Source organism: Ischnura elegans, chromosome 1 (genome assembly GCF_921293095.1).
Source record: "Ischnura elegans chromosome 1, ioIscEleg1.1, whole genome shotgun sequence".
In the NCBI taxonomy this organism is placed as follows: Eukaryota; Metazoa; Arthropoda; class Insecta; order Odonata; family Coenagrionidae; genus Ischnura; species Ischnura elegans.
The window spans coordinates 78,461,154-78,686,942 of NC_060246.1; the positions used below are offsets into that span (position 1 = coordinate 78,461,154).

Consider the following 225,789-nt stretch of genomic DNA (forward strand, 5'->3'; position numbering starts at 1 on the left):
TGATGAATACAATGGTACCCTTTAATTAATAAATACATGGGTATAGAGAGGACATTTAATTAATAAAGATATGCAAATAATGGGGAAAATCTGACTCTCCACTAGATCTTGGAGGGCCATTAATTTACAGATACAATTCTTTTCTTCACTGGACATGAGGTTTCTCCATTCATCCAAACAATGAGCATAGTGGCAGCCGGGGAATTTGGCCCATGGGCTAACCTGGGTGGACCCTCCCTTTGCGGAAAGTGGGGGAAGTCTGGGGGTTAGCCCCTCTTCGAGAGGGGTGTTTTTCCCCCAGAAAATTTTTATGCAGTTAATGTTCTCACTCAGACTTACCATCATCATCAGTAGCAGCAGCAATGAAGAAAGAAGAAAAGAAGACCAAGAAGATGGAGAAGAAGAAGTCGGCTATAAATGTAGGGACGTGGAGTGTGAGGACAATGATAAGGGCGGGGAAGTTAGAAAATATCAAAAGGGAAATGAATAAAGGGAGGGTAGATATCTTAGGATTATGCGAAGTGAGGTGGAAGGATGGTGGGGACTATTGGAGTGATGGATATAGAGTTATATATAGTGGTGGGGAGGAAAGACAGCGAGGGGTAGCTTTAGTATTAAACGGGAAGATGCAGTGGCGCCGACTCCATAGGGCCTGAGGGGGCCCAAGCCCCCTCAAAAATTCGTTATGGATGTGAGGAAAAAATGTGCCAGGCTTGTCGATTTTCCCCGGAGCGTCCAGATATCGAGATTCGAGTTACCAGGGCTCTAATGTTGATCATATGATTCTTCTAAAATGCTTAAACAACTTAAAACTCACTACTCATGAAATTTCCCGGGGCAAGATCCCTGGTTTGGGCCCCCCAATATTTTTTGTAAGTCGGCATCCCTGGGTAAGCGAGTGGTAGGTATAGACCAGGTAAGCAATAGGATTCTGGTGGTGGAAATTGAGGCACGGCCTACCCACCTCGTGGTGGTTCAAGTTTACATGCCCACAAGTAATCATAGGAAGGAATAAGGTGATGAGGTGTATGAACAGCCCGAGGAAATAATTAGAGTAATCCCGGGTAAAAAAAATCTAGTAGTGATGGGGGACTGGAACGCCTCAGTCGGGGAGGGGAGGGATGGAAAGGAAATAGGAGATTTTGGACTAGAAATGCGGAACGACAGGGGAGAGAAAGCAGCAGAATTTTGCAGGAGAAATAAGTTATTCATTAAAAACACTTTTGTAATCATCATAAAGGGCGAAGGTACACATGAAAAAAATTCCAGGGAATGTGGTGAGGTATCAGATGGATTACATCATGGTAAGACAAAAGTTTAGGAACAGCGTGAAAAACTCGCGCAGCTTTCCTGCAGCGGATGCGGATTCAGACCACAGCCTATTGCTCATGAAATGCAGCGTAATATTCAAAAGACTAATGAAAGTCTGGAAGGTGAGGAAATGGAATGTAGAAGCGCCGAAGGGGACTATGAGTAGAGAATATTAGGAACTTGTGGACATCAGTATACGGGAGATTGGAAGTACACCGACTGTAGAGGAAGGGTGGGATGATATCAAAACGGGAATGGTCAAAGCGGCGGAGAAGTTAATTGGATACGTTGACAGCAGAAGGATAAAAAAGTCTTGGGTTACGGAGGCAATGGTAAAAGAAATGGAGGAGAGAAGGAAGTGGACACAGAGCAGGGCAAAAGAATGTATAGGGAACTAAATAATCGATTTCGACGTGAAACTAAGAGGGTAAGGGAGGCTTGGTGAAAAAGACAGTGTGAGGAAATGGAAAAGTTCCAGAAGGATGGAGAAGTAGGCGCGTTATACGCCAGAGTTAAGTCACTATCGGGCGGCAAAAGGGGACAAGCCATGTTTAAAATTAAGGCTAAAGATAGGAGGATGCTAAGCGAGCGAGAAGAGGTACAGAGGAGATGGTAGGAATACGTGGAGGATCTGTATGACGGAATGAACAGACCAGAGAGATTAACTGTAGAGGAGGAAAGTGCAGTGGAGGAGGATAATCTTGGGACGGGGATATTAGATTCGGAAATAGAAAGAGCACATCGTGATATGAAGGCTAGGAAAGTAGTAGGCGTGGACAATATCCTGTGTGAGCTTATGAAGAATTTTGGGAAGGATAGTAAGAAAAGGTTTTTCAAACTTGTACGTAGGATCTATGAGGAGGGATGTTGGCCGGAGGATTTCGTGAAGACGGTTTTAATTCCGCTACCGAAAAAGAAGAAAGCTGTGGAATGCGGAGATTATAGGACTATTAGCCTAATATCGCACGCGGCGAAAGTGGTACTGAGGATCTTGAACAGACGAATATAGGCGAAAGCAAACGAGTATTTGGGCGAAGATCAGTTTGGTTTTAGAAAAAGGAAGACAACTCGTGACGCAACAGCAATAATGAGGTTCCTCATGGAGAGGAACCTAGAATATGACCAGGAGGTGTATGCCTGTTTCGTGGATTTTGAAAAAGCATTTGATAGGGCGAACTGGGTAAAGTTAATGGATATTCTCGAGAGAATAGGTGTAGATTGGAGGGATAGGAGACTGGTTCGTAATCTATATATGGCCGAGACTACGCAAGTGGGAGTAGCGGACGGAGAATCTGGGTGGGCAAGCATTGGCTGGGGAATGAGGCAAGGTTGTCCTTTATCGCTGCTGCTTTCTAACGTATACGATGAAGAGATGGTAAGGGAGGCGTGGGATGAGTTAGAAGCTGGAATAAAAGTGGGAGGAATGATGTTCAAATCAGTGAGATTCGCGGATGATCAGGCGTTGATTAGCCAGTAAGCGAGGGGACTGCAGGCTCTAGTGGATGCGTTAGCGGTGCGAGGAGTATGAGATGAGAATTAATCACAAGATGACTAAGGTAATGCGGTTTTGTACAGCATCGCGAACGAGGAATGTGAAACTAAAGATAAAAGTTGGTGGGGAGAAGCTTGAGCAGGTAGGGCAATTCAACTATTTAGGCAGCACATTAGAGGAAAACGGATACAGTAGTAAGGACATCAGGAAGCTAATTGCACTAGCAAAGGACGCGTTCATGAACAGGAAGGAGCTTCTGAGAGGATCGTTACGTAAGAGTTTAAAGAAAAGGTTAGTGAAGAGTCTGATCTGGAGTGTAGCTCTCTACGGCGCGGAAATGTGGACACTATGGAAGGAGGGCGGGAGAAAATTGGAGGCATTCGAGATGTGGGTTTAGAGAAAAATGGAGAAGGTGAAATGGGCAGAGAGGAGGAGAAACGACGAAGTGCTGGACATGGTGGGTGAGAGGCAGCTTTTAGATGAGATACGGAGAGAACAGAAGGTATGGATGGGAGGAGTACTTAGCGGGGAGGGGATGTTGAAAATGGTGTTAGAGGGTAGAATATTAGGTAAACGAGGGAGGGGAAGGAAGAGAATAGGAATTTTAGATAGATTCAAAGGGAGTAAGCCTTAGAGTGAATTGAAGAAGGCATGCTAGAAGGAAAGGTAGGATTCCAGATTACTGCTTTAGTACTTCATGGAAATCTACCTGAATGAGTAGAATACTATAATAATAATGTTCTCACACCTTAAATTATGCTAAATAGTTTACAATTTAAAGCCTGTTTCTATGTAATACTGACAAGGGCTGAAAGCCCTGTGGGAAGAGTGATCACAAAAATTTCTATTCGTCAAAGTTTTCTGGATGGCTCCTCCAAACCTTCCTGGGTTCTCCTCCCACATAACCCCTCTGGTTACGTCAATGACAATGAGACCTGTTATATGCCGCCAATGGTGCGCTCCCAATTGAAAAACCACGCACAGATGGCAGTTGTGTACCATAAAATAAGTCCATCGTTCAACATCGGGTACATGCTCGAGTACAGCTGGGACAATTGGTAAAAGGCATCCATTCAAGTATTCAAGTCTCAGAATAGTTTCTTTAATTTAGCGAAAGGAACTCTTCGGAGAAAAAAACTTTTTTAGATGGTATTTACCCGTAGAAATAGTAGTGGTACGCTTACCAGCTCCATATAAATATCTTCGGAAGTAACTGAACGTTCAGGCTCAGAATATAATTTATTGCATTTGAAAAATCTCTGCAGTCTTTTAAAAGCGCATGTGCCAACTTAAGGGGTTTTAGCTAATTATACGCATTTAGGTAAGTTTATACATGGAGCATTTACAAATCACCCCACTGTTGCCCCCCCAAAGTTGAATTTTCCTCTTCAATTCTCAATAACGAATGATTCCTTTCATTTCATACCTCCCAGGTTCCATAAAGCAAATAGCCTTCTACAGGCGTTCCCTTTCCTTGGCAAGTCGTCTTCGAACGAGATATTAGCGACAATACGAACGTCTCTCGAATGGAAGGATCAGGTGGCGGAAATAAAACGAGTCACTCTGTGCCAAAACAGTGACTTTATTCCCTTTAAGAATGAACAAATATGTCCCCAGCCTCTTAGCCGTGAACACCCCAGCGAGTCGCCGCGAACCAAGCTAGGCATACCCTTTTAATCTTCCCCAAGGGAAAGTCCAAAAAACCCTCTTATCTACCTGGACCGACATCCGCCGATCACGTGCGGGTCATCTCGTAGACTTGCACTTTGGACTAGTATGCCTACGTGCAGGTTCACACGCAGCAATGGCTGCTGGATGCTACACTACGATACATACTTTCGCTTTTCTTCCTTGTAAACTAGGAGTTAAATACAACGGATCGCTTCTCACTAATAGAAAGATTTTTTTAAACTATACATCAATTTACACCATGCTCTATAACGGCAAATGTTTAAATTACATAAAAAACTACAAACGACGAGTGAATTTTTATTTTTCCTTTATATTTTAAGACGTTAAAGATAAAAAAGTGCACATTTTCTCATCTCTGGGACTGGTCATAATGAGAGGGTATACTTAAGACTACATCTAAAAAAATTCGGAGGGTATAGAACCCTATTAATGTAGTGTACGTTTTCATGTATACCAAACCAAAGCCAAGGCCTTGGATGGAAGGTCATTCGGACAGAAATCCAAGACTGGCATTAGCCTGCTCTTAATAAAAGGGGCCCATGAACAACCCAATGAACGGAATAGATGGAGTGCTGATCTTGATGTTACCTTAACAGAGGTTTACCGAGACCGCAGTCGTGGAAGATGGGGAAAAGGAGGTTCGTTAGGGAATAAACACCCAGTTGCTGAATCGTCCCCATTTTTCTTGCTAATACCGTGTGGGTGGTATACATTGTAAATACAGGGCAGACCCCATATTGAGTAGCGACCCTAGCCCGCTACCGTGCTGACACGTCACTGACCCTCTAAACCACGCGGTACGAAACCCATGTTCATCAGAGTACCCTAACAGAGATCGTGATTGAAGTCTCCGTTTTTTCTACCGTGGGGATGGAAACCTACTAGTCTAGCCACCTCAGGAGGCACCATTTTGTTTCTCCTATTACGCATAAAATATTAACTGATGCTTTGTTCACGCAATACTCGCCGCATGCCTACGACCAGACGCGGCCAGTATTGAAAATACATGTACATATTTGAATTACGAATTTTCGTCACATTCGTAATTTGTATTTTGTCGGAAAAACAATTTCTAAAAGTAATTTTTATCTTGTAAGCAAAATACATTTGAGAAGTAATTTCTAATTCCTTTAATAAATTCAAAATCAAAATAAAACAGTTCTGATTACACAGCCGCGGCTGCCTTTCACGCTCCGTGAACATTTTTCGGCCGTTAGCACATTCGATGGATTTTCAGTCGAATTGAATTTACTGTCATTGCATTTCGACGGTATGAACAGTAATGCAATGAAGTAAGTTAGAAATCAACAGTAGGGCGGAAAAAAATCTCTTGGTAAATTTTCTGTCAAGGTAGCTGTGCTGATTGTGTTGACTGCTACTAGCGTCAACGACAATTGTACTATTGCACTGCGGGCGGATATCGAGAAAAAAGTCGAAAAATATACAATATAAAGGTTCTTTACTTTCTAAAATTGTTGAAATTCCATTAAATGGATGCCTATTGTAAAGTTCATTCGCCGTTCTACAGAAAGAGGTATGCAAACATAAACTTCCTAATGAACGAGCACCGCGCAGTGCCAGTGGGCGGAACTCGAAAAAGGCTGGTCAAAACCTAAATGTTTTTTTGTACGGATAGAAAATTTGTGTAGTGGTAGTCAGAATATCAGTGCAGATAATAACTTAAACTATTTTTCAATTTTTAATTTTCCTAACAAAATACAGGGACCCAAAGTTGAACAAATTTCGCAAAAATCGCCGGAAGTGAATTTTGATACGAAATTCATCATATTAAAGCTGATGCTACATCTTTTCTAGGATTGTAATTAAACCAAAAATGCGCAGTGTTAATAGATGGTTCTTCGGTATTATTAACCACTAAAAATCTGAATAAATTATTATATTTGTAGCTGATACGAAATAAGATGGCGGATCCTGACTTATATCGAATATTTGTGTTGCTGAAGGTTCACCGAGTTACTTCGAGATATTTACATCACAGCTATAACAAAAAAAAATTCAACGAAGAGTTTAGGTTATGGATACGTAGAGATAACAAACGACCATCGGTAACGCCGAAAATAAAATCACATTTTTCTACAGTGTACCCCAGTCTGGAGCTGGCTGCTCGCCTTGGAAAATACCACATTTTCCTTTGGCCTACGACCTTGTTGTGGTGGAAAGTCCTATGCTTTCTTATGAACCCAAGAACTGCACTGGCGGGATTGATTATAAATTACTCCCGGTAGGGCCACCTATACCAGATAGGTCGAAGGGTAGGAGCCAGACGAAAGGTAGTACACGTGATGGTGTCACGTAAAAAACACTCCTGGAATGGAGGTAGGAAATCCTACCAACTATTTCTTCCCTCAAAACATGGAGTATGAACTAAATGAGCCTCGGAAATTCATCGAACGGGACCCGTCCACAAAGGGCGGATGTCGTTCACGGCAGCGACGTCGGCAAGGTCCTCGGGGTCGTCTACATGCGAAATTCTAGCAGACACTTATCATCATCATCATCAGCAGGAGCAGCAATCAAGAAAGAAGGAAAGAAGACTAAGGAGACAGAGAAGGAGGCGGAAGAAATAAATGTAGGGATGTGAAATGAGAGGACAATGATGAGGGAGGAGAAACTAAAAAACATCAAAAGGGAAATGGAGAAAGGGATTATAGATATCTTAGGATAATGCGAATTGAGGTTGAACACGACCACCGTGGGTGGAAGGATGGTGGAGACTACTGCAGTGAAGGGTATTCGGTTGTAAGTAGTGTTGGGGAGGAAAGTCAACGAGGGGTAGCTTTACTATCTACATCTACATCTACAAATTACCCTGCGAGCCACCTCTAGGGTGTTTGGCAGGGGGTGATCAATCACCAGCATGCAGCATGCATTTGGACTCCCACATGCACACCACACCGTCCAAGAAACGTCCCGTATAATAACAAACTATACTACTATATGCTGTTAGAAATAGAATATAGAATAGAAATTCAGAAACATACAGTAAGTTTTACATAGGTTAGTAGGCTACACTACAAGTCATGCAATCTATTTACGCGTTCTATTGCTGCCGTTATAATCTCTTATAGATCGTGGAAAAAATGACATTCGGAATCTGTCTGTTCTGCAATCTATCTCTCTTATTTTATTTATATGATCTGATCTTCCGTAGTACGTTGGCGTCCGCAAGATATGGTTAACTTCGTCAGAAAAGACACTGCTCTTGAATTTATCTAAAAGGTTTAGTCTATTTTTCAATCTACGGTCCGACAGAGATTCCCAACCGAGTTTATGTAAGAGGTCAGTTACACTAACAAGACTATCGTAACGACCTTTCACATACCTGGCAGCTCTTCTTTGCACGCGTTCTAACTCTGTTATTAAGCCTTTTTCATGAGGGTCCCAAACACTGGCAGCGTATTCCAAATGTGGTCTAACGAGGGAAAAGTAGCTAATTTCTCTCACTTTGTCGTCGCACTTTCCTAATATTCTTTTAACAAAACCCATTTTACGATTAGCTTGACCGGTTATTTCTCGAATATGTTTATTCCACGATAGATCATTATTGAGTCTAACCCCTAGATATTTCACAGATTCAATTGCCTTTAACTGCGTGCCCCGAATGACATAGTTACGCTGTAGGGAGTTATTCTTCTTCCAGAAATTCATTACGACGCATTTTTCCAAATTTAATTCTAACTGCCAAGCATCGCACCAAGCTTGGATAGCAGCAAGGTCATTCGTTAGTTCATCTACATCTTTGCTGGAACGGATTTCTCTGTAAACTACAGCGTCGTCTGCAAATAATCGTAACTTACTCTGCACTACTTCGCCAATGTCGTTTATATAAAGAAGGAATAGGAGTGGGCCAATGACACTACCCTGAGGAACGCCAGAAGTCACTCTAACCTCATTGGAGACTGCACCGTCTAATACTACTCTTTGGACGCGGTCGCTCAAAAATTCTCTAATCCAGGAAATGACATCTTCGTCTAGACCATAAGATTTCAGTTTTATTATTAACTTTCCGTGGGGTACTTTATCAAATGCCTTTTTGAAATCAAGAAAAATCGCGTCTACTGGAATGTTGTCTTCCCCGGAGACTAAAATATCGTGGGCGAAAAGCGCTAACTGAGTTTCGCACGATCTGCTTTTCCTGAATCCATGTTGATTTCCCATTAATAAGTTTTGCGCGTCTAGGTGTTTCATTACCGAGCTGACTACGATGTGTTCAAGGACTTTGCAAGAGATGGACGTTAAAGATATCGGCCTGTAATTAGATGGCTGTTCCTTGTCTCCACTTTTAAATATAGGCGTTACATTAGCGATTTTCCAGTCATTAGGTACTTCGTGTTGCTTGATGGATTTACTGAATATTAACTGCAAGTAGGGGGCAAGTTCTGAGGCTAGTTCTTTATATACGCGAGAAGGGATTTCGTCTGGACCAGGTGATTTATTTGGACTAAGCGATTTCAATATATTTTCTATTCCGAGCGTACTAATGTCAATAGCTGGCATCTTATATAGACAGGGATTGTCATCGGTCTCGGGTGAGTTTTCGGAAGGCTCCGTGAACACGCTCTTAAAGTAGGAATTTAATAAATTGGCTTTATCGTAACTGCTTGTCAACACATCTCCATTGTCGTTTCTCAGCAAACATACGGTAGATCGTTTACCATGAACTTCCCTAACATATGACCAAAATGCTTTTGGGTTATCCTGTAACTGCTCTACTAGTGTTTTTCTTTTAAAATTCGTGAACGCATTCCTGAACGCTTCCTTCGTGGCGGCTTTAGTCATCCTATATTTTTTAATTATTAGCTCGCGTTCATTAGCGGATAAATCCGTGCTGACTTTTTTCATTTTAGCATGACACGCTCTCTGTCGCCTCAATGATTTTCTCACTTCCGCGTCGTACCATCTCGGTTCGCTGCCTTCTTTTACTATTTTACTAGGGATGTAGCTATTTATTCCCGAAGTTACGAGCGAAAGAAAAGCTTTCCAAGTATTCTCTACATTTAACTTTAATACTGATTCTTGAAACTCGGGGAAAGCATTTTTCATATGACTCTTAAACCCATCAAAATTAGCTCTTTTAAAAATGAAAACTTTACGCTCTTTTTTAAAGTTTACAGCGGTATTTAGAGAAAACTTTGCAGTTACTACCCTATGGTCACTTATTCCTTCGACAGTGCCAACGTTTATTACCTGATGTGGTATATTTGTCGCTAATAAATCAAGAATATTTTCTCCTCTGTTTGGTGCGGATGCTATTTGAAACAATGAATTAGATGTGAAAGTGTGTAATAAAGCCTCGCAGATCACTTTATCCCTCCCACCAGGAATGAAGCTATAAGTCTCCCAATCTATAGAAGGTACGTTGAAATCTCCACCCACAATCAAGTTTCTTTCAGGATACTTGGATGCTACGCTGTTTAATTGATTTTGAAAATCCAACATTGACGTTATATCTGAGTTAGGTGGTCTGTAATACGAACATAATAAAATAGTTTTGAATTTTGGACATTTAATTAAACACCACACAGATTCAACGCTGGTCTCAGTTACGGTTATCGCTTGGCTGACGATTGAATTCTTTACAGCTATAAAAACTCCGCCCCCAACTCGATTAATTCTATCTTTCCGATAAACAGTGAACGATTTTGGGAAGATCTCATTGTCTGAATCATCATCTGTTAGCCAACTTTCTGTTCCAAAAATGACGTTACACTTCGTACTATGAATTAAATGGTGGAATTCGGGAATCTTATTTCTTAAACTACGGCAATTAACCACAGCCACGATTAAAACTTCGGAAGTAGTAATATTGCGATTCGGGAATAATTCTGATTTGCTTTTGTCGAATAGACTATTCACAGGCTCTATACCGCTGATAAATGGAAATGCATGAGTTATTGTCTCACTATTAAAATGACTTGAGCCTTGACTGCCTTTGAAAGTATTACTCGACTGACGCTTCTCGTGCTTAAATGTAATACCTGAAACGCTGATTTTTCTCTCTACTTCTCTATTCTCATTTCTGGAAGAATCTTTGTCCGTGAAAAGTTTTGAACTTACCCCTTTATTTTTCAACCCACTAATATATCTACAAGATACTATTAAACGGGAAGATGGGTAAGAGAGTGGCAGGTATAGAGAGACGAAGTAAGTGATAGGACTCTGATGGTAGAATTTGAGACGCAGTAGGAGTAATAGCGAGGAATAAGTATATGAGATATATGAGCAGTTGGAGGAAATAACAAATGAAATCCGTAGTGGTGATGGGGAATTGGAACGCCTTTGTCGGCGAAGGGAGGGGTAGAAGTGAAAAATGAGAATTTTGATTGAGAATAAGAAACGACAGGGGAGAGAAAGCACCAGAACTTGGTACGAGAAAAAATTTATTCATCACAAACACATGGTTCAATCATCTAAAAGTGCGAAAGTACACGAAGAAAAGTCCAGGGGATATGGTGCAATATTAGATAGACTAAATCATCTACATCTACAGACTACCCCGCAAGCCGCCTTAAAAGGCGTGTGGCAGGGGGTGTTAGGACACTAGCCATTTACATATAAAAAGCAAACACTAAAAAAATTCGAGTTGCATTTATTATAGACCTTTATGGTTCGGGGGAAAACGAATTCCCATTTCTATCCGTTCGGCTACATTTCTTTCTTAATTTATCGCTTTGGTCGGACCTGAAAAATAAAGTGGGGCACGAAGATGATGGTCTCCGTGTCGCTCTTAAATATATTTATTTTCACATTTTCAAACAATCGAAGCGTAGCGCGTGGCCTCCGAGTCTCTAGCGGCTACAGACGTTATTCCCTTAACATCTAGGTAACGTTTCCTGTACGCCCGTACCAGTTTTTGACGAATCGCGTAGCGTTTCTTTGTATTGTATTCAGTTCACGGATTAAGTCTTTCTGCACCGGATCCCAAGTGCTCGCTGCATATCCAAGGTGTGGTCGGACGTGTGATAAATAGCACATTCTTTTACTTCCTCCTCCGAAAATCTACCCACAATACGCATGATGAATCCTAACTTATTCCGAGCTCTGCCACAAATATTCCTTATGTGTTCCCTACGACAGGTTCGAAATTACTTAACTCACGGGTACTTCACTTCGTCTGTTACCTTTATGTTAATACTATCCACAGCATAAACATGGTTATAGTTAGACGAACTCCGCAAGAAATATACCGCCGCGGCGCGCCGTGCATTTGCTCAGATTAATTTCGAGTCCCCAATCTTGGCTCCAAAAATGAATGTTGTTTAAATCCGATGATAGAATTTCAAAGTCAGAATGATCACTTATTTCGCGATAGGTGATAGCGTTCTCAGCAAAAACAGCATATTTTACTGCTAATTCGGGAGCAGAGGTCATTAATGTATAAAATGAACATTAAGGGGGCCGATTACGCTCCCTTGTGGGACACTCACTGTCACTTTAACTACATCGGAACTGATTCTGTCAAAAACTTTTTTTTTTGCTTACGATCACTAATATATTCGCGTATACAATTTATCACTGTTTCATATAATCCGCATGACTGTAATTTGTATAAAAGTTTCTTGAGAGGTACCGTGTCGAAAGCTTTCTTAAAATCTGGAAACAATACGTCAACTTGTCTTTTCGATTCACCAGATTTGAGAACGTCGTGAAGAAAGAGCGCGAGCTGAGTTTCGCATGATCTATCATTTCGGAAGCCGTTTGGGTAGATATTTCTTCCGATTACATGTAGTATCGCCTGTAGTGTATACTTTTTCGATGTGGGAATTTAGCGTGTTTGCTTTGTCATAATTATCGGTGACAAGTTTACCATCTTTATCAAATAATGAATCGGCGGTTGAAGATTTTCCCTGAAGCTCTTTCGTAAATGATCAAAAACATTTCTTCGAGCAATCCACCGATTACTTTTTTCTTGAAATTTCGCAGTGCAGTTCGCATTGATTTCTTGGTCATTGAAAGTTGTGCAGCGTGACTTTCTTTTGCTTTAAGTTCCTTGGATATTTTACCAAACGTAATGGACTTTTTGTACAAGGTATACAGTTTCCTCTGTTTTCTAAGGTCCATCCCAGCATCGCTGTTGTGCCAGCGAGGTTCTTTATTACTTTATTTCAGTTTTTGCGGAATATGTTCGTTGATTCCTAGGCGCAGAATTTCTAAAAAGTGTTTCCATGATGCTTCTGTGATTTTATCCTGTTTTAGCTACGAATTTTGTGAGAGAGTCATTAAGCATTTAGCCAGATTTAATGAAGTTTCATTTATCAAATAAGTAAATATTGCGTTTTGGTTATACAAATGACTCAATTTCTAACGCTTAATCAATTTTAACGTCGCGTAAATTACTCTGCGATCACTTATACCGTCAATAATATCGATTTGTTGTATCAACTGAGGATGGCTTACTGCTAAAAGGCCAAGTATCTTATTTACTCTCGCATGTTTGTCAACTAATTGGGCAAGAGAATGATTTGCAAGTACGTTGAGTAAGATCTCGCATTCCCACAAACCCCCCCCTTTTGCATCCTTCCCTCGCTTCTACACTGACCTCTCCCTCCCCTCGACCATAACCACCACCGAAATGGGTATAAACCCAAGTAAGAAAGGCTCCTGTACCACTAGTCTTGAGAATGATACAGTGCATCGAAACAAGTTGACGACAATATAAGTGTGCTTGCAGAAAAGCAAAGTTGTTATATTTTCCTGACCTTATATTGGGTTTCTACGAAGTTCAGACCTCAGCCATTCAGTGCATCAAGATCTCGCTAATTTTTTTATTCCGTGAATTTGTTTTTACCGTGTAAAGTATCCCAATGGATGGTGGATTAAAATATCCTCCAATAATTATCACACATTTTCTGTCTCTCAGAGTAAATGGGGATATTTGATTTTACAGTTGGTAAATAATATCAACTTCGGAGTTCAAAGGTCTGTAAAAAGATCAAGCATAAATTCTCCTTTTGTTTCGCAGTTTAATTTTCCACCATACGCTTTCCATTTCATCGGTCATGGTAAGACAGAGGTTTAGGAATAGAGTGAAGAACTCTCGCAGCTTCACCGTAGCGGATGCGGATTCAGATCTCAACCAAGACCTTATGAAATGCAACGTAAGATTCAAAATACTTGTGGAAATAAGAAAGGCGAGGGAATGGAATGCAGAAGCGCCGAAGGGGACTTTGAGGACCGAATATCAGCAACTAGTGGAAAATAATATCCCGGAGATCGAAAACACTCAGACTATGGAGGAAGGGCGGAATAATATTGAAACTGGAATATTAAAACGGCCGAGAAGACAATTGGCTACGTTGACAGCATAAAGAAGGATAAAGAAGCCGCAGAAAACGGAGGAAATGATTAAAAATGGTCGAGAGAGGAAAGTGGAAGAAGCACAGAACAGGGCAAAACGATGTAAATAATCGATTACGGCGAGAAAGTAAGAGAGAAAGGAGGCTTGAAGGAAAATTCATTTCGAGGAAATAGAAAATTTTCAGAAGGAAGGAGAGGTAGGCGCGCTGTACGCATAGGTATAGTCGCTGGCAAAAGAGGACAAGCCCTGCCAAAAATTAAGGTTAAATATGGAAGGATGCAAACCGAGTGAGATGAGGTACAGAGTAGGTAGAAGGAGTCTGTGGAGGATCTGTATGACAGCAGGAACAGGCAGGAAATATTGAATTTAGAGGAGGAAAAAGCAGTGGAGGAGGTTAATCTTGGGCCGGGGATCTTAGACGCAAAAATTGAGAGCCCTGCGTGTCGTTAAGACAATGAAACCGGTGGACGAGGACAATATTTCGCGTGAGCTTCTGAAGAATCTTTGGAGGGATGGTAAGAAGTTTTTGGAACCAGTATGCAGGATGTATGAGGAGGGATGTTGACCGGAGGATTTCGTGAAAAACGGTTTTAATTCCACTGCCAAAAAATAAGAAATCTGAGAAGGCTATAGGAATATTAGTTTGATATCGCATGCGCCGAAAGTGGCAAGGGCGTACTCAGGATCAAAACTAGGGGGAGACAGGCCGTGATTGTTCAAGTTGCAGGTAAGATTTAAGCATGGAAAAGGTGTTGTTGAAGTTTATTCGGGATTGCCACCGGATAAGGTTCTCCATCGCTGCCGACGTTTCGATGGCCGAGTCGTCCATCATCATCAGGGCTATGACGATCAAGCATCAAGCCCTGATGACGATGGACGACTCGGCCATCGAAACGTCGGCAGCGATGGAGAACCTTATCCGGTGGTAATCCCGAATAAACTTCAACAACAGCATACGCCGGGAAAACCTCAGATCTTTCTTCATGGAAAAGGTGAATAAAAACAACATTTTAAGGAAGTTTTAATAGCTCTTTATTAGTTTTTAAAATTGTTTTCTTGAAAAAATATTATTTTCCTTAAAGACATTAGCGATTTTTGCTTCTAGGCTTCCTGTGCCCCCCCCCCCCCCCCACCCCCCCCCACCAATGCCCCTCGCTGAGTACGCTCATGGAAAGTGATATTGAAGATTTTAAACAGACGAATGGAGGCGAGGGCAAAAGTTTGCTTGGGCGACGATCAGTTTGGTTTCTGGAAAGTGAACTCGAGATCGGTAATGAGGTCCTTAGAGGAGAAAAACGTATAATATAACCGGGATTTGTATGCCTGCATCGTGGATTATGAAAGATCATTTTATAGAGGGAACTGGGTGAAGCTAATGGACATACTTAAGAGAATAGGTGTAGATTGTAGGGATAGGCGACTCACTCGTAATATGCGTATGGCCGTGACTGCGCAAGTGAGTGCAAAGGACGGAGAATATGGGTGGGCAAGCATTGGCAGAGGAGTGAGGCAAGGCTGTCCTCTATCACCGCTGCTTTTTGACGTGTACACGGAGGAGACAGTGAGAGAGGCGTGGGATGAGTTGGAAGCTGCAGATCCATGGAGTAAAGGTGGGGGAAATTATGTTAAAATCTCTGAAGTTCGCGGATGATCAGGTGCAGAATAGTCATTCAGCGAGAGGGCTCCACTCCACTGAATGCGTTAGACAAGATTTACGAGGAATGTAGCATGAGATTTCATCACAAAAAGACCAAAGTTGTTTAAAGAATCGCGAGCAAGGAATGTGAGGCTCTAGATAAATATGTGTGGGGAAAAACTTGAGCAGGTATAGCAAGCAATTCAACTATTTGGGCAGCATATTAGAGGATAACGCCCAGGGGTGGAGGGAGCCCACAGCGGCTGCGCCGCTTTAAATATCGGGGCGGCTTCGCCGCCCGGGGGTTACTGAAGCTCCCCCTCGCCTACGCCAGTTACTCCTCGGAACGGCTTCGCCGCCTTGGGGATGAGGAGCCCCCCGCGGCTGCTCCGCTTACTCCTCATAAATGGTCTTTTCCACCGAGAGGGGTGCCCAGGGGGTTTCGGGGTTTTAATATGTTATGCATGCGGTCACCAATCTTCCACAGTGATTATGTAGCGATGATTGTAAAGGGTAGTGCAATGCGGCGTAATAGTGGTGACAAGTACCCATAAAAGAAGACTTAATGGCAATTTTTCATTTTTTTGCGTTAGAGGATAACGGATGCAGCATTATGGACATCAGGAAGAGAAATGCGCTAACAGAGGTGGCGTTCATGAACAGGAATTCTTCTCTAACAATGAAGTTTATGGCACTTTATTAATTTGAAAATTATTAGAATAAATCTTTTTGGAAACGGCTTTTCATTGCAATTCACAATGTAGAAATAATTCATACGCGAAATAAGTCTTCCGCAATTCACGCCATATAGCTAAGTGTTAACTTCCATCGGTCAATTCCCAAGAACTCCTATTTTTTTAATAATTGATATTTTTGCAATTGTGGTGAAATCTTGCGATGAAGGGTCAATGTGGCAGTTGATTTGTCCATTTTCGGCGCTTTACGGAAAGTCTGAGTTTTAATGGCAGGTAGAACAACCCCTCTCCCCAAAAAACAACTTTCTACCTACTTTTATTACCTCAAGGGCGGTTATTGAACCTTCGCGGAAGGTCCTCTTTCAACTCAGCTCACTTTTATGACTTCATTTCAATCTGTCAACATTTATGTCTGGGATACACCAACGCGTAGGAATGGACCCGCCAAAGTTACCGTAATCTTGGGTCCTTAGCTCCCTCGCGCATGAGATGTTCCGTTATATCTAATGTCATTCCGCCCTCTTTTCTATTACATCGTCAATGTCGAGTACTTCAATTTTTAAGGTGCTCGTATCCCTCCTATAGCCCACTTTTTAATGAAAAACTCTTATTTTTTATTTGCGCTGTAAAGGGCGTGCTCTCTCTGTAGAATTTTTCTTAATTTTCTAGATAAGGGTTATAGTTTGCGTCTTCTATTTCTCTCTTTTTATGCCATGGAGCTTATATATATATAGCTAAAACAAGCAAGTAATTTGCGAGGTTTTCTGCCACCCGCTGGTTCTCTCTCTTAGCTTGTAACCGATATGCAGTTCTTGTAGTAGAAGTTTTTCCTTTCGGTTAATTTTTAAAATAAAGATTTCAGATATTTCCATATTGCTGTTGACTTTTTACTCTTGTATGCGATGTGCCACGTTGAGGCGGTGTCTTCCGGACATCGAGTGAACAGATCTTGGGCCTACTTATGTGCATGGCGACAATGATGAATGCATGAATGGCCAGCTCCAGTCATCAGAGTTGTTAGGTATTTACGAGGTTGGTATTTTTTTCAATCTCCAATAGCTCAGCAAAAACACCATACGAGCGACATGCGGATACTGCGCGGATAGGCAACTGCGCATCCTCTGCACCACACACTCAATTCATTTCTGACCGTTAGTCGTTAGTTAGTTGTAAGTAGTTAGTAATGGCAATCTCATTAACTACACTGACTCCATTGTTTCCTCCGCCAAGCTCCGAAGTGCTCACTGAGCACTGCGGAGCGACTGCCAGAAAATTCGCCGAATGGCTTCAGCATTGACATATCTACTCCTTTATGCCGACAAAAGAGAATTTTTGCGTAAATGCAGCTGCTCAGTGTTAAACATCACGCCCATTTCCATTCAAAACAAAAGAAGAGACATGCTGACCTCTGGAAGTGTTGTGATCCATGACAGCGCCCGTCATCTCAGCGCTGATACAGCCCAACTGCTCATTGAGCAATTTCAATGGGACATTTTCGATCACCCGCCATGCAATGTCGACCTAGTGCCGTGTGACCATCTTGAATTCACGCTGAATTGAAGATGTGGCTAGGACGAAAGCATTTTCAAACGGGCGATGAGCCTCAGGACAAAGGCAAAATTCATTGGAAGTCATTGGCGGCATCATCCTATGAAGAAGGTATAGTTAAGCTTGTCCACAGGACCAATACCTCAATCGCCGAGGCGGTTATGTCGAAAGTACACCATAAGTGTGCTCATTATTTAGCTATGAAATAATTTTTAATCAGTCACTCCGTCTTCTGTTCATGATCCATCGGAGGTTAAAAAAACGGCCCTCGTAGAATCCCCAACGGAGATAATAATAAACATAAAATTAGTTGTAGGTCTTTACTGAGGCGAGATTGAAATTAGAAAGTCATTTATTCCATTCAACACCTCGTAGTAGAATAAATATTGATTATTCACATGGTTTGCGACGTCAATTTAAAGATGAGAATCAAATGAAAATACAATCGAAAACCACAATAAAAAATGCTCACTGAAAAGAAAATCGCAAGATAGTTGTATAACCTTTATAATAATACATATAAGACTTAAAAATTCATAAATGCGTCGGTATAGAAATGCAATTGTAGAAAAATCTACACAAAAAACTGTTGGCAAAAGCTAAGGGTTAAACCTTAACCTAAATTTTTAGCCCTCTTTGAAAAACCTACTGCAGGAAAACATCCTCACAATTAGGGGATGTGAAAAATTGGAGAAAACCCACTAATAATGAGAAAATGCGAACGTTCGAAAAATGTGGGGTGAAGGGGAATTAATGCCAGGGTTACCCACGTTGGTTCTGAATTACTTTCTTTCTTTTTAAGTTTTGCAGTCAACAAAATGGAGTGGATACCCGTAAAAATATTCACTAAATCTAAATATGTCCACCTGCAGGTAAAGAGCTATTTTTATAATCGTATCAAGACAAATGAAATATGAAATTGATAGTGAATTTGGCTCTTCTGTGGGACAAGCAATCAAAATTTAGCCATAGATGTGAAGCTGCATTTTAATTGGTTATGGCAGGGGTCTCCTTAACTTTTCAAACTTTTCAATGTAAGAAAAGGTTGATCCAGGAAGTTTTTCTGAGGGGGAAATATTCTATTTATTTTAATATGAAAGTTATTAAATGAAATGATTTAGTCTCCGTAATACAAAAACACGAACGTAATGATAACCGCATTAAATATCTTGTCTATTTTTTAAGTGTATGGGGGGAGCACGATCCCCCGTGACCCCACCTCCTAAATCCGCCTACGAATGTAAGGGCCACATTATATATTACTCACATTTAAGCGGGCCGAAGGAATTTAAAAAAAATCAGTGCCAGTTCAACTTCCTCATAAATTAGAGTATAAACATGGAAAAATTAAAAAATATCTCGTTGGAAAAAATAAGGGCTAACTAAATAGATTCCTGTCTTTAGTTTTATGTAACAAAATTGGTGTGACGAATGATACTGACTTATTTTGACTTAAAAAATTCATTAAAATCTGGTTCCAGATTGGATGAGCCAATTGTAAGAAAACATTGGGATTTGCTTGGCGGGCCGGATGAAATTAATGTGTCGGGCCGGATGTGGCCCACGGGCCATAGTTTGGGGGCCCCTGGGTTAGGGGATGGGGTTATACTTAGGATTTTGGATTTTTTTAGAGAATCGTCAATGTCTTGCAGACGATAGACACTCCAGGTCAGTGCACCGTGCGTCAGGTCGGTACAGCATAGTTGGACAGGAAGAGATTTAAAAAATCCATCCCCCAAGAGGTTAGCTTTGTAAGTCTCCACCCTCATTGGAGACGCCCACGAGCCGTTTTGCAATAGAAGCAGCAACAAACGTTTACAACGAAAATGACGACTAAAATGGTAACCGCAATAACCCAATCCCGAATAAGAATTTAAGGGCTGTTTTAGAATTCCCTCACGTCTTGAGAGCAATCGAACGGAATTTTAATTCACTTCATGGATATTTCGCGCTTGAAAATGCGGCGCCCTCCTCCGTCTTTTTCCGTACAATGCTGCTCAAGTAAACAGAGGGCTCTTTCTTTGGACAAGGCCTTTAGCCAATGACAACACATTTCCCCCCTTCGCCCATCAAGATTACAATACTGAGTGACGTCACTCGGATGGGAACCGCGAGTCTTCTCGGACAGTGGTCTTTCGGCTGTCCGTTCTCTTCCCTGTAACAAGTGTTCGCTCTCGGACATAGAAGTCGCCACCATGGACTTCAACGGTTCCAGTGAATCTGGTAAGTTCGTCATAGAAGTGCTATGCGAACAATTAGTTCAAACTTTGCGTAGAGGTAATGGCAAGGACGTAGTCAGGTTTTTGTTACACAGGGCAGCTCTTAGAGTGCGGCGCCCACAACAGCAGACCTGGTTCTGAATTCGCGGACTTGGACGGACCGCTCCCTTCATTCCTATAGCAATGCCACTTGGTCTTAGCTATCAGAGGCGTCGTGGGTAGCTTTAGGCCGCAGCTCTTGACCTAAATTTACCTTTTCGGAGTCGTCCTTCATTTTCCCTCGCTTTTGCCATCATCTTCCTCATTGAGTCGCTCAAAATCCTAACTCCTACTTCTAACGTGATTCCCGAACTTTCTCCCCGTCATCTCAACTACTTAAATTTATTCATTAATGACAACTCGTCTCTGAGTACGGCCTTCGTATGAGAATGTAGCCTGCAAAAATAGCATCATTCTCAGTAATACCTTGCAATTCCTTGTGCAATGGTCACGTGTGAAAAAACCAAAGAGACATATCAGTGCTCATGGGTAAACTTTTCTCGGGATTCTTACCCTGTCGGAGCTCGAGACGTTGGCAGAAATTTAACCCGGCGAGAATCCCGAGAAAAGTTTACCCACATTATTCGCCGGGAAGGTATCAACTCTTGTGTTCGGTTTATTGAGATTCAACTCAATTCAAAAAGCTTTTATTTCCAATGCTGCCAGTGTACATGGATATTTACATAGCATTGGTAGTAGATAGCAGGGGCGGATCCAGGATTTTTTTCTGGGAGGGGCACAAGCAAGGCCGTATCCAGGATTTTGTTCTGGGGGGGCACAAGGATACCTCGTAATACAAAACTAACGCAATGATATTAGGACCGTATTAAAAATCTTGCATATTTTTGAGGGTCTGGGGGGGGCACGTGCCCCCGTGCCCCCCCCCCCCCCTGGATCCGCCTATGGTAGATAGACATATTTACACCATCAACCCTGTTATAGGACAATTTTCCTCTTCAGGGCTTGTCATTGGCATTTTAAGTTTACAGGTGTTTGTGAGCTTGAATGAGCATTGTTATACATATTTAGCTGGAACTCTTTTCCTCCGGGATGGCTATTGGTCTGACTTTCGTCCGAGACGTGAGGGAAACCGGAAAAACCCCATGTAGACCGCCGTGTAAAGGATGCTGATGGATTTAATGTTGCAGAAGAAGTCAAGTGGTGTTTGGAAGACGTTGTCCTGGTGTCCTTTGCTTAGCCGGAGTGCTGTAATTTTACAGATCGGAATTAATATACAATATAATACAATAGAGTTAGCAATAGTTTGTCAATGGGCATATTAGTTTATGTACAAATATATATTTATTTATTTACATGGTAAGAAAATAGTGGAGCACATCATAGGAATTTTACTGATAAAATCTTGCAGTTGACTATGGCGCGCCGACTTTATTTCCCATGAATAACTATCATCATCGATTGGTTTGACGCATCTATCCATTCCTCTCCCCTATCCGCTAGCCTTTTTATAGCGACGTATTTCGTATCATTTACATCCTTTAAAACCTGTTCTACGAAACTCATTCAAGCCCCTCCCATGCCCTTCTTCCCTTCCACCTGTCCTTCTACGATTGTTTTCATCAGGCCATCATGTCTCATAATGTGGCCAACTTAGTCTTCCCGTCGTCCGCTTCTCTTTTCTCCCACTCTTCTTAGAACTTCCTTATTACTTACATGGTCGATCTATTTTATCACCATCATTCTTAAGTAGCACCAGATTTCGAGTACTTCCACTCTTGACTTCTCTGCTCTTGGCAACGTTCCTTCCTCCATGAATAATATAAATTTGATTTTATGTTGAAGTTGAAGAAAATTGTCGAAGTGGAACGGGGAATTTTAAGGAGAATTACGATTTATGATATTATCTATCTCCCTATCATTTCCCCGATAAGCGTATTGAAGGTCATTACTATATTTTTTTATAAAAGGTAGAGTCAAAGGTATCCTCATAGAAAGGAGCGGCATCATGGTTTTGCGACGTTTCTAGTAATGATAATTTTTTTTTCAAATGCCCAAGATAATATAAAGGAATTGTTTTCCTCAAAGTAGAGTATTTCGCTAGCTTTGATGGTCCAAAAATTGATTATTTTTTTTTCAAATGTCAATAGGAAGTCAAGATAGAAACAAGATTGGCCAACTAGGAAGTCGATGAAAGACGTCCTTGAGAAGCCAAAGTCTAGATTAGTGTCACTTCCATGGCCGTCTCAAAGATACACACATTCCATTTGGTCGAAAGGAAGCAGCGCGTCATACGCATTAGAATATCGCCAGATTCACCGAACCGCTATCAATATTGGTTGACCAGTAATTAATATGTAGCTTTTTCAACAATTCTCCCAAAAAATTAAAATTTCGGTCATTCGAATATCCGTTGATATTACACGCTATTTGGAGGAAACAAACCGATTTTCAAGGACATTTATGTACCAAGATGAGGAAAATCAATGGTCATGCGTGCCACGAACCAGTACACACATTCATTTGTCACGCACATTTTTTATGGATTATTTGAGAAGAGCGTAGCTGATACCATCTTTTACCTATCGGTATCTCGCGTTTCCAAATCAGCGATTTTACTTGTTTATTTCTACGAGTCAACATAGGGAAAAGAGCATATTTTCGCTAATAAGCACTGATTGGCAACATTTAATAAACGCACGCGTTCGAGGAGAGAGAACGGGATTAAGATCAAATAGAAAAAGTGACAGCGAAGCCTAAACATTTTTCGTGAAATTGATCATGTGATTCATGAATCACAGAACGCATTACTCTTGCTTGAGCGGTCGTACTTTTTTTTTTTTTTGACGGAATACCATTGAAAAAATAATGCTATTTTCTTAAGATTTCCATATTGTAGAGATATAAGTTTTTCAACATTCGTCAGCATCTCAAATGTAAAAATTTAATCTCTGGGTAAATACTGAGGAAAATTTTCCCAAAAAGAGATTCGGGAAGTTGACAAAGGCATTTTAAAGATGACCGTATGATTTTTATACGTGTAAATCGCCACAAAAATCGTAACGGTCGATCTAGAAAGAAGCGTCCTTTTAATCGTCTAGTCCAGTTTATCTTATGGTTCGCCATAAAAAGCCTTGCTAGGTAAGTTTTGATTTATTCCGTAATCCATGCTTTTTGGAGTGCTGAAATCCGAATCTGAAGTCTTATTAACATAATTTCACGTCGTAATACTGCAAAAATGCAAATAGACACCATTTTTTCAGTTTTTTTACAACTGGGGATTTATCGACTTGCACAATTAACTTCTCAGTGCAAAATTTGAGCAAATGCAATTTAGATACACATAATTTCCCTCTAATTCTACCCCTTATTTATATTTTTATTAATTAATCCTCTGACGAACCGTTTTGACCATTGATTCGAATATTGGCTTCGAATTCGATTATTCTGCTATTCGTTATTTTTAGATTTCCACAAAAAATCAGTTTCCCCGCAATTATCAAAGCAAAGCCGTAAATGGTTGTATTTCTAGTTGGTAATAGTTTGACTATTATGCATTTTTCATCGGTGAAACTGACAATGGTAATGTATAAACGAAAAACTTATAATAATGACCAATCAACAGTTACAAAAAACAGCCATCGTAGGCTTTTTATACCTATTAATAACAGACATTTTGGATTTTTGCGTAGATAAAACGCCTATTTTCAAATTTCCCTAGCGTCCAAATGGTTCTTCGGAGAGGTGAGAAAAATTTGGGGTTTAATATGTAGGATATCACATGCTTGAACACGCATTGATTTTGAACTGAAAGGTTATTAATAAAAAAATGATAAATTCCAAGTATTTAACGGAAAGGTCAAAAATTAACACTTTGCGTTTATTTGCAATTTTGTGTCTCGAAATTCTTATGAAAACCTCCTATTTAATCAGCGCCAAAATAGCCAACGAGAGAGAAAGAAATCATAAGTACCCCTAAACTTTCAACCAACGCCTTTTAGTGGACTAGTGGTAGAAAAACCCAGATTGGGCGTAACTATGCTTTCAACGAATGGCGCCTACGTGCTTCATAAAGACCATGACGTACCATTTGGCGGTCGAAGAGCTAAATGATAGATTTAAAAAATAAGCGTTCCTTGTACATAATTTCGCTCTGAATGCAAAAACGGTAGCGACCTATTTTGAATAACGATTTTTGTGAATAGATAAGTATGCCTTTCAGTGATATTTTACCAATAGAAGATATGACAGTGTTTTTTTCAAAGCCAATAAATTACCTAATGCGAGTTTGAGTATTCAAAAGCTAATAAATTCCATGTACATGTTATGATAGACGTATGAATTGCATGTAAACTTGGAGTAGTCTCACTATGTAACATCGTTTCCAAAATATGTATGCACCGATGATGCTCCAATCAACGGCCGAATGAATAGGGCAAAATTCTGAAAAAAAAACTCTGGAATGTTGGCAGACAGTGCACGAGAACTCTGGCCCTAGCAAGATGAGCTTTTCGTCACCGAGAGCCGACGAAGACAACACGCGACGAGGCTAGAATACCTTGAGCGAAAACGGCAGACTCTCTGACGAGGCGGAAGAAATTTGGAAGTGAGGAGCCTCCCATCCACCCACCAATACGAATTTTATTTTTCGGGCTGCTAGTCTTGAAAGCGATTCTCACCCCCTAACGACATATATTTCGATTTAAACCATGGGCCTTCAACCCGCAGCCCACCGGCTAATTTATTACTGCCCTTAGAGGCTAAAAAAATATTGCATCGCGAACCAAATATCGACACACTCGTCACAAATAAGCAATGTCAAAAATCGCATTGATTGATTGAACTTTTTAACTAATTAAGATTGTTGCACTTTGAAATTAAATGTATGTGTTTTTATTGATGTGGTGGTGAAGTGACGCGAAGCATTGTGGCCCTGCGGGCGATGCGAAATCGATTTTTGGCCCTTGCATTAAAAAAAGTTGAAGACCCCTGATTTAAAAATTGGAGAGGTGACGTCGTTAAATTAACCTCTATATTAGTCAGTAAATAAAAATATCAGGCCCACACAATTAAATATCTTTTTAAATTGAGTTGATTACGAGAAAATAACAAATGAGTGCCCACGCATTTATTCGAGAAAGCATTGGATGAAAAAAAATCTGAATAAGTGTGTCAGCGCGGAGAATAAAATCATCAATGCTGGCGCATTTATCAAAAAATCACAAAATGGTGTTGAAAATTCAATATCTGTAACATTCATCCCGACGGTGGCATCAGTCACCAAGTGTAAGGTGTTAATTAGTTGTCTGAGATTAAACACTAATCTATTTCATAACTTTTGAAAACAAAGTTTAAAGAAGAATATCCGGCCCAATGAGGGAAGATGAAGAATGAGATTAAGAGATGAGAATGAGAAAGATGAAGTTGAAAATGAGAAAGAGAAAGATGAAGAAAACCAGAATGAGAGAATGAGAAAGATGAATAAGATGGAGAATAAGGAAGAACAAAGAGTTGGGAGACCTATACAAAGGACCAGATGTCGTGGGAATAATTCAAAGCAAGAGAATAAGATGGCTGGGCCACCTCCATAGAAAAAGTGAGGACACAATGCTGAAACAATTTCTGGAAGGCAAACTCGAAGGCAAAAGAGCAAGAATGTGCTGGGGCGATGAAGTTAAGATGGATGTGAGAAAGATGGGAGCCCAGCTGGACATGGCAGGCGACCGTAGAATGTGGAGGCGCCTAGTTGGCGAGGCCAAAGACCTTCTAGGTTTCGAATGGTCGCAGGAGTGAGTGAGTGTGAGATTAAAAATGGCTTTAATCGAAATCCGGATTGGGAGAGAGAATCGCCTTCGGGACAGGGAGTGCAAAAGATAAAATTTTGATCGGTGCGAGCTTGGGCGCATATTTCCTGGTTTCTAAATTCCTTCCGCTATAGGGAAAAGGGCCCGTTTTTTGACTCCAGATATATTAGCCCCATCGCATACTATCTTTGCCATCTCTCGGCGACGTAAAGCTCTTCCAGCTGGGACCAGAGTTCTCGAGCATTGTTAGCCAATCCTCCAGACTTTTTTTCCCCCCAGAATTTTGCCCAATTCGGATGAGCGGTACATTGGTGCACACATACTTCTGGAAACTATACCACTCAAGAGGGGATCGGGTTTCACCTTGGCAAATCTCCGTCTCTTTCGGGATATGAACCCAGATCCATGGGATGGGAAACCACCCGTTCAGCCACCCAATCGATTCGATACCAAATTCTATTCCGTCATTCGTGCAAATTTTCTATTTACTACCATCTCATGAAGAGCGATGAAAGGACTCCAGCGTAATCCTATATTTATATTGACCACGATTTCTGTATTCTCTCTTCCTATACTAAATTCGAAGCTTATAACTCGACTTAGCGGCACAATTAACGTTTTCTTCTGCCTTTGGTAAATCTCCAATAACACTGGTCAACAAAAAACTTTTTTTCTCTCCTAGACATGTTGTTGGGTGATCCTAGAGGTGTTTTTCGTGCTTATTCCAAATCTGGGCTCAGATTATTTTCATCACGGCTTGTTTTCTAATAACCGGTGAATAAAACAATGGCTCAAGGACGTCTCAGCAAATAAATCGTCATTTTCAAAATGTGGAAAAATGGGTTCTTTCTTAGGATTTTCTCGCATATTTAACATCCGACAAGTCCCTATTCAAAGTCCAGCAGTAATCTGATAACATGTTGCTGCATTTTCCTTGGTGCCGCTTTCCATGTTTTCCTGGTGGAAATGCTCAATGCGCACATCACTAACTGCGGCGAGGTTTGGAGGAAAAAAATGTCAAGGTGTGAGTCGAGAAAGTGAATTTTAAAATTCATATTGCAGCCCATTTTTTGGTACGATTTATTTAGATTAGCCACCAGGTCGCGATAATTTTCAGCCATGACATTTCCTACAAAATGTTCAAATACACTTTTGAATGCGTTTCACGCGCTTTTTTCATTAAACTCAATTGCTGTTGAAAGTCCAAATACTTCAGCAATTCCCTAATCTGTGACTCACTACAAATTTCTTCTTTGATCATTGCCTCACTGACTTTTGATCATTGCCTCACTCAGGGAATTTTTGTTTCAAATAAGTAAAAACAGCACCATTTCTATCCATGTATTTCATAAAAATTTTAAAAGTCCTCATTTAATATGAAGAGGGGGCAAAATAATACTTTTTGCATCGACCAAAGGCTGAAAAAGAACATTTTAGATCCATGAACGAGTGCTTTACGTTTCGAGAATTTTTTTTCAATTACCTAATATTTTTTTTTCTATCTGTGCCATTTCAGTTGCAGATGAAGCGACAATATTTCGTGTAGCCAAGTTGTAAACCTAGTAAAATTGCAATTACTTGCAAGTCGCCACAAATTTTCCACTTATGTTTTTCATAGTGGATTTTTTCTGATAGTAAATGCATATTGTCGTAAGATTCTTTCATGTCAGTCCATGAATTATCATTATTGAGGGGAGCTCATTGCCATAATGTAAGAGAATAGCCTTTGCAATAACCATAACCTTGAAGGAATAGAACCAACAGACGGTCAAAATAAAGGTTGTAATACTGTCTCAAAAAGGGAGTAATGTTCCGCCTTTGAGCCTTAAAAGACATTTCACCGCACACGTACCAAAAGTCATCGGGATGGTTCACGCACTATCTAGGCCTGATGAAAGCAGGTTACTATATAATAAGTAGTAACTTCCTGCGAGCAACAAAATTCTCAAACCATCTTCAGAGAAAAATCAAACGTCTTCACGCACCGACAGTAGGTCAGAAAGGCCAAATCACACATTAAGCTGTCCTAAGAAAACTGGTTGTGATAGAAAGAATCTAACCACAGATTCGAAAACAGCGCAAAAAATACACCTAATATCACCCAAAAATGTCTCAAGGACTATATCTATGCTGACCGGTGTAATTATTATATCCTTTACCTTCCACCCACTTCCAGAACAAACTCGCTCACATTTTCCGCACACCCGGCTTGCCTTACCAATCTCAACAAAAGCTAGAAAGCTGTGCGTGTTACAACTTCATAGATGATAATATCATATTAATACCGGGATGACCATCCTTCCATCATCAGAGGAAACCAGAGTAGAAATGCGTTAAAATAAGGGAAAGCATTCACCGCACAAGAAGTAGGTATTGGCATTACAACAAGCTCCGTGATTCCCTTTCGTGAGAGGATGGTACACCTCCGAATTTGAAATCGCACACGGATTTCACGTGTCAAAAATGCTCCAGTACTTTTTTCAAATTCATCCCTATTTTGGAGAACAATATCCTTTTGTTTATCCGCTAATCTCTTGGACGTTTCTCGTCATCTCCTGAGAGTAAGAATCACGGACAGCTCTTAACCTAATCCAATATATAAAACCCAACACCATTTAATTTTTTTTAGGTTTTGCAGGTGGACGAATAAAATACATCAGGAACATGAGCGAGGGAAATTAAAATTACTTCCCGAATTTGTGGTTACCGGGCGAAGCTAGGTAAAAGACATTTGATGCTGGGAAAATACTGAGCTTCAAGTGGCATACACGGAAGTAAAATTATTTCACACCAAATAGATACTGTTTACAGCACCATCTAAAATAAATTTAAAATTGCGTTTGAAATTTAAATGCTACGGCGAGGATGATAATTTAACCAATTATTCGCTTTAAGGCAGATATAAAACGATTATTTTGACAAAATCGTAGTCGATTAACGTCATACAAAAAACTCAACGTCATGATGTTGAGCTGATGTGTTCACATGCCCTATTAAGAGTGCAAAGAAATAATTTTACTGAAACTTTCTTTTCACCACGATCAATTATTACAACCATTCTCAAGGTACTGCCAAAGCCGTAGAATTAAATGGGTCGACTTGAAAATCACTGGACACTATTTTCAGTTGTCGTAGCGTCTCGTATTTGGAGAATGACTCACGGTAAGGGAGGTGCGGGCGACCTCCGAACTCCTTAAAAGAAGAATTTCGCAGCGGTGGAGAGACGCGATATACCACTGAGATATCTTTCGGAACATTTGATTGCTCGGTATCGCAGATGGAATAGTTATCAGGTTAAAAGTAAGGTTTCAATCATTTAAAAAGGAATCTATAAATATAAAAGAGGATGTCTGTTTGTCTGTCCGCCATGCATTTCCACACGGCTGCACGGATTGCCACCACAGTTAGTACGTAGGTGTATATCATGCTCCCATAGCCTATAGTGTTACTGCAGGTTGTGTCCGATGCGTCCTTTGCGTTATTTTCTCATTACCCTTTATTACGCTAAGTCATACAACGTCTGTGTTTGGACACCCTGACGGTAAGGCGCTCCTTTTGAGACGCTCTTAGGCAAAACATAACTCAAAGAATTCTACCCTAAAGGAATAGATATTAATCCCCTTGGTGAAAACCTTTTTGGTGAGGTATGCGTTTACGCGACGTTTTTAGCCTATGCACGTTTGGACACATAAAATGATCAGTGCTGTGGAGCGGGGTATAGGCTGATCCCGTGCGCGGTATACAGAAATCGTTTTTTCCGTTGTTTGCTGTTACATAAGTATATCATTATCATACCTGCTTTGTTATTTTACGTAAATATCTTTCCAATTGACCATGCATTCCAAGTTTTTCACTTCTCTCCACTTCCCGAGCAACGCCGGATGGCCTGCTAGTGTTTGAAAAAAAATATATGGGCACACGACCTGATTTCCCGAAGTTGAATGGATCCTCCTCCCAATTGGAAAACGAAAAGAAAATGGGAAACCAAATAAATTTCTCACCACTGTATAATCCTAATTTGATTCTACAATAAAGAAGAAACTGCGGACAAGAACTTCCTCAGGCACATCATATTACGGGAGACTCTTCCCATTGTTGCTTTATTCGACGAATGGATAATACTTGATTGATGATAATGCCGATTAAGTGCAAAGAATTCCGATGATGGCTTAGCATCGCCCAGCGCATCCTACACGTCATTCGAAGTCCGGGTGATATGCGACACGCTGGTCGCATGAGTCCTGGCGGAAGCACAGACGTATTTTTTATTGTTTGGATTCGGCCAATAGTACGAGCATTTCCTGTTCCGCTCACAGTGAGTCATCGTTCTTAAAAAAAAAAGACCGGACATGATCAGTTTTCCATAAGGGTGACTCTTTCCTCTCACGAATTTATACCCACTGACACTGAGTAATACTCAGCCATATAGCACTTAACAAAAAACGAAAGGTTGCCGATTACACTCGATTTTCAGCCTAGCCATGATACGTTTTGATGTGGACTCCGAAAGTAATTCATAATATATTTAAATTTGCTGTTACCCAGAATTGATATTCTAACCGCTTAAAATTTTCGAGGAATGAAATGTTTTAAGGAACTCCTTATATCTAAAGAACGTTCACCTTTCAACTGCAATAGATTTTCGAATCAATCCAGTTAGTAAACCAAATTTAAAGCATTTTCACAACTAAATAAAAATTTTTATTCTTTAATTAAGGTAAAATTTTATTATTTAATGAAGGTATGCCACTCGTATACCAACAAAAAATGGGTATGTTTGTTATAGTTATTAGAAGGAAACTTATTCATTAAAAAATATACATAATGACATACATGATGTCAAAAGTCGAAATAAAAGACTTCCAACTTAATGGCTCGAAAATTGTAATAGAAACGTTCACTCTTTCCTCGATCGCACCTCAATGCTCCATTTAAAAATTCATATGCTCTAGGGAGTTTAATGGGCTCTAATAATTCTCCCTCTAACTATAAAACACTTTTTAGTGGGGTTTTCGCATTTAAATTCTAGAAAAAAGAAGCCGAAGATGATAAGCGGGAAAATGAAACGATTGCTCCATTAGCTCATAAGGAAATTATAGGAAAGATAGAACGAATGACTTCAGGTGGAGCTCATTTTCTACGAGCGATTGTCGTTTAAGGTCATTTGAGGGAATAGGGTGGTTTCCTATTAGTTTTTTATTGCCTAAATCGAAAGATTATTACTCCTGGAGTACGTATTTCACGCTTTTAGATTTTCAAATGACGATATCTATTTTTCGCGATTAAATGAATAGTGAAAATTTTCAAGCGCGCGAAAACGCGACGCGTAAGTAGGAATGATAGGAAAAAGTCCGTGCGACGCATTTCTGGATCCTTCTCCCGCCTTGTGAGGTGACCTTGATCGAAGCTCTGAGCGCTGATAGGACGCAGGATGCTAGCGGGTAGCTGAGTACCTTGCTGGCTGGTAGCGCTTGGCTTAAAAAAGGTTTATTAATACCTTATCAAACGAAGAAAACTTTCCGACCTAAGCCAGTTTTAATAGGTGATTATTAAGACATGTTTCCCTGAGCTCTGTGCCTTATGCATGCATTGGTAACCTCAGACGATGCATAACTCCTATCCTCTCGTGTAAAAACTAGGTCCCTGTGACGTCATGTGGAGTGGAATCGCATGGGCGCCAATCTGGCCTTTTTCAAATGAGGATAAAATTTGACCCTTGCCATTCGTCAAAACCGGTATTTCAAAAACCAAATAATTTGTGCATTATTAATACACTAATGGTGGGTAACGAGTCGCAATCAATGCCTTTCGTTTTCTTTGATGAAGGAAACTACCCTATATAATTTTGATTACAATTCCAAGCGAACACTTTCAAATGCCTGCCCAGGGAGTTCTAACCATAATAGAGCCATGAATTCATAAAGAAGTTATTTCCACACCAATTACGTTTTCAGTGCCTTCGTTTTGCCACTTTCTCCACTACTTATAATGAAATTAATGACAAGAGTTTTCTTCTTTTCATTGGCGATATTAAATCTTTAGAGCGGTAAGACATTTCCGCTTGTTTCGGGAAAATATCAAGCATCCTCTATCCCTACTGCCCGGTAGGCATACCTCTTAACATGCTCAAAGAGAAATCATTAAAATCCTATATGATCATGAAATCCCAGTACCAAGTTTCCTACTTCTCTGGGTACTATCCCTCCGAGCGGTGGCGCAGTGAGGGGGGTTTTTGGGGAAACCCCCCCCCCTAGAGCTCAGAGAAATTTTTAAGTATAATCCATTTTACTTAATTGGATTGGATGAATAGAATAGTGTAAGGATTATTAAATTATCCCCCAAGAGGCCGTAAAACTCACCATTTTGAACCATTTATCTATAAAATTCCACAATTTATTAATCTCGCACCTACCACTTATCCTGATGGGTATTCCATATCTCCACACACCCCCGATATTAGTTGCATCTAAACCCCCCCCCCCCCAGCCTTAATTCCTAGCTGCGCTCCTGCTTCCGAGCAACGCCGGGAGGGCTGCTAGTAACAAATAAAATGATAATAAAACATTTGGGGAAGATTTGGAACTCTGAACTTACCAACTGCATTGAGCTGGCTAAGGCCTTGAATGCGAACCACATAATGGTATGCGAACCGATTAAATTATATCAACCTAAAGGAGGAAATAAAAAAGATACGAATCAAATTGTAATACAAATACGACAGGCTGTTGTAGCAAGGAAAAGTAAACAATTCGATCGATACAATGTGGGCTGGCTGTGTTCGGTGGTGAGATAAGGCTCCCTAGCGGAATGGAAGAAAAGCAAGCGCGAAATTTGCATTAGTATGGGACGATTACAAGGAATGACACCAAAAATCCTATGTTTAGCGTCGAATTCTACGGATGGTAGGCCCAAGCATATGCTGGGTTCCCATCAGTGGATTAACGGGATTTGGAGGGGGGCAGTCGCCACCCAGTAATTTCTGGAAAGATTGAAAAGATGGCATTTTTTTAGATTGCTGTCCAATAAAAGTTTTCACTTCACAAGATTAAAAATACAGCGTTAAAAAATAATTGACGAATATCTAAAAGCCATTTGTCCACTCACTTGTCCCTTGAGGTCGTTTTACACGGGGCATTTACATGCACAACCTGACGTGTATACGAAGGCGCAATCAAAATTACGTCGTGTAAAGCGATGAATTGCTAGGCATAAAATACCCTGCTCTAATTTCGTTCGTGTATTCGCACAATTCCACGCCACAGGAAAGCTGCGCGAATCGTCAAAAACTGCTACGGGCGTACAAAAAACGTTACCCAGATGTTAATGGAATTAGGCTACGAGCCGCTAGTACTCGGAGGCTGCGGGCAAGGCTTACTATATTGCTTGAACAATTTAGAATGAATATATTTAGGAACGAAAAGGAGAACATCATCTTAAGAGTCCCACTATATTTCTAGGTCCGACAGAAGCGATAAATTAAGAGAGATATTTAGCCGAACGGATAGATATGGGAATTCGTTTTTCCCTCGAAGCATAAAGGACTTTAATAAATGCAATTCGTAATTTTTTTTGAGCGTGTGCTTTTTATATGTAGACGGCTGGTGTCCTAATACCCCCTGCCACACGCCTTTTTAGGCGCCTTACGGGGTAGAATATAGATATAGATTAATAGAAATTAATGTAGTTATAGACCGCGCAATTCCGTTCCCAGTGTAAAACAGCCTTTTAAGGCCTGTTTACACGGTACATTAACTCGTACGGGTTAATGTCTAAATGTATGAATGCGAGTATGAACGCCAAAATGCGCCGTGTAACCACCCAACTTGTGCAAATACATGCACAGAAAATAGAACCTGTTCTAATTTGGTTCATGCATTCGTACATGTTCCGTTCCGGTCCACAAAAATCATTCATGCAAACAGACATTAACTCGTACGTGTTAATGTATCGTGTAAACAGGCCTTTAGACAAATTTTACTGGGAGTAATTGCATACCACCAACCCAATCTCACGTGGTGGACAGAGGGGGTGCTGGTATGTTTAAGGTATTATTTTTTTCGCAAGAAACAGGGCATAATTGCGATGTTAGTAATTTTAAAAGCTAGTCTTATCTAATCTTAAATTACTATAATTAAGCAACCAATAACAAATCCAACTCAATGAAGTATAGATAAATGTATTTACCATGAAAATACGCAATTTGAACAATATCACGTGAGATTAGAGGGATGGGGAAGGGGGACGAGACAAATCTCACGATATCTCACCAAGGGAGAAGGAGAGGTCCAATAATCGCCAAAATCACCTCAAATGATTAATGGACACACCTTACGGCTGTTGTTTAGTGCGGAGTGAGTTCTATAATCAGCTATCGAAATCAACCCTTCGGTTAAAGCACTGAGGGAGTGAGTGAGTGAATAATAGAGTGAAATACTTTTCACAATTTCCAGGTGTAAGGTTTATTTAACGAGCCAACATGTTTCACTTCAGTGCAGCATTATCAGGACTGTCGTGCAAGTTAATCAATAGAAAATATGTAGTCAAGTAAGGAGGGTGTGGCCATATAGAAAAAAACCACACCGTTCTAACGTGACTTAAACTTATACTGATTAACTTATATGAGAGTACTGTTGATGCTGCTGTGCGAAAAAATTGTTGACTCGTAAATACATTTAAAAAAAAGCAAACACACCAATGCATTTTATTCTACAATCGCAGTGGAATTCCAAAAAAGTATAGGTCATTTATATCATCATGTGGGTGATTGTCATTCAAACTTCTGAAACCGATAAGCTTGAGTTTGCGGCATAAACAGATCACAACACGATCCTCCATTGGCGTATCGGTGGTCTGCAACACATCTGCCATCTGTTATGATGCCATTCACCCCTAATAACGATCGTCTTCCCCTACACAGCTACATGACCAACTTGGCTGCTAGTAACCGATATGATGTAACTGCGGTTGGAAGGGAGATGTCCGCCCTCTACCCCCTCCTAAGGGACCTTGTCAAGTCGCGTGGCAACGTTGCCTCATTTTGGCTCCTAAACACAGTTTGGGCGACCTTCGAAGCGGCGCGGCGCCGCGCCGGGAGGAACATTGTCGTTAGAGCGCCACCCAGAAATTCCTTTGAGGTACAGGCGGCATCATTGATGGCCTGTTATGTTGTACTCTAATGTTATGGCCAAGGAATTAAATGATGAGCAAGAATATGTGTAACGGCGGCGGCATTAAAACCGACCGAAAGTTGAAAATAGGGTGGTTCATATTATTTTTTTATTGCCTGAATCGAAATATTATTACTCCTGGAGTACGTATTTAACCCTTTTAGATTTTTAAATGACGATATCTATTTTTCGCGATTAAATGAAAAGTAAAAATTTTCAAGCGCGCGAAAACGCGACGGCAAAGTATGATTGCTGGGAAAAGCCCTTGTGACGTCATTCTGGTTCCGGTTTCCGCCGTGTGAGGCCACCTTGGTGCGAGGCTATGAGTGCTGCTATGATGCAGGCTGCTAGCAAGTAGCAGAGTACCCTGCTAGCAGGTAGCGCTTGGCTAAAATAAGGATTATTAATACCCTATCAAACGAAGGAAACTTTCCGACCATAGACAATCTTAATAGGTGATTATTAAGAGACGTTTCCCTGAGCTCTGTGCGTCATGCATGCATTGGTAATCTCAGACGATGTATAACTCCTATCTACACGTATAGCATCTAGGTCCCTTCATTTGAGATAAAGGAAAATTGTAATAAGTGATAAAGATACCTTAGAAAAATTAATATGTTATTTTTTAACATGCAATGCAGTACCCCATGGAAACCTACCTTAAGCGGTAGAATATCGTACTTTTATAATAATAATGCGTAACAAAAAAGACATAACAGTTTTTGAGCGGGAGCGTCCTCTTCATGGAAACATCCATGTTCGGTATCTGTTGCGAGCGGAGAGAGAGATATCACATCAGGCGAATATAACATCGTTTTTCCCGCCCGTCCTATAGGATATTTATTTATTTTTATTATTTATTTCCATTACCGCCATAAACAGCAAATTTACGGCCTCTACAATGGGGAATTAACAACGAAGGACATTCACACCCATGCCCTGGATAAGGGTAACTCACCCAGGCGGGGACTTTACCCCTCCGCCACCGAGGCCGGTGTATCTAATATTATATATTATTAATCTATCGGGTATTTAATATCTATCCTAGTAGTATATTAAGAATACGCTTATCGGACAACAGATGTCAAGTGTCAGCCGCTATCAGCATTTATCCACAGCACAGCATAGTTTTAATACAATTGATCAGAATCATTATGAAAATGAAACATAAAGAAATATATGTCAGCGTACATAAACAGTTTTGAGACAGCCTTTAATTGTGATATGACTGTCTTCGTTATGTGCACATGCTCTGCGGTTTGCTATCTGAGGCATGATTTGGAAACCTTCGCGGTATTTCATTTTATCTAGAAATTTGTAAAGATATACGTTTGTGCATAGAGTGCAAAAGTTGACATCATTTGCTTGCTAACGAACTTACCACGAAAAAATATTCCATATATTGAGCCCAAAAGAGGTTAGTAAAAGTGATGAATGGGGTGTGAACAATATTTGCCACAAGGTGATAGCAAGCATCAGTACTTACGTTTTTAGAATCTTTAATATCATTATGGACGGTAGTTATCAAACGAACTTGTACCTATTTATCGCTATAGCTCATAACTCTACTCCCCTACAATACAACTTGAAGGCAGGAAAATTCTAAGAAATGCCAGGGTAAATAATATTGAGGTAGATTAAGATCTCGTGAAAATTTCCAATCGGCACTAAGAGTAGGAATTTTAGAGAAGACATTTATTTTTCTCACGTAATATCTGCCTTAGCCATTTCTGTATTTCCAAAGATATCGAGCAAATAATCAGAGAATAAGATCAACAAATACCGACGCCATCTTTTCATTTTGCGGACGTTTTTGAAGCAACTTATGTTTCTAGTGATCCAAGAACCTAAGTTGGTGCGGATCCAGACTTAAGGTTGACACCTATTCTTGTACTTAGTTCCCCTTCCCCTACCCCAAGGGGAATATAATGCATCAAAACTACCTCATTAATGTATACTTTAGGAAGACCTATTTTACGTTCATGTCCTGAAATTAGCGTAGAATCTTATTTCCCACAAAGGGTTGTCCATGGCTTCTGATTTAGCACGCGTTGAACTTTCTTCGAAGCTTTCAGGGCTTATAACGTATCTCTGCCATGTGCCAATGAACCTGAGTTTATACTGTAACGAGTCGATGGTCGCTTGATTTCATCAAGCGGGTTTTGGAGGGGGGTGGGAACATATTTGTGTCACGTGTGTTCGAGTATTTTGGGTCCATAAGTTGTTTAAACAGCGAAAAAAAACCTCTCACAATGTCGTTAAAATGGGCGGAATAGACGGGCAACACGCATATTCGTCCTCAACAATACTTAAGATCGTATTAGTAACCACGATGATATAAACGTTAGGAGAACGTTTTGAACTGAATATTTACGTAATGGAGAGAAATTAAATCTAATGACGGATGAACTTGTGAAATATAGCCGATTTTCGTATTTTAGCCCTTACCCTAGGCTGTAGCTCCTCCCTTTCTCAATATGAGGGTTTGAACCCAACAAACTTAATCGCATATCAAGCTAGAGAGGGCGCCACCATCGCTCTGTCCCCAAAAATCCAGCATTCGCATATTCCTTGAGGTATATTTATAAAAATTCGACATTTCATACGCATGTTCATCTATTCATAACTATAAGGGAAGATGAACGCGGAATAACGTGAAAGATATCTATCACCTGGCCTATAATTTATTTTCAAAAACAGCCATAAAATTAACTATTCTAAAACCTGTTCCTCTTTGTGAAGCAAGAGATGGCAATAGGAACGCGAAATATCGAGACAAAAATATCACCAGACACAAGTTATTTTCATTAACAATATACATAAAAGTTGTTGAAACATGTTTTTATTGTTACCGTATAGATGGCGCAACGAAAGCAAATTAGAGTTAAACAGTTTTCACGGAAGCGCAAGATATTTTCATAATCATTACAAGCTCACAGCAAATTGTCATCGCCGAAAATATTCAATTTTTGGCTATGCCATTCATTTATTGTGACGCCTTATGCGACCTTCATTAGATATCGAATTCCAAATGCTTGAATCCCATACAATGCCTGTGTAAAAACATTTTTAAACCATGAATTACGTGAGGAAATTGATACAGTTATCCTAAACGGTCAGCGTCGTTGAACAAATCAAAAACAGCATTAGGCAAATTGCAGTTGGATAACCAGACTTCAACTATCGCATCCTGCCTTAGCATCCACATCGAAAATGTGAATGAAATCGTACGTAAAATGATCACAGCATTATTTCCATTTACTTCACACTGAAAATAGATGTAGTTATTATAGGAATACAGAAAGGGGCCCATTACATTATGGACGATTATTTATGAAATATTGAGACCCTCTAAGTTATCTGTTAATTAAGGATACGTGCCTATAATACTATAGGAGATATTTGATGGTATATTATATTTTAATCAATACATCTCAATACTTTAGCAATATGGGTAATAATAAATGACATGTATCATTAATATATTGCTGTCCAAGTGCACTGTATGAATTCAATTTCCGTAGCCACAATAGTGATGCTTCTGTGTGCAACTATCAAGTGCACCATTTTATCACCCATAAATTTAATTGCATCAACAGTAATTGCAAGATTTAACAGTAATTTGATTGGGTAGCCTAATATTAACAATCTTAGTGAGTTTCAGCCTTGTATCTCATGATATGAAAAAGTTATTAGCGAAAAGTCGAATCCAAGGAAAGTCGATCTCTTCTTACTCGCAAAAAAATTGATTATTTGGAGCGCCCATCATTCACAAATGTAACCTCCGTGATAAGGATTGTACCATCAAAATTTCGTTCATCTTTCATTAATAGAATCGTATCGAGAATGATTTGGTTTTTTTCCCTTTACTTTTCATTGATAATAGATATAGATATAGATATAAAATGAAAACGATTGTTGGAAATGAGACTAAATTTTCAATGAATAACCAAATTTGTTAATAAGGTATGACGCTGAAAATTTTGGACAGGTAAGTTCAATAATATAGGAGAGAATGAAACCTATCGATATATCTTCATATCGATATATCTACATTAAGTAACGTACCACATCAAAATAATTTATATTTATGAATAGTAAGTTGCTTTTTTTTAATATTTTGGTAAAATACCTATCCCAATTACTATAAAAATTGTCTGTAAAAGGGATCTATCGAATGCAAACTTGTATCGATTATAACTTCGACTGTAATTACGGCATTAGTTTACTTCAACTCTTATCTTATTTTGTTTTCTTAATTTTACCTTTCAGCGAGAGTTTCTTTCCCTTGCTTTTATAAATAAGAAATACATATGGGAAAAATCGAATTTCAGGATTTTCGATATAATATTTCTTGCTGGTTAATAGATGAAGCGGAATGTCCATCATTGCTAATTCTGACCTCTGTGATAAGGATTATATCATCAAATTTTTGTTCATCTCGCAAAAGAGGAAACGTAAATAGAACGATTTGAGTTTATCCACGACACGAGTGTCTCTCGGTGGTCGTGCTTTATCCCCATTTACTTTACATTAAAATTAATTATCGATATGAAGTGAAAACCATGGTTGCCATGGAGCCTATAATATAACTAAAAATTGACATTACCCATCATGCACTACCCTGAAAATTTCGGACAGGTACGGTCAATAGAAAAGGAGAAAATGAGACCTATCGATATAAATTCATATCCATATATATTTTCATTAGTAACCGTTAATGATCAAAATAATTTATATGTGTGCATAGAGCTTTTCTGTCTTAGCAAATTGTTAAAATTTATATCCCCGTAAATATATAAATAAGTCAGAAAGAGGGCTCTATCGAACGCACACTTGGATCGATAATAACTTCGGTTCTAATCATTTGATCCGCTTGACTTTGTCCGATAAAACAACGAGAAATATACTTGGACTTGGACTTGGACATTAGTAGTTGTATTATATATTACTTTCATATTCAAAACTTGCTTAACAACAAAGTTATTAGCGAAAAAAGCGTATCCAAGGAGATGGGTATCGATATAACTAGCATGTGAAGCAATCGAGTGAAATGGCCGTCATTTCAAAAGTTGACCATTTTGATGAAAGTATTACCCTGAAATTTTCATTCATATAGCTTGAATGGTTGCTAAGATATTCAAGATTGTATGCTCCACAAATAAATGGTGACAATGAATTTTCGCGTGCAGGATATTTTTTGGAATTTTATTATGAATTAACCAAGAGGGTTACGGGGAAAGTAGGGTAGATTGTAAACGTGCAAAGCACCCTAAACGGTTTTTCGCGGAGATTCCAAATTCTCATATGGCACATGTCTCAAGACCGAAATCCGAGTTTGAAAATCCGCCCATCACGACAATGTAAAATCGAAATTGTTTATTTCTCGGAATTGTTTCGACGTGCGAAAATTCCAAGATGGACAAAAAATCAACCAAAAAATCATCCACCTTCTATATCAAGGAATTTGTCGTACGATTATTGCAAGTTGGTCAAAAAAATTCCTAAAGTTTTCCCATAAGAAAAGCATTGAAAGCGTTCAAAAAAATAATAAAAAATACTAAATATCAATTCGTCGCAATGGCAACCATACCAAAACTTCAACCAAAAAATCTAGTTTATGTCCATTGAATACCATGTTCCTCGAACGTTTAAAAGTACAAAATAAAAGCGAAAAAGTTTTAGTTCTATAAGACTACCATGTTAATTCAAGCCGATATTACTCGAAAACTAATCAATTTTTCAAAGTTTTCAGATTTTTCCTCCCGATGATTTTTTTTACTTTTACGTCCAATAAGCCAAATATCCACACCTATCACAATTTCGGCTGCGATTTGTATCAATGAGTCAGACAGTGAGTGAAATTGCCGCTATATTATGGTTTAACAGGGTACTGTGCGCTCATATTTATCAGAAATGAGGGAGTTGGCATGGAAGGATTAGAGTTGTTTTAATGCCTTGAGCACATAACCTATATAAACGTACCACAGCATTAACAGAAACAATGCATGTAGGGAAATGAGCTTATATTGAGAATAAATCGTGATGCTAGAATTAATTTTAAGTTTGCATAAAACTAGTTTCATGATTATGATAAAATAATTTTAACAATAAAACCAAGACAGATAAATAATTCATTGCTTCGGGCGTGACTTAATGGAATCGACATGATGATACGTGCCACATCGAAACCTAAGTCGTACATGTTGACTTTATGTTGATTTATAAAGTTTTTTTTTCATTTCATAGGATAAATAATGGTTCGATTCAGTAATTATAAATTTACGCTTAAATAATTACAGAATAGCACAAGCTTAATTTCTTTTGGAATAGCGTTCTTTACCACAGAGGACTGAAAATTATTGATTTTTGGAACAAAGTCGTATGTCCGCAGTTACCTACCAGTATTATCATAGTTTCCCTCCATAAGGCCGGGAGCGCGGTGTTGACAATGCCAGCATAAAAATTAATATTGCGCTGTGCACTGTATTACCGTGTACTCTAATGTAGAAAGAAAGGCTTCATTCATTGAAGTCAATAGTTTTTACATGAAAGTTATAGCAAAGGCTATAAAAAACATTTCCTTAAAGGGCATAGCTGGATAAGAGGGTGAAAAGTCCCCCCTCCGGGATTTTTCCCGTACTTAGGGAATGCGATTTGAGATCAAAGAGGACAAACCTCCCCACATTTCCAGCCCGCTAAAGGCCCACCAGGGCCCGATAGATCGAAAATACGATTTTCACTCTTTTTTAAATATCTCGGTCAAGTAGGCGTATTTTTTAATGCGGTTTGCGGCATTTGAAACCTTATTTAATGGAGCAGATATCCAATTGTTTTCAAGAACTTTGAGTCTGACAAGAAGATATGGCGTCGATTTGAAAATTTATGCGCATGTTTTCATTAAATATTTTTTGGAGGGCCAAAAAGAAAAAAACGTTTTCTGGAGGTGTTTTTTAATACCTTTCGGCTGGCGTATTGAATAAATAATTTTTAGGTGGTGGAACATCGCGAAAAAAATGCGATTAAAAATATGCGATTTTGGCCATTTGGCTCTATGATCTGGCCCTTCATAACACCTCTTTTTATTTATTATAGTATTCTACCGATTTAGAAGCCCACCACAGGGACAGAATTGTATGGATACTGGTGCCGAAAATGGCTTCAGGGCCTCCGAAAACTGCCAGAATGTGAGAATATAGATTAAGAAAATGAGCTCGATTTGAGTTTTCCCGCGTCGTATCTACGCACAAGTGTTGTTTCATTTGTGGATATACCGCTGCAAATTATCTCCATCCCGTTCCCGTAGAACCTAGATTGCAGGTGAGAGGAGGTTGATCATTCCTTTCAAAAATGTGGTCTGTAAAGATTATCTACATGATAAGCGGTTTTACCAATGAAATTCCCACTTTCCGTATCTATTGCATAAGTATTTCCTTGCAAGTTTCTAAAATTCGTCTATTTGTGACAAAGTCGCAGAGGGGAGGGAATTTGCAGAGGAGTGGAGGGGTAATGGCGCGATGTCCAAGTTAGCTGCAAGACTAGTTGGATCCAATAGGAATTCAACAGAATTCGATTGTGAATAACATGGAATAATTACAAATGTGAGACAAGAAATATTGTTGACTGATATTGAGTACATTATTTAGTATTTGAAGGCAAGAAATGAAATTAATAATTAATATGTAATAATGTGATGCTTGATGGATGTGCCAGTGCTCAAAATTACAAATAATTATCATCAGTAACAAGAAACTGGGAAGACCGCTTATTAGTATATGCAGCATAGGATCTTTTACATAACTCAAATTGTTCATTCTCTCATCAGATAATATTTCTGGTTTTTAAACCAAGTATATGAGTGAAAAAACAAAATCCAACCACTAAAAACAAAAGGCAATGATTGGGTTGGCTAAGGACTTTATGTGCTAAGTTCTGCGGATAAGTTCGGAGGAATTCGGAGGAATTTCTGTGGGGGTACACTAAAAAATGCCGCAAGGCTTTCCTTGCCGGGCTAACAATTAGTGCTGGGCATTCAGTTCCCACTTCCCGAGAAGGACGATTTTCAATTGAACATGCACGGGCAGAAAAAGGGCTCATAAAAGGAGCATCGCATGTGTTACTATACAAGAAGAACTCAATAGATGGGCATGGCGAAGTTGATTCCTAATGTTACGAGAGCTGGTTTGATCGCTCACGTCTTTCAAACCTAACTGAAGGCTCTATTGTATCGGTAGATCATCAGAGCATTTTTCCAAGCATTTTAAGCCATCCAAAAAGTAACATTTCGGGATCTCCTCAAAATGGCATTTTAGACGTAAACCTTTGTCCACCAAGCTATTAATTGAATTTGGAAAGTCATTGAAGGTCAAACCTTGTCCATGCGGATAGTATTGTAACGATTGGAACATAAATTCCATCAGCGTGTCAAGGCAGTGGACATAGACATTACGCTTAGAGTTTATTTTCATGATAACATTGAAAAGCCAATTATCCGTCTGATATAATCATCGTTGTCTCATGCAATATTGCCTTTCATGAAATACTAGCCACAGCAAAAATATATTGCATAATACGGAAGGAATAGAAATTTTGTCGCATTCAGAAGTGGCGATAAATTTTATTATCCTTCACTTAATTGTTATTTTTTACATTACAGATTATTCATTATTCAGCTTGTGCATTTTGAATAAGTACATGTATAAAATAATAAAAGACTATTCCTTTTATATTGTCCTCGCTTTGCTTTACTTTCTCATCCGAAAATATTCGCACAATACGCTTCACATCTACATCTACATAATACCCTGCGAGCCACCTCTAGGGTGTTTGGCAGGGGGTGATCAATCACCAGCATGCAGCATGCATTTGGACTCCCACATGCACACCACACCGTCCAAAAAACGTCCCGTATAATAACAAACTATACTAATATATGCTGTTAGAAATAGAATATAGAATAGAAATTCAGAAACATGCATTAAGTTTTACATAGGTTAGTAGGCTACACTACAAGTCATGCAATCTATTTACTAGGTCTATTGCTGCCGTTATAATCTCTTATTGATCGTGGAAAAAATGACATTCGGAATCTGTCTGTTCTGCAATCTATCTCTCTTATTTTATTTATATGATCTGATCTTCCGTAGTACGTTGGCGTCCGCAAGATATCGTTAACTTCGTCAGAAAAGACACTGCTCTTGAATTTATCTAAAAGGTTTAGTCTATTTTTCAATCTACGGTCCGACAGAGATTCCCATCCGAGTTTATCTAAGAGGTCAGTTACACTAACAAGACTATCATAACGACCTTTCACATACCTGGCAGCTCTTCTTTGCACGCGTTCCAACTCTGTTATTATAAAAAAAATTGCATGCCTGAAGCATCGAACGTGGGCCCCCCGCGTGGTAGCAACGTACTCTAACAAATAGTCCAAATCGGATGATAGTACTATTGACGAATCCTAACTTCTTCAGGGCTATGCCGCCAATATTTCTTAAGGCCGTTTTACACGGTACACGGAATTGCGCAGGTTAGAGCTGCATTAATTTCTAAAATGGCGTGGAATTGCGCGAATGCATGAACGAAATTAGAACAGGGGCTATTTTGCCGTCTCGCATCCACGCATTCTCGCATGTGTTCTAGCAATTCACCGCTTTACACGACGCAATTTTGATTGCGCCTTCACACGTACGTCAGACTGCGCAATTCCGTGTACCGTGTAAAACGGCCTTTATATGTGCAAAGTTAGTCATGCGTCATGAAGATAGATTGGTCAGGGGGAATGATATTTCTCCCCAGCTATTGACAAAATGTAGATATTGGAGCAGTGGAAGTGAATATTGAGCGCTGAATATGTATTTGAAAAATAAACCAATAAAGTTTCGAAACAGACATAGCCCCCCCTCCCTATCACTGAAGGAGCGGGAAATCACCTCGAAGCATGGGTCAGTGCTTGCCTTAAGGTAACAAAAGGCGATGAATGACGCACTTATGTACCCGTTTGAAGAAGTAACGGATTCTTGGCAGATGGGTACCAGTATGACGTCAAAGGGAGGGGCGAGGAGAGATCTGAGATTGGCAAGAAGGTAGATTTTACCGGGAGAACGACGTCACTAGTGAGAGGAATGCTTTTTGGAGGAAGAAGGCGACATCTTAATTAGTCAGTGGCAGGCAAAAAGCTCATCAGGTGGAAAGACAGAATGGCATATCACTTTATGATTAATTCATTCATCTATTATCCATTTCATAACGTTTAATTAATGTCATTTTTAATGGTGAGGTGATCCAAAATGCCATGTTAATTTACATCTTCTCGTACATATTGCTATTCAAGTCGTTTCACCGTTGTATAGACAAAAAGGCAGTTGTTGACACAAAGCATGCTACAGCGAATTAGCGAAGAGATACTTTCACTATGGTTTGCGACATCCATGCATTCCTTCTGACCAAACGCATTTGAAAAATATTAAATAAATATTTTTGAAAGGGTATAATTATCATAGGAAAAAGAAAAAAGCTTACATTTCATCAAAGAAAAAAATATCCATCACATGAAACTTCGAAAAAGTCCGATTTAAGGGAAAAATTAAAAGCCTGCGACAAATTATAACTACACGCCTTAACTTGATAAAACATCAGCGCACAATTGCGGATTAATTTTTGACGAAATAGGTAAATACGTCAAACACTTTTTAAATTATATTCATTTTTATCTCTATATAGCTTGGAAGACCTCCCAGAAAATAGGAAATCGAGAAACTTACTATAAGCATCACCTTCGCGGCGCTTTCGCCACTTAGCCATGCTGTTATGGCAACAGGCAGGGCCGGCTCAAGGCAAAACAATTGTGCAGGCAAACTATCAATGTTTCGCCCTAACGGGGAGTTTGGCATAGAATACCCTCCAATTAAACGGGGGGTCCGGAAGTTTGTTCGCCCCCCTAGCTACGTCGCTGCGGTAGTCGCCCAGGTTGCCCGGCCATTTAGCCGGCCCTGGTAACAGGACGTTGAACCGAGTCGGTTTGAGCGGTAGCAATGGTCTACATCTACATAATACCCTGCGAGTCACCTCTAGGGTGTTTGGCAGGGGGTGATCAATCACCAGCATACAGCATGCAATTGGACTCCCACATGCACACCACACAATCCAAAAAACGTCACGCATTCTGACAAATTATGCTACCACATGCTGTTGGTAATAATAATAAAATTAAGAAACTAAGTTTTACATAGGTTATTAAACTACACTACAATTCATCTAATCTATTTATGAGTTCTATCGCTACCGTTCTAATCTCTTATTGATCGTGGAAAAAAAGAAATTCTGAATATGTCAGTTCTACAGTCTATCTCTCTTATTTTATTAATATGATCTGATCTTCCGAAGTATGTTGGCGTCCGTAAGATATGGCTAACTTCGTTAGAAAAGACACTGCTCTTGAATTTATCTAAAAGGTTTAGTCTATTTTTCAATCTACGGTCTGACAGAGATTCCCATCCGAGTTTATCGAAGAGGTCAGTTACACTAACAAGACTATCGTAACGACCTTTCACATACCTGGCAGCTCTTCTTTGCACGCGTTCTAACTCTGTTATTAAGCCTTTTTCATGAGGGTCCCAAGCATTGGCAGCGTATACTAAATGGGCCGGGATGATTGAGACCAAGGCTATGGCCAACAGTGTTTTAGCTACCTTGGTGATGAAAACGCGCGAATGACTCAGTTTTAATGAAGTGGGACAGTGGCGAACACGCAAATCTACTCGCACCGAGCGAAATGCGTGACGAAATGAGTGAAATCTGGAGCAAATGGGCGAGGAAGGATAGATATAGATGGCAGAAAAATATTATCTCAAGCGACACAGCATCTCACTACTCTTACAAACACGGCGGTCTGCGTGGGGTTTTGCCGGTTTCCCTCACGTCTCGGGCGAATGCCAGGCCACGATGCCATCCCGGAGAAAAAGGGTTCCAGCATTAGAAGTTTTTCCTACCGTTACTGCAAGCTCACGAGCAACTTAGTCGTCAAACATTTTGGCGACATCTGGAGAGAATTTTTTTCTTGTGTCAGAGTACTTGTTATGTGCTTGCATTAATCACACTAAACTAAAGATGTAAATATCCATGTACATTGGCAGAATTGGAAATGAATAATTCTTTGTGGCATGAAACTGCATTTTAATAACAACGAAAATAGATATTGTGAAATTTCTCTTAGAATCTTCTTTGAAGTGATTTTAGGTCCTCTTTGAATCTTTTATTGTGATCAACCGCCCCCTCAAGGTCTTCTTTAGTTTTCCATCAGTCCTATGCTCTAAATCAAAAGTGAATATAGAAGATCGAGAGTGAAAGAGAGAGTCATAAGGTTGACTTCCGTCAATACGCAAACCCACAGCTATTTTTATTCATTTATTAACTGCTTTCTCAAACAACACACAAAATTCAACGAAAAATATGTAACCAATCTTGGTTTATTTCCTCTTTATTTTTTCTTAATTAAGTTACCTTTAAGTAAGTGACTAGATTATTCTTTTCGGGTGTATTTCTTATTTTTCGATAATCATATCGAAGTTGAAGTTGCGTTCACACAGGAATATTTAATATTTATTGTATGACTAAGGGTAAGATCGAAGCAGGGACTTTCAAGTTCATATCTCGCCCCAACGAAGAATTTTTTTACTTCTATCTTCTATTTCACCCGACTTTGTCAGATTTTTAGTAATTTCAATGAAATAAAACCCTGCCGTATACGTTTTTCAAAGGTTTCATTCTACCCTGAGATATGCGTTTACAGAGTCCGTTCATCCATTGTACGGTCACTGAAATTCATGCACGGAGAAGATCTTGAAAAAATTCCGTTCGAGGTGTAAGATTTCCGAGCGTAAAAGCCGTATTTTTTATGCCAAGTCGTATGAAAAAACAGCTGATTTAATTATGAATTTCTTAGAGCAACAAAGAAACGTGTGAATAAATTATCTTTCCTATCGGTTCATTTCATTATTACCGATTGAGTTGTCACCGAGATGCAACACTTAAAATTCGGGTATGCCGACTTTTATTCAAAAACAGTATTTTACCTTTAACTCAATCAGCGTAGTTCGGCGAATCACAGCAGCTGCAGAGGATTATCCTACCTTCGTTCCAAGTTCTATGGTAGACCCAAACCGAAAACAACCTCGAACTAGAATGAATGTTAAAAAAGTCAACCGTCGGCAGAACATCCAAGGGACGATAATCTCCGGGGGGGACAGGCTGTAAAGTTCCCCACCAACCCTTGTCGAAACCGGATTTTCTGGATGCAACCACTTCGCATTCATAACATTGTAGACCTATCTTTAGAAATCAACTATGAGGAGAGATTCAAGGTTAAAATACCATTCCGAGCCTGGGGAGGACATATATTTTCGCTACTTCCTAATGTCATGAGGACGATGTTTACCGGGGTCCAGCAGTGAAATTTGGGTTAAGTTTGCACTTAAATGTCTCACATCAAAGATTTCATGTTCACGAAAGAATTTTTTTAAATTGTCAACGGGAATAGGTACGCGTGCGATGGACTTTGGAATTAATAGGTAATTTCAGTATAGCATCGGTTCATCAATTACATATTTTACTCGACAGATGTGTTATTAACTTGAAATTATTGTAAGTATATTAACAAGAAAACCAATTCCGAATAATTGATGTCAATTTAGGAAAATAAGCAATATACTCCTGGAACGCTTGATTCCAATAACTAAATGGAAAAAAGTGTATACTCTACGTTTCTGTGACAGAATTTCAATAAATTCGAGTTTAATTATTTACAGCTGCTGAAGAAGCCTGATTTGTACATATTGTCCTTCTTTAGAGCCTCAATTATTTCCATAAACAAAATTTTCAGTACACTCTTGATCGTCATGACCTTTGTAATTACTCTTCTAAAGATCAAACTTCAATATGTATAACCGCGCATAAATTATTTGTATGGTAATCACCCAGGAAATAGGCACGTTTATTATGTGAATTAAATAGGGACTTTTTAATATACTGTTTATTCTCTCATTATTATGAGGTATTCCAGGGAAAATTCAATGGTAGTTCAAAATAATATTATATGAACAATAATTCAAGATTCAGGCATTGAGTTCTCTCCTAAAAATATGAAGAATTTACTGGAATTCTGTTTCCTTGAAAAACGTTTGACGATGATGATCATTTATGTATATTCAAGGGGAAAGAAAAAGACTGGGGATACTTCACTAAAAATCGCCAGCCCAACTTTTTCAACTTAAAACTGCCATGCAAACGCAAATCAATAATTCCACCGGTTCACATAGTCGTCGTAGACTGGAGCCAAATCATCACTTACTTAGCTCAATAGAAAGGAATGTGAACCGAGAAGCCGAAGGCAGTAGGGGACCAAATGAACTTACAACGATCAATTATTAATGTAGGACGGAACAGTGCCTGGTACCAAGACAATGGGTATCTGGCAGCCGCGACATTCACTTTCATCAATCTCTCGCTTTGATGTTGCGCAAATCCAGATGTCGAAACTACGGACGAAAATCGAGGAAAATACAGGTCAATGACACCTAACTAAAATGTGCAGTCGAAGAAATTGAAGCCTATGAAATTTAAACACTTCGTTTGACTTGGGAAAATTTTTCATTTGGAAAAGTTTCACGTTTGTCACCTATTCACTGGTTGGACCGCTAAACCGATTGAAGGTGAAATGAGAGGGTAACCTCGCCACGTGCCTTGGTAAGTCCAGCTCATAGGCACCTGTTAAAAACCTTCCATTTAAAAAAATATCGGATTTAACATAGCTTGTTCGTTACATGAATGAACGATTTTCTGATCATTAGATACCATATGGCTTATCACTAATGGAGCGCACTATTGTTGACATTGCTGGAGAGATGAAATTGAATCATTAAAAAAAAAACATTATCGACTTCGAATTCCCAAAGATTCAAAGGTTGGGCGAAAGTCGGTCCAAGGACATTCGATGACAGATGCTGTTGGAAGGTATTGTTTTGTCCTGGTTTCCAGCGAGTTCAATCTTTTTTCATTCATGTGGGCTGGATTCGAAGGGGAGATCGCGCTGGGGAATAAGGGATTAGGGGAGGCGAAAAGACGCAGGATAAAGGGGTTGGGACAGAGGTGGAGACGCCGTCGGTTTTACTTCTAGCGATTGGGGCAAAGGGCGAGGGTGAAAAAACACTGTCGGCGGACGGAGGCGGGAGGAAGGGGTGGGGGAATGAGTAGGGGGAGGATAGGAGGAGGGGGGAATGTGTGACGGGAGGAAAAACGAGCGGATGAAAAAACAGATAGCTCGTGGCAAGAACACTTCCATCTCGCCTGCTGGCGGTCACTATACCTCCTTCCCCAACCTCACCGAAAGAGCCTCCAGCCAGTTGTGGATTTCTCTCGGAACGTGGACCGCCCTCTTCCCCGTGATATTCCCACCCCTTTCGGAGAGACCCTCGCACGTGGCGTAGTTCACCACCTATCGGACGACGAAGGAGTCTTCGTCGGGGGTCTGTCCGTCCCTCCGTCCGTCCCCACTGTCTCCCGCCGAAAGCGCAGCAAGAGAGAGAGAGAGACACGCCGACCGCGCTGAAACCGGAGCTGTTGGACGCCTCGGTGACTACAAGTACTGGAAAGACAGCTTCCCTCTCCGTGCCAATCTTTCGCTTCGACGGGGGACAAACGCACCGTGAATTATCAGGTACCCACCAACCCATAACTAACACACTTTCGCGCGCGTGCAACGTTGTGGCGAGACGATTCCTCGACAATAACCGCACTGCCTTCTTCCCTACGCTCAGGTCTCTTCCGTATTTCGCGGCGAACCGCAAAGCTCTGGCGGGAGTGAGGAAGCGTTTTTCACGCCGTCGCTTTCCGAGCGCGAATCGATCAATTGCCATTCGTGCGGTACTCGATCTTCCGACCTTGTGATTCTGCGAGTTCGGGAGCACATTGTCGCTCGCCGTACGCGGGCATACGGGCTGTGCGTTAACCACCGGATTTCGAGAGGGAGTGAAAAATAGGACGAATTGGAAGTGGCACACGTGCGAAGCCTTCCTCGTCGTGTCATCTGGTTTCCTACCGTCCCGCGTGAGTTGCATTGTGGTTGGTTTTACCCGTCCGCTAATCATCGATAAGGCGAATGATAATTTTGGACAGACATTAACAATGATTATTATAACCGCAACGCAACCCACGCAGGACGGAAGGAAGCCAAATGACACGCCGAGGATGGCTTCGCACGTGTGCCGCTTCCGATTCGTCCTATTTTCCACTCTCCCGCGGCGGTTCATTGGTAAACAGCGAGAATAAAACTCTCCGAGAATGACGAGCAAAGTTTTAATGATGAATATGATTTAAAATTATCATAATTGGGAGGGGAGCGTGGTATAATAGTGGGTAGAGCACTTGGTTCCAGGTACAAATCCCTAGTGAAGGTTGCGCATGCTCGCAAACAAAAATATGTGAAAGGTGGACCAGGGAGAGGAACTGTCCCGAATTTGAGCTATCCATGCGTCTGTGGCCTACTCTGGGGTGAGCTGCAACCTCATCTATCCAAAGAAACTTTCGGGTCAAACTACTGATTGAATTACTGACAGATAAATACCTGAATTTAAAGAAGGGTCATGCTTTATGCCTTAATGAAGAATTTCGGATACAGTTGAGATACACACAAATTTAAATGACAATACGCGAATATTTCGGCTTTTATATGGGGATATGGTACGTACTTCAGCCACACGCATGATTTTACAATTTTTTGTGTCAATAGGTTCATATGGATGATGAATTCAAAAGTTTAAGTAATGGAAAACATCTCCAAACTGACGTGCACACAGAATTGAATGCAGAAGCTTATCACTTATAGTGATCATGAGCAGGGGCGCAGCGAAGAATTAAGGCTAGGGAGGGTTCTAGGCACAAATAATACTTAGGGGTGTGGGGGTATTGCATACCCGTCAGGGTAAGCAGGAGTTGCGAGGGCCCTCCTTTAGAAAAAATTTAAGAATAATGGTTCAAAATGGCGAGTTTTACGGCCTTCTGATGGATATGTGATTAATCCTTACACTATTCTATAAGTAATACTGATCCAAATAAGTAAAATGGATTAAACTTAAAAATTTCTCTGAGCTCTGGGGGGATTTTAGCCCCCAAAACTCGCTCGCTGCGCCACTGATCATGAGTATAAGCTTACTCTATGGTACAAGTAAAAAAAGATGCACTACATACTTTGTCTTCACAATCTATACCGCACCTACCCCTTCAACCGGTGGAATTCCAACAAGAACTCACCTTAGTCAAACATAGCTCGGGTGAACGGCTACAGTGACGGTTTAATAGACAGACTTTTAAATAAAAAACAACGTGACGTTGCCATCAAAAATCTGTGTGCCCTTGTGCCGCCCACCAGAAACCAAGAAGTGGTGCGAAATTCACTTCATTGGCGATTTATCCTACAAAATTGCCAATCATATCCCTAATAACAAACTTCGAACTCGCTTCTATAATCCAATCACCTTGGGCAAGCTGCTTTGCCGCACTAAAGATAAGATTCCCGACCTTAAAGAATCAGGTGTTTGTAGATTAAAAAATAAGGACTGTAATGAAGTGTGCATCGGTCAGACGGGCGGGAGCTTCGATACTCGTGTGAAGGAGCACAGAAAATGCTGGGAGGAGATACCACCTCTCTCGTGGCGAAACATCTCCTCGAAGATAAACATTTATGTGATTTTGACCCGGAGATCGTCCACGTGGAGAAAAAAGGCCGAAGACTGGACACTTTGGAAAAACTGGAAATTGTGCAAGAAGGAGCCATTTATCTTAGGAACGAACAAATATATTTTGGACATTCCCCACTCCTTGCCATACCTTTCCCAAAGCGCACCGCCCAATGACGCATACCTCTCCCAAACTTCCCCTTCCACCTGCCACCCTTCCGTTCTGTATAAATACAGCTCCGCGACTAATTAATCCTCATTGTACTCGATAATAACCTGACGGTTGAAACGCGTCGTACTTTAAATAAACCGGTGGAAAAGTGCCATCATTATTTTCTTTTAATACTTACAAGCAATACCACATTAACGCCAATAAAATCGCTCGCAATCGCAAAGGTTTTCACTGTCAAAAATTTGTTCCGAGGAAAATTGAAAATATCGCTCGATTTGGGAGTCATAAAAATGCTGTGAAATGTTCCTGGAGAGAGGTGTAAAATAAAAAAAGAAAGCCCAGCCGAGTCAATGTAACTTGTGCACACCAGAGGTAATAGGATAGATTAGCTCGCGCCGCACGCAAAGAGACCTAATCCAGACCACTTTTCTTATCTGCGGTTGCTAGAGCCTAGGGGAGCCTTTTCTGATGAGGAAATCATAATGAGGCGAGATCAAACAGCCCTTTACGATTTTTGATATCTCTGAAGATAGGATGGTGTCAATAAATGTTACCTGTTGATGTAGTAGAAGAGCATTAGAATTTTTTCGAAAGCTCTTTTATATAAAAACTACCAATGGAATTGTTAGGGCTTTTAGATGATGACGTTTCATTTGCTGCGCGCCAGCAAACAAAGATGAATAATAGTACACAAGCAAGAGGCCTCTCAGCTAAATGAAGTTCCCAGGAAATGAAAATAATTCCAGTGACAGCATTCAATTTATGCAAATTTAAAATTCATTCGCTTATGTGAACTGAAAGTAATTCTTAATCGTGAATTGAAATGAGAGTTTCAGTGATATGATGTTTATTTTGAAAGGTATGGACGAACACCGCCCACCGTATATCATTTCAGTAAACTATACATATATAAAAGTAGCTACATTGCGGAAACCTTATTTTTCATTCCTATGAACCAGCCGGTACATTTGTTGATCATGCTAGCGGTGATTATTTTCATAACTTTAAGTGAGGTTTGACTTCAGAAGAAAATGAATCACTCTTTCACTCACTAATCAAATATAATTTTATCTGATTCGTAACAGCTATCGAAAGTCTATCTGTGCTTACGATAGATGGGTTGGAATGCTACGCATCCGAAATACAGATCAGACTGGAGCTGATATCGTAGATATCTCTTCTGAGAAAAGATCTTACATTTAGCCTTGAACGTTAATGGTAAACTAACTGAGTGAAAGTACTACATAATGTAGAGAAATTATAAAATATGTTTGCTTCGGTGCTAGAACTTCCTCATCGTTCCTCCAAATTTAAAATTATATCGAGCGGAAATCCTAAGGATTTTCACTTGTTTCCTTGTTATCATCACCATCAGTTTTCGTCAAATAATCCCGATTCATTGGATATGGATATATTGGATATATTCATGGATTGGACCCTTCATCTCTCCGATAGCTTTCGACTTGAAATAAAGTAAATTAGAATCCGAATATCAATTAAAATCGGAAATAAAATTCCGAAACCGGTTTATGGTGGACTGAGAAAAACCACTGACTCATCCGGAAAAAAACTCTCTTGGGCTCCCAACCGGTTTAGAGTGGACTACAGGCCGACGTTTCGACAGCTTACTTTGCCATCGTCAATAGGGAATGGAGTCACTGATTCTTTTACCGCAAAATATGAGTATGCTGTCGAAATGCTGCAGCGTTAAGTCATCAATCGACTCGGCTCATCAAGTCAGTATGGGAGGAGAATAGATCTGCCAAAAGTGAAGCTAAGAGTGTGAAACACGCTATTTTTTAAGGATTTTACTTCCTATATTAATTGGAATTCGGATACCGACTGTCAATATTTCACAACGCATTTGAGCAGAATTCTCACAGGTACCGACGATGCAAAGTCAGAAATGTATTGGAAATAAATACGAGTAGTTACTCAAAACAGAGTGAACGATGATATCGACAGTCTACGAAGACGAGATTCAATCATAACCTCTATTATCGACTCCATTTCAGAATGGATTGTTGGAGAACTTTCCCGTCATCGTATCATGAATCTAACATAACTCTGCGGCATGATTGCACTCGTTCCGTTCCGTTATCTGCAGTGACGTATTCACATCTGCTCAACGAGATCATCGCTCGATGTTACAATCGTTAGTAATATGCGTGATGCTATGGAACTTGAGAGGAACTCTCACAATCGCAAATTCACCTCCAGTTTATCACCGCCAAGGTTGAAATAAATTCAATGAATTCAAGGTGAAGAAATCAGCCGACAATCAGAAATTACTCTCCACGACATTAAGTTCGAATATCAAGTGTTCCATCCGGGCACCATCTTCGGAGTAGTTCCCTCGATTATATGCCTAATAATAAGGCGTGACACTCAGGCATATTCTCAAGCTCGGATGATTTTTACTTTAATTTTGCTACGCCTTTCACGGAGCATACACATCCCAGAAGTAACAATTTTATTCACGGATGAATAACAAGTAAAAACCACTTACTAACAAATAAGACTGATTCTGAAGAATGGGAAGAGTTCTGAAAGATTCTTACATTCCATTTTTTGTGTTCAGTCAGAGCTTGGCTGCCTGTGGTAGTGTGCACCAATCGTGGTGACCTGTAACGCAGTTAAATCGTACAACGTTTTGATTCCTTCTAGTTTTAGTTTCGTATCGTGCTAATGTTAGCCTAATTTTCACACTTAACATCATCTTTATTTTCTACTTTCACTGAGTTATGAACGTGGATGGAGTTCTCTCATTCCAATTACTTAATATTCAGCTTGCTGCCCCACATGTTACTTAAATGAATAAAAGGGTTTATTTTTAGAGCAATGGTAAGGAAATTTCATCATTTGGGCCGTAAATTATGAATATGAATGACGGATCATAGGGGTTCACGGTAGCGTCAAAAAATTTAAAGGGGTAAATTCAGAAATTGGCCGTGAATATAGAAAAGAATGGAAAGATATGTGTAGATTATTAGTGACAGGCAAAATGCAGACGATAGGTCAAACGTCCTTTGTAATCCTACAAACGCACAACATGACTGCAATTCTCTCTATACCATAACCCAGTGGTGTTCTCCGTGTAAATATATCAAGGAGCGGAGGCCCAAGCCACGCAGAAGCCATGAGGTGAAGTCACCGTTAAAACCTCAAAATTGAAAATAGAAAAAGTCAGTGAGCTAAAAACTGATAGACATTGTTAAAGTCTCAATACTTCTACTTCCTCATCACTATTAAATTTTATGGATATCAAATTTACAATGGAAAGAAACTGATGATATCAATAAAAGATACCGTTTTAAAAAACATATCACCGGAATAAGACAATCGTAACGGTTGCACCATAACGCGGTCTCTTATTTGACCAACTCGATCTTGGTCACAGGCATTAGAGTCCATTATCTTCCTTGTTGATATGAGGTCGGGAGTCAACATCCCATTTTTTTCATGGCCATCATTGTCGGGATCCAAATACGGTTTTCGGGAAAGGAAACTAAATCTGATGCCAGTGCAGGGAGTTGATTCAGGCTTAATACGGAGGAATTCTAAAATATTGTAAATTAAAACCTACAAGTGATTTTCCACAAACAATTTCATTTGCAACACCGGTTTCAATACACCACAATTATCGTCAGATCATGATCAGGTAAGGGCACCTGACTATGGTACGAAATGTTTTGTCATCATTCCATCACTTTCGTTCATCCTTGGCAGCGATTACCATGGAGTACACGAGAAAGATTCGTGGAGGTTACGCTAATTCTTTACTGAAAAAAATACCCTATCCATTCGCAGACTTATTTTAAAGGGATGCCTTTCTCTATCTTCCTGTATCCTATATTACGCAGCCATGAAATTTAAAGCTCGTTGAAAAAATGGGAAATTCTTGTACAATACAGAAAAGTTGCGGTAACATGGATACATACAGAAGGGTTCAACCAAGATATGGACCTATTTTCTCTTGTTAAGAAAGGAAAATAGAAAGAAATACCTACGGTGAGAGCAAGCTTGGTGCGCATTATTTCGAACGACCTACTTGACGCTATCTTCCTGAGAAACAAGATTCGAGGAAGCAACACACCTGCAGCGTGTCACAAAAAAGATGCCTCGTATATGCTAATAATGTCGAGAGCTAATTACAGTAATCTTCTGGGTATGCCAGAGAGTATAGGTAAATGCTTCCGAGACGCGAATTAAAATTCCTTCTCGTTGAGGGCGGTTGAGGCATGCGTAGGGCGTGGTATGGATGATTTTCTGGGATGATATCTGAGGTTTTTACGGAGACTCTTTTATCCTTGCGAGGCATGATGAATCAAAATAGAAACCATAAAGTCAGGTGTCAAAGTATATCATGGAGAACTATAAAAATGACGAAACAAACATTTACAATATGCAAGATAAAAATACCCGACTTTCAATGTTATAACCTGAGACGTAGGTGTTAAGTTAAATTGAAAGAGGATAAAATCAACTGTAACTGCAATGGAATGCATAGGTACATTTCCTGGGGTAGTGAACGTAAAAAAGGCACCCAACGCTTTTCAAACTGGGAAGTCGACTACCTTAAAAAGTAATGAAAATGTTACTAACTCTATTTGCGATATTGATCACAAGACCCTGTGATACTTTCTCCGTTTCTACCATCACGTTAGGATATCCGGGCACATTAAAAGTACAAACAACTTCATGATTTTACACGCTTCTTTTCTTTAAAACAAAATCGGTCTCCATATCAATAAATAGTTCACAAGGGCCAACAAACAATGTTTCCGGTCGAAAATGTTTTTACTTCGCGTTCCATGTGTTTTGAAAGAATAAGTCCTCGTTCGCCATCAGGGAATTTTATCTCCTGCTGTGAGGATTCCACAGAAAATATCAATTTTTTGTGCATTCTATGTCACTTTTCAGGAAACAAATTGAAAATATTCCATCATAAAATAATACGGGAAATGTGTTTACCTCCATCAAATAAAAACAGGGACAGTATATCGAAGAAAAAAAGAGAAACTGTGGTCAAAAAGTAAACATAAAATCGCCTGGAAATGAACTTCAAAGTCTACATACCATCCACGAAGTCCAAGCGCTCAAAATTGCATCAAGATTTCATAATTTTACGAATAAAAAGTGAATAACTTGCATTGGATTACTTCCTGAAACCTGCCATACATAAAACATATAAAAAACCAAGGTATAAAAAAGAGCGTTAGGACATGTAGCAACATTGCCTTCCCCCGACGCAGATGAAAGGAATTCTGCGAATGGGAAGGTCGGCACGCACAATGGAAGAGCGCTTTCGTTGTAATGGATAGGCTTTTACTTTGAAGGCAGAGGTTGAGGCACAACGAGACTCGCAGGGTTGCGCTCGGAACGGCGTGTGCTGCAATGAAATCACTGCTGAAAGCGCAAACTCCTCCTCCCATCCCTCTCCATCCAATCACTCCGGCGATGTCACTCACTCAAACACAAACAACGGCCTTGCTGCAAGCAGAGATGTATAACTTCCGTCATTCCTCATGAGCGTCGACAATGGTAGATTAAATTTTCATCGAGCTAAAGATCATTCGATATCGGCAAAAATTAAATTTTTTATATACATAACAATTTTCTTGATGGATGAAAGCTGAATTTTAATAGCCATCTATCGCCCGATGTAACCATATATTGGGTGGCCGGAAAGTCGGAACTCAACGATACTTGACAGGAAATAATGAATTTTTATCCGCTTCTCCAAGGAAAGAGATGTATTATCATCAGATGCCTACCATACGATGATTGATTTCCAATATCCCTTCACACTGCTATCTTTCCGCTAGAGCGCGTTCGTTCCAACATGATGCCTTATTTTAGTATCGGTGCTTAAAGTTCTCCATAACAAAGTTTCCAGTTAATTTAATCTACCACAGTTACGTCAGTTAATCCACAGTCTCTGACAATGCTCCACAACTAAGATTTTCTTTAATAATAATCGCAATTAGCATTTGAATAAAAACTATAAAGAGAGTAAAACTGTATTTACAACAAAATTTATTGAACTTCTTGATGTTTAGATATCTAAAGCTATTGTATGGATCAAATTATTAAATTAATTATTTCCATTTCGTGATTATTTTTTATCAGCTATTGTTTAACAGATTCCCTCTCATTTTTTACGATTGCACATCAAACATTTTTTGACAGTTTGACTCTCTGGCTATGGTATTGCCAAAAGAAAACAGACTGTATATTAAGATGATGATTACACTGAGTGGCATGATTTCATCACGGAAGAGCTTGCTCTCAATGTATTCAAATTCTTCAATTCAAGCATACTTTCTGTCTTCATTTTTTTTCCTTTACTCCATCTTTTTTTACTTCAGTCAAGTTTTGCTATTCGAAGTCCAATTTATTTCTCTTTGAAGTGATATGGTCTTCATAAGCTTGTCTCCATCAGTTCAGAGCACTATCAGAATGATTGCTGAACTGTTGGAAACTTCGGATTCCAGAGATATCCGAAGATCTCCTTTCCAACAAATTATTACCCCATCACCATTACCGGAAAATCCGTTGAGAAAATCGCTTAATTCATTCTTCTAGCAGTCACTTTCACGACTTCAAGGGAAAATACCAATTAGACGCATCACGCGAAACGTTCTTTCAACATAGAGAACATGAGTTGCCTAATCGGGATGTAATAGCTCCCTACACCTCCGAACAAGTTAAGTGATAAATTTCACGATATGTTTAATGAATATATGCTAAATTATGTAGAATTAGGAGAGGATTACTCTCAAACGCGTATTGAAATTTTCCGAAAGATTGACGATCAAGTAAAAAAAATAGATGAGTAGGGATTTTCATTTCCGCATCGCGTGAGAGTCTATAAAAATCGCGAAGCGCGTCAATAATCATATACCTGTGGAACAGTGATTATACACGGATCAAATAACTAGCTACGCGACACTATTCATTCGCAGTTTTATAATGGCGTATCACGCTCCCCGTGACATGTCGCAGAAAGGACGAGGGATAATTTCCAGCGAACTTGCCAATATGTACGGGAATAATGCGCGTTTTCATATACACCAACCTGCTCCTCGACCTCCTCCCATAGAAACATACTCTTTCAGTGCAAATGCGGTTAGTTCCGTCTGCCTTGAAAGCCCTGTTCAGGAGAGATTCGTGACGCAGTTCGTGCTGAGTTCTCGAGGAAGGGGGCGTACGGAACGGAGCGTCCCCTTCATTTGTTTATTTTTTTACGCCACTGGAAAGAAGGGGTATGCAATAAACTTGCGAATCACGACAATGCTAAGTTCACTCTCCTCTGTCGGTGTGTTCGGAGAGCGAAGAGGAGACAAGGGAAGGACGAGAGGCCACAAAGGAGGCGGACACACTCCTTTGACCCCCCTCCCGGGCGGAGTGCTTCGCGTGCAGAGCGAAGGGCCAAGGTGTTCGGGGACGTTCTTCCGCAGGCGATTCAACACGTTGAAGTGAAGTGGACGGAGGGAGCAACGCATTTCTGGCGCAGTATTACGAGTTCGCGTCCACGCGAACGGACGCGCTGTGGCGTAATTGGAAGGAAGTGTTGACATTGGGCGTGTGTTCTCGTAATAATTCTGAGATAACCCGCGGAAGAGGAAGAAGGAGATGGTGTTGGTGATGTGGACTGATCGCGAGAGAACGAGGCGCGAACAGCTGGAGTGTCAATCCGCTGCTCTGCTTTCGAGGTGGGTGCGCCTCTTCGCGACGGAGTGGCAATGTTTTTAAATTATTACTCGGTGTATCACAAAATGTTTTCACTCGGTGATTCATATCTTAAGTTGGTAGATTTAGGTGAGGGTAGAGCTCGGCGGTGACTAAGCCATATGCGCGTGATTTGTACACATTCGGGGTGGACGGGCAAGTTCCTTTCCCTGTGCCACCACACACTTCGAGGATTTTGCGTTTGGGGATGTCGCAGGGCTTCAAACTAGATTAAAACCCGGGATCCTTCGGTCAACAGTCAAGCGCTCTACTCGGTAGGCTACCACGCACCCCGTTAATAAATTATCGTGCGGTAATTTTTGGGAACGAGAGCCTAGTATTATCTTAAAAGCATCAATAAATTTCTAGTCATTTTATTGAGTCGTCTTACGTCTCAACAGCTGAAGGCGTTTAGATGTACCCACGTGATAAATATCCTAATTATGGCACCCACAACTCTCAGATCGTGAAAACTAGGTGGGTTCAATGCAATTATGGTAGGAATTATGATGTTGGGTCAATCCATTTCAAATCACCCAGGCAATGTTGCTCAACATTTTTAATTTTCTTGATTTTTTAATCATGAGTTTACTATGGGTAGACAGTCACAAAACACTATTTGAAAAAAATTTAGAAGCCATATTTTTTTTTTGGCAGCCATTTTTAAAAGGGCGGCTGGGCAAATTTTGATGAAAAACGTGGTTTGCATAAAGTTAAATTTCGAAGCTATTTTAAAAGATATCAGAATAATTCAAAAACCAGTGAGTTTAGCATGAAATGAGCTATAGGAATTCATTGTTTTAATTGCTCTATCATGAAAGAGAGTCAGTCAAACTCTTTCTGCAAAAACTCGGGAAAAATTTGTCAATATTAACTTTTTAAGACCTAAAATTTTTATGAAGGAAATGAGACTCACTAATCAAATTTTATTTCTGTGTTAAATACTTAAATAACTATTTGCAGCATAAGTTTTAGTTCTGAGAATGCACTCCTTTTTTTAATACGGGTTATCAAAAATAGCTGAAAACCTTTTAACGTCAATTTTCGCAGGTCAATAACTAAAAAGGGACTGAGTGAAAACAAGCGAAAATTTTACAAAATGTTATTTAGACACATAAGAACATCTCCAAAAAATATTATGACTGAGACTCTACTACATTTAGAGTAGTGGAGCAGTGAATTTCAGAAAAAAACGCTACCGTTCCATGCGCTCGTGCAGTGCAAGTTAGCAAACAAGGGCTTGATTAAATAATTAAATTAGCAATAATTTTTATCTAAAACAATTACTTTACACATAAAATTTTATTTATTTATGTAGGTCTGCCTTACATTAATAATAAAAATTGATTTTATAACTAGAAATATTTTGTATCAGCAAAAAAAATACTGAATTATAACATAGAAGTTAATGCACTTATGTTTACAAAAAGTATTTATTTCATCTATTGTACTAAAAACCATGCATATCAATGTGTAGAATATAAAAATATGCAAGAATGCATTTGCAAGTGAATAACCTTTCTCAATTGACATATCAAGTATCATGTGTCATTAAGTCAGTGAGAGTTTTGCAGCTGTAGTCTTAAATTCTCCCATCTACAACACTTTGTACAGCCTACAACTACGTAATCAATTACTTATAAATTAATCTCAACCCTGGTAGTGAATAGTAAACTGATTATATATTTATATGTATCATTTGAAAAAAAACAAACATTTTATCATATAGTACACCTTGTGTACAGATTTATAAATTGTATATAATTTATGTAAAATGTATCCAATATTAACAATTAGTCAATCAGTATCCAGGTCAGGCACAAGGCATACAATAAAATAAAGACTCAAACCACAGAATTTAAATTTTTGGTGGCACTACCAACTTCAGCTTTGGGAACAAAAGTATGAATTAAGTTAATTTCAGTGAACTAAGTCTACTGAGTAGGTGGTATGTTGTGGGAAGGGAGGCCAAAATAGTTACATTGTAGCAATCATTAAGTGACAGTGGCTGAATATTTTGCAACACTGAAGGAGACAAAGTGAGGAGATGTCCATGTTGCCCTGTGGTTGTTGATGCGTAGTTTGCGGGCCTTTGATGATTTTCCTTTATAGGAGGAGGGGGAATGCTTACATTTTATATGACAAATGAAGTTTCTGGATTTGCAGGATATATACATTTTATTTCAAAATTTTCACTGGGGTTGGAGATAGGTGATGCTCAGTTGATTACAGATCTTTGACTTAAGAACGTGTTCTGTCCACGTAGTTTTAAAATTGGATTTTCATTGTTCTGTGGTGAAGGATTCAGTATGAGTTGTTTTGTGGGTGAACTATTGAGTGAACAGTGCCATAAACAACATTACAAGAAAGAAGTGCCTGCAGAATTAATAAGAGTGAAAGACATGCCACCTGATGAAAAATTTTCGCTTAAATTAAGAGTTTCGAAGGAAATTACAAACATTTTCCATTACCACAGGGATAAATATTTAGAAAAATACTATCACATTTTTGGAAAAAAATGTTGTGACCCGTTCGGTACTCACAAAAGAACAGATAAAAATGGTTTGCGTAAAATTCTATTTGAACACCTTTCAAAGAAAAAAAATGTTGATATTGACCTAATTCCTGGACAAGCTTTATGTCCAACTTGTGCATCAAAAATATTTGTAAATAAACCAGAAAAAGGGGCAAATAGTGTTGAAAATGACACAGTAATTCTTCCTGAGCCTTTTGAATTTGTTGAGGATAAATATTTGCAACAAGTAGAATCCATTTGCGAAACTTTGGAATTATCTCCTTTGTGCAAAATAACGAAGCTAAACACTGAACAGCGACTGTCAGCTTTACATAGAAAAAATGATAAAATTACAAGTGCAGTCAAGCGAAAGGATGGAAGAAAAATTGGAAGAATCTTTCCAAAATGACTTTAAGGCTCAAAATCCTAATTGTACAGAAAACGAACAAAGTGAGAATGATATATTTATTACCCATCTGAAAGAAAAATTCAAAGATTCCAGTAAAGACGATAAAATTAAGATAATTAGCCTCTTGCCAAGATCATGGTCAAAGAAAAGAATAATAGAGGAATTTGGTGCATCTGAATACATGGTGAAATTAACTACCAGGGTTGAGATCAATTTATAAGTAATTGATTACGTAGTTGTAGGCTGTACAAAGTGTTGTAGATGGGAGAATTTAAGACTACAGCTGCAAAACTCTCACTGACTTAATGACACATGATACTTGATATGTCAATTGAGAAAGGTTATTCACTTGCAAATGCATTCTTGCATATTTTTATATTCTACACATTGATATGCATGGTTTTTAGTACAATAGATGAAATAAATACTTTTTGTAAACATAAGTGCATTAACTTCTATGTTATAATTCAGTATTTTTTTTGCTGATACAAAATATTTCTAGTTATAAAATCAATTTTTATTATTAATGTAAGGCAGACCTACATAAATAAATAAAATTTTATGTGTAAAGTAATTGTTTTAGATAAAAATTATTGCTAATTTAATTATTTAATCAAGCCCTTGTTTGCTAACTTGCACTGCACGAGCGCATGGAACGGTAGCGTTTTTTTCTGAAATTCACTGCTCCACTACTCTAAATGTAGTAGAGTCTCAGTCATAATATTTTTTGGAGATGTTCTTATGTGTCTAAATAACATTTTGTAAAATTTTCGCTTGTTTTCACTCAGTCCCTTTTTAGTTATTGACCTGCGAAAATTGACGTTAAAAGGTTTTCAGCTATTTTTGATAACCCGTATTAAAAAAAGGAGTGCATTCTCAGAACTAAAACTTATGCTGCAAATAGTTATTTAAGTATTTAACACAGAAATAAAATTTGATTAGTGAGTCTCATTTCCTTCATAAAAATTTTAGGTCTTAAAAAGTTAATATTGACAAATTTTTCCCGAGTTTTTGCAGAAAGAGTTTGACTGACTCTCTTTCATGATAGAGCAATTAAAACAATGAATTCCTATAGCTCATTTCATGCTAAACTCACTGGTTTTTGAATTATTCTGATATCTTTTAAAATAGCTTCGAAATTTAACTTTATGCAAACCACGTTTTTCATCAAAATTTGCCCAGCCGCCCTTTTAAAAATGGCTGCCAAAAAAAAAATATGGCTTCTAAATTTTTTTCAAATAGTGTTTTGTGACTGTCTACCCATAGGGAACTCATGATTAAAAAATCAAGAAAATTAAAAATGTTGAGCAACAAATTTTATTTATATTGGGTGATTTGAAATGGATTGACCCTGTTGTTTTTGTGATAACGCGGGCACTAACGAGAATTGACGGTCTCCCCGAGTGGTGAATTTATTACCGGAAAAATAGTATACTGGTACAGTAACTAAGGCGGTGGGTTATAACTTAAGGTTCCGGGTTCACTGACGGAAGAAAATATTGAAGAAGTTGCTGAACGAAATGAGTATTTACTTATCGGATTCTCTTCGAAATAAAAAAAAAAGAAAGTTAAACGATTCTCGTGATTATTTCAAAGCAAATCAAATCGAAAACATTCGTTTACGAACGAATGCGAATATTAAATAACATTTAATCCTTATTAGATATTAAAAACAGCTCAGGGAATAAATAAAGAGGAGAGGGAATTTTTCTCAAATGGGTCATTGTAAAAAAGTACTTCACCTGGGAATTCACGATTCGGAAATGAAGCATGCAAACTGAAACATATAGGATTTGGCGAGAATGGAGATTTATTGCGTCTTACATCAAAATTACATTTATATTCTTCTCCACAAGTAGTCGGTTGGGAGTTCGGGCAGCAACCGTTAACCTTTAAAAGAAATTGAGTCGATGAATCTATAGACTGGACCTCCCATTGAGGGGTTGAGGGAAAGAGCATTTTCAGAATTAATTAACGTAGGGATATTATACTGAGTTAAGTCATAGGAATGGCTTTTTTGATTGTGATTTAAGGCCAATATATTTCTATCGTACTGCTAATGTCAAGAACAAGATGATTATAATGAATGGAAAGCGTTATAAAAAATCCATGTCTATGCCACTGTAAATAATGAGGTTTGTACGGGCTTATCACTAGTAATTAGTGGAGATAAACGATAGTATGTGGAAACCTAGCATATGATCACTGGAAGATTGGGTAATAAGTTAAGGTACTAGCTAAAGTTTACAACTCATTTCTAAATGAGTGAAGAATGTTACTTCTATGATCTCCGCGAATGAAAGACTCAAACCTTTTTTGCTTGCGACGGGTCAAGAATAGACTAGCTTTAAAAGTTGACGACTACCCATAAGCAAATTTTTACAATTAAAAGGTCCCTAAGAGTAGTCAAATGTCAAACAAAAATTTATTAGTGGACTCTAACGGAAAAGGGGCTGAGCGCAGGAAGCTTTGAATTGAGGGAGGTTTTTATATTTATGCTTATCATCTGAGGCTTTTTTGCCTCTCTCAACCATAATGCAGGATGCTGTGATTTAATAAGATTTTTCTAGCAGGAAAATACAGAAGAAAAAATTAATCCTAAAGACTTGATATCTACAGAAAGTCGGTGGCTCAACACTTGAAAAAAAAAACGGATTGATTGATTCGATGAGATCCTTCTAGGAGGCAAATACTAAAAGAAGAGATACTAAGTACTTAATCTCAACAGAAATTCAGGGGATCAAGACTTGAAAAAAAAACGGATTGACTGAATCAATGGGACTTTTCTAGCTGGCAAATACAGAAATCCTAATTAATTAATCTGAAAGACTTAATTAATCTCAATAGAAAGTCGGGAGATGAACACCCGAAACAAATATATCGAAAGTTTATGATATCGTATTATCCAGAATAAAAAAATATTGCCTAAATGTATGTCGCCTTGGTATTTGAATCAAATCCGAGTCCGTTTGTTTGTGATTCGAGAATTTCACATCATGACTGGTGAGCACGAGGCACGAGTTTCGAGTTGACCTATTTACACCTGAAGGAAAGTTGACCAACGCGGGTCATAGTACTGCACGTGGAAGATATTAAGACCTTGATAGGAAGACTGACTCGAAGGTCTCCTGAAATCTGCCACGGCATTGTTAACCACAGGAAGCTGAGAATGGATGAAAACATCACTATCATACGTCTCGAGGGCACGCCAATTTTCCGACTGACCTCAATGAAATTGTTTTTTAACTTCGGCCGATGCTCGGTCTTCGCAATGTATTAATTGTTTGTCAACGATGGCGGTAATGTCTCAAGGAAGAACAGATTGAAGAGCATGACAACATTTTGTTAGGCTTAAAAACAGAAACCTTTTATATGCCTTTCTTTTACGTCCCCACGCTATTTCTAAATCCATATTTTGCACAAATTCTTCGTGCGTGACAGTATACTTATTAAAACTAAACCTAATTTTTGGATTTTATACCAGAAATAATGGATGGAATCAAATGCTAAAAAGGAAAGGGAATTTTTCATTAGCTTCATAACCATAATTCGCGTTAATTTAAAAATATTTTGTATAAGTTGGTCTGCAAAAAATAGCCATCATTTGCTCTTTTCCCTGTAGATTAATTCAATTTTGGGACTCCATGATTAGAATAAAGCATTCATATCGTAATTTCGACATTTTGATGGAATATTCATCAATTTAGCGAAGGAAATGACCCAGTTTCCAAGACACTTATGGCAAGTATGAAATTGCGTATAACATATATCCCGGAGTCCAACTTATGGTTTGTTTCTATTTCTTTCACGACTTCAAGGCGATTTGTTGACCATGGAGGGTTTTTTAAGAATAGGAAATCTGAAAAAAACACTGTTCATTTGCAGTATGTTGTCGTATTCACCTTTGATTTAATTTATGTTTCACACGTGCCGTGATGTTCTGGAATTTTGCCATTTTTACGTATTTTACCCTCGCTAAGAGGCGTAAATAAATGATTTTATGGTGGCTCAGTTCCATATTGTCATCCAGTCTTCACCGCGTGAAGAACTATTACTTTTGATGACGTGTCTTCCGTAAATGTAACGGCACTGGATTCTCATGAGTCATGAACTGAATACGAATGTCTCACAATAAAACCTTATCTTCTGACAACTTCAAAACAGAGTTACTCAGCTATGACTTGTATATTTCCTCGGGGTGGCAGGATGTGCATCATTGCGTCGACTGTTTTCTCAGCGATTTGTAAATGCACTAAAGGATGAGTTGTTAGCATAGAAACGAACGTTTACTTTCCCGTGAAACATAGCGTGTTCTCCTTCAAGTCGTTAGAGGAAATTATTAAGGGAAATTGAAATGTGCAGTAAGCCGTGCTCCGTAAACGCAGATAAAGTGGAAAAATTATGCTGTACAATATTTAGGTGCCAATTTTTTCTGTCACATCAAATATTTGTTTGATTCCCATTCAGGTTTTTAATGTTTTTGAGGACATAAATCTCATTTAAATAGAAAACGACAGGAACAAAAAAGAAAAATATTTAAAGAAATGAAATAGTGGAACTTAAAATGATGAAATGATACCATTAAAATCTTCTGTTTAAGGACACTTGCGTTGAAGTCGTGTAAAAAAAACCTTCACTCCCCAACCTCGCTATCTAAAAGCAGCGGCTCATTTATTCTTTTTTTCAAAAAACATAGAACAGCTGAAGCCGGAACCAATGGAGGGTTATCAGACCACTTCAAATCTGAGATAACTGTTGGCCGTATTACGCAAAATAAAGAAGTTAAGACTTTTAACCCATTGGATCCATTGATCCCGAACTAGTTGAGAGCTGAAACTGGAATTTTTCCAATTCAATAATGAATTTAACGCAAAAATATGCTACAGAGCTAAATGATTACCCTGCGTTCGTCAAAAATCGAATATATTCCCCACAGGGCTGGGCAAAATACAGGCCGAAGAATATTTGAAATACAAAATACCGCTCCAAATGTATTAGAAATATAAAATACAAAATACCTTTGACTTGGGTATTTGAAAAACAAACTACCAAATAGTATTGTAATGCCTTTAAAAATACAAAATACTTTTTTAATGGAAACTAAAAGATCTTAAAAAAATATAACCTACCATGGCAGGTTACGAATAGTTGTAAACATGAAGAAAATGATTCTAAAGAAAACGAAGTAATCTCTGAAGCATAATCCTACAGAAGTGTTATCAAAGGTACTTCAAAAGTATTTTTTAAATTAATTTTTTATTTTGGAATGGGAAAATACAAAAAAATCGGTATTTGAAATACAAGATACATAAAGGTCGCGTATTTGAAATACCTAATACCAATTACAGATTTATTACAAATTTAATAATAAACACAAGTATTTTAACAAGCATTTTAAAATACACATAAAATACTTGTGTTTGAAATACTGCCTAGCCCCACTTTACGTCCTAAACAAAAGGCTCTCGTGAAATCCATGCTGCGCTAGATGTAAGGCCGCAGCGAGCGGGATAGGGATGGGAGGCTAGTGGTTAAAACTCCAACGAAATACTTGGGGAATACAGTCTCTTAGAACAGGGCCAGAACTAAGAGCTTTATCAGGGGGGGCAAAGATCAATTTTCAAAAGATCAGTCCTGATCCCAAGTCGCTTCCTCCCTCTCCTAGTAAAGTATAATACATCCGTAAGCTATATTTTTGAGACGCGGTAGATGAAATTACGCACGTGGATATATTTGCTATTAGGAGGTTTTATTAAAATTATTGTTTAAAAATTTATAAATTAATAATTATTGTAAAATAATTTTAAAAGAAAAATTAAATAACTTTTAATAATAAACGTATCAAATCTTGCCGCCCCTGGAATCCGCCTCCCAGAGCAATTGCCCTCTTCCCCGCCCTAGTTCCACGCCTGCTCAATAAATCTTGAGTAAGAATAGTAGACTCCAGAATACTTAAGCTGATCCCCCAAAAAACGCATCCGCTTCCCAACTGAACCTCACCCCTTGAAACATTTTCCTGACTACAGCCTTCCTGGAAAGTTTTGTTCGAAGTATTATTTATTCAATCGCTTTTTTGCTACGATTACTGTCACATTTTCTTTCTATAGTATTCTGAGTAATTGGCCCATACATCATTAGATATGACTCTAAAACTGCCTTATGGCATTCTCCTCTTAGAGCATATTAATACGATCATACTCTGAGAGAACACAGCAAAGAGAAAAAACTGTTCCCTCAATGACAATATTGTTTCAGCTTTGTGAGTAGATCCTATCAGGAATACTACGTTAATCAACAGCAAGATACTCTTTCTCCGCTTCGGGCCAAGTGTTATTTCGCATGCATGCATAAACGGCAACTAAAATTTTGTTATTATTAAAAGCTCGCTCATTTTATGATCCAATTACCTTTGTCACTATAAAATTTCCCGGTCCGGTGAGTTCAATTATCTTTCGTTCACCTTTACAGTGAAATTCCTCCAAACCCCTATGTGTACGATCACTAAGTCCATGTAAATTAATTCCTGAATAAAAAATAAAGGCTTAATGAATTACTCGGAGGTTCGATACCTTATCGATTACGTTTGAATGTGTTACAACACCTTTTGTCAATTTAATCATCTGCTTGAATTATTGGTGGACATGCGAGTGCAAACGTTCCCTTAAACGCAGGAAATTGATGGGACATCGATAATATACGAAGGACCTAATATATATGACAAACAGAAAAATAGTAATTGAAATGTATTCAATTGAAAATAATTGGAAGGGTGAAAATAAATGGATTTTTCTATACGATATTAATGCATAATTAATACTAACAATCAATTAATAAACTTGGAAAAACCATGAAACCAGATATTGCAGAAGATGCTTCAGCTGCCCTGTTTGCCGAATGATTTATGAAAGATTCCTCTGCATAAATGAAAACGGCTATCACCATTAAACTCGTGACCCCCAGCGAAATACTTAAGATCAAGTGAATACCTTAATGATAAGGTTCAATATTAAACTCAAATCTCTTTAAAGTTAGAAAAAACAACAAAGCGTTAATTTTAGTTTTATTTCATTTTTATTTTAAGTTTTGTATCAGTAAACACGCTTACACAGATATTCTTCAGAGACGTCTTGTGCGTCATAGCATCAATATTTGGAACAGATTTTGGAATGAATGATAAATTTCATTCAAAGTGGACAATTTTTATCGAAAATAATTTTTTTGTATTGGACAAAAAAAATATTATTCAATGATATCAGGATTCCATATCACTGGCTTGATTAATACGGTAAATTGTCAAAGTTTTATTGTGCTGAATTATTGCATCTACATTTCCAATCAGGACCACTTAAGTTACAGAAAATACTCCATTCTTCCTGCTCTGAATGGATTCATCTTATCTTACGATGCGAGTCCATGGGAAATAATAACGGAGAAAAACATACGAGCAAAATGCCATGCGTAGCATTTTTAAAAGACACAAACACTCCGTGTCTCGTGATCCATTGCACGCTTTTCTCTTGGTCACACGCTCTGCTTTGTTAGACGTTGAATTCTTCCCGCTATATAATTCAGCATCCATTTACTGCCAGACCGCAAATTTGTTCGAGAGGAAAAAGGAGGGATTTACTTTCCGGCTTGAACGTGCCTCCTTTCCTTGCGTTGCCATAGCAAAAACGCAGCGTTTATCCCCACCCGGGCAGAAACCGTCCCTCGCACTCTCCACTTCGCTGTCTGCGGTGAAATCACTCGAGGAACGCGGACTCCTTGCAACGCTATCCTCGCATCTCACATAACCAAGCCTATCCACGACCTTCCCGAGCCAACGCGACGTCACGAATGTTCGATCATCAGGTGAATAGAATAGTTTCGGACGGAGTCGCGACGGAGAGGCTGGAAGGTCACCGATTCTTCCCCGCAGAGTCACAGATGTTTGGCCAAGGTCAGAGCTTTTACTAGGAAGTTTCGACGCGAGTTGGATCGCCAGAAGTCATTCTCTCTGTATGAATGAATCATGCACTTCGCATCAAGGATATATACGGTCATACTCACGAGGAAAAAGTGCGTAAGCGCCAAGGATTTGCAGGCCAATCGTAGTCACAGTGCTGAGATGTCAACGAAGGGTGACCTTATCTTTGGGTAACCGGGAGGAAATAAAGACTCTCCAGGCTTGGAGAATTGAAAGAATTAAAGCACATCAAAGATCAGCAGAGGCACTTGTCAATTGGGATATTTTGCGAAACACGTGCAAGAACCAGTTTTTGCCCTCTCTCCCTCTGTTATTTCCCGACAATTCGATCAAGGTGAATTTCACCGCAAGGCGACAGCGGCCGCGGAGGAGCATGGCTAGAATGGCTATAAAAGACGGCAGAATATAAATGGGAGTGATTGACGTGGAATTGATATGAAATCATACGGGACGTACTTGTCATATATATTATAATATGTAAAAACATACCCAGGGGCCTCAAATGTTCAGGGCCTCAAGGGCTCAGTTGACATTTGCCGAGCGTTGCTAGATGACCAGGAATGAGATACATTCAATTCGGGAAAAAAACTCTCGTTCAATAGAAGTTTGAACGCTTTTACTCAAAATACGTACGTACCACTTAAAACCATACGCTAAAAAGTAATTTCCGCGGAGAATGTAAGCTCCTTTTGAGGAAAAGAATTCAGCGAGGCGGTCATTCCGAAGCGACAGTACATAAGGCCACCATGAAAATCCTACGAGTACGCTACAGCAGTGTGGTGGAAAAATGTAAACGATAGCAGTTTTGTTGAAATTAGTTTGTTTGACATATTATTATCATAGACTGATATTATGGGAACGCAATTAAAATTGCTGATCCAGAAAATGTTGCCTTATGTTTGAAGAATAATGTATTTTGTTTCGTGACTAGAGGAACGCTTGGGGTTAGATATGCTGAGAAGACCTCAGACGTAAGTTTGGAAAACACTGCATGACATATATTGACACAGAAGTATGCGTACCTTTGCAAGCTGTTGTCGGTGTTGAACATATTACAATATTTTGTTTTGCTCTGATTAACGTCCCTGGAGAAAATCAAGTCTTTAGCCAGAAAATTTCTGCGGGGGACCCCGGTGGGTTCATTTTCAGAGGAGGTGTAGTTTTAGGGGTGTTCACCAGGAGGATGTAAACATAAAACATTCTTAACATTTCGGGAGAGGTTTGAACCCAAGCCTTTCCCCGAACCCTACAGCCTTAAAAATAGTACTATATCGGAGCCAAAATAAACGCAAAACGTGCTAAACAGGCGCCATACCCATTCTCCGTGCAAGGGCTGATCACTGGTACAATTTACTGGTAGGTATAATTGGTAATATCCATTCAATACTGGATTGTTCATAGCCAGACGCTGTAAAAAGTACAAAAGGTGAGGGACATGGCGTGTGATATGAATTGAAATTCGTTGAATTTTGGCTATTCTCCCGAATATAGACGGGAATGAATCGAGAAATGTATAACTTGGTTTTAATTAAATATCATCACCATATTCTAGCAAAGTGCGATTTAAAAATAGCTTCCTTTTTTATGATTCAACAATACTTTAAGCAATATACAGGACATATGAAATACCTTCATTGAAACAAAAAATCCTAAAGTGTCAAATACATGGAAATAATTTTCGTTAGATATTTGAATGAGAAACCACCTCTTCAGTAGTTGTGCGGCAATGAAGTACAGAAAATAATAAAATGGTTCCACGCGACTAAGTGTCGGAATAATTTCGAGGGCAAAAGGTCAAAATAAAGAATAGTTTTATAGGCGCGCGCTTGAGTGTCCGCGTGATTTGTTGAGGTGTTTCATGACGCAATGACGAATTTACACGTGCTCACGCTCCTTCCCGGCGAAAGCAATTTTAGTACTTCCTGCTCTATAAAGTGGGTGTAACCTCCGTGCAAAGGGCGTCACCAGGAAGGAAGGGTCGGTCACGGGGATCGAAGACACTATGAGGTATATGAGAAGAGGGTGAAAGGGAGATAGAGAAAAGCCGAGGGATGCACTACTTCAAAAACAAGTTTAGAACGCATCTTATTAACACATTATAAGCTAATTTTGCTTCTAAGTAGCATCAAAAATGTATATTTTCAGCTCTATTCAGGGGCCGTATTCTGTATTTCGTCGGTACCGCACCGATCGGTTTCCCTTTCAAGCCCATCGACTGGACATCGTTCCGTTCCGACAACGGTTTCCGTACCGACGACGCACAGTGGGCTGAAATCGAAAAAAGCTGGCCAAAAATCACTGTAGTCTAAAGTATTGCTAAATAAATGAAACTTTTTGTGAATTTGGTATTTTATGGACACAATGAAACTTATTTAGGATGATTTAGTCCAGAACATTGTTTAGGAGGGCAATAAAATTTAAAAATAGGGAAAAGTTATGCGGGAACCATAGTTACCAGGAAATTTTGATACGGGAATATCAAGAGAAAAACTGATTTTCTTCCATTTTTAACTATATTTAAGCTATCTAATACCTACTCAGAAGGTAAGTGATGATTTAAAATTGCTGTTGAGTCTTTTACACCTGAAATTTTGGTCATTGAAGCGTAATAATAATGAATACCATTGACAAATATATTTATTGCAAATTTCTCCAAACAAAGGTGCACCACATTAAATTCTAGTCTGAGTCAGAGGATGAAGGCTCTTCATATTCTAAAATATTTTCACTTTTAACCAGAAGATTTTTCACCTCCTCTGGAAGTTTTTTTACTTAACGGGGAACTCCCGCAGAACAAGAAATATAAGGATCTGACGTAAGCAGAAGCCTATGGAAAAGGTCATAATTTGTGGCAATTCTAGAAACTTTCCTGGTATGTTTTTCACGATATCTTCTTATATCCTTGTGTCGGGCTTCCAACGCCTCTTCGGAAAGCTGTCCAATTGGAAGTATGGCATTTTTCACAATTTCCGCTCCATGCAGTAAAACTTTATGAAGAGTTGGCGGCATATGAAACCACGGATAGAGTTTTACATAGATTTTAGCGGTTTTAAGGCAATAAGCAGAGAAAGTCTTATCATTTACTCGAATTCCAGTCGAGACAGCTCTCAAAATTACCGAGAAGCGGGTAATTAGGTCTTCTGAAATTCCTGGAAGATAATTGTAGATGGCACTCTATTATGATTTTCGATTACTAATAATTTACCAACTCACGCAATAATAACATCCTAACTGATTAACGATTAATAAAACCCACCAAGTGGACAAAGTTAATTCCCTAAAGTAAAAATACTATTTCCACTTCCACAATATTTTATGGAATTTACAATCAATATCAACTTTTGACAATTTTCAATTTCAACTTCCAATTGCTTACATTAGAATATTTTTGGAATAAAATGCTTCGTGTATCTCTTATCATATCAATGAAGAAAATGTTATAATTTACCTGAAATTTCAGCCGATAGTGCTGGATTTGCGAAGTAGCGTCTCGCAGTATTCCCGTCATTGGTCGTACCAAAACCTGGCTTAGGCAAATCAACAATAACACCCATTCTGGACCGGAATCCGTTTTGAACAATTTTTTTCCTCCTTTCCATTGCTATTTTAGATCCATCTGCTGACTTAACCTGTGAGTAAAGATTCAAGTTTTAGTAAAAATAACTATGCTGGGAAATTTTCATTTACTTTTCTCTGATAAGTAATGCAATACATGTATATACGTTTTGATCTTACCTTCCACATTTTTATGTCCAGGCGGTAAGATATGTGCAAAAGACATTCAAAAAATCTTATATAGCAGTGAAGTATTGACAACCCAAAAGAAAATTTTGATTCGTCCACCTTCATTTTTTAAATTTTATTCAAATTATTCATGTCTGAAAGTTTTGCGCCGCAAAGATAGCATCTCATACAGGACGTTTCAGTCAATGCACTGCAAACCTGTAGCAAAAAAGTTATGAATATCAACTCCATTATTTCCCGAGTGAAAATTGACATTGATAGAGAAACCTTACCTTCCCGTCAATCATTGTAAGTAGTAATTCAAATTTGACCACAACATTGCCCACACTAGCGAGCTGAAGGTTGTTTATTTGGTCGCGTACATAATTCTCTTCAGCTTTTGAGATCTCTTTCGTTTCCTGAACCCACTGAATCCGTATAGGCCTGCAAAATCTAGCCGAAGACGGGTGAGGGTTTGACCATATGTATTCTCCTGTTTCACAAAAGAAGAAAATATTAGATACGATCATGACTTTAGATATCACTATAAACTTATGCTCAATTTTTGTTTACCTGATGTTGAGTCCAACAATTGCAGAGACACTAGAGAGGTGGCAAACAAGCTGTCATCTTTCACATTTGATGTCTGCCATGTTTGCTTGTAGCGAGAGTGACCAGAGCTTCCATCGAAACCCCATTTACATATCAGTTTGCATGTCGAAGCGGAAATTTCCTTGCCTGATTGCACGATGAGAGAAATAATTCTTGAAGCCGTATGATTAAGCAGAGATTGCAAGTCTACTTCACATTTTTCCTCTTCTATGGTAAAATAAATATATATTATATCGTTAATAATAACTCCTCACGCATGAAACGATACAAATAGACCCTTAAACAAACTTAAGTAATATTTTTTTCGTATCTGTACCTCACTGAAGGCAGTGATTTTGCAATAGTAGATGGTATGATATAAAATATTAATAACTATATTATAATTACCAATAAGTGAGTACGATAGTTTGAAAATCTCGAATTACTGCATTCTTTGCTAACACCCTCTTTGCAAGCATGCAAGGAGACTGAAATTATCATCATATATACACAACATTTTAACATCATATACATTTTAACCCGTCATCGTTGGATAGCTGATTTATTCTATGTATTTTACATAATTCATGGACGTGGCTTGTCTACTTTCTCATCTTACCTCATGGATCATCGTGCAAAATATCAAGTTATTTCTGCATTCAGGTTGTCTTTGAAGGTAATAGATGTATGAAACTTAATGAATCATTTTTTTGAATCATCACTATTTTAAGTGAAATACAAATAACAACAGCAGTCCCCTCATACCTGCTTTCATGCCCTCTTTTACTTGCTTTTCGATGCCCTTGCGTGCCATTCCATTGGAGTGTGTTTTACATTTGAGCTCAAATCCTTAGAAATATATGAGTTTCGAAGTTGAATACCGAGCCGTCAACGAAATTGAACTTAAGAGAAGATTTCAGTTGTGTGCTAAAGTACGATTAAATAAAACTGTTAGCGTTTTTAGATTACATCCAAGGTAATAATCCTACGAAAAAGAAATCACGCATACTTCTAGAATAATTACGGGATGCATGATTCAAGATAAGGGATGGGAGATTTTGGATGAATGATGAAAAAAGAATTAAAATAACAATTCTAGCCTCGCACGGTTAAAAAAATATATGGACTGCCCCACTTCAAGTGCTATATTGTAGAGAGTTTTTATCTGCGGATGAAAACTTATTATAATTAATTAATTTTTATGGCGGAAAACAAAGAAATGTTTCAATGAACTCAAAATACATGATTTTTAATGTATCAACAATTAATTTGAATTTATTAAATATTATTCATTCGATAGGCCGTTATATTTTTCTTAAAGCGGAGGATAAAAATATAGGAAAATGGTCATTTCCTTATTCATTTTTTTAAAGCCAAAATTAAAAAAACCCGGGCGTTTTACAAGAACTTTTGCCTAGCGGAACAACAAAATACTGCACCATATTTACACCAAAAAGCCACAACTGTTGGCAAAAACAACCACCGAAAAAAGGAAAACACATCCCAAGTCTCCTACGCTCCCACGCTGACTACACCTATCCGCGGTCATCCCACCACCTGCTCCGCTTGTTATTGTCACGTGACGCTGTGACGTTTGCGATCTACTCTTCCAATGACAATTGGCTGACTGAAAGTGGTAAGTTTTTCGTCGAATATAGAATTTTTCATTAGACAATGTGGTGGTTTCCTATTTTTTTAAATTGCCTTAATCGAAAGATTATTGCTCCTGGAGTACGTATTTCACGCTTTTAGATTTTTAAATGACGATATATATTTTTTAACGATAAAATAAAAAGTGAAATTTTTCTAGCGCGAAAAAACGCGACGGTTAAGTATGAATGCTGGGTAAAGCTCGTGTGACGTCATTCTAGTTCCGGCTTCCTCTGTGTGAGGTCACCTTGGTGCGAGGCTATGAGCGCCGCTATGATGCAGGCTGCAGGTCAAGCGCTACCTGCTAGCAGGGTATAGAATACCCCGCTAGCAGGTAGCGCTTGGCTTAAATAAGGATTATTAATACCCTATCAAACGAAGGAAACTTTCCGACCATAGGCAATTTTAATAATTGATTATTAAGAGATGTTTCCCTGAGCTATGTGCCACATGCATGTATTGGTAATCTCAGACGATGCAGAACTCCTGACTACCCGTATAGCATCTCGGCCCCTGCGACATCACGTGGAGTGGCATCGTATGGCCGCCAATCTGGCCTTTTTCAAATGAGGTTAAAATTGACCATTAACATTCGTCTAAAGTGGGATTTCTGTGACAAAATAATTTGTATATTATGAATACACTAATGGTGGGTAACGAATCGCAATCAATGCCTTTCGTTTTCTTTGATGAAGGAAACTACCCTATTATTGAATTCACGAATAAACATGTGAATCCGGGTCAGAGCGAACAAACCCATTACCAATAGAAATAATATACTAGTGAGTGCACAACGGGCGAGGAAACGGACGAAAGGAAACGGACGAAAGGGACGTAGGTGTGGATGACCCCAATTCCGAATGTTCACCTTCGGCTCGTTTTCGGCAAATATTTTCCAGTGATGTCGTCAATCCTGACCCCTATTGCCTCACTAACTTATTCCATTCCGAAAACTAGTCTCTCGTCCGATAAGATATGACAATGATTAATCATTGATTGGAAAACATCCACTATCTCTACCACTTGTTCTCTTATCTTATGACTATAAGTAACCCATTCCAAAAAATAATTCATGATATTCCATTTACTGCGGGGGTATAATTGACATAGCTGTCAGAACCACCGAACTAAATAATTATTTTTCAGTACTTTTAAAAGAAATAAATCTGTGACAGTGGTGTTGATACATGGCCTATTTTAATTGTAACAAGCGAGATACCGCGAAAAAATGCTTTATATTGCCAATACTTAAGCGAATAGAGCTTCTACTAGTGGATCATGCGTCAAATTACACGTGCAGAGGCTTCTTGTGGTTTGCAATTTTTAATCTGAGTTTAGCTTCGTAAGAGGATTATTTCTCAGATATATTTATGACCTGTACTATCTAGTGTATTCAATGATTGTAAGAAACACCTTCGCGGTGGAGCTTTAATCCTCTAAAGAAACAAGATCACAATCAGGCTATACGACTGCACAAATAGAAGTGTTATTCAGGTCGACATGACATTCGAAAATTTACGATCCTTGCGTTGAGAAGGCTAGGAGAGACTAGAGATTATTTTCACCTCCATGATAAATCGCAAAAAGAAGATGCTGATTAATAATTTGGGAATTATATATTAGAGGAAATAAAACGATATAGGAAAAATTACTTATTAATGCATTTATGTGAATTTTTTACACGCTATTACATTGGTTCCTATTCTTTGAGTAAGGATATCGTTTCCAGTCAAGTGGCAAGTTCGTATCCTATAAAATATGTATGTTACGGATCTCAGCATGATGCCTTCTCCAAAAGTTAAACGATTATATGCGGAGATAAAATAGCGTGAAGAGTTCTCGGGATAGCCACCGGGTCAGGAACTGCATTACTTCCGTCATTTCGATGTCCGACTCCGCCATCATCCTCAGGGCTTTGAGTCATACATTGGAGAAGGTAAAACAGAAGATATTATTGGAGGTAAGATAGTCTCCAATTTGGATCTCCGGTGGGAACAAAAAGGGATTAGAATACGTACATTGTATATAGTTATAGGATATGGGATTGCAGTGAAAAAGCCGTTCATCTAATCTGTGCATGAAAGGTCTCGTATAAAATACGACGGATTAAAGTTACGGTATATTAAGAATCTCATCACGTGTGCGGTGAGAATAAAATCTAATAATCCAGAACGACTTACCGAAACTCACAAGAGACGAAACAGTTAGTTGATTTACAAAATTGAAATTTATTAATTCTCACGATGGGTTTTCCATGCGTTATCATACGATTAAGCTTTTTCGTAAGGGTATGCGTATGGTAACAATTGCTTTATTTACTTTTCATTTAGAGAATAGAGTGCAAATAGTATTGCGCAGAATAATGCTTTTCATCTACCGTGATTGATTGCTATGCAGAAGTGAAATTTCAAGGTAGTTTTACTCAATTTTTTCTTCTACGAGAAAAGCTATCGTGCCGCGTCTGATCACCGCGAGATGCGTCATTACGGTGCTTGAATTTTGAACTTATAAGTCGTGGTCTAAGTATAACATACGAAAATAAAGTTAAATTTCGTCCAAGAGATTAAGTAACGCCACACCATTTGTTGGAATCATTTTTAGCGCATTCTCTCGTATATATGAGAAAAAAGGCGCAATTGTATTCGGTTTGTCAGTATATTTTTATATCTGTCCTCACTTTCTTGTCAATATACACAATACATATACAATACGTCAAATTGAATTCTAACAGGTATCTTTTATTAATACTCCCAATGTAAACCAATATTTCATGCATTATTACCCGGGATGGAGTGTTGGCCGTTTATTCAGCGCGAGTTAAGTAATTTTTTAAATCACAGGCCGTAAAGAATGCAGGTGGTGACAACTATCTCCGACACCTCTAGTGTACCTCTGGTATCTTATCGTGGTGTAATAGATCGAGTTTTACTCCCTTTGAAGTTTACATATGAAAGTCTAAACATACAGGTGCGTCATTTTTTACATTTCTAAACCAATATTCGTGAAGCCTTATCCTGGCTTATCTCCCTCATAGACTTGAAAACTATCCGATTATTACCTTTATCCTCAGAATATTTCGTCCATTGAGCTTTCAAACGTGAGACATTTAGGATTGAATAAGGAGCGTAAGCTCTTGGACAAGAGGATCACTGAACGTGCGATTTTAATGTGGCATTCTGGTGACAGTTGAAGTCATTAGGTAAAAATAATCTTATTCGAGTTTTTATCGCTTTATTGAAAGAGTTTCAGCATCAAAGAGGGCGAACCATGGTAAAATTATAAAGGGTTAAAAATTACGGCTAATTATAAGCATTTGGATTCTGTCTCTCGCATACATTTTCGATCGCGTGGTATACTCAATTTGCGCGAAAGAAGTACTTCGAAAGCGTTTGAATTCTCAAAAACAAACCATTCGAGCATTGAATGGTTACAAATAAGTGGAAATACTTTCACTCCCACGAGTATCTCTTCATTTTAATGCGTTTAATATTGCCTTTTCCCAAACTACAACTCCTAGCCTTAATCTCTTGATTCATTTTCAGGGCCCAGGGGAGTCCAGGGCAGCGACCGGAGGGGAAGATACATATTCCGAGGCAGCAGTGAACGAGACGAAGAGAAGATGTGGTTGATGCGCAAAAATCAGGATGGAGCACCCCCGCCGTCCAAGCTACGGATCGCCACCGTCCAGGTACCTTTTTTCTCTCCTCATTGTATTGCGGCAACTACCTATTTCGCCATTAAACTATGGAGCGCAAAAGAACACGCAGTCTAAATCTGTCCCAAAAAGACATGAAAATTTGAACATTTTTGATGTTCAACAATCAACATTTATTTATTATTGGTTAACAAGGACCGACCTCTCTCCTAAGAAATCAGTCGAGTAAAGATAGAAGGCGTATAATTGAGAGACTTTGTGCAATTAAGTAGCTATGTGATTGAAGGATAGGATTTATAGGAACCTGTTTTCCTATTTTTCATTCCTTATACATTATGTATATGCATTATAGTGCTCGAATAAAATTGCACAAGGAATTGAATTGAAAGAAAACCATAGTTAATATTAAATGTATGGATTTAGAAAGGCATAACTCTATTCACACTGCCTTCATCATCACTGACATCATCTATTTTATCCAGATTTCAATCATTTCAAAAATATTTATGGCTGAAAGATGAATAGCAAAAATCTCACATTTATGCTCTAAGATCCGACAGTTTGTCGTCCGTTGTGTTGCATTTTTTTCGAAAACCATTGATAATATTAAGAGAGCATTTGACGCCGGAATGAAAACTTCTGTTTTCATCCCTATAGTTTCCATAAATTATGACACCGAGCTGAAGGTCACTTTAACTTCTCACAGACTTTACGGAATGGCAGTGTGGCACACTTATTCATACCTGTTCTTCCATAGTTTAGTGCTACTTTTCTACTATTCACGGTGAACCCATTTCCGAGGATATAAAATAAAATTCTTCAACCTAATGAACGCGGCTTGAGGGTTACAGATTAACATAAAAGTTCATATAAATGTTGCATGGGCGCGGAATTTACCAATGGCGGGCCATTAGAAGGAGATTATTTTTCTGAGAACAATTTTATGTACCCCCATCTAAATAAAAGAATGAACTCGACTTGCATAGTTCTCAGATCATACCTCGGATCATGATAGAAATTGTTTTCAGACTAAAATCCTGCTAAAGAACTGCTCAGCCGGTTAGCTTGATATGTACGTATTAGGTCACAAGTATGCAATTTACATTAAAATATTTCCATCTTAATTAACAGATGATATTATGTATAGATAATTGGATAATATTTTATTTGGATTAAACTCCATATGAATAGGTTGATACAATTGACACAATCCTCGGCCGTTGATGTGCTTTAAAGAGCGTAAGAAATATATGTACCTACACATTTTTCGTTTGTTAGAATCTTGTATTCACATTTGGTTCCAGCAACCTTAATAATGCATATCTCTCTGAGGGCACTGTGTATACCCTTGGTATTGCATTGATTCCTCTTAATATAAAAATTATGATTAGCTGGGAAGCATAACATCGTGATGCCTGTTGAGCAATTCATTTTAGTATGTTGTAACTCGGGAATTATGTATTTCATAATCTTTGTAAAGCCAAAGAACATGTTTTTGTTATTTTTTGTACTGTATTGTGTGTGCAAACATACATTAACTACTGTATTGTGAGAGTGTGAAGACATACATAATTTTTTCTCAATTTTATCAATGAATACTATTCATAGAACATCAATTATTTTTTTTATTTCTACAAAATTTTATTCCTAATGTCAAGACAGCCGGGAGGGCAGAAATTTTGTTAAAGCCGCAACCCTAAAATAATACTTTCAATAGATACATGAATCTTCAATCATATATCGTAATTATCCTAAAAATAGCAAAAAATTGAAGCGAGAATAATTATTTATCATAAAAATTTTGATCGCAGTGATTGAAAATTTTATCTTTCACAAGTAACTGACTCTGAATAAATATAGTTTTCTCGAAATCTGAAGGAGTAACTTCAGTTTAATCTACTTGAATGTGAAACTGCTTCGTTCCTGCAGATTTTGGCGACCATCGTCGCGAACTTGCCGTCGATTTCGCCGGGCATGGTCATTGGGTTCTCTGGAATAGCTCTGCCTTTGATGCACCAGGAAGCCACCCTGAACACTGAGCAGTCTTCTTGGATAGGTGAGTCCCCCACTTGGTCACGTCATCGCCAATGCGTCTCACAACAGTGAAAGTAAGGTTGATGTCGACCTTCATTCCGAAAAAATAACTTTTTATTAATGGTTAATCATCAACTTCTACATCTGTATACTACCTCACATGCCACCTCGAGATGCCGTATGGAGTTGCCAGGCAGTGGCGCTCCCACTTAATTTCTGGTAAAATTTTAGAGACCGTACTCTTAAAGGTGGCTCTCGAATCAAAGTGTTTATGCCAAAAGCTGAAAAAACAATGTTTGTAACTAGTTAATGCGCATCTGAAAACCACTTTTCCAAGCCAAGCATATTTGTTGAAGCCGCAAAACTAAAATAATACTTTCAGTAGATACATGAATATTCAATCATATGTATATCGTAATTATCGTCAAAATCGCAAAAATACCTCTGATGCATTATTTGTCATGCAAATTAAACCTATCACGTAGGGATTAATGGGGTGATAATATAGAGCCGCTTTTCATTGCTCACAGGCGATGAGCTATATGGCTTGATTCCTGAAACCGCAGAATAAAATCTGCCGAACTGATTTCATTCAATTAGAAAATGCAACGTTACAAAACAAAGAACGCTCACCTTTAAGTACTTTGAGGTACGTATCATATATACTGGCGAATAATATTCGACAAAAATTAAAAGAAAAACAATAACCACGATGTGAATTACCTACACACGTTTTATTTTCAACTGGCACGGACGAATTATTCAGGGCATTAAATTTATTTTTAGAATTTTGACATCTATTGCAAAAGATTAATATCGATTTTTTATATTACTACAAACCGATCAAAATGACAGCTTATTTCAATTTGCGGGCTAAATTGCCACCAAATCCAGGACGCTCCACAGAACCGCCGCCAAATTTAAATATTTACAAGTAGGTACGTATATGAGGACAATTATTAGCGACTGCACAAAGTGTAGGTGGGTGGAGGGGGGAAATCAAAAGGAAATATTTTGTAAGGATCGACCAAGAGTCTGAGAAGTGAAGAATTTCCCCACAAAATTGGTGGAAACCCATCCCCGCCCCTTCGCATCCTCCTAACCGTGTCACCAGGCATAATAGCACACAGGAGACGCGGTTAGGAAACAAATTTTCTTGAAGAGAAAAAAAATCCAAATTTTCGGGTAAAATGCATCGCAAAAAGTCTCAGATTTATTTCTATTTTTTAACGAAAGTAGTGTAAAAGTCTCAACACAATCGTCAGGCTTTTTTTAGCTTTCACTACCACAGCCTCAAGAATAGGTAGTGATAAGATAGCGCAGTTTGATCGCTTGCAGTTTTTTCAACAACCTCGAGAGTAAAAACAGATAAAACGCTTCAATTGTAAAAATCTGTTATCAAGTCGTTTTTTTTCATTCCCTCTCGTATCGCCGTTGGATTTCGCCGAAAATAAATTTTCACTGCATCCATCATTTTTGCACCATCCCCACAGTTCAAAAAATGGATTAGATAATGCAAAAATGTTGGACTGCCATTAAATTCATGTTTGATAAAAATCAGTTTCAATAAGATATATTTATAAATCCATTTAATCTTTTGAGATTGCATAGTTGAATAATCCACGTAATATTACGGTCGCAGTGCAATTTCAATCCAAAGGAATTTTGACTTTGCGATAATCAAACATGGGAGAGGCTCGGTTTATAATGGAACTGAATGTAAACTCAGCATATTAATCTATAGCGGAATTTTTAAATATATACCAATGTCAACTGTAAATATTTACCATCACTATATTATTTTAAGAGACCGGGAACTTTGAGAAAATTAATGATTATGTACGTATAGCTAAAGAGATCTATGCATTTTCCTCTTTTTTTCGACTGAGATATGTCATTCTGCATGCTTTCAATTTGTTTTGCATATTTTTAAGCACCAATCCATGCACAAAGCCATGTTTTTCCCGTTTGACTGTAATGCTTTACCATACGAGATGGAAACTTGATTTTTGGATTTGAGTTCTCCTGGCCAAAAAAATAGGACTTAATTTAAGTGAAATTCGTTTACCTTTCATCTTCCTAAATAAAGCTTCTCACTTTAAGCTTAAAATAAATATGCCCATTCACGTAGGTATACATTTTGAATAAATTGCATCTAACTTGCATTAATACCAATTATTTTGACAGTTCATTTTGAATTTTCATCGTTCATATGTTGCGAAGTCATTCATGATTGTACGCAGTGCCTTGAATGACTTCCAATCACATGATCGAATCAAAATAAAAAAAGAACAAATCATGTTTTCCCGTCATCTGCAGTGAATAACAATAAGTTTCAATTTAACTGAATCAAATATACATGCTCCCCCACACTTGGCTGAACTTCGCATTCTTCCACAAACATTTCGTAGGGAGAGCCATAATACCGCGCGAAGCAGAAAAAAACTTAATTGCATCACTCACGAGATTTGAAGGTCATATATCCAGCTGACAAAAAAGGAACAACACATGGGAGAGGATAGCAGTGTGGGCAGATAACAATGGGGTCAGTAGCCTTCCCCGATAGCCTTCAACTGCACAGTGGACACAAATAATCAATAGCTATGAGATCAAGTGGTAGATACTTCCATCCGTTTCACCCTATCACTCGACACACATATTCACCAGGGAGAATGGACACAGACCTCGAAAATGACGCGTGTACCAGCAGTTTTCAAGGGACGGAAAAGATTTTTTTCAACGAACTAAAGACATTAACAATGCCCGCGAAGTAGAGCAACTGAAAAACTTGGAAAAGACGAAGCAATTCTCCTCGTATGGTAGCTTTTGTTGTTTGGAGAGAAATTTCTGAAGCAACAGAAGGAAAGGATATGTATTTGCGCGGCAGGGAATATGTTAATACATCGATATCATCTAGATCGGGTCGCCAAATGCAATTATACGCTCGTACACTGCTGCCAGGCCAATTTTGCTATTATAGTTTCCCAAAGCCTCAGGAGAACTCAATATTTTTCATTCTCACCCGAAATCCTAAAATGTATTCTTTTAAACCTTTTCTACCGAGGGATTGAATCAATTGAATGAATTGATTGTATTCATACTTTACATCTAAGAAGTTTTCCGGGAGGGGAAGAAATTTTACCCATCCCTATTTTAGCGTGGAAAAATTTATTGAGGACTAACGAATGAAACTAGATCGCCTACGTACTGATCAGATTCCCTTAGAAACGCAAAAATTGATTTCGGGAGATACAATGACACTTTCTCCATTCCACCAAACCAAGACAGTGAACCCGGATAGTTGCAAAATGGTCGAGTTTAATACATAACTGTTTTTGGAGCATTTATACATTCTATTCCGTATTCAAGGCCTTACAGCTCATACCCCGGTTTCAAATTTATCACTACGTCTTGAGGCACCGTGAATGAATCCGAGGTGCACGAGATAATCCTTTTTGAAAAGCTGCCTTTTGCAGCTATCAGTAAAAACACTCGACCGCGAATTCGAGGTTAGGACCTTATCTTCATTTGCTTCCGATTGCTCCGATTATCTCTATTAATAGATTTCGTGAGTGGAAGGAGGAAGCAGAGGGGAAAAGATAATACAAAGGTAATAGTCCTTTGTCAATGAAAATTGATATGCCCACCACTACATACTACTTCGCGATGCATTTTCCTTCAAGTCGAATTATCCTCGAAAAGTTCTCCCTTCGCTACCCATTCCCTTAAAGGTCCCCTTTTCAACTTCCTAAAATCAATAAAATTAAAAAGAGATATGTGATGCACTTAGTTGCATTGGAAGCAAAAATATCTCGCCCTGAAATGCAACCGACTCGGTTTTTGGAACGTCGCGACGCGTCGGCAACAATGGAGACTTCCACCCGGTGTGCAGCCCGAGAGATCATACTTCAAACATCGTCGAAACTAGGGGTTGATGCACTAATGGATGTTAGCATTGAAAAACGACTTGACATATGTATAGCATAATACGATGGTATTCGCTGCTATCAGTATGGTGCATAATCGGATAATGCAACCGTGCCGATTCTGACTTCGGTTTGTCTCAATTTATATATCATCTTCGCAACGGCTAAATAAGAGACTTGTAAAGTAGATTAATAATAAGGGCAGTCAATACGAGATGGAAAAATGATATTACAGTATATATGTTACTCCTCATATGGTTGCGTTTGAGAATTTAATTTTACAAACGAAATCGTATGTACATATGGAATCACTCAAGTGCATCCATGTTAGAATTTCCAAAAACAACTAGCAAGTGACGTAAAATTTGAATACATGCGGTGTATGTTGATCGATAGATAAAGAGTGTCCAAGATAATTGTGGATGTTCCTGATGATAGAGGGAAGGCGCATTCAACGATCATATACCCTTGGCGATTTTTTATAAACTTTGTGAAACGTACAAGCTATCGCGACTTCTTAGTTACTGAGCAATGGAAACGTGAGCATCATTTCTGAAGTCTCAGTCACCACTTAAACGTCTAAGATCAGGGTAATTTAGTATATAATTAAATTAAACTTTTCTGTGTCAAGAATAAAACTTGCACCAATATTTCTCTAATTTAGAAAAGTCGATTCCGCCACTATTACGGCAGTAATTATTTTCGTATCTCATTAACTGGTACAGATACTTGTAGCGATATTGGTATTACTTCTTCATTTACAGCTCTTACCATTCTTTCATTCATTTACGAAACGCCCGCGAGTTAAGGTGCTAGCCATGGCCATAGATGAGGACATGATTTTCTCAGGTTTGTCGTGGATGGTAAAGGTGCGTAGCATGATGCATTAAGACTTCTATTCGAACTACGACCAGGAATGATAAAATCACATGAAGTTTCTATTCTTTTGGAATTCCCTCACATAAGAAAAGAAAATAGTACCCAGATATTAAGAGTTGACGATAGATACGGGAAGGATGATTTAAAATATCGAGTGAGATTCAGCGATGACGACCCTCAATGAAGCTAAACAATGAGATGAAAGGCGAGTACCAAAAGTTATATACGTTCCATCAAGATTCGATAGTAGTAATTGTATGGTAATAATAATTAACATAAAATATCCAACGTCTCGTTGCAATTATTGCTTACCAAAATGCGTCAAGGCCGGAGAATTTTAATTTTACGTATTCCTTGATGAATGGAATGTGCCACATCCTCTTAGCACTTGAATTAAAATGCTTCTTTAAAGATTTCACACCCGTTGGAATTTCTGAGGCCACATGAAGTGGCTGTAATGCTAAAATGATAGCAAGGCTCTAAAGTGAACACACTTGATGCTACCAAGTTCGACGAGTGCCTTTGAGCGGCAGTTCTGTGTATTACAGAGGCCTTTAACCACTGGGGCAATTCATTTCATCAACGATTCAATAACTACCTATTATAAGTAGTATTACGAAACTACCCGTTAAATTTAGCGGCAATGAGCGGAGTAAAGACATTGGAATGCAGTGCAGTCGAATTTGGAAATGTAAAAATAAAACTTTAATAATTACAAAAGATTCCACTGATGCATCCCAAGCATACAAGACCTTCCGGTTGCCTTACGATACCTCAAGAGACGCTCGTTACGTCTCTACGTAATTTTTTCAGGAATCTCATTGAGAAAAATAGGGATGCAAATTTAAATGAGGCAAAAATCGATCTCATTACCATGCAAAAATGAAAACAACCCAAGCCAACCCGAAAGTCATTCAGATGCAGATATGATATCTTCTCAATCGGTATGTTTTTAAGACTGCGATGGAGTAAAATCACAGAAATTTGATCGTAATCATCAGAGCTCGTGTGACGAGTGCGAGGCGTCAAATTTTTCCTGCTGAAATAGATAGAAACGGAGGGAGGGAATGGGACGGGGAGATATGAGACAGCGGAAGAGCGAGGAGCACTTGGAACTCATGGACTCATTGACCTCATGCCCTCGCACTAATGAACGTCATCGAGTTGCATGCCCGGTCTCCGCATGACGCAAAAGAGTGGCCACAAGTCCGAGGGGAATGGCTGGCGACGCAAACATCCGTGGAAATCTCATCGAGATGCTTTGGATGCATCTCTCTCATCATCTAGCACTATTATTCATCTTCCTATAGGACGGACGGAGGTCGTAAATCAGCTGAACGAGAGTAAAGACCAAAACAGGGCTGGGCCGAATTTCAAATAAAAGTATTTTAAAATACGCATTTAAAATACATTTGCAAATTGTATATGGTATTTCAAATACTCGTAATGTATCTTGTATTTTTTATTTCAAGTACCGATTTTTGGGGCATTTTCCCATTCTAAAATTAAAAAAAAAAACACACTTATGAAATAATTTTGAAGTAGTTCACTTGATCTACTAGCTTGTATGATAACACTTCTATAACATTATGCTTCGGAGGTTACTTCGTTTTCGTTAGAATCGTTTTCATCATGTTTGCAACAATACATAACGTGCCAAGGCAGGCTATATATTTTTTAAGATCTCTTAGTTTCCACACTAATGTATTTTGTATTTTAAAAGATATTTAAAATATTTTTTGTAGTTTGTTTTTGAAACTCCTAAGTCAAAGGTATTTTTTATTGCATATTCCAAATACATTTGGAGCGGTATTTTGTATTTCAAATACTCTTCAGCCTGTAATTTGCCCAGCCCTGGACTGAAAGATTTTTTCGTTATCCGAAATATTCTGGAAAATAAGAGATGATTATTTATTGCATTTGCGGATTAATGGGACGGAGGGGTCTGTGGCCGCCACCCGTAATATCTGGAAAAACTGGGAACATGGTAATTTTAAGGTGGCTCTCTGGTAGGAGTTTTTATTTCATCAGCTTTATAAACATTTAAAAAAAAATCGATGAATACTGTCAACTGGGGTGACTTTGAACCACACATGGTTAACAATATTATACCAGTCAAAGTGAATTGGAATCTGATATGATTGAAAATGGTGCTTCAAATGGGTATTTTGATAAATATTTTAAATATATGACTGGATTTCTGTCCTCGACGTACGAGGTTTACTAAGGCCTTAGTTCTTGATCACGATAATCGGAAATAATTTCCTTCTTATGAACAGTTTGAAATATGAAAAATTGTATAAAAGTGACCCATATTATGTACAGTGATCTTTGAACAGTAAAAATGGTGTTCATTTGACCTGCCAGTTTTCCTTCTCAGAAATTAAATGTAATCTGTGCTATGAGACAAAGTCATCTTACGAAGAGTTGATATGGTCGCAATATAAAAAAATACAAGACTTCAGAAAATAAAATAATATTTAAAAAGTAAATAATAGTACTTTACAGCATGTCTTCTGCTGGGAAAAATATACTTAATATGTAAGGGTAGAAGTTACGACTTGTTTGGGCTAATTTTATATGACAGCATCCAAAAATTGGACAAAGCCACCCCACTTGACGGTAACTGAGAAACTTGTCTATATAGACAAGTTTCTATACACACTTGTACACATCAGACTCTAGACGCATTATCGCAGAGAAGTGTTGCATATCAATAAGGAGCACCGGAAAGTGATGAACCACCTCCCCAGGGGCGCAGCTAGAAATTAAGGCTAAGGGGGGTTTCAGACGCAACTAATACCAGGGTGCCTGGGTGTGTGGTATACCCTCCAGGGTAAGCGGTAGGTGCGGGGACCCTCCTCAAGAAAAAAGTTAAGATAAATGGTTCAAAGTGTTGAGTTTTACGGCCTTCTGAGGGATATTTTGTTAATACTCACACTATTCTATAAGCAATATTAATACAATTAAGTAAAATAGATTTAATTTAAAATTTCTCTGAGCTCTGGGGGGGGGGGGGGTTTATCCCCTAAAACCCGCCCCTCGCTACGCCACCCGAGCAAGTGGGCAGAGGGTTGGACTGCTAACCTTTGTGTCCCGGGTTCCATATCGGATGAAGCCGTCGTATAACCCTATACAAAAATCCTCGTAGTTCGAGATGACCCAGGGAAAGAAAGTCGCCCTCAACCGTAAATATTTTCATACACTTATGGCTTTGCCCGGGCTGAGCTCTACCCTCATTTATTCAAAGCGATTAGCGGGTTGAATCACTGATCGATTGCCATTAATATGGGCTTCCCGCAAAATTCTAGGGATGGAGATAATAGCCCGCCACGAAATCAGCTTACATAGCTTGAACCACGGACTTAATGTATGATTTACCACTTCCCGGTGAGTAGAATGAATAAACTTTTCTCGGGTTTCCGCGCGGGTAAGAATATCTACGGGCGCCGACGTTTCGGATAGCCTTGAGAATGGGCGACGAGACTGAACGCGAAACGTTGGCGCTCTTAGGTTTTTTCACCCGCGCGGATACCCGAGAAATGTGTATTCACGGACTTATTTTTGATAAGGTTAAAGAGTTTTCATTTTGAACGGTGTTACATTTTCGTGGGTTTCTCTGCAGAATATAGGTATCAAAGTGCGACTAGAACTCCTTTCTCTGGGCAAATATAAGGAATAAAGGATTTAATAGTCGAACTCCGAGACGTAGGCACCGTTGAAATATCGGCGGAAGACCTGATGAAGTGTTTAAACAGGATCGAAATCCAATATTTATAAGCTTCCGAAAACAAAATTTTGAGGTTAAAATTTCGAAACGGATAATAAAAAAATTAGACATCCAGCGGTGATCCCGCGAGGCTGGTTCAATTATAATCGTATTATCTCAATTCAGAGTTCATTATCACACTGAACAAATCGAAAAACTTGCATTTTTGAAACGGCTGCTTCACGTGAACGATTAGAGAGCAAAGCGGTTAACACAAAAGAGGCCGAAAAACTATTTGCACATGAAGGCGCTAGATTTGTAGCGTAATAACAAGGCTATCTCCCTAGGGATCAGGGTTCAATGAAACTCTTCGCAGCAAGGGAGAGCTCAACCTTGGTACGAGAAGCGTAACAAATAAATTGCAGGAAATCAAACGGGAAGAAAAGTCTCTCTTGAACTGGAGATGACCGCGCTATATGTATAAACTTAGACATGCATGCCTTCACGTAGTCATATTTGCCTACAAGCTGATCTCGCACAGTTTACGGCAACACCTACCCCAATTCTTTTAAAAAAAAGCGCGCTCCGCCTAAAAGATAGCCTTTCCGCCGATAACCTGAATCATGAGGGACGCTATTACCCTACGCTAGGGCCTCCACGATACGCTGATTCGTTATTGCCCCTCTTCTGAAGGAATAGGATCATCCCGAGAAGGAGCAACCAGCGGGTGTTGTAAAACGTCTGTTTTTTCTTGATTAAAACGCGCTGTAACGACTAAAAAAGATAGTCCATTTCTTCAAGGACCGCGTAAGTTTGAACTTTGAATGGGCCACTGTCTTCCATGCCCCATAATTTCATCGATGATTTTGCACAACGGTTATCATGACACCAGCCTTTTTTCCCCTTCTGATCGCATGTGGACGTGCAGCAAGTTCGGCATCCGCCGCAGCCCCCATAGGCTGCCTCATGGCAGGCGTCCTGTGCGAGCGACTGGGCCGGAGAGGTGCGCTCATCGCCGTCAACTTCCCCTGCTTCCTGGGGTGGCTGCTGGTCGCCTTCATCCCCACCACCGAAAGCAGAGACTTGCCTCTCGGGGGTGGATCCGGATCCATGGCTCAGGTAATTATTTAAGTTCCAAGTTTGCATCACCACGCCAGTTACCCCTCCGTCAAGTCATTTTTGAAGGCAACTTCCTCTCATCATAATAAACAGTCGTCGATTCTAGAGGCCTGTTTACACGATACATTAACACGTACGATTTAATGTACGTTTGCGTGAATGATTTTTGTGGACCGGAACGGAACATGTACGAATGCATGAACCAAATTAGAACAGGTTCTATTTTCTGTGCATGCATTCGCACAAGTTGGGTGGTTACACGGTGCATTTTGGCGTTCATTCTCGCGTTCATACATTTAGACATTAACCCGTACGAGTTAATGTACCGTGTAAACAGGCCTTAAAATTGGTTTGAAGCAGCTCTCCATTTAATTCTCCTATTAGCTAATCTTTTAATACCTACATAATTCTTCTGCTTTTCATCCTCCATCATCTGCTTTATGTATCTTATCCGTGGCCTGCCTCTGTCCTTCTTCCCTTCCATCACTCCTTCAACGATACATTTCCGTGAGAGCATAGTTTCTCAGTATATGCCTGATTACAAACCGAGTCACGTCACAGGTGACGTCACCAACCGAGGAGACAGTAGATGAGCGTTTTCGTCTGCACATAATCGATGCGAAAACAATGCATATAAATTATTATACAAACTAAGCAATAATTAATGCTGCTGTTAATTGAAAGCAAAGATGCACTTCATCGAATCAACTGCATTTCAATCGTAATCCTCCCGGGTGCAAATACTTGTCCCGTCTTCTATCCAATGTTTTCAATAGACCTCTCTTCACTCCCACTCCTGTTAGAACTTCCGAATCACTCACACGAGCTATCTATTTGATCTTTATCATACTTCCATAACCCCCTATTTTTAAAAGTTAAACTTTATCTCATATCCTCGATTTTTTCCTAAATGCTCATTTGAAGTAATATGAAAACTACTGAGGAGACAAAATCAAATTGGAAATGACAATTGACTTGAATACACGCTAATAATTCCTGAAAAACTTTCGAAAATTAATTAATAATGATAGACTAGTCGCAACCATTATTAAATTATTATCGAAAGTATAGTTGGAAATAAAGTATTGCTGTGGAATATAAAAATTATTTCTTTTTCCTATATCGTGGTTCCACAAAGAAAACCTGCAAACATGAAACAGTATAAAAATCAAACAACTGTCAAACTTTTTTCAGGCCGCCATAAACGAAATGGTAAATCCGCGATCGCATATAAGGATTATTTCTCCGCAGTAAAAAAATCATTTCCGGCAGTTAAATCAGTGGGCATGGTGCTATGAAGGGAAAGCAGCGAATGCAGCTAGCAAATTATGATTCTCCATTTTGTTTTCAATGGAAACCAAAGCTTATTTTATATCGGGAATAAACAAAGGTAAATGAAGTAAGCAAAAGGGTAGCACTTTTACCACTCTGTATCTCTCGTCGCCCTAATTCCTCCTGGTAGAGTATAATCTATCCTCCAGATGAAATATTAAGGCGCCACTAGAGCAATGAGGATTTATAAAACATGATTTAAAAAGCACACTACAGTTCCCTAGAATTTTACAGCTGTCTACCAATTGCGACGACAAAAGGCAATTTTCATGGCACGTATTTACAGTGGAGCATGAATGAGGAGAGGGATAACGTGAGGAAGGTGGGTACACATTGGCGGTACAGCGATGTTTGAAAGCGAGGGATTTAGAAGGTGGGTCGCCCACAAAGAGCACAAGTTGCACCATAAAAAAAATTTTGAGGTAGAAAAATGTAGAGGGATTTAAAAAATCCTCATTGAACACCGATTGGGGGTGTGTTAGTTGCTTTCGGGGGAGTGCGCCATCAGCAGTTGGGGAATGGGCACACCGGAGGTATAACTGGAACAACGTTGACACCGAAGAAGAGGATTTTAATCCTGCAATCAATGGTGGATCCAAAGAGGGATATAGCCCCTGGGGTATCCAATTTACATTTTAAAATTACTAAAAATGTTCATAAATGTTTGTTTTTAAAACTCAATTCTTAGGAAAACCAGTAATGAAGTGTAGTCACAATCCTCGAAATTCTCCAAATTTTGGTTACCTCCCGGATCCCTACTACTGCTGGGAGATTACCATCCAGCCCTCTCACCTAGGCCTCCCTTGTCCTATTCTGTATCCGCCGCTGCTTGCAATTAAATCACAACCGCGCTATTAATAGAGACAGTAATAATGTAATTTGGGTAATGATCTCCTCTCATTCTACGCAGTTGATTGCGGGGCGAGTGCTGACCGGGCTGGCCACGGGAATGGCTTCATCACCGTCTCCCGTCCTCATCAGCGAGGTAGCGTCCCCCAAACTGCGGGGGATGCTCGTGTGCTGGAACTCCGTGGCCATCTCCCTCGGCATCCTCATCGTCTACCTTCTAGGGGCCTTCCTCCCTTGGCGCATCGTCGCCGGCCTTAGCGCCATCTTCCCAGTCCTCTCCATCATATTCCTCCTGACCGTCGCCGAGTCCCCGGTGTGGCTGCTCACCAAGGGAAAAGTGGACAAGGCCCGGGAGGCCCTCACCTTCTACCGTGCTGGCCACGTCGCCCGGGCTGAAGCCGAGTTCTCGCAGGCGCTGGAGGCAGCCGCGCACAAGGCGCAAATCAACAGGCGACGCCGCTCTTCCACGATGTCCATGTCGTTCGCGGCCAGATCCAGCTCCTTCCTGGCTTCCCTACTCCGCCCCGAAGTCTACAAGCCCTTCCTCATCCTGAACGGGTACTTCCTGTTCCAGCAGCTGTCCGGGACGTTCGTGGTCACGTACTACGCCGTAGACATCGTCCGCGACTCCGGAGTCACGGGTATCGACCCCTTCATCGCAACGGTCTTCATCGGGCTGGTTCGTCTGGTCATCTGCATTGGCGTCAGTCTCGGGATGAAGAGGCTGGGGCGCCGGGCGCCGTCCATCATATCGGGAGCAGGGATGACAGTCACCATGGCTGCCCTGGCGATATACGTGACGGTCAGCGCGACCAGTGTGCCGGAGATAACCGAGGACCCTCTGCTTGAGATGGGTAAGAGTTTGGAATTCTTGCAATAAAATGCCTGCGTGAAACCTGTATTGAGGGCGTTTATTATGAACGTTGGGTCGAAGAAAGATTGATGTTAAACAAAATATATTAAGGAATATAGTGAAGTGGTCATAAATTTTTAAATGCGAGCAAATTATAAAATAAATGGATAAATTCAAGATCGAGAAAGTCCAGTCTTTGACCGTAATAAGCTCTAATGGTTAGGAGGCATACTCAAAGACGGAAGCATTATTTTTCCTACATATTTTTATCAGTAGAGAGAAAATAATATAAATATATTTATCAGCACTTACTACAGTAGACTTAAGTAATCGTCCGATTCTTCAGTCCCATGCTATTAGTTCAGAAATACTCACCTCCTAAAGCTTGAAGGCTAACCCACGATCTGAGTAAATCCTCCCCTGATCTTTCTATTTGAAAAGAATCTGTTAATATCCACTCAATCGACCAGCTTTTTATCCATTACAAACTTGTCTTCTGGAGCATCAACTTGCGATCTCGTAGTTATACCTGTGTCTACTCAATATATCGATTTTCTATCGATCACTATAGGGTGCCTCTTTTCGTCCATTCTTACAGACGTATTTGATAATACTTTCATTTTATTACTGATATTTTGGTACTCCCATCAAAAATCCATTTTTACGAGCCCCGCAAAAATTTCGACGGCATACTATATGCCATGAAATCCCATGGGGCACTCTTGACAGCATCATTGCACGGCTTCCTCGTGCTCTTATGTAGTCTATATATCTCCCCGCTCAGATAAGAACCTTAGGGCAAACATTGAGAGTCAGTGGGGTTATCCTGAAAATCTCATTAGCCGAAATAACCTTTTAAGTTTTGGGCCACTCAAATGACCTCTAACTGTAGCCGTCAAAACCATAGGTCATAAGACGGGCCCGGGCGGTGAGACCGGTTATGTTGTCTCGACCTAAGGTCGATTCGCCCCTCAATGAGATGAAAGATAGGGCAATGGGATAAAAATTGCTACGTCAAAGGATTTTTCAGTATTTTTAGCATGGATTATCGGTTTCGTGCAATTGAGTCGTGGTCATAAGTTGAAAAAATATGCATAAAAACTTGCTGACCAAAGGATATGAGTGAATCTCTGTTTTGTGCTGATATCGAGTGGAAAATTAAATTGCACCACTAAATATCTAGTCGATCTCGTTTGTTTTCTTTGCCTGATTTCCGTACCTAACTCTGTTTAGAAAAAACTTGTGCCCCTTGGCTTCTCACCCCCTCAATTAAAATATTTATTTATTTTATACATACCTAATTGATTCCGGGGAACTCAAGAAAAAAATCTCAATGACAATTAAACATGTCGGACGAAATATTAACTCGTAAATGTCATGGTGCAATATCTGTATAATCATACGGGAGGTATGCATTCTGCAATACCTATCGCAGAAAATCGGAGGTAACTGTTCTTTGGAATGCAGATGATAAATTAAAAGTTGGTTTTGTTGTTCACTGTTTTATAATTACCCGGGAAAGGGCGCGCGGGGTTTATATAACCCCATGGTTTTTATTTAATTAACAAGAATAATTATTGTATCAATTTAATCCGGTGGACCTATTTAAAAAGAACACAGCATAACTATATCATTCTAAGGAAAGAGAAAAAAAATTTCTTTGAGGTGTCGATGACACCCCACGCGCCTTCTAATGTTACATTTCGCCGCCCGCCCTCTCCTGGGTTAAATGCATTTTCGCTTGTTCCGCATATAAGTTTTTTAAATAAAGAAGACGTATTACGAGACAAAATGTTGATAAAATTGCTTTCATTTGTAAATTGATCCAATGAAATTTTGAAATTTAACCATCACTGACGAGTAAAAGTGACCCATTGATACATAAAGGATCCAAAATTAAATTTCAATGCCAATTCATTTAACTAATAAGTTTTATTTCCTTACTTCCAATTCATTTTTTCAATATATTATCCTCGCTGCAGAAATCTTTCTCGCATCCGTGCAGATAAATTTATGATAATTTATACTTTTCATCATTACCATTAGGAGTGCAGTAACTATTGGCTACCAGCATGTTTCAAATACCAAGTGAATCTTTCGAAAAACCTCTGCAAAAGTGCGAGGTGGCACAGGAAAAAGAACTGCCCCCCCCCCACCCTAAATGTGTGATTTTCACACCCCTGCGCCTTAGTCTGGGGTGAGCTCTGCCTTCGCCTATCCAAACCTTCCTTCCCCTAGCAGCAGACGATATCCAATGGATAATTAAATACGGTTGATGCATTCAAAACACGTTGTCATTACACGATGGATAATTTGATAACTTTACATAGATGTTATCTATTTGTAACATCCACGATGAGTTGTAAAAATAACATTACAGTGGCCTAACTAGGAACAGGTAGGCTTTGGGGGGGAGATGGGATGGCCTGGTGTGGCGACCTCCCCCCCCAGGCAACTTTTTCGGAAAAATTTTTGAAAAGTGACATGCCTGGATATACATTTTCCATCATTTCGGCACTAAAAATTTAACTTTTAGCAGATGCAGTTATTAAAGGTCAAAATTGGGCAATAGTTTTAAAAAACTTTTATTTCTCAGAGGCTTTGGGGGGATCTATCCCCTCATCCCCCCCTCCCATGGTTACGTCACTGTATAACGTTACATAGATATCCAAGATCCAACACCTCATCCAATCACTTATCACAAACATCCGTGATATTGAAGAAATTTTTATTCCAAACAGTACTCTTAGAAGGCAAATGTTCTGTATAGAATTGAAAAAAAAGATGTTTTGTCCATATGTCTGGGGATTACCAAATACCATGTTCAGCACACCCATTTTCTACTCATTAGATGTTGTGAAGATACCTAACAGATGTTGTAATATGATCCTCCATGTCCACTGTTGGACATCTGTGCAATGTTTTTTGGCGGGTCGTTTGTATATTTGACAGATATCCATGCAATGTTAACTGGATTAACATGGTTATTGTACGGATGTCACATGTTAATGCCGACAATGTTGCCTGGATATTGTTGCGATATTGATAGCTGCTTAGGTCAGGTTGAAACACAGAGAACTTCGTGAGTAATCAATTGCCGTGTTCTTCCCAGGTGCCATTAACGCGACGGAGACAACGGGGAAAGGAATTGGCATTCCAGCCCAAGCATGGGTGCCGCTCATCTCCCTCCTCGGCTACATAGCCCTGGCCACCTTGGGCTTCCTTACTCTCCCGTGGGCCATGATGGGCGAAGTGTTTCCCAACAGCGTCCGAGGCCCGGCCAGTGGCCTCACCTCAGCCCTGGCCTACGTCATCAGCTTCGGGATCCTCAAGGCGTTCCCGGGGATGGCCGCTTCCCTAGGCGCCCACGGTGCATTTTTCGTTTTCTGCGCCTTCTCCCTCCTCGGCACGATATTCGTCACCCTTTGGCTGCCCGAGACCCAGGGAAAGAGGCTGAGCGAAATAGAGAAGGACTTCGCGGAGGGTCCGTGCCTGCAGCTCTGCCGGAAGACGAGGTTCGGGGAGAAGAAAAAACCGCTGCCAACTCGGGACCCGTCCGTGACGGTGATCCCGGAGGCAGACGCGGAAGACCCAACGCCCCGGGAGCTGGTGACGTTGGTCGCGGACCAAGAAGCGGCCAACTCGGAAGAACAGCCTTTGCAGACGGCGGACCAGAGGCAAGACGTGCCGATGGATGGAAAGCTCGACGTCTGAGGCGATGTTTTATCAACGCATGAGTCTGCAGGACCGTGCCGGATGACCCAAGTGCTGTTTCGTGCTAGAAAAAGAATGCACCAGTGAATGAATTTGGTGACGCATACAGGGTAGCGAAGGCCCCGGACCAAAGATGAAAGAAGGTCAAGAATTTTTTGATGTGAATCACATTCGCGTCAGAGACGTTTCTTTTAATATTCTCCATTTAAGGAGAGCAAGGAAGGAGGATGCTATTGAAAAGTCGAATGTTCGACTGAGAAAAACGTTGTTGATTTGTCGTCAAATCTTTATTTTTCCTTACTGGAATCCTTAAAATCGAAGGAATAGGGAAGGAAATCAAAAAGAAGTGTGCTTTATGTGTGTGCATGAAAGTATGTACTTATGAACAGATAAGTGCAATATATTTTTATCGATTTTTTTCGAAATAAAACTTATTCTTTTTTAGACCTGAAAATCAATTGTCCGCGAGCAACACTTGGAAAAGGAACTTTAAAGTTCTTTTGCCAACGAAGATCTACTACCCATGAAAGAGCGCGGGGATCACGAATTTATTGGTCCGGCATGATCCAATCCTGTAGAGGAAATTATTAGAAGCGTGTGTGTCAAGCGCGATTTCAACCCTCATTGGAGCGCAATATCGTACGATTAATATTTCCTCTGCACATCTTCGATCAGTGGCGGCTCGTGAGTCAAATGCCTGGGGGGGCGCACTCCACCGGGCACCACTCCACTTTTTTAATATTTCGTGTATTTTATTAAGTTTTTACGGCAATCTAGGAATAAAATTTAGTAATGCCATATGTTCCGTTTTTTTCAACAAAAATACCTAGTTTTCCTAATAAAGCTTGATTAATAAATACTAAATGCGGTTCTCTCTCTTCTCTCGTTCATGCGGATCCGCTTAGTCCGGACTCTCGATTATACTGATCAATGATCTTGAAGAATAAAAATATAATTGCTGCGATATTTTGCAAATACAAACGAAAATACGTAACTTTAGGTTTTAGCGCCTACATTCTTCGTGCGGATATGCCCGCAATACACTTATGTTGTTCGTTTTGCAATCATAATGCGTTATTTGTCAAATCTATTCGACATTTGCAAAGATTTAGGTAGCAATGACACTTGTAACACCTGAGGAGGGAGGGGAGTGTCACTGACTTCCACTAGGCAACAAACACTACTAGAATGCGCGCGCTTTGCTATTGTAGATGTAAACTTTGATTGCGGTGTTCGCGTTGCTTCTTGAATACAGTATGATTTAAAATCGATAATTAAATATTTCTCACACATTTTTAACAAAATCTGAAATACTCACATGCCTTTAGTTATATTGCACAAGTCCATTCTTCTTTCCTTTTGTCCAGCAAAGTGATCAATTACACGTTCGTTGAAATCAGCGCCGGACAACAATTTCTTTCCGATTGAACACATAGCAAGGGCGCTAGTCTATAAATAAACAAGGGACGACACAAAATGAGCCGACGAAAAATACGACCAAAAAGAACAAGGTGCCAGGACACAGATTTGGGGACAATTTTTCCCTATATTTCCCTAAAACAAAAACGAGCACTGTTGATTAATTCAAAATTGTCTTCTTGAATGTACACTTAGCACTAAGAAACTTCTTAATCGGCAATTAAGCACAGTTAACTCCTCAAAAATGATGTCTGAACTCATTTCACTCCGTTCTTAAGGAGAGTCTTGCGTTACTATAAGGAAGACTCAAGGGAGATAGAAGTCGTGGTCCACAAATGATGATTCAGCTGAGGGAGGAATTTAAGGTCAGCAAAGGCACTCAAGCAAACAAAAGACGTCACGCACCATCTCCTTGAGTCTAAGATTCATATGTGGCAAACACACGAAACACCAACGGGTCGCACTTGGAATAACCATGTCTTCGAAATCATTGCCATGATCAGTGGCGGCTTGCCCATAAGGACTCTCGGACGCCGCCCCTCCCAAATATTTTAAAAAGTAAAAAAAAATAATATCCATTAATTTATAATTATACATCTAATTAATCAGAGTGTTTTTTCAGTCGCATACATCGAAAGCGTAGGAAAAACACGAAAAGAAATAGCGAGAGAAGTTCGTATTTGTAGCCGTGGGGCGCTGGCCAGAACGTCCCAATCCATCCCCATGCAGTTGTATGGAGAGTGGTAGTGGTGGGGGCCGCTGGTGCTATGACGCGTCTAACGTTGTGTCTTATGGAAGTCTTGGGACGTCGTCCGAGAATGCGCAGAGCGACGTGTGAGTTGACATCGCTGCGCAGGCCGGCGGGCGTATAATCTGGCGTCTACTTGGTGCTGCCACAGAAAAGGGACCTACGGAATCAGAATGGTCACTGTACTGGGTGTAGCTATACGATTTTAATTTTAAATTACTGGTAGGTATTGCTACAGAAAATAAATTATCTCATTATGCTTGCGTTTTTGGGTGTTTGAATTCCGGAACACATAAAATCCAACCAGTTAAAGGCCGTATTGACGTAGGAAAACTATTCTCGAGTATTTGCCACAGTTCTGTTATGATTACGAATTTCAAGAACCTTGGGGAAACTAATATTATAATATTTAGGCCTTAACAATGTATTCATATCTTCCCGACTATTAGAAATGCGGAACTTATTTTTCAGATGAATTTATCAAAAGGCCTGCAGTATTGGGAAAAATCAGTTAACATTCCCTACTGATTTATAATTTAAGAAATAGGTGCGTGCGTGATAGGGTGAAGGATTGAACATGATTTAACCCGTAAAACGTGACTTTAAATAGAGTCATTCAATGAATGCCAAGAAGTGCCGCGTACAATGCACCTTTTGTGTGTAGATTCATAATTTTTCTAGCCGTCCTTGTTCTATTAGTTCATGTTCACCTAATTCCTCAGCTGCAGAGCGGTAGCTGTCTGACGGAAAATGTCCACTTGGGTCTGATTTAAGTGGCTACGAAGAGTTCATATCATGGTGCGGAGATCCTTACAGCTCCCTTCTCTCTGTGGCTCAGAGTCGTCTTCTTTTACGATCTAGAATTTATTTTCTATTATATCATGGCAATTATTTCGAAGACATGGTTATTCCAAGTGCGACCCGTTGGCGTTTCGTGTGTTTACCACATATGAATCTTAGACTCAAGGAGATGGTCCGTGACGTCTTCTGTTTGCTTGAATGCCTTTGCTGACCTTAAATTCGTCCCTCAGCTGAATCAGCATTAGTGGACCACGACTTCTATCTCCCTTGAGTCGTCCTTATAGTATGATAGTAACGGCAAGACTCGGAAAGAACGGAGTGAAATGAGTTCAGACATCATTTTCGAGGAGTTAACTGTGTGTAATTGCCGATTAAGAAGTTTCTTAGTGCTGTGTGTACATTCAAGAAGACAATTTTAATTAATCAACAGTGCTCGTTTTTGATTTAGGGAAATATAGGGAAAAATTGTCCCAATTCTGTGTCCAGCCACCTTGTTCTTTTTGATCGTATTTTTCGTCGGCCTATTTTGTGTCGTCCCTTGTTTATTATAGACTAGTACCATTGCCATGTGCTCAATCGGAAAGAAATTGTTGTCCGGCGCTGGTTTACGTGTAATTGATCACTTTGCTGGACAAAAGGAAAGAAGGATGGACTTCTGCAATATAACTAAAGGAATGTGAGTATTTCAGATTTTGTTAAAATTGTGTTTTTAATTATTGATTTTAAATCGTATTGTATTCAAGAAGCAACGCGAACACCTCAATCAAAGTTTACATCTGCCATAGCAAAGCGCGTGCATTCTAGTAGTGTTTGTTGCCTAGTGGAAGTCAGTGACACTCCCCTCCCTCCTCAGGTGTTACAAGTGTCATTGCTACATAAATCATTGCAAATATTGTATAGATTTGACAAATAACGCATTATGATTGCAAAACGAACAAGAGAAGTGAATTGCGGGCATATTCGCACAAAGAATGTAGGCGCTAAAACCGAAAGTTACGTATTTCCGTTTGTATTTGCAAAATATCGCAGCAAATATATTTTTATCCTTCAAGATCATTGATCAGTATAATCGAGAGTCCGGACTAAGCCGATCCGTATGACCGAGAGTCTGCATTCTGCATTAAGTATTTATTAATCAAGCTTTATTGGGAAAACTAGGTATTTTTGTTGAAAAAAACGGAACATATGGCATCACAAAATTTAATTCCTAGATTGCCGTAAAAACTTAATAAAATACACGAAATATTAAAAAATTATGACCCCCCGGTGGAGTGCGCCCCCCCTAGCATTTGACTCACGAGCCGCCACTGGCCATGATATAATAGAAAATAAATTCTAGATCGTAAAAGAAGACGGCTCTGAACCACAAATAGGAGCTGTAAGGATCTCCGCACTGATATGAACTCTTCGAAGCCACTTAAATCGGACCCAAGTGGACATTTTCCGTCAGACAGCTACCGCTCTGCCACTGAGGAATTAGGTGAACATGAACTAATACAACAAGGACGGCTAGAAAAATGATGAACCTACACACAAAAGGTGCATTGTACGCGAAACTTCTTGACATTCATTGAATGACTCTATTTAAAGTCACGTTTTACGGGTTAAATCATGTTTAATCCTTCACCCTATCACGCACGCACCTATTTCTTAAATTATAAATCAGTGGGGAATGTTAACTGATTTTTCCTACTACAGCAGGTCTTTTGATAAATTTATCTGAAAAATAGGAACCGCATTTCTAATCATCGGGAAGATATGAATACATTGTTCAGGCCTAAACATTATAATATTAGTTTCCCCAAGGTTCTTGAAATTCGTAATCATAACAGAACTGTGGCAAATACTCGAGAATAGTTTTCCTACGTCAATACGGCCTTTAACTGGTTGGATTTTATGTGTTCCGGAATTCAAACACCCAAAAAGGCATGCATAATGAGATAATTCATTTTCTGTAGCAATATCTACCAGTAATTAAAAATTAAAATCGTATAACTACACCCAGTACAGTGACCATTCTGATTCCGTACGTCCCTTTCCTGTGGCAGCACCAAGTAGACGCCAGTTTATACGCCCGCCGGCCTGCGCAGCGATGTCAACTCACACGTCGCTCTGCGCATTCTCGGACGACGCGACGTCCCAAGACCTCCATAAGACACAACGTTACAAGCGTCATAGCACCAGCGGCCCCCACCACTACCACTCTCCATATAACTGCATGGGGATGGATTGGGACGTTCTGGCCAGCGCCCCACGGCTACAAATACGAACTTCTCGCGCCATTTCTTTTCGTGTTTTTCCAATACTTTCGATGTATGGGACTGAAAAAACACTTTGATTAATTAGATGTTTAATTATAAATTAATGGATATTTATTTTTTTTACTTTTTCAAATATTTGGGAGGGGCGGCGTCCGAGAGTCCTTATGGGCAAGCCGCCACTGTCTTCGATACACTGGAGCTGTCTTTCCTTAGCATCTGGATGATGATGGGATAATTGCAAAAAGCCACGGTTTGGCAGAGGCTAGGGAAATCCTCTTCCCTCCAGGGGGTTGTGATGGAACATGGATAGACTTACTAAATTTCAAGCTATATGTACTCTGGCGAAAATGTACCGTTTTTAAAGTAGAATAGAAACTGAAATAGGAATTATTGAGAGCGATGGTCGGCTGGTCAGCAATCGCCGAGGGCCGCGAGTTTAGGGGGCCCCCACAAAGCACTCGTTCATCGAAGCGTATCAGAGAGAAAATAAGTAAATTAAGAACAAGATTAATTGAACCAAAGTTTTTCTGCAGTTATTAACTTCCAGCTTTTCTTTAATTTCTTTATACGTACTCAGTGCAAAAATATTATATAAAAGAATAAGTTGAAAATAAAGGTGTCAAAAGATAAAAGAAAATCTCATGTTTTTCGAAAGGGTTACTTAGAGGCTTATTTTTTTAGATTTCAGCGCATTTTCAAGGAACGAATTCACTGAACGGGTAATGGAACCACAGTACATTATTAAATTTTACAAGCTGTGAAATTCTCTCTTTTTACAGTATTTTTTTCGGACGGAATCGCTAATTTGTGTTCATTATTATATAGTTTTCAAGGGCCAGAATAGCGTCAAAATTCATTTCCGGACATGTAATTCCCTAAAATTCCCCCGTAAGGAGTGCCTTATCCTGAGCCCCAGCTGAGGGCCCCTAATCACCTTAGACCGCCCCTGTGATGAATATTAAACCGCGTCGCAATGTAAAATCGAATGTGACGGAGCAGTAAACATTTGCTCTCGGCACAGCATTGACCTCCAATGACGGCATCGCCTTGTTTAGTAATCTCGTCGATATAAATATAGATACGTGACCTTGAGCGTCTATATTTTTTCCGGTTGCATTCCAGCAAATGGACATCCCATCGTCGCATACTATCTACGACGCAGAATAGATACGAGGTGTCTCCAAAAGAACACTTCGAGAGAAAACCCTTTAAGGCCTGCGGGCCGCTGACTTTGTTGACTTACAAACGAGGGCCGCATTTTTATAATACTAAAACTACGTGATCTATAACTATCAATAATTTCTCACAATATTTTTAGTAAATTAGCTAAGAGTAACCAGCGGCAGTAATTCGCACTATTTAGTTTTAGTGGAAAATATTGATAGTTATAAGTAGTACTAGCACGTGCTGGCCAGAGGTGGATCCAGGATAGGGTCAAGGAAGACACTAAGTGGGGGGTAATCTCACAGCAGTAGTGGGGGTCCGCACCAAAAGTACCACTCTATCTAATATAAATTGGATAGCCAAGGGGGGAGGCTATAGCCCCCCTTGCCCCTCTCTGGACTTGCGACTGGATTGTAACATATCAAAGACATGTAAATGAAAAATAGGGGGACTATTGGAGTGATGGTTACAGGGTTATATATAGTGGTGGGGAGGAAAGCCAGCGAGGGGTAGCTTTGGTATTAAACGGGAAGATCGGTAGGCATATGGTAGGAAGGTGTATTTTGAAAAAGCATTTGATAGGGTGAACTGGGTAAAGTTATTAGATATTCTCAAGAGAATAGGTATAGCTTGGAGGGATAGGAGACTGGTTCGTAATCTATACATGTCCCAGACTGCACAAGTGAGGGTAGCGGATGGAAAATCTGGGTGGGCAAGCATTAGCCGAGGAGTGAGACAAGGCTGTCCTTTATTGCAGCTGCTTTTCAACATATATATGCTAAGAGAAGCATGGGGCGAGTTGGAAGCAGGAGTGAAAGTGGGAGGAATGATGTTTAAATCGGTAAGGTTCGCAGATGATCAGGCTCTGATTAGCCAGTCAGCGAGGGGACTGCAGGCTCTAGTGGATGCGTTAGACGAGCGGTGCGAGGAGTATGGGACGAGGATTAATCACAAGAAGACTAAGGTAATGCGGTTTTGTAAAGCATCGCGAGCGAGGAATGTGAGACTCAAGATAAAAGTTGATGGGGAGAAGCTCGAGTAGGTAGGGCAATTCAACTATTTAGGCAGCACATTAGAGGAAAACGGATGCAGTAGTAAGGACATCAGGAAGTGAATTGCACTTGCAAAGTTCATTAACAGGAAGGAGCTTCAGAGAGGATCATTACGTAAGAGTTTAAATAAAAGATTAATGAAGGGTTTGATCTTGAGTGTAGCTCTCTGTGGTGTGGAAATGTGGACACTAAGGAAGGAGGACGAGACAAGATTGGAGGCATTCGAGATGTGGGTATGGAGAAGAATGGAGAAGGTGAAATGGGCAGAGAGGAGGAGAAACGACGTAGTACTGGACATGGTGGGTGAAGAGAGGCAGCTTTTAGATGAGATATGTAGGAGACAGAAGGTATGGATGGAGCGAGTACTTGGCGGGGAGGGGATATTGAAAATGGTATTAGAGGGTAAAATGTTAGGGAAATGAGGGAGGGGAAGGAAAAGAATAGGATTTTTAGATAGATTGAAAGGGAGTAGGCCTCATCTGAAGTGAATTGAAGAAGGCGGTGCTGGGAGGAAAGGGAGGCTCCCAGATCACTTCTTAACTACTCCATGGAAACTTACCTTAATCGGTAGAATAATATAATCAAATAGCTTACTATGAAGTGAGCTGTATATTCACCTATATAAACCTACCTTAGGGTTGAAGCATCAAGTAAGTGAATAGTTACACTTGAGTGTTCTTTAAACTAGGGGAGAAGTGAGGGAAATCTCGATGTTGCCTGAAGGTGCCCATCTTAGGGTGACAGGGTTGTGCTTACAAGTGAATATATTTATTGTTTCATGAAAAAAGGATATAAAGAAGTATGACAATGAAAAAAATTTTTAGTGCGAATTTCTCAAAAAGTCAGAAGAAAAATTGGCATGAATTTTTTAAGGAAAAAAGTTCAAATTTTCTCAATGACGCAGGGATAAAGTAATTTCAGTTTTTTTTTTACAGAAGGTCAAAATAAACCCTTGAGCACTATTCATAACCAAAAGAAACCCTCAGACCCTAAACTATATCCATTATGAGAGATCAGTTGACATGATTGAAATACATTTTAGCCATTTACAATAACCCATGGAGCTGAGATTCTGTGAGTTTAAGTAATTAATGGAAATTGAATGTTGCAGAATATGTACGTCTAAATGAAAACAGATAGAATTTTTTTAAGTAGCTTCTGCATTAATCACACGGTACATACCTAGAAATTGGCAACAACCTTGAAATATTGGAGAGCATGAGAATTACACATGCTGTCTATATGTAGACACAGGAAGTGATCAGAATATTCATAAAAACTATTAATCCACTGATAATAATTCTTTAATTTATAGCATTTAAATACAATTTTCAGGAGTAATTTGTACTTAAAATATAATTGAAATGTATTTTTCTGAGGGTCATAAGATAATGTACGTGTATTTTTTGAGCTACATTAATAGAGAAATCCATTTGGAACTATCATAGTGAAAAATTAAATATAAATTAATACAATTTTCACAATTAAAAGGCTGAATTGGAAATCATTCAGCAAAATTCACATACATACTTTTTTTTAAGTACCTAACAACAGAAGAACTGCACTAGAATACTATTATTAAGTAGGTACGTGACACACATGTATTCTGAAGAATGTGAACCATCAAGAAATCCATGTAATACAGATATCTTGGCTCAATTTTTGCAAGGAATTATGTATGTGGAATGGCATAGCTCACTTTGGCTCCAAAAGTTTTATGCTTGGATTTGGTGGATGGTGGGGAAATATTTTCTGTGGAAATAAAAATCGTTTACATTCAGTGGTTTAAAATCAATAGTCCTTTAAGCTGTCTTCACGGTAAAATTATCAGAGAACAACATTTTCCTGTAGGAAAGGTACATGACACACAATGCAGTGGGGATTGGGCAAAAGTAGCAAGTAATGTCAGTATCTTTATGTGGCCCTATCTCTGAAGGGTCTGAGACTTGAATGTGTCACCTCTGATGACTTTAACTGGAGGCACTAGGTTAGCCTATTAGTATTTTTATTTAGGCTTAGCGGTTTGGTTTGAGTTCACGTTTTAAAGACTAGCCAACTGAAAATTTTCCATCTTACATTATCACACCATTTATATGCAGCAAATGTGACTTACTTTTTTTAAGGTTCTACATTGAAAACGGATTTTTCTAGCATAATCCATCAATATCAATCAAATTATAATGTAAACAATAATAAAATGTGGTGAAGCATTTCAACTGCTGGCTTGGCTTAAATTGGCATATCAAGTACACAAAATCTGAAATGAAGTTAGGCACTTACATTATGTTCCTCTGGGAATACAACACTAATTCCAGAAGAAGAAATAAGTACAGGAAAATAAGATTGATGGATGATTTAGACAAACTTATGAAATATTATATGTTGCAAGGGAAAAGAAGGCACAAAAAACAAGATGCTGATGGCGTCCTTAAGCTATATATAAACAGAAAACAAGTTGGCGTGGTCTTAACAGTTGTAATAACACAATAAGCCTTGTGAAGTTCTGGTCATCAGTACCTCATTCATTCATACCAACAGTCCATTATGGTCCATGAGTCCATGTTCACTACAAGTCTTTCACAATAGTAATGAACGGACATATCTTGTGCTCTCCTCCTCAAACCACAGCCTTGACTCACAATGAAAGTTTTGCCGAGTGTAGCAGTTGCCTAACAATTGTGCAGAGTACTCCTTGGCCACTAAATGTGGTCAGTAGACAGTGATTTGTGGTACACATTGGGAGGTATGTCATCTGTGCTGTACCACTCTCAGCAAGGCTGACAGCATATGGAGGCGAAGTTCTAATTTTGGAGAAGATACTCCAGACAAATCCTTGGGTGTCAACTCTCTGATTGACATCACTTCCACTGCAGCTTCTTCATCAATATTGAAGGAATTGTAAGATTGGGTGAGTGTGATTTAGGACCAGCAAAGTGAGTATGACATCTCATTGAGAACTGTATTGAGTGAATTAACAAAGATTATATCGTCTGTGCAGTGTTTAAATAATGCCCATTAACTATTGCCCTAATTAACGATCAACCTTACTAAATTTGGCAATCTTGTAGATGAAAATAAAATTCTACTCATGCGAATAGATAGATAATCTTGAAGTTCAATTGCATTTCATGGAACAGGAATCCCTCAGGAATGTACTGGAAATACACTATATCCCACAGAAAACTGGGGAAGTGTTGGGATCCCTGGTGTACCAAGTGGGATTTTCCCCCAGGGTACAATTTGACTAAACGGATGTTGACTACTGATAGTGAGTAAATGGGTGTTTCACCAGCAACAAGCCTCCTACCATTACAGTGAGCTTTACGAGGTCCAACCTCGTTCGAGAGATACTCAAGGCCCATAGAGTAAAAAGAAATTTTTCCACTGCAGATATTAGCTGGAGTAATTTCCCTAATTATTGTATGTGCGTTAATGAACCACTGAGTGCTCACAATCATAAACTGTATTCCAAAGCCAGAGATCTAAAGAAATCGGGCAAACTAAAATATTTATGGTCAGGGGCGGTATAAGGCAGGAAGGAAGACGGAAGTGATTTATTCGTCCTGCACACAGAAGAAGATCTCATCAATCTTTAGTGGCACAGGTGAAATTGTTCCACTGAAGTGGAACCCATAAATAGTGATTTGATTGCTTAGTGATGCAAAAGGTATCCAACCCCTAAGTGATTCTCAATGTTCAAAATTAAAATCCAGTTCAACATATCTTATTAATAACACATTTTATACTCATGTAAAGCTATGCTGGGTAAACTGTCAGTCTTTAACTCACCATATTGATGAATTTCGTATTCATTTCCTTAGAGAGTCATAAGAGATTATATGCATGACTGAAACCTATGATCCCAAACGATATGGTGTACTTGGCCGATAACAACCTAGTGCGTCATGACAGGATCGGGACAAAAGATGGTGGCACATTTAAGGGCTTTCATTCACCACAAACTGAACTATTGTGCATTGAGTAATTCTCCCTCAAGAGTATTGCTCTTTGCCTGAATTTATTATTCTAGAAGTCTTTGGAATGAACACAGTGAAACTTCTACTTGCTTAAGGCTATTGCATTCCTATAACTGATCTCATAAATGTATAAGTAAATTCTTTCTTAAGTTATTACGCTAAACACAAAACTAAAATAATTATTGGTTACTTCAATGATGATATGCTCTCTGTGACTGCAAATAGCAACCATCTGAGAGACTTTGAATAACCTACCTTTGGTCTCAGACGACGCAACTCAAACACTTTCAATAGTCATACCTATGTCGACCTCTGCATTGTGGATGACTTAGACAAAGCAATCTCCTTTTCACAAAGTCCTGTCTTACTTTCATCTGCCCATGATCAAATATCCATTTCTTATAAATCCGTATTCCGATCACCAAAAAATCCTCCCATTATTTTTTGCGACTTTCAAAAATTGAAAGAGGAAAGATTCCTAGATGACTTATCATCCCCTGAATGGATGAAAATGTGTCAGGCCAATGACATCGACTAAGAATATAATAAGGGGTAATTTTATTGAATTATAACCTGGAGATGTCAATCTGTGGTTACAGGACACACCAAAATGAAATAAATACAATTTATATTAAAATGGCAGTGCATTTGAAAAAATGTAAACTATAATAAAATTATTTTTATTTAAGTTTTATACACATGCACACACAGAAATTTCTACAAAAAAGAAGCACAACATTGTTTATATATATATATGTATATATCAATTAAATAGAATTTTAGATAAACAGTTTGCAATATCCTTATATGTAAAAATCTGGAATGTAAACAACAATTTTATAACTCCCATACATTGAACATTGTTTGTAGACATAATTATCACCTTCGTAAGAATTACCCATTTTGTAGCTATCTTGAGAGACGAGTCCATTTCGACAACTGCTCTCTGTTTTATATACCTAACAATGTCATAAAATATAGCTATTTCCACCTCAAAATGAGGCATTTCACTACCAAAACACACTGAAAACTTTATATTCATATTTTACATCATTAAGCTCATGGATTAAACAACATGAGACTTCAAATATTATATTATACAAACATATCAGCATAATCTGAGAGAACAGCCATATCTAAAAAAATAAATAATATCTGCTCTGAACATCCTTTGTGGTGGCAAAGCCAAAAATTATTTATTGTACCCTCAAAAATATATTTATAGAACGAGCCAGAATATGGAAAGCGATAAATAAATATTGCCATTTGAATACTTCAATAAATTTGGCACAACAAAATATGACCAGTTTCAAGTGGCCAAACAAACACATATCCTTAAATGCAATCAAAATATTGATGCTTTGGACCCAAATAAATAAAATAACAATAATCATAAAACAGACTTTCTGACTAGAATACAATACAGAAATAAAATAACCATGAAAACATTATAGAGTGACTAGTCTAAACCATTCACACTACAACATTTTCATCTGTGTATATCCATTTATAGTTAGAAGAGGCAAAATTGACACATGACTCTTAAGCTCATATTATTAAATAAATAAATAACTCCTTCTAAATATATCATAAATATATATACTCATTAAAAACACTACAAGCACAATTTGTACTTAACCCCAGGGCTGATCATCCTGGAGAATTCAACGATATGAATATCACTTTTCTTTTAAGCTTCTTAGTTGATGGACACAGATTCAATAAAAATATTTTTATTTACCTGGTGAGTGCTTGTCTCCTAAAGAAAGAAGACTAGTTTTGCTTTCAAGCAAAGACTTCAGTGTTATCTTGTTGTCATTTGTGGAAGATGAAACTGACGCCATTGTACATGACTTTGTGGTAGACGGTTGTATGATGGAATTCTGGACACCACTAGGAGAAGAAAGAGGTGACTTATCCTCACGCAACTTGGTCTCTAATATGCTTTTGATTGGAGAGACAACTTCTGAATTCTTTGGTTCTTCTTTCCTTTTTTTATTATCCTATAGAATAAAGGGATTTAATTAGTTCAAAACAGACCCATAATTCATGATGTATTGCCTCACAATAAGTTCAATTATAAATAAAATTACACAATGACTGATCCACAAGGACAAAATTACCAATAGAGACAGAAAGGGAGCAAGTGGAGGCATGATCATATTATTAAAAAAAATCATTTAGATAAATATTTATTATTTTGTAAATGCAGAGGAATTAATGTGCTAAAAAAAGAATAAAGAATATCTAGCCCGATTTTCATGTATCACGTCGTCAGAATCGGCCGATAAAGTAAGAAAGAAAAATAGAGAGAGGTTTTCGCAGCATATCTTCCGTTCAGATACTGCTATTTATGAATGGCGCACATGAGTTGAAAGAGGGAAGCTTGCTGAAGGTCATGCATACGATTGGAAGACTCGGAAGTGGATATTAGTCACGAATGGAGGCGGAGAAAGGCCCCCTATCCGACCAGCAGAGCACGTCCATTGACGTTGTCCATATTTCGGCTTGGACGGGACCACGTCAATTGATGTGCTCCGCACTGAATATGTTAAGCGAAGTCATATGAAAACCTTAAAAGGAATGAAACAATCTAATTGGCCACATCATGACTTAATTACCTAATTATTTTTGATAATATGAAATACCCAGATACATATTACTCCTCCTTCCCCGAAAAAATATTCATTATGTCTTCATACAATATTTTCATGCTCACCTCCACTTGACAGTCTCTAACACTGAATACATATACATATGTAATCAGTAATTTTTTGCATTAAAGTGCATTAAGGCAAAAATTGTCATTACTGACCATGCTTGCCTCTTCAGACTATGTACCTTCAGCATCTAATTACAAATTTTATAGAATAAGTTGAATAAATGCCTGATATGTAACACACACTGCTAGCCCAGATTGGATATCCATTAGGCTGAGAAATGATGAATTAGAAGGTATGTAGGCATCACTGGTGTTCCTGCTTCTAATAAGTTGCACAGCTTATGGCAATGGCCTATCAGAACTGTGAAAACAAGGCTCTTGGTCTCAATTAAGAAAAACTCTTTCGATTTTTATTTATCTCTATCGCCCTGAAAACAGCTCATTTAAGGCCTTATACATCGGGGGAAATAAAGTTTAACAAGGACTATACTCTGCCATGCCTCGCGCATGCTCACGCACAACCATGCTCTGGGACAAACTACCCAGGCGGGACCCAAACCCACGCCTTTCAGTTTGGCAGGCTGGTACTTCACCCCGCTGCTACCGTGGCCGGATAGAGTAGAATATGACAATAAAATTAAATATGTACATATAAATATTTATGTAATTAAAGCACTTGAAATGTCCTCCACGCAACATTCGAGCAGGAAAAGGGCCATCACTGGAAATTTCTGCCACTGCCATTGGGGCTTTGAACCCAAGTCCACAAGTTGGGAGGCCAACACACTAGCCACCACACCAACCCAGTCCCCTTGACATTCCTTACACAAGATTTTAACCAATGCATATCCATGAGAAAGGCCTGGAACCATGTCTATGATTTCATTATATGAAGGTTTTCATAAAATTTCACTACATGGGTGTTCCTAATACATACAGAGGTTTTATTTTAAAATGTATACTAGCAACAGAACTAACTTCACTTTGTATTTCTATTAAAAAATTATAGTTGTTAATATTATTGCATTGACTCACATATTGGCAGGAGACAGTTTTAATCACAGGTGGAGGAAGTTTTTTGCTATGATTTTGCTGCACTTTTCCTTTCATTGCACAATTTGTTTTCCCATTTCCAGATGCATTAGATGAGTTCAATTCTTCCATTCTTAAACTGTTGACATAACAGCGAATTTTCCTCAGCATGAAGTCAGGTACCTCAAATCCATGTATTTCATCCAAAAGCAGGTTAGGATTATTCCTGAAGGATACAAAAGTACACCATAAAATACCATTTCTCAGGTAAAGCCAAAGAGGCAGTACATCAAAAACACACACATTATGATATATGATGAATCTCTAGCACATAAATTCTTCATCTACATAATACCCTGGGAGCCACCTCTAGAGTGTTTGGCAGGGGGTGATCAATCACCAGCATGCAATTGGACTCTCACATGCACAACACACAGTACAAAAAACATCATGCATACTAACAAATTATACTACAATATGCTGTTAGAAATAATAATAAAATTAAGCAACATGCATTAAGTTTTACACAGGTTAGTATGCTACACTACAAGTCATCTTATCTATTTATGGGTTTTATTGCTGCCGTTATAATCTCTTATTGAACGTGGAAAAAAAGACATTCTGAATCTGTCAGTTCTACAATCTCTCTCTCTTATTTTATTTATATGATCTGATCTTCCGAAGTATGTTGGCGTCCGTAAGATATGGTTAACTTCGTTAGAAAAGACACCGCCCTTGAATTTATCTAAAAGGTTTAGTTTGTTTTTCAATCGACGGTCTGACAGAGATTCCCATCCGAGTTTATCTAATAGGTTAGTTACACTAACAAGACTATCATAACGACCTTTCACGTACCTGGCAGCTCTTCTTTGCATGCGTTCTAACTCCATTATTAAGCCTTTTTCATGAGGGTCCCAAACACTGGCAGTGCATTCTAAATGGGGTCTAAAGATGGGAGAAGTAGCTAATTTCTCTCACTTTGTCGTCGCACTTTCCTAATATTCTTTTAACAAAACCCATTTTACAATTAGCTTGACCGTTTATTTCCCGAATATTTATTCCACGATTGATCATTATTGAGTCTAACCCCTAGATATTTCACGGATTCAACTGCCTTTAATTGGGTGCCCCGAATGATATAGCTATGCTGTAGGGAGTATTTCTTCTTTCAGAAATTCATTACTACGCATTTTTTCAAATTTAATTCTAACTGCAATGCACCACACCACACTTGAATAGCAGCAATGTCATTCGTTAGTTCATCTCATCTTTGCTGAAACGGATTTCTCTGTAAACTACAACGTCGTCTGCAAATAATCGTAACTTACTGTTTACTACTTCGCCAATGTCATTTATATAAAGAAGGAATAGGATTGAGCCTATGGCACTATCCTGAGGGATCCCAGTAGTGACTCTAACCTCATTGGAGACTGCACTGTCTAATACTACTCTTTCAATGCGGTCGCTCAAAAGTTCTCATATCCAGGAAATGATATCTTCATCTAGACCATAAGATTTCAATTTTATTATTAACTTTCCATGGGGTACTTCATCAAATGCTTTAAAAAAATGTTACATTGCACAATTATAAGACTTAATAATTGCAGATAAGATAACTAGTTATCCATGCATCATTTTACCAGAACATTAACAGATTTTCCCAACGGGATTTCTCTTTCCCTGAGTCTTCCCTAGTCTTCGGAATTATGGCAACCCTAATTCAATTGCAACCTTTGAGGAAATCATAGATTTTATAACAAATTTTCATGTTGTATGCGGTAAGGGAATTTTTATTTACATATTTACTTTGAGCAAAACAAATCCATCATACACCAGTGGGAGGAAAATTATACCGACATTCATAAAACCTTACCTGTACTCCTCTGTCTCAGCCAACTGCCGAATATCCTCCACAATCATTAGATATGCTTTACCACCAGTAGGTGGCATTAAATGATTTCGAGTAAGCCACTCCTTATCTTCCTGATCACCAGAATATTTGAACAACTCAGGGTGTTTAATGTACAAACGGCCTCTCATTTGACCAAAACCTAAAGCTTTATTAGCCCTGCAAGAGGAAAGTAAAATGATAAATTAACTATCAACTATTTAATTTTATAAAGAAGTGTTCCAGATGAGTAAAACTCAATTAACATTAAGTGACATACTTTTAAGTAGACAGTGATAATTTTTTTGGAAAATGGTCGTACAAAATATACAGAGCACATTTGAATGACCCAAGGGCAAATACATAGCACACCTGAAGGCATATTGGCTTCTGTCACAACTCCAATTGTAAGCAGTTCATTTAGGGAGACTAGGCAAACACGATCCAAATATATTGAGGAGAAAAAGTTTTTGCAAGATAGTAAGGCATTTTCACATCACCGATGATTACCAGCAAAATGAAAGGCCACATCTGGAAGTTTTGGCCACTTATAATACAATCAGGTATGCTTTATCTGAAACCTTGTCTGAAAAAAATGTCTTACCTAGCTCCCATTACAAAGAGTGTTTGGGACACAATTCTTGATGCAGCCCATTTACTACCATCCCACTTTGGAAAAACATTGGCTGGCATGACTTCCTTTCCTTTAGATTTGCTTGAATTGCATATGACCGCTGTGTGGCTAGAATCAACTTTTGGAGAATTGCTAGCCACCGAATTCTGGAGAGGTTTCAGCTGGCTACCCGTCTGACCAGAAGTATTAGACAACATGAGATGAAGGTGTGAAGCAGAGGATGGTTTGGAGGATGAGGATGTAGAGTTGGCCACTTTACTACATATTGTAGGTATGCCCTTTTGCTTTTTCTTGGGAGATTCATACTCAGAAGGGCAAAATTTTTGGTTCAATGACTTCCTTTTGGATGAATGAGCACACTGGAAAGTCAAATAAATCATTAGTTTCTAAACTGAGATGATTATCTGACCAAATTTTCAATGCATAAATGAGCATTACATTATAACAAGAAATAACAGCAGTGCTCATGCAACAGCAATAACAAAAATAAAACTGAAATGCAAAAATGACGTTGCTACAGTAGACACTCGTTAATACAAACAACATTATTACGAAGTTCTCGTTATTATGAAGCATTTTTTGGTCATGACGAAAAGGCCTATCCAATCTTTCGTAAAAGAAATGTTATTATGAAATTACAAACCTCAATCCCTGGACCCGGCAGTTATAAAATGATTACAAAGTTCCACGAAAAAGCAATGGCATTTAGGTGGATATACACAACGTTATCGTCATTGATATACATTTAAGTTCTCTTCTTGTACTGAGTCCAAGAGTGTCAATTTTGGTTCTTTCTTCAGTTGGAGATATGTACTTCAATATGCGCACAACACAATACAATAAGCTGTGGAATTATGGTGATCCACTCATTAACGCTCGTAAATTCGACGTACAGTTAGTCCTCTTCCTACGCACATTGGATTTACGAACTTTCAGAGATACAAACATTCGAAAAATTCAAGCGTGCCCAAAACTTCAAATTTGGCAACTTCAAAGCTTGCCGATGCGACACAAGGTGGTGTAGAGTAATCTGAAAAAGTACCGTATAAGCGCGTGTAAGAGGCGCACCTTTTTTCCCACATATTGCAGCCGAAAATGGGGGTGCGCATCTTACACAAACTTCTTATCTTCCCCCCCTCCACTTCACCGGTTGCAAGTTCAAGGGGAACTGAGTGGCCTTGGTTTTCAGCGTGAGTCAGTCATCTGGAACCCTGGGTCAAAATCAAGCGGCAGGCAGGGGAGTTTCTCCCTTAGTGATGTATTTTTAAAATGCTCCTGTTTGAATTTCTTGCAAGCATCGCGCCGTCACGTCGGTACCCCAGAGGTGAACATTGAAAAGATCGCACGGGGTGATTCGCTCCGGAGCGCGCGCTAAATTTATTGCCAAGAGTGGGCATCCCGCGGCATTTATACTGCATATAGTAATATTGGTGTCAAAACCTGCGGTTGAAAAAATTCGAACGAGTGTGCTCATTGTTGGACTTAATGGTGGATAGAAGAAATCGGAAATGCTTATAAGTGAAGAGCGCTGAAGGAGAGGTCGAGGGGAAGAGGGCTCCCTCCCCTCCGTATTTGAAGCTACGAGCGAAGGAGCAAGGGAAGAACACGTCCGATCTTGCATGTGACGTCGTTGCCTTTAAAGCGAAGGGGCGAAGGCGCAGCAATGTGATATACGCAGTTTGCGTTGCCTGAGTTTCCAGTCCGTCTCGTCTAGTTTGAATGCGCTTATGCTACGCTTGTTTCTTCCGAAATTGTGCTGTTTGGACTATGTTGAATATTAGTAGCCTTATTTTAGCTATAAATCTTTGTGTCAATCAATTAGAGCTCAAAAAACTTAAATGCTGTAAGATATACGTCGCGTTAGGTCTAATTCTTTTTAGAACCTCGTGCGTGTCATACAATTGCTGAAAGATATCGAGATATCTTCGAGCTCAGAAGGTGACTCACGTAGCATTTGACCTCCAGAAACTCGGGGAATTGAACCTGGTAGACCGAAAAAGGTCAGTTGGTGGAATGGGGTAGGGATGAAACACGTTTCCATTGTTCCCCTGTAACTTGATATTTTCCTGTGGAGTCTCGGAAAGGAAAAAAACGGCAGAGGCATTAGCTGATGGAGAGCCGAGTGTAGTTCCGTTAGGCCCCTTGCACACACACCGATTTTGGACGGCCGGTAAAATATTGGCCGATATTTTACCAGCGAAGCGATGCTTGCACACACGCCGGATTTTTACCGGTCAAACGATAAGTTGCTAAGTTTTTGAGCCGGTGTCGGCCATCCACAGTGACAATAGCCTGCAGCTAACCGGCATTTTGCCGGTGCCGGCATGTGGTCGGTACGTGTACAAGCTCCAATGCTCTCCCATTGTTCACTATTGGAATGTGGACGGCCGATATTTTACCGGCCGTCCAAAATCGGTGCGTGTGCAAGGGGCCTTAAATCTACGACGTGGTTATTATCCTACGGCGCTGAGATTGCCCCGATTGTTGTTCAATCTCTTGGGAAAGCTTATGCCATTTGCCTGTCGTGTTTCGCCTTAAAATTTTCCACGGCTGCAATTCTATTGCAATACTCCTGCGAGAGCTTTTAAACAAAATTGTTCGTGAGTAGGACAAGCAACGTAGAGCGATGGCGTATGCAAAGAGAGGATCGGAACTCTTTCTACTCCCTCTTATGCCGCCGCAGTTATCAAAATTTCCTCTTTCAAATAGTACTGAAAGAGGACATTTCGATAACTGTCGAAATTCCAGGCATACGTCTGCAACACCGCACGATAGGATAAAAAAAATGTCGCAAAATTTTTTTTCTTTATAGCTTCGATCCTCAAAATAGGGGTGCGCCTCTTACACGTGTGCGCCTCTTACACAAGCTTATACGGTATCATTTAATCCTGTGTGAAGTCAGGGACTGTTCAGCTTTTGGCCCATTCTCTCTTCCCGTGGACAGCGATTTTTTTCTACGTTGCAAGCTAGATCAGTTCGTCACAATTGTGAGTTAATGCAAGATTGTGATGCAGTGTTGCATTCTGCAGGATAACACCTCTCCTTGATGCCTTATATAGGTTTATCAACTAACAAGCAACGTCTCGGAACGCATCTTCTTCGTATATCGCGGACTTGCTTATAATTTAAACGCGTATATATACACATGATTCTGAAGATATTAAGTGCGGGAGATTGAAAAGAGAAGAAATTTTGATAAAGTATGTTTTCTTTTTCTTTCGATGATTCCTAAATGAAACGTTCATACCAAGTTCGTTATTACAAACCTCTGGTTTTTAAGTCTCATGAACTTCGTAATAACGAGAGTCTACTGTAGTACTCTTTTCCTTAGCTAATTGCTCGACACAACATGCATTAAAAGTGAAGTTTTTTCTACATATAATTGAGTTACCACTAACTAAATTATTTGAGTGTAAGAAATAAAAGTGTATTCTTAAAATCATATATGATTCCACCAATTCAAACCAATCACCCAATAGGGAGGGGCAAAATCTAGGCAACAAACTCAAATTACATAATGCCATTCACCAAAGATACTTACCACTTCGAGCTTTGAGATTTTAGGTATATTCAACTTATGATATCTATTCTTGTCCAATTTTAAGTGAGATGATTTGAAAAGTGACTGAGATTCTGAGGCCACATGTGAATTTGTCACTGGAGAATACATCAGTTTTGCCTCTTCCAGAACTTGACGGCAAACTTTTCTAAGCATATCCTGGGTAACAGATTCTGCCCCCAAATTGTCTTTGATGTTTTCCACAGCTGGCTGGAAAAATTTCTGGAAACAAGCGAAATTTTAAGACAGTTAATAATATTCATGTTCAAACAAAATGATAAAAATTAATGGAACTAACTCAGGTCAACACAATATCTGATTTTGATTTTTGTTGGTACATCATATATCATATCCATTTGCTTCATTAGACACATTTCCACTTGTAAACTATGCTGTACTATTACTATATATTGTAAACTTCAGGTTTTTTTTAAATGTTTCAATGAAATTTCATTTTAAACCAGCGAGTTGATGAATTTGATCTAAAAAAATCAACACCTTTCTTCCAATGTCTATCTAGTAAACAGCTGCCTATTCTGCTAGTGAGGCATCAAGAAGGGTCAGCTACTTTAGCTTGAGATACGATATCTTCCTTATAAGATCACTGACTTCTCTCTGTTTTCTCCTTGTGTGTCATCCATCACCTTGAGTCCCAAGTGTGGTTGGTTCGCCTCATTAGCCCTAAGCATCCTAAGCGAAGGGGCCATGCGCTATTTATTTATTTTTTCTTTTGTGGACAGTAATCAACGAAAATAAGATTACTTGTAAACAGTCAACATATACCAGGACCTCTTCAAGATATTTTCTCATCCCTTGATGGAGCTTCGAAACTATGCACTCCAGTCTACTAAAACCATTCATCTGTGTGGTGTTCTTTCAGGCAGAGTGTTGAAATTCTTATTGGGTGTACTTCCTGTATGTGGTCATTTTTATTTATAATAGGGGATCCATGAAATGAAAATATTATTGAAAGGCAAAAAAGAGACTTGGAAGTCTGTTTATGAGTTAGGTAATGATATATTCATTGGTGGGGTGGACCTCAAGGACCTGAAATTGCATTCGTACCTAATGGAAAGAAAAAGCCATAACAAGTGGTGTATGAAGTTATTTAGGAGACTATTGAATGCCACAGTCCTAAGTACATATGTTGTTCACAGGAAAAACACGTATAAATAATTGACCCTCCTATCATTTCAAGTGCAGCTGGTCGAGGTAATATTTTTGAAATATTCAACTCCATACAGACAGTTTGGACATGGCCGTCACTCCTTAGACAATTTAGCCCCAAGACTGACAGAATGACATTTCCTAAGGAGAATCCCTGGAGCTGGGAAGAAATCAAAGTCACAAGGGAAGTGTGCAGTTCATGGCAAGCATGGGAAATGAAGAGACAAGAGTGTACTGGTGTGAGCAATGTGCTATGGGCTAATGCTTTGATTGGTTCCAATCATGTCACACAAAGCAAAATTACTAAGGTAAAGTCATTTGAATATTTACATATTGATGAATGAAACAACAGAATGTGAGTACCTATATAAAATGATTCCGTAATAATTCAAAGAAATTGACGTGAATTTTCAATTTGGCAAAACGGGTAATCCTATCGAAAATATCTAACTGGTGATGAAATTTTCAGCCCAAAATCTTTAAAATACATCATGTAATAATACAAAAAAATGCATGGAATTTTAGAGATCTCGCAGCATAATCGAAATAAAATTTAAATCTTTGAAAACTGAAAATTTATTTATTAGTTTAGAGAATGAGACACAAAAAAATAAAGATTCATTTAAATAGCTTGAAAAATTATCATAAAGTAGTGCATCATATTATGCAAGTTTACAAAAATTTTAATCGATACTGATCGCATATTATGAAAGTTATAACTATAGAATGATAACATGTCAAAAAGGCGAAGTCATTTAAATGTCATCTGGCAGCTGGGATGGGATTTAATTAAATGCCTGCTGCGCTTAAGGGTTAAAACAAGAATCTGTAAAGTGGCCTTGGAAATAGGAAAACACCCTAAGAATTTCAATAGACTTAGAACAAACAATAAGTCATTCCTGGCTCCTAGTAATACTGAGAAATATATGAGCAGTCTAGAATACTCCTCACCAACCACCTTTCTCTTTCCCTGCCATGAAAAAAGAAAATTGATGCATAGATTTTCCGAATACATTACTCCTAAAGATCTCCAGCAAGGGAGTATAAATTTTGGCTATTTTAACATCAAGATGAAGATAACTCTAAATTCACAAGCAAGGCACATGTATGGTCCAGTGAAAGTCCAGTATACATATAGTGGAAGACCGGGTCCACCACTCATTGGGAAATCAAGCCTAGCATACTTTTAGCTTATTCTCATTGGGATTTAAAAAAAAGAATACAATCATACCGATGAATGATTTTATTGCTAAATATTTTTGAATAAATTTGTAGAGGTTAGTACTATATCAATTCCAGTAGCGAGGATGGAGTTAAAATAGAAAATAAGGCTTAAGAAGCTGTAAACAAGCTGCCATGTTGTTTATTTAAATGAATTAAAATTAACAATAGTAGTGAGGAAGCAATGATGGGAGGCAATAATGGTAGTGAGGGACGCAAAAAGAAAAAGGCCAGTCGTGTATGGAGAGAAGGAAGAGATAGACATGTTATAAAAGATTGGGAGATAAATTAAAGTAGTGGTGTATTGAGAGACCGGAGGAAGAAATACGGCAGAATTCAAGATCGGCAGAAAGAAGAAGAGGACGCAGAGAAAAAGCAGGCGCCTACGAGAGAGAAAGAGACCGGAGGAAAGGGATACGGCAGAACTCAAGATCCCCACTGGTGCAGTTCATGGCAGTGGTTCAGTGAGTGGTAGTACGGATAGTACAAATGGGATTGTAATAGTCATGGCGGCTTGTTGATGTTGTTTATCTTGTTTATGCTCACGAGTTTTAAATTGTAAAATTTTTTATAAAGTGTTATAAAAATCATTTGTTAAGTAAGAGAAGTGGAAAATTGTGGAAAAAAGAGAAGTGGAAAGAAACGGGAAAAGGTTGACTAAGGTCTACTATACATACTCCATGAATTTCAATATGATATGTAAGTTTTCAAAGAGTCATTTCCATAAATTCATAACAAAAAAAGACAAAATACAACCAGTCCATAGGGCAGTATAAGTCTTCTTAACCCGCAGTGTTTAGGACCTATAGGTGCTCTCTTACAATGACCTCACATTTCTATGCATATAGAATTCAAAAACTCAACCTTTGAGTTGGCAGGCAACATTTCCAGGCATATTACCCCGTCACCACCGAGGATGAGATACGAATGCACTAAAAAGTACTTGCCTCGAGATACCTTGAGATGACTAAGTCTATTTCTTGGTTGATGACTTTTTGCAGGTTTTGCCTCAGTAAGTCAAGGGCTCGAACAGCAGCTGCTGCCCCATTGTCACTCTTATCAACACCTAATTTTCCATGAAAAGGAGAGTTGGAGCCATTTCCAGAGGAACAATTTGCAGGGAGCGCGGCCAAGGTTGCCTGCTTCAGATTCAATGCATTCTTCTAAGGATGGAAAAAATTATATAAAAATAAATACTTATGGCTAGATGAAATGAACAGGAATATGTAAAAAAAAAAATACAGCACAGGAAAATTGAGCCACTTTCCAATGAGCACCTTCCAATGCCAACCCCAACAGAAGAATACTTACGAGCATTAAAATAAGTCTGTTTTAACATTGTCCACAAACTCACAGACTTCTTTTAATTAGTAGGTAATTAGAATAAAATGCTAAAGAAATGTTACATTAGTGTAGCTCTTCAAAATGTGCATTAGACAAGTGAAGCTCAGTTTCCAAAAACAAACAACATACAAGCTATGAACATATGATAGCCAATAACTCCTTCACATCAACATCTTTCTTTGGAAATAACAGACTCGTTGATTACCTATTAATTACTGGAAAAAACAGTGAATTCTGAATGGATATCAAAGGAAGTATCTTTCTCAATAAAATCATGTGAGATAGCTCGAAGAAAAAACACAAAATACTTTCAAACATGTATACTTTCGCACATGGGCAAATTATGAAACTATTTAAAGATCCAAAAGAGTAAAAAACATAGAAGGAATCTAAGAGAATAATAATTCATATTTGTGCGATGTTTGTGCATCTATTTTGAGTGGACGAAAAACATTGGCAGATGGAGCAAAACTATGCCAATGTCTAACCAAATCAACCACATTAATAAGGAAAAAATACGTAAGTACGTAATTAGGCAGGATAGAATCCAATCGCAATAAATAAGACCCGACTCAATAATTCCGGGTCTCTACCTCTTAACTAATAATGCTGTGAATCCACATTAGGACTGCTTATGTTTGTGGTCTTACTCGCTTCTAACATGTCAACAATAATAAAAAAGAATTATTCAAGGATAACTAATGATTAGTCAAGAAAGAAAAAATATGATAATTCCACGGAGTCCAGAATTCAATACCACAGTGCACTCAATGATAACTGGTGTGAGCGAAGCGAAGGGGGAAGTTAATCTCCGAGCCAATCTGAGTTCCTATAGTACTTAAGTTATAGGTATTTACGATACCCTTCGTAAAAAAAATATTCAATACAGGACTAAAGAAGTGGAAAACATCTGTTCATTCAGCACTAACCAAATCAGACTTTTGATAACATACTTCAATGAGAACATTAAACTCCCAACGGACTAGTGTAATACATTGCCAACAAGGTTTTGAACGAGAAAAAAATCAGTGCCATAACAGAAAAAGCATACCCATTCCACCCACTCCTGTGGTTCTAATTTTATTTTCTTCATTGGTGACGCAGGAAAAGCACGGCACACCTGGGGCACGGGCTCTGCTTCATCGTTTGATTCCAACGAAGACCCCGATTTCAATATCTGACGCTGAGGAGCCTCTTCGTGATTGAAAGGAAACTGAACATGAAGCTCTGTTGCGTCGTTTTCCTCAGAAACATCAGTCACAATCAACTGATTTCTATGAGGAATTCGTGTTTCAGACGGTAGCCTCCATGTCTCTACTGTACCTCTCTGGATAACCATCTGGAAAATGGAGTAAATACTTTCTATAATACAAATGTTTCGCAACATTATACACAACCAAAATATATAGAAAACGAATCACAGAAGCCAATCATAAAACCCGGAAATACATAAGGTAAAGAAGATGAAATAACTTCAATCTACACTTCCATAATATTTGAGCATACCCTACAAGATAAAATAGCAATTTAAGAGAGTATATCAGTTACGAAATAACAAATCTTATACCCCTTACCTCATTTGTAATACAATTGTTTTATAGAAAACCTCTCTTTGAATATAATTCAAGATTATTTAAAATTATACAAATCCTACAGAACTGTCACACATGGCGGTCAGAAAAACATTCATTGATACCAACATATTTTTTGAAGGATATATTTCTTTCACTCGCAATCAGTTGAGTTCGGATGATTCATCATATCTTTTTTGGAATAATTAAGTTAAATGTCCAAGTTACTTATGACGTTATTATTTTGATAATAATGGACCTCGATCATTATAAATATTTTACGGCCGATGAAAGGTGACAGAGGACGACTTATCAAATCAATTGAAAAAACAATAAAAATATGCGGAATAAGCTATTTATCATTCAAGGTCTTTGTAAGGATGGAAAATTTAAGGTGAAAGAGCTCTGTAGTTAAGATAAAACCGAAATAGAAGAGGAACTGACTTTTTCTTTGGAGATCCCTAACAATAAATATACTTTCTATGTTGGCAATACTAAAAACACCTGAGCTCGCGAAGGCGAGTGTCCTACTTTGTTTATAAATGGCTACTTGGTGAATAATATTGAGAACACCGGCAATACCGTTTGTATAATAGAGGAATTGGCGTTTTGAGGGAATATTTTATAACAAATACTATATTTACGACTCATTGTGATAAAAACTGTCCTCATGAAGATATTAAGCCATGTTTAAGGCGAAAATTGCCGTTTTGGGTCCTGTGAAAGTAAGTCACCTCGTTTCGTAAACCTAATTGCGGATGGCTTTTTATGTTTACCATTTCCTTTCAGAGCGGAAAAACTAGCATATGTAACATTTTGTCTAATGCTGTTGAAAGATATGGGGGTGATTATCGACCTACTAAAGGAGTGAGAATCCTTGAATTTGAGTCTTCGTATTTGCAAGTTAATGAGAAAAATATTAACTGTGAAATTGAACTCTGGGACTGTAGCGGTGATCAAAAGTATGCATCTTTGATTTTCACAGTACTTATTTTGGGTTACATAACCCTTCCACACTATCTGTGTGCACAGCACTCTTTTTATCCATCTTAGATTAGCTCCTAGCGAAAGCAATAACCCGTTCATATACATTTTACTATCCCGGCGTTTTACTCATTTTTGTTTCTTATTTAACATTATCAGATTTAAGGTTTATCACTTTACGGAGTTCTATCCAGAAATATAGCTAAGACGTGTGAGAATGTGCTAAATCCTTCTTCAATTGCAAAAAGAACACATCGGGTTTGCGTTTTCAAATTTTACTGAAGAATTAACGAAATTACCTGAATAAGGTTGCTAGCAGTTTCTCGTTTTCCCATCCTTTAGAAACGGGTTACACTGGTATGTCTCGGCAGTTAATCATGTAGTCTTGTAATCGCGACACGAACGTCATATTCTGTTTTTCAGAGTACTATTATATTATGTATTACCAATCTGCTTGAAGAAAATAATATCCCTTTTAAGTACTCATGGTAAATATCCTTATATCTGTGAATGATGTGACCGTGTCTGTTTACGTATGGCAAGATAAAACATTCGTATCTTCAAAGTGTTTGATTATCAGCAAAGATAATTTTGGCAACCAGCGCATTTCGGTAACTGCCATTGAATGGATTTACAAAACTTGTCGGTGTTGTATTAAACCGAATTGAAATGGTTGAATGTAGAATTTGGAACTCACTATTAGCTGTGGTTAAATAAATAGGTTAAAGTCTTAAGTAATGCTAGCTTGAGGACATTTTTAGAACAGATGACATGACTCTCATTCCAGTGAAAGTGGGGTGTCCATTCTTTCATAGAGCCTTTTTGGGAGCCATCTACGATGGATAAATATTTATAATCCATCCAATTTCCTAAGCTTACATAGGGGATAGGAGTTTGATGCCGTAATAATTATCCCCCTTTGCATTTATACAAGGTTTTATTTGCATGTTAATTGAATTTGATCAAGTGGTAGGGTTAGGTACTACTCTGTCTGAATTTGACGAGTTGTCTGTAATTTATGCGTATATTTCCCTGATATTATTATGCTTTTTAACTAATTAAGAGGCAAAAGGATGAAAACTAACTCACCCCTGTCTCCAAGCTCCGTCTATTTCCAATATCTCTTCACAATTATGTGCCTTATCAAATTTTGTGTATGCTTATGTATACATATATTTCAGGCTACCATGTGGTATTTTTACAGCCCATTTAACACAAACTTTTAGGTAAAAAACATTACACTTAATGTTTTTAATGAAAACTGCTAGTCACTCTTATTTTATGTACAGTCCTGGAGACACAAATATTTCCACCCAGGAGCTGGAAATTTTCTTAATCTTAAATTGATGCTAAATTGGATACCCTCTCAACTCAGGTTTGTCGCTCTCTCATGCAAAGGCACTATCATGCGGCATTGCAAATTTGGCATCTATTTGAGATTTAGAACATTTTAAGCTCCTAGGTAGTAAGAGTTTTGTGTCCGGATTTTACTGATACATGCATGTATAAGAACATAAAATTAGCAATACTGCATCAACATTTCTGAGGATTTTGGTCAAAATTTCCTCCAATGTTATTTAAAAATCTTTTTTGATTGCTTAAAAATAAGCTTTGTGAAGCTAACTTGGGAAATACTATCTGTATTTCTTTTTCTAGAAATTTGTCAATAGTCTGCCAAAGTTTAATTTTAAATGTTGTAATCACCCATCTGTAGCAGTGGCACGTAAAAAAATTGTCATTTGGGTACTCTGTAGACGAAGTCTTGGCGCAACTGAATAAGCTTTGGCAGTTAGTCCTGAAAAATAAAAAATCAGATTCCACTATACTACTTCAGTTTTTTATTCTCAACCATTAGTAAAAGTAACTCTCAACAAAGTAAGTCAACAAAATCTTGGCTACCAAAGTATATAGTAATTTTTCCGTTGATAAAAAACGGTATTGCCCGCAAATATACGAAATTACGTATTTTATAGAAAGCTTAACAGCATGTACTGATGATGAGGGCAAGCTCTAACCTCTCTGGTAGGCATGCATCCCATGTGTCTCAGTTAATTTTTTACTGATGCCTGATTTAAAAAGGGAAATAAATTCTGGGATCAGCATAGAATTCAAAATTATGGGCAAATATTTATTTACTTGTTCTTAGCCGCAGCTTCATTATGTCACCCCACATTTGCATGAAACAGGGAATTCAGACTTCAGAAAGATTCAGACTTCAGAGAATTCAGAAAAATGAACTGGATGCACATAAGAATGGAAGTGTCCATTTGATCCTTAATTCTTGACTGTGGTACAGTGGAACCTCGATAAAACGACACCCCACGGTGCACCAATAAACACTCGCTATAGCGAATTGTCGCTGTACCGGAGGTGGTGCAAATAATAGCCAATATATTACTCCTTTATTTTTATTTTCTCGCTTAGACGCGTTTGGTGTTTTTTTGGCCATGGTGTGTTCCATCAAATGCTTTCTATTCATGCAACTCATGGACGTGCGGGTATGCTGACGACTGCTTTCTGCCGCCCGAGGAACAAAAGAAGATCAGGCATTCGCGAATGCTAATGCCACAATATTTTCACCAAAATTAATTACTTATTTATCAAGCGACAGTTTACCACATAAATTTGAGACTGAGCACTCCATTAACTTCATTTCTAACAGATCTCTAGCAATTACAGAGATTAAGGAGTCTTGGTGTAAGTTTTTCCGGCGGTGAAACCCTCGCTATGGCGAGAGCCAACACCAAAAGGGCCTCGTAAAAACGAAATTTTTAACATGCTTATTATAGGATCAATTGACGGTGCATAGGCTATCTCTCGTTATAGCGGGGATCTCGCTATAGCCCGTACTCGCTTTAACGAGGTTCCAGGGTATTAGAAATATTATTGCATTTGTCTTAACCACCTGTGTGCCATGGGTAGAAAAGAGGAGACATTACCAATACAAAATAACAACAACAAGTACTAATAATTATAGTTTATAGCTTCTTAGTGTTTGCACACTAAACAATGGGCGTACCCAGTGACGGGCAGGGGGGGCAACTGCCCCCCACTAGAATCGAAAATAAATTTAGTTCAAAACAAAAGTTCAAAACAAATTCTTCTTTGAAGAAAAATGATACATATTAGTATAAGACATGGAGCTAAAATAAAAATCATAATTTTTTCAAGCAAGTAATTATAAAAACTAATTAATGGCTGTCATTATTTCCTTAAAATTTTGTTTTCATTAACCTTTTCTGTGCAAAAAGTTACAACTTGAACGATCACGGCTTGTTTTGCTTCCCCCCCCCCCCCCCCCCAGTTTTGATTCCGGGTATACCCATGCACTAAACTGAAAATTTCTGGTTGTGGTTTGCTACCATCAACAATATTCCGATCCATCTACCTTTGTGTCCCAAATGAAGTGTCCAGAATCACTTTGATAACACACCTGTCTCTTACTGTATTGCGCTTTATCCGGTCATGCATGCAAACTTAGGTGCATTTACTAATAACGTATCCTCTTTGATAGCCCTACGTAAAAATGGTCTTACATCAGAAGCTGTCGAGCAATACTCTGAACTCGGTTGAGTATCAACAATTTTTTAGCACCACCTTGATACAAACTTTTACCAGTCAGTCAGACCAAGAAAAAATGAGAGCTAGCCAACCAATCTTGGGAATCCACAATCCTTCTTCCACCTCATCCATTTACCCTTAGTTAATGCTGGATAAGCCCTGCAGGTATAGGCGCCACACTATCGCAGGACACACTAAGCTGTGATATCAGAGCAGATGGTCACAGCTGGCTCCTGTTTGGGAGTCGAAGATAACTTGAAGAGAAATTTTTGGTGTTCAGTGAAAACTTTGTTAAATCCAATCTTTTTACATTTATAATTAATAAATTGTGAGGAATTTTCCCTTAACATTAAGCCATTTAATTTATGTCCAATTGGTGGGATAAAAATAGCGGCAGTGTATCACCAATTGTTTAATTTTTAATAAGAAAATCATTAGAACATCGATACCTCAATGACCTTGTTACATATAAAGATTACTTAGATCTTTTTATTAAGTTTGTTTAAAATTTTACTTGCACATCATTGCATGACAGTATTCAAGCACTTGTATGTTTTTGCAATCCACAATTTGGTAATTAACCACTCATGAACTATATATCACTAAGGTGTTTCACATAGCCAGTTTTGAGCATGGTTGAGGATGGATGTCTGAAAAAATCTTGTACATATTTTGCATTCATTTTTAATCTATTATTTTTCTCTTTTTCCTTAGATATAAGCCTTTCTGGCCAGTTTTCCTGCATAAAACTGTGGGGTGTATATTGGTGTATGATCCTACATCAGCAACAGATGCGAAGGAGCTAGATCTTTTTTATGACTGCATTGTGGATACACCTACCAATGAACTTCAGAGCTGTGTCGTTTTTGCCAATAATAAAGAAAAAAACAAAAGAGTAGAAAAGAAATTATGTGAGTGGGAAATTAATTTGTTTTTTATTTATAATTTTTGTATGTATATTGCTTACTGTCACTTCATTTTTCAAATTCATTTAGGGCTGCAATTTTTATGATGGGGTTAAGGCATTTTCACATCAAATTTGTTTCTCATTTAATTCTTTTTCGTATACAATACATACCTCTTATTTTAATAATATTAATAAACAAAGTAAGTTATTAATTTAGCTTGCTTCCCTGAATTGTATGACTCATAATGGGAAAGTCACATATCTCTGATTGATTGCTTAGCCATTAGCTCATTTTCATGTTCCTCTTTTATGCCCTTTTACTCTTTCCATGCTGTAATTTTCTTAGTAAGTTGGTTGATCAAACTTTTAGTTGAGTCAATGCAATGCTATGCCATCCAATGAAATCTCCTTGAAGTATCAGAAATGGATAGGAAACTAGTCTATGTTTGTAATTAGTGACTATATATAATATAAACAGATTATAATATGTATGTGTTTATCATGGGGGACGTTAGATTTAAAATAGAATTAATTAATTTTGAAGGTATTTCTTGAACTTTATTTTGCCAGTTTGAACATTTGTTGTTGTGATTTTAGTTTTGACCTTATCATGAATATGTATGCTTTATATTTTTCTTGTTTTAACTTTTTTCAGCCAGCAAGTTTGATGAACTTGAGCACGTGATTGTGGATATTGAAGATGACATAAAAGGAGTCAAGTCTAGTTTTGATGCATTCCTTGTCGATCTTTTGAAAAAGTTGTGGGATATGCAATATGAAAGAGACGATTTAATTCACTGAGAGAAAAATTGGTATATTTTGTTTAATCTAGGGGTTGGTATATTCATGCAAAATCAGCAATGTGGGCAAGTGGTTCAAATTGTTTGCTGCAAGGAATTTCAACAAGGAAGTTAAATAAAGATCATTTTTAGCTCTTGCTGATTTGTTTGCTAATTTTGAAACTCAGAAACTTATATGATGTTCCTGAGAGCGCATAAGGTTTTGAAAATGGATAAAGCGAAGCAGAGCTGTAGTAACAGTGAATCTAGGTGTTCACCACCAGCACACACAATTCTAATTTCTTTATTTTTCATAGTTTTATTTATGTTTATGTTAGTATTAGTTTTCTTATTTTTTATCATTTTGTTAATTTTAGAAATAACATCTAGTCTGCACATAGACATGAAGCGATTTCATACTATTGTAAAAAATATTTGTATTAATTAGTGCAATGTTCTGGTACTTAGCAATTATAGTTTAGCACAGCTGTTTATATTTTTAAGTGTGATAGATGAAACATGATGAAGGATGCTTTCATTTCTTATCAATTAAATGTGATAACATTTCCTCTGAAAATAACTAAAGTTGATAGAATATAAACACCATGACATATTTTTAAATAGCACAAAACTAATAGATGCTACTAAGTGCAATTACACAAAACTTTTACATTGTTGAGATTTGACATCTATTTTCATTTATCCTAACTATTTTATTAGGGTATTATTGTGTTAATTATTTAAATGGATTTCTTCTTGTGTCATTTGGAATGAGCCCATCTTTCAGAAAAATGTATTGTAACTGAAAGTGAAGAGAAGAAATTCTCTCTATTTATATTATCAAATGTGTAGCAGGTGTCATTGGATCTCATATTGTATTTTTTGAGCTTAATAAACTGTTGTTGCATTTATTTTGACATCTTGCCTATGTCTTAAACTCTGCATAACGTGTTTATCTTTGCTAGCTCTTTAGAAATAAGATATTTGACTGAGGAGATTTGGCCTCACGTCTAACGTTCCTAAAAAATTCACATGGTACTCATTAAGTGGACACTGTGGTTAACCCTTTCGAGACGGTGAAGTTCTCGCCTTAGCGTGACTGCTGCACTGAGCCCCGAGAGATTCTTCCATCCCCTCTGTACGGAGCATTTTTGCAGGACATTCGTGAAGAAGGGTGTTGCGGATAATCATACACACTCAGCACCAACCTCTTTCGACCCCTCCTAGTGGGGATTCCACATTATCTCAGACTCCGAGGGTAGTTGGGCCCCTTCCTTTCGGGGCTTATAACCCTACCAGTGGCGTTGGTTTGCGGTCAATCATGCTTTGTTTATATGAATTAGTTATATGGATAATTGTAGCCTAGATGTAAATTGCAGACTTCAAATTGAATTCCTCATTTTATTCTGAGGTTTGTCAAATTTTGAATGAAGCTCTACCGTCAATATTAACGCATTTAATGCAACAATAATTTCCATGTTGATTTTTAGACTGAAATCGAGATAGTAGTTAATATTTATTGTAGAATTTTGTTTGAAAATTGTAAACGATGTGCAAAAGACAAGTAATTCAATTCATAGTTTATATTTTTTGAGAAAGGAACAAATATTTATTTTGCAAAATGACTGGATAAACAATTGTATGACCGTGGTCCCTTTACTGCTAAGAGGGCTAATATAAGACGAGAGTTCCGGGTACCTGCACCCGGATTTCGAGACCCGCCCGCGGTGTTGGGTCCTGAAACAAAGACATTGCACACCCGAGACCATCATAAAAGGGGGAGAGCTAAACGTATATATTCGGCATTCGTTCACTTTTTTAGGAAAATCTCTTACGAAAATGTACAGCTTTTGTCTCCCGGGTCAAGAAACGTCCAGGCACATATTGAGTACATAGTCTTTAGTAGAGAAAAGATAAATAAAAATGGTCCAATTTTCAACAGCCAAATATTGTAGTTGCTGCTTCGATTTAAATGTATTTGATATTTTTTAGGGCTTCTTCTGCACTGTTATCTTCAATTAATAAAATTAGCAATGTCAAATGTTAAATAAGGTCATCCTTCAAGACCAAAATGCTGTTTTTTCTTGGATTCTGAGTGGTTTGCCATTTATGCAAGAACATGTTTAGTAATTCTTTGATAGCAGAGCATGTTGATCAATGTTGTCTTTACCTTCCTCCAGTAGCAAAACACTTCAATTTTGTCCAAAACAGTAGGGTAAATATTCTAATGATAAATTGTTGAAAATTGAAACCAATTTGGATGGTTGAATTTTACTTTCCACAACTAAAATGCTATTTTAAATCGTTGATGAGGAAAGTAATTCTACTTTTTCAGTCAAAATTCCTCTCAAAAACTGCAGCCTAAGTGTTAACAACCTACATTCAATGCTTATGAATCAAGGATAAAAAGAAATTTCAGGGGGTTTCACATGATAGTGAAGAAGGTCTTACCTCAGTAATAATATTGTGGTTAAAACAGAAACATTAATTTGCCGAACAACTCATGCCACTAAATTTGTGAGCATGAAACATACATAACCTATAACTTTAAAGTTCAGAAAATAGTGGAATATATTTATAAAGATTTTTGTGTTGTGTGAAAGCAACTAAATTGACCAAGAGATAAACATCGAAGGATAGGGAAAGTCCTACACATATTCAATGATCTCCATTTGCCAAGGCCATAGCCAGAAATACTTTTCAGGGGGTAAGGGATTATCATCTTGAGAGAATGAATTTTAGGGGGATCAGTTTATAAAGGGGTAATTTGATAAGACGATCTCCCAAAAATTTCGAAGTCAGAACCCTTAGAGCTTCCAGTTGCTAGCTACGGCTTAGCCATCTACTTGAAAGAATAAGAACAGGCATTACAAAAGATTGTACCCATTGAATTATTAAGAAGGACTGGTGAAGCTAACAGCTTTTTTAGTGGACCCCAAAGATAACCTGTTTTGTAATCTTGCTTCAAGTTATTTTTTTATGAAGTTCTTTAAAAACAGCCGTCATATTCATGAACGGAAATGTAGAGTAAATTCCATCCATAAGTACCTTGCACTGACTTGTCACTTGTGCCACAACGTGCACGTGTTTAGCGGTAGTTTAGTCAGTACAGTTTAACTGGCTACAGAAAATAAGCAGATCCTGTTCAAATCAGGGCCAATAAAATGATTTTTTCACAATGAATCTCTTCCCATCAAGAGTTTGTAATTGCATCATTCCCGGATATATAAATTCATGTTAGCTTGAAAATTTCAATTAAGTACGAAAAAATACTTTAACTGATTTGCAAACTTCCTCATAAATGGTCTCCTATTATAAATTTATACTAATCTCAATCAACTAATTTTGTTCATAAAGAAACGATAGTACGTATTACACTTAATTTTAGAACGCGGTGCCAATTGCACTCCTCTAAACTTCTTTCCCCGAAATTACAATAAGATTGCATCATATTAATGTAGCTTGTCTGGATCATCTAAATGTAAAGTCTTGATCGAAGGCAAATTTACATTCATATTTAGCGGCAAGTTCGGCCGGTGACGCATCAACGATTCTTATTTGTCACACAGCAGAGATGTTTTTTTTAGAAATCATTGCCCGAGTTTGTCAACATTGACCGGTCCATCCATGAATTTGTAAACAGTAACACGTGATCATAGTTATCTCTACACATTAAGAGCTAGACCATTTGTTCTGAGAGGTGGTGCATTCGTTTTAACCGGTTCAGTATAAATTTCGCACGCCTTCAACTCCGTTTTCTCTATCGTTATATATAGCAGGGGATCATTCCGTAGAATTTAGCGATGTCTTGTTTTAAATTCATTGGTCTATCATCGATAGCCGTGATTGTCTTAGCTTTTTATCTCCATGAATATAATAGTGGTATTCTGGCTTACTTGTCAGCTCATTTTCCAGTGGTATCCCGCCTGATTCACGGCTTTTATTTAACTGGGAAATCGAAGGATGGAATTCCTCTCTCAAATTCTAAAACAGAGAAGACAGTACTTCTGTCTTCCGAAGAATTGAAGAAGTATGGTGGCAGTGGAAGGAATGGGAAGCTGTATTTGAGCATATTGGGCAAAATATTTGACGTCACCAAGGGGAAGAAGCACTATGGCGAGGGAGGTGGTTATAGTTTTTTTACGGGTAAATTTTGAGATAACTTAAGATAAATTTCGAACGAATGGTGCTTTATATTGGGAGTGAAATCTTTATAATGGAAGGTACTTCGAATTTTAGGTAGAGATGCATCCAGAGCATATGTGACCGGAGACTTCACAGAAACTGGCCTCATCGATGAGGTATTGGATTTGACCCCTCAACAGTTGAAAGGATTGCAAGGGTGGCTTGAATTCTACATCAAGGAGTATAAATATGTTGGTGAGTCGACATGTTGGTCGCCCAAGACTTTGCGACCCAGTCTGTGGTACTTACTTCAAATTTACGTTTTACAGGAAAGTTGATCGGGCGTTATTATGACCCGATGGGCCGCAAAACGGAGTATCTCCAACAGGTGGAGGAAATTATTAAAGAAGCTCAAAGAAAGGAGAGGGAAAATGACGCAGAAAAGAGAAAATACCCTCCATGCAATACTGAGTGGAGTGCCAGCAAAGGGAGCAGGGTTTGGTGCTCTAATAAGAGGTCTGTATTTACTCTTGGCACTCACATCAGTGTTCCGTACAGTTGTTTGAATCGTTAATTTGACTTTCCTCCATTCCAGTGGTGGGATTTTGAGAGACTGGGTTGGTGTTCCTAGGAAGCTTTATGTTGTGGGCTCATCTACACCTCGCTGTGTCTGTGTTAGACATCCTAGTGAAAAACATTTGGATGGGCCTTCGTTGAGTGACCCACAACTTGAAGAATATCCAGGATGTCATAAGGATTCTATTAGCTGCTCAATAAAAACTTGAACTCGATTCATCCACTTCTATCAATAATACCCTGAAACCAGCTATGTGCTGAACATTTACTCAGACAGAATTGACTTTGGAGGCATGAAATAGAACCTGGCATAGGTGTAGCTAAAGAGGGATAAGGCGGGGCCTGCCTGCTCTGTAAAGGATGTTGTTGGTTTGTTTCATTCATAACCTGCTGGACTGAGCAAGATATAAAGACCCTTTGTTACCCCAGTGCAGGGGCCTAGTATGAATCTAACCAAGATTTCTGAAAAAATCATGTTATTGCCATGATTTGTTTTAACCATCTGTGATACTGCACAAATGAATTCAAATGCTTACTGTTAATTGGATTAAGTTACTAGAAAATCAAGTATTTTATTCTATTATTGATAAAAATGTGTACATATAATAAAAGTAGTACTTGATTTATACTATAGTGTATGTTAAGTTAATAGAAGCTTTCATTACAATAAAATTCCATTAAGCTATGGCCTAAATTACAATTGTAAATAACATCATAGTACATTGAAATGATCCACAGATACAAATGAAGTTAATAAAAATTGACTTGGCAATTATTACAACACCGACAGAAATTGCCAATCACCAAATAAATAAGTAAATATAAATAACTTTCGGTACACCTTCAGTTACCACTAGGTCCGTCACGGGAACCTATGAAGCGCCATCAATTAAAAATCTTGTACGCAAACAGCGGCTGTAGAATCCTTGGTATTTCACTGAATGACCATGGCACTTTTCTAGAAAAAAAGGCAATATATTTTTTAGGCAGCAAGAATGACTAAAAACTATAAGACTTCTATCGTAAGTGATAACAATCTTTGTTTGACTATGCCATCCAGTTTTAAAAGAACAAAGAAACCCTGGGGTCGGAAGTGATAAATCATTCAATGATTCAAACATGGCATTAATACACTAGATACCAATATCTGCAGAACACCATACTCAATCGGTTTATCAAGCACGAAAGACTATGAAGATGAGGTAATTTATCACACATATAAGGCAGAATTCTTATCTGCTTTGGGGTACATATATGTACTAGGCATACTTAAATTCCCCAGTTTTCAGAAATGACATCACATTTCTTGACTCTTTGTAAGCCTCACCATCGGAACATAACTAGAACCATTGGTACAGCTGAAGGCTGATCATGTACCTTTATAAACCTAACTGAAGAAATAATTAGGGACAGGCAAAACATACGACAATATCATTTGTTCTTAAAATATTATTTAATAATGCTAATTAATAAATATTTTATCGCATTAATAATGTATGCAATGTAACACATCAAAATTGAAGCTCTTCATTGATGCATTTCATCCTCCATCCGACGGCTGAATTAATTCCTCCAGCTTTCCTGTCGATGCAATGATTCTCTAAGCTTAGCTCAAATGCAATGAGGTGGTCAGTTATATGCATATCACTATTTTTATACTAAATGAAGTTCCTGCTACATTCTAGCTTCCACTCTTATTGTAAGTAGGACTGAAAAAGGGTCCCCTTTGCTTTGCTGACACCCCAAGCAAAAGAAAAAATCTACCTATTCATTAATCCAGTGCAGAGTACACATTTTCCCAAACAATTCATTCCACGTCACACCTATGGGATTTTTTGGTAAACCAATTTCCATGGACCCATCTTTCACCAAAAATTGAAAGTATTAAGTAGATAGTAAATATTAAGGCCAAGACTCAATCATGAAATTTATTTTAGATACCTATTCTGGTGGAGTTAGGTCAAATTGCAATTCAAGAATAGGTACAACCTCAGCACACACCATATGTACTAACTAAAGTACATCTTCAGGATGTACACGCTAACTGGAATGTACTTGTGTACAACAAAGCGCTTTTACACTGATGGAGTTAGGTCATTTCATTTCGAGTTAGGTCATTGGTTTCATCCATGAACAAAAAACCCAAAGAAATTATTTAGTGTGGCCTTGTGCTGAAAGATATACATAAATTATAAGGACAAAAATAGTGCTTTGCATATATAACTGACCATTTCATTACATCAAAGTTTTGCTTCACATTTGTAAATTCACACTTGCCAGGTAGTCATTATAGTAAAAAATAAGGTGATTTGTTTTCTATGTTGGCCTTATAAACATACATGAATTATGCTTAAAACCATTTTCAGCCTAAAAAAGTAACCAAGGATGATAAAATAGAAATTTTAGAACAAACGATATGGTCATAAATTAAGCCTGCACCTCCCATATACCTATAGTTCAGCTGATACACCTCCGTAGTAAGCCTTCAGCTGTGCCAGCCGTGTTTTGATTGTGACGTTTGCTCAGGGTCGAAAAACATGATGTCATTTCTGGAAACTGAGGAAATTAATGACTGATGAAAAAGGTGCCTTCTAACCAACACAAGCCTTCTGAAATAAGTAAAGTGCTTGACTGGGTGAAAGAGAGAAAGTTTGTACTCTCCTCCTACACTGCATTAGCTCACATGAACAAAACACCTTTAGTGGTAAGAGAAAGAAAAATAGAGGTAGTAGAGGAGCTGAGGTAGAAGCCAGAGGTTTTGGCTGCACTGCTAAAATTACAATATAAAACTCATCCATGGTCTTCATAGCTATGAAAATGATGGAATAATTTCGATGAAACCATTGGGAGCTGAAAATCTTTTTCAAATAGTAACTGCAGATCATGTTTACCAGCCAAGAGAGAAAATCCCAGATTTTCCAGAATACTTTAAATCTTCATCAGGTTTTCATGAGAAGGAAGTAAATAAAAAGTAAGGGAACAGCAGACCGAGCATATTACAGAGTGCATTTAAGAAGACTTAATAATTGAGTAAACGGGAGAGTAATACAGCTAGTTCATACCTCGAGAAAATGGCAAGATCAGAGTAGATCTCAAGCAACGCGTTTCTTTCCTAGACTCATGAATTAAATCATTTACTTTAATTACTATACTTGTCATATTAATGAACGACCATCTCCATTTACAGGCTGGTTAAAGGCCGAAAAGAAACATATTAAACGAAAAGCTTAATTGAAATGTATTATTTGTGAAATTCTTGACGATATTGTAAATAAAGGCAGTTAGCTGATTATGCATGTGAAGCTCCAATTAGATTTATATCATTTGATAATATTGTGTATACACCTAGTTCATGGAAAGCTATAACTAAAACTCTAAAATTTATACCATTCACTCCACTTCTTTCGGAGTGGAAGGAAAATGCGATGCTCAAAGCAAAGATCTTTTAGTGGACAATAACATCGCCGAAAAAACTATGATATGACGATGGAACATCATTGAATGATTGCCAGGCATCTTCGCTTGAAGCACAGTGAGAACTGATATGGCGAAAAAAAATTCAAATGGATATGTATGGAATGGAATCCGGAAAAACTAGATAAAAAACAATACAGAAACATAGCAAAGATTTTTAAGAATGACATAGGGGTGAGGACTGAAGTCGACAATTAGGTTACTCATATTTATACTACGATCAAATGAATAATTGCAACGTTTTTTTATACATCGGGAAGACTGAGTCAGAACATTAGAATTCCTATTTAGGGAAACCAAATTACCTTTCATCCGATCCCACCCAAGTCTTCTTTATACTCGAAGTAATCCGATGCATACATCTAGCTTCCACCCAACTCGCTATTGTCCGTTTCCAGATTTGCCAGGATACTGTCAAGGGTTTCACTTTTACTTCCCCCTCTTTTTAGTTTCCACTTTGAAGTAAGTAACTTAGATTTAGCTTTTCGGGTCCTTTGTTTGGCTTTGCTAATAACTCCTGGGGTAGGGAAAGTGATTGTTCTCTTTATCTTCTTTATTCCAACACTTATTATCGAACCATTCTTGTGCCTCAGAGGCTCCTCATAAATTGTCTCGAGTAGGCATTTAAATGACTGCCCGCCAGAGCTTCCCTTACTCGTGTATAATGAAGCCAAATCTTCCAAAGATTCTGTTACTCCATCAAGGCAATTCACCGAGAATTTTTTTGGAACAAGTTTGCACCGCCTTTTACCATTCACAGCAGGTGGAGTAGGGGGTCTGTTCCGTAAAACCCTTCCATTTTGGTTTGTAGGCACTTCATTAGCAACAGCAATTACACAATTTTCCGCATGGGAAGAATTATCGACAACCGATTCTTCCATCTCACTCTCTTCAATCTGCAACGATTCCATACGGATGGGGAGTTCGTACATGGATGGTATGGAAAAATTAACTTTCATTGGAAACCAGCGGTCCCGAATTCGAATCCCTCGCACGTTAGTAACCGATGATTTAAAGGAATGTCAATGTTGACGACTCGAACATGATATCAACACTTCACAATTACCTTTAACCGTGACAAGATTACAATGACGAATAATTTTTAAATCGAAACAAATAACCAACGTGTTTATCGTGTCAGTTCCAGTTTTCCCCGGAGGTGCCACTGGTACGCAAGGCGCGCTAATTCTGTTTCTCTTGTCCACAAATAATCGTCAGTGTGCGACCTCGAACCACTCTTACTTGGGTAATTGCGACATCCTACATTGGATGTACAGAACATGAATTTATGAGCTTTGCGAGGTATAGGTATTCTGAAAGTTTATTGTCTGTAATTTATTTGGGCGGTGTGAATCACGGTGCTGGCATTTTTGGCACTGGGACCCTGGCACGGTGCTGGAAATTGGCTGCTGCCCTTTCTTGGAAACCCCAAAGGACTTCGTGACTTCCTCATAAATATCAATTCGTCTGTGACTTTGATTGAGTAAGGTAACTAAGCTAAGCAGTATATATTTCATTTAGTGCATGTGTTGCTGGCCGTCTGTTGACTCATTCAGTGTATATTTTATAACGGGTTCGTCTCATTGTTATGGTACGTGATGGCATTTCATTGGGATCATCATGAACAAAGTTCTTCTTATTCACAATTTGGTTCACAATAATTTTGTCTTTTTTGGTTATAAATATTGCCGATAAGGTCTTCATACCTTACTTTTCTTATCTAATTAAAGAGTTTTATTTTGTAATAATGTTCTTCACTTTGTTTTATATTGATTGGAGATGTTAAGCGTCGTGCACTTTATATACAGGATTTGGGAGATTAAAGAAGCTTGGGGGATATGCGATGTGGAATGAAACTCAAATGGCTGTATGATATCTTCCAATGCTTGTCCACCTTACAAAAATTAATCACTTGTGTTGGCGTGCAGGAAAGGGGTGAGTTTCACTACAGCAACCAAACCCCAGCCTGTAAACCAGAATAGCCAAACTACTTATAAACACATGTGCCCAGTGGTGCAGTGAAGGGGGGTTTTAGGGGATAAACCCCCCCCCCCAGTGCTTGAAGAAATTTTTAAGTTTAATCCATTTCACTTAATAATATTACTTAAGGATCAATGAAATATCCCTCAGAAAGCCGTAAAACTCACCATTTTGAGCCATTTATCTGAAAAATTTTCCATGGGAGGGCTCTCGCATCTCCCTTTTATCCTGGCAGGTATTCCACACCCTCACACATCCCAGCGTTTGTTGTGCCTGAAACCCGCCTGGCCTAAATTCCTTGCTGCGCCCCTGTAAACACCCACTACAGGCGGTCAGGCATACAAACAACCAAAACAAGATCGTGAAATCAACAGTGGAATAACATATAAAACATCAATAATTTAAATGGATTTAAAGAAACTATGACAGACAATCTAGTTAAAAAAACACAAATTCAAGAAACTTATTAATTCCACTTGCTGACAAGTGACCAAAGCTAATGGTATGTAAAACTTCCATTATACCTTCAAGTTAGCTAAGGGGAAATGATAGAAATGGTACCCTAGAAATGACATTTAAAACAGTCAACTCTAAAATTACATTCTGTACAAAAGAGTACACCATTTGACAAAATTGATACGTACAACAAATCCAGAATTTATAAAATTTCTTGCTCCTCTTGGGACGGTTTTTACATAGGGCAAACATGTAGAAACAAAACCAAGTTTGGAACATATCTCCCATTTCAGATATATCAGGCCAGAAAAATCTAGCTTTTCTCAACTTGTACTCGATACAGGACTTGAAACTTCATAATATATTGAAAACAACACTCAACCACTTACAAGACTCTAATGAGAGTCTCTTCATAGAAAAATTGTCAACAATGGCCATGAACCTATCCCACAGTTTATTTTCCATTTTGAAATAAGTTATTTTCAATCAATCCATCATTCAAATTCTTCAACAGCTAAATTTTAAATTTGATGGTTATTTCCCTGAAATCCCAATATTTTTGAAATTTTTTTCACGATTCTCGATCTCATGATCTTGTCTAGGTTGCTTGTATGTATGCCTTAGTGGGTGAGTGCATGTGCTTATGAGTAGTTTTGCTATTCTGGTTTACAGGCTGGGGTTTGGTTGCTGTAGTGAAACTCACCCAGGGGCTTTCCTGCACGCCAACACAAGTGATTAATTTTTGTAAGGTCGACAAGCATTGGAAGATATCATGCAGTCATTTGAGTTTCATTCCACATCACATCTTTGAGGGCATAGAGCTCATTTCCCCCATTTTGGATTTGGAGATATGGATTTGAGAATGTTTGACATTTATTTCACCACTAGTATTTATCCACTTTCTTTTTGGTCTCAAATTAGACTCGTTGGATCAAAAAATGTGTTCTGATTTTCAATATTGCAATATACCTAGTTTGTGGACTTAAGAGCATTAACTGAAAACATGTTCGATAAAATGAGGATATAAGACAATCCCATGTGAACTTATGATGCTCTTATCCAGTATTCTCAGGGTATCCATATATACAGGCGGAGAGGGCACATGCCCCAGGCAGCAGATTTCAGGAGAGGCTGCAATACCCTGTGCCCTGGGTGTTTTAATAAGCCAATCCTACCCCATGCATGAGCCCACGCTAGTTTTCTGGGCTAATCACTGTCTGAATTTTCATGGACAATGTTGTCATGGAATCTATACCAATGTTCATTTTGCTTTCCCTTGTTACCTTATATTAATTTATCATTAAGTAATTACTCTCTGGTATTATCAAAGTCAGCTAAAAATGTGTTTAGTCATTCGTGCCACCACTTAAATATTTTATACTCTTATCTTTGTATAAACTCTCAATTTAGTTATGTATATGTACCATTTTGCTATTCCATTTTTATTTTCTTCAGCTCTCTAACATTTTGTACCATTTTGAATGAATCATTTTTGGATTTGAAAAAATAAAGTAAAAATTCATTAAAATACAAGTCATTTATGTTATCTTTCTCTATGCTTAGATCATCACATATGATTTTCCCTAGAAATCCAGTGCTGGTTATTAATTGAGAGTTCATACCTTTTGTTGAGTTTTGTTGGGTATGAAATCATAAAGCAATGTTTATTGTGTAGGAAACAAGAATGATTCGACGGAATCCAACTAGGATTGTGCTGAAGCTGGAAGATCTCCAGGACTATGAAGTGATGAGGAGAGAGCAAGAGTGTAAAAAACAGGCCATTACACCTCAGTTACAAACTATGAAGACGAAGCAGGAAATAATACATGAAAGGATTGGATATGTGCCTCAGCAAAGACAGTCATGATAGATTCTTTTCAGTCCACTTGAAAATTTATAACTTCCAGATTCCATGGCCTCCAAAGTATATAGTTGGCATAACTGCCATTCCTTGACCAAATGAAGTTATTCTGCTGTTTAAGCTCTTGGATTTTGTATTTAATTGTGTCTCTTTTCCTAAGGATTTTGTTTAAACTGTCTTTTTTATAAAATATTTGGTCTGATGAAATAAATCTTAATTTATTCATTGCTTTGGAAATCTGTTTATGAAAAGCTATCACCTGGACTCACATTTGAGTGACCTAACTGCATAACCTGGATTCGTAACTGTGTTTGTTAGATAGATACTGCATGCATAGTTGTACGACCTGCTGCCAAGATTCCAGTCAAATTAAAGGAATTCTTCTTGGGTTTTCCACTGTTTGAGATTCTCCATGACTAATGATTCAATTTTCAACTCTGGTGTTGTCCTCAGGGCAGATTATTGTCGAGCTGAGGATTCCACTCTCCTGATATACCCTTGCCTGGAGGTCTGGTGCCATGCGATTAGCCACCTCAGTAGCTTGTTGACTACCTATCTGGTAATACGTTGGCCATGGATCAATGCTATCCTTTCCACCAATTCTCTTTCCACTATTTCATATAGCTGGAGTCCATTCTTCTTTTTTTCGTAACCATGTCTCTACACACCTGTAGAATTGTGATCATTGCCTTAACAGGGCATTGCTTCCATACTTTCTTATCCTGCAATATAACTTCAAACCGTTGAACAAGTTCACATTTGGGTTTTATATATCATATTTCATATGTTCATATTTATTCTCTATCAAGTATATTCACTTTATACAATTCAAATAGAAGATACAGTGTCCGGCGTGATGCGGTGGAAATCTTTGATATTCAGCTTATTAAAAAAACTTGTCTGTTCGGCAACTTGTGCCATTGTCAAGGTCCTTGGCAATGGCACAAGTTGCCGAAACCATGGTCGGTGAAAATAAAAAAGTGTGGAAACAGACAAGTTTTCTTAATAAGCTGAATTCAAATAGAGTTCTCCTTTATTTTTGGCAATTTATAATGTTGAAATGTTCTTTAATTTTTTCTTTGCCCAGATCAGAGTTCATTTGAGTTATTTTAGTACCTTTCCTTTGCATTATCATGTCTATTCATGAACTCCTAGAAAAAATAACTAGAGATTAGGCTATTGATTGGCTAGCAGTAATCACTGGATTTTTTATTGTAACTTATCAAATAAAAATCACAGGACTTAAACTATCATTGTCTTACCAAGAGTTGGGGACTTAAATGACTGGTATCTTTCACTCCATTGTTTATTTCACATTCTTCACAAAAGCACATAAAGATGCTATCAATGGCCATCTGTAAGGGAACAGAAGTTTAGTTTGGAGAATTATCCAATTTAAATCAAACTTCTTGAGAGAGTAAAAAGTGAGTTTTTTTTATTTATAGTTCGGTTAAATGTTTGGTAAAAAAATAGCCTGGTTTACTCTTGTTAAATCAATTTAGCTTGTTAATTCATTTAACACTAGAATGACAGGGAGCGGTCAATTGACCGTTCACGTTTTTCTTTTCCTCACAAATTTCGTTTTTTTTTCTGATCAATAATGCTGAATTTTTTTTACTTTTAATATTTTGGAACAAATGATCTGAAAATGAAGTTTCTGTTATCAAGGACTTGAAACTTTTATGTAACCTAAGATAGTACGTATGTTATAAACAATACCTTACCTCATACACAGACATAAAGCTGTGTGCTATGGCATATGAAAATATACCTGATAGCACGAGAGGTACCCAAGCATGCTGCACTCCATCTTTAGCCTACAAAGTTAAGAATGAATGCATAGAAATAGAATATAGAATTCCAATGAATTGGTGATTTTTAATGGTATTTACGTTAGGGTATTTGCGAGATGGAATTTTTTCATGTTTATATTCTTTAAGGCATTGCTGTTGATGTATGGAAAAATTTGAAAGGCATTTTCTAAATTATGTATACTACTTGTAGCACATGCCATGTAGGAACTCTGAATTTAATCAGTTTGTAAATTATGATAGTGCAAATGAATACATATCAATGCTGGAAAAACTCAACCTCTAATAATCTGATAGCTCCTGAACCATATGAGCTTATTTATGTGTATCTTTTTGCTTGTGTCATTTGGCATTTGGAAGGATGAGCATGTAATTGGGTCAATCAAGTAACTATCAATTGAGAAGTACTTATGCCATTTTTAATGGAGATATTGGGTCTTTACCTGTATGAGTAAAATTCCAAAGAAAAGGGTTCCAATCACTACAATTATCTTGGCTAGAGAGAGAACCCAATCTCCTACAGAATTTATTGCCATCAGTCTAAGGGAATTTGCTGATAGCACTTTCACTGCTTGCCTTCCTCCTTCGCAAAATGAACATCCACGTATTGCTGAAAATAATATTGATGGAAAATGAGGAATGATGAAAAGCCAACCAATTCTGTATGGCACTTAAGTTAGCTCAGGCCTTCAGCAAAGGACACTTAATGCATAAATGAACATTATTTATTGCCTTTTCCCTACTGTTTAAAAATAATTGGGATATACTTTTCCTTCTTGTGCATTACCTACTTAGGTGGAAGGCATGGTGAGAGGTTGGGGAATAGGATGACAATGTCGAAATCAGGGATTTTGTTTCTAAATCAAAATATGACAAATATTCTGAAAACTTTTCGTGAATATAGGTAATTAAAAAAGATTGTTTTCACATCAAATTCAAAACAAATCAATTTATAAAAATCTCTGTCATGGTTTGAGTAAAAAATTAACACAAGGTTAAAAAAGTATTGATCTAGAATGGGGATATTTCATAAATGAATCACTTCTACAATTCACTGAAGGCCTGATGTTCATATAAAAAATGAACACAGCAATATCAAAGCATTCCAGTTTAGTGGATAGTTAAGCCAAATTAATCCTGGTTTGTGTCTTCTTGGTTTATTTTCAAACCGTCCTCCATTCCACTTATCCTTCTCTCATAATAAAGAAAAAAATAAAAAAAAATATTCGCTTACCTTATGGTATGCGGAATAGTGCAGAAAAGGACCCAGTATTTATGTATTTTATATGCAAGATCTATGAAATTGATCTATAAAATATTACTAGGTGTGCAAGTAAATATTTCTCCTTTTTCGATCAGTGACATAAAAAAATAGTGTGTAAATCAATCTCTGCATTGCTGTTATGCCTTATTCTTCACAGTTTGTTTTTGTTAGTGTTTTATGGCTGCTAAGCATTATATTCTACCTCATTTTAAAATCCATGTACATATATTCCAAGTATGCATGATATGAGATAAAATTTTGAAGTATTGTGTGATAAATGTATTTACTTTTCTTTTGAATACAGTTCAATTGGTGCTATGTACTTCTGTAGATTATAAAGAAGTTCATATGATATTCATAGTTACCTATTTGTATGTAAGCATTTCTGGATAGAAATAGGACAATATTTTGGAAGCAGCTTCCTATGGAGCAGCAGCAGCATTGAAATGCTGCTATTTTTGTCCAGTTGGTTGAGAGAGATCCCACCTCATTTCTTTCTTCTGTAAGGCCACATTTTTTCTTCCAGTATCTTAGAAGCCAGGCCATCACTCGAGCTAACATAACTATTGCCACAAGCAATGAGCCTAGGGCAACAGAACCTAGATGATAGCGAATCAATCTCCAGATACCTTCCTTGATTGGTGAATTCAATTGATCTTTATTTCTGAAATAAAGGAACTCATGTAAACGTCAGAAAATTATCAAGGTTGGAATAAGACATTGCTTTGTCATTTTTAAATAAAAACGGTATTCAGGATTGTGAAGCGAATTCATTTTGAAGATTAACTGTAGAACCTAGCTATGATGATTATGTACTTACGCATTAAAAAACCAAGTTGTGGTTGCTCCTGCAATAACCATATTCTGGCAACCAAAGATAAATTGAGAGATCCAAAAAAATCCCATGAGGTTGTACCAGCGTGTAAACTATGCGTAAGAGAAATCATGGTTCTTTGTATTAGTCATGATATTGATATAAATTTCATGCATACATATATTATTCTCTTTGATGTAAAGTTTTTCTTTATAAAATTTTACCTATCATCTGAGGTGGAAAATGTCAATGAAAAGTCAGCAGAACTAGTGAAGTTAGTTATTGCCATTTGTCATCAATTTTAGTAGATGCTGTAAACTAACCAGATTTTCATCTCAGATAATAGTCAAAATTTCGTAATTATATCTCTCTATCCAGGATTAATAAGAAATCATATATAAGAAAGGCTTTGAAAGGCAAAATTTCTGAGATTAAATCCATGCTTGAAGATATATTTCACTAATTGGCAATGCATATGTATTATAATAGGGACATGCTATCATCCACTTAAGGACCTTAAGTGAACTTAAAGTATTATTGGAAACCTTTCATATCCCATTTGAGACCTCATTTGTATTACTACAATCCTAAGAATATCATACGGATGACCTCTATGTAAGGCCTGGAAGAACTTGTTTTTGAATGGAATTTATTTAGTCCTTTCAAGTCCAAATGTATTATAGTAAATTTCAACAGGAATTTACACTCAAGTATAGACATTTTCAACTAATATAGGCTAGTTAATTACTTTTGAAATTAAATGTTGAACTGTCATCTGAAGTCTGTAGATAGTTTAAAGTGAAGTTCTTTTGGGCACTTTTAGTGCTTCACATATCAAACTCATTTATTGTTCCACATTTTGCTGTTGCTTTAGTTCCATAGTACATAATTTGAAATAAATGAGATACATACGCATAAACTCATAATTTATCATTTATGTGATGTCTCTGAGTGGTCTCTGCGTACATTTCTCGTCATGAGCATTTATGGTGCAAATATTGTCGTGATTAATCTACTCCTACATTTGAAAGATTCCTGATTTTATTCTATAATTATGGCCTCAGATCATTTTTTTTAACCTGTGTTTACATGAGCAGTTGCTGAGAGTGGCCTAAATAATATAATATGGAATGAATGCTGCTACCTTCATTGTGTTGTCCTTGAGGAAGCGGTAGCTTGAGCTGCTAACCTTGGTCAGGGTTCCAGCACTTTCAACCCATAGAGCTACGTATAGCCAAAGCCACACTGTGACTGCTATGCACGCATAAGTCTGAAAAATGAAAATTTGATATTGTTATTCTTCATATCAAGAGCACCTAGGTGTTAGTAAGAAAGTATTTTAGAAGAAGTATAAGTAAAGTTTTATGACACCTTTTTCAATTATGTAATTTATATGTAGTACAATATACATTATGATGTTTTGTTTCCTGAAAGTACTTACCACCAATGGTTGAGCCAAGAGACCAGGCATAGAATGTAATGCTGTTCCAGCCTCCTTGAACATTAGAACAACAAGTTCAATTCTTTTTCTCATCACTACCAGTATCAGGAGAATTATTAGCTGTAATGAAATCATAATTGCATGCACCATCATACCTCAAAATTTTCTTTTAGAATTTGATTACATTAGAAAAACAACTCAATGGAAATTCTATCGAAATTAATGTGGAATATTTTTGTCCTTCCTTTTCAATTATGATTGACTAGAGAATAGGAATACTGATTACTGTGATGATTGTTGATATGATCGCATAAGCCAAGTAACTTGAATCAAGTCTTTGCTCCACATTTCCGGTGGGAATGTAGGTTGTTTCTGTTGTCCCATTGGCTGTTTTTATTTGCTGCTTTCTATTCTTGTTCCATAAAATCCTGAAAAGTGTACATGACATCAGCGCTTTTTCAAAGCTAAATCGGTGCATCACTATGCTGCTTGCAAGCTATACATTTTGACATTAATTCTTATCGAAAGATACATTGTTGCAGTGTAGGATCAAAATGTAATGCAGCAGTATAGATAAAAAATGTGGAATGGGAAGGTTTTTTTTAAAGTATTCCTTATATATATTCACTAATGTACATTTAGTGTGAAATTATGTCATGAAAAGCTGTCAGTATTCATGACAATGTCTCTGTGTTAGTTGTTATGCAAGTAAATTTTACTTACCAAAGAGTGATAGTTCCAGCTATTGATAACACTGCTACTATTATGATGACTAAGTAAACAACTATTCCAGCTGCAAAGCGGAGTAACAGTAGCATCACACCTGATAAACCTGCAATGTTAATTGTATCCTTTCTCAAAAACATGATGCTCATCCCTGTTTTGGGTGCATAAGTGTTTAATTATGTCAAGGTTTCAATTAGCTATCCTAATGTAAGTAGGATATACCTAATGGTCGATGGAAAGAGATGGATAAGTCATGATAATTTTAGTGGCAGTTTTTTCTTGGGTTTCTGTGACATATGTTTTTTCTGCATCTTATAGATCACGTAAATGGGAAAAAAACTGGTTGTTTTGAAGTGGGAAAGGGTAGGAAAAGGAGAGCGGAGTAGGGTAGGAAAGGTAGAGTAGGGGACTGCCAAGGGAAGTAGGTAAGTGATGACAGTGGCATAACTAGGAATATGCTTAGGGGAATTGGGAATATGGGGAGGCAACCCCCACTACCCAGGCAACAGGGGAATTTTGGAAAAATGATATGCCAGGAAATGCATTTTACATCATTTTGGCACTTAAATTTTAACTTTAAGCAGATGCAGTTATTATATTTTAAAACTACACAACAGCTTTAAATATGTTTTTATTTCTCTGAGGCTTTGGGGGTGGGGTGGTCTATCCCCTCATCCACTCCCATAGTTACGCCACTGGGTGATGATTATGTTTCACTTTCGAGCTTCGAACATTGTAATCTTTTCTTACTCTATGGTTAGTGCTCTATTATAGTATTTTTTAAGCCAACATGAAAAGATAAATTGGTTCACTAGCATTTACCTTGGCTAGCCATAGATTTCTCACTAGCAGTCATGCTTGTTTTGAGGTTTTGTTGTTTTCTCCATTGTTTTGACATTTTTAAGTATGATGTTACATACCATGTGCCAGAAGAACTATGTAACTTCTATTTAAAAAAAGTTCAATGTTTCATAAAGAATGTAAATAATGTAGAAGGTGAAGGCATTGCAATAGTAATACACGTTAGAATTATGTGATGCATGTATTTGAAGTTTTATGAAAGAACCTAACTAGCGCTTATGTTAGTGTATTAGTGTTGTGAAAGCCATTTTTATGTGAAGCTGTTTTCACCAATGGATATTCCTGACTGGACTTATATGTAAGCAGTCTCTGTTTTTCGTCATTTACTTTTCCTTGTGGCACTCTTAGGTCCTGTGAATTGCAATACTCCAATGTAATCAATGAACAGTAGAACTTCTATTAACCATCTTAATGGAAGACTGGAAGCCTAAGTGGATAATTCTAAGAGACAAAAGATCCACCATCTATCAAATTCTTAGTAGATTTCACTTATGTTTCTTTGGAAACTAATGGAAGACTGGAAGCCCAAGTGGATAATTCTAAGAGACAAAAGATCCACCATCTATCAAATTCTTAGTAGATTTCACTTATGTTTCTTTATCATGCTTTGTCTTACAATTAGTCTTTTGCGCTTCTTACATTATTTTGTGATGGGAGGAGTAAGGAAAGGAAAAAAGGAAATGGATTTGGGGGAATGCTTCAGTAACTCACGGACTGGTAAGCGGTAGTGTTTTGAGGAAAATTTAGCCACAACTGCGTTAACTAATCTAAAATATATAATGTAGATTTGTTGGCAGTACAATAATAAGTGTAGATTCTTAAATAAATACACATTTCATTATGTACATTATTTAACTAGAAATTCAATAATTCAAGATTCTTAAATAAATACACATTTCATTATGTAAATTTTAACAAAAAATTCAATAATCATAGAAATAACTCAACAAAATGTAATGATTCATCAGCATTCATCCCAATTCCATAGACTGCGTGTGGGAAAGTTGATCAGCATTTTTTAATGCAATTTTTGGGAATTTTACTCTGTAAACATGCAGTGACTGCCGTATTTCTTATTAGGATATATCTCTTGTGTTATAAGTTAATAAATGTACTTACCCAGAGCAATCAAACACAGGTAGATCAATTCTTGCCAACAGAGATCAATGTCTTCTGACACCTCCTGTTGAAATATTGAAACGAGTTGGTGAATGACATTGACTAATTTGATGGGCTAATGGTCAATCTGGCATAAAATTCCATATATTACAGGTATCAGCACGGAATCATACCTGAAAAAAGTCAGCTATACCTGTTCTGGAGAAAAAAGAATCTATTTGTTCAACATTCTTCTTTGGGATGCAGCGGTTCAAAAATTTTTCACTGAAATTAAAATATTTCATTCCTTAATCATCAAATAAATATAGAGTTACTGAAATATAAGAATTAATAGTGGTTCAAACTTATTTAATGTGAAATATAACTATGCTAGACAGCAAAACGTGTGTTAGTCAACAGTGTAATTTTCCAATTCTTTTTGAGTGGCTCATCTAAAGCAATTTGTCTGGTGGATATTAGATTTCAAATCTGGAAATAGGTTTGGAGTTTTTTATGTAGATTTTTTAAATTCTGTGGATTAAAAAAAAATTCTGTAGCAACATGGTTGTTTAATTTTTTTCATTGCATATTTACAAATTTCTATGAGGTAATCAAAATAAATGATTGTGTAAATACATTTCTCTCATGTAGGGAAGTTGGATGAGAATTGCATCTCCAACCCAGACGGCACAGAATCCTCCGTATCTAATTCGTCAATGGATAGTATCCATTGACTACCGCTCCGTCGCTTTTCGTCAATGGACACTATCTGCATACGAATTAGATACGGAGGATTCTGTGCCGTCTGGGAAACATATACATCATCTATAAGTCACACATATCTATCCTTCACTGGCCATACCTTCACCTCTTTCTCTTCCATAGTACAATTCTCTCATTTTCTTTCTCCTGATTCTTTTCTATTGATAAGTTCGACTTTAATCGAGTGTGTGCTCTTAGTGTCTTATCTATGTACTTCTTTGTTAAATTTTTAACATCTTTGTGCTTCAGATGAGTCAATAGCAAAAAAAAATAATTACAAAGGAGAAAATATGTGGGGAATAGTGGATCGAGAAATGCATTCAATAATTTTTGCTGTGAACTAGATTGGATTGAGGTCATAGCTACAGTAGACTCTCGTTAATACGGACAACGTTATTACGAAGTCCTCTTTATTACGAAGCAAGTAGTTGGTCCCGACGAAAAGGCCTATACATACAAGCTATCGTAAAAGAAACGTTATTAAGAAATTTTCGTTTTTACGAAATTACGAACCATATTCCCGGTCCCAGCGGTTACAAAATGAACTTTATTACGAAGTTCCACGCATAAGCAACGGCATTTAGGTGGAAATTCACTACGATAAGTCTTAATAATCGCGCCACGCGCCATAAATACGTTGAAGTCCTTCTCGTGTACTGTGTTCAAGAGCGTCAGTTACGGTTCTTTGCTCAGTTTATACGTTACATCATATAGTAAGCTTCATTCCTGTGGAGTCATGGTGACCCACTCATAACCGCTCGTAAATTGGACAAAGTTTTCCTACGCACATTCTATTTAAGAATTTTCAGAGGCACGAAAATTCAAAATTGTCAAAATTCGAGAGTTAGCGCATGCGTGTAATGCAGTATTGCATTCTGCAGGATGACATAACTCCTCGATTCCTTGCATACAGTCCGGCCGGCGAGATTTGCCCGATGACGGCACAATAGGAGAGGCAGATAACCTAGGGCCATCACGGTTTACAGCCAATCGCTGTCCCCCAAACGCACCTAACACACCCTCGCCTAGTCATACAACGTCAAATGCATAAGGAGCACTGAAATAAGCCTGATCCACCCAAACAAGCCCTTTCTTCGAATCAACAAACGAAGTGATTCTTCCTCTGGGTCCTTCACGCTCGTCGTCCCTTCCGGCTCCTTTCGTCACGGAACCCTTTGTACCCTTTGTAGGCGTTTCCCTTTTTTACCTGGCAACCTTGCTCCCTACCCCGACCTAGACCATTCTTCCTATCATCGTACAACTCTCGGCGGCCGGACTGTAGGTTTATCAACTTAGGAACAAGGTCTTGGGACGCATCTAGTTCGTATATCGGACTGACTGTATTCGGGAAGATGTCAACCCTAGATTGCGCCATGCCGTATTCTTCTGTCGGGAAACAAACTTATTTTCCTACTTATATATATTTTCGCGTAATTTAAACGCGTTTATTATGTACGTTTTTTTACAACGATTCCTAAAAGAAACCTTCGTACGAACTTCGTTATTACGAACCTCCGGTTTTTCGGTCCCATGAACTTTGTAATAACGAGACTATTAAAAAAAGACCATTGATTTAGTGAAACACAATTTATTTGTTATAGAGGATGGAAAGGAGTGAAAAAAATTTAATTACAGCTCTGAAAGTATTTTAACTCAACTTTTAGAGTCCATAAGTATAGGGACTGATGTAGTCTCTTGGAGGTTTTCGTTTGTAATAGGTGAGATGTATTGAAATGGATGTGTGAAAGGACTGTCAATACATTATTGGCTTATTATTTAGTGTACTAGCTAGGTGTACTATTGCTATTATTTAGAGCTATAAAATGGTAGCAAATTATGCATTATCCCTGCTGACAAAGATTTTTGAAGTGTATTGTTATTTTTTATTAGATCCAGGCCAACAATTTTTTTAGGCTTGTGCTGCCTTTCAAAAGTTGAATCATGTACATTTTTTAAGAAGGGTTATTGTTGTCTGGCTTGAGAGTAGAGGTTATTTTGTAATGTTATAGTACATATATGTGTAGGCAGTGGCAGTTCCAAAGAGGGCTAAGGGGGGGCTACAGCTCCCCCTTGATTATCCTATAGAAATAATACCATTAGTTTTATTAGCCAGATGACTAGATAAAATGGTAATTTTTTTGGACCCCCACTACTGCTGGGAGGTAACCCCCCACCTAGCCCACCCCAGTCCCTATCCTGGATCCCATGATGTGGTAGGTAGAAATATTTGCCTTCTTATCCTGAATAATGAAGCTGACATCATACATACTTACTAGTCTGGATAGTCATCACAGGAAGATACACATAATCTTTCAACGGATGAAGGGTTGAAAATCAAGCGCCCTACTCCTCTTACTAATAGGAACCTGAGGAAAAATCAGTAAATTAAATGAGGAAAAGTCAGTGCAGTCATATGAAATAAATTTGACTACACAGAAGAAGACTGATGGTGAGATTACCTTTTGTTTACGTTGTTACCTTCATTACAGAGAGCAATGGAAACGTTTTCAGGTTGTGGAGTATTTTTCCCACATACATTTCCACAATTATCATATCCATTCAAAATTCGAGAGATATCACCATTAGAAACACAGTGTGCTGACAGAGCAAGCTGAAATGAATTTTTTTTCATCCAGAAAGGGTTTTAAGGTGTCTATTATTGAAGTACATATTTCACAAGTAACTTCTAATTATACTCTATAAGTAAAAAAGTAATCTTAAAATATTTATTAGCCAAATGAAACAAATACATGCAACATAAAATTTTTGTTATGCAACATGGAAATTCAGATGAAGTGTTTCCTAATTGACTGCAGACTTAGGAATACAGTGGAAGGCACTAATACCAATGCATCTCAAAGGCTTTAGCAAAGAAGAGCTGAAGGGCTTTAGCAAAGATTGAATTGGGTGGTTCAACCTCTTGTCACTCGCATATCTTGGGTATCTAGAAGGTGAAGGAGGCTCAGGACAAACTAATCGAAGACTTCGATGAACACGGTGTTGCCGGTCAGCTCATCTTGGAACGTAAACTCTACAGGGCTGGACCTGAGGACTTAACTTGGTAAATCAGTACATCTGTCATATCTTAAAGTGATTTCGATGAACTAATAGATTTTGGTGTAACTCATACTGATGAAAAGATAGGTTCCATGAAGCTACATAGTCTACCAGACTTATCTACCAACCTGATCTTGGCATATGATGCTGCCAAAAAAAGGTCTTAACAGAAACTGTTTGATTATCTTCATACTTACGATGAAGGAAGGAATGCAAGATGAAGCAAGACTGTTGGCCAAAACAGCAAATCATAGTGATCTATCTGTGTTTGTTATGAGTTATTATTATTATAAAGCAGGTCAGAAAAAGCCAGGTTGTCCAGAACTCGAGAAGTTGCGTAAGGCTCAGCATATGAGAAGAAGTTCAATGCCAATGGATAAGCTACTCCAAAGTTTACCAAACCTCCTTCTAGCAAATTCGCTAGATTCACTAGAAGGAGATTTTGCTATTCAGTGATAGAATTCACTATTCGGTGAATAACATTGGACTCTATCAGAGGCATTACCTAGTGCTGAGTTAGGCAATAAGACTTGTATTTAGATAGTTGCTGTAGCAAACCAGTTTCACATAAGATGATTTAGAAAACTGTGTTGATTGTAGTCAATATCAATAAATATTTCCAGCTGATTATTCAGTAAAGAACCCATATGGTATTGGTGATGTCACTTTAAATGTTATCAACAAAGGCAAAACCAAAGCAACCATATCAAATCTTATGTTTTTGAGAGTTGTTAATCTCGCCTCAGTGCATCAAATAGCTTCTAAAGGAAATATTCCCATGCTTGATAAGTTAGGCATAGTTTTTTTTCTTTTAAAGGTCATGAGTATATGTATCTGGTGAAAGCGTGTTGACAGGTAGTGCAGCAAGGGAATTTACAGACTTGATAGGGAAGGTGTATCTTCTGAGGCAGTTCATGGCAATATAAGTGCATTGAGTAAATCAAGTGTAAATAGTGCCCTATTGTCCCCTATTAGTTCACAAGAACTACGGCACCAAAGAATGGGTCACTTGAACTCTCAAGGTTTGTATAAATTAAAAAAATTAGCGGATGGGATTGATTTTTCCTTTTTGGAGAAGGAAGTTCATGTTGGCTGTGTTAAAGGGATACATAGTAAATTGCCTTTCACTAGGCTCATGCAAGGGCTAAAACTGTACAACAGCTAATTCATAGTGATAGTTGTGTTCCTGAGAGAAATGCTGTGTGTTTCTCTAAGTTCAAAGAATTTATGGTGATGGTTGAAAATCAAATGGATGTGAATATAAAAATTAGATATTAAAATTAAAGTATATTCTTCTGATTAAGGTAAGTTTTCATGGAGTTTACCTAACGTTCTACCCTCTAAACCTTTTTTCAACATCCCTTCCCTGCTAAGTACTTGCACCATCCATGCCTTCTGTCTCTTCCGTATCTCTCCAAGAAGCTGCCTCTCCTAACCCACCATGTCCAGCACTTTGTCGTCCCTCCTCTTCTCCATCCACTTCACCTTCTCCACTCTTTGCTAATCCAATTTTCTTCCTGATGTCCTTATTCCTGTGTCCATTTTCCTTTAATGTGCTGCCCAAATAGTTGAACTGGTGCACTTGCTCAAGTTTTTCCTCATCTACTTTTATCTTTAGTCTCACATTCCTAGCTCGTGAATCTTCACAAAGCCCCATAACCATGGTCTTCTTTTAATTAATCCACATCCCATACTTCTCGCAACGCTCGTCTAATGCACCCACTAGAGCCTGAAGCCTCCTCGCTGACTGCTGATCAATGCCTGATCATCCACAAACCTCACTGAGTTTAACCTCATTCTTCCCCCATTTTACTCCTGCTTCCTACTCATCCCGCGCTTTGCTTACTCAGCGTGCATGTTAAAAAGCAACGGCGATAGAGGACAGCCTTGCCTCACCCCTCGGCCAATGATTGCATACTCAGATTCTCTGTCTGCCAAACACAGATTATGAATGGGTCGCCTATCCCTCCAATTTACCCCTATTTTCTTGAGAATATAAATTAACATCATCCAGTCCCACTCTATCAAATGCTTCCTCTAATCCATCAATCCATACATGTCCTGGTTATATTTTAGGTTTATCCTTATTAGGGACCTTATTACCACTTCCAAATCTTGAGTTGAATTTCCTTTTAAGAAACCAAAATGATCATCACCTAAATACAGGTTTTTCGTAGCCTCCATTCATCTGTTAAAAATCCTCAGCACAACTTTAGGATTTGATTCATGAGCACTAGGTAGTGATATGAATCAGCATCAGCCGCAAGGAGGCTGCATGAGTTTTTCACGCTACTCCTAAACCTCTGTCTGACAATGATGTAGTCTTTCTTATATATCCTCCTACTCAGTGGATTCTTCCATGTGTACCTCTGCTCTTTTTGCTGATTGAACCACGTGCTTATGATGAACAATAACAGCAAAATTCTGCTGCTTTCTCAATCACGTTGTTCCATATTCCTAATCCAAAGTCTCCTATTTTGTTTCCATGTATCCTTTCCCCGACTGAGGCTTTCCTGTCCCCCTCATTACTAGATTTTTCTTATCTGGGATTTCCCTAATTATTACCTCGAGCTATATTTTGGAAAACCACCTCCCAATAATTCCTAAGCTGTCCTGAGTGGATGCATCCATGCCCTCAACTATTCTTGCCCTCATATCCCAAAGGGGTCTTTGCTTCAACATCCTGAATTCTGAGCATTAGATAGTCCCTTACCTAACCCTCTTCCTCTGCGTTCAAATATGAGAGGCCTCTTCCCATAATCATATATGTACATCCCTTATATATTCTTAGAACCAATTGTGAGCCTCGTCCTATTCGATAAAAATTAAATACATTCTACCTCAAATTTTGATATGATTTTTCCTTTTTTTGCCATCTGATTGATACATAATCATTTTTAATGCTTTGCGATCGCAGGAGTTTGCCTGAGGCGAAAAAGATGGAAATTATGCATCATAGCCATTAATCATAACGTATGACTATACTCAATTGATGAAACTGAGGTACTTACCAGAATAACAAAGTATGCAACCATCAAAATGAGTTCATAAGTGTCCGTACAGGTCCTCTCCTTCTTGATTGGAGATTCCTGCTCTCTTATGCTCTCCTTCAGCCATGGTGGCTCCTGCCCATACAAAAGAGCCACTGTTTCAGAAATACGTAGGTGCACAGTTATTGAGGTGCAAGGCTTTATTTTATTTCAAGGTATGACTTATTTCATGAAATAGGCTTTTTTAGGGACTCATACCATGTCAGGATAGCTATGAAAACTTGCACCTCCATTTGATGCACTAATGTAAGTGAAATTTATTGCGAAATGGAAAGAAAATATTTTTCTTTTTTTCACACTCGCTCACCTTCCCTGTTCAATAGAAATATGTTGCATTTATGGAAATTTAATGGTAAGGAAAAATGTCCCCTTTTTTAATCCTCTGGGATGGTCTATCATGTGTAGCGACTTTTCAGCTTTTCATAACCTCTCTGAGGATTTTGGTGTCAAGTGTTCCTTGACAACTGTAATGGAGTGAAAAAAATACTCCTCTTGCAACACGATTGCGAGTCCCGGTAAATAGGTGCTTGTTTTCTGCTGAATGCTCTATGGCTGTTCATCGGTCAATCAAGATATACGTTTTGCGCCATTTAACAGGGGTAGTAGGTATTGGCTGAACTCCACCAACGACTCCGGACATAAAGGACGAGGAATATTCCTATTTTGGCGAATTATATAATTCGCCAAAAATACTCATCAGGTACGAAGACCAAAAATATGTCGGGAATGTGTAGGTGGTATAATGAGTATTATTTTAATCGTTAAAATTTTCAGAGTGCTGCTACAGTCAAATGGCCCGTGAAGCCAGTGGCGCAGCGAGGGGGGGGGGGGGGGTTTGGGGATATAACCCCCCCCCCCCCCAGAGCTTCGAGAATTTTTTAAGTTCAATCCATTTTACTTAATTAGAGTGATATTACTAATAGAATAGCGTAAGAAATAATAAAATATCCCTCAGAAAGCCGTAAAACTCACAATTTTGAACCTTTTATATTACAATTCCGCAATTTACTAATCTCGCACCTACCGCTTATCCTGGTGGGTATACCAAACCCCCACACACTCCGGTATTAGTTACACCCATGGCCCTTATATATTTATATATATAAGGGCCTTGGTTACACCTAAACCTTCCCCAGCCTTAATCCCTGGCTGCGCCACTGCGTGAAGCTACCATAATTTCGAGCACGGCAGGAATTAATTTTCTAATACGGAAACAAGACTCAACTTTTACATCGATGAAGCATAATAACCTTGAAAATTTTCGCTCTGTTCATGAAAATCGCTACTTAATTTAGGGTCATAGCTCCACATCTCACAATGAACTGACAAAAATGTATATTTGATTTGGTATCGGGTGGCGTATTTCGACTGATAAATTCAAGGGGACACCATTGTAAAGGGCTGTTTACACGGTACATTAACACGTACGGGTTAATGTCTAAATGTATGATCGCGAGGATGAACGCCAAAATGCAACGTGTAACCACCCAACTTGTGCGAATGCATGCACAGAAAATAGAACCTGTTCTAATTTGGTTCATGCATTCGTACATGTTCCGTTCCGGTCCACAAAAATCATTCACGCAAACGTACACTAACTCGTACGTGTTAACGTATCGTGTAAACAGGCCTTAACATTCGTGGTAGTAATTGGCGCGTTGGTGCAAGGGGACTACATAACTGTAATGTTCGCGTTGGGTGCATTCAGCCACACTTACAATTAGTTCAGCCATCGGTTGATGATGACGTCTTGATCCCTCGGTGAGAGCAGAGAGCATTGTCCGTATAAAAGGACCATGGTCACCATGGCAAGAAGCTTGAGCACTTGGGTATGGGTGAAAGCGCACCGAATTGCACCGAATTCTCAGAGACCGAATTCAACAACACGCAGCACGACTCTCGCTTGTTTTTCTCTTGTTCAGCTCCGTGGTGATCGGAAGTGAGCGCGGTGTTTCCTCAGTGTTTCTACCATGAATGTTATAGAAATTATTTTAGTCAATACTCAAGGAAATGGCGAATGCTCAGTGCCGTAACATCACTGTGCTCAATTCCACGACGTCAATGCGTTCACTTTCTCGGACAACGGTCAGTGATTAAGTCAAGCGATCAGCGCGGTTCAATGCAGCAACTATTTTTCGGCGGTTTGACGGAGTTTGTAGTTGTACTTACATTAGTAATTCCCTGCAAAAGCTTAATATGGCTACGAAGGAATGTTAAAGAGGAATATGAGTGGGAAAACGAGCGCTCATTGTCAGAGCTATGCAGAAGAAGCTGTGGGGAAAATATGTAATTAATACTACCTGGCTTACCTTTAGTTAATTTTTATGAACTATGCAAATCGCTTTTGCTACACTGCGAACTTGGCAATGCACCGAGGAATGTTTTTGTTCATGCTTTCAATTTCTCTATCGATTACTCGAGCACCGATTTACTTCGTGGTCATTAATCTGCATCGATAGTAGAGAACAAAACACAAATTTAAAATACTTACGACACTTGGTTCAGTTGGCTCCACCCGGCTCTTTTCCATTAGGCACTGTGATATGCTGTTCCCCATTTTTCTCCTGTATGTTTCGGTTCAGTCCCTATATGGGTGATAAATATGTTTTAAATGTAAGGTACTCCAGAACTTCTTCACTGATGAAGTGAATTTTATTTACAATCGGAAAAATCAATGATCATTTTGAAAGCCTGACCGAATTTAGAAATGATATTTTCCCTACAGTTTGTCGAATAGGTGTAAAAAAATTATTATTGTATAGCTGTGGACCAGCATTTTACTAACGCGGATCCAAGCGGACTCCTTAGGGCATGAGAAAACTCCTTTGTGGAGGCATATCTTACAATTTAAGTCATGTCTGAAATTTTTATATTTATTTGAAATCCAATCGAGGCCAACGAGGGATGCAGAAATTCTTAGAGGGTTTCTGGAATTCAAACGATTGTTCTTATGCTGCTATATTTTTTTAAACCTTGTGAAGGAATGCACACCAGAAACCTAAAATTATTAGTATGCATTTTTTTTCAAAAATGTTACAAAAGTCAAACGGGGAAATGAAAAGTTAAATGGGGTAACCTTAGTAGGTATCCGTGCGTTAGCTAGGCCACGGGGGATTCAAAAGCAAAAAAGGTTCGTAGCCCTTTGCTACGATGATGTGTTAAGGAATAATTACTCTTAAAACGAATGGAAAAAAATCTTACGTGCTAACATATGGCTGTGGACATTTTTGTAGTAGATGATTCTATAAAGGTTTTAACTGGAGCTAATTTTCTTTGGATTCAGTCACGTCATCTCATATTGAATATATGCTGGCTTGCTACTTGTTCGAGGTTGAGAACCATGAAAGGAGTTTACAGGTAAGTGAGCCGTATTTAAGGCTCTCATTGTATTCCACAAGATTACATTTATGCCTTCGAAGACTCTTCGAAGAAGCCATCATCTTTTTGCGTTCCCCTTATCATATTTCCATCCCGTCATCATCATTTATTTAATTTTTTATTAATTAGTCGATTATTAATTAATTATTAGCTAAATAATTTAAATACTTGTTAGTAATAGCTTACTAATCGTGCAGTAATTTTATCACCTGGGTAGCGATCAGTGTAATGGTGGATAGGATAAATGTTTTTAACCAACGTCTCACAGTGGGGTGAAATCGAAAAAAGCTGGCCAAAAATCCAAATATCGACTTTTTTATTTCTAACCGGGAATACTATATTATTTTTTTCAGAGGGTCCAGGGAATGTAAAACTGAATTTTATTTTCTGTCAAAATTGTTTGTTTAATTCTTATAGCTCGCCAAAAATCAATAAAAATCTATGAAATCGTGAGTGCGCGATTTATACGTAAAATTTCAACGTTTGTTCCCCATGTAATGCAATATAGTTAAAAATTCGGAATTTTTGAGGATATTTATTGATAGTACCACTCTTTTAGTTAATTAAGAGCGAACTTGTGTTTTAGTCAACTGTTATTTATTAATGAATTGTTAAAAATATCGCTGTTTTTCGTTAATTTTTACCTAATGCTAGGATAAAAGTAGTTACTGCCGCTTGCCGCTCCTAAGATATTTACACCAGGAGTTATACTGAAGTCTATATTATTAGACGGAAAATAAAAATCTTGCTCCAACTTGCTCCCCTCCGATTTTTTCGTGGTAAAGCAAAATGATGTCGGGCGGTTGTCGCGCCCCATGAGCCGCAATACACGGCCTAGGCACTCGGGAACCTAGGATGACATGCGTCGTAGTCCGTTTGAGAGACTGGATTTTCCCTTAACTGTGAGTGCATTGTACTCAACTACTTGTTATTTGCTGTTATTTATGGTTTGTACCCTCTTCTGACGATTATACCCCCTCGGTCTTTCCGCTGGAGCCGCGTGCAATTGGTAAAAAACCTAACATTTCGCCCGCTCTCCAACCCCTTTGTCCTCGGCGGCTACCCCTATGCACTCAGATTTGTTCCTTTACTATGAACACATGTAAGTATTTCCATTCTACAAATTGGGTTTTTCCAAAATATGCCGTCTAAGCGATTGGCACGCTCATTTCTAGCCGAGTGCTCAGCATTCGTCTCTCTTCAGTATTCCGTGCTGAAGTGTGTGCCGAAGGACGTTCACAGTTTAGTTGCCCAGTTATGGATACAGCATTAGTGACTCGCCAAGATTTACATAGTGTGATATTGACAAATAGAAGGGGGATCATCAAGCAGAAGAAATCGTTAGTACTGGAATTTTTACACAAAAACTTTTTTTGGGAGGAGATGAGAAATTAAAAACTTTTCTTGCGGCCTTCACTCAAAAAGTGTTTTTTCATCAATACTTTTGAAAGTGGGATGTGTGCACCAGAATAGTAGATTTCTGAAGTTGAATCATATTTGGTTAAAACAGCCAATAGCACTTCTTGACGCTGTGTTGAAATATCTCCGATGCTCGTCTCCTTCAGGTGAATGCTAATGTTTACGGATAAATGATACTATGTAGTATACGCATATACAACTGCGCGAGTATTTCATTCCTTGCTGCCTTAGTCCGTGAACTGTAATTATTTCGTAATTTATCATTGTTTTAGGCTTAACTGAAAGTACTCCTCGTGGAAGACCGTCACTGCATTTAGACAGTGCAAGTGAGAGGTCTAAACGTAGAAAAGTGATGAAACTGAAAATTTGTACTTCACTGGAGGAATCAAGTGTAGCAACTTCCATGGAATTCGCGAAAAACACATCAGAAAAGTTTCTAGAATTGCCACAAACTATGACCTTTTCCGTAGGCTTCTGCTTACGTCAGATCCTTTCATTTCTTGTTCTGCGGAGGAGGAGGATAATTACCAGAGGAGGTGAAAAATCTTCTGGCGAATAGCGAAAACAATTTAGAATCTTTATCCTCTGACTCAGAATAGAATTTAATGTGGCACACCTTTGTTTTGAGAAATTTGCACTAAAAATATTTGTCAATGGTATTCATTTTTATTATTACTCTTCAATGACCAAAATTTCAGGTTTAAAAGACTCAATAGCAATTTTCAATCATCATATACCTTATGAGAAGCTTCTAGATAGCTTAAGCATAGTTGAAAATGGAAGGAATTCTGTTTTTCCCTTGATATTCCCATATAAAAATTTCGACTCGCCCCTGGTAACTATAGTTCCCGCATAACTTTCCACTATTTTTTAATTTTATTGCCCTCCTAAACGATTTTCTGGACTAAGTCATCATAAATAAGTTTCATTGTATCCATAAAATACCCAATTTGCAAACAATTTCATTCATTTAGCAATACTTAAGACTACAACGATTTTGGCCAGCTTTTTTCGATTTCGCGACGCAGTCTCGTACATCGAACACCTACCCCTGATCCCCACTACCTGGACTGCTGATTGCAAACGATCTGCCCTTATTCCTACTCATCTCCCCCATTGAGCTCATTCATTATTTTTCCTATCTCTTTCTTCTAATGGGCTATTGCTCGTCGTATGCCTCTTGACTCCATCTCCTGTAATGCAGCTACGTTGGGGGGATGAAGGAGGAGGGGGCTAGGATTCCTTAACCAGTAGCCCTTGGTTAGCAGCAAGGCAACCGCCTCCTGCCTCTTCTTACTCATGACAGAGTACTAAGGGCGGGGTTCAGGGAGGTCATGACCCTCCCTCTACTGGGCGGTTCAGATGTGAGTAAGATCTGCGTATAGAAAGCAGTTAATTATTATTCTCTGGGATAGCAGTTTTATGTTTTCTTGAATGGTATTTTCGGGATCCCAAAACGCCATTCAAATAAACGCTCAACTATAAAATAAATATCTTAACATTAAATATAAATCTTACGCATTCTTGTTTGAGGGAGACAGAAAATTGAAAACCCTTCCTTTTGGTGGATGGCCTTTCTTTTGATATCACTACCTCTCCTGGCGCCTGGATGGTCTGCCTGAATTCCTCCTTGCTTTGAAAAATCATATTTATGATTGCCATTTTGGTATTTTCCAAGAAATATCGAGGTGTGATTCGCCCCCACGTCCCCGCTTTTATTCACCTCCGTGCCAGAGACTTTTCAAAGGTATGGTAGTTCCTGCTTGGGTGCTTCACGGACTACGCATCAGGAGTAGTCTTTCTTCCATTGTGATGGATGGGACGTTCAGCCACGATCCCCTTGACACTTCGTTAGGAACCTAAGGCCAACGCTGCGTTTTCTCCTCCTATTTTATGTAATGCCCTCCCGAATCTATTGACCGCCATGTTCTGACTTCAACTAATGACCGTAGGTGTAGGTCGGCTCCTCGACATAATTAATCAACAACCAACAAATGAGATAATTTTGTAGGTACGTGCAAAATTGCACACTTATTCATTCATTTGGAGGGAACTTCTGGAATGACGTGTAAATGCCTTTCAGAGGACGCATCTCTCTTGTTCGACTGTCCTTTTTTGATGTCGAATTTTCTTTCGAAACTAACGCTAGAATATTGAAATTTTCGTGGTATACTATAGAGTTGACCCTTGCCAACACGTACGAGTATCTCAAATTTGAGAGTTTATCTTCAGTATTTTCTCGAATGTTAAGTTTTTTACTCTTTGAGGTTTAGGAAAATCACATATCTAGTTTCATTATAACAAGTTTTATATTATTAAATTCAAAACTAAGAGTTAAAAAATATTTAAAGTTTGCTGTCAGGCAAATTTCGAAAAAGTTATACACAACATACCCTGAAAATTTCGGTGTGATAATGTATGTTTTGAAGGTGTGATTCCTAGCGAAAAAGAAAAAAAAGAGACTACCGGTTGAGAGAGTGCGATACATCCGATGAAGCTGAGCTATAGGCAGCTCTTTGAACGCGGGAAGAAATTTCATTGAAGTGATAAGTAAAATGTTCCATGCACACTAATATTAATCGTAAGATCACCTATGGCGACAAAGATGTCAATTAAGCAAATGTAAACACACCTTTGCACAGATGAAACCTTCAAAAAATAATAAATAAAATATCAGACGTCACTTTGTGGACCTTTGATGCCTTTAATTCTCACGAAAAATAATACTTTTAGTTGATTTGAGCATCAGTGCTATAAGTAACTGGTCTTTTCACGTCTATTAGACTATAGGTAGTTATTATTAATGGCTGCTGCTCTTATTTGTATGAATGTACCTTGATAATGACAAGCTTAATTTTCGAGACTTTGGTCGAAAATACACAAGTGTGGAATTGGCTAAAAGTATTATTCTTTCATGAGAATGAAGATAAGAAATAATAATTGCGACGGAAACATAAAATTTTCTGTTTGCTCCCCTATATATTTTAAGGAGAACAAAATAAACGAACCACTTACCTTATTCGGAATTGAATCAGCCGGTGGATATACTCCAGCGGAAAACCGCCGAAAGGCAGTGTTTACACCTGCCCGTGGGGCGAGCCTCCGGACTCTTTGCGTGACGGTCGAAAACTGAGGTCGAGACGCAAATGCGCTCTAGGACAAGGGCAACGCCCTCGCAATCGACTGGGCACGAGAGCAGAATGTATTTCACCGCGGTGTCTCCCTCATCAGGTGGAACGAGCGATAACATCTACTTGGCTACTCGCGGAAAACATAAAGGTTTCGCAAATTAAGATCCATCAGGACTTTTGTCTTCATTACATTACAGGATCCATTTGCCTTAATAACATAAAGGACAACGACGTCGTTGTCATGGAATGGTCCTGTTGTCGTCAGTTGGGTCACGGTGGGATTCTCGAGGGCATAGAGGTAATATTGTTCTTGAAAGAAAGCTCAAGTTGATCAGTTGTTAACAAAATAATAATGATGATGAGATGGGAAGAGAGTGGGAAGGAAAGGGAAAGCTGGAGCAACAGCGTAAGCTTGTCCTCGACCCCCGCCCCCCTAAATACAGGATGATTCTATTCTTAACTTCCCTTAATCGGACCCTCGCATGCGATTCCCCCGAAGTAGGAGGACGCTCTGGGGGTTTCCGTAAACAGGCCCGAGTCCATCTGCACTTCCTCTAACAAACGCGGGTATCCAAGACGACCGAATTGATTTCCTCGCCAGGTGCGGGCCCTGTGCTCTCTTTCCCTGATGAAAAATCCATCGCTCGAGTCCGAAGGTTTTGCATAGAGGATCATTGTATTGTGATTACATTTGCGTGAATAGAATGAATGGTTGGTGAATAGATCGAGTTGGCTGATGTCAAGTGACTTACCATTTCTCAGATGAGGCTTTAAGCATGGGTGGAGTGAAAGGTGGGTAAATATTTTAGGGTACATATACACGTTTAGAGAAATTTTCAACTAATTGTGAAGATAAGAACTCATTTTTATGAATTTAGATTCATTTAATATCAATATGAAATTTCTTTTTTAACTCGGAAAATAAATCTTTTGAAATATATTGTGGCAAATTTTTAACCCACACTTAATGCTAAAATACTATGATTTGGAAGTGCCATAAGAAAATATGGACGGATGAGGGAGTCCTTTCAATCCTCGGATAGTTTGAGGCGGCTGGATTTTTTTATTCTTGAAAGCTTACTGTGCAGAGAGCAGCGAGAAAAGAGTATTGTTATTACAATTGTTGATTTGATATATATCCATACGTTTCTCAAGAAAATCCGATAGGGTTAATCCCTTTTTTTTACCGAATATTAGGGTAGAGATATATTTTTTCTAATTTTTGTAAATAAAAAAAGTTAACCACAATGAAATTTTGTTTTTCTTATTTTACTAGATTTTGGGCTCGAAATGTTTTTTTCAGAAGTTTGATCAAACCTGTTTACGCTCGACATGGAATTCGGACCATTTAGATGAAAAGAAATTTCAGCTTGCAAGCTTAATTCCACTGATCACTTTCAAAAACTTTAACTGTTATACTGCGTGAAAGTACTGTTTTGTTGCCATTTTCGTAAAAAAACAATCGATTTTCGAGGAACTGCATCCTGACTGGATTAACATTTTCGTTGCATTGCGTTCTTATGAGCTTCAACGCCTGAGCGTTGATTGTATTGATTTTTTATATTAAAGAAATTTTAATTGCTCTAATTCGACCATTATCATAAAATTTCAAGTATACCTTAAAAAGCGCTCGCATCAGTTGTGAGGCCTGTTGGGAGTCGCGGGACACGTGGAGTTCTTTGCTTCGCAATGAGGAAAGTGTTCGCCGAGCATATCTCAAAATCCTTCTTCATTTCGGATTTTTTTATACTCCACTCTCGTTCCGTAGAAAAGACTTGACAAGTGAACGATACTTGCGCGCACTCGTCGGTGATATTAATATTGCAATTCAAATGGAGCGCTGACGTGGTGAAACATGATATGTTTGAAAAGCGCTTTATAATCTTTTACGCCTAAAGCGCTTTACACTCTCTTATAGTGGGCCCGATTGACTTAGCTGTCGCTTCCTCCTTCCCCCAAGTCATACTGTGGTAGCCATCCCCACCAATTGCGCATATCTATAATCTGGATCTGTTGATGTCGCTTGAATTACCTCTCTTGTAAAAGGTCCTTTCCCATTCTTTGGTATCGGAGGGTTGAGTCTTTAGTGAATAGAGTAATTTCCAGAGCTCTGGTCTTGGAAGAGGCGGAAGATATATTTCTCTAGCTGTCTCGTTATTAGTACCATGTCTCGTTGTATCTGGATTGGCACCGAAGGGACTCGTTAGTGAAACTTTAAAGTTTCTACATCTCAAAATACTTATTCGTTACAAACAATTAGGTTATTGTTTCAATTGGCCAACGTTCGGGTGAAGGGTTCAATTTATTTTAAGGGTAAATCACCAACTTTATTGAAAATAGATTTATTCGAGAATCAAAGTGAACAATAGAGAAAAGTGACGGATTCACTCATTTTAAGTGAGGAATTACATAAAGGTATTTACAATAAATTACTCTGTTTTTCCATCAACATGTAACCTTCGGTTTCAGTGAGCTGATAAAATTAAACATCGGGGAGAATACTGATCAATATCACCTTGAGCTTTGTCGAAGAAATCTCATAAACGCGTAAGAATGAAATACTTCTCCAAAAATGCGGCACAACCTTAACTTTTCACTATTGATTAGGTTCTAACACTCATATTTTTCTGTCTGGGTAATAGTAAGGTACCGTGACAAGAACGTTAGAAATTTTGCATATCTTTACTTGGAATGATTGTGATAAAATTGTAGACTTGAAAGCTTGAGTTACACATCTGCCTTCCAGTGAACTCCGCTTCTTTTTCCCAGTTGGGAATCTTCCCCACTCTTCCCTGGAATGTTTTTCTCGTGCGTGAGAGAATAATGGAGTTTTCTCGGCCATCAATGAGTTTCTGTTGATCGGGTTGAGTGGTCTGGGATGAGACTTCCGTTTTCGGTTCAAGTTTCCGCGATGAAGTGTCGGATGTCTTCCTGAGTGAGGCTCACGAGGAGGCAGAGGGCAGGCAGGAGCGTTGCGAATCGAGAAATGAAGGGGAGTCCGACCGCTGAGGACTTGGTTTGAACGAAAGTTGCCGTTTCCGCATCCACCGGCGCCTTCTCGTTGCAGTATTCGAAGTCGCAGCACGCGTTGCAGCTCTGGAATGAGTGAAAATGAGGACCCTATAATCACAAAAGTTGTACTTCTGCATGAACGTACCCAGCGGAGGGTTTAGGGGGGTGGAAAGGGGGCAGCTGCCCCTCCCTCTAGAGGCAAAAAACGCAAAACTCTAAAAGAAAAATCAGGACTGGATTGAAACGAAAGTTTTAAACTAATTTTATTTGAACCCACGAAAAATGATATTAGTAAAAGCAAAGTAACTAATACAATGTTTTCAAGCAAATAATTTTATCAACTGATAAAGCGCTGTAATAATTTTCTTAAAATTTAGATTTCATTCACCTTTTCTATGCTAAAATGTTACAACTTGAACGACCACGGCTTGCTCCCCCCACAGTTTTGGGCCTGGGTACGCCCTTGTACTTCTGTACTTTATTGTGTGCTCTTATATTTTTTATTTTGTACTTCCATTTACTTCACATGATATTTTTTTCCACGTGTCAAATTTAATGAGATATTTTATTATGCATAAAAAATTGATATTTTTTCTGACTAGCATTCTATTTAAATTGAAGGATGGTAGCTTCCACATTGGTGTTAACCACTGAAGCTTCCTAAAGCTCCCATATTTTTTGTCGTTGTTAGCAAAGCTCTTAAGTTCAGAAATTGAAGTAATGAATTTATTATTTTCATATGACAATCCTCACAGTTGTCATGGTAACCCCTTTCATTCGTTTCGTAGGGAGGAGAATTTCTCTCATCCAAGTTACAAAACCGTGTAATGATTTTGACGCTAGAAAGCTGAAAACAAAACAACATGAGGCACAGCTTCTAGAATCGTATAAATATGATATATTGGAAATATTTTTTGCTGAGTCACAGTATTCGGGGTCATAGTGAGATATCAATTTGAGGAAAAACCATGCTTGGACCCCACTGAATCGTTTTCGTAAACATTTGAAGAATAATGAAACTCCTCGTAAATTCCCGGCGTGAACTTATAGGTATAGAGAGTTTGACATAATAGATATGAACGCGATTGAGTCTATACTTTTGAAATCATATCATGTTTTAATCTTACATTTTAGTGTGTTGGTTTCGTGGAATTGCATGGACGAACATTCTTCTATATTCCGACGAATCTTTATTTATTAATTTATTTGCATCCAATACAAAAACAGTCCTGTAGGCGTTATAAATTGGATTTTTAAAGAAAGGGTAAATTAATAAAGTGCAAAAAGGGAACAATAACAATAAAAACACTCATTAAATCAACTACGTTATTGCGTATTGTTTCACTAATTTGACGGCCTCATCCGCTCTCTTTGTCATTTAAGGAGGGAGGGGGAAAGCAAGTGGGATTTAGAGTAGTAGTAGAAGAAGACTTAAAGTCTTCTGATGGCGGTAAAATGTGATGAAATACATCCAAGGATTATCTATTGGGAGACAAAAGAAAATTTTCAACGTAGCGATTGTTTTGGACTTCAAATTGTACTCCAACAGTATTTAGTTAGCCTGTTTCCCTCTTTTTGAAAAAAATAATTGACTCCGACTGGAAACAAGGAATTCTGTGTCCATTTTATGTCACTCAAGCAATTATTCTGCGTGTCAAATTTCTATGTTGAGTTTCACAAATTGACGAAAAGCTATAGTCATTTTAATGTGAATTCCGGTTTCAATGTTTCATAATTGTAAAAAATTTAAGTTAAGGGAAATGGAATTAAATTTGGTGGATGAAATCTCATGGATTACCGTCTGGCCCCCTTCTCTCCGGCATCCAATGGATTTGGGGTTACACTCATCATCTCCGGCGCATCCTTTGTTCACCAAGAGGCTGTCTCCCTTGCTTCCGAATCCTTCCAAGACGTGAAGACTGTGACAGAACTGTTTATCTGTAAACAAAAAGAGTTTTCTTTTTAAAAGCTTATAGATAGAAGTAAATGCGTGTGCGATGGTGTCACCAGACGATGGGTACGTGTAAAGGTTGACATTTTAACTTAATTTTAATCCTAATTTAAGTATGCCGGGACTAGCCATGTTGATACGGAGTCACCCGCAATTCATAAATTGTGCGAAAAATCCGCAGAGAAACATTCATTCGCCTTGAGCGGGATTCGAACCCGGATCTCCCTATTTCCGGTCGAGTGCTTCAGCCAGTTAAGATACCGAGGCGTCATTCCCCTGTATGAAAATATGGATTATTGAATACTGTATCACTCTCGGGAAGGATTGAAGTTTTTCTGTAGTGTTAAGGTGCTGGAAGCGATTTTTACGAATTTAAAGTAATTCTACCTGATATTAATGCGATTTTATTAGCACGTACCTGAAAGTCGATTTGCGCGTGTGCATTATTTTTCGGAGAGCTGCAGTAAGTATACAGTAGTATGTAGTTCCTAGGTATATTGTATTATCAGGGACGATTCTAGACATTTTTCTTGTGTAAGCAAACAACATTCTGCTCATTTCCCTCATGTATAGCCTGAGAGGCAGAAGGGATTCTCTCTGGACACTTTTTAAAAAATAAATACAAATACTTTGGGATTAAGGGTCGAGACTTAAATATCTGGGTGAATATAAAATATTCTTGCTCTTATATATTGAATGTAGTATTTTTAGAGCTTAAAAACCAATTATATAGGTATATATTAAATTGAGCGCTTAGGCACCCCCTTTTGATACGCGGCCTTACGCGGCCGCGTACTTTGCTTACAGCTTAAACCGACCCTGAGTTCTATGCAACATACATACGATGATTGAATAAAACTGGAGTTGGAAATAAGATTCTATAATGATTGCATTTACTGGATAAATGTTTAAGACTCCATAATGAATCAAATGAGGAAAATAATACCTGTAAAAATTGTCAGGATGAAGATGATAAACAGAGAATTAATAAATTCATAAAAAATTAATTTATCACATGTGCTGAAATTCATGCCTAAAACAAAAATATTTACATGCAAATACAGGAGGAATAGGCATTTAAACCACGAGCTGAGACATCCATAAAATCCATTTTATAATCTATATTTCATGTATAAATTAATCGATCAGAATCGATTGCTTTAAATGCCTAAACGTTGGATCATTCTTTAATTGGATTCCTTAGAAATAGAACATTTTGAATAATGAGGTATCTATTATTTTATTTCATGTTCTAGTGCTAATTTTTTTAAATTTTTTTATTAACTTTGTTGCTATTTTATTTCTTTCATTGCTCTAGGTTTGGAGTGGGACTTCTGTTACCAAAAGGAAACCATAGATAAGAGAAACGATGTGGTTATTGTACCTTTGGGCGTTCTTCAGAGTCGCAAAATTGGATATCAAAAAGAAAAAATATCGAAGACACTTTTCATTATGCTGGATGCCATTAAACTATTCAAAATGCACCCCGTTGTTCCAGCGAGTAGTATTTAGAAGCCTGTACCGTTTCATGGCAATGGTGAATATAGTTCCAGCTCCGTGTAATTATTCATTCAACATCAAGTGGAATCATTTTTATATTCGTATAAATCCTCGGGTACAGGCCGTGCATGCTTATTTTGTGTTCGCATCTAGGAGATTCTTGTAGCTCTATTATAACCCCACTCCGTTTCGTGTTTTTGGGAGGAAAATGCTCGTCTGCAGGAAAACAGGTTTTCGGATTAGATTTGATCGCATTGCAGTGCATGCCCGACGAGAAATGAGAAATAACATAACAATTTATGGAGAAAAGTTTCGTAGGTTTCCCTAGGCGACCGTTTGGAAAATAGGATTCGTCCGAATTACCCTCTTGCGCTTCATAGATAAGCTTTTTCAGCTCTCGCTTCCTGCTTTTTGGCGCGGATAATCTTGCATACGGAATGGCATACATCGGTAGCGGAACTGAGAGCTTTTTTGAATACTGCAAAGGGAGTTCAAGAATCTATGCATGCTCCTCGAAGCAGGTAGAGAGTCAAAGTTTTAACAGCTGCCTCGAGATCAGAGGCGCCGACTTATAAAAAATATTGGGGGGGCCCATATCGGAGGTCTTGCCCCGGGAAGAGGTTAAATTCAAAGTGTGTCGCAGCACCGAAACACTACCATGATTCACACCACTTGATTCAGTTAACCTGCTTAACCTTATAATTATTTGTTTCAACACACATTGTTGAATTTATTTTAAAAGGTAACGATCGTCAAACATGGGAAATAAAAATAACAAATATATTTTTGTGATTTCACAAAGCATAATATAACTTAATTATTTTCTTGAATTATTGAGGGGGCTCCGCCCCCCCAAACGAATCTTTGAGGGGGCTCGGGCCCCCTCAGGCCCCATGGAGTCGGCGCCACTGCTCGAGATCCATAATGTCATCTATCAAATTTGGGAATTTATTGTATGGGAAGCCTTGTACCCTGCTAAGGCCTCTGTTGATCTTTCAGGACGCCTAAATTAGATGATATTTCAACGGGTGACCGAATTTGTGCTTTTGAACGGAGGTTATTGGCAGGTATCGACGTGAAATTTTCTGAATTATTTTTGCTTGAAACATACCGTATAGTTTTACTCGTTGCTGTACCCTTTTCCTTCTAGTGGTGATTGGAAAATTTATCTAATACTTTTTCTCCGATTTTGATGTCATTTCGCCATTCCTATTTACAATATAAGTTATCACTCATTTTTTCAGATTTCTTAACTCGCATTTCAGAGATAAAGATGGGATAAATTTTTTTCAAGTAATCTAAGATACATTTTCGAGTGATATGCGAATATTTCCATAACCGCGGTTTTCTTATACGGTTAGGCCGTATCATTTACTGAATCAAATCCTGTGGAAAATAGTCTAAAATATTGACTTCTTTTACCGATTTCCCATTGTAAGTACCTACGCAGAAAATAAGAGCAAATTTTTAAATCCAGTTATCCTACTCATATTAATTATTTGATATAGTAATGTTTTAAATCCGTATAGAACTTGATGAAAGATATCCTGGGAGGAAAGATCTTTTTGAAACATGTGTAATGGAATCATGCCTGTACAACATTAAAAACTGAAGATAAAAGTTGTTATGACGTTAAAATTCAAATTGAAACCGTATTTTATGAAGCTTTAACATGTTTCATCAATTTGAAAATATATGTACTCCTTTACTATGGAAGTAAGAAGCGCGTTATTTTCGGGCCAATTTTAGCGAGATTTCGGGGGGATTTCAAAATAAAATTATTCAATTGAAATACATTTGAAAACTCCTCACCTAAAAGTCTCTCATTGCTTAATGTAGCGCAACGTATGACATTAAATGTCTTGCTTAATGAAGTTTGGGTTCGGTTTGGAAATACGAAACTTATGAATTATTATTTTTTGGCGCGGTCTTCGCGTTAATTTGGGTCTGGGGAACCAGCCGACATTCGGGTAAAAGGTGAGGAAAAATGTTCGACATTTTAAGGAATTTTCGTAGTCTGCGGTATTTTTTTTTAACTTCCACGACCTGTGATGGGATACAAGGTAGAAAATGCTTTATTTCAGTTTTCCATGGATTTTGACCATTTGAATATGCGTTACAGGTACTGGGAATTAGTTATGGTTAAAAATTCGCGGAGTTACGCATTCAATTCGTCCACAAACTTCGAATGTCACCATGAAGGGCCTGCCAAGAGTTGGCTGTCGTCAAAATTTACGTCTTTTTTGGTCAATTGAGGCCCGCGAATCAGTTCTTTTTTTGGTATATGTGAAATATACTGATTTATCTCATGATCGATTTTTTTTCTTTAATGGTTGGATCACTCATAATCAGTTAAATATTTAATCGGGAATGAAGGTGAGGAGAAAAAAGAGCAGGATTGTCTTTTAGGAAATGAATAATTTAAGGTGCTGTGTCCCAAGCTATAGAAATGAAATTCGCTGGACCGCATCCAAGTGAATTGTTCGAGTTTCCAGAGGGGCCGCGTGTGGCGAGTTCCTCACATAATTTCAATTGTTTCCCGGGAGGAAAAGCTGTTTGTGACCCAAAACCTCTTGCATTCCGGCGCTTTCTCTCTCACCACGAATCTTGCCGGAGCTCGACCTCGCAAAAATCCCTTTAGGCGGCCTGAGAGAATGATGATAATTGAAGTGCCACGAGTTCTTCTCTTCCTTGTGTTATCCGAGTGAGAAAAGAATGGGTCCTGATTCTGAATCCTATGCTAGTTTAATGTAAAAGGGATTTAGAAATAACTTCTCTTGTGAGCCCAGAGTTTAAAATGAAATGTGCTCAACGATAAAGGACTAAGGCCTGTAAAGATTTAATTTATAATGTTTTTTTCGGCCTCTCCGAAAGGAATTTAAATAGCATGAAACCTTTGGAGGTTACAATTTTCGTGATTTTAGAGGAAGGAACGGGATTTATTAATTAACGCGTTTATTTATCAGACCTACACTAATATATTCTCTTATTGTATATTCTTGTTAATTAAAGCGTCTCACATCAAAATATTGTTTAATCTGTCGGCGCGATTTGGTGAGACATTTCATTTTATCGTGAAACCAAATGGTTGAGTGTCGTTTTCTATTTGATAAATTTGGAGCATCGCATGAATTTGCCTCATTTTGTTTGTATATGGAATTATAGAATTGAATTGTCTCTGAATCGATATTTCATTAGTTTTTCATGTTCTTTTTTTTAAAGATGTCCCACAAGGTAAAAAAGGGAGGCGAGTATTTTGCAACCCGACGCGACATGCGAGCGTATGAAGTGAGATCACTCACGATAGAATATAGGAGATAATGAACTCTTTCAGTGCTTCCAAGTAAGCGCCGATGGTAAAAACGTGTGGAAAAAATCAATTAAACGTTGAAATATTAACGTGGTAATGCGTTTGCCGTTTGCATGTCATACCTGTCGCAATGTCCTATGTTTACACGGTCTTATTTCGCACAAAGGGTTTCACAGAATGGGTTTTCAAGAACCAATGCATGATCTGCGACGTAGTAATGCAGTTTATTTTGCCATTGATCAGTATTTGGCCAGTTTGTGGGGTACACTCCTTTTGGAGAATTATTTTACGCAATAATTAGTAGAAATGAATAGTTAATTGCTGTAAAGTTCTAAGTATTGCTGCGAAGATATTTTTCGATGGGTAGTGGATAGTCCGCCACAGATTACTAGCGTTTTTACGTGACTTAATTTAGATTGCTAAGCCATAATTTCAAACTTATGGAGTGAGAAAGAAACTTACCTTTGTTAGAACATTTCTTTTATTTTATTTGTCGACTGAATGATAGGATGTCTTTGATTGCGTGTGGAGATTTTATCAGTCGATTTTCTTTACTGGAAAATGGCTCATAGAATATAAGACATTTTTAATGATATGCTATAATAAGGGCCTAGGGGTATACTACGAGTTGAAGTGCGCCCATTCAAAGCTGGAAGGGTCAAGTATCGAACCAAAAGTTCCTCACTAGTACCATAGGGTAAGTATATACTTACTCTATGCTAGTACTTCCCGCTCACCCAGTTGGAAACTTGTGAGCTCTATATCTTGTTTCATGACCTTGTAGTATTTGCGCTCATTCAAGATATACAGGCCATAACTCGTAGTAGTAGGTACCTAGATTTTTATTCCATCGGGATAGATTTTAGTAGATATGAGTTTATTCCGAAACATTTATCTGTCGGTAGCGACTCCTCCAGGAGTAGCTACTGATTGTGAGATTGAAAAGCGCCGTTAGGAGCCTCCAATCACCGTAAACAACATGTCTCGTCCAACGGGGGAAATTTCAAAGTTTTTGTTGAAAGCGTGGATGGAGTGGCCTCCGCGATACTCTCACCATTATTTCAGGACACAGTCGCTGGTGCGCGGGGAGAATATTTTGAACGGCCACCGAAATCACTCCCCGAAGTTAGTTTTCGTTCGGGGAGTTTTATGCGGTGCCGTGCGTCTGGTCTCGCCGCTGCAGCGGCAGGAGGTCGCCGCGAAATGCTCTCCATCCAACCCTTCCATTTAATGGCACCGAGCCCGCCTCTAGCGCAGATCATCCCGCTTGGAATCCGTCCCGCCCTTGTTAGTGAACCGGCGGTCTTTGTGACGCACCTTCCGGACATGGACGATCGATGGCGAACCGGTTGCACACTTGGTTGTCCGTGACATTCATGCACGTGTAGCAGGTGAGCTCTGGAAAAAAGAAGAGAGAAGGACATTTTGTCAATCCTCCGCCAATCTGCGCTGAGAAAAAAAAGATGTGATAAAAACTATCAAATTGGTATGGTAGGGAGTAGTTTTGTTACTCAATAATTAAACTTTGATGCAAAATAATTAAGCACTTGATTCATTTTCTCAAAATTTCTTAATAAATTTTATAGAGAATGTCGACATTTCATAATTTGGTCAATTTTAAGAAAGAGTTTGGTAAAAATATCTGTATAAATTCGATTCGATTCAGAGTTTGGTCACTTTTATTGAAGTTATGATTAATTTTACGAAATCGCTTGCCTATGATTTTCTGGGTGAAAATCTTTTGTATGCGCACGCTGCGTCGGTTTTATCATCCTTTTGATTTTAGTTGTTTTTATCGAACTGCTATGGCCATTTTGATAGACTTTATGTTTAGTTATCGAAATATTCAATGGTCCAAGGGAACCGAAAAGTTCGAAAAATTTCATCAGAATTTGATATTTCTAACTAAACTTTTTTTCAGTGCGGAAAATTTACGGTTGGGCGCGGCAATTATTTTCACGTAAAAAAGTATCAAGCATGCCGCATTACAAGCTGCAGAAGTTAGAGGTTTAGGGCATTGGTTCTGGTTTTTTGTCGTTGGTTTAGCTACAGCTAACAATTAGTGTTAGATAGCTATAATAATCTCAGCGTGAGTCATTGTTCTTCACTAACTTGAGTTAGCGGCCGATGAATGTAACCAGAATAAAATCAGAGGATTCAAGCGTGTTGAAGAGGTATTTTTCCACATTGAAATAAATACTTGCAATATTCCACAAAGAAATGGTATGATGAAAGCATCTGTTAGCCAAAATTTTCCTTGTAATAGGTTATGAACATGCTTATTTATTACTACTTAGCTTACTTTACTGATTGAAAAGGAATATTTACGGACATAGAAAGTGATAGAAATTATTTTTGTGTGTGAGTGTGTGACTGAGTGTTAATTTTTACTTATGCGGTCACACAGAACTTTTAAAATTTATAAATTATTTTTTTTTTGCAACTAAGGTTAAATGTCTGGATAAACCGGCCATAGCGGCCATTGTTCACATTCGGGACTCGACGAGAAGGGCTAAGTTTTTTTTCCGCTTACTTGGCCCTCTCAATCAATAAAATTATCGGCTACCCGTCTGCAATTGTATGTATAAAATTGTGGTGAAATGCTATATAGTGAGAATTAGGAAATTAACTATCTGATGCTTCCACCTCTATCTGGAAGTAATCCGCCATCTAATTCATTCCCAAATTTAATCGTGGTGCTGAGTTTGAAATAAACTCCCTTCCTTGCCTTTTCATACCCCTTGGCTCGAAACACTTCTGAAATTAATTTCACCTTGGATGAAACTAAAATTATGGTGTAGATAAGAATACAATTCATGGGTGAGTGCAAGAGATATATCTAAGATAGTTAGTTGATGCTTCGAAAGAAATGGTGTTGCGTGACATCATTTTAATGGCAGCGAATGAATTTATCCTGTTTTCAATGCGCGTCCTTTTCCTAATGGAAAACTCGACATTAGTCGACATGATATTATGGAAGCATTAAATACTTTTTTTCTTTTCTGAGAGAGATGAAGGTAATTGTGTTTGTTTCGTGGAAATTACTCTTCGCTGATAACTAGTCACAAACCTTAATCTCATCGGGACTTTGTATTTTTATCGCTAAAGGCAAATATGTAAATATACGAATTCATAGTTTTTCCTTCGATTTGTATTCTTATGTGTCATATTTTTTCCCAACTGCCGGTCTGAATGTAACCGACTAGTAAAGAATATTATAATCAGTAACAGATTGCATATAATGTGATTGCTTGTATGGAGAATAATATCTTCTTCATTTTCGTAAAAGCAGTCAGTAAAATTGGATTTGCATACAAATTGTACCGTTGAAAGCTGTGATGTAGGAGTTTATTATTTTAATGAATCTATTAGTAAATAAGGAGATAATCGTGTTTGTTTGTACGAAATCAATATTTTTTCTTAATGGAACTGTTGAGGCACACATTAATGGATGGAAGTATTTAGATTTTATTAATTTCAACGCAAACCGTAATGTGTGTAAATATCGTAGGAAAAGATTTTTCATCTTAATTTAAGTTCTTATGGTGCATCGTGGTGAAAATATCCGAGTAAAACAAAGAGTCTTTTGGAAATAAAAGTTCTTTCGCAAATAGAACGTCCACTATTTATGAATATCAAGAATGCAGCCAACGCTGGAGAAACCATGATGATTTTGCATGAAAGTTGGTGGTTTTTTGGTGTTGCAAAATTAATAATTGCATGGATCCCTCCATTACGCTGAGAGCACCAATGTCGTTTTGGTCCGAGTAGCTACCTAATTATTCCACTTGGCATTGCTTTGAATTAGCCTTGTTTTTTAAACGAAGCCGTACTACTTTTAATATTTGTGTATGCATGTAACGCAAGAAATATGAACATATTTCCCATATTATACCAGGCTGACATGGCCGAAGGCCAAAACCAGAAGAAAATATTTGCTTGGTTCATATATGTACTGCCTTTTCCAAATCAGTAACCAGGTTATCTGAAGCAATTTTTTCCTCCTAGATAAAACATGGCTAATGTTACCACCCGAATGATTCTTGATTATTTGATTCCTCCTCTACATAGGACTACTACCTACCAATTATCTTTCTGTGTCGCTAGAGCCACTTTATGGAATAGTATGCCTACCGACGCGATGCAACGTGTAAAAATTCGTTTCAGTATTTGTTTAAAAAAAAGATATGTTTCGTATCTATTCAACCAAGAACGGTCTTAATTTAATGCTTATGCAAAACCTCATTTAAGGATTGTTATTTTTCATAATAATATAACTGCTTTGAAGCAATGTGTTATCGAGCTCCAATATATAAGTGTACTTAGTTGTATATTTTAAGTGGACGAAGAAGCACAAGGACAATAGATTTACATTCTATTCTAATGTATTCATCAGTCAAATTTTTATGGCTCAAATTTGAGCCTTCTTGGATGGAAAAAATAAACGTCCAAAGCATCGCTACTATTTCCTACCTTTCAATGTGTGAGGAGAGTGAATTCGATTCAATCGGCATTTTAATGGCAGAGGAATGTTGCCCTCAGCATCGATTGATTTGCCGCCATAGAACCCTCCGGTTATTCTATTTCATTTTGATTGGCGCAATTTCGGGTGAAGGGAGAGACGGGGAAGAAGCCTCCCCTCGGTGCAGTAGGTTCACTACGAGGCAGGGCGCCCTTGGCCGCATCCAGCTGCACCCCGCGCCGTTCTATTCACGTGACCGACTGCGCCAGTGCATGGTCGCACGTGTTCGGATCCTAGATCGGACGAATGCACTATCGGTCATAGATCGATTGAATAGTCAAGAGGGATTGATAGATAGAGGAGGTAATAAAAGAGAACAAAATGCGAAATTGCACTCTTGAGGGATACTCAGTACGTCCAGAATTCAAAATCAATACGGCGGGGAACGCTTTTTTCCATTTCATCATCATTCTTCTATCTCTTTCTCTCTCTCCTTCCCGATGGCAGAACTCCCTATTTCCGAGCCGGATCAGCATGAATTTTTATTTTATTATTTAGGTTTTTCCCTCAAACTCGCGACTCTGAGGCGAATTTTAAAATGTAACCGTCGTGCATCGGGATGGAGGATATCCGTTTCTTCCTCTATCCATCATCGAAGTTGGCAAGAAAGGGATGAAGTAGCCCTGGAGTAAGGAAGCGGTGTCTTCCTCGATTGAAGCTACCGTAGGCCCGAAACGATGAAGTGCTTACAAAAACAGAAACCCCATAGGGTTCCTATGGTTGTGCTAAATAATTGGAATAACGATAGTGGGAATAACAAGTCATTAATATCAATTTTAGTGGCCGAGAGAAATGACATCACATATAAAACTGAATATCAATATTTCTCGTTTCTCTTAAAATCACACCGGCGATGGCTCTCCACAGTTTTCTCTCATTTTTAGATAGCTCTTCCTTAGTAGTCCATATTTTTTCTGGATTGTCGTCATCGATCTTCACGGCTAAAGCCATCGTTTGAAACATAGGTGAAATTTCCCGCCATATTTATCTAGTTAATGGAAGCCAACCAATTACTTCTGTATTATAAAACTTGTTACTAAAAATGAAATTCAATATTATAATCTTCTTACTTTACAGAGGTTGGTCAATATTTTTCTAATTAAAGATTTTGTTTTCCTTTTTACCTCAATTTCATGTGTCGATGTAGGTTGTGGGATTTGATACTTCCGTCCCTTCTCGTCTTCTAAGAACCTGATTGGGTTTCCATCGTGTCCAACCGAACTAACATTTAATGAAAAAAATCAAGACTGTGAATTATAAAAATTTGATTAAAATAAATTCAGCATTAATATATATTATATCTTCTTACTTCTCGGAGGTTGGTCGATGTTTTTCCGATTAATACTTTATTACCATTCGTGTTTTCCAAATTTTCGGGTTTTATTGAAACCATAATCAAGATTGCAGTAATATTTTCTCCACTCTATATAATCGCTGTATTAGCCTTACTTTCATTATAACAAATATTAATTTGTATGTTCATTGATGATGGTTTCAATAAAAAAGGAGAATGTAGAATAAAAGAAATTATGATTGATAATTAAATTAAAAATTACTGACTAACCTCCAAGTCAATATCAATCAATCAATCGTTATGACTAACTAAATTGTCGTTATCAGTCGTAATGACTAACGCCATCGTTTGGAAAGTTTGTGAAATCTCGATCAAAATACGTCACGTGGATTATTTTTACGTGAACACAAAAGGTTGGGAAGGAAGGTCCAAGTAAGATTTAACTGATGTGCTCATAGATAAAAGTTCTTGGTGAAACCTTTTATGAATACGCTCGCCAAAGTGACTCGCGAATCCCATGCGGCGGGGAGTCAGGTGCGAACTTTGGTGCGGGAAGAGCGAATTAGGCTACCCACGGCCGGTCCCTGCGTCTTTACGCATCCATAATTAAGACCCTCCAAGTGATGGTTCGAGCTTCAGGGGAGTGGAAGCAGTGGAAGAATAGAAGAGAGGACTTTACAGTGAAGGTGTCTAGGGGACTGCATAGAGGAGGCCCAATTCCATTCCATAGAAGGCTAATTTCTGTTGCCACTTCGGTCGCAGTTTAATCGGATTTTAAAAATGTCCGCGGCGCGGTGATGAGTGAAATGCTATCCACTTTTTTCTAATATTTTGCAGTGTGGTCGTTGCAAATTCGAGGAATGGGATTGAAGAGTTATGAATTCGATAAATCACATCATTATGAATGTAAATTTCGGTTGACTCCCTTAATAATACCTTACCTCACCGTGAAACTCGGATCACTTTGTTCGTCAGCGACGCGAGTGGCGTCTTTTGCAAACCAATTTAGATGCGCGGTGGGCGACAACACATTTAAGGGCCGACTGAAGGGATCCTTTTTTGTATTATTCGTGGAAGGTGTCGTGGCGAAGAGGGAAGGAGGCTTGCTCATTTTACGCCCGGTCCGGGTCTAGGTGGGACTGGTTTGTTGGGAGGTGGAGCCGGGTCCATTATAAGGATCGACAAGGACGAGTTAGGGTGTTCGGGATAAGTGGGTTGGAAATTGGAGCGACCCTATGAGGATCCGGGGATGGGAGTGTGGGGGACACGCAGGGATTGGTAGCGGGAGGGTTTCGAAAGGAGAAATTTGCCGTCGGCGGGGCGATGATGGAATTAGGGTTCATTGACGTTATTAGGTCGGGATTAGCTCCGCAGACCGCAAATCATTTTTACCGTGGCGCAGTGGAGCGAGGACCGGGGGTGGCGGCTTTGCGCTGGGAAAATAATACGTTTTGTTTTTCTTCCCTCTCCGAAATCCTTTGGACAAATTATTCTCGCTCCCGTTCACTCTTTCACTGTGTCGTCCGCGAGGAAATTAGGGGCAAGGTCTTAAACAATATCTTACCCGATTAAATTTCGCCAGTCGGCAAATACCTACGGTTGCTGGAATTCTGTTTGTATTGATTTCCGACCCTGCAAACTCAAACTCACAGAGTCATTGATGCGGTGTCATGTTGACCGAGTGGAGTAATGGCGCTAAGAATGCGAAACTCTCGGTAATCAACATTTGCGACGCTGCGCAAAAGACTCGGGCATAATATCCTCCAATTATATTTTAGTTATTGAAATTGGTGTAACCCTAGATTACTAAACCTAGCTCAGAGTCACGCGGTCACTAAACCTTCGCCATTTTGACAAAGCTATTTATTTGCTTCCAATGAGGATATTTTAGTAATTTAAACCAATTAACGTAAATTTTTTTTATTGTTTGTGTATGTTTTAAAGTTGAAGTCGTATTCATTTTATTGAAATTATTTATTTAATAATTCTTTTTTACTATGATTTATAGCAAAAAAATTTTATGTAAGGTGCTGGGACCATCTGAACCTGGAGACTTTAAAATACCACTAACTGCGTAATTTATTATTACAAAATGCATCATCCAAATCTTTGGAATTTTAATTTGGCGCGTCGTAAAAATTACGAAGGTTCAGTTATCCAGGGTTAAGTGGTCATCGGGTGGAACAAGTGGCGGAGCCAATTTATTTCGGCAATAGGTCTCAGAAAATATATCGTAATTTATAGTATTTTGAATAAAATACTTGTTTAAAGATGAATTACTGAATCATTCTTTCTACAAGGTAGGCATCTTGTCCATGAAATGATCGTTTGAAAACGTATCTTTTCGCAGTACCCTTGTCCTGCTTTGCTGAAAGCCAGTGGCGGATCTATGAGGGGTAGGGCTAAGGGGGCTACATCCCCTCCCCTTTTGGTATCCAATTTACCAAAGATAGAATGGTAATTTACTATCCAAAGATAGAATGGTAATTTTTTCCTGACCCCTGCTGGAATTTTAACCCCCACTTCGCCCCCCCCCTTGTCCCTAAACTGGATCCGCCACTGCTGAGAGAGAAAGTTCTGTTAACAGCCACTGTCGCGATGTCGGTATTTTATGTGTACATACAGTAATGCATGTGTAAATGTTTTGTTTTTCGGATGTCTGAGGAATAAGGCACTGAAAGCGAAAAATGAGGTATGCAGTCAGGCAAAATCAAAGATAAGTACGTTATTACCGTGTCTATCCCATCGTCTAATGTTTGTTAACTAAATGTCATGAGGTGATCGCCTCACATGTCGTCCGATTATAAAGCAGGTCCTTGAGTTTTGCATAAGTGCATCTTCAAATAAGACTAAACGTGTCTCGTTGATGGCCACCGAAGTGGAATCATAAAAACGACGAAGGCACTCGTTCGTTTGCTGGCATTATCGATCAAACTCGGTTGTCGAGCGAAGTTTTATTCAGCATTTCCATTCCTCCATGCTTCGATAGTGAACAAATATTTATGGGACTTTTATCAGGCACCCATTTGGATACTAAGAGCTTCTAAGTGGATGGTTGGCGTTGCTCAGTGCTGTTAAATATTTCGTGCTTTATTAAAGAGTAAAAGTGTGTCGGACGGAAGAATAGCCATTAGCCTAAGTGTTATTGACGATGTGGGTAAAACCCTTGGAGGATTCAACATGGCGAACCTTTAATGGATCGCCATTTTGATCGCCCGTGAAACCTCATGCCTCAGACTAAGAGCTCATTCGAAAATTCTTTCTTCAACTCTCTCCCTCCAACCGCCTGACTCTGGCAGTAGTCCTAATTTCTTCCGTCGTTGCAGCGAAACCCATTTTTCCCCCGCCCCCAGGCCGGAAACATCACGTTGCGCAAGTCCCGAAGAAAACCAAATGCACTCTGCAAGCGGAAAATAATAGGCTTCATAATCTGTTTAACTCCTCCAGCTAGGCCCATTTTCAGCTTAGTGAGCTATTTTCATTCTTCGCAAGTGTGCCATACGGAGAAAGTGAATATTCAACGCTTTTTAATAGCAAGAAAATGCTTTTTTATGTTTATCGTTCCAAAGCGCCTATAGCTTCATAACAGTGCAAGGACAAAATGCTGACACTCGGAGCGTTACATAAGTGTCTATGTTTGATTGTTTGAGACTACTTTTTCGATTATTCTATTGTCAGGATAACGAGTCACAGGGTTGGCTGAAGGCAACGAGTCGGTTGACTGAAGGATTGGAGTGCGGTTCTTAACTATGTCATGCTTGGAAATAGAAAAAAGGTATCTTTGGATTACCTATAATACAAAAAAATCAAATATAAAATAAATGAAATCGTTAAATGAAAGGCCGTACCTCTTAACTAATAAATGTAAGTAATATTTATTGATTACGTACTTTAATTATTAATTCTTTTAGTCCCACCCATGGAGGAATATTGTGATTTTTGACTCGCATATGTAGCTGTAAAACTTTTATGTCTTTTTCAAGTTTCTCTCGAAGAGTATATGGTGACGCTATGTTTTCCTGTCAGTTTTTTATCTCATGATTAAACTCATTCTGCAGGTCAGCACTGCTACTCTTTGTGAATATTATGCCGAATGAAAGCTTGTTTCCAGTGTTTTGTTTGAACTGGATGTTTTATAGGTTTTCATAGGCTTAGCACCTGTAAGGTTTTTAAAAAGTTTTAATTGGGTCAAAGGTTGTTAAAAATTGTAACTGACATAACTATCAGTACACAACGAGTATAAAATCCGGGCTAGCTGTACGGTCCTCCTCTTGTTATTAAACGTATTGCACTGTTTGGGGTACATTGAACATTTCGCGAATCAAACCAGTCTTTCCTCCATCACATATATTTCTTTCCTCTTTAATGAGCTATAATATGTTTATTCCCTTTCTGTATGCATTAATCATGCTGAAATATGATTTGATGCTTTCCCGGCGAATGATGTGGGTAAACTCTCATCGGAGTTCCCACCGGGACAATTTTTCCATTAGGGCCATCGTTACAAGCTCCGACTCGGGGATCATCCTCAGGGCTAAATGTTGTTATATTTGTTTTGATAAAACAGCATTTAGCCCTGAGGATGAGCCCCTGGTCGGAGCTTGAAACGTTGGCCATTATAGAAAAATTAATCCGGTGGGAATCCCGAGAAGAGTTTATCCACATTTATCCTGCTCTCATTCTAATTTCATAAAATTCTTATATATAAACTAGTATTCAGAATCTTTTTTCCCCTTAGTACACGCTAAATCTATGCCACCTTTCCCCTCCATATCTCTCCCACATCTACTGCATATTTTTCGGCCTCATATCATTATAACAATAAAAAACTTACATAACATATAGTATTATATACAATGCCATTAATAATTCGGCTGATTATAATAGATGTTGGTGTAGCATGTGTTTATGTCATGTGCTGTTTATTATGGACTTTATAAGGGTGAGTAATTATAATCCGTGGAAGGTTTATTTATCTTGGGTCTATTCTTAATATAGTATGTTGTTTATATTATTTTCTCGGAGAAAATGAATGGTCTAGTGCTTTGTATTTCATGTTAAAATAACTTATTTTGTTCTATTACAGTTTGAATCAATTTTTTCTATGTGCAAGGAAAAATCTTTCGAATCTTTCGAATCTTTTTTCCCCTTAGTACACGATAAATCGGTTCTGGAAAAGGTCTCGTTCGTCAGCTTTTTTTCAATAACTTGTTAAATAACCGAAAAATGATTTTAGATTTCATTCTCATGGGTACAGGTGTATTTCACCATTTCTTTGCCGCTCAACGGTATTGATCTCCACAAACACTATGTGGTCGTAGCAAGGAAGGAATACGGTGCACATGATTGCGCTTACGTTGCTAAGTGCGCTGGGTCCTAATGCTTTGGAATTCTGCGGCCTTTTGTCGTAGTGTGTGCATCGCGAACTTGCTATTGCTGAGGGGAGGGTACCAGAAACTCATGACCATGATTCATCTGGTTATTCTCCGCCTGACATATTTTGCTCGACCAAATCTCTCTTGATTTTACGCCAAGGTCTGGACGAGAAACTAGGTCTACGGACATGAGAAAATCTGGACTTCCACCGTGAATACGTAATTTTGCTCTTCAAACCTAAAATCTGAGTCGAGGTCAAAGCAAACATTCCAATTACTAGAATAATCTTCAATCTATGGTCAATGATGATGATCAAGAACATTGGTTTAGTACACTGGTGTTGGTTATCTGGATTAAAACTATTCTTCTTACCATCATTCAATTGGGTTCATATTGATGGACTCTATTTACAGTGGTGGTGGATGAAAGCGGAAAATTCATCCATCAAGCATGTAGATGCAAAAATTAGTATTTTAATTTTCTTCCCTAGAGTTACTGAAAATTAATTCATCAACAAGAGAACAATCGGTGGTTGTTTTTAAATATATATTTCAGTAGGCGCTATCGAAGAGTATATTTGCGTATTTATTCGGAGGACCGATAACGGAAGTCATTCCTACGACTGTAGATAGGTGGAAAAGTCGTCACGCAAGGCATGGGGCACGAAAGAGCGTTTCAATAATTCGTCAGTTCGGAGGAGTAATGCCGTAGAAAATGTCTTGCGCATGCATACAGGGATTTAGAATCCTTATAAAAGTCTTCTCAACCGTCGGGGTACGATCTTGCTCCCTCGGTATGATAGGGGAATAACAGAGTTACTAACCAAAGTCCGAATCTCATGTGCGTCGTGTTTCTAACAAAAAATAAAAGGAAATAGTTTGATGATTTATCGCATAATTTTTTAATTCTTTGTGGAAATTGAGGTGAAACGGAGATAACGTGCTTGGCAATTCAATATCTGCTACTTTTGTGCTCGGTTTCAGTCATCGAATTTCTTTATGGATTCAATCTAAACTGTCGCGGTGAAGGTTTGTGTGTAGCGAGGCCGAGTTGCCTGCGGCAGCGGAGGTAGTGCCGATTGGAAAAATTCATCAATAAAAATCACTCCTCAAGAATATTGTAGTAACCAATATCCCTCATATGGGCCCGATGCGTCTGCCGATTAGTCCACTCGGGACAACAAGGTCACGAATATTATGAAAGCATTTTTATTATTACATATTATTTTATGCACTCCCCTTGAAGAAGGATGTGAGCAAGTGTACTGCATATAGGAGGCCCAATTCCATCCTCTAGAAGGCTGATTGATTTCTGTTGCCATTTCGGTCGCATTTTAATCGGTTTTCAAAAATATACGCGGCTCAGTGATGAGTACAATGGGATCCACTTTTTTCCAATATTTTTCATTATAATATTTGTATTTGCGAGGAATACCATTGATAAGTTATAAAATTGATAGATGACATCATCTTGCTTATATTATTCGGTTAACCCCGCTAATTATACCTTATTCCCCTGTGTATGTAAATCAGATCAATTTGTCCGTCAGCGACGCGAGTGGCGACTTTTGTAAGCACATTAAATGCGCGGTGGGGAGCCGACTTAAGGATCCTATTTTGTAATATTCGAGGGTGTGTGTTTGGTATAGCGAGAGAGAACTTCCACGTTATTCCACGGTTCCAAGATTATCTCACCTCCCTCGCTCTGATTTCAAATGATAAACTACCGCTCTACCTTATGATTTCAAATTTATTTGGTAAGATTTGTATAATCCTCTGAAAATCTAGCTTACTTGAGAGAAAACAAGTTTACGTGAGAAAGGGTGGTGGTTGTATATCTTAGCCGCAGTTCAGGGAAGCCGTATCCTCAATTATAGGTTCTATGAAAAATTTCCACTCAAAATTATTGCAAAATATTTTCGATTACCAAAATGTGTCGCATATGGCCGAAAAGTGCAAAGAGTGGATATGCATGGCACTGGCAGTTTTTTGTCTTTTTTACTCACGTATTAATAGTTGAAAACGTAAATTATCATCTTAAATTTTTTAAAGGTGTATGGAAAGCATATATGTGTGAATTTCAAGCACAAACATTTTACATCTCAAGCACTACTGAAGTAAATATTTAAAAAATAAGATACAGGCACGCATTGTTAAGGATCAACTCTGACATTTTCAATATGATAATATAGGTTCTAAACGGTTGTAATACATCAGGTGGAAAGACTTTCCGAGCGGGAGTGATGTCATATTGACGTAAATACATATGAGCATTTCTAATAGCGAGCGACATTTGTGAAAGCAAGTAACGATGTAAATCGTGATGTAATCGCATTCATTCAAATTTACTGTCCCCATCTGGTGCTCATGACCTTGGAATGGAAACTTCAGCCGTTTATTAATGGCACCTGTTAATTCAACGATAACACGGTCTGTCTCGCCGCTCATTCGTTCCCTCCGTTGCCGTGGAGTAGGAGAAGTCAACCGAAAAATTGTTTTAATTCTGCCACACTTGTGCGAATGTCTGGGTGCCTGAGCGATTGAAATTACCTTGTCTAATTAAATTCGGACCAGCTCATCAATTTTGGTGTATATCCTTGAGCTAAAAACTGCAGCGTGTTAAACGGCCTTAAGGGTATCGCGTTCAAGTTTAGTCAATGGATTTGGTTGAGTCAGCCGCTGAGATAATTTTTCGAGCATAAAAAAAACTCACCACTATATGATACATTAGTGGGACCGGCACCCTGCACCTCAGTCCTAAGTATCTCTCCTCAGTGCTTCAGCAAGTTACTTAGCCTGAACACCTAGCAAATGCGTAGGAAATAACCCAATGAAGTTCAGGAATTGGGTAATCGAATCACACCCTTGCCGAGAGCGCGTGATTCGGTCATAGAATGAGGATGTCTCATCTTTCCAGGCCAATGTGAAGGTACCTGCATACCCAATGACTCGAGTTTCCATTCTAATTATTGGTGAATCTCAGGATTTAGTCGAATGTAGGTTTTAAGCCATTAAGTTATGTACGGAATAATCACGCTTCATGTAAGTTCTAATCCAAAATGAGACCTTTGAACTCATAAATTTTGCTCCGTTTAGTGTTTCAACCCGAAGGTAGATTCGAACCCGTGAAAACAGAAAATCTTGCTCAACTGCCAATGCGGAGGAATAGAGTTACCGAATTACGAAAGAGAACCAAGCTCATATGGTTGGGATTCACTGAATTTTTTGACGAAAATTATACCTATTTTATTACCCAGAACTCAATGCAGCAATATTTGAAAGGTAAAACCATCAAAATAGACTAAATTCCGCGTTTTCATTGACAGAATTTGTAATTATAATGTAACGTATTACAACCAAGAAAAAAATCACGCGCGACCTAGTGGTATAAATAGAATGATCCATCGAGAGGCAGCATTCAAACCCGCTCCCTACGTAGTTGAAGGCAACGATCTCCGCCCCCTGCTCCAAACCCATTCACAATATCACCTCTCTGTTTGATGGCTTTGAGTATCCGCAGCGCGGAATGGCCGCCGCCTGTTAATCATATCAGTCAATTCAACGCTAACACGTACCACCCCACCCCACACCTCCTCCAGAAGCACAGCGGTGCACGAGGAATCAAATGGCGAAGGCGACTTTAGCCCGCACTACTGTATCACGAATCCCACAGGGAAAGCCGCTCCGTGGTGGAGAGAGCGGACCGCGAGGACTTGGCTGGGTTACCGGCGGCTTTCCTTCGCTCCGCGCGCGCTTCGACATGCATAAGCAAGGGGTGAACATTTAGGTGCAAGTATGGGAAGGGGAACTGCATTCATGAGACAAAGGGGTTTACGTGAGAGATGCTGAACAGTCGGTGTGAAGGGACTTGTGCATCTATTTGCTGAGCAAAGAGCCGCCATTTTTTACTGTGGGTGACACCAGCCGTGTCATTCAATAGGAGGCGAGTTAGCGAAGTGACCGTTGGGATTTTTTTTAAAGAATACTACGATATTCACAATGATGTTCATTCATAAAAAGATTCATATAAAATTATGGAGATATCAGAGGACCAGGGACTGACGCCTCCACCTTCCCATGCTCCATCCATTGAGAGGGTTAAGAACTTCGATTGTTACCGACAATAAGTCGAAAAATGGGTGGCTAAAATAATAATTAGTGAAAATAACTTTAAAAAAAATTATTAAGCAATTATATGTCCTAAATATGTGTAATATTCCACCAGTGAAAATTTCGTTAGCAAGTCTTTATATCAAATAATAGGTGAATGTGGTATTAGCACTTCGTGGAGGCCAATGAAAATGCTGAAGATAGAAAAAACCGCTGCTGGCATTACTCTGATCTAATGAGGACAAAATTTTCCGTTCGACCGGTTTTTTAATTGTTACGTATTACTCGTTGAAAACTTGTACTGTTATCATAAAATGTTCAGAGTACACTGAGTATACCCCTGTGTAGTGTTTTCCTCATTTCAAAAAAGAAAATATTGCCACAGAAAAATCTCAGATGGGAACCTTTTTTTAGTTACAGGCAAATAAAATTAACTGAGATGTAGTGGAATGACATCCTTATTTTAAAAACAAAGAGAGATGGCAGTTTTTCCGCGAATTTATATTAGGTAATGAAGTAAAACGCGTTTCAACCGTCAGGTCAATATAATGTGCAATGTGAAATTTTTTTAAACTGGAGCTGTATTTACATAGTTCGGATGAGTGGGGAGTGAAAGGGGAAAGAGGGGGGAGGGGAGAAAGTTTCATTGGGCACTTGGGGAATGGAATGGCAAGGACTTGGGATTGGCCCATGAATGTTTAGCGAAACGCGCCGTACATTATTGAATAAATTTGTGGAAAAATTGCCATCTCTTTTTTTCACTAAATAACAGGCGAATGTTGACCCAAGTCTACTCTTTTATTACTCCATAGAATTTCAAGGTGGTAACTCAAGTGTTGAACTCGTTATTTGTCGCGAAAAAAGAAGAAAATATTGTCCGCCTCCGCGGTGACTTAAACCATCCGCCAAGATGCGAATCCAGTATTTGCGGAAAAATTGCCATCTCCCTTTTTCATCAAATTACAGGAAGGTGTTGACCCATTTCTACTCTTTTATTACTCTATAGAATTTCGAAGTGGCAACTTAAATATTGAACGCGTTATTTGCCGCGAAAAAAGACGAAAATATTCTCCGCCACCGCGGTGATTTAAACCGGGCCGCCAAGATGAGAACCCAATATTCTAGACACCGCCTTAACCCTCATAAGAGGAGGGAAAAAGAAGAAAAGGCAAAGGTGTAGAGGAAAAGGAGGGGTGTACTATATGTGTATGTTGCACGTGAGGAGGCGTGCGAGGAAGAGCGAGGTGAAGACCATGGCCTCCCTTATTCTCGCGAAAAAACTCTCTTGTCTCCTCCTATTGGTCGCATTGCGGATACGAAAAAAGGGAAGGCCGACCATAAATCCGCATTTGCGGTACTCGGGGATTAAAAGAGAATGAGGGGAAAAAAGACTCCAATAAGGTAGTACATACATTGGGGAGGAGATGAGCGAGAAAAAAGAGAGAACTCCGGTGCTGGAGAGGTGTGGATGGTGTTGTTTAGGGGAGGGAAAGGACATCCCGCGTGGACCACGCGCATGCATATGCATTTATTTCTCTCCCTCTCTGAATCTTCTTCCCAGCATGCGTGCGATTACGACACACGCGTGGCTCACGATTTCCGCTCCAGGGCTTAGTCACGTGCTTTTCAGTAATCCTCCCGGTGAAGTGGGTTGTGAATCGTGCCATTGTCACGTGTGTTGTTGTCATGAGTCTTTGTCACGCGTTTCTTTGCTTTGGGGAGAGGATAAAACGTCGCACGTTCTACACGAACCCGGAGTTTGCACGCCTAGAACGAGTAGGTGGGCGGCGTAGTAAGCTGGCTACGTAATAATGTCGAATGTGCGCCATCGTAGGACCCTTGGGTGTATCAGAGAACATTTATGGTAGCAATACTTACACCCGGGGATATTTTTTAATGCTTTTCCAAGTGATACGGAATATTCAAGAAATAATGAAGAAAATTATGGTCTCAACTAATTCTCATCATTCCGTGCTTTCTTTTATATTTATTCACCGTAACTGTATTCTTTTGGAATATTTTTTGTGCCTACAAATGTGTCAACGAAAGTCAATGCTGGTAGAAACTCAATCCACCCTTTCATACTTATTCCATTATACTCACTATATGGAGATCCCAGGATAAGAAAAATAAATCAGTGTTATTACAAGAGAGCAAAAACAAAACATATTATTAAAATAATGGTAAATTGGTATTATGTTTTCTTCTTGGAAAAATATGGTTTCATTCCATGACATTCTTATAAACGTTTTATTTCATGCTGAAAACCTTGGGGTAACTGATTGCGTATTCACGGAGGAACTTCTTAAGTCTTCGCCCTCTTGTACGTATTCCTTGCATTTTAATGGCGAGGGTTGAAACTTGTTTTCACGAACACCTCTGGGGGGGAAGGGTGGTAGGTGGTTCCCTATTATCTCCATCAATTTTATATTTTACGCGTTTATTCAGATACTTTTTTTAACGCATGGTAATGTAGAGCGGCCAATTCTCTGAAGTCGAAGATACTATATTAAAAACGTCAATTCATGCCGATAGATGTGAACAGAAATCTGTCATGTTCTCAGGTAGCGATTCGTGATTTTCAGATCTCAGAAAGAGCTAACAATAAGTTAATTTTTAAAAGAGCCATGTTAATAAATTTTTAAAGTCCCTCTGAGGGACTACCCTGAAATTTTCCTCCCCTATAAAATGCTGTGATTTATTTTAGGGAAGGTCATGAATATTAATTTGAATTTAATGGTAGTCATCCAATCTCGGGACTGAAAAGGCTAACAGAATATCTCCCCCAACTAAGGAACCGTAATCGCTATCACGAAGTATGAAAACTCATGTTGGATAACTCCATGTATCTTAATTCATTGGGATCCAGTCGCGAGACCTTTCGTCTTCGCAATTAAAACGCAACCAAATTGGCAATAGAAATCAATCAGCCTTCTAGAGGATAGAATTGGGTCTCCTTTATGTAGTCCCCTTGATCGTGACGCAGGGTCTGTGGTCTCCCCTCGCCCTCTAGCAATTGGTCTCATTATTTCGTTGCGGTTTTGAGTGCAGCTTGTTTTATTGATGTCCAACAGCCTTTTCACGCTCCGCATGGCAGCCACGGTCGAGGTTCACGGGCTATTGATGACGAAGAAAGGAGTTTTCTCAAGATGAATTATTCTGTTTATAATTTGATCCCAAGAAAAAAATGTCAGTCAGTAATGCAGCGTTTAAATGTATGGCTTTATCTTATAAAACTCCAGGACTTAAGTTTATTTCTTTTATGCCAGAATTAATCGATTCTATTTCAGTAGGCTATTGGTACCCTATGCCCTATAATATAAGCAATCGGTTACGGTCCCATTTCTAGGCAAGTATCAAGTTTCACTGATTGTGGTGGACCCATGTTTTCCGTACTTTCGTTTGTAAAGTCAACCTAAGGTATTAATTTTCCCGTTTTTTAAACCCTATCGTATTTTTCCTCAAAAATTAAAAATTCTCATGAGTCAAGAGTAGAAAAATGTGGTCATTCTATTAAAAAAATGAATTACGGTACGATGTCAGGACCTGACGATGTAAATCCTCAATGAAACTTGGATAAATAACCTGTATAGTTTTATTCAAAGCTTGAAGGTGCTATGCTTTTCACTTTTATTATGATATAATTCATCAACGTTGGAATTGGTGCATTAATAATGTTGTGAACGATAATTTTACATAAAATGGGTGCTCATCATCGAATATTTTAATCTACTGTATGCATAGCAGTTATTTTACTTGCTTTAAACGTTTTGATGCATGGTTACTCTCAACTTTGGCACTGGAGATTAGCTAACGGTCTGTGTGCATCCATTTGGTTCTATGATGCATTTAGGTACGTCTGATCCCTACGTTAGGAACGATAGAAAACAGGTTGTTCTGTTTTTTTTTCTTTTAAGAAAGGCGTCTTTTATTCATATGCTACTCGAATTTATAATTGTTTTACACAGAAATAACTATTGAATATCCATCATATTTCTAGAGATACAGCATACTTCTAAATTTCACTAACATTAATCAACGACTAGTGTCTGAATTCAAAGGTTTCGTGTTCGGAGCTCGGGTTTGTCATCTTCTAGTGAGTCTGAATTCAAATTTATAGTATTATGGCTTCTTCTAATTGCCACCAAGTTAATGCTGACAGAGGTATAGGCAAATTCGGTGGTCGTGCATGCAGATGCTTTGTTTCGTTAGAAGAGTGGAAGTTGTATGTTTCCCTGCCCGTGAAGGATTTTAATAAAGTCTAGTCGTAATTTTGTTTGATCATTTGCTTTTTATATGTAGATGGCTGGTGTCCTAACACCTCCTGACACATACTTTTTTAAGCGGCTTGCGGGGTAGTATATAGATGTAGATGTACTGTAGTTATAAAAATAGCGACACTTAAGCGGTGTATTATTTATTTTTATCCGACCATAAATTCTGATAGAAGTGCAATTGGATTATTCCTGTAATGTTTCTTTGGGGGCCCGCGAAGGTTGAAAAGATGAAAGCTAGATGTGGATGTGGCAAAATGTTTGTGTAGCAGTTGATGTCATCGTAACCTCTTATTCATTTCCCATCCAATATATCTCCGAAATATCCCGCATTGTGAGGGAATCGGATTTTGGCGGCTCACCACCGTCCCGGCGCGAAACGTGACGAGGGATCGCACTGCGCCAAAGTCCGCGAGTCAGAGAAAAAAATCGGCCGAGTTTGAAGGGCCGTCGAGAATCTTTTTTTCGACGCAAGTCAAAAGGATTCAACCCCGTTAACTCCTCCCCGCTCTCGAGGGTGAGTTGACGGCTCTCAAGAAGAAGGTGACGAAAGCCAGTCGGCCGCATGAATGATTCCGCTCTTAATAATCCTATGGCATCCTCCACTCCTGCCTCTCCATCCTCCCACCCGCTGTAAGAACGGGATAGCAAGATTGATTTTTTTATCCCATGCTAAGAGGTTACAGAATTTCATATGGATTAAAAGGAAGTAGGGTTTAGAACTATTCGGATACGATTAAGTATTTGGAAAATTTATAAAACAGTGATGTATGCTTTTTCCAATTCAAAATCTCATTTAATTAAATTTCATGTAAACATAAAACTTATTTTCTATTTCTTCACGGCTGATTTCATATCCATTCAGGTTTTTCCTCGAATAGGAAAAGTTTTTTTTGTTGCTGAATAAATTCTCTCATAAAATGTGTAAACTAATCGTAAAAAAATCTAATACTTAGTATTCACGCCGGTGTATGTAACGGAAAATGTAATATCTTCCCGGAGTGTCCTGTTTTTAAATTTTTCCATCGACTGCACTTCGTTCTCAAGGTCAGAAGTGAGAAAGTCAAAATTCCGTGTTTAAATGGCTTCCTGAAATCCATGCGAGTGTAATTTTTCCCCTGAAGCAATTTCATTAAGTTTACCAAGTGTCCTGTGGGTATTGTTTTATTTTTCGTTAACCTCGTATTACCCCAGTCTCGGGATTGAAAATATCAGAATCTCACGATTGAGTGCTTTCTCCGGGATTGCAATCTCCTTGTTAAAATCAAAGACACGCAGAAACACTTAAGAGGATCCGCTATTGGTACTCACGCCAACTCAGATCGATGTTGGACGCGAAGGCGGTCAAGAGCAGGGCCGCGGAAGCAGTCCTGGGCGCCGCTGCCCCACCGCCACCGGACACCGCTCCCGCGGATGAGGCCGCGCCGAGGACGACGAGGGAGCCGTAGAGGAGGCCAAGGAATCGGGTGCAGGTGGTGGTAGTGGTGGGTGCGGAGGAGTGGAGATCAGGGTGTCGCGTGGAGGGTGAGGTCTGGGAGGAGGAGGCAGGAGGGTGGCCAGGGAGGTCGAGGCTACGACCCATCGGGTCTCGGCTTGACGGCGCTCGGCGGTGGCGACCCCCCCCTCAGACACTCAGGGGGACGGACTACTATCCCTCCGCGGCGGTGTCCGGCGTCCTTTCGGCCAGGATGCACTCTTTTCTATGGGACGCGCCCCTGGAAAGAGGATGATTACATGTGATGAGATGTTAGGGAGGAGATGACCGCGTGCCAAGGGGAGGGACTATCGCGTCATATTATCTCTCCAAATCCTTTTTTTTTCTCCCCTCGCGACCCGTTCCTTTTCTCTCTGTTCCCCATCGCTGAATTCTATCGGGTTTAATGGATCGAAAAAATTGCCTCGGAATCAAGGGCATCTTTCGCCATCTTTCCATTTTGTGTGTGTGTGTGTGATAGAAATGGTCCGAAATTGGATGAGATACCCCGCTTTTTCTTTCGCTCTGGAGGTTTAAGGACTGATTCTGAGTGATAGGAGAGGATTTCCCTTCCAGTCATTTACTTCACTTGATTAAAAATGTTACTCGACTCGAGCTGAGGTACATTTTTCACTATTCTCTGAGGTGGTGCTTAATTATTACTCGATATACCATATTCAGTCCTCGCTTCTAAACCGACAATGAGTAGAAATTACATTTTAAGCTTGCTATCATAGTTAAGTAGGCTTTATAAAGATACCCTTATTGATTCTAATTTTGATTTGGTACCTAAACTGCGATTAAAATATTGTTACATCATGTGAATTAGGTACGTTATTTGATAATCGGAGAATATAGAGTCATAAAATTTCTACGGTATTCTATGCATCGTGGTAGAATAGTTATACTATTTAGTAATTTTAACTTAATGTTTTGAGCATCATACTGCTTTTTCTTCGTGATTCAGTGCTTCGAAAATTGAGAGCCGGAGTCCATGTACTGTCTTAGCATATTCGATGTATTATTGGTTCAAGCAGTTATATTATTTAATTGCTCTGTGCTTTTCAAACGTCGTTTTGGAAGTGAATGTAAAAATGAGAAAATATCAAAGCCTAGCTTTACGTCGGGTTACATTTGCCATCCTCCATAGTCGATTACTAGTGTGCCCTAATCTTTCTTTGATATCGCTACAGCCTCGGTTCTTTGTCAGTTGTTGAAGCATCTTTAACACGCGTCCTTTCCTTTTTGCAGATTGTTTGCGCTCTCGCGATACATCGTTGGCAAAGACGCGAACTACCCTTTCGTGTGAGTTTTATACCAGTTGAATTATTTCGAGGAGCTAGCTGCCTTAAGGGGTGCGCAATAAGAGAAAAGCTTCTGGCAATCTCTCGTTGAGAGGAACTCTTGCGGTGGGAATCCAAATATCCTGCCGGCGTCCCTCTGGATTACTGGTGTGAGCACCGGGTGACTACTTATGTACTTCTCTCTCTGTCTACCGCAAGAGGTCCTTCTTTCTCACCCCTCCATTACTCCTCTCTCTCTGTTCATCGTGGCATTTGCAGTTATATTTTTTTTCACCTCTTCCTCCCCTTGAGTCTCCTCCCCTCACTCGTCTCATCACATGCGCTCGCGAAGCAGTTTTTGCTTGTGTTTCGCGCCACTTTCTTTCCGAGTCATCTTTTCGTGGGATTGTCGGCAGTCTCTCCTCCGTTAGGAAAGGCACCCCTCCCCCGCATTCTCTTAAAGTTCGCAAGTCGCGACGCGTGTTTTCTCGTCATGGTTTTTCTCCGCCTATCCCCTTGCGCCTCTCTCGCTTGTCATCTCTTCCAGTCGCTCTTGTCACACTCATGTGTCGCTCCTCGTTAATGCTTTCTTATTTCTTCCGTTCCCATTCCATGGTCCATTAAATTTTTGTTTTTGCGTTGGTCGAAAAAAGTATTTTCGAGTATCGAATTGTAGTGGAACACAATATATGCGTTTTTTTCTAGCTGATTAATTACAGAATATTGAGGAAAATACGTGCTGGATCTTGAGATGCTAAAAAAAACAAGCGCAATGGCAATTGCAGCAAAGAGTCACTCATATTTGTGCATAATAGTCAAACCTTTTGAAAAATCCGTATAGTATCGTTTTTGAAATGCCACTATCAGTTTATTAACTCTATACTTTAATGTTGCCTATCACGGTAGTATACGATTTAAAATATGGGTTTAATGTTATTTTCATTATTTTTTTATTGCTCGTTTCCGCTTATATCTTCCTCGCTGGTAATTTGCCTTAGTTGTTCCATCATTCTCATGTGCATTCCTCTCATGCATTCTTTCTCATTCATTCCTTTCCCCGTTCCGTAAATATGTTCTGCACGTACTATATTGTGTTGGAAATAATGTTTCTGATATCGGATTTCACTGGCGCACTTAAGTTGTGTCTTTTATGCTGATCAACTTCATAATTTAGAACTATACTGATTGGATCTTGAGCGTGTTCAAGAATAGGCGTAATGTAAATTTCACCCGCAATTTATTCTCCAGTAGATTTAATAACACATGACTGAAAAATAATAGGCATAATGAATAATTTTGAATCCATATTTAAAATTGTATAATATCATGCGATTGTTGTATCATATTAAAATAGATTCAATAAAATATTGTGCATATTTCCAAAATAATGAAAGAACGATCTATCATGACATTTTGGCACCGCTGCGCTGGTCGTACTAACAATAAAGGGTATAATTACGCAGTATGATTTTTCTTCAGGTTGAAGGAATGATGTGATTGGATGCCATTAAAAGCAAAATCATTATGTCTGTATATTTTCGGCTTGAAAATGCTGAAAATGTGCAGTTAAAAATTTTCAGAATTAAATTTAAAATTAATTATGAAATTTTTGTATTTTTTGTACGAATCTTTAAAGTTCTTTGCGAGTAGCTGAATGTCTGATGCATACTTTTTACTCAATATTTTTCAGTGCAATTGCATATTAAATGTAACTCTGCAGAGCTATTATAATAAAATGCTCGAAAAAAGATGTTTTACGTTCTGCGTTAGGTATGCACATATTTACTCTTGCATAAAGTTTTACGCAATAAATAATGTATTACTGGAAAATATGCGCTGACATCCGCCCTTCTGTTGTACTTGATAAAGCACTTTATCAGCCTTAATTCTCAGGTTCATGTAAAATGTACTCTAAGAAATACAGTTATATTTCCACCTTTAGCGTAATTCTCACATTTTAAAGAAACTCTGAAGCCATTATGCCCTATTAGAGTGGAAAAACGGGATATTCTATAATGATAATGAAAGAAAGAATAATATATCACTTTAATCAATGTTTTATTTTGCTTAGGAGGCTACTTCGACTGTGTTAATGGCATAAATCTAGGTGCCAAAGGATTTCTCTCGTAAACTTTTGTCTCAAATTCATGCGTCCTAAAATCTTCTTGTTAACAATTTTCTGATTGTGTACTGATACTGGCTCATTTTTACATTTTTTGATAATTCCCAATATTATAAGCTTTTTTTTGGAGGTAGTTAAAAATGAGCATATTCGAGATCTATTTTTGAGAATAGAGTTTCTACAGAACCACTTACATCTTCATATTTTTATATAGAAAGAAAAAATATCATTTACACTTTTCTACGCAGAATATTTTCGCTTGAGCTGGGAAATGAAATGTATGAATATAGTGTCCGTCAATCTATGATTCTTTCTGGCCTATCATTGGAGTTTCAATGAAAAATTTCCCCAGTGCAAGGATTTAATTTTCCCGACTGGGTCGGGATTTATCCCTCGCAAAATGAAACAAGAAATAGGCAAACGAAAATGAATAAATTGAATAGTAGATGAATGTAGCAGAAAATCGATCTTTTACCCCTACCGTGAGATTTTTTTAATTAAATTTCAATTAAATTTTAATTAAATTTTAATTAAAAAATAATTTTCCTCCAATTGATACGCGATAAATTAACTTAGTAAAAAAACCTTATCCTTCTATACTACTTCCAAATAGTCGGCCTTGGCGGACAATTTCGAATGTGACAACCCGTTAGTTTTTTTTGTATCGATATTTATACAGCGGGGAGGCGGGGTCACTCAATTTTTTTTGTCAACCTTCCAAATCTTTTTCCTTCGAGCCTCTTCAGATCCGCGGTTCACCCTGGTGCACTTTCCCCTCGATCTTGTTTACTATTTGGCCCCTCGTGGAGGGATGGGGAGGGGTTACTTTAGAGATTAAGGGGTGGGAATCGGATGGAAGGAGGAAGGGCGTTGGTAAGGGAGGAGGGGGAGGATAGAGTTTGGGCGAAGGAGGAGGGGCGCGTGTGGTATTCTGCATGTAGTGTGCGCTTCAGCCGTGGGAATTTGGGTCGCTGCTGCTGCAGTGGCAGTTCGTACGTCGACGGACGGGAAAGAGGGGAAGCAGACATCTCCGCCAGCTGCGACTATCATCGAACGCTTGTGGAATGGCAAACAGAATAAAAGTTTTCGCCGGACTCAAGTCAACAGGGAGGAGTGTTGTTTCTGAGGTTGAAGGTCGATATCGACCTTTATACGGAGGGAATTATAATGTTCGCTTTTGGCGACGGTTCATTGAATGACGAGCGTTATCACTTGCGATGGAGCGCTTCTCTGTGGCGTTAATCCTCTGCACCAGATGAGAGACCACGGCCGCTAGTACTCCAGCATTGATGAGGATATCCCAGTCACCAACTGCCGAAAATTCGATTGTTCATCACAGTTAAATCCGTCAGATATTGAAGGTAGTGGTATTAAATCTGTAACAGGTTAAAAGCGCCTATATGATCATAGATTTTGAATCAATGATTCAAATGGAGGTATTAAGATTGAATAATTTGTTTTGTAGTTTTAATATTCTGCTGACGTGGAAGGAATCTCCCTCCAATATTTGCAAATGAGTTTTGAAAGATGAAATAGTTACTGCGTGAATATCGGGGATTAATTTTATTGCATTTGGTGTCTGTGCTTCTCTATACCTGTAGAGTAGTACTTTTTATCTATCCATATTCTGTCAGCAGGGAAAGTAAATCATTTACGTCATGTTTCAGCTGAGTTCTTAAAGAAAAGAATTTATCAAAAAAATCTTACCTATATATTTTTTCTTCGTTTTTTTCTTATTCCCACATTCCCGGAATATAACGAAACAATTAAACAGAAAATAATGGCTGTTATATACATTCTATTTCAATATAGTTTTCTTCCACGACCTGGATAGTCACTTTTAAGTAAACTGAATTATCGTTAAAATGCACGGCAGGCAGATATAGCATATATTCCTAAATACGCTCCAAAATTATCATTTCATCATAATCTTTACCCTGAGTTATCGTAAAGTTAGAGGCAGAAATAAATATCTTTGAAGTCCATGGTAAGAGTCGCTAATGGTAAGATTCTAATGACATCAAGAATTCTGACTGTGGAAATTGGTTGGTGATCTGTTTGTTGAGTGATTAGTCGTAGTGGGAGTAAAAAGATTTAGCACGATGATTTTTATTTTCTCTTTTCTAGCCTTAATACTGCTATCTTGATTCGAAGTTTCCACAAATGTAAATTGACATCAAATCGGGCAAAATTCATGTCTATTTAACAAGGAATTAGTTGTGTACTTCAATGGTTAGTTTGATAATAAACGCTTTTTTAAATATCGTAGACTTATTATCATAGAATTTGCCTAATATTTTTCCGAGTCTTCTTTATCCCTCTGTGTATCTAGAGTCTTACCGTCTGAACGAGGCATTAGGGTATTACGCTCGCTCATGATACTCATTACGACCCAGACAAGGTACTCAGCGAAGTATTGATTGTGGATCTGGGTTTTTTCGATAAGACTGTACTGACGCAGAAACGATTTGAGTTGTTGAATTATTTTATACCTCCGCCTGATATTTGTTTGATGATCACTTGAAAGTTCTTGTTTGAGTGCATATGGGAATAGCGATGACGAAGACGATGCCTTTGATGTTCTTGCGCGCTTTCTTAGATTTATGTTTGAATTGGATTTTTTCAAGGACATTCCGATTTGCTACGCTGGCGAATGTTGTGTCTTATCGATAAAATTCATTTTTAGTGTTAAAACTTCGTGTTAATCTTAAAATTGCTTGTAACACCTAAGGGTTTCAATTTGAAAATAATCCTCTGATTTTTCTCTCAACAATGCATTAAAATCGGACTCAACCTAATTTTGCATAAATAATTCAGGAGTGCTGGTATGAAATATATCATTTGGTTTAAGGAATAAAAATAGTGTGTATACTATTGATGACACTGGGGTGGTGCTGATTACTGAAAGGTTTGTCCTCTAATAAAAGTCGTTTAAAGATTTACAGTACGATATTCATCTCCTGGGTTGTCATTGTGTGACTTCTATGCACCTTCGTTGATTTTATGGGAGTCATTCTTTTTAAATTTCAAAACATTCATTTCTTTTGAATCGTGGTATTCAATATGGTTTTCGTGCTCGAGATAGGTAGGCAAGTATTGCGCATAGTGCCCGAGAATGCAGGATTAAGCTTCGCGAGCGGCGAAAGTTCGTCTTCGGTGTTGTTCCGTGGAAAACAGCAGTTTTTTCCATCACTTCGCAAACATCCTATAAAGCCATATACGCATGGGGAAGCCGCTAAGTAGCATGGATTTGGGTGCAACAGCACGTATTCCCCAGAATATTAATTTTTTCCATTTAGGGCAGACCCAATCCGAGTATGACAACAGCCACTATTACTTTTTTTTTACCTGCCGTCTTAGGGAAAGCAGAAAAACGTATTCTAGTATTACTAAAATTGAGACATCGCGTAAGTAACTTTCGGGAACTAAATGGCGGAGTCATTATCCCAAAGTACGGAGGAAGTTTTGAAAATGTGTCACGGCTTTCCATTCCATAGGCCCAGGTTTATTAGTGTATGGGTAATATTCCCAAATGGCTTCATTCCTCAGCTCATCGCATGTCCCGCTACTATCCATCCGCCTCATAAACCTAAATATCTTATTTTTCCATCCCCGCATGCCAAACTGAATTACTTCGACCATAAGGTCCAGTATTCATCACATTCTCTCCCTAATCTTTTGGCGGTTCTTCCACATCCTATGCCCGCGCTTTATCTCAGCCAAGATCTCCTCTCGCCCCGCTCCTCCTTCTCCTACGTTTCCGTGCATCTCACTTTCCACCAGCGGTTCCTAACTTTATTTTTCCTCCCATACCCCCGACTGGTTCGTCGCGAACATTGAAAGGGTACGCGATGTATATATAAACGTATACCCATGTTTCAAACGCCCGCCGCGTCGGCAGACGATTTTCATCATCAAAGGGACTTCATACCGGAGGCCCAAGTCCGTCCAGTGGAATCTTGATGTATTCTGCCTTTTCGTTCGATTTCAACTGGTTTTCGAAATCGTGCGCAGCGCGGTGATGAGCGCAGAGCGATGCGTTAAATACCAATGGTTGCAATGAAGTATTTGCAATCGCGAGGAAAAGTTATGAATTCGATAGGTAAAAATCATCTCGATTGTAAATTTCAGTTAACAGCCCCCACTCAGTTACATGACCCGAAAGGTTGGTATACCTAGGTGAGGGCAGAGGTCACCCTAAAATAAGCTACAGGAGTGTAATATCACTCAGTCAGGGTATCGGGGACTGTTCCTTTCTCTGGACCTTCGAAGAATTTTGTTTGGGAATGTCCGAAGGCTTCACCCGAGTATTGAACCCAGGACCCTGTATTCAGAAGCCCATCGATCAGTACTAAATATAGTTTACATCCCCTGGATTTCTCAGTTGGATAACTTGATTTGATGCATTCGTTTATACTTGAAATACTGAATAATATCTTCATAGTTACAGTTCAGTTTTTGTCCAGCTCAATTTTCGTTCACCATTTATCCTTACCTTCACTCCTTACCTGCCCTTTAGCCTATACATTTCCTCCTGTCTGCCCATGATAAAACTTAGGTTCCCACTGTGCGATTGCTGATCTAGGTATTCGACAACCCGACAGGCGCACAAGTATCTTCCTATCCGTCTGGATAACCTTACTTGAATGCCTCCGTGATCTTTGGATTGCCTGGACGAACGCTGCCCGGTTCTTGATTGAATACCGCAGCGTACTCATGTTTACGCCTCGGTTCTCGAGTACTCAGACGAATACATATTTTCCACTCACTGTTAATCGCGAATACCCATACAGGTATTGATGGAGGCTTCCGCGGATTGGTGTAGTAGGCATAGCTAGGTTTTCGGGTTGCCCTCCGCGTCGATTTATCTTCGTAACGACAGTTTCGCCGGCGTTGCAGCAGGCATCTTCAGGTTTCTTCTTCAGACTTCACTTCTTACCTCACTTAATACCTGAGGACACCTGCAGGTGAAAATGTCGTCACCAATATTAATCGACGCGGAAGACAACACGATAACGTAGCTGCGCCTACCTAACCAGGTATTCGAATACCTCGAATATGTGTGGTATTCGAGTATGCGATTTCTCGGATACCTGTAATCAACCACATTTGACATATTCCTACTAATTTATTTTTTACGTAATGACTCCCCCCATGTGTAGGTACGCCTGAGTAATCGAATGGACGAATAAAATTGGTAATCGAATCTTGGTACCCAAGTGCCACCTGGGGTACTCCAATACCTGTTCTCTTGTGCATTTCGTGCACTACTATTCCTTTCCTATTTATAGCTTTTTCGTCGGTAATAATTCCTCGCTTAACCTCAAATAGGTACGGCGTTGTGGCCTGAATCCGTATCCCATCGTGGAAATTGACTGGTGTTCTTGACCTTCTTCCTAGGGCTGTGCCCCACCACAGAGTAATCTATTTGATATCTGTCCCCGGTTGTTTTTCCCATCAGCATCCATGCCTCTGGGAGTACTAAGTGTTTACTCGCACTGATTTATTCCTCCAGCATATTTCAACTGCTCCTTTACCGCAGTGTACCCCTCCCCTCGCGCGAATTCTCCCACAGTCCAGGCCTTCTCTATTTGGTTCCCATCCCTCTTTTCCCCTACTACCGCATTAGGCCGCCATTACTACCAGCCTTTTCCTTCGCTAGATTTCTTGATTTATCTTCTCCCTTTGCCTGCACTCCATCAACTTCTTCCTTCCAATTTTTTCGTACATACACCTGGGCCTCGATGAAAATATTTGCGTCTCGCTTTTTTCGTATCTGGGATACTATCGCTTACTTTTTGTCCTCTTACTTATCACCACGTTTTTTTTATTTCAAATGAAATTTTCATCGCGTTGAATAAATCTACACCAAACAATTTTTATATAACCCTCTGTCAAATATTGACACCTATCTCTGTCTCTTCGCCTCGGACAATCTTTGGGAGTCTCTGTTCCCCTTCTCGCTATCATGCTCAATATTCTCGCCTCAATCAGCGCCCGAATATTCCGCGTTCCTATTTCCCTCGCATTTTTTCCTTCTACTCATTTCTCTATACGTCCGCGGTTTCCTGTAGTATAGAGACAATTGCGTGGTTACATCTTTACTTGTCGCCAATTATCACCATTAGTCATCAGTCCTAAGCAGTGGCGCCGACTCCATGGGGCCTGAGGGGGCCCGAGCCCCCCCAAAAATCGTTACAGATGTGAGGAAAAAATGTGTCAGGCTTGTCGATTTTCCCCGGAGTGTCGAGATATCGAGATTTGAGTGAACAGGGTTCTAATGTTGATCATATGACTCTTCTAAAATGCTTAAAAAACTTAAAACTCACTACTTATAAAATTTACCGGGGCAAGATCCCCGGTTTGGGCCCCCCCAATATTTTTTATAAGTCGGCACCCCTGGTCCTAAGATTGGTTTGACGCAGATCTACATTACATCCTACAATTGGCCAATCTTTTATTGCTTTCAAAATTCTGATTTTTTATCCTTCATCTCCTTCTCTATGTCTCTCATTCGAGACCTCCCTCTGTCTTTCTTCCCTCCAACCTACACTTTAACGATAACTGTCACCGCGAGTATGCCTGTCGGTTGATACCACATTTTTATCACTGCCTCAGGAGTACTTACACATGGGAATCATATTTTTTACTTTCAAAATAAGTGTCTAAATATAAATAAAAACTCACTTCTCAAAGAATGAGCATGGAATTTCGCAAACAATCAAACTCAAGACTCCGTCTCTAAATTATAAAGAGCTTGTGTAAACAAAAATATGTTTTTTTGTACTTTATCCTATTATTAAATTAATAGTTGCCTCTTTGGCCTTCACAAGAAATATTACAATTAACATTCATATAAATAGGTACCTACGTAGCTTAAATCATGTAAGAACAATTTTGTAGACACACTCAAGAACACAATATTGATATTAAGTTTGTTAAATCTAAAATGTTAATTTCTGCTTTTATGACCGACATGAACTTCATTTTGAACGTTACTGAAACTATATCAACATGTTTCCCTACTGTTTAAATTATTTTTAGAGCTCAGGCTGGGCAAAACACCCTTATTTTCACTGCATGGTATTTTACTCGGTTTCAGAACCAAGTGACCCGACCTAATGGTTAAGATCATCTTTCAAAGGTTGGAGTGAACAGAGAGTGTAACGAGTGTTGCTGCGGCCTTCGAAAGTTACATGGGAGTTTCAACCCTAAAAAATATATTCTTGGACTCCGAGGGGTATTGCATCAGTGAATAAAGTACCGACGACGCCTTGCGGGGACGTGCCGAAATCATGCGAGGAAACGGCCAACGTTTCCCATGGCTTACCTACCTCCTTACACTTTTATTTTCGCACCCGTAATGAAATCTTTCGCCGCCGAGCAAGTAGCGTGGGATCGCTGGTGTGGCGTCCTTTCCTTCCCTGCCTTACAAGTGTGTGTTTATTCAGCCATCCTCACTTGTCGACATCCTTCTCTTCTTTCGCTTGCTTCTCTTTTTTTTATCCCTCCCTGGAGAGTGTTTCCGCTCTCTCATTTTCGCGGCGTCAGACCCCTCTCGCGGCGGAACTCGTTAAAGTGTTGGAAAAAAATTGAACGTCGTTAAATCATATCTCCTACCCCCGCATGTATAATTACGTTTGCCGCTTATTAACTGACACCTTTTTGTGACTGACAACAAAACGAGTCCTTGGGAGTTCGTTTATGGTTTGCGTCTCCAGGCAGGACCTCATTCTATTTTTATCTTCCGGTCAGTGGTCATTTCATTGATCGAATTGAATCGTTTATAACAGAAACATCATAATCAACATTTTTTAAATTTTAGGGAAATCGATAAACATTTTAGTTACTCCAGTATTTTAGAGGTTTCTGCTATAAACGAATAATTTGATGCTCAGTCTAAAGAATTTAGAGTAGTCGCAGTTGTGTAGTTTCCACACCAAACAATGCATTTGAAATTGTAGATTCATAAAGTGATGTAAACTCAAAATCTATGAAAATGTGGGGTTTCTGTAAAAAACGGTTCAGTTAGTTATGCGTAACATAAATTGTGCTTCTGCGGGAAGATTGCAGGTCCGAGAAAAGAAAAATATGAACATCGTGGTTTGTTCTTCTGAGTAGTTTAAAGCTCGCACGACAAAGTGCAACACGCAGCTGCTCCCGAAAGCCGTTAGCAACGATAGTTGAAATAAAAACTGAGTTTTGTTACCATGGATTTATATTTCATCGAAGCATTCACTTATAGATTTCATGACTTGAGTGAAAAGTAATAAAGTCTGTCCGGATTTTAATGTATGCCCATCAACGGGTTGAAACGGATGTTTTTTATACTGAAATTAATTCCATGTTGTGATATTTTTGTAAATAGAACAAAAAATTTTCTCAGTATAACATAGTGCAGAATAAAGATCAGAATATTTTCTCAAATTTACTTTTTCGTGCCTCCTGTTGATTGAAATCACACCATATGACCTTTTACCTTTAAGTAGTGCGTAAAACGAAGATGTGTCGAAGTGTCGCCAGATTGCCATTTCTGACAAAATGAAGAGACTTACATACGGCTCAGCTAAAGCCTTCTTCTCCTTGCGGATAAATCAGTCATTATCAATCAATTATACTAGTTATTATAAAATCTTTTCAGTCTCCCATAACTATTGGAAACTCCAAGGATGAAGCTCGCCATGAAAAAAATATTTGGCTCAGCCTTGACTTTTTGCTGGAAACATCATCTTAATTATGGTTGAGATGGATACTTCTCTGAAATGAGAGAACTTGAAGAGGTAATTTTGAGACCTAGTGCACGACCACCGAGAGTTTCTGTCTGGTTTCCCTCACTGTCTCGTTTCCTTTTCATGTACCTACCCTAAAAAATAAAGTCTTACGAGTATAGCACTCCCATTCCCTCATCCCGGCCATGAGCATGTCGTCAACTCAGCATGCATGAACCCTAGTTGGACCCTTTCTTAGATCTTGTCTCGCCTTGTGCGTGGGAAGTTCATCCTAATGCTCTCTCGGTGGTCGTGCCTTGTGTCGATTGCCATTTCTGACGAGATGAAGAGATGACCGTGGTGAGAAAACTATTTTTTGCGTATGATATGAGGGTGAAAGTAAGACACGCTTGCACTATATAGTATTTTATCTATTTTACAATGAATTAATTATTCGTAAGTAAGCGGATACGTCAATTCAATGTAGATGTATCTGGATATTATCACCTTAAAATAATTTTGTGCATATATTTTCTGGCTGTCGTAATATGGTGGAATATCGCAGATGTTCTAGGAAAAAGAGCTTTTTTATGACCATAATGTTGTATTCGTCGATAAATTAGTTATTGTGGTCCGACGTCTCTCCATATATATGATAACAAATTTGTAGTGAATACGAAATGCATAATTATTTATTTTGTTGGGAACCTCTCTTTTTTATTTCTTGGGCGGTTCTCCAATTAGGAGGTAGAACCGTGATTCGAGAGGTTTTTCTTAGCATTGGGAACTACCTACATTTCATGGTACTGATTATTACATCTAGACATAATGGAGTACCAGTGTTGACTGCCTTGATCGAATTAATGTATTCCGTTAGACAATTAAACGTAAATATTTCCTCTCAGATATTGTTTCAATCGAAACGAAAATTTAAAATAATCTGGTATGAAGCGTTCATCCATATTTTTGGATTTAAATCAACATTTTGTTCCTTTTATTGCTAAAATTAAAATGCTCACACCAAATAATTATTTATTGCAAATGTAAATTCTATGTAATAGTGTTCTCTAAGAGATTAAAGAGAAGAGACTCCTCAGCGTAAGGAATCTTCTCATTAAAGAGACTCGTGCGGGGCATTTTGCTTGTATACTAGTGAAAAAGGAACGAATAGACTATTTCTGCAAGTGGAAAACCAATTCGCTGGGTAACGTAAAGAATTTTCATTAATTAGGTAGAGGCCGATTTTCCGACCATTCTAGAATTTCAGACTTGATATAAAGTTTTTTTTTCGATACTAGACGTGCACAGGAGCACGTTTTTTAAGTGTTTCGCGAACGAATTTTCTTGAAATTTTCGTTAGCGATCCATGCAGTGCGACTGTAGTCGAGAGTGAATGATTTTAATTGAAGACTTAGCAAAATATGGCTTCTAGGGATAACGATTCCAGCTTTATCTGTTCTGTCTATTTCCCTAAAGTGCTCTTCTTTGGTTCATATTTTGGTACCTATCTATATTTTACGAGGAAAGCAAAAGCATGTATGTCACGGTTCTAGCGTCTTTCGTTAACTATGAATAATTGACTCTGTTATATTTATATATTTAAATTTCTTCTTACAATGTCTGATACCTTAAGAAATTCCAAACCAATACGGTAGTATTCAACATATGCATATATTATTAAAGTAGAATTTATGACAGAAATATCTGTTCATAGTGCAGCTCTGTTGCTGAAGTAGACGATTTTGTGTTACATAAATTTATTAATTAGAAATTATCTTTAAAATTTCTTTATGTGTATACTACTCTGTATATATTTTTTTGATTTTATTTGCCATCTAAATCGTTATTATAAAAAAAGCATATTAATTTCATAGGTGTGGATTTAATTGTAAAGCGGAAAGTCGGTTTTACTTTCCTTGGGCCGTGAAATGGTTATTTCATTTACTTCTATTTATTAGCGATCCGTCCTTTAGTCAGTTTGATTTTATGCTTCGAAGAATTTATCTTCTATTTTAATTGCTTCTTTGGTTTGATACTTGCTTTTACCTCCATCGAATACCATTGCAGAAATTTTCCTCGTAAATATGGGATCGCAATGTACATCTGACGTGAGACATTCGTTGTGCTTCCGCTGTGAAGCGAGGTGTTTCAAACGCCCTGCTTCGAGAATAATGATATCACGTTTCTCTTTCCAGACGCTGGGTATCACGTACTTTCTTCCACCAAGACAGGACATTTTTCTTGTTCCTGTCCTACGCGTTTTGCGGAGTTTGCACAATTCTCTTTCTCCAGCTGTAGATTTTCCATTATTTTAAATGCCTCAGTTCACATAACCCTCATTTTCGTGTTTTCTCATTCTTGTGCTCATAATGAGTTGTTTTTTTTACCAAAAACAAAAAAAAAACTTCACCCGTTTAGTCATGACGAATCTCGTAAAAATCTCACGCTCGTCAGCAACTTTTTATCTGGAAATTCTCAGCGGTGTAATTCGTACGCTTGTTAATTTCAACGAAACACGGTAAGCTACTTAAAATGGCAAAAAATGGATTCTCGCCCAACCAAATGTTGTGCAGCCATTTGTACGCGAGACTTCCCGCCTTTCGTTTTATTTTTTTATCGTCCCTTTCTGCTGGCTACTCCCAAAGGTGTTATTTTTTTCTGTCTGGTTTCCCTCACTGTCTCGTTTCCTTTTCATGTACCTACCCTAAAAAATAAAGTCTTATAGCACTCCCATTCCCTCATCCCAGCCATGAGCATGTCCTCAACTCAGCAAGCACGAACCCCAGTTGAACCCTTTCTCAGATCTTCATCGGTCTCAGCGCTGTCTCGCCTTGTGCCTGGGAAGTTCATCCTAATGAAAACGCATGTCCATTTTCTTCCCTTCCTTCCTCAAAAATATCCTTCTCACCCTCTTCCTTTCTCGAAAAACATTCCCTCTCCCTAATGTCTTTTGCAGTGTTCTCTCGACCTAAAGTATGTTTGGTTCTTAAGTTTCAAAGAATTTGTGCTGCCTATTTTAACCCCTACTGCGGCGTGATGCTTGCTTTAACCTTCATCGAGTACCGTTGAAGAATATTCCCTCGTGAATATGGGATCGTATTGTAAAGCATGTGCCATCTGACGCGAGATATTCGTTGTCTTTTTTAGTTTGGAATATCTCAAGGTATTAGATATTCGTTTTTCTCTTATGCAGTACTGCATCCATTCCCATTATGATCATTTTTTTCAACCCTCGGAGCAAGGAGTACATTTATAAATTTCTATGTTGAGAGCTGTGGTTTGGAGCTCTGCTGAGTCTGTATTTTTCACGTAAATGTTGTATGATCATTTGGGCCACGATTTTAGACGATACGGAAAATGATAAATAAGCCATTAACACTATATCTCACGGAATGATTTTTGTCGTAATGGCATTCAGAATTTATAGGTGTGATCCAAACTGTTTGCAATGCTCAGAAAATAGCTACGAAAGAATACACTATAGCTGCCGCAGATTCATTTCACTCGCGCATTCAAAGACGGAGAACCCGACGGTGAAGACCGATGGCTGGGATGAGAATCCATGTCAGCGCTACTACTCTTGTAAATGGAAGGCGTGAACTGCCAGAAAAATGGAAATTTTGCATGAAATGTTGCCCAATTCACGTTTTTGACAATGTTAAATGTCTACGTGGTTGTAATATTTTTCGAACATCTTTACAAAAGTTCGAGTGTTGGTCTTCAGTTGTTTGTACATGTCAAAACTTCCTTTAACTGATGCGGAAGCCTCACCAACAGGCTTTTTCTTCCTTTTGTGAAACCCGTATTTATTATCTCCTTGTAAAATTTCATTCTTCGCCTCCTATCATCCTTGTTCCATGGATAACACTACTCTTCTCTCGTAATCTCCGTTAATATAATCCTTTATTCCTTCCTCAGAGGACCTTCGTGAATCAATATTTGAGCAGTTGATAGAATCCCAGTAAGGCCTAAATACTTTGCGCTGAAATTTTCTTTTGGACCATTTTAAACTCCCTAATACCTATTATTTCCGAGTAACTCTCTTCATCTTTGTACTCTACTTTTGTGTAGCAAATCCAAAGATTATGTGCTATCTGTGCAATTTTCGGATGTTTATTTTACAAATTTTGCGAAGGCAAAGAGGAAATATATCAAATTTAATTCAGCTGGGATATAAGTTATGATATATTTTACCTTTTAAATTATCTGGAATTGACTTATAACCTTGAATGAAGTCCTCTCCATATAATCACCACATTCCGCATCGAATAAATTGTATTTCTCACGTGGAAATTTAAGTATCACATCATGATGATTGCTTTGCGTAACGTTTTACATTGTTCCGCAATGAGTCTCAATAGATAGAGCCATATCATTTGTCGCATTGTTCATCATTGCGGTATATATGGCGAAGTTCGTACGATCAGCATCGCTTTGCCTTATTTCGGGGATGCCTCATATCGCATCGATGCATCATAACATATTGCGCTGTCCTGCAAATCTCATTTCGTATTCATCCGCAATCTTCGCCCCCTCCCTCCACTTTCTCTCGTTTCTTCTCTCCCTCCGCGGGCCACCCTCCTCTCCCCCGTTCACCTTAAAAACACGTGCCCACGAAAAATTCCAAAAAATTCTCTCTCCTCCAGCGGCAACTTTAGTTTTTACCCACCCCATTAGCCAACGCCACATTTCGCTGGCCATATTTCTCCTTTTCGGTGGACCTCTCACAGGGCCACATTTTATTCTTAATAAAATAAATGAATGGTTTTGAGTGTTACTTGGTGAAATTGCTTCAAATTGAAATGAAAAGCGCTATACATCTCACATTAATAGCGGAACTAGTCGCAGTGAAGTTATTTATACCAAGTATAGATGAATTTATTTTTTTCGTGATTTCCGCATATTTTTGTATCACTTCCACTGATGTTTCCCCTCGCGCACAGTAGGACTCCTCAGAGTGTAACGGCTATTATTAAATAGTTTATTTACAATCAATTTATACCAAGTTAATGAGGTTTTTCTTTAAATTCAATGAAGTACTAAGGTTAGGTTACCAATAGATCGCCAACACTTTTCTGGTGTGAAAAATTATCTGAAAGCATTATTTTCCGCTAAAAGAGAAACATTGAAAACCAATTAAATGCAAAAGTATGCGATTTCAGTGTTTCGAACAGCTTCGTCTGCAGTGAGCAGGATTTTGTCCCTAACCTTTTTCTACGCTCAATAAGTGTATTTTTGGATTTTATTGTGTGCCTTTCTCACAAGAAAATTTCACGTAAATCAATTATTCGACGTCCTATACGGTGAAAATTACGCGAAGAAAATCTTTCCTGAGACCTTAGTGGGAAGCAATGACAACCTGCCAGACTAATGCCAATGCACCGTCAGTTGCGGGATCTCCAGTTCTTGGTGATTTTATTTAGTTTTACGCGAAAAATAATGTGCTAATTTAGTGTGAGAAGAGTTGAATTAAAGGAAAAAAAGGTTTTAAAGTGTCTGGAAGCAGAAACTCTGCTGATTTTTTTTCTTAATACCGTGCCTAATGCTAATGCGTTAATGTCGTCCAACAAGGTTGGAAACTAGACAGCTTACCCGCGGGTTGTATGCTCAAATTGGCATGACTATGTGGAATGGAAGTGCTTAAAATTTTACGAACAATTTGAAAAATAATTTTTATTAGACTAAATTTAAGTGGTACTATATTTTCCTTGCCACTCTTCTTCTAGAATTAAAACAAATTATAGCTGTTAGCCATGCAAGACGCCCCCAGCGACGTCTCCTGCTTACGAAGCAGCAACAAAAAAAACGTTACCATTGTTGGTGGATTTCAATCTCACTCGATATTCCAGTTAATGAAACTTATCCTAAGCTTGTGATAGCTTAAAATATTTTATAGTGGATTGTGCGGAGATTTTTTGTGCTGCCCATTAAATAACTTGAATATAATAACTGGTGAGGCTGTACGGGGACGTACTTACTTTTCGCTGCCCAGAAGGAAATGTAGTCCCCAAAAATCTCTCTTCCTTTTAAACATTTAAATGAAAGTTGCGAAGATTTAATGTTCCTCTGTTAAAAACTTTTCTTCCAAAGCACCCTAAGTTCAGTATATTTTTTTCGTTGTTTTTCTTTTACGGAGGAACTTATATATACGTAAGATGATGAAGTTTTGGAGGTTTTTTTTTACACGGGTGGGATTCTGTGATGAAACGCATCGGTCCGCAGACCGATGTTCGTGCACCCGCGCCTGAGGTTGTGTGGTCTGCAAACAAGCTCGAGGCAGAATTAGCCGACCGTTTTGTTAACCGAAGGTTTTTTTTCCGGAAGACAGTAATGTAGGAATGCGAAAGAGGGGAATAAGGATTGGGAATCTTGGGAGACGGGAGCAATTCGTGAACAAAAACTTTCAGTCTCGACCGTAGGAAGAGAGAAAAGAAGAGTCGAGTCATCTCGGGCGCATGAATACAGTATCTCATTCGTGAAATGAAACTTCGAGGTCCACCGGAGCGCAAGGGAATCGGAAGCGGCTGAAGTGGCTGAAAAATGGATGCCGTGATCCGTTTATTCGATGGCCTTCACGGATCACGAGTATTGCCTGCCAGAGTATAGTGTCGTTGGGGCAAAAAGTTTAAGAAATAGGGATTTGTGTAGTGGAAAGGAAATGTGTAGGTGGATGATACTTGAGTGGAACCGAGGGTGATTTGGAAAATAAATCCCATTTATTCAAATGAGGTTGACTACTGAATGAAAACATTTCTTTTTTATTCCCCGGAATACTCTTAATTGATATCCACTTTAGAATGAGTTATTTTTATTGAATTTATTTTTTTCATGATCTTTTGTACGACATTGAAGCGATAAACTTTTTATCGTCTATTATTATTTAACGTATTAATATTGAGAACATTTTGAACCTGAAAAATACTCCCCGAATAATGATTTTGCACAATCAAATTCTCCTTGCATCTAGTGAAATAGAATTTCATATCGCAACTCTTTGGACGAGTGGTGTTGGATAAAACTGTGGAAACATTTGTTCGTGTGCATCTGATTTTGAATTTGGAGCTTTTAAATATATCCATATCTTATTCTCAATATATTAAGGATTGATTCAAATCCCATCAAAGAAAGAATACGTAATGGATGAATATTTTACTAAGTAATGTAAGTGAAAAATATGGTTTAGCCTTTTAATAGTATGCTATATACAACTTTTTCTTAATTTTTCAATCAGACAGTGTTCAGATCGACTCGGAAACAGCGCCCAAACAAGTATAGTGCATGGGTTTGTTAAGCATTCCTTTATCAGTACCTATATCATCGGTCTGTTTTTGACAGGCTATTATCGCGAGAATGTTTTCTGGAACGTAAATCTTAATTTTGATAATCTTATTACTTTTTTGTGATAATTTTGGAATGATTTCAATTGAAAAGCAGCCCATTTTACGTTTTTTATTGCTAGGGTTACATAGTTATACATTTTCTAGCGATTAAGTCATTACTTTCAGTGAAAAAAGAATTTCGTTAAAAGTCTCAGTTGCGTGATATTTGTCAACAAATGATCTTACTGCCGATTGGATTTTTAATTTTTTTAGGTGATTCTTCTCCCTAACTCGGTCACATGTTTGATATAGCCTTCCCCTTCCTTTGGTATCTCTGAAGGAGTTCCCTGGATCTTAGTATTAAATCCTCTTTTAATTGCTCGCGCTTTTGACAAAGACCATTTTCGATTAGACTGGTTTTAATTTGCATTGTATAATATTTTCGAATGTTTACATTCTAAAGCAATTTTAAACTTTACAGCTAATTTTGCATCACCACATTTTTATTGTTTACTCGTACAGTTTTCTATAGCATGAATCTCGCCATAAAATTAAGACTCTTCCTCGCAAAAAAATAATAAAATGTGTAGTAGAGGATTCTAAGTGATAAATTGGACTGAGAAGGATAAAAATGTAGTCACTCGCTGGTTTATTTTTTAAGCGTTTCTTCCGAGAGGATGATGTTATCTTCTTTCCCTCCCTCCCTCCCCCCGTGTGAAGCAAGGTTAGCGATTATCAAGTTACTCCCCGAGCTCATTAAAGCTTGACGTGAGAGTGTCACACACTGTTGCTCTGCCATGTAACTCCCCTGTGTTTAACTTAATCGTGGTGGATGCGTGCTGGGATGTCGAGAATAGTCTGGGAGGCACAAGTCCTTTTAAATTGCCCTCAGTAACGCGTCAAGTGAATGTGATTTTCATTGTTCTTTGACTGTTTAGTTTCCACCTCTATAAAAAGTTTTTACGTGACAAAAATAAAAATAATTATTTTTATAAGCCTAAAGAATGAAGAAGACCTCTTATCAATTAATTCGTTTCTGTCCTATGCACAATTTCGAACAGCACATCTCTACATTTGTGCAACGATGTCTTCATGATCTTCCCAAAGATCGTGTTTAGGAATTTTTGCGAGCCATTCTGCGAATATTTTTGTTCAGTACAGGGTGTATCTTTCAGGACATACCAGTGTATCATCTCTCCGAGTGATATTTCCGAGTCATGCAATCAGATTTTGATAATCTCTCTCAAATCTTAGGCCTTCACATTATTTTAATATAATAGCATGATTATATTATTTATATGCAATTTTACCTTCAAATGTGTTTGAAAATATGACCTTAAGATTTTTACGCTTAGTTTGCTCATCTTCACTGAATATCTAATACCGCACATATGATGGTGGTATTATAGTACCTGGGCCTCATAATTCATGATCGGTGAAATAAATATTAGATCCTAAATCCAAGTGCTGCTATATATAAGAGGATGTCTGTTAGTCTGTCCGCCATGAGTTTACATACGGCTGCACGGATTGCAACTAAAGTTAGTACATAGATTAATATCATGCTTTCGAACCCTGTTGTGCTACTTCCGGTTGCGTCGTACGTATCCTTTGCGTCGTTTTCTCATTACCATTTGTTACGTCACATCATACAACTTCTGCGTTTGGATATCCTGCTGGGTGTCCGCCGCTCGACACGTTCAAAGATAAAGCATAACTCAAAGGATTCGACACTTAACTATTAATCCCCTCGTTGCAAACCTTTTCGCTGGGGTATGCGTTCACACAACATTTTTGGTCTACGCACATACGGATGCACATAACGATCAATGTTGTTGAGCGGGGTACGATCCCGTGCGCGGTATACGAAAATCGTTTTTCCATTGTTTGCAGTTTCATATGTAAACCATCATCATACCTGCTTTGCTCATTTACCTAAAAATCCTGCCATGAATCCTGAATCCAATCGTGAATTCCAAATTCCAAGTTTCCCTCTTCTCTGGATACTATCCTTCCCGAGCATCACCATATACCCTGATAGTTATTGAGTTTGTTGAAACAAAGGGAAGAAGAGGGAAAAGAGGAACAGATAAACGCAGGAATAGCATCTTCCGATTTATGACTGTTGATGACCAATCGTCATAAATCTTTTTATTTGCTGTCCAAGAAACAAGTCCGTCCGCAGTTACTGAAACGGTTGACTGGTGCTATTTTTAATAAAATGCGTTCGGAGATGTCACGTGGATGAGAAGTCACAACAAACCCCTCCCCCACCCCTTCCTTCTCCCTCGCTCGCTACGTGATCATGCCGCTGCGGAAGGAAATAAAGCTTGCGCCGCATACGGCCAAGGTCAAGGAAAAAGGAGATGTCACATCCTGTTTGGGGAATGGAATGGGGGAATAGGATGCCCAACAAACACTAGTACCAAAGTCGGTGCCATCTACGAAGAAAGCGGGAATATTGCCGATAGCGCAAACCAATCGTTTGTCAGCGTCGCGAGAAGGAAGTAAGAAGTGGAGGTAAACGCGTGAAATGACCGAGGGTGGAATCGTTATCGAATAAAACCCACGATTACAGAGCAAATATCGGGGAATATTGAAAAAAAATCGATTAAAAAAAGAGCTCGAATGAAGAGAAGAACCTAACTTGCAACTTTCGAGGAGTAAATTTATTTTTAAAAGATGCCATGAGTGCAGGCATTAGATTTTTGCTTTTAAAAATCGTGAACTTGATTCAACTTCACCTTCACAAATAATCTGCTCAAAATTTGTTCAACTTGTTTACAAATTACTTATCCGTCTAACACACTACGCCGGATAAAGTCCATTCCCAGGGCTATCGGCCATGCGAACTTCGTTTATTAATATTTAGAATGAATATACAGGATTTTTTTATGGAAGACCAAGGAAGTTTTAAGAGTTTTGATCATCCAAAACTGAACATTATTCTTCTCGCATTTTTGTGAGCTTTGGATGAGTCTATGGTTAATGTATAGGATATTTAGCGCATTTGCACTTATTATTTCACCGAGAAAGAAATTTCATCTCGACAAGTATAACATAAGAACAAAATATGCTGCCACTTAAAAAAAATATTTATGCCCCTCTCATTATTTGGGGTTACCTTCATCCATCATCTTGCGAAATTATGCCGAACGGTGTTCTAGATATAACTGGGTTAAAGGTCAATGGAAAACTTCCCAATTCGAGTGTAACCTCTACGAAAAATTGGGCTCTTCGTTATCCTCTACGAAAGTTATCAGTTAGCCACTATTAAATTTATTAGTTAGCCTCTACTAATATAAGTCTGCTTGAGATTCTGTGTAAGTGTGACAGTATTTTAATGTGGCTGGAGTGCATTCATACAATTTTTTCCTATTATAATGCTCACTACCACGCAATAATTAGTTTTACTTATCTGGAATATTAATGAAAGCTGATTCAAATACATACGTAATAGCTCAATCTATATTCAGATCAAACTAGTGTTTTGGATACGAAATATGTTGATTTTATTTTCGCAAAAATGGGTCTTTCCGAACGTTGAATTAAATATAATCGACCGAAGAATTTATTGGCTCAAAAAAATTGCATTGAGAAGGATAGAAGTGCGTAAGTGGGAACCTACTTTTGGGGATTAATAATTGAAGCATCTTTGAGGAATGTCGAAAATCGATTTGACGTTATTGTAAACATTACGCTCCAGAATTATAAAGAGTGAATTTGTAAAGGTAACAAAGAGTAGTTCATAGTGGGACATGAGAAAAACATCAGTTTTCGCCCCGAAGTGATGAAATTAAAGCGCTTTCGAAAAGAAGAATAAACTAATTGATTGGTATTTACTACGCTGTGGTACCGCCGCGTGTCACATCCGCGCGCCTAAGGTTGATAAAAGGAACGATTTGATATAATTGTAAACATTACACTCCACATGCATGAAGAATAAATTTAAAGGAATTTTTTTAAGGGGCAGATTATAGTGGGAATAGAGAATGTATCCGTTTTCCCCAAAGTGGTGAAATTCAAGCGCTTTCAAAAAAGAAGTTTTTATTTTCCCCTCTAAATGATGAAAGAAGAAGAATAAACTATTTGATAGTATTTATCTCGCTGTGCATGTATGGCACCGCCGCGCATTCTACCAGTGTGCTGATGAATGATAAAAGGATAAATTTGATATAATTCTAAACATTGCACACCAGAAGTTTGGAGGAGAAATTTTAAAGGCAATTTTTTAAGGTTACCTTACAATTGGAACAGAGAATGAATCCAATTTTGCCCAAAGTGATGAAACTCAAGTACTTTCGAGAAATAAGAATCAATATTTGCCCCAGAGTGTGAAAGAAGAAGAATGAACTAGTGGAGAGTGTGTGCATCACTTTGTAAGTGGTACCGCAGTGTGTCCCACCCGTACGTCAAATGATGATGAAAGGAACAATTTGGTATGATTGTAAACGTTACACTCCACAAGCATGAAGAATAAATTTTAAAGGGCAGCTTATGGTGGGAACAGATTCTCCCCCAAAGTGGTGAAATGCAAGCAATTTCGAAAAGAAGAATTCATTTTCGCCTCAAAGTGATGATAGAAGAAGAGTGAACTAGTTGACAATATTTACGGAACGATTGGATATCATTGTAATCATTACACTCCACAAGTATGAAGATTAAATTGTTAAGGGCAGCTTATGGTGGGAACAGATAATGAATCCATTATTCCCCAAAGTGGTGAAATGCAAGCGATTTCGAAAAAGAAGAATTCATTTTCACCAAGTGATGAAAGAAGAAGAGTGAACTAGTTGACGGTATTTACCTCGCTGGGTATCGTTTGCTGCCGCTTATCCTTCCCGCGCGCCTAAGGTCCCCGTCGCCCGCCGTCCTTTCCTCGAAGGTTGAGGTGTTCACCTCCTGGAACAACCCGGAAGCGATGCAGTTTCCCCTCTTCTCCTCGCGCACTCTCTCTCTCTCTGGACCACCGCGGGAGTGGAGATCGCTCTTCCGCCGGGAGGGATGCCGCGACGGCGCCTCGTGATCTCTTCCGATCCCTCCGCGCTCCAGACGGTGAATGGGACGCCGGGCATCGCGACGCCTTCATCCCTATCCTCTCCTCCCTCCCTGCGTCCCTCCCCTCTCTCTTTCTCACCCCCTCCCTCTCCTCCACCCCACCGACGTGTGTGGAATTCGTCTCCACCCCTTCTTTTTTACGGGGAAGTCATCCTCTGGTGCTGTTTCAAACTTGGCGCCCCCGTGATGCTGTCGGGAATATGTGGGACAGCGGGAAAGGCAGGTAGGAAAGTGGGGTATGGGGAAGTGGGTCGTAGCACTGGACCAAGGGTGGGGCGATAGGACATACAATCGACGGGACACGCCGTATTCCCCCCTTCCCCCCCGCGAGAAAAAAATCCTCCCTTCGGAACTCGCAAAGGGGATAATTCCTGCCACCCCTTCGGACTCTATTTTTTTCCCCCTGACGGCTAAACCTTGCCCTCCCTCGTTCCCCCACCCCCTTTCGCAGCCAAGGGTCCACATGACGGCAAGGGGTGTGGGTCGATTTGTCTTCCTACCCATCTCATCATTCCTATCCTCCCTTCCATTTCCATTTATTCCGCCATTCTTTTGTTTTTTTTATCATCTCCTCGTCCTCCTACTCCTTCTCCTCCGTGGGTCCGCGCTCTTCATTCTTTGCGTCTTTTTCTCTGCGCCAACGTGTCTACGAGCGAGTTTCTTTTTCTCGGAATTCTTATTATTTTTTTATTTTTTTCTGAGGGAAATTTTTGGGTCCCAGTCCTGCCTTTTTGTCTTTGCTGTCTCTATCCCTGTTTTTCTCCTCTTTTCCTCATCATCTCCACCAGTATGCGATTCGTGAGAAGATATCCTCGAGTGACGGAGCTTCTCAAGCAGGTTCCGTGGCGTATTATTTTTTTACTTAAATGTGGATGTTCCGCTAAATATACCGAAATCGTGGTAAACGTTGTGTTTTCGTACGAAAAATGGATCGGGATGCTAAATATGAATAAATAACTGAGTCAATGAATTTATTTCGGATTAAAAGAGACTCGGATTGAATATTAATAATTTTTTATTTTTCTGGCCCCGTTTTCAATTACTATGGCCAGTGAAAATTAGAATAAATTACTAAAGAGAGAGCGATCACTTAGTACATGTTAAGTAAAAACACAAGTGAGTTCGTTTTTTACAGAACTTTTGCCGATTCATTTGGCGTATTCGAAGATAGCATATCATGAAGCTATATTTTAAATTATAGTTAAATGAAGTTACATCAAATTTTCAATTTTTTAACTTTGCTTCTTAACAGAATTTTATTTTCAGAAAAGTCAAACACATGTCCCTCTCACGACTTAGGTGTTGTGAATTATTAAAGTTGAAGATTGATGTCTCATCATATCCGTACCCCTTTCAATTTCTATGCTTTTGATTATCATCCTCCACGAGCTCGCTATCTCATCCCTTCCATTTTGTTCCCTTTGCCTACGTGTCCACGAGAGAGTTTCTTCCCGATAATTTTATTTTTATTCCTTTCCTGGGGAAATTTCGGGTCCCTCCTTTGTTTTCCCTCCTCCACGTGTATAATTGGTGCGAACGTATGCCCAACTGGCAGAGCTATTAAAGCGGACGCAAAGTTTTTATTTTGTCGTTGCAGTGAATGTGCCACTATCCCTGGTTATTTAGCTTAATTGAAAATGCCGACCTCGGTAGCCGCAGGGACCGAGGAGGATGAGGAGGGAGATAGGGATAGAGATACGTTCCGGCTAGCATTGATCGCGGGTTCGAATTCTGAATGCTCGGGGGATTTTTTTCTGACTTACCAATACCCATTGTCAATTTTTATGGACCCGAAAATCCACGAGCACCATTTGTATTTTTTGGTCTTTGCTTTTGTGTTAATTGATTACCTCTAACCTTTACTTTGGTTTTGGTGAAATTTCTTCTTTTACTGATGATAATCAGATCAATTTTAAAAAATTATTCCATCACCGTTCACTCATTGACGTTGTCAATGTAATACATATTATATTCACAGCTTTCTTTTTATGGAAATGTCACGTAAGTGTTTTCATTGGTAAAATATTTATGCTGTTTTTTTCATTCAGCTCAAGTATTACGTTCGTTAAAGAATACTTATTGTTAGTTTAATGATTTAAGGCCATATTTAATTGAAGTTATTCGGTGTCGACTTGAAATTTTCGTAAACTGCTCTGAACATTTGGAATGAAATGTGGATGAGTTTTCAAAATTTCGTCTTCACTACGCCGTCTAAAATTCGTAAATCAACTCGCTAAGCACGGTGAAGGCTAGGTAGTGGAGCGAGTGGTCGTATTATCAGCGGAGAAACGGTCGTGATTTTTATTTCCAGTGTAACGTGAATAATTCACTCTAAGGAGAAGCAGGTAGGGATAGCTCGCGGGTTGAAGGCTGTGAGGGAGACCCCGAGGCGGCGCGCGCTACATACGGGAGCGCATTGCGCACCCGGATGGACTTTAATTGTTCTCCGCTCACCGTCCGACTGGATATTTAGATTTCTGCCGAAAAATCTGACCTCAGCCGCTCGAGAACGGGGTGGAGCGCGGAAGCCTTGGCCAGTGCGCCAAAGCCATTGCCCCAGTATACACACTCCCTTCGCTGCCCTCTCTCTCTCTCCCTCTCTCTCTCTCCATCATACTCCTTTTCCGCCCTTAACGTTCGCGTCAATGCGGGCTGCATACTTCTACGGCGCGACCGCTTAAATGAAAATGGAGGAATCGCTTCCGAGAAGGGAATATAAGCGTCAAAGACGAGAAGCATTACAAGTGACGATGAAAGTAGGGTGGTTCGGTTAAAGAAAAGGCCTGGAGGGTCTCTCGTTAATTTATGTCATGAGCGAGATGGTGAATTTAGTCCCGCTAATCGATTCTTTGTACGAAAATTCAGCCGTGGGAATCAATATATCATTAATGTCTAATTTTCCCCTTGGTGAATCATTGAAATAATGAAGTCCTTTGTAGAAGATTATCCACATATTTTTCCCGCTGGTACAGCTCCAAGTGCACGAGAAGAGAATTTAAATAACCATGGCATTGTTTTCGTTT

The 225,789-nt window shown here is 38.5% G+C and overlaps 7 protein-coding genes and 1 long non-coding RNA gene across 17 annotated transcripts; 4 read left to right on the plus strand and 4 right to left on the minus strand.

Annotated features, from left to right (window-relative positions):
* Positions 1 to 19,831: 19,831 nt before the first annotated feature.
* Positions 19,832 to 99,883, plus strand: LOC124163820 (facilitated trehalose transporter Tret1-2 homolog). Of its 4 annotated transcripts, none has more exons than XM_046540923.1 (6): positions 19,832 to 19,916; positions 80,912 to 81,057; positions 82,954 to 83,080; positions 92,501 to 92,691; positions 94,934 to 95,726; positions 98,838 to 99,883. In XM_046540923.1, exons 1-6 carry the CDS (start codon positions 19,889 to 19,891, stop codon positions 99,437 to 99,439), a joined length of 1,887 nt encoding a protein of 628 aa, XP_046396879.1. In that variant the 5' UTR covers positions 19,832 to 19,888; the 3' UTR covers positions 99,440 to 99,883. The 4 variants fall into 4 exon arrangements, with proteins under 4 accessions (XP_046396879.1, XP_046396885.1, XP_046396900.1 ...); XM_046540929.1 differs by lacking the exon at positions 19,832 to 19,916 and adding an exon at positions 50,190 to 50,592; XM_046540936.1 differs by lacking the exon at positions 19,832 to 19,916 and adding an exon at positions 60,024 to 60,499.
* LOC124163842 lies at positions 74,081 to 75,936 on the minus strand. 3 transcript variants are annotated; one of them, XR_006865853.1, is made up of 4 exons: positions 75,702 to 75,936; positions 75,141 to 75,621; positions 74,854 to 75,034; positions 74,081 to 74,554 (listed from the first exon to the last, which is right to left on the minus strand). XR_006865853.1 is itself a non-coding variant. In XM_046540950.1 (3 exons), the coding sequence occupies exons 1-3, from the start codon at positions 75,252 to 75,254 to the stop codon at positions 74,178 to 74,180; spliced, it is 672 nt and encodes a 223-aa protein (XP_046396906.1). In that variant the 5' UTR covers positions 75,255 to 75,936; the 3' UTR covers positions 74,081 to 74,177. The 3 variants fall into 3 exon arrangements, 1 of the variants encoding a protein (XP_046396906.1); XR_006865854.1 differs by having other exon boundaries at positions 75,141 to 75,347; positions 75,422 to 75,936; XM_046540950.1 differs by having other exon boundaries at positions 75,141 to 75,936.
* Positions 99,884 to 111,536: 11,653 nt separating the features above from the next.
* On the minus strand, positions 111,537 to 127,724 carry LOC124163859. 2 transcript variants are annotated; one of them, XM_046540967.1, is made up of 8 exons: positions 127,223 to 127,724; positions 125,420 to 125,707; positions 123,972 to 124,187; positions 120,619 to 120,858; positions 117,048 to 117,436; positions 116,429 to 116,623; positions 114,559 to 114,781; positions 111,537 to 112,864 (listed from the first exon to the last, which is right to left on the minus strand). In XM_046540967.1, exons 1-8 carry the CDS (start codon positions 127,256 to 127,258, stop codon positions 112,595 to 112,597), a joined length of 1,857 nt encoding a protein of 618 aa, XP_046396923.1. In that variant the 5' UTR covers positions 127,259 to 127,724; the 3' UTR covers positions 111,537 to 112,594. The 2 variants fall into 2 exon arrangements, with proteins under 2 accessions (XP_046396923.1, XP_046396928.1); XM_046540972.1 differs by lacking the exon at positions 127,223 to 127,724 and adding an exon at positions 125,943 to 126,051 and having other exon boundaries at positions 111,538 to 112,864.
* On the plus strand, positions 126,451 to 133,087 carry LOC124163876 (intraflagellar transport protein 22 homolog). 2 transcript variants are annotated; one of them, XM_046540982.1, is made up of 4 exons: positions 126,455 to 126,664; positions 126,729 to 126,901; positions 131,199 to 131,395; positions 132,047 to 133,087. In XM_046540982.1, the coding sequence occupies exons 1-4, from the start codon at positions 126,626 to 126,628 to the stop codon at positions 132,190 to 132,192; spliced, it is 555 nt and encodes a 184-aa protein (XP_046396938.1). In that variant the 5' UTR covers positions 126,455 to 126,625; the 3' UTR covers positions 132,193 to 133,087. The 2 variants fall into 2 exon arrangements, 1 of the variants encoding a protein (XP_046396938.1); XR_006865861.1 differs by lacking the exons at positions 126,729 to 126,901; positions 132,047 to 133,087 and having other exon boundaries at positions 126,451 to 126,664; positions 131,199 to 131,364.
* Positions 133,088 to 135,720: 2,633 nt separating this feature from the next.
* On the plus strand, positions 135,721 to 137,086 carry LOC124163887 (neuferricin). 2 transcript variants are annotated; one of them, XM_046541004.1, is made up of 5 exons: positions 135,721 to 135,995; positions 136,086 to 136,316; positions 136,410 to 136,550; positions 136,625 to 136,811; positions 136,891 to 137,086. In XM_046541004.1, the coding sequence occupies exons 1-5, from the start codon at positions 135,974 to 135,976 to the stop codon at positions 137,078 to 137,080; spliced, it is 771 nt and encodes a 256-aa protein (XP_046396960.1). In that variant the 5' UTR covers positions 135,721 to 135,973; the 3' UTR covers positions 137,081 to 137,086. The 2 variants fall into 2 exon arrangements, with proteins under 2 accessions (XP_046396960.1, XP_046396954.1); XM_046540998.1 differs by having other exon boundaries at positions 135,721 to 136,316.
* A 3,672-nt stretch (positions 137,087 to 140,758) lies between these two features.
* On the plus strand, positions 140,759 to 144,870 carry LOC124163900. Its single transcript, XR_006865874.1, has 2 exons — positions 140,759 to 141,833; positions 144,457 to 144,870. It is a non-coding gene; the product is annotated as an uncharacterized LOC124163900 (long non-coding RNA).
* Positions 144,871 to 145,569: 699 nt separating this feature from the next.
* LOC124163909 (choline transporter-like protein 1) lies at positions 145,570 to 167,956 on the minus strand. 2 transcript variants are annotated; one of them, XM_046541019.1, is made up of 17 exons: positions 167,339 to 167,956; positions 162,018 to 162,111; positions 159,488 to 159,601; positions 155,879 to 156,030; positions 155,693 to 155,785; positions 152,852 to 152,942; positions 152,679 to 152,742; positions 150,696 to 150,804; positions 150,259 to 150,400; positions 149,973 to 150,092; positions 149,676 to 149,801; positions 148,538 to 148,644; positions 148,083 to 148,381; positions 146,897 to 147,063; positions 146,367 to 146,459; positions 145,905 to 145,997; positions 145,570 to 145,793 (listed from the first exon to the last, which is right to left on the minus strand). In XM_046541019.1, the coding sequence occupies exons 2-17, from the start codon at positions 162,081 to 162,083 to the stop codon at positions 145,752 to 145,754; spliced, it is 1,878 nt and encodes a 625-aa protein (XP_046396975.1). In that variant the 5' UTR covers positions 162,084 to 162,111; positions 167,339 to 167,956; the 3' UTR covers positions 145,570 to 145,751. The 2 variants fall into 2 exon arrangements, with proteins under 2 accessions (XP_046396975.1, XP_046396983.1); XM_046541027.1 differs by lacking the exons at positions 162,018 to 162,111; positions 167,339 to 167,956 and adding an exon at positions 161,245 to 161,354.
* A 1,824-nt stretch (positions 167,957 to 169,780) lies between these two features.
* On the minus strand, positions 169,781 to 222,763 carry LOC124163924 (ly6/PLAUR domain-containing protein 6-like). The gene is made up of 5 exons (XM_046541040.1): positions 222,516 to 222,763; positions 198,114 to 198,517; positions 178,545 to 178,625; positions 172,265 to 172,404; positions 169,781 to 170,550 (listed from the first exon to the last, which is right to left on the minus strand). The coding sequence occupies exons 2-5, from the start codon at positions 198,382 to 198,384 to the stop codon at positions 170,353 to 170,355; spliced, it is 690 nt and encodes a 229-aa protein (XP_046396996.1). The 5' UTR covers positions 198,385 to 198,517; positions 222,516 to 222,763; the 3' UTR covers positions 169,781 to 170,352.
* Positions 222,764 to 225,789: the final 3,026 nt, after the last annotated feature.

What these genes read in the sequence shown, in the direction of transcription:
- LOC124163820 (XM_046540923.1), top strand. Translation starts at nt 19,889, where the DNA reads ATGGACTTCAACGGTTCCAGTGAATCTG. An exon ending in TGAGCAGTCTTCTTGGATAG is followed by an intron (nt 83,081 to 92,500) that starts GTGAGTCCCCCA and finishes GTGGACGTGCAG; the next exon opens with CAAGTTCGGCATCCGCCGCA. An exon ending in GGACCCTCTGCTTGAGATGG is followed by an intron (nt 95,727 to 98,837) that starts GTAAGAGTTTGG and finishes TGTTCTTCCCAG; the next exon opens with GTGCCATTAACGCGACGGAG.
- LOC124163842 (XM_046540950.1), bottom strand. Translation starts at nt 75,254, where the DNA reads ATGAAGGTGGACGAATCAAAATTTTCTTTTGGGTTGTCAATACTTCAC. An exon ending in TGGACATAAAAATGTGGAAG is followed by an intron (nt 75,035 to 75,140) that starts GTAAGATCAAAA and finishes CTTTACTCACAG; the next exon opens with GTTAAGTCAGCAGATGGATC. An exon ending in ACTATCGGCTGAAATTTCAG is followed by an intron (nt 74,555 to 74,853) that starts GTAAATTATAAC and finishes ATTATCTTCCAG; the next exon opens with GAATTTCAGAAGACCTAATT.
- LOC124163876 (XM_046540982.1), top strand. Translation starts at nt 126,626, where the DNA reads ATGTTTAAGGCGAAAATTGCCGTTTTGGGTCCTGTGAAA. An exon ending in GACTGTAGCGGTGATCAAAA is followed by an intron (nt 126,902 to 131,198) that starts GTATGCATCTTT and finishes CTTTTTCCTTAG; the next exon opens with ATATAAGCCTTTCTGGCCAG. An exon ending in AAGAGTAGAAAAGAAATTAT is followed by an intron (nt 131,396 to 132,046) that starts GTGAGTGGGAAA and finishes AACTTTTTTCAG; the next exon opens with CCAGCAAGTTTGATGAACTT.
- LOC124163859 (XM_046540967.1), bottom strand. Translation starts at nt 127,258, where the DNA reads ATGGGAAAACGAGAAACTGCTAGCAACCTTATTCAG. An exon ending in CTGCTAGCAACCTTATTCAG is followed by an intron (nt 125,708 to 127,222) that starts GTAATTTCGTTA and finishes TCCATTTTCCAG; the next exon opens with ATGGTTATCCAGAGAGGTAC. An exon ending in AAACTGTCTCCTGCCAATAT is followed by an intron (nt 112,865 to 114,558) that starts GTGAGTCAATGC and finishes TTTATTCTATAG; the next exon opens with GATAATAAAAAAAGGAAAGA.
- LOC124163887 (XM_046540998.1), top strand. Translation starts at nt 135,974, where the DNA reads ATGTCTTGTTTTAAATTCATTGGTCTATCATCGATAGCCGTGATTGTC. An exon ending in CAAGGAGTATAAATATGTTG is followed by an intron (nt 136,551 to 136,624) that starts GTGAGTCGACAT and finishes TACGTTTTACAG; the next exon opens with GAAAGTTGATCGGGCGTTAT. An exon ending in GTTTGGTGCTCTAATAAGAG is followed by an intron (nt 136,812 to 136,890) that starts GTCTGTATTTAC and finishes CCTCCATTCCAG; the next exon opens with TGGTGGGATTTTGAGAGACT.
- LOC124163909 (XM_046541019.1), bottom strand. Translation starts at nt 162,083, where the DNA reads ATGGGGAACAGCATATCACAGTGCCTAATGGAAAAGAGCCGGGTGGAG. An exon ending in TTGGAATTTTACTCATACAG is followed by an intron (nt 146,460 to 146,896) that starts GTAAAGACCCAA and finishes TTAACTTTGTAG; the next exon opens with GCTAAAGATGGAGTGCAGCA. An exon ending in GCTTTATGTCTGTGTATGAG is followed by an intron (nt 145,998 to 146,366) that starts GTAAGGTATTGT and finishes GTTCCCTTACAG; the next exon opens with ATGGCCATTGATAGCATCTT.
- LOC124163924 (XM_046541040.1), bottom strand. Translation starts at nt 198,384, where the DNA reads ATGGGTCGTAGCCTCGACCTCCCTGGCCACCCTCCTGCCTCCTCCTCC. An exon ending in CAACATCGATCTGAGTTGGC is followed by an intron (nt 178,626 to 198,113) that starts GTGAGTACCAAT and finishes TCTTTTTTCCAG; the next exon opens with AGCTCACCTGCTACACGTGC. An exon ending in CGATCGTCCATGTCCGGAAG is followed by an intron (nt 172,405 to 178,544) that starts GTGCGTCACAAA and finishes TTTTGTTTACAG; the next exon opens with ATAAACAGTTCTGTCACAGT.